This window comes from Salmo salar, chromosome 10 (assembly GCF_965601325.2).
Source record: "Salmo salar chromosome 10, fSalSal1, whole genome shotgun sequence".
In the NCBI taxonomy this organism is placed as follows: domain Eukaryota; kingdom Metazoa; phylum Chordata; class Actinopteri; order Salmoniformes; family Salmonidae; genus Salmo; species Salmo salar.
The window spans coordinates 93,538,129-93,826,486 of record NC_138300.1 but is presented as its reverse complement, the minus strand read 5'-3'; the positions used below and the strand labels follow the sequence as shown (position 1 = coordinate 93,826,486).

Below are 288,358 nucleotides of genomic sequence, written 5' to 3'. Positions count from 1 at the left end.
TCTGCACCGTCACTGATCTCTGTTTGTCTGTCACTGGGAGATTGGCCAATGGGGTAAAAGGGGCTTGGCCAGGTCCCAGGAATGGCTTGAGATGATTCCCACAGGTGTGGCTCAGCTGTGCATTCCAATACACACTACCTGTCAACTCTCCCTCCGCTCTGCTTCACTAGACAGCAAACTGATTGTGTAAGGGCTTACCTGTTTGAACATGGATGTTGCAAAATTATTTAATATGTAGGAAAATGTGCATTGACAGTTGGCTAAATAGGATATCATGACTATTCTATCAATGCACAACGGCGCACTTATTTTACATTTATTTTGCTTTCACAAAGCAGGGGCCCAAGCAGTGCTTAAACGCCTGTTGTCAATGGGGTGATGTTATATTACCATGGAATGGTGTGCTCCTCATACAAAATTTGTCTTTCCTATAGCATAATTTGTATGAACTCTGTGTTGATAGTGGTGAATGATTGAGTTGCTATTAATGTAATGAATGACGTAGAGTAGATAACAAAATGCATCCATGCATTTACATTGTTTGAGAGACAAAAGGTAAAAGCAGTAAATACAGGGCTAATATCAAAACATTAGGGGGGAGGGGGGTATTCTTTACTCTCAAAATGTATTTGCATCATTAATGCCCCGCAAGCTATCCCATGAGTCACATTATTACCAGGGTTCAATGTGGAATACATCAGACAAGATATGACTTCCTCAGGTTGGTGGACACAAACAAACATAATTGTGAATGTACGTACAATGAGTGTACAAAACATTGGGAACACGTGCTCTTTCCATGAAATAGACTGGCCAGGTGAATCCAGGTGAAAGCAATGATCCCTTATTGATGTCACTTGTTAAATCTACTTCAATCAGTGTAGGGTGCTGTTAAATAATCATTTTTAAGCCTTGAGACAATTGAGACATGGATTGTGTATGTGTGCCATTCAGAGCGTGAATGCCAGGTGCACCGGTTTGAGTGTGTCAAGAATTGCAACGCTGCTGGAATTTTAACGCTCAACAATTTCCTGTGTGTATCAAAAATGGTCCACCACCCAAAGAACATCCAGCCAACTTGACATACCTGTGGGAAGCATTGGAGTCAACATGGATCAGCATCCCTGTGGATGCTTTCGGGCACCTTGTGGAGTCCATGCCCTGACGAATTGAGGCTGTTCTGAGGGCTAAAGGGGGTGCAACTCAATATTAAGTGTTCTGTGAGCTCCGAAAGTATTGGCAGAGTGACACATGTGTTGTTGTTGAGGCTCTGTACTACAGCACTTTGGATTTGAAGTGATACAATGACTATGAGGTTAATGTTAGGGTATTTTCATCCAAAGAAATTACAACACTTTTTGTACATAGTCCCCCCATTTTAGGGGACCAAATTAGCCTCAACATTAATGTAGAAGTGTTTAGAAACATATTCTATTCTTATTTACAATAAAAGTGACTCCTAAATGACACAATACATTATTTACCATTGTCGCACCCTTATCTATTTCACCTGTCTTGTGCTTGTCTCCACCCCCCAACAGGTATCTCCCATTTTTCTCCATTATCCCCTGTGTATTTATACCTGCGTTTTCTGTTTGTCTGTTGCCAGTTCATCTTGTTTTGTCAGGTCTTACCAGCATGTTTCCCGATTATCCTGCTCTCAAGTTTTAGTTTTCTAGTCTTCCCGGTTCTGACCTTTCTGCCTGTCCTGACCCTGAGCCTGCCTGTCCTGAACCCGAGTCGCTGTTCAACACGTTCCTTCATGGATTATCGGACATGGTTAAAGACAAGCTCGCAGCCCGGTAGCTTCCCATGGACCTCAACTCTCTCATAGCTTTGACCATATGGATCGATGGGCGGCTGCGAGAACATAGGTCTATTCCCGGTCACACTCGCTCGTCTACGGCTCCTACCTCGCCTCAGAGGAATTCCGGACTGCGATGTCACCTGAGTTCCCTCGAATCACAGAGGGCTGTCGACTCACCTTCTCCGGAGCCCATGCAACTGGGCAGGGCTAGATTGTCTCCTGCTGAACGCTTACGCAGACTGAGCACCAAGAGCTGTCTGTATTGTTGAACTACAGGACATGACATATCTACCTGTCCGTTAAAAGACCAGACTCATCAGTAGGTACGAGTACGCTGGAGAAAGTACGCGAGTTTCCAATCCTCCGTTACTCGTATCCCTCTCCATGCCATCCTGTTGTGGGGTGATCAGTCCAAATCTCTCCGGGTGCTCATTGACTCTGGGGCTGACGAGAGCATTATGGATGCTACCCTTGTGTCAGAGCTGGTAAACTCCACACAACCTCTCTCCATTCCCATGGACGTCAGAGCTCTGGACGGGCACTCTATTGGCAGAGTCACTCACAATACGGTTCCTATTAACCTGCGAGTGTCATGTAATCACAGTGAGTTGATGCAGTTCCTGCTCATTAAATCTCTGTGGTTTTGGGGTTTTCGTGGCTTCAGAGGCACAACCACCCCCTGATCGACTGGGCTACTGGTTCTATCCTGGGTTGGAGCCCATTCTGCTTCGTGCATTGTCTGAAGTCGGTGCAACCTGCCCCGGGATGTCTTCTTGTGGGCTTGGGAGAAGCTTTGGATCTCTCCGCCATTCCCACCGAGTGCCAGGACCTCTGGGAGGTTTTCAACAAGGCCCGTGCTACTTCTCTCCCTCCGCATCGACCCTACGACTGTGCTATCAACTTTCTCCCAGGAACTACACCACCTCGGGGGCGGCTTTATTCCCCGTCGGGTCCGGAGATCAAGACTATGGAAAGGTACATTGAGAACTTTCTTGCTGCAGGGAGTTTTCGCTTATCTGCCTCCCCCGCCGGAGCTGGGTTCTTCTTTGTGGAGAAGAAGGACAAAACCCTGCATCCGTGTATTGACTATCGGGGCCTGAATGACATCACGGTTAAAAAACGTTACCCTCTAACACTTTCGAGCCTCTCCAGGGGGAAAAGATCTTCTCGAAGTTGGACCTTCGGAACGCCTACCATCTTGTTCGGATACGGGAAGGAGACGAATGGAAGGGAGCCTTTAACATGGCTAGCGGGCAATATGAGTACAATGTTATGCCATTCGGACTGACCAATGCACCTGCAATGTTCAACGATGTGCTCAGTGACATGTTGAACTGGTTCGTGTTTGTCTACCTTGACGACATCTTTGTTTTTTCCCCGTTCAGCTCAAGAGAACGTCCTCTACATCCGACAGGTCCTTTAGCTTCTCCTGGAGAACTATCTTTTTGATAAAGTGGAGAAATGTGAGTTCCATCGCTACACCATCTCCTTCCTAGGATACGTCATCGTTGCAGGAAATATTCAGATGGATTCTGACAAGGTAAGAGCGGTGGTGGATTGGCCTCAATCCACATCCAGAGTGCAGCTGCAACGATTCCTGGGGTCTGCTAATTTCTACCGCTGTTTCATCCGGGGTTACAGCACCCGGGCTTCCCCCCTCTCAGCATTCACCTCTCCCAAGGTTCTATTCACATGGTCTCCAGCAGCTGACCGGGCGTTCTCGAACCTCAAGCATCGATTCACTCCAGCTCCCATCTTTTTTATTTTTCTACCCCTTTTCCATGGTATCCAATTGGAAGTTACAGTCTTGTCTCATCGCTGCAACTCCTGTATTGACTCGGGAGAGGCGAAGGTCAAGAGCCATGCATCCTCCGAAACATGACCCAACCAAGCCGCACTGCTTCTTGACACAATGCCCGCTTAACCCAGAAGCCAGTCACACCAATGTTCCGGAGGAAACACCGTACACCTGGCGACCGTGTCAGCGTGCATTGCGCCCGGGTCTGCTACAGGAGTCGTTAAAGCGTGATGGGACAAGGACATCCCTGCCTGTCAAACCCTCTCCTAACCTGGACGATGCTGGGCCAATTGTGCGCCGCCCCATAGGTTTCCCGGTTGCGGCCGGCTGTGACAGAGCCTGGACTCAAACCAGGATTTCTAGTGACACAGCTAGAAACTGCAATGCAGTGCCTTAGACCACTGCGCCACTCAGGAGGCCTACAGCTCCCGTCTTAATCCATCCGGACCCGTCCCGTCAGATCGGGGTGGAGGTTGACACCTCGGACGTCGGAGTGAGGGCCGTTCTGTCCCAGCGTTCTGCTCAGGACCAAAAGTTTCATCCCTGAGCTTTCCTTTCCAATCGTGTTAACCCCGCTGAGAGGAACTATGTGGGAAATTGAGAACTACTCGTGGTCAAGATGGCGTTGGAGGAGTGGAGGCACTGGTTGTCCCAGACCTGCTGGAACCCTGACCTATTCACCGGACGTGCTACCTGTCCCAGACCTGCTGTTTTCAACTCTCTAGAGACAGCAGGAGCGGTAGAGATACTCTCAAAGATCGGCTATGAAAAAGCCAACTGACACTTACTCTTGTGTTACTGACTTGTTGCACCCTCGACAACTACTATGATTATTATTATTTGACAATGCTGGTCATTTATGAACATTTGAACATCTAGGCTATGTGCTGTTATAATCTCCACCTGGCACAGCCAGAAGAGTACTGGCCACCCCTCATAGCCTGGTTCCTCTCTAGGTTTCTTCCTATGTTTTGGCCTTTCTAGGGAGTTTTTCCTAGCCACCGTGCTTCTACACCTGCATTGCTTGCTGTTTGGGGTTTTGGGCTGGGTTTCTGTACAGCACTTTGAGATATCAGCTGATGTAAGAAGGGCTATATAAATACATTTGATTTGATTTAGAAGGGCGGAACATCCATTCTTAGTATGGGCTGACCATAAGATCCTGGAATATCTCCATACCGCTAAGCGCCTCAACTCAAGGCAGGCTCAATGGGCCCTGTTATTCACTAGGTTCAATTTTACTATCTCCTACCACCCTGGGTTCAAGAATGCCTGACGCACACTCACGCCTGTTTAGCCCCATTTCTACACGTCTGACCCCGACACCATCCTCCCTATCTCCTGTCTAGCGGCTACAGTCATCTGGGGTATAGAGAGCCTGGTGCACAGAATAAGACTCCGCAAAAAGCTCAGGCTGTCCTCCTTCAACCACTCCCTGTTCCTCACCGCCCTGGTCTCATATATCCCTGGACTCCATCACTGGTCTCCCTCCGTCAGATGGCAACACTGCTATCCTTACTGTGGTGGATAGGTTTTCCAAGGCCGCCTATTTCATTCCCCTTCTCAAGTCACCCTCTGCCAAGGAGACGACTCAGCTCATGGTGCAGCACGTCATCCGGATCCATGGACTTCCGGTCTACATGGTCTCCAATCGCGGTCCTCAGTTCTCGTCCCAGTTCTGGAAGGCGTTCTGCACCCTCATTGGGTTGTCGGCCAGCCTGTCCTATGGATTTCATCCCCAGTCTAACGGCCAGTCGGAGTGAGCCAATCAGGACCTGGAGACGGCTCTTCATTGCCTCGTCTCCGCCAACCCCACCACCTGGAACCAGCAACTCGTGTAGGTGGAATACGCCCGCAACACACTTCCCTGCTCGGCCACTGGTCTCTCGCCCTTCAAGTGTTCCTTGGGATATCAGCCCCCACTCTTCCCTGAACAAGAGGAAGAAGTCAGCATTCCCTCTGCCCAGTTGTTCGTCCGGCGCTTTCACCGTAGCCCGGTCTGCTCTTCTCAAGACCGCCACCGGACCCCTGCTCCCCGCTATCATCTCGGAAAGAGGGTATGGCTTTCCACTCAGGATCTGCCCCTCCGGGTGGAATCTCTTAAACTTCCCCCCGCTTCGTTTGCACTTTCCCCATCTCTAAAATCCTTTGCCCCACTGCTGTTCGTCTTTACCCTCCATATACATTCCACTTTTCACGTGTCTAGGATTAAACCTCTGTCTCACAGCCGTTTGTCTCTTGTTCCCATTATCCCCTGTGTATTTAAACCTGCATTTCTGTTTGTCTTTTGCCAGTTCAACTTGTTTTGTCAGGTCTTACCAGCATGTTTCCCATTTCCACTGTTCTCAGGTTTTAGTTTTCTAGTCTTCCCGGTTCTGACCTTTCTGCCTGCCTGCCTGCCTGCCATCCTGTGCCTGCCTGCCATCCTGTACCTGCCTGACTGGTTTACAAACCTCTGCCTGCCCTCAACCTGCCTTTTGCCTGCCCCTTTGTTATATTAAATATTCTGGGAATCAAAATATCCTCCTCCTGTGTCTGCATCTGGGTCATATCCTGAGTCGTGATAACCATTCATTTCTATTGGAGACAAAATAATCTGAAACACAACCAAAACAAACAGCAAATGCATCCAACACATTTGTAGAGTTGCAAGCTTGATTTAGTCATTGCGTGCTACGAATATGGGACAAATACTTTTACTACTTTAATAAACATGTGAATTTGTCCTTATTCTTTTGGTCCCCTAAAATGGGGGGATATTCAAAAAGTGCTGTAATTTCTAAATGGTTCACCCGATATGGATGAAAATGCCCTCAAATGAAAGCTGACAGTCTGCACTTTAACCTCAACAGTATCATTTAAAACTTAAAGTGCTGTAGTACAGAGGCAAAACAATAAATGTGTTACTCTCCCAATACTTTCGGAGCTCACTGTAACTACATTGTTTGGAATAGTTGTATAAAACATGATGGAAACTCTTTAATAACATATTGAAACTAGCTAAAGGTGTGCCAGAGCCACTCTGAACCCTTCTGCCTTGTCTGGCAATTTGTCCCCTGATATCTAGTGACGCCTTAGCCTGCCATTGTCAGAGGAAGGACATCAGCCGTCTCTGTATGCTTTGTTGCTGGTTATCTTAGCTGAGTTCCTCCCCTCTGTGTGAAAATCCTCAGCTAAATCAACATGGCTGGCTCACTCTTTATCCAGTACCGGATTTCTTCTCCACACCAGCCGCCAGCGGCACTCACACGGATGAGGGGAGATCTGCTAAAGCATCTCCTCTGCAGTGCAGCGCTCTCCGCTGGGATTAGCCAGGCTGCATTCCCACCGTCAGCACCACTGAGTTCTCAGTCCACACACTGAACACAGGGGTTAGGGGGTCTACACACACACATGCACACACATACACACACGCACACACAGACACACACACAGTTAGGGGATTTGCTACCCTATCCACTCCTATCTATTGATTATAGTCTCCTTTTTCCTTTTATCAAGAAACAGAGCATTATTGTTTTAATTTGTATGTCTGATAAGGGTAGTGCAATGTAAGGAGTCAGGGCGTTATATGACTCCCTGATCACTGTAACTCATTATCAAACGCATCTAGCTACAGTCATGAGCACATCAGACAGAGAGAACCCTTCATGTAGCCTTAAAGGGGAAATCTGTCACTTTCAACCTCATATTCATTACCTCAAGCACCATACCAGTGTCTACATATGTGGAAATTGCGCATGTCTGTGGTCTGTGGTTAAAAAGATACGAAGAAAGGTCCAAATAAAATGTTTCTCTGTTACATCACACTGTAGGATTAAATGTAAGAAAAACTGGGATTTTCAAAACCTGCAACGAGTTTCTAGCCCAAGGAGGGTATTTTCTTGCTCCCCATGTCAGCTCGAATCTCATAGTGTTTGGAAATCACTGTTTTTAAAATGTCTTAACTTTTGATGATGTCATTGTGTAGAACTTTTGAACTTAATATATTTTTCTACAAAACATAGAAATGCTCCGTTTTCACACATCATGACACTGTTATTGTGCTGGAGATAATGAAAATGAGGTTGAAAAGTGGTGGAATTGCCCATTAACTAGTGGCTGAGGAACAACTTTGTCTTGGATTATCATCCCTTCATTTCAGACAATTTAGAAAGGTAGTGGTAAATTTAAGCAATAAGTCCCAAGGGGGTGTGGTTTATTGCCAATATACGGCCAATATATGGCCAAAATACAACGGCTAAGGACTGTTCTTACGCACGACGTAACACGGAGTGCTAGGACACAGCCCTTAGCTGTGGTGTATTAGCCATATATCACAAACCCCTGAGGTGCCTTATTGCTATTATAAACTGGTTACCAACGTAATTAGTCAAAATAAATGTTATGTCATACACATGGTATATGGTCTGATATACCACGGTTTTCAGCCAATCAGCATTCAGAGCTCGAACCACCCAGTTTATAAAAAGTAATACTACACAGAGGAAAACTTTGGATTGGATTCCTTTTTATGTTCATGTTTATGTGTTACATACAGCTACTTAAAGTCCACTTAGACATGGGAATGTGCAGTATGTCCTCATTTTAGTTATAAACTAGAATAAATATATGGTTTGATTAGATCATGAAAATATCACTGCTGTTTCGCTCACCCCTTTTTGAAGAGGATGGAAATCCCTTCCTCCTCACGCATGCCAAAGCACTAAGGGTTCAATTGTATGGGCAGGGGTCAGTGCACACCTTATCAGAGTAGGGTCAGTGCACACCTTTCCAGAGTATAGAAAAAGCCTGTGAGCAATGATTCTTTACATTCCACTGAGTGCAGCATTTCAGGGTAACAACTAGAATTACTCCCCCAACACAAGACAACTGCCTTTGGAGAGATGCAGTGATGCAGTATATGCTGCAGAGGTCCGACAGAAAGTAAAACCACTGTCATGTTGTGAATTACTACCAACCAATGATAGTAAATATTTGTTGACATGCCTATTTAAAAGTGTGTAGTCTTCAATGAATAATGCATCACACATATTATATGTAATTCATCTTCTAAATGCCTTTTAAGTTACCTGTGGACATTACCTGTGGACATGTTAAGTTACCTGGGAGAGTCCCCAGAGGTAACTATCTTCTCCACTGCCTTATCGAGAGGACTATTCTGACCTCTCCACAACCAATAGCCTTTTCCCCTGAGCTGTGCTCTGCTGTCTGGTAACAGCCAGCCAGCCAGCCTGGCCTCCAGAGAAGCCCCAGGGAAAGGGCCTGAAACAACCAACACACAGAACTCACTACAGACCCCTCTGGCTCCCAGGTCACTTTCTCTAATTGTTGAATAAATTGAGAGATGATTGTCTTTAGATAGGGGGGATTTTCAGTCCACTCTTTTGTCTGCAAACGAAGAGGCGCTCATTCAAGTGGAGGCTTGATTAGGCTTTCCTGGGGAGCCCAGGTAATTCTCTCTAATGATGCCCTAAGAGAGAGAGAGAAAGATTTGAAGAAGAATGCAACTGAGAGAGAGAGCATTTTTTAGGTTAAAGTAATCTAAATTATCTGCCAATGATCTAAGATAACTTGTCTTGGTAAGACGTCTTATTAACCCTCATACTACCAACATATTTTACATGCATGGACTACCAGCTGGAGTCATTTTGACCCTAAGAAGAAACTATTGGAAAAAGCAACAATCACACCAAAATATAAACTTAATTCTTATCAAAATATTGTTAGACATGTAAATAATGTTATCTAATATAAAATAAAATACCAAAAGAGACTGTTATTTTAGCAAAATTACAGTTCATTTGCATATTCTGTGAAGTGAAAATATAAATGTTTTCCTTAGATAATGTTCAACTTTTTTCCAAAGGACAATCCACATTAGCACTAAAAACCTGATTTACCATCATTTGATTGTAGTATCATTTAGTTTTTAGAATTTTGAACTAAATATACATTTTGGCATTTATGTGGGAAAACCAGCATTTAAAGGGGTGGTACACCAAAATTTGAAATATACTTAATTTTATTGACAAAAGGTTATTCATCCATTGATCCTGAGAGACAATGACCAAAAATATGGTCTAGTTTTCTTTATTTACTTAACCCACAGCCAGCATTAGCATCACTGCTACTGAAACAAGGGGAGTGGTAGGGCCTATGGCGGGATGCTTCAAAAAGCATGCCCAAATCCTCAATGTCACTTCAAACCAAATGTTATATCAACCTAAATACCATAACAAGTTGCACATATAGAATATTGGAGGATATTATAGGAATTCTGGTATTAATATAACATTTCCTGTAGAATGACTATTTTAGGGAGAATATACACCAATAGAGCAGTGCGTAGCAGTGCGTAGCAGAGGGTTGCTGGTATCTGCATTACAGTTCTACCAAGTATTCATATGACTGACAGACTTGTATGAGCATTTTTGACTGCAACTAAGCGTATACAGTATGCACTGTAATTAAGATTTTGTACAGTTATAACCATAGGTGAGTACATAAGGTGCTCCATATCTGCAGGTAATCTGTCTATCTGGTCAAAATCACAGATACAGGTCCCCATCCACCCTCTGAGGATATGTATAAATTACTATTATGTCTCCAGATTAACCTGGATTCAAAGAATGTTTTTTTTTAATTTGCTGTAGAATAACTACTTTTTGGAGAATACACACCAATACAGCTATGTGTAGATTCAGAGTGTATCTGAGGTAAAGGTTCTATCTATCAAATTACTATAGTCGGAATGAGGTGTTTTTGGCTGGGGTCAAATATTACTTTATTGATACAGAAATACAAAACAATTATTTAGATTTATTAAGAACAAGTTGAATGACAAAGTCATGGAAAATTGAAAGAATTGAATAAACATTTTTTTTTTAAATGACAAAATGAGCCCAGTTGGTAGTATGAGGGCTAAAATCAAATATCTTGAAATAAGGTAATTTATCTTACCCCCACTTGTATCAAGCATTTTTTTCTTAAAATAAGTAAGAATTTACCTTAGTAAGACGTCAAGTCAATGTATTCTAATGGTAAGAGATACACTATCTAGGTAAGATCAAAACATTTTGCAGTGTGGCTGACTGGCTGGGGTATGGTTCTGGAGGCTGTGGGGATTGTCCAAGTGGTTAAACAATTGAAACATCTACAGTACGTCTATAGCAGTAAATAATCAAAAGTCAAACAATACTGGCCTAAAGTTGCTGCTGGCGCTTTGATGGTGTCTTGGAGACAGCAATATACGTTCACATTTCACAATTTGCCGATTACCAAATTTACAGCATAATGAAGGAAACATATCAAAGATGCTGACCAAGCAAAAGTAAGGGTATAGCTGTGTTATGTCAACAATTTTTTAGGAAAGAACACAATTGCTTTAAAGGACTAGGTCAATTATAACACTAGATAAAATATAGTAAATATTCTGTCTTTATGATTTTCCCAGTATATCCCCCTCAATTGTTTAACCTACATAGCCTCATACTCCGCTGTGCAGAATGCACTTCAGTGATTTCAAGTATCTTCCAGTAGAGGGCATCATGGATAGTTTCTATTTATAGCAATTGACTATTATTTCAAAAGGGAATTAGAGGCTTCTTAAGGATGTCTTCGCCTGTTTTCATGAGAAAGGGCCCATTTTCCCCTTCCCTCCTCTAACAAGAGTCTGAGGCAATCATTCATCAATTTGGAATGTTTGCCAATCAACATACAAGCAATCAACAACATGCAAATAAGTGTATTGTACTATATATACAGTATGTAGCTACAATATATAACGTAAGTGTTTGGTTTGCTAGTTAGCTTAAAGCCAATGTGAAAACGTTACCGTGTAAAAGCTTGTATGAGTCTGTGAGGACCTTTGGTGTGGTATTGTTCAATCTAAACTATATTGCATGACTCTGACATTGTGTCTCACAGGCTTTTTACTTATTTCTTTATGTGGCTCATAAGGCACTTATGGGCCTTTGAATCATTTATGGGCTTTTGAATCAGGCATCTAAGTTTCATTGATTGACAAAATAATGACACATATGCACATATGCATATAACATATCACACTGCTCTTTAAGACTTTTTCCCAAACCATTTTTGGCAGCACTGATATGCACTCAGTTGCTATGGACACAGATCATGTGTTTTCTTTCTCTTTTTTTCAATTTTTTTTAAAACAGTGGCCATGACAACAAAGTGCCTGTTAAAGAAAACCTACAATGATATGCATTTTAAGAGGCCACGAGAAGATGAGGAAAAAAACATTATCAATAATGACAGTTTGATTCAATAGTGCTTTTATCCATTTTCCATCATGTGGCCTATATACTGTTCTAAGAAGTAGAATGTATGGCATTGATGAAAACAATCAATATGTGTAGTTACTGATAAAAGATCTGAATTTGAGCCAGTTTGCTACAGCAGGAAAATAATCCTGCAGCAACAGGAAATGTTAATTATTATGTTTATTATAATTAATGGACATTTTTGCAGGGGTTGCTTTTTTTAAGGGAAAATGTAGTCTGAGATTTCAAAGTGTAAATTACACTATAAGTTTTACATTTCCTGCATTGCAGCAAAGTTCTCCTGCAAAAGGGTGATCAAATTAATATCCTACATCTGTATAATGACGCAATCAAAGAAAAGGGACATGGAAATAATGGCGCTCATTACCACTCTTTACTATAACTGTACTGTGTCTGTCAATCCCATGCAAATACTTTCTATTAGGATTACATTCATTAATTATCGATTCCATTTTGCCAGTGAATTATACTGTATTACCCACAATGCAACATTAGTGCCCCTGCATGTATGGTGTGTAACACGTGCACTGTGTTTTTTAAGAGAGTGAGTAGAATGTGGTTTGGGTGTGAAGGTAAAATAAAGAGGCTTTAATGATGTATGGAGTACATTTCAGTAGCTATTATCCTCCATTCAGTGACAGAGTAAACACTATTTGGTACACTGGATGTATTCAGTGAAGAATGCTCTGTTTATTACTATCCATTAGTTCTTCTCTCATTGCATATGTGTCATTATTTTGTCAATCAATGAAAGTTAGATGTCTGATTCAAAGGCCCATAAATGTATCACCAACACTGTATTCAAGACCCCAAATTACCCAAATATCAAGAAAAGGGGAGTATGTGCCCCATGGCCCCACGTGTATTAGATGAAAAGGAGAATGTCACAGGCACACAGACAGAGCGGACAGAGAATGCCAGCATCCAGTAGTTCCTTATATTCTTGGTCACAAACCATCAACCTCAAATGACTCATGATGACACAAGCCTCAGGGGGGTGTCCACTGATAACTGTGTTTGGATGGAGGGGAGAGGAGGGGGGCCACTGATCCTTAGGGCTCTCCCAGGTTAATATCATAGTTACCACATATACACAGTGTGGCTCTTTGACCCCTTCTGGACAAGGTAGTACAGTGGCGCTGATATACTAGAGGTTATAATGAGTCACAATTGCTGCCAGCAGTTATAAGTGGTGTCCATTGAATTCACAGTGAAGTAGTCTGTAGAGCATCACGGGGAGTTGTCTCTCCATAATGTGTAGGACATGTACTTCCCCCTCCTACACCATTCATGTTACTGAATGGACACATTAGCATGATGATGACGTGCACAGTTGAGTAGTGACATTGACACCAGAGGAGGCTGTTGGGAGGAGCTATAGGAGGATGGGATCATTGTAATGGCTGGAATGGAAGAAATGGAACGTATCAAACACATGATACATATGGAAACCACGTTTGACTCCGTTCCATTTATTCCATTCCAGCCATTACAATGAGCCCGCCCTCCTATAGCTCTGCCAACCAGCCTCCTCTGATTGACACGTGTGATTCTAAACATTACATGATTTCACAACTGGAAAAATTAGGATTTTTTTTCATTTAAGTGTTTTTCCTGTGACTGAATATGAATTTCAACCATCTTTACTTTTGGAAAGCTTTGCTCCTCTTCTGTATCCACTAGATGGCAACCTGATGTAAACCATGGCTGAGACTTCTGGCTATGTGGTCATCAGGCTCATTATTAACGCATATGATGAGGCTGCACTTCCTATAAAATGCAGCTGACTTGGCCAGCAACATGACAGACTGCCACAAATGGAGGTTTCCTGGAGGGGTTTTCATACCGTGTGATCTGAGACCCATTGCTGGAGCTAAGACCACATCAGGCTCTGATTGCATGGATTTTAAAACATCCTACTGTATGTGGACTTCATAAACATTATTTGCAGGACATGTTTGCATGTCTTACTATAGCTTTCATTTAGTATTCTTTTGTTGGCTGCTTTGCTGTTCTTTATACTCAGTTCAAGAAAAAAGGTTTGCTCAATCACCTTGGATTGCAGGTTCTTAGAGAAGATTCACAGCAACCTATAGCCCAAGAAATCATTCTACAAAGGCTTACTCGGATTTGTTCAGTTATGAACAGCTTGCCTTCTCAAAGCCTTACATTATCTACTTTCCTAGTGGTATTGTTACTCTCACACAAGGACAGGAAAGCTGGAAAAAAGGCATTGCATTTCCAAGTAACTCTGCAGTAAAAAGGAGAGAAAGAGGGTGTTAAAGATCACAACCTCAAATATCATCTCTGCACAATGTTGCCAAGTCTTGTTGCTATGGAGATTGCATCCTACTGCAGGTGTGAGTAATGACAGGGGAAGTCAACTGTGCTTCCCCACTCTGTTTGTCTCTCTTATCATTCTCTTAACTCTCTCTCTCTGTTATCCAAAAAACAAGTCTTAAATTAGGGCTTATCAAAAGCTGCAAAAGACAGGATATTCAAATGAGCACCACAAGCCCTAACTTCACCTATGCACTGAAAAGATTTTCCAGCACACAGGTTTGTATTTCTCTTACCCAAGCAGCCCAAGAAAAAGACTGTCCTAGTGAAGAGCCATGCAGCTGAGCTAGGCTGACGGCACCACTGTTGTGGGATGAAGATGACGGAGGTTTGAGCATTATCATTGTGTGACATGATGATGGTAATGTCCATTTCTAACTATTCACTACACATGTTATTTTACATACAAGTATGGCAATCATGTCTGAGATGAAGATGAAGATGAAGAGGAGGCTGCTTCCAGATGTCTACCATCCTCAACCTCTAAGCTCAACAAGCTGATTCCGCTCAACCATTGGACAGAGACAGCTTCTCCAAAGGCTACAATAACAGACTCCTGGACAGTGCAAATGTAACACAGACTGAAATAAATAGATGCAAGCTCCCAAATACCGCCCAGATAAGTCCAGTGAACCGGGATGGCTTTTCTTTGCATCACTGCTGTTTGAAGATACCCTAGCTGAAAAGCCAAAGATCTGACCCGGCAATGACTGCAGCTATGAACTGCATTCATCAAATGAACTAACACTGAGCCCTCTATTTACTGTAAGTGTTTTTGAAATGTGAAAACCAGGTTGAAACCTGCAGTAAGGGATGTAAACACTATGTTTATTTACACGATGAAAAGAATTGTAGCCAGGGATCGTATTGGAAATGGGATTGATGGGCCTTTCTCTCTCTCTCTCTCTCTCTCTCTCTCTCTCTCTCTCTCTCTCTCTCTCTCTCGCTCTCTCTCTCTCTCTCTCTCTCAATTAGATGTATGCAAAACAATTGCATAGCTAACATCCCAACCACTGTCTGCAATCTTCTCTGGTACATGGCGGCATGTCTGTCTAATTTTGGCCTGCAGTGAGTCACTTTGCATTAAGGAATATTGGCTTCAGCCACTTGTGTCACTCATTCTGGAAGCATGCAGAGTCCCAGGGGTTGCTATTCCTTTTCCATCCTCTATTTTCTTCAGATGCTTTTGCAGTAAAAGCATCCCCTTTAGAAAGCGTTGTTTCTGACTGTACCCTAACACCAGTGGAGGCTGCTGAGGGGAGGACGGCTCATAATAATGGCTGGAACGGCACAAATGGAATGGCATTGATACTATTCCACTCCAGCCATAGCTCCTGAGTGGCGCAGTGGTCTAAGACACTGCATCTCATTGCAAGAGGCATCACTGCAGTACCTGATTCGAATCCAGGCTGCATCTCATCTGACTGTGATTGGGAGTCCCATAGGGTGGCGCACAATTGGCCCAGTGTTGGCGGGGTTTGGCTGGGGTAGGCCGTCATTGTCAATAAGAATTTGTTCTTAACTGACTTGCCTAGTTAAGTAAAGGTAAAACAAAAATGTAACATCTTTCAGAGTTGTATGCTCATATTTACAAATGTACGAGATGTTATGAATTCAGCATTTATATAGGAAGAGGGTGTGTCAGGAAGGGGGAGCCATTTTTGAATGCATGCAGAGAAATGTTTGGGACTAGGAAAATGTTGATAGTTTTATGCTGTGTTAATAACCAAGTGGGAAGGTGGTAATTACCAGTTGTGAAGTCGTACATTACATTTTTTATTGAACCTTCATTTAACTAAGCAAGTGAGTTAAGAACAAATTCTTATTTACAATGACAGCCTACACCGACCCAACTCAGATGACGCTGGGCCAATCGTGCCTCGCCCTATGGGACTCCCAATCACGGGCGGTTGAGATACAGTCTGGATTCGAACCAGGTTATGTGTAGGGACGCCTCTAGCACTGAGATGCAATGTCTTAGACCACCGCGCCACTTGGTTGCCCCAAATACCAGTTGGATGCATTCACGTGCTTTGAACTTGTTGAGAAACACGGATTGGGTAATGCCAACATATAAGGGCACAAGGCGAGACACAAATGCAGTCACAGGAGGCAGATGGTTGAGCTTCGATATTTATCATACCGAAAGGAGTAGGCAAAAGGCAGGTCGGGGACAGGCGAGAGTTCATAAACCAGGTCAGAGTCCAAACAGTACCAGGCGATTGGCAGGCGAGAGGTCAGGACAGGCAGGGGTTCAGTGAACAGGTCCGACTCCAAACAGTACAAGGGGATAGGCAGGCTCGAGGTCAGAACAGGCAGAGTGGTCAGACGGGCAAGGGTCAAAACCAGGAGGGCTAGGAAAAAACAGAGACTGAGAAAAATAGGCTGGTTGACTTGGGAAAACAAGAGAAACTGGCGCAGAAAGACAGGACACAGGGATAAATACACCGGGGACTAATGTGGAAAACAGGAGACACCTGGAGGTGGGTGGTGTCAATCACAAAGACAGGTGAAAAAGATCAGGGTGTGACACAACAAGCTGTGCCAACCATAAACTAAAAGTACAGCTATCATGCTTGTAAACAAACTATAGGTTTGAAAAACAATTGTCGTGGAAATTCTTACACAGGGACACTCGAAGTCAATCTTAAATTAATCATCGTTTATTTGTCAGCGCGCTGGAGAGGTTCCAACCAACTCAATGCACCATAGTACATCTGTCAATCAGGAGCTCTACCTGGGCAGTCCCAGCAGTTGTCTTATATACGGCTATACACAGACAAGTTATATTTGCATGATTTAGCATAATTCATTAATCATTACCATTTTGTTTCATTCATGTGACCGACCAATACTGTTTCATAACATGTGACAGACCAACACCTCATGAGGCTTCTTCTCTCTAAGCTGAGACCTTGAAACGGAGATATCTTTTGTTCGTTCTCAAAACAAGGACTGGGTGTACTGCCAAATTACAGCTACTGATAGTGAGGATTTGTACAGTCAGCCATTTACATGAACACATAAATTGATTTATTGGTTTATAGAACAGCACATGAATACGACACAGAAATTAGTTATAAGAAAAGCACACACATTAAAATTCCATTACAGCATATTAATATATTGCTTTTTATAAATAATGTTTTGTTGTTGCATTTAACGGTCGAAAATTGTGTTATTGAGGTAATTTCCTTAGTAGGTGACATCAGAGGTCAGCATTTGGGAGAAGTTGGAGCTCAGGGATGATAGATGAGTGTCCCTCTAGTAATCACCAGTTGGAGGGGCATTCAAATGGATTTTTCCCAGTTTGGAAGGCTATTTCTAAGACCTACTAATATATTTTAAGGGTTTTGCTCTGTGGACTAATTTCCTTTGGAATATTATACTGAACTGTGCAACTGATCCTTTAAGATCAATCCTACTTTGGAACTGAACTGAATTGAACATTTACTTTCATTGAAGAACAAATATATAGTTGCTTAACTAAAACAGAGACTTGATTTTGCATTACTTATTTGTGTTTCAGATACTGAGCCCATACATTTGAGCAGATTTTGGTGAATGTTGGTTTATTTCTGTATACCATCTGATTTATTTGTGAATGAACATTATTCTTTACATGCCATTTGTGCCCTCAGTTGTATTTCTATTAGCGGCGTTGGTTTAGTGCTAACTGATCGTTATACTCTGCAAATTGTTTGGAATTGTTCTTTGCACTTAGTTTCACATCTACAGGTGTGTCTGCCTCTACTAATCTTTGCATGGTCAGAATCACTGCCCACTGGGTACAAACTGGTAGAATTAGCATTGTTTCAACCTAATTGGTCAAAGTATCGTGACGTGAAATCTATGTGAAAAATACATTAGATATGAAAAAAAAGTCATCAATGTAAACTGTTTTTCAGAGGGGTGAAATTTCAACTACAGTATTATGTCATCATGGTAACCAAATTTCAACAGACAAATCTTGTATAAAATATGTTGAATTTGTACCTTTAAAACAACATCAGGTCTTCAACATTATATATAATATCAGAAAACAGGCTGGGCAGCACCTCATAATGGAGAATAAATCTATCCACTACAGTGACCCTTTGGTCTCCCATCCAGGGTTTTAACCAAGCCCAGCCCTGCTGAGCTATGATATTGGTTACTCCCATGTCCTCTATGGACATGGGAAAAACTTCCAGAAGGGCAACCATCTCTGCAGCACTCCACCAATCAGGCCTTTATGGTAGAGTGGCCAGATGGAAGCCACTCCTCAATAAAAGGCACATGAAAGCATGCTTTTTCAGCGGCAGGGACTGGGAGACTAGTCAGGATCGAGGGAAAGATGAACTGAGCAAAGTATAGAGAGATCCTTGATGAAAACTTGCTCCAGAGCTCTCAGGACCTCAGACTGGGGTGAAGGTTCACCTTCCAACAGGACAACAACCCTAAGCACACAGCAAAGACAACACAGGAGTAGCTTCGGGACAAGTCTCTGAATGTCCTTGAGTGGCTCAACCAGAGCCCAGACTGGAACCCTGGAGAGACCTGAAAATAGCTGTACAGCGATGCTCCCCATCCAACCTGACAGAGCTTGAGAGGATCTGCAGAGAAGAATGGGAGAAACTCCCCAAATAAAGGTGTGCCAAGCTTGTAGTGTCATACCGAAGAAGACTCAATGCTGCAATCGCTGCCAAATGTGCTTCAACAACGTACTAAGTAAAAGGTCTGAATACTTATGTAAATGTTTTTTTTTTAGATATGTATATATACAGCTGAAGTCGGAAGTTTACATACACCTTAGCCAAATACATTTAAACTCAGTTTTTCACAATTTCTGACATTTAATCCAAGGAAAAATTCCCTGTCTTAGGTCAGTTAGGATCACCACTTTATTTTAAGAATGTGAAATGTCAGTATAATAGTAGAGAGAATGATTTATGTCAGTTTTTATTTCTTTCATCACATTCCCAGTGGGTCAGAAGTTTACATACACTCAATTAGTATTTGGTAGCATTGCCTTTAAATTCTTTAACTTGGGTCAAACGTTTCGGATAATCTTCCACAAGCTTCCCACAATAAGTTGGGTGAATTATGGCCCATTCCTCCTGACAGAGCTGGTGTAACTGAGTCAGGTTTGTAGGCCTCCTTGCTCGCACACACTTTTTCAGTTCTGCCCACACATTTTTTATAGGATTGAGGTCAGGGCTTTGTGATGGCCACTCCAATACCTTGACTTTGTTGTCCTTAAGCCATTTTGCCACAACTTTGGAAGTATGCTTGGGGTCATTGTCCATTTGGAAGACCCATTTGCGACCAAGCTTTAACTTCCTGACTGATGTCTTGAGATGTTGCTTCAATATATCCACATAATTTTTATTTCTCATGATGCCATCTATTTTGTGAAGTGCACCAGTCCCTCCTGCAGCAAAGCACCCCCACAACATGATGCTGCCACCCCGTGCCTCACGGTTGGGATGGTGTTTTTTGGCTTGCAAGCCTCCCCCTTTTTCCTCCAAACATAACGATGGTCATTATGGCCAAACAGTTCTATTTTTGTTTCATCACACCAGAGGACATTTCTCCAAAAAGTACAATCTTTGTCCCCATGTGCAGTTGCAAAGCATAGTCTGGCTTTTTATGGCGGTTTTGGAGCAGTGGTTTCTTCTTTACTGAGCGGCCTTTCAGGTTATGTCGATATAGGACTCGTTTTACTGTGGATATAGATACTTTTGTACCTGTTTCCTCCAGCATATTCACAAGGTCCTTTGCTGTTGTTCTGGGATTGATTTGCACTGTTCGCACCAAAGTACGTTCATCTCTAGGAGACAGAACATGTCTCCTTCCTGAGCGGTATGACGGCTGCGTGGTCCCATGGTGTTTATACTTGCGTACTATTGTTTGTACAGATGAACGTGGTACTTTCAGGCGTTTGGAAATTGCTCCAAAGGATGAACCAGACTTGTGGAGGTCTACAATTTATTTTCTGAGGTCTTGGCTGATTTCTTTTGATTTTCCCATGATGTCAAGCAAAGAGGCACTGAGGCAAAGAGGCAAAGAGGCACCTCCAATTGACTCAAATTATGTCAATTAGCCTATCAGAAGCTTCTAAAACCATGACATCATTTTCTGGAATTGTCCAAGCTGTTTAAAGGCACAGTCAACTTAGTGTATGTAAACCTCTCACCCACTAGAATTGTGATACAGTGAATTGTAAGTGAAATAATCTGTCTGTAAACAATTGTTGGAAAAATGTCTTGTGTTATGCACAAAGTAGATGTCCTAACAGACTTCCAAAAACTATAGTTTATTAACAAGAAATTTGTGGAGTGGTTGAAAAATGAGTTTTAATGACTCCAACCTAAGTGTATGTAAACTTCCGACTTCAACTGTATTAGCAATCATTTCTAAAAACCTGTTTTTGCTTTGTCATTATAGGGTATTGTGTGTAGATTCACGAGGGAAAAAAACTAGTTAACACATATTAGAATAAAGTTCTAACATAGCTAAATGTGATAAAAGTCATGGGGTCTGAATATTTTCCGAAGTCACTGTATGTTAGATTCACGTCTCCAACTCAACCAAAAATAAAAGTTGAAGAATGGGATTAAACCAATGGCTCAGATGTAACTATCCAAGTAGCAGATACATCTCCTTTACAATTTCATATTTGGTTGTGTTGTCATCCAAACAATTCAATATTACTTTGTAATACAGTAAATAGCCTAAAGTTAAGGCTATCTTACAAACTAATGTAACATTCAACCTTAAAATGTATAACACATCCATAGCCACATTTTTTGCAGTATTCCTTTAGTGCCTTGTTGCGAACATGATTAATGTTTTGGAATATTTTTATTCCCTACCTGCATTCTTTTTTTCACTCCGTCCTTTAGGTTAGTATTGTGGAGTAACTATCATATTGTTGATCCATCCTCAGTTTTCTCCTATCACAGCCATTGAACTCTGTAACTATTTTAAAGTTACCACGGGCCTCATCACTCTGGCACTCAACGAACTGGCCTCATGGTGAGATGAGTGGTTTCCTTCTTCTCCGGGAACTGAACAGGACACCTGTATTTTTGTAGGTACACCATCCAAAGTGTAATTAATAACATCAGCATGCTCAAAGGGATATTCAATGTCTGCTTTAAAAAAAAAAAGTACCTATAGGTGCCCTTCTTTGTGAGGTATTGGAAAACCTACCTGGTCTTTGTGGTTGAATCTGTGTTTGAATTTCACTGCTCGACTGAGGGACCTTACAGATAATTGTATGTGTTGGGTACAAAGATGAGGTAGTCATTCAAAAATCATGTTAAACACTATTATTGCACACAGAGTACGTCCATGCAATTTATGTGACTTGTTAAACACATTTTTACTCCTGAACTTATTTAGGCTTACCATAACAAACTGGTTGAATACCTATTGACTTAAGACATTTCAGTTTAAAAAAAAACAGTAATTAGAAAAATGTCTAAAAACATCATTTCACTTTGACATTATGGGATAAATGTATTCCATTTTAAATTCAGGCTGTAACACAACATGTGGAAAAAGTCATGGGGTGTGAATACTTTCTGAAGGTACTGTATGTACTCATGGTTATGCAATATCAAGTGGCCTCCAATTTACTGGATATAACATAAGTTAATTCCTCCATAATCATAATGCCTTGAATCGCACAAGGGGAAAGCATGGAAAAGTCAAGGACAATCTGGGATTCGAAAAGCAACAAAGCGGTTATCCTGCCACTTTTTGGTGAACAGGGGTGGGATGTGGCTAGAGCAATGTAACCACTCACAAATTCATAGACAGAGAATCAATGGATATATATAATTCATTTAAAAGTTTTTAAAAAATGAATAGATATACCAATCCCAGACTGCCCCTTTAAATGAAAAACAATTCATTTTTTCCGATGACTTGTCCAATTCCATCAGTTTTGGAGCAGTTGTTATGCACTGCAGGCGGCTGCTGTTTGGGTTTCCTGTGGCTTTGAGACTAACCAAGGCAGACTGAGAAAGGCTTATTAAAAATGCCTGCACGGCACCGCAGATCCATTCTCAAGGCCACGACCAGGGAAAATGCATCGAGCCACAAATAGAATCCTACATGTAGATGATCTAAATCAGGTATTCCCAAACTGGGGTGCAATGCCGTTGGCGGTACGCCAAATAAAAATGTGATTCACATTTTTTAACAAATCTTCACATTTTCAAACAGTCCATTTACATTTTCCAAAGGGGCGATACATTTGGGTGAGGTTTTTTTCTCGCCTGAGTAGCCTCGTTTCACTGCCAAAGATACAATGAAACCAGCAGAAGTGTGGACTCGAGTCACATGACTTGGACTCGAGTCAGACTCGAGTCACAAATATGATGACTTGCAACTCGACTTTGACTTCAACACCAATGTAACACGCATCGTTGTAGATAGACCAAAATGCAGCGGGTATATTTATCATCTTCTTTTATTGAAGGAAAAACAAAACACTTACACAAAACAAACGACGAAAACAGTCCCGTAAGGTGCACAGACTAAACAGGAAACAACCACCCACAAACACAAGTGAAAACACGCACAACTAAATAAAAACGGATTGCAACATGCGGGAAGAAAATTACAGACGGAGGCGCAACAATTTCCAACTTTGTTCCACATTTGAAGCTGCACAAAGAATGGTAAGTCATGGCTAATATAGCCGACAGCTATATATTTTATTACTTTACTAGTGTATCATGTAGGCTAATGTAATGTTAAATCAATGAGCCTCCACACAGTCAGTCAGTGCGGGAACGTGATCATTGCACCCAAGATTGAGCTACAACTGGCTAGGCAGTTGGAAGCCTAAATCCTGCCTGATATTACTGCTGTTCCTAAAACCATTGACATATGTTAGCCTACTGCAACCACACAGAGAGAGAGAGAGAGAGAGAGAGAGAGAGAGAGAGAGAGAGAGAGAGAGAGAGAGAGAGAGAGAGAGAGAGAGAGAGAGAGAGAGAGAGTGTGTGTGCAAGCCTACATCGCCCAATTGCACCCCATAGCGATCCTCGGTAGTCGATTACTATTGGGGGGGGGGGGTCTTTCACATGGCTACCCATGTATTTCCATGGAAATATAATGTTTATTTTGAAAGTAATAAATATATAGATATTTTTAAAAGCATTCATGATTTGCGTAAATGTAATATACTAACTATTACTCTTGTAAAAATATGAAATGGTATTAGATTTGGTGAAGAGCACATTATGACTTGTTTAGGACTCGAAAATCAAAGTTTAGGACTGGAGACTTAAGTTGATACTTGACGGTCTTGACTTGAGACTTGACTCGGACTTGCCTATCTTGACTTGGGACTTGACTTGGGACTTGAGGTTAAAGACTTGAGACTTACTTGTGACATGTAAAACAATGACTTGGTCCCACCTCTACCATCTAGTGTTCAGCGAAATAACAACACAATGTCAAATACAGGTAGCCTAGTCAAATAATTAACATCCAATCACGTTAACTGTTACTCTCTCGCGGGAATTCCACTAACGGTCCGTTTGTAGCCAAACGTAGCTGCTGCTCATTCCGTTTGCTCGAAAATGTATAAATGGTTGAAAAAAGTAAGGCCGCGTCCATAGAGACACATATCAGCTCTACTGGTAGTACTGCTCCTACTAGCAATACTACACCTGTACCTGTCAACGACACAAGTTGTTCTGATTCCACGAGCACATCCAATGATAGCATCAGTAATTCTACAGGGCCCAGCTGCGGACACGCGTTGTGAATCTGATGCAGCCGAAGAGCTACTGCCCCCTTACCCGGGAAAGCACCGAACAACAGACAGGGACGTTGGACCATCGAAGAGGCGCAAATATGATGAGATCTACATTGATTTGGGGTTCACTTATATTGGGAGTAGTGCCTTTCCTCAGCCACAGTGTGTTATATGTACAAAAGTACTATCTCACAACTTCACTCGTGCACAGACATTTAGAAACAAAACATGCCAATTTGAAAAATAAGTCACAGGAGTTTTTTGAACGAGAATTAAGACGACTTTCGAGTAGTAAGACATGTATAAAAGCTATACTGCCAATGCCTTCGTCAAACAACACTGTTTCACAATGCATCAGTGACATGGCAGGAGATGTTTTGAAACAATTACTGCTTCGCATACAAGCCAGTCAATTCTATGCACACAGCTCCTGGTATACTGTATGTCCGTTATGTTTATGGGGGGTCAATTAAGGAAGACATCCTCTTCTGCAAACCGTTGGAAACCAGAACAACAGGAGAGGATATTTTTAAAGTACTGGACAGCTTTGTGACATTAAATGGACTTTGGTGGTCAAGATGTGTTGGTATCTGTACTGATGGCGCAAAGCCATGACAGGGAGACATAGTGGAGTGGTAACGCGTGTGCAAGCAGTTGGTCCCGACGCCACTTGGGTACACTGCAGCATCCACCAAGAGGCTCTTGCTGCCAAAGGAATGCCTGACAGCTTGAAAGACATTTTGGACAATACAGTGAAAATGGTTAACTTTGTTTTCTGCACTATGCAATGATATGGGCAGCGACCATGTAACGCTTTTGGAAGTGCGCTGGTTATCAAGGGGCAAAGTATTGACACGTTTTTTTTAATTGAGAGACGAGCTTAAAGTTTTCTTTTCTGACCATAATTTTCACTTGTCTGACCGCTTGCATGACGATGAGTTTCTCACACAACTGGCCTATCTGGGTGATATTTTTTCTTGCTTGAATGATCTGAATCTAGGATTACAAGGATTCTCCGCTACTAGGTTCAATGTGCAAGACAAAATTGAGGCTATGATCAAGAAGTTGGAGCTCTTCTCTGTCTGCATTAACAAGGACAACACACAGGTCTTTCCATCATTGTATGATTTTTTTGTGTGCAAATGAACTCAAGCTTACGGACAATGTCAAATGTCAAATAGCGAAGCACCTGAGTGATATTATATATATTGTAAGATGGCTAAATAAAGAGCAAAATTATTGATTATTATGATATTATTATTTGTGCCCTGGTCCTATAAGAGCTCTTTGTCACGTCCTACGAGCCGGGTTGTGACAAAAACTCACACAAATGTTTATGTTTAATAAATATATCGTAAAGTGTGTGTGTGGCAGGCTTACAATGATGGCAAAAAACAACATTTGAGAGTGCGCTGACCATGGTGCTAGAGGGGATACGCAGCTAGAGGTTGAATGTTTGAAGGGGTACGGGACTATAAAAAGTTTGGGAACCACTGATCTAAATGTACAAAGTGCAGACATAAATATCCACTGCACTATGTTGTTTCCTGAAGGGAAAAGGAATTCAACATTAATGAGAGCTGACATTTTCATAGTTCATTGCTCCATTTCGATATAAGCATGAGAGCGGGCCTGATGTGTTTTTCTTGTGTAATGGACCCAAATTGTGAAGTGTCATACTTTACACATCTTTGTGTACATCCTGATATAGGAATAATAAAACACAGGGGAAGGATAAGCAAAAACTAAATGTTATACAATGGTATGACAATCAGCTTCCTAGCTACCTCAGAAACAACCTGAATGTAAACGTGTTGAATTGAACATCCAATGGTCTGGAGCCCATTCCCAGTAGCAGGCTAAAATTGCATGAACTTGATGAACAAATATGAATCAGTAGGGGAAAGGGAATGACTGAGGGAGAAGCAATTTCAACTTAGTGAATTTTAGTGGCACAAGGTCCTCAGTGTTGCAACTGGCCGCTAAATCACTAAGGCTGGCCGTAACCATGACTCGTCATTTAGGAACAATAGATCCAACATGAAAAGTATCCCCAGGATTTATGGTGTAGCACACAAAAGCTGTAAAATGAACAGCATTTGCTCTACAGCCGATCTAAATGTCACACAGACAAGTAAGAAGAGCAATGACTTGGGGAGGCTCATGTTGGGGGGGATTGTTGATGTTCTGCATCAGCTGAGATAATAGCATTTTTATTGAGAGTGGTCGTCAACAGCGGCGTAACCTTGCCTGGGCCTGGCAGGCACTGAGCTGTAGTGTAAGTGATGGGTCTCTGCCAGGATCTGACCATTAAGACTCATTAGTCCCCATTGATAGCCCTGATGCACTGATAGGTACTCTGAAAAGAAGCGGCGCAGGAAAAGGTCAGCGTATGGATCTTGATTTGACCTCACTAACCCATCCCTGATTGGCAGCATCTGTCATCCATAGATTTAATTTAGCGGTGATTGAGTGCTGGAGAGGACAGATGGGTAAAAACCCCTGGAGGCTGTCTCATTGCCCTGCTGGCTCTTCCAGATGGAATCTGTGTCTGCCAACCTTAATGGCACATTGTCCTCTGTTTTCACTTCATCTATGCTGCAAATACAGGGGGTGTGCAGTGTGGTGCCCAGACAACAACCTCTCCTTCAATGTGGGCAAGACAAAGGAGCTTATCATGCATTACAGGAAACGGAGGGCCGAACACACCCCCATTCATATCGACGGGGCTGTAGTGGACCGGGTCGAGAGCTTAACGTTTCTCAGTGTCCACATTGCTAAGGACCTATCATGGTCCAAACACACCAACACAGAAGGCTGAAAAGATTTGTCATGGGCCCTCAAATCCTCAAAAAGTTAAACAGCTGCCCCATTGAGAGCATTTTGAGCTGCATTATCGCTTGGTTTGGCAACTGCTCGGCATCCGACCACAAGGCGCTACAGAGGGTAGTGTGTACTGCCCAGTACATCACTCCCTGCCATTCAGGACCTCTATACCAGGCGGTGTCGGAGGAAGAAGCTAAAAATTGTCAAAGACTCCAGCCACCCAAGTCATAGACTGTTCTCTCTGCTACTGCATGGAAAGTGGTAGCAGAGAGTCTAAGACCAAAAGACTCCTAAAGAGCTTCTACCCCCAAGCCACAAGACTGCTAAATAGATAACCAAATAGCTATCTGCATTCACCATTTTTGCACTAACTCTTTTTGACTTTATGCACACACACACTGGACACTGCCCACACACTCACCCATACTTACAACCCACACAATCACACAAACGTACACTGACACTCAAACCAGTGGTGTTTTGGGATATCTGTACTTTACTTCACTAATTCTATGTTTTACAACTTTTACTGCTAAAGAAAATAATTTACTTTTTACTCCGTACATTTTTCCTGACACCCAAATGTACTCATGACATTTAGAATGCTTAGCAGGACAGAAAAAGTTCAAATTCACACACTTATCAATAGAACACCCCTGGTCATCCCTACTGCCTCTGATCTGGCAGATTCGCTAAACACTAATGGTTTGTTTGTAAGTTATGTGTTAGAGTCCCCCTGGCTATCCGTATCCGTAAATAAAAATTTTAAAATAAAATGTTTTCTATGAAGGTATCTTTACTTTTACTAAAGTATGACAATTGCGTACTTTTCCCACCACTGACTCAACACATACACACACGCTCACTCACACACACATACCATGTACACACAGGCACACATTTGCCACACACACACTTTCACACTTCTGAGCTCATCATATACACTGCTGCTACTGTCTTTTTCTATCCTGATGCCTAGTCACTTTACTCCTACCTAAAGTATATGTAAATATCTACAGTACCAGTCAAAAGTTTGGACACATCTACTCATTCAAGAGTTTTACATCATTTTTCCTATTTTCTACAATGTAGAATAATAGTGAAGACATCAAAACTATGAAATAACACATATGGAATCATGTAGTAACACAAAAATTGTTAAACAAATGAAAATATATTTTAGATTTTAGATTCTTCAAAGTAGCCACCCTTTGCCTTGATGACAGCTTTGCACACTCTTGGCATTCTCTCAACCATCTTCACCTGGATTGCTTTTCCAACAGTCTTGAAGGAGTTCCCACATATGCTGAGCACTTATTGGCTTCTTTTCCTTCACTCTGCAGTCCAACTCATCCCAAACCATCTCAATTGGGTTGAGGTCGGGTGATTGCAGAGACCAGGTCATCTGATGCAGCACTCCATCACTCTCCTTCTTGGTCAAATAACCCTTACACAGCCTGGAGGTTTGTTGGGTCATTGTCCTGTTGAAAAACAAATGATAGTCCCACTAAGCGCAAACCAGATGGGTTGGCGTATCGCTTCAGTATGTTGTGGTAGCCATGCTGGTTAAGTGTGCCATGAATTCTAGAAAAAATCACTGACAATGTTACCTGAAAGCACCCCCACACCCTCACACCTCCTCCTCCATGCTTCACAGTGGGAACTACACATGCGAGATCATCCATTCACCTACTCTGCGTCTCACAAATACATGGCGGTTGGAACCAAAAATCTCTAATTTGGACTCATCAGACCAAAGGACAGATTTCCACCAGTCTAATGTCCATTGCTCGTGTTTCTTGCCCCAAGCAAGTCTCTTCTTCTTACTGATGTCCCAGTATTGGTTTCTTTGCAGCAATTCGACCATGAAGGCCTGATATTCATGCAGTCTCCTCTGAACAGTTTATGTTGAGATGTGTCTGTCCCTTGAACTCTGTGAAGCATTTATTTGGCCTGCAATTTCTGAGGTTGGTAACGCTAATGAACTTATCCTCTGCAGCAGAAGTAACTCTGGGTCTTCCTTTCCTGTGGCGGTCCTCATGAGAACCAGTTTCATCATAGGCTTGATGGTTTTTGCGACAGCACTTGAAGAAACTTTCAAAGTTCTTTACATTTTCCAGATTGACTGACTTTATGTCTTAAAGTAATTATGGTCTGTCATTTCTCTTTGCTTATTTGAGCTGTTCTTGCCATAATATGGACTTGGTCTTTTACCAAATAGGGCTATCTTCTGTATACCACCCCTACCTTGTCACAACACAACTGATTGGCTCAAATACAATAAGAAGGAAAGAAATTTCACAAATTAACTTTTAACAAGGCACGCCTGTTATTTGAAATGCATTCCAGGTGACTACAGTACCTCATGAAGCTGGTTGAGAGAATGCCAAGAATGTGCAAAGCTGTCATCAAGGCAAAGGGTGGCTACTTTGAAGAATCTCAAATATAAAATATTGCTTACTACATGATTCTATATGTGTTATTTCATAGCGTTGATGTCTTCTCTATTATTCTACAATGTAGAAAATTGTAAAAATAAAGAGAAACTCTCGAATGAGTAGGTGAGGCCAAACATGTACAGTTGAAGTCGGAAGTTTAGGTTGGAGTCATTAAAACTCGTTTTTCAACCACTCCACAAATTTCTTGTTAACAATTATAGTTTTTGGAAGTCGGTTAGGACATCTACTTTGTGCATGACACAAGACATTTTTCCAACAATTGTTTACAGACAGATTATTTCACTTATAATTTACTGTATCCCAATTCCAGTGGCTGAGAAGTTTACATACACTAAGTTGACTGTGCCTTTAAACAGCTTGGAAAATTCCAGAAAATGATGTCATGGCTTTAGAAGCTTCTGATTGACATAATTTTAGTCAATTGGAGGTGTACCTGTGGATGTATTTCAAGGCCTATCTTCAAACTCAGTGCCTCTTTGCTTGACATCATGGGAAAATCAAAAGAAATCAGCCAAGACCTAAAAAAAAAAATATGTAGACCTCCACAAGTCTGGTTCATCCTTCAGAGCAATTTCCAAACGCCTGAAAGGACCATGTTCATCTGTACAAACAATAGTACACAAGTATAAACACCATGGGACCACGCAGCCGTCAAACCGCTCAGGAAGGAGACGCGTTCTGCCTCCTAGAGATGAACGTACTTTGGTGAGAAAAGTGCAAATCATTCCCAGAACAACAGCAAAGGACCTTGAGACGATGCTGGAGGAAACTGGTACAAAAGTATCTATATCCACAGTAAAACAATTCCTATATCAACATAACCTGAAAGGCCGCTCAACAAGGAAGAAGCCACTGCTCCAAAACCACCCTAAAAAAGCCAGACTATGGTTTGCAACTGCACATGGGGACAAAGATTGTACTTTTTGGAGAAATGTTCTCTGGTCTGATGAAACAAAAATAGAACTGTTTGGCCATAATGACCATTGTTATGTTTGGAGGAAAAGGGGGATGCTTGCAAGCCGAAGAACACCATCCCAACCGTGAAGCACGGGGGTGGCAGCATCATGTTGTGGGGGTGCTTTGCTGCAGGAGGGACTGGTGCACTTCACAAAATAGATGGCATCATGAGAAATACAAATTATGTGTATATATTGAAGCAAGACATCAGTCAGGAAGTTAAAGCTTGGTCGCAAATGGGTCTTCCAAATGGACAATGACCCCAAGCATACTTCCAAAGTTGTGGCAAAATGGCTTAAGGACAACAAAGTCAAGGTATTGGAGTGGCCATCACAAAGGCCTGACCTCAATCCTATAGATAATTTGTGGGCAGAACTGAAAAAGTGTGTGCGAGCAAGGAGGCCTACAAACCTGACTCAGTTGCACCAGCTCTGTCAGGAGGAATGGGCCAAAATTCACCCAACTTATTGTGGGAAGCTTGTGGAAGGCTACCGGAAACGTTTGACCCAAGTTAAACAATTTAAAGACAATGCTACCAAATACTAATTGAGTGTATGTAAACTTCTGACCCACTGGGAATGTGATGAAAGAAATAAAAGCTGAAATAAACCATTCTCTCTACTATTATTCTGACATTTCACTTTAAAAAAATAAATAAAGTGGTGATCCTATCTGACCTAAGACAGGGGATTTTTACTAGTATTAAATGTCAGGAACTGTGAAAAACTGAGTTTAAATGTATTTGGCTAAGCTGTATGTAAACCTCCGACTTCAACTGTATATAGCAATCTATCATTGCTCATTGTGTATTTATTCCTTGGGTTACTATTTTTTTCTATTATTTTTATTTATTTATTGTATTCTGCATTCTTGAGAAAAACCTGTAAGCATTTCACTGTTAGTCTACACCTGTTGTTTATGAAACATGTGACTAATTGATTTATGTTGCCAATACCCTATTCAAGACTGGTATTTACAGTAGATTTTGCTCTCTTTTCCTATATCAATTTTCCACTTATCATGATGACGATACACTTCCTTTCAGACACCAGATGTAAATAATACTGGAATGTCAAGGTGTGATATATTCCTAGCTATCGCACTTAAAACCAGCCAGCTGTTGTAGTTAAAATGAAGGAAAATGAATACCTAGCACACTTCAAATATTCAGTTACAGTATAAGCACAGTGACAACCAACACCTGCCTTTAAAGAGCCCAACTCTCAAATGTGGAACCCCATCAGCACATCACAACATTGTTTGTGTTCTTGATACTCTAGAATAGATAAAGGAAGACCAGGGACCATTTGTTCTTGAGGGATTGCATAGTTGTTCTTAAGTCGCTGATCAATATCTCATTTTACATTTATGAGATGTCTTGACACTTCAGTGAACAAATGTGCACGGTGGTAGACGGCTATTTTAATGTCCCTGGCCATTATACGTTACATTATTCAGCTATGGGGTGCACTGGACATATTTTTTGTTGAGCAAAGCAAGATCTGCTGGTGAATCCAATGCCAATTTTGTAGGGAATATGGGAGGAGAAGACTTCCATGTACAATGGAACATGTCCAACTATCACACATTCCCAGGAGGGAGGAGAGCAAATGTGAGCCAACCGACATCAAGCATTCCATCTCCTCCCACTCCACTCCTCTCCAGCCATCCTCCAGAGCAGATAGAAGACATAAACAGGGATGTAGAGGATGCAGGGAGGAGGATGGACCTGGTTACATAATGGAGGGACGTGTTTGCATGTTCCCTCTGAGTTCACATTAGCTGATGGAGGAGGGAAGCTTGAAAACACCCTGCCTGTCCTTACTCGGGCTCTGCCACACTGCATTAATGTATCCATTCACAGTCACTGATAATTGGCTTACTTTGAGGTGTTTGTATCTATCTACTGTAGAATTGTGCATCATAAAACTACAGTGTGCAACATGTAGACTGCTTTCTCCAATCCTCAGCCTAGTAAAGGTACAGAAGCAGAGAGAGTTAGAATGCAGTGTAATCAAATTGAAAATGAACAAAATACAGTACATAGCTAAACTGCTACTGGAGGATAGATTATTTCATGCATCAGAAATAGTTTTACATTTGGTCCCCAAATCATGGTGCATATTCTCATTGATAAACCATTGCCGACAATGTTAAATATCTAGAATAAGAATAAAACATTTATACAGTATTCAGATTAAAATAGTTTGCATGGTTGCAATGTGTATTTTATCACTGGATAAGATACGTTTATGCTAAATTACTGTACAAAATAACTGTGGTGTTTCCTTGTGCACCATTGACAATTTAATGTGTTCGTTCTTAACTTTAGTGAACATGGAAGAGGATAAGTGTTCAGGATATCAGATCCTTAAAATTGAACTGTTTAGGCAAAATAAGACATCAGCCAAAAGAGGCGATGACAATCCTTCCAAATAGCAAACATGTTTCCCTAGAAGCTTGCAGCACACACTGTACTGCATGTCTGGGACGTTGCTTTGAAGGTTTTCTTTCCCACTGTGTGTCGTGCCATCCCAAATAACACACTGTTTCAGCTGCGGGATGACAGAAATTAGACAAATAGTAGAGAATCAAAGGACCTTGACAGCTTGGAAGGAAGGAGCTTTTAATGTTGCATTTCTAGTTAAACTACTTTTGTCTACTTGAGGCCATACATGTAAAATAAAGGTTGAAAGAAATTTGTAAGCACGTTAATGGATATACAGATATATGTGCTTATGATTCTATGATACAAAATGCCAGCACGATTATTAAACAAACTACATTTCCGTAACACATCAAAAAGTTACAGTACATTTAGCATTTACCCATTGTAATAACTCATATCACTGAGGATTTTTGCAGTAGAAACCTTGCAAACTGAACAGTTAAGTGGACTGTGTGGCATGTGTGAAATTCAATTACAGACCCGCTGTGGAGGCACTCTGTGCAACACTCTGTGCAGCTGATTGGAGGAATCACCAGCCAGGTGGCGACCCTGCAGGCAGTATCTAGCACACAGCACAATGCCCTGTGCCACGGCCAAGAGCTGGGGCTCTGCCACCTCCCAGCCCACCAAGAAACTCACCACTCCACACTGAAACACTAGGACATGGACATGGTCACTAGTCACAGACATGCAGTCTCCACAGATGGCTCTAGCTGCCTTTCTGCACTCAGGTCACTGGGAAGGGAAAGTACATTGTTGGGCACTTTCCTCTATAATTCATGCCCTGCTCCTGAAATAGCACGTTCTGATAGCGCTCACGATTTCATCGCCACACACTTAAAAAGTATAACCACTTCATATACAGGATTTTAGAGGAAAAACAAGTGTAGGATTGTGTTCGTGGTTCGAAAAACACACAAGTACCGAACATTATGGTGACAAATAGTGTATCCTAAATATCCAGATGTAGGATCTTAATTTGATCACCCTGTTGCAGGATAACTGTTTTATTCCAAAGGGTAGGTTTAACAGAGCAAGTGAAATGTGACCATACTTTATCACCCATATATCATCAATGATGCTATTTAGGCCTATACAGATGTAAGATCTTAATTTGATCATTCTTTTTTTGTTGAGAATTTTCCTGTACAGCAGGTAACACAAACTTGTAGTATATTTGAGGTTTTAAAAGGCCTCTGAAGTCCCTTACAAAAATGCATCAACCGCTACAAAAATGTCCATCAATTAGAATCCACATAATAATTCACATTTCCTGTGGCTGCAGGGTTTTCATACTGCAGCAAACTGACTCAAATTAAGATCCTACATCTGTAATGTAATCCTTTGGAGTTTGAGCTGGTAAAGTGTTTGTTTATGATATTGAATTCGTGGTCACCTCCAAATTAATAAAAAATGTAGATGAGCAAAAAAGACTGTATAAAATAAATAATAGAAATACTGAGATATATTGTATGCTCAAATTTTGTAAAATAATATTTCATACCATTACAATTGCTCAGAGAAATATATTTGGTTTAACAAGTAATACTTTTTTTCTCTAAAATTAGGCACCCTTAAAGCTTCTCATAAATAAAATCAAAATGTAATTCCCATTAACATTCCACTTTTTCAAATGAATCCTAATTTAAGGAACTGCATTGTGGCCTTCCATGGCTTCCTGTTTCACTGTGGTATAACAATGAGGTAACATGCATGTAAAATCCCTTTGTCATCCGTCACAATGTGAAAAGGCAAAGAACTCACAAATTAAATACACAAATTGTTGTTAACCTTCATAAATCATACAATGGGTACAAAACAATAGCTGTGGTGGATTTGGCATTGAAAGAAGGATGCATATGCAGAAAATAACCTCATACCTACTGTAAAATATGGTGGTGGACCTTTGATGTTATGGGGCTGCTTTGCTTCCACTGGTCCTGGGGCCCTTGTTAAGGTCAACGGCATTATGAACATTTCCAAGTACCAGGACATTTTAGCCAAAAGCCTGGTTGCCTCCACTAGGAGGTGGATCTTCCAGTGGATCATCCAGCAAGAAAAGAAACCCAAGCACACATCAAAATCTTTTTACAAATGAAAAAAAAATGTAAAACTGAAATGTCTTGAGTCAATAAGTATTCAACCCCTTTGTTATGGCAAACCTAAATAAGTTGAGGAGTACAAAATGTTTCTAAACAAGTCATATAGTAAATTGATGGACTTACTCTGCGTGCAATAATTGTGTTTATCATGATTTTTGAATGACTACCTCATCTCTGTACCCCACACATATTGTACAAGTATCTGTAAGGTCCATCAGTCGAGCAGTGAATTTCAAATCAAATCAAATTTGATTTATCACATGCGTCGAATACAACTGGTGTAGACTTTACAGTGAACTGCTTGCTTACCAACCTTTCCCAATGATGCACTACTACTAATACAAAATGTAATGGTAACTAGCACAAGGAATAAAATAAAATACACAAGAATGGAGCTACAGTATATACAGGGAGTACCAGTACTAGATCAATGTGCAGAGGTACAAGGTACTTGAGGCAGATATGTACTGTACATGAAGGCAGGGTATTATCAGATTATCAGTGTAAAAGTGTGTGTGTGAGTGTGCGCGTGTGTGTGTGTGTGTGTTTGTTTGTGTTGTGTCGGTATGCATGTGTGTGTGTATGTATTGTTTGAATGTGTGAGGGATTTGTGTGTGAGTGAGCGTGTATATGGTGTGTATATAAAGTCTAGTGAGTGTGCATAGGGTCAGTGCAAGATAGAGTCATTAATTGACTATTTAGCAGTCTGGCTATGTTGGTCCGAGAGCTGATGCTCTGGTACCATTTGCTGGATGGTAGCAGGGTGAACAGTCTATGGCTTAGGTGGCTGGAATCTTTGGCAATTTTTCAGGCCTTCCTCTCACACTGCCTGATATAGAGGTCCTAGATAGCAGCAAGCTTGGCCCCAGTGATGTACTGGGCTGTCCGCACCACCTTTTATAGCGCTTTACAGTCAAGGGCGGTGCAATTGCCATACCAAGCTGTGATACAGCCAGTCAAGATGCTCTCGATGGTGCAGCTATAGAACTTTTTGAGGATCTGAGGGCCCATGCCAAATCTTTTCAGAACTTAAAGCTCTTGACCCGCTCCACAACAGCCCTGACGATGTGGATGGGGGCGTGCTCTCCCCTCTTTCTCCTATAGTCCACGATCAGCTCCTTGGTCTTACTGACTTTGAAGGAGAGGTTGTTGTCCTTGCACCACACTGCTAAGTTTCTGACCTCCTCCCTGTAGGCTGACTCATCGCCATCGGTGATCAGGCCTACCACTGTCGTGTCTTCAGCAAACTTGATGATGGTGTTGGAGTCGTGCGCGGCCACGCAGTCGTGGGTGAAAAGGGAATACTTGTGGGGACTAAGCACAGACCCCTGAGGGGCCACCGTGTTGAGGGTCAGGGGAGGTGTTGTTGCCTACCCTCACCACCGGGGGCTGACCTGTCAGGAAGTCCAGGATCCAGTTGCTGAGGGATGGGTTCAGTCCCAGGGTCCCTAGCTTGGTGATGAGCTTGGAGGGGACTATGGTGTTGAATGCTGAGATGTACTCTATGAATAGCATTCTCACGTAGTTATTTCCCCTCTTGTCCAGGTGGGAGAGGGCAGTCTGAAGTGCAACTTAAAATGCTTAATCTGTGGATCTGTTGGGGCGGTATGCAAATTGAATTGGGTCTAGGGTATCTGGGATGATGGTGTTGATGTGTGTCATGCCCAGCCTTACAAAGCACTTCATTATTACAGATGTGAGTGCTACAGGGCGATAGTCATTTGGGCAGGTTACCTTGGAGCACTTGGGAATAGGGACAATGGTGGTCAGCTTGAAACATGTTGGGATTACAGACTGGGTCAAGGAGAGATTGAAAATGTCTGTGAAGACATCTGCCAGCTGGTCTGCGCATACTTTTAGAACGCGCCGTGGTATTCCGTCTGACCTTGTGATTGTAGACATGTTTAAACGTTTTGCTCAAATCAGTCATAGAGAATGAGATCACACAGTCATTCGGAAAAGCAGGGGCTTTTACGAAAGGCACAGTGTTATATTCCTTGAAGTGACCATTAAAGGCATTTAGCTTGTTTGTGAGTTCTGCGTCGCTGGGCATCTCATGGCTACATTTCCCTTTGTAATTCGTTATCGTCTGCAAGCCCTGCCACATATGACGAGTGTCGTAGCCGGTGCAATATGATTCCACCTTCCTCCTATTGCATGTTTGATATCTTGTCGGAGGTAGTAGAGGGATTCAACCCAGCACGTATGCTGCCTGTAATGCAGGGTTTTTGATTTGGAAACGTTCTTATAGTCACTGTGGGGACAACATTGTCTATGCACTTATTGATGAAGCCTGTGACTGTTGTGGTAAACTCCTCAATGTTATCTGATGAATCCCAGAAAATATCTCAGGCTGTACTAGCAAAACAGTCTTGTAGCCTCGTGTCTGCTTCATCCACTCACTTCCGTACTGAGCTCATCACTGGTACTTCCTGTTTGAGCTTTTGTTTGTAAACAGGAAGCAGGAGAATGCAGTCATGGTCAGATTTGTCGAAGGGAGGAAGAGAGAGGGCGTTTTTGTGGGTAGAATAAAAGTGGTCTAGAGTTTTAGCGCCCCTAGTGGCACAGGAAATGTGTTGGTAGAAGTGAGGTAGGAAGGTTTTAAGTCGCCCTGCGTTAAAGTCTCCGCCCACCAGAAACGGTGCTTCTGGGTGAGCGGTTTCTTGTTTGTTTATGGCCCCATACAGTTCGTTGAGTGCCAGAGGGATGAGGCCCATGGTAACTTTAAAACAGTTACAGAGTTTAATGGCTGTGATAGGAGAAAACTGAGGATGGATCAACAACATTGTAGTTACTCCACAATACTAACAATTTTTTTTAAACCTTTATTTAACTAGGCAATTGCCAGAGTAATTGACAGAGTGAAAAGAAGGAACCCTGTACAGAATACAAATATGACAAAATATGCATCCTGTTTGCAACAAAATATGCATCCTGTTTGTAATACTGAAAAAATGTGGCATAGCAATTAACCTTTTTACCTGAACACAAAGTGTTATGTTTGGGGCAAGTTCAATACAACACATTACTGAGTACCACTCTCCATATTTTCAAGCATAGTGTTGGCTGCATCATGTTATGGGTATGTTTGTAATCGTTAAGGACTGGGGAGTTTTTCAGGACAAAAACGGAATGGCGCTAAGCACAGGCAAAATGCTAGAGGAAAACCGGTTTCAGTCTGGTTTCCACCAGACACTGCGATATGAATTCACCTTTAAGCAGGACAATAACCTAAAAAATAAGGACAAATCTACGATGGAGTTTCTTACCAAGAGGACAGTGATTATTCTTGAGTAGCCAAGTTACAGTCTTGGCCTAAATCTACTTGAAAATCTATGACAAGACCTGAAAATAGTTGTCTAGCAATTATCAACAACCAATTTGACAGAGCTTGGAAATTGTTTAAACAATACTGGACAAATGTTGCACAATCCAGGTGTGGAAAGCTCTTAGAGACTTACCCAGAAAGACACACAGCTGTAATCGCTGCCAAAGGTGCTTCTACAAAGTATTGACTCAATGGTGTGAATACTTACATGTATATTTAATCAATTTTGAATTCAGGCTGCAGCCTAGTGGGGCGGCAGGTAGCCTAGTGGTTAGAGCGTTGGGCCAGTAACCGAAAGGTTGCTAGAGCTGACAAGGTAAAAATATGTGGTTACGCCCCTGAACAAGGCAGTTAACCCACTGTTCCTAGGCCATCATTGTAAATAAGAATTTGTTCTTAACTGACTTGCTTAGTTAAATAAAGGTAAAAACAACAAAATGTGGAATAAATCAAGGGGTATGAGTACTTTCTGAAGGCACTGTAGCTCAGTAGCTTATTTGTTTAATAAAGTATTTTTTGCTTATCTTTATAAAGGGTGCCAATAATTTTGAAGGTGACTGTATATATACTGCTCAAAAAAATAAAGGGAACACTTAAACAACACATCCTAGATCTGAATGAAAGAAATAATCTTATTAAATACTTTTTTCTTTACATAGTTGAATGTGCTGACAACAAAATCACACAAAAATAATCAATGGAAATCCAATTTATCAACCCATGGAGGTCTGGATTTGGAGTCACACTCAAAATTAAAGTGGAAAACCACACTACAGGCTGATCCAACTTTGATGTAATGTCCTTAAAACAAGTCAAAATGAGGCTCAGTAGTGTGTGTGGCCTCCACGTGCCTGTATGACCTCCCTACAACGCCTGGGCATGCTCCTGATGAGGTGGCGGATGGTCTCCTGAGGGATCTCCTCCCAGACCTGGACTAAAGCATCCGCCAACTCCTGGACAGTCTGTGGTGCAATGTGGTGTTGGTGGATGGAGCGAGACATGATGTCCCAGATGTGCTCAATTGGATTCATGTCTGGGGAACGGGGGGGCCAGTCCATAGCATCAATGCCTTCCTCTTGCAGGAACTGCTGACACACTCCAGCCACATGAGGTCTAGCATTGTCTTGCATTAGGAGGAACCCAGGGCCAACCGCACCAGCATATGGTCTCACAAGGGGTCTGAGGATCTCATCTCGGTACCTAATGGCAGTCAGGCTACCTCTGGCGAGCACATGGAGGGCTGTGCGGCCCCCCAAAGAAATGCCACCCCACACCATGACTGACCCACCGCCAAACCGGTCATGCTGGAGGATGTTGCAGGCAGCAGAACGTTCTCCACGGCGTCTCCAGACTCTGTCACGTCTGTCACATGTGCTCAGTGTGAACCTGCTTCATCTGTGAAGAGCACAGGGCGCCAGTGGCGAATTTGACAATCTTGGTGTTCTCTGGCAAATGCCAAACGTCCTGCACGGTGTTGGGCTGTAAGCACAACCCCCACCTGTGGACGTCGGGCCCTCATACCACCCTCATGGAGCCTGTTTCTGACCATTTGAGCAGACACATGCACATTTGTGGCCTGCTGGAGGTCATTTTGCAGGGCTCTGGCAGTGCTCCTCCTGCTCCTCCTTGCACAAAGGCGGAGGTACGGGTCCTGCTGCTGGGTTGTTGCCCTCCTACGGCCTCCTCCACGTCTCCTGAGGTACTGGCCTGTCTCCTGGTAGCGCCTCCATGCTCTGGACACTACGCTGACAGACACAGCAAACCTTCTTGCCACAGCTCGCATTGATGTGCCATCCTGGGTGAGCTGCATTACCTGAGCCACTTGTGTGGGTTGTAGACTCCGTCTCATGCTACCACTAGAGTGAAAGCACCGCCAGCATTCAAAAGTAACCAAAACATCAGCCAGGAAGCATAGGAACTGAGAAGTGGTCTGTGGTCCCCACCTGCAGAACCACTCCTTTATTGAGGGTGTCTTGCTAATTGCCTATAATTTCCACCTGTTGTCTATTCCATTTGCACAACAGATTGTGAAATTTATTGTCAATCAGTGTTGCTTCCTAAGTGGACAGTTTGATTTCACAGAAGTGTGATTGACTTGGAGTTACATTGTGTTGTTTAAGTGTTCCCTTTATTTTTTTGAGCAGTATTATGTATTGGGTGAATTGAGCAACCTGGTGACTCTGCCTGTCTCTCCCATTGTCAGAGATGGCTAAGGGACAGTACAGTAAGTGCCAGTGGCTGGGCTGATGTGAGATTGAAGTGGAACTAAATCAGAGGTATTTTTGTTTGCAGAGGGCTCACCCAGGCAGACATGACTTCTGCATTTTGTTCCCAGAGCAAGACTCAGTCCCTTCAGGAAATATTGTACTACAGTGGATGTACAATAACTAGTGGTAACAGTAAAATAACATACAATTATTATGAAATCAAGACAGTTTTTTCTTACTGTGTCATGGTCATTGGTACAGTAACAGGCAAGAGTAACAACAAAATCAGGCCAGCATTTTCTGTCTCCACACTCCCCCACCCATCAACATCACCTCTGACTGGCAGGCCAACTAATGTGTCCTGACAGAAGAGAATCAGCCTCAGTTGAGAGGGAGCAGCCGTGGGAGCAATGCCTGCCTGCCACATTGTGTTTGGTCACCAGCAAGAACGACCAGACTTCAATCATACAAGATTTCAAATACCATCTCTTACTTTACTATACCATCACCCAACCGTTCCGCTTTTCTTAAGCTGATGATACACTAGCAATGTTTTGAGGCAATAGTGACGAGCAATGTTGCCAGCAATGGTTGCTGCCAGGGCCATAGCCAGGGTCTGAGTTTTAGTGAGGTCTGGGGGGGTGTTAAGAAAATGGAAGCTAATTTACTGCATTTCTATTCCATTTAAAACTCTAAAATGCTATTTGGAGAACAGTAACAAAAAAAGCAGCCATTATCACATTTGTTGCTGTAGCTTCCTATACCTCAGTCGATCTACAAAAACATAGACTATTAGCTATATAATTAGCCGCCACAGCACATATAAACTCACATTAACTCAGCACCAGGATGAATAACTATAATTGAATACGTATGGAGGGAGAGATCTGTTAGCAGAAAAAATATTTTATTAACAAAAGGTAAACAAATACGTTTGCTTTACACAACTTTTTTGTTGTTGCAGTTTTACAGCTTATTTCCTGCAATTCTACACATTTTGCCATGACTTATACCATGTTAATATGATATCTGAGTGAGCTTGTCCTAACAAAATTAATGGGGGCCACTGGGGGCCCCTGGGCATGTGCCCTGTGTGCCCCATCATTAATTCGGCCATTATTACCACAAGTTTAGATATCTGGCTAGACTAACTGGACTAATTAACCAATCCCACAAACAATTATCACTGGCAGGCTAATTGAGTGACATATAACAAGAGGAAAACTACTGACGCACAACAAAGTTTCAAAATTTAACCTTGTGTATTCTACTATTCTTCCTAATTTTTGTATTTAAAAACAAATCCTCAATCCGAGCACAGATATTGGTTATGTGAACAATTTGCCATTCAAATATTTTAGGGAAAAATTACGGACGTTTTTCGAGCTGAAGTAAGAGAAAATCAACTCCCGATTTGGAGTGAAATGTTGGCCATTCACTTCTCAAATGTTTCTTCACTGCAATATTCGATCATGTAAATACACTGAACCAAAATATAAAAGCAACATGTAAAGTGATGGTCCCATGCTGAAATAAAAGATCCCAGAATTTATCCATATGCTTAACAATGTCTCTAAAATGTTGTGCACAAATTTGTTTACATCCTTGTTAGTGACCATTTCTCTTTTGCCAAGATAATCAATACACCTGACAGGTGTGTTATATCAAGAAGCTGATTAAACAGCATGATCATTACACAGGTGCACCTTGTGCTGGGCACAAAAGTCCCCTCTAAAATGTGCAGTTTTGTGACAACACAATGCCACAGATGTCTCAAGTTTTGAGGGAGTGTGCAATTGTCATGCTGACTGTCGGAATGTCCACCAGAGCTGTTGCAAAATAATTGATTGTTCATTTGTCTGCCATAAGCCACCCCAAAGGGTGTTTTCGAGAATTTGGCTGTATGTCCAGCCGGCCTCACAATCGCAGACCACATGTAACCACGCAAGCCCAGGACCTCCACATTCAGCTTCTTCACCTGTGGGATCGTCTGAGACCAGCCACTCAGAGAGCTGATGAAACTGTGAGTTTGCAAAACCAAAGAATTTCTGCATAAACTGTCAGAAACCATCTCAGGGAAGCTCATCTGCATGCACGTCGTCCTCACCAGGGTTTTGACCTTTGACCTGACTGCAGTTTGGCGTCGTAACCGACTTCAGCGGGCAAATTCCCACCTTCGATGATCACTGGCATGCTGGAGAAATGTGCTCTTCACAGATTAATCCCGGTTTTAACTGTTCCGGGCAGATGGCAGACAGCGTGTATGGCGTCATGTGGGGGCAAGCGGTTTGCTGATGTCAACGTTGTGAAAAAAGTGCCCCATGGTGACGGTGGGGTTATGGTATGGGCAGGCATAATCTACAGACAATGAACACAATTGCATTTTATTGACGGCAATTTGAATGCAGAGATACCTTGACGAGATCTTGAGGCCCATTGTTGTGCAATTCACCCACCGCCTTCATCTCATGTTATCAACATGATGATGCACGGGCCCATGTCGAATGGATTTGTACACCATTTCTGGAAGATGAAAATGTCCCAGTTGGCATACATACTCACCAGACATGTCACCCATTGAGCATGTTTGGGATGCTCTGGATCAACATTTACGACAGTGTGTCCCAGTTCCCGCCTATATCCACTAACTTTGCACAGGGGCGAGGCTGGTTTGACGAGGTCATGGACTGACCCAACGTTCTGCGTCGAGGCTGATGTCGAGTGGGTCTGTTCGGGGAGCGGGACGATCATGGTGAAATGCCTGAATCATCTCTGGGGCGAGGATATCTTGATCGGGGACCCAGGACCGGTCTTCAGGCCCATAACCTTCCCAGTCCACTAGATAGCGGATGCGACCTCGCAGGCATTTGGAATCAAGGATGGCCCCTATGGCGTAGGCAGGTCCCCCCCCCCCCCCCCCCCGACATCCAATGGTGGGGGGAACACTGTGGGTAGAGACTGGAGGATGAAGAGGACTTTAGGCACATGGAAGGACGAGGAGATTTTATACGGATGGGGTAACTGGTGGCGGTACGTGACAGGGTTGATGAGATGGGTTATCTTGAAGTGCCCAATGAAGCGAGGACAGAACTTTTTGCAGGGGAAGTGGATGTCTCTGGTAGAGAGCCACACACGCTGTCCGGGGTGAAAGAGTGGCGTAGGTCGGCAAAGCGTTTCTGGGTATTAGAAGCTTCCTGCAGATGCCGGTGAGCGGTCTCCCATACCCGCTCACTACGCCGAAACCAGTCATCGACAGCTGGGACAGTACCAGACCTCCACCTCCCAGGGAAACATTGGGGGGTTGGTAACCAAGGACACACTGAAGCGGAGTAAGGCGGAGGGATGAATACATGAATGAGTTCTGAACGTATTCGGCCCAGGCCATATAACAACTCCAGTCGTGTGGAGAGGCAGAACATTGTTGGGGGAGGTACTTCCCATATTTCTTGGCTCAGGCATTCCGTCTGCCCATTGGTGGTACCCAGAGGAGAGGCTTAGGGCGACCCCCAGTCGGTCACAAAATGCTCGCCACACCCGGGAGACAAACTGGGCCCCGCAGTCAGAGACAATGTCCGCTGGAATCCCATACAGACGGACCACCTGCTGGAAGATACACTCAGCCAAGTCCATGGCGTTAGGTAAATGGGGAAGAGGAAACAGATGACACATTTTTTTTAAACAGTCTACTATGACAAGGATGGTGGTGTTGCCAGAGGATTCAGGAAGGTCTGGGATGAAGTCAACAGCTATGTGGGACCAGGGTCTGTGAGGGATTGGCAAAGGTTGAAGCTTACCGGTAGGGAGATGACGAGGGCTTTTGGTTTGGGTGCAGACTGGACAGGAGAGTACGTAGTCCCTTACGTCAGATGTCATTGAGGACCACCAGACCTTACGGGCTAGAATTTCAGTGGTTTGTGTAATGCCCTGACCCCAAAGACGTGTGACAGCATTACATCAGTTGAGGTCTAACAGCTGGTGGTACATAACTCTTCCCAGCTGGTGTCTCAGGAGGAGCCAGGTCTGAGGTTAGGGCTTCCTGTATGGCATAGTGAGCCTCCCACCGTACCAGTCCATTAATGCAAAAGGAATAATGGGTGTAGGGTCAGAGTTACTGGTCGGAAGGTCAAACTGGCGGGAGAGAGCATCAGCTTTTAAGTTTCTTTCCAGGGATGTAAGTGACATGAAAATGGAAGCGTGTGAACGAGAGCCCAGCGGGCTTGTCTGGAGTTTAACCTCTTGGCCCCTCTGATATATTCCAGATTACAATGATCTGTTAGGGCGAGAAAGGCATGCTGTGCACCCTCCAACCAGTGGCGCCACTCCGAGGGCCAGCTTATATGGCGAGGAGTTCTGTTCTCCACATCGTAATTCCTCTCAGCGGGGATAACTTCCTGGAAAAGAAGCCACAAGGATGTGATTTGGGAGATGTTCCCACCCGCTGAGAGAGTATGGCTCCTACTTCAGAGGCATCCACCTCCAGGGTGAAAGGAAGGGTCGGGTCAGGTTGGCGAAGGACAGGAGCTGAGGTGAAGAGGCGTTTCAAGTTGTTGAAAGCAATCAGGGAGGTATCAGTCCATTGAAGGGTCCGGGTCTTTTGGCTGGTAAGGGCAGCGGCAGTAGAACTGAAGTTCCAAATGAACCAGCGATAGTAGTTGGAGAACCCAATGAAACGTTGGAGTTCCTTAACGGTGCTGGGTTTGGGCCATTTACTGACGGCAGTGACTTTGTTCTCATCCATGCTGACTCCTCCAGGTGTCCGTACGAAACCGAGTCTTCACAAAAAGGTTATGGTCAAGGAGCCGTTGAAGAACCTTTTGCACATGCTGTATGTGTTCCTTCAGGGAGTAGGAGTAAATCAGGATGTCATCAATGTAGACGATGAGAAAGCGGTTGATCATGTCCTGGAAAACCTCATTCATAAAGGATTGGAAGATGGCGGGGGCGTTCGTAAGGCATGACCAGGTATTTATAGTGCCCTCGTGTGGTGATAAAGGCCGTCTTCCGTTCGTCGTCTTCACGTATACGGACTAGGTTCTATGCACTTCACAGGACAAGTTTAGTATTGATGTTGGCACGGCCCACTTGTTCAAGGGTCGCTGGGATCAGAGGAAGAGGGAAACAGTTCTTGACCGTGACGTCATTCATGGAACGATAATCAATACATGGATGGAGACCACCATCCTTTTTCCCCAATGAAGAAGAAGCTGGACGCAGCTGGGGAAGGATGAATATAACTGTTTGAGTGATTAATCAATGTTGTTATCCATTGCCTCATTTTCTGGGATAGATAGGGGGTAAACACGGCCCGTCGGTGGGGACACTCCAGGGAGTAAGTCAATAGCACAGTCTCCTGGGCGATGTGGTGGCAGAGTGGAGGCCTTGGTTTTGCTGAAAACATTGCTGTAGTGGGTGTATTCAGATGGTATGCTGGGTGGCACTGCCGAGGCAGAGTCCTCAATGGTGGTGGCTCTGCAGGGTAGGCTGAGACAACTGGAGAAGCAGGTAGAAGACCAGGACAGAATTTCACCTTGTCGTCACGAGATGGCAGGGTCGTGATGACAAAGCCAGGGGTGTCCGAAGATGAGGGGCTGTTTGGGGGATGAGCGTTAAAAGCATTATTTACCACTTTTGCGTATTCTGGCATCCGTCGCTGTGAGGGTTGTTTGGTTACAGCTGATTGGTCAGTCAACACCAGTTAAAACCAATCCAAATGACAACTGTGTGGATCGTTACTTTACATTGGTCTTACTGTACTGTCTAGCCTCCAGAAATCATGGGCTAATGTGCTGGCATCGTTGGACTCCCAGTGTGAGCTCTGACATAGACAGAAGACAAAATTCAGACAGATTATGATGCCACATTATCACTGCAATGCAGCTTCCTAAATACCATTTCGTCCTCTGCACCTTAACCAAGCTCTATACCTTCCATTCTCTCTTCCAGATTCTTCATAGGAAAATCATGTTTCAGTGATTTTAATGTTAATTTGAATGTTTTGCTTACTCAGTTTCAATAAGAGCCTGGGAGTGCTGTCACCCCAGCCACCCTAAGTATGAATATGATGAAGCAGACAATGAGCATGAGGAGGGGCATGATAAAACCGAGCAGGCTGTTTCTAAAAAAAGAACGAGTAATTAGTGAATATCGTTGTAGAGGAGTATGGTGAATTAGAAGCCTGCTGGATCATGTAATTAAGAGTAGCTCTGTCTCATCCACAGCACTGAGAGGAGGGCTCTGTAGGGATACTGCAAGAGCAGCATCCCTTGGATCGCAGTGTGGGAAATATAGGAACCACAATGGCCATGCCTTCATCTTGACTACTTTAACGCTTGTGGAAAACATGATAAATATATTTCACAAAAATATTAAGATTGTGTATGATCATGACAATAATATGTTTGCCTTTAAATCAATGTGTGCATTTACAGTTCTAAATTTTAATTGAGGGTTAAATCAGACTTCAAAGAGGCATGGCTAGCAAGCTGATCATCCGTTTATTAAATCGACAGACGAGCCATGGCCTCCCCCTCTGTAGGAAGTGTGTATGTGGGAGTAGGTTATAGACAGTGGGTTGGTGTATGGGGGGGGGGGGGGGGGGGGTCTCCAGCAGAGTTGCTGAGCCATTCTTCTGCCTGAGAGCAGCAGTTTAGTCGGCCCTGATTGGAGCTCCAGACATATAGTGGCTTTTCTCTGCTCTATGAATCTGTTGAAGGGAGCAGTAGAGAGGCATCTCTAAACGGACAAGTGGTACACGTGCTGAGGGCTCAAAGCTCAATGATTCACTGTGTTGTGTATGTTTCATGGAGCCAGAATCCACCCACTGAGCTTGGTTTCACCTGGCCCTGAGCTTGGTTTTACCTGGCCCTGAGCTTGGTTTCACCTGGCCCTGAGCTTGGTCTCACCTGGCCCTGAGCTTGGTTTCACCTGGCCCTGAGCTTGGTTTCACCTGGCCCTGAGCTTGGTTTCACCTGGCCCTGAGCTTGGTTTCACCTGGCCCTGAGCTTGGCTCCAGGAGAGCATACTAACATTACACCCAAAGTTATCAGCTTCTCACATGTGTGTCTATGCAAATGTTTAAAAAATGGTCCGTAAAGATTGGTTGATGATCGGTGCCTTAAGCTTACGTTGGCTCAATGTATGGCAAAGGGAGTCATCTGCTCTTATTTCTTCAAATCTACTTTTTTATTTTTTTTTATTTTACATTGTACGTTTTATATAACCATTCGATGAATTTGACTTTGGATAAATACCAATCCCCATAAATAGCTAATTGAAAGAATAGAGGAAAAAGGTCTGCTTAAATAGCTACCTTAGAGAAGAGAGGGATTTATAATAGAATGGATCTGAGAGAAAGCAAATAACAACAGATATGAAGTCCTAAATAAAGTATTTAGATGACTTACAGCACCACATTAAAGGCTGGCCTTTTAAACAAATTGGGTGCTCAGAGAGGCATATTGCCTGTGTGCTACAACATGTTTTGTAGCTCAGCTATATAACCACTGTGACAAAGAACTAGCACAAGCCACAGGACATTATACCAATGACTCCAACAAGCTCAGATAATGGGTTCCCTGATAATAATGAAAACTGTGAGCTATGGAATGCCATTATGTATTGTTGTAAACAGAGTAGGGTACATAAATGAATGAGCAATGCTCAGAATTTATCGTCATGCCAATCTATCTGATGCTGGACTGCAGTTTTTTTGTGCCTCCCTTTTTATGGAGCAATGAATACAGGCTAAATTAGATCCAGTGTGCAATAATGACCTTTAAAGTACTCATCCAACACCTACCATGGTCTGCAAAAGGGAGCAGAGGGAAAAATATCTCCTGTTCACTGGTTTGAAACATACCCAAATATTTCTCATTCTATAACAGTATATCACTGGTGTTGATTTCCAACACCTTAATGAACTGTAAAAGTCCTATACTTGAGTAATGCCAATGGAATGAAGGTTAGGTCCCACAGTAAAGGATTTACATAGCTAAGGTAATCTAATAATTAAATAGAGTCATTGTGATGTTGCTCTTTTTATCATCTGGTGCTGGCTTCGAATAATATCATTATTCAGCAACATATTACATTTTATTACATTTACATTAAGAGGCACTATCATATTTATTGTGTCTGAAAATGTTGTCATCAATCCTCTTATGGAATGGCTGTGAAGAATCTGCTGCCCTGGGACTAATCAAAGCAATGAATTGTAATACAAGAGAAGACAGCTACCAAAGGGCAATGAAGGCTGTTTAAACTACAGTATAGGTTAAAGAGATGCAAGGACCTCCTCATGGGTGTGCCATGGTTGTGAACAGCCTATTATGTTTGCAATAAGTCAGTGGTGGTTCTTGAGCAGCAGAGAGCGAGAGAGAGGGGGGGGGAAGGAGAATGCAGCAGGAATGTGTATGACGCAGACAGAACAGGGCAAAGCAAACAGCCCTCAGTGGTAGTCTCTGCCACCCTGGTACGTGTGGACCTGGCTGGCTGAGGAGAGCCTTGTTAGGGAAAGATGGACGAGAGTCTATTAGCATAATCTTAATACAGATTCTGAGGGAGGCCCCGGTTTTAGTGTATAAGACAGGAACTCTGCTACCTCCAGCTCTTTGCATTATGTGTGTGAAGTGAAGAGAATGGATTTCCTTTCATTCTGCTAGAATAATCACTTTGATCTGCAACAAATGAAGTGCCAGATTTGTGCCTAAGCTAGCATTCTATACAGTAGGCTAAAGCCAGTTCCATTTACATGTAATATTCTAAATATAAAAGTTGTTGATTACCAATTGCCACTGTTATTGTGCTATGGTAAATTTGTTGAAACAATCAGTTGGGTGTTATTTAAAAAATAGTGCTGATTACTGTGGTGTTACGATAGCCACTCTGAAAACATCTAACTCTAATCCCAGAGGGGCAATATGGGACAGTGCTCTCCAACCATATGCCTTCTGTCACTGAACCCTAATTTACTGCAACCAAACCTTTGTTAGGTAGGCTGAGAGTGCAATAGCACTGACAGCAACAAAACAGCACGTTTTTTGCAAGGAAATAAAAGGCACTGAGAATTGCTCAGGTGGGTCCACATGCTGGTTGCCAAGCATGGGCTAAAGAAATTCAAGATTTATGTCCAATCGACATTGTCATTAACCAAACTGATTACATTAATGTAATGGCAAGGCAAACCATGTATTGATGTGTCAGTGAATAAGACTGACCTTTACAAGTGTGTATTCAAGACGACCAACTGCTCTATGATTTTTTTATCAAAACAATTAAAATGGTCTATGGTAGGCATTTCTGTGAATCACATAGACTTAGAACCTACCCTTATATAGCCAACCACCTGCTACTCTAGTCTATCCCATTGGTAATGAGCTTTCACTATCTGACTGCCTTGTGAAATGTATGCTTTTCATTCTCTGAGTAACAAGGAGTTACAATTCCATCTCATTAGATTCAAAAAGTAGTGTTAATTCACGAATAATACAACTTCCATGTTTGGTTAATGAGAGTAGTCAGGAGGACTAAGGTATCTCTTGAATGAAAACAACAGCTCACGCGACGGCTTCACTTTGACTTGTTTTGAATTCGCTGTCTAAGGTTCTGAAATGTGTTTTCCCGAAGATACGTCACGTGACTTCGCTGTCTCGCTCAGCTCACTGTTTTCGGGAGATTTCACGTGAGAATACGACAAACCACCTCGCGCACGCTATAATTATCTTCCTTTGCCAGTCTCCGTTTAAATTCATAGTCGGTCTGTTTTTTCTTTATTTTTGTGTAGAAATGTGGGAATTGAAGCCCTAAAATCTCCTCAACGAATTTAGGATGATACATCCGTCTTCTTTGTTTTGTTTCTCTCTTTTTGTACTTCATGCCAACATGGTAAATGCAGGGGCAGAGCGGGCTACTGCTTGTCCGCAATCAGAAAGTCCACGTCTGTCTGTGTACCGGGTTTAAGAGGATGTAAGGAACAAGTAGCTTTTTTCAACCAAAGTCTCCTTATAAAAATGCAGAAGGGAATACGACTGAATGATGGTCATGTCACCTACCTGGGTCTTTTGGCAAAGAAGGATGGTACTAGGCGAGGTTGCTTGAGCAAAAGGAGCTCAGACAACACAAAATGGCACACAAAGTGGTTCGCTTTATTACAAAATATGCTGTTTTATTTTGAGAGCGAGTCCAGCTCTCGACCTGCGGGATTATACCTGTTGGAGGGATGTGTGTGTGACAGAGCGCCGTCACCTAAACCCTCACAATCATCCAAAGAGTGTTTAGAAAAGCAGGTAGGAATAACACATACAAGTTCACAACGTTGTTTCATTTGTCTTTTTTACGACTGTAAAGTTATAGGTTGTCATTGAATAAACATGAACGATGCACGAGTTACCGGCGTGCAGATATCCTCATGAGGTTGAAAGCAGGTTATCATGTGAATCAGACGGTTCCGTGTTATGAGTACATGTAGCATATATATTTTGGGGAAAAGTACCCCCCCCCCCCCCCCATTATTTATGCTATTTATCCTAACCCTCTTTATCCACAGTAAGTATTACATTACAGTCCAGTTAAATTATAACCTACAGTTGGCCTCTATCAGATTCAATAAAGAACTGTTTGCTCAGCGTGCGTGTGTTATGTAATCTGTGCATCGGATTAATGATTCCATTATAAACACCTAATTGAATACCGAGCTGCCTCGCGGTTTTCTTCATTGTTTTTATTGTATTATATTAACAAGTATTTATTCGGTTTTGCTGCATTGTGCCTATATAGGGTTGATTATTTTAGACAAAAAAAACAGGAAATGTATTGTCAATTATGTATTTCTACACGGTCTACAGGCCTACATGTTTAAACAAAACATGTGGTTGATATGGAACTATTATTGTCAAACCAACATAATGTTATCTCACAGTGAAGTTTGTTAACACTGTTTTCTTTTTTCAAGAAAATTGCGCTAAAGCTATTGCGTACCACAGTCGCCATCTTGCGGATATTTGACGTAATATCACTGTTTGACGTATTGATATAACTCTCGCACTGTTTTTATTAATAGCATCCTACCTCGGCAACTGAGTCTGCAGCAAATATTGTTTAGTAACAAGACCGTACGCCAAAACAACGGGCATGGGGTCTTCGTCACTATTGTTTTTATGTTTTGGTACACTGTATTTTACTCTTTGAGAAATGTGATGAGTTATTCCTTCACATTGGGATCAGAGGATGAGGCTGTTCAAATCTGGAAGAAAAAATAAAACAATCGTTTGTCTTGATTGGCTTCTACTGTGGGCCTATGATGCTGCAACCTGGTCTCAGATCATTTCATATTATTTATGTGAATCCGAGACACTCCATTTAGTATGATATGTTACATTTAATATAGTATGTATTAATTTGTGGATGTTCATCACCCATTTCCTATAGGCTGCAACCTGGTCTCAGAGCATTTTGTATTATTCTGTTAGTAAATCCGAGGCACTTTAAGGTTAGGGTTAAGTTTAGGAGTTAGGTTAAAGGGTTAAGGTTAAGGTTAAGTTTAGGCGTTAGGTTAAAGGGTTAAGGTTAAGATTAGGAGTTAGGTTAAAGAGTTATGGTTAGCTAACATGCTAAGTAGTTGCAAAGTAGCTAAAAAATATATTTCCTCTCCAGTACTTTTAACTAATGAAACATATGATTTACAATGCAGGAGAAGCCTAAACCTGTAGAAGTAGACACCATAAGATCCTTCTTCCTTACTTCAATAAGATGGTTAACTGATACTTTTCATCTTCTTATATGGCTCATCTTGTTTAACGTTCCTTACAAAAAACAGTCATGAAAAACAGAATAATTAATGGTGCTGCAATCTTTGTGTTCTCTATTACTGAAAAGGAAAGTTCATATTGTGCACATGAAGGATGATGTAATGATTGTGGAATGTTTTGTGTGTAGGATCATTGGATTGAGGCTCTATCTGCTAGTAGTTCTATTTAATCTGTCTGCAGTCCCTATCCATGACTGCATAGGCTGCAGTCCAAAGTGAGTCCAGGCCTTTCCTGTGAACAGCTGTCCCTGTGCTGACAAAGCAATATGTGGCATATTGGCTAATATTTTGCTCTCCCAGTTCCCCTCATTAGAGAATGAAAACTCCTCATATCATGAACGTGCAAATTGTTTCAGAGGAATTTGTCAGGAATTTCCTTCTTTTGATCCATCCTTTTCAACATGATTATTGGATGGCTTACTACAACAAAACACAAGGTTATAATGTTGTTTTGATAGTCTGTGAGTCTGTATTTGTGAAGGAATGATCCATTCTCATCTGTCTTACTCCATAGCTGCCAGAGTCAACAGGCTCTGTTCACAACTCAATACAATGTTACATAGCTCAGAATATATTTGTCACACCCCATTGCATCCTACTAACATCTCCAAGCCAACATACATTACTTCTCATAGCAATTGTTTATTCAAAAACAAGAACACCACCGTATTCTGACATTAGTGAGTGTTCATTGGCCAGTCAATGTGAGCGATGAGCAATAAATAATAAACGATACGTAATTTCTTTAATATAGAAGAATGAGCAGTATATGTATGCCTTATGAGTATGCATAACCATAGACCATGCACCTTGTGTGCACACCAATAGCAAGTTCATCCTGAATGATAAGATATAGGATGGCACAGAGAGAGTCAACCGCCTAAATCTGTGACAACCCTAGGATTTGAGATGTAGACTTTTAAAGTTCAACCGAGTTTAAGGCTTAACTGAATGAACAACGGAGACAAAATACAATATGAAAGTTGATTAAAATAGGTTGGGGGAGTGGACTCGTCTCAGAGGGAAGATCCTTTGATGCCAAGTAGTCCTAAACTAAATATTATCTTCAATAGTCATGGTATGCTGGTTTGTAGTCAATATACTGTACTATTCATATAACCATATTTATCTCACCCTCATTTCTGCCCTCACACATTGGCAGCTTTAATTGAAATTTGACTGTGAAGTAAAATTCAATGATGCAGGTCATTGTGAAGTTTGACAGCTTAAGGGGCCACCATATTGATGAAAGCTCAGAAAGATGGGTGCCTGTGCTTTCTAAAGAGAGTGTTAATGCACCAGGTAGAATTACAGGTCAGTAGACGTTTTTGCCTTTCTTCTATTTGCATCAAAATCAGGAGTTTGAATGACCTTTGATCTGTTAACTCATTACAGTTCTGGATTTGAGCATTTATTCCCACATTCAATTTATCCCCAAATGTCGTTATCTAAAGATGATAATGTATTTTAGCCCATGGTTCATATGGCAACCCAATAGGTTGTATAAAATAGGGAACTGCAGAGAGTATCTGTGTGTTGTCGCGCCTCCACTCCCTTCCACTATTAACACAATCAACCTCTATCTGTTGTAAATGTGTTCCTTGTACTACCTCAGAGGGGTCAGGGCCCATTGGGGAACAGCAGCATTTTACAGCATTCGGCAACCAGTGATGGCTGACGTATTTCTGTTCTGTTTTTTTTCTTATCAATCTAAAAAGTGTTAGCTGACATAGGCTAATTGAGTGATTGTCAGTGTCTACCATAAAAAGAGGAAAACTGCTGATGCATAACCAAATTCTGAAATTACACCTTGGGTATTCTACTATTCTAACACTCAACAATAAGTTGAGACCCTGATTGACTTCCTAAAAAAAACATTGAAAGTGTGTGTGTTATGATTCAGCTGTAAACATAAAGCATGAAGCAGGCTGTGTGTTAAATAAGCCTCTCTCTCTGCTTTTAGAGAGAGGATGAAGGAAAACTACAACAACAAGCATGCATCCCTGAAAAAAATAGATCCGATTATCTTTGAAGTAAGGATGAATACCATTCAGCCATGAATAGTGATGAGGTGCAGGTTGATGGGTTCCTGTTGGCCAAAGATTAGGCTGGGCATTCGCTCAACATGGCTGCTGCCAAAGTACACACTAGGAGTCACATTTTTAACCTTGAGTGTGATTCCAATGTGTGAGATGTGATAATGCAGGCTGTTCTTTTGCCAAGCAGCACTGATCTTTTCCTATCTTGCCATGCCAATCATTGTGTGTTTTGGTATATTTGATGTATATTTTCAAAAGAAAAGTGCACTGTGATTCTTATTTGAGGATAGAAAAGTTAGCGTATGTTAATGATGTAAATGTACAACAGTTAAGAAATTTACTATATGTACAAAACAGGGTCTGGCAAGGTCTGAAATTAACTTTTAATCCACCAGATAATGTGGATGGTCTATGATCGTTAAGGGACTGTGATGGTTCGTACACAGACCTAGTGGTGCTGGGGAATTCAGCGTAGAGAAGGCCAGCTTAGTTAAAATGGAGTGAGACAAGTAGCGCTAAGAGCCTATCCATTCGCACAGAGTGGAGTTGCTAGGTAACAGGTAGTGCACAGTTATGTAATTGGCAATGCCTCCAGCTTACATGTCTTATGGCTTTTCCTCCTGGGATCCGGAGCCATCCAGGCAGCCAGGCAGCCAGGCGATCAGACAGCCGGTCAGGCGGTAACGCGGTCAGGCGGCCAGGCGGTTAGGCGGCCAGGCAGCCAGACAGTCAGGAGAGGCTTTCTACTAAAATCCCCATTGATCGAGCTGGTGGGTGAGGATGTGGGTTTCCTTTCCCCATGCTCATCTGTGCAATGTACTCCCCTAATGTCAACAATGAGAAAGGGTACACACAAGCTTAGATTGTGAGAGGGTTCAAGGTTTCAATGATGTGTGTCTGCAGCACACAGATTTTTTCGGCCAGAAATACTCTTCATAATCTTCTGTTAAAATATAATTTTTGTGTAACTATGTTTGTGTTGTAGCTGCTATACTGTGCATTGTCTGACCTTTTCGTTGCATTTTGTGGTTATAATATGATAGCTCATTTAGATTTCTATGGATTGAGAAAATACTTTTTCTCATACATTAAAAAACAAAGAATCCAAATGCCGCTTTACCCATGCAATGTAGTAATGTGTTTTAGAGCTAATTAAGCCTTTGTTTTTTCTGTGTGTTTCAGTACTACTTCACTGTAAATTTCACCCATGAAAACCAGAAAGCCCTGGAGTTGCGTACAGAGGATATAAAGGACGGTGATGAATGGGTGGCTGCAATAACACATGCCAGGTACCAGGCCTCTATTGCAACCTGTCGACCCAGTCAACACCTACATTAACACACACGTGCTATTATTGATGTCTACTGTATGGATGGGTGTAATCTCTTAGATAAGGCATGATGTATGATTTGAAATGTACAGCTTGACTCTGTTGAGATGTGATAGAACTGTCATGCAGCATTAAGGCAATGTTTTTGACGTACATTTCTGGGGACAAATGCTGTAGAAAACCTGATAGGGACCTTGAGAAGGATTTTTAAACATTCGTGTCACCTGAGGTAATAGTTTGTATGCAGCTCATGTTAAACCGTATTCCTGATATACTCTGGTTGCAGGTGTTGTTATTGAACTGTTAGTAGTAAATTGGTATTGTGTAATTTCAGTTGAATGAAAAAGGGTGACTGGTGACGTAGCTTACTGTATAATAATCATTGTGAAATAAGAAGGGCCGTTGTGATGATTGGTGGTCTATTGTGACTGTGGATTTGGGCACAGCTCTGAGGATATTCTTAACAATATGGCCCTGCTGTATTTTGGTTGGTTATCTGCTGAGACATGTGCAGCAATGTACTGTAGCTACACTTCACTGAGCACAAAGGATATTAATATTTACGCCACTGCATTATGAGGCTGTTCATAGACCTGAGGTCTGTATGGGTACACATGTGTCTGTAGGGCAGGGGTAGAGTGGTGGATGTATACAGTCTGCATTGGGGAGCATACAGTCTTGGGTGTGTCTATCTGGACCTCTGAAAGTATGGAAACACGTCTGTGGAGAGTTGCTGCAGTGTGTGTGAGTGTGTGTTTCCTGTCCACAGTTACAGGAACCTGGCCACGGAGCACGAGACGCTCATGCAGAAGTATCTCCATCTAATTCAGATCGTGGAGACAGAGAAAACGGTTGCTAAGCAACTTCGACAACAGATAGAGGATGGGGAAATAGAGATTGAACGGCTAAAATCAGAGGTAATATTCATTATGATTCCTTCTGCCTCAGTGGGGGATTGTTATGTTTATTTTTTACTTAACAGGAAAGCGTTTGGAGCTTGTGTGGGATCTAGCGCAACTACAGTACAGTGAAATATCTCTCAGGAGCACCGCTCAAGATTTCTAGGATTTTGTCATCTGAGTAAACAAAAATGGATAATGACTGTACTAGTTGTTTCTTTATGTCTATGTTATTGAATAATACGAGAGAGGGAGAGAGAGAGATTGGGATAGATTGGGTGTGCCGCTCTGTCACAAAGAGATGTGTGCAGACCCACCACTTTACATCTCCACTCATAAGCAATCCCTCCAATAGAGCTATGCTCCCTGCTGTATTCTTCAGATCAAATAGTCATGTTACTTTAATGTGCAAATGTGGGGCTTGAAATGAAATGGTGTGCTGAATATGCATGAACAAGGCTTTATTATACAGAGTGCTACCCCCCCCCCCCCCCCAAAAAAAAGATAACAATAAACTCTTTCAGCCTATACAAAGTAAATGGGGACACTTACCTTCAGACAGTTCTGAGTAGCTTCCAGCTCTTTTGTGCAGCACATTTATGGCTTTTCTATGTACAGCAGCACAGTATCACACAGTGTGAGTCTGCATTTCTAACCAATGGAAATGAGTGCTGATGTAGAGATATCAGCCAAGTGAACAGAGTTGGTATTGCCACCACCACTACCACATGTCAGAGTTGGCAGCTTTGACAGCCTCTAATTTCATTTGACATAGTCACTTTGTTAATACGCTGTCAAGTGAAGAGGAAACACGGAGAGCAGGTTGTGAGTGATGATGACTGGTGGATCCTGTCTGTGGCTGTCCTCTCTGGCAGATTTCCGGGCTGCACAAAGACAACGGGAAGATCCAGTCGAGTCCAACAGCCGAACCCAGTGAAGATGATGACTCTGAACTCAAGAAAATAAAAAAAGTACATATTTACACAAAATATGTTCTACTCTATTTTCAGTGTATTTGCCAATGATGCAGGAAAAAAACTCACCTTCCATTCCCCATGATTCCCATGGTCTGCTAGGTGCAGAGTTTCCTACGAGGCTGGATGTGCAGGAGGAAGTGGAAGACCATCATCCAGGACTACATCCGGTCTCCCCACGCCGAGAGCATGAGAAAGAGGAACCAGGTGGTGTTCAGCATGCTGGACTCTGAGGCTGAGTATGTCCAGCAGCTCCACATCCTGGTCAACAATTTCCTCCGACCGCTCCGTATGGCCGCCAGCTCCAAGAAACCACCCATCACCCACGACGACGTCAGCAGCATCTTCCTCAACAGGTGTGCAGCTGTAGATGATCACGCCAAGCTAACCACTCACACTGCTGTCTCTCACCTCTCAGAGAGACAGTGATATGACTGTCTCAATGCTGTAGGATTTTATGTTCATGCATTACAACTATGGTCGATAATGAAAACATAATAACCCTGAGATGTGATGGCATTATGCTTCGTCAAAGCCTCATTCTAAGATGTTTCTTTTGTATTTTATTTAACCTTTATTTATATAGGTAAGTCAATTAAGAACAGATTCTTATTTGCAATGACGACCTGTCAAGAGGCAAGTGCAGCGGTATAAAATCTTAACACACTTGCACATACAGGCATATTCACTGTTGCATGTTTGAATCCTTTTCACCTAACTATGGCTAGTGTCTATTTTTCTCAGAATGGACACTTAACGTCTTGTTAATTTCCCCTTTACTTTAGTGAGACCATCATGTTTCTGCATCAAATATTCTACCAAGGGTTGAAAGCAAGAATAGCAAGCTGGCCAACATTAGTTTTGGGTAAGCTGACTAAAATGCTTTTTTCAGGGTCATTCAATGGATGGATGAATATGATAATACTATGTCCCAATTGACCTCATACATCATTTATCAATCTCTCATTCACTTGTTGGTCCTCTCTCTTCACAGCTGACCTGTTTGACATCCTGCTGCCAATGTTGAACATCTACCAGGAGTTTGTGAGGAACCACCAGTACAGTCTGCAGATCCTGGCACACTGTAAACAGAACCGAGACTTTGACAAGCTGCTGAAGCAGTATGAGGCCAAGCCAGACTGTGAGGAGAGGACTCTGGAGACCTTCCTCACCTACCCCATGTTCCAGGTAGGCATACAGTACTGTACACTCCACTGTCTTCTCATTGACTGTCCAGTCCCTGTCTCTCAGCTCAAACAGCTCTCTCTCTTCAGACAAAGGCTCCTCCATTGATCACCAACAACAGAGCAGACATTTGTCTCACATGAATATCCCTGTTCTTTTTTTCATAAACACATAAACTGGTTGTTTGTGAAGCTCAGGGTTTCATAATGGCTCTTTTCTGGCAAGGCATGCAGTTTCAGTGCAGTCTGCTCCACTGGGGCCTACTTTGGACTCTGCTGTGTTGGTAATACATTTCTGCTGATGACTGTGGATGTGCATAGAGGTCCCTACTGATCTGCTGCAATGAGTTTGATTGTGTCTGTGTCTGTGTCTATGTGTGTGTGTGTGTGTGTGTGTGTGTGTGTGTGTGTGTGTGTGTGTGTGTGTGTGTGTGTGTGTGTGTGTGTGTGTGTGTGTGTGTGTGTGTGTGTGTGTGTGTGTGTGTGTGTTTGCACGCCATCTTGTATGTAAGTGTGTGTGACTCACCTGCCCCTGTTCATTCTCTGTCACTCCAGATTCCCCGCTACATTCTTACTCTCCATGAGCTCCTGGCCCACACACCACATGAGCATGTGGAGAGGACAAGTCTGGACTACGCCAAGTCAAAGCTGGAGGAGCTGTCCAGGTATACCTGCCCTACCACCTTATAGTGCCAAAGCAGCACACAGGACACCTCAGTTTATCATGCTTACTGTACAGAATGCATACACACTGACAAAGTGAATACAATGACATTCCAAATGTGAAAAGACCAACCTCTCTGCCCCTAGAATCATGCATGACGAGGTGAGTGAGACAGAGAACATCAGGAAGAACCTGGCCATTGAGCGCATGATCGTAGAGGGCTGCGAGATCCTCCTTGACACCAGCCAGACGTTCGTCAGACAAGGTAAGCTCTGAGAGAAGATACACAAAGGAACCCAAGATCCCACATAAAGACAGAATCATAGAGGTGGATTTTCTACCTCGCAACTGTTTGACTACCAGTGCCTTTGTGTTCTCACAACTTCAAACCTCCATAGGCCTACCTGAGCCTCCATAAGGAAAGACTTAACCAGCGGCTTGGGCAATATAATCCTGTCTGCCTTTATAGCATGTACTGAAAGTGGGCCGACTCTTTCATTTCCAAGGGTAATCAGGCTGTTGGGAGGCAATCCGACAGTGAGTCAGGGACTATAAATGTCATACATCCCCAACGGACTTCGATGGACATATAAAGAAGAGGAAAATCATATAGAGATATGGTTTAACCTCTCTGGGCTATGTGGGACACAGCCAGTGAAATAGCAGGGTAGCAAAAATCTCATAATTCAAATTTCTCAAACATACTACTATTTTACACCATTTTAAAGATACACTTCTCCTTAATCCAGCCACGTTGTCCAATTTCAAAAAGGCTTTACAGCTAAAGCAAAACATTAGATTATGTTAGGACAGTGCCTAAAAAATAAAAGCCACAGCCATTTTCAAAGCAAGGACAGGCGTCACAAAAACCAGAAATACAGCTAAAATTAAGCACTAACCTTTGATGATCTTCATCAGATGGCACTCATAGGACATCATGTTACACAATACATGTATGTTTTGCTCGATAAAGTTCATATTTATATCCAAAAACCCCATTTTACATTGGCCCGTAATGTTCAGAAATGTTTTTCCTTCAAAAACTTCCGGTGAATGAGCACATCAATTTATAGAAATACTCATCATAAACGTTGATAAAATATTAAACTGTTATTCAAAGAATTATAGATAAACATCTCCTTAATGCAACCGCTGTGACAGATTTCAAAAAAGCTTCACGGGGAAAGCACACTATGCAATAATCTGAGTACGGCGCTCAGAAAACAACATCAGGCAATACAGATACCCGCCATTTTGGAGTCATCTAAAATCATAAATAGCATTATAAAGATTCACTTACCTTTGATGATCTTCATCAGAATGCACTCTCAGGAATCCCAGGTCCACAATAAATGTTGTTTTGTTCGATAAAGTCCATAATTTATGTCCAAACACCTCCTTGTTGTTAGCGCGTTCAGTAAGCTACTCTAAATGTAGGAAGCGCACCGAAAATTTCACGACGAAAAGTAAAAAAAAGTTATATTTACGTTTGTAAAAACATGTCAAACGATGTATAGCATCCATCTTTAGGGCCTTTTTAACATAAAACTTCAATAATATTCCAACCGGATGATTCCAATGTCTTGAAAAATGTAATGGAACACAGCTACCTCTCACGTGAACACGTGCCAATGAACTCATGTCCTTTCCTGAGTCAACAATTTCCAACTTCCTTTGTTCGCTCTCTGTTCACCATAGAAGCCTAAAACTTTCTAAAGACTGTTGACATCTAGTGGAAGCCTTAGGAAGTGTAAAATGAACTCTTAATCACTGTATACTGAATAGGCCCAGTCTTGAAAAACTACAAACCACTTCCTGGTTGGATTCTTTCTCAGGTTTTTGCCTGCCATATGAGTTCTGTTATACTTACAGACATCATTCGAACAGTTTTAGAAACTTCAGAGTGTTTTCTATCCAAATCTACTAATAATATGCATATCCTACGTTCTGAGCCCGAGTAGTAGGCAGTTTAATTTGGGCACGTCATTCATCCGAATTTCCGAATACTGCCCTGTCACTAAAATGTTAACCCTACAGTATGTATATATCCCCCCAATCATTGAACAGGGGAATGAGGCCTCTCCCAGTCTTGCAGTACAGTTGATCTGTGGGCCCTCATCACTAACTGGACTCCCTGCTGTATGTCTCTCCCCCTTCTGCCATACAGGCTCTCTCATCCAGGTGCCAATGAGTGAGAAGGGTAAGATCACCCGTGGGCGACTGGGCTCTCTGACTCTGAAGAAGGAAGGGGAGAGGCAGTGCTTCCTCTTCTCCAAGCATGTCATCATCTGCACCAGGGGCTCTGGAGGGAAGCTGCACCTCACCAAGGTGGGCCTACCCTGGGCTGCTGAGCCTGCTATACAATCTCTTAAGATGCATCCTGGACCAAAACAAATTACAATACATAGATGAGGCTTTCGTTAATACCAATACATATAATCATGGTCCTATGATATTGAAGTCAACCCATCCTCTTAAGGAGTCCCTTATTACTTGGGTGCTGATTTACTCTGTTTATTGACCTGTAGGTCTATATGTGTTGCTACATAATAATGTAAGTCATATTGTTATTGATTATTCAGTAGTGGAGGGGATTCTTGGAATGGGGTTGTGAATGTGCTAATGCATATTGTATATTGTATGTTGTTCTCAGAATGGCGTGGTCTCTCTTATTGACTGCACTCTTCTGGAAGACCCCGAGGGGACAGATGATGAGTGTAAGCATCACACTGTTTCATTCCTATCTCACTGAAATATGGAGCACATATGCTTACTGTATGTAGAGTGTAACATATGATAAGTTTAGTATTACACTTTTATGAAGTATACTAGCTATAGCCTCCCTACAAGTTTCATCTGTTCATCATCATTTAGAAGTACAATAAACCTCTCATTTATGCCATGGTAATGACCCATTTCTCCTATTCACCTCTGTTTGTTTTGCCCAAAGCCAAACCAGACAAGGGTGTACAGGACATGGAGCACCTGGACTTTAAAATCGTGGTGGAGCCTAAAGAAGGCCAGTCGTTCACAGTGATCCTGGTGGCCTCCTCGCGGCAGGAGAAATCTGCCTGGACCAGTGACATCAGCCAGGCACGTCTGCTCTGCTCGCCTCTGCTTTACTCTGAATGCATCACGTCTGTCTGTCTCCAGCAGGGAGACATGGGGCCTGGATGTCTGTCTGCAGAGTGGCTGTACTCACACCTTTCCTCTCCCTTAACCTTCCCTTCTTCTCCCTTACAGTGCATAGACAACATCCGCTGCAATGGGCTTATGATGAATGCATTTGAGGAGAACTCTAAAGTCACCGTGCCACAGATGATCAAGTAAGCCCCATTCACAACTACAGCCAAACAGTCAATGGGATTATCATGGTGTCTTTATTTGTGTGTTCTAGTGTTTTCATATGTGTTTGTGGGTTTTTTCTGTGAGCAGGTCTGACGCCAGCCTGTACTGCGATGACGTGGACATCCGTTTCAGTAAGATGATGAACTCATGTAAGGTGCTGCAGATCCGCTATGCCAGCGTGGAAAGACTTCTAGAGAGACTGACCGACCTGCGCTTCCTCTCGATCGACTTCCTCAACACCTTCCTGCATTCCTACCGCGTGTTCACCAGCGCCGATGTGGTGCTGGACAAACTCATCACTATCTACAAAAAGCCCATCAGTGCCATCCCAGCCCGGTAAGGCATAAAAGAGCTGCTAATGCTTTACCATTTAGCCTTGACTTTGACCAACACAGTCAGAAAAATCTCTAAATCTATCTCATGCCTAGTGCTGTTTAAAGATGATACATTGTCAGTGTTTTTGCATGGCCATGGCCCCTACACAGTAAAGAGGGCTGTTGTTAGGGCTGGTGATGATAACATCCCGTGACAGGCCCAGCAGCCTCTGGCCTCCTCTGGCTGCCTCTCTCTCCTCTAGCCCACCACTGATCTCCTCACAGCTCTTTTTCCACAGCCCACAGTATTACTTCTTTACCGTGTGTGTTTGTGCGTGTGTGTGTGTGGGTGGGTGCATGTGCGTGGGCGCGTGTTTGTGTGTCTGCGTGCCTGCACGTGTGTGTGATGGAAGGTGAGGTGAGGAGAGCTGGGTAGAGGTCATGTCTGTGTGTGTGATGGAAGGTGAGGTGAGGAGAGCTGGGTAGAGGTCATGTCTGTGTGTGTGATGGAAGGTGAGGTGAGGAGAGCTGGGTAGAGGTCATGTCTGTGTGTGTGATGGAAGGTGAGGTGAGGAGAGCTGGGTAGAGGTCATGTCTGTGTGTGTGATGGAAGGTGAGGTGAGGAGAGCTGGGTAGAGGTCATGTCTGTGTGTGATGGAAGGTGAGGTGAGGAGAGCTGGGTAGAGGTCATGTCTGTGTGTGACAGTGTGGTTGGTGTGTGTTCTGTGTGAGAAGGCAGTAATTGGGCCCAGCCTCTTCTTCTGCCTGCCTAAGAGCGTCTCAGCAGGGCTTTGTCGCTGTCACCTTAGCAACTGGCCTCTCTGCTGCAGGACCCCACCCTCTCTGTTCTGCAGAGGATCTATAGTATGAAATATTTATGGTGCATGTTGTCGACCAGAGCAGACCCTCTCTCCGGCCCAGGAGAGTGAGCCTAGCTCCCAGGTTCAGATCAGGGGGAGCTCCCTCCCCATGCCCACACCATGCAGCATGTTTTCATGTGGAGCCTGTCATGTCTCTGTGAGCCACCGCCACTCTGATGCTTGTGTCAGCAGCATGGCTATTTGCTCTGTCACTCGCTGTGCTATTTATGGGAACCCGTGAGGTCGCAAGGAGGGTGGCAGTGAGTGGGAGAGGTTTTCAGCAACATTGTATCAGATTCAAAAAAGACAAACAGGACTGCAGAAGCACCATCTTGCCTTGTTGACAATGTATTGATTTATTTACATTTTAGTCATTTAGCAGACACTCTTATCCAGAGCGACTTAGTAGTGAGTGCATACATTTTTATTTGTACTGGTCCCCCGTGGGAATTGAACCCACAAGCCTGGCGCTGCAAGTGCCACACTCTATCAACTGAGCTACACAGGACTATCAACACAACACAAAAATACATGGATAATTCTGATCTCCTTGTTATTTGCAACACACTGAAGTGCTAAAGTACATAGCTACAGTACATCCTTCTGACTACAATAAAATGTGTTTTTTTTTTACTGATGCAGATCCCTGGAGTTGTTCTTCGCCAGCAGTCAGAACAATAAACTCCTATATGGGGAGCCTCCCAAATCCCCCAGGGCCAGCCGTAAGTTCTCCTCCCCCCCTCCCCTGGCCATCACCAAGACATCGTCCCCCAACCGCCGCCGTAAACTCTCCCTCAACATCCCCATCATCACTGGGGGCAAGGCTCTGGACCTGGCCGCCCTCAGCTGCTCCTCCAACGGCTATGCAAGCATGTACTCCTCCATGTCCCCCTTCAGCAAGACCACCCTGGACATCAATAAGCTTTATGTCACCAGCCCCATCACCAGTAAGATCCCTGACGAGGGAGAGGGCAAGACAGACAAGGCAGAGGAGACCATTGTGTCTAAACAAGGTAATCCAGCTAAGGGGCGGGGGGGGGTTGTTATGTCCTTATTGGTGCTTCTTAAAAGGAATATTGGGCTATTTATTTGAATATAGCGCACAATTTGAATCATGACATGTGTCTAGAATGTGTTATGTACTGACCTGTTTTGCGCTTGGTGTACTGTAGATATTTCAGTTCCGGAGGAAAGTGACATTGACCAAAACCAGAGCGATGACGCAGACCCAGAAACGTCTCCTATCAAGTCGCCAACCACCCCCAAAAACATGAAATGCAAAAACTCTTCAGGTACATTGTGTCCCAGACTGCACAGTGGTGTCATTATCACTCAGTGCCATGATACCAGAGCACCTGGATCACATGCTGGCATGCCACCTGCGTCCTCCCCTCAGCCAAAATGCCATATTTATCAAGAACTCAAATATGCTCTCCTGTTTGACAAGGGAAACAGAGTCAGAATTAAGAAATCAAAGCACCCATTTTCATTGTTACTTTTATATGCATTTTCCCTATTTATGTTATATCCTCTATCTCTGTCTTTATTAGAAATAGTCAAACATGATAGAGAAAAAGTATTTTCTACGCCTGTTCAATTGTCAATGTGCATACACTCAAAGAATGCTAAAACTTTGTGTTCAATGAACTCCGCCACACAAGATAAAATTCATGCAGACTGTAATTTCGTGGAGAGAATAAGAACATGCTGGGAAAGCCAGCGCTAGGAATGAGTAGGTGTTGGGGATACTTGTGTCATAGCAACTACAGTATGAGTGTGTTTCCCAGCCTGCCGCCCCCGGTAACGAGGTTGTTTTAGTACAAAACAGTCAGTGAAGAAAGCTTTTGTTGTCTGTCCCAGCTCCAGGCACGTACACAGATCAAATCAAATAAAATGTTTTATTTGTCACATGCGCCGAATACAACAAGTGTAGACCTTATGGTGAAATGCTTACTTACAAGCCCATAACTAACAATGCAGACCAGGAAAATATTTGCTAAATAAACTAAAGTAAAAAAATAACACAATAAAATAACAACAACGAGGCTATATATGGGGGGTACCGGTACCGAGTCAATGTGCCGGGGTATGGGTTAGTCAAAGTAATTGAGGTCATATGTACGTGTAGGTAGGGGTAAAGGGACTATGCATAGATAATAAACAGCGAATAGCAGCAGCGTAAAAAAGGGGGTCAATGCAAATATTCCGGGTAGCCATTTGATGAACTGTTCAGCAGTCTTATGGCTTGGAAGTAGAAGCTTTTAAGGAGCCTTTTGGTCCAAGACTTGGCGCTCCGGTACCGTTTGCCATGCGGTAGCAGAGAGAATAGTCTATGACTTGGGTGGCTGGAGTCTTGGACAATTTTTAGGGCCTTCCTCTGACAACACCTGGTATAGAGGTCTTGGATGGCAGAAAGCTTAGCCCCAGTGATGTACTGGGCCATACGCACTACCCTCTGTAACGCCTTGCGGTCGGATGCCGAGCAGTTGCCATACCAGGCAGTGATGCAACCAATCAGGATGTTCTCGATGGTGCAGCTTTAGAACGTTTTGAGGATCTGAGGACCCATGGCAAATATTTTAATTCTCCTGAGGGGGATATAGGTGTTGTCGTGCCCTCTTCACGACTGTCTTGATATGTTTGGACCATGATAGTTTGTTGGTGATGTGGACACCAAGGAACTTGAAGCCCTCAACCTGCTCGATACCCTCAATTTGAGGGAGAGGTTGTTGTCCTGGCACCACACTGACAGGTCTCTGACCTCCTCCTTATAGGCTGTCTCATCGTTGTTGGTGATCAGGCCTACCATTGTTGTGTCGTCGGCAAACTTAATGATGGTGTTGGAGTCATGCTTGGCCACGCAGTCGTGGGTAAACAGGGAGTTCAGGAGGGGACTAAGCATGCACCCCTGAGGGGCCCCCGTGTTGAGGATCAGCGTGGCAGATGTATTGTTGCCTACCCTTACCACCTGGGGGCAGCCTGTCAGGAAGTCCAGGATCCAGTTGCAGAGGGAGGTGTTTAGTCCCAGGGTCCTTAGCTTAGTGATGAGCTTTGAGGGCACTATGTTGATGAACGTATTATAGTCAATGAACAGCATTCTCACGTAGGTGTTCCTTTTGTTCAGGTGGGAAAGGGCAGTGTGGAGTGCAATACAGATTGCGTCATCTGTGGATCTGTTGGGGCAGTATGCGAATTGGAGTGGGTTAGGCTTTTGGGATGATGGTGTTGATGTGAGACATGACCAGCCTTTCAAAGCACTTCATGGCTACATATGTGAGTGCTATGGTTTGGTAGTCATTTAGGCAGGTTACCTTGGCGTTCTTGGGCACAGGGACTATGGTGGTCTGCTTGGAAAATATAGGTATTATAGACTCGGTCAGGGAGAGGTTGAAAATGTCAGTGAAGACACTTTCCAGTTGGTCAGCACATGCTCTGAGTACACATCCTGGTAATCCGTCAGGTCCTGCGGCCTGTGAATGTTGACCTGTTTTAAAAGGTCTTACTCACATTGGAGACAGAGAGCTTGATCACGCAGTCGTCCGGAACAACTTGTGCTTTCATGCACGCTTCAGTGTTGCTTGCCTCGAACCACGCATAGAAGTAATTTAGCTTGTCTGGTAGGCTTGTGTCACTGGGCAGCTCGCAGCTGGGCTTCCCTTTGTAATCCGTAAGAGTTTGCAAGCCCTGCCATATCCGACAAGCGTCAGAGCCGGTGTAGTAAGATTCAATCTTCATCCTGTATTAACGCTTTGCCTGTTAAATGGTTCGTCAGAGGGCATAGTGAGATTTCTTATAAGCGTCCAGATTAGTGTCCAGCTCCTTGAAAGCGGCAGCTCTAGCCTTTAGCTCAGTGCAGATGTTGCCTGTAATCTATGACTTCTGGTACGTATGAACACTGTTGGGACGATGTCATCGATGTATTTATTGATGAAGCCGATTACTCATGTGGAATACTCCTCAATGCCATCGGATGAATCCCGGAACATATTCCAGTCTGTGCTAGCAAAATGGTCCTGTAGCTTAGTATCTGTGTCATCTGACCAATTCCATATTGAGCGAGTCACTGGTACTTCCTGCTCTAGTTTTTGCTTGTAAGCAGGAATCAGGAGGATAGAGTTATGGTCAGATTTGCCAAATGGAGGGCGAGGGAGAGCTTTGTACAGGTCTCTGTGTGTAGAGTAATGGTGGTCTAGATTTTTTTTTCCTCTCGTTGCGCATGTGAAATGCTGATAGATATTAGGTCAAACGGATTTAAGTTTTCCTGCATTAAAGTCCCCCGGCCACTAGGAGCGCTACCTCAGGATGAGCATTTTCTTGTTTGCTTATGGCCTTATACAGCTCGTTGAGTGCGGTCTTAGTGCCAGCATTGGTTTGTAGTGGGAAATAGACAGCTGCAAAAAAATATAGATGAAAACTCTCTTGTTAAAAAGTGAGGTCTACAGCTTATCATGAGGTACTCTACCTCAGGCGAGGAAAAACTTGAGGCTTCCTTAATATTAGAGATCGCGCACCAGCTGTTATTGACAAATAGACACAGACCACCACCCCTCGTCTTACCGGAGGTAGCTTTTCTGTCTTGCCGATGCATGGAAAACCCAGCCAACTGTATATTATCCATGTCGTCGTTCAGCCACGACTCGGTGAAACATTAGATATTCGTTTTTAATGTCCCGTTGGTAGGATAGTCTTGAACGGAGCTCATCTAGTTTATTTTCCAATGATTGCACGTTGGCCAATAGGATGGATGGTAGAGGCAGGTTACCCACTTGCTGACGAATTCTCAAGGCAGCCCGATCTGCGGCCCCTGTATCAGGGTCTCCTCTTCATATGAATGACGGGGATTTGGGCCTGTTCTGGGAGCCGCAGTAAATCCTTTGCATCTGACTCAAAAAAATGTGTCCTCTTCAAGGTGAATAATCACTGTTCTGATATCCAGAAGCTCTTTTCAGTCATAAGACAATGGCAGAAACATTATGTACAAAATAAGTTACAAACATGAAAAAACTAAAATAGCACAATTGGTATGGAGCCCATAAAACTTCAGCCATCCCCTCCGGTCTAAGGCTCTACCTGTGCAGAGCACATGCCCCTTCCATTCGCCAAAGTGCTTTTTTTGGGTTGTGGTATAATTCCCCCACAAAGGATTTTTTGTATACCTTTGTTGTTCAGAACCTACTGCCCTCAAGTTCACCGCCACCCACCCCGTCCGTTGGTTGAGTCTTGAACCAGAATCTGTCTTTACAGGAGATGTTGAATTTGACAATTCTCTTTCAAGCCCAGGAAGCCATTCACCAACTTTTCCAGCTTAATGTCAAAATACAGTTGGTACTTACCAAATTATGTAGTTTCTGTAACTAGCTTGCTTACAATTTGTGATGAATGAGTGTGTTGTTGCAGAAATAAATAGGCCTATACCCTATGCTCAATATTTTTTTAATGTTCGCTATAGAGCACCTGCCTCTTGCAGGTCTGTGCACGGCCCTGCGCAACTCTTAGGACAGAATCTGTACCAAGTCAAAGGTGAACAGAAACCTGACATCATTTACATTAACAGTACTCAGATCAGGTTTATGTTACTCACCATAAAGCTCAACTGATTTGATTTGTTTGTTAATCACACAGTAATGTCTGTATATTGTCAGTCAGTGTGCAGACAGTGTGATGAGAAACCAGTCAATTTCTCCATTATGCTGATATTGGGGGCTATATTTAGCTACACCCATCTTGAATATCAAAGCCTCATGTAAGGTCTCTACGCTCTACTGGGATAGAATGTGGTGTTCTTCGGTTGCTGCCCTCTACTGGAGACAAAAGAAATGAACAAATCTGTCCTGTTACACAATATGAATTACACAGCCAAAATAGATCATGCGTTTTGGGGTAAGATCCATTAAGTTGCTAAGCATTGTCAACAACCTCTTAAATCTCAGTGAGCAGGTTAAAGTTTCATCTATTTCCCTCCGGTTTCTATTGAAGTAGTAGTGAGAGACCAATTAAGAGCATTTGATGCAGCTGACACTTTCATGGATCATTTTTGTGGCTGTCCTAGTGCAGTCATAATGTCAGCAATTCTGTTTTATGGTCTCCATTTTTATACCTACATTACTTTATTGTAAAGGTATCACACTGCATCAATCAAGTTCACTAAAATGAATCTCATGGAATTTTGCAGCCAGTATAACTGTCTCCATATTGTATCTCCCTGTAGAATTCTCCCTGTTTTCCTACAATAATGGCACGGTGATGTCATCGTGCCGCCCTGAGATGGACAACAACAATCGCAGTGCCCTCTCTGCAGCCTCCGCCTTCGCCATTGCCACGGCAGGAGCCAATGAGGGCACACCCACCAAGGAGAAGTACCGCCGCATGTCCCTGGCTAGCACAGGTACACAGCGTATTAAACATCAGTTTTGTCCACAATGGAACAAATTGCGTACACCATATTTTCAAACGCATGAGATCTTCAATGTCGTTTTTGTTCTCCTCAAGAGAAAAAAAATCTATATGTCATTAAAAATGTAGGTGTGATATTTACATGGCATATTTGATCCATTTTCCCCAGGGTTCCCAACAGACCAGAGGAATGGGGACAAAGAGTTTGTAATCCGAAGGGCTGCAACCAACAGAGTCCTGAATGTTCTGAGGCACTGGGTGTCAAAACACTCTCAGGTAAGTCTTCCAGATACATAGTCATTACTTCTAAGGTCAAATAGTGTCCAGGTTTCCAGTCAGTTAACTCTTGTGTGTGTGTGTGTGTGTGTGTGTGTGTGTGTGTGTGTGTGTGTGTGTGTGTGTGTGTGTGTGTGTGTGTGTGTGTGTGTGTGTGTGTGTGTGTGTGTGTGTGTGTGTGTGTGTGTGTGTGTGTGTGTGTGTGTGTGTGTGTGTGTGTGTGTGTGTGTTGACCTCCAGGACTTTGAGAGTAACACTGAGCTGAAGCTGAAGGTGATAGCCTTCCTGGAGGAAGTGATGCATGACCCAGAGCTGCTGACCCAGGAGAGGAAAGCAGCCGCCAACATCATCAGGTACCTACCGGCACTACAGCCACCTCAGTTTATGAGGCGAAATCTGGACCCTTACAAATCAGCCGGGCTAGACAGTCTGGACCCTCTCTTTCTAAAATTATCTGCCGAAATTGTTGCAACCCCTATTAGTAGCCTGTTCAACCTCTTTCGTATCGTCTGAGATTCCCATAGATTGGAAAGCTGCTGTGTTCATCCCCCTCTTCAAAGGGGGAGACACTCTAGACCCAAACTGCTACAGACCTATATCTATTCTACCCTGCCTTTCTAAGGTCTTTGAAAGCCAAGTTAACAAACAGATTACCGACCATTTCGAATCTCACCGTACCTTCTCCGCTATGCAATCTGGTTTGAGAGCTGGTCATGGGTGCACCTCAGCCACGCTCAAGGTCCTAAACGATATCATAACCGCCATCGATAAGAGACATTACTGTGCAGCCGTATTCATCGACCTGGCAAAGGCTTTCGACTCTGTCAATCACAACATTCTTATTGGCAGACTCAACAGCCTGGGTGTCTCAATTGATTGCTTCGCTTGGTTCACCAACTACTTCAACAATAGAGTTCAGTATGTCAAATCGGAGGGCCTGTTGTCCGGACCTCTGGCAGTCTCTATGGGGGTACCACAGGGTTCAATTCTCGGGCCGACTCTCTTCTCTGTATACATCAATGACGTCGCTCTTGCTGCTGGTGATTCTTTGATCCACCTCTACGCAGACGACACCATTCTGTATACCTCTGGCCCTTCGTTGGACACTGTGTTAACTAACCTCCAGATGAGCTTCAATGCCATAAAACTCTTTCTGTGGCCTCCAACTGCTCTGAAATGCAAGTAAAACTAAATGCATGCTCTTCAACCAATCGCTGCCCGCACCTGCCTGCCCGTCCAGCATCACTACTCTGGACAGTTCTGACTTAGAATATGTGGACAACTACAAATACCTAGGTGTCTGGTTAGACTGTAAACTCTCCTTCCAGTCTCACATTAAGCATCTCCAATCCAAAGTTAAATCTAGAATCGGCTTCCTGTTTCGCAACAAAGCATCCTTCACTCATGCTGCCAAACATACCCTCGTAAAACTGACCATCCTACCGATCCTCGACTTCGGCAATGTCATTTACAAAATAGCCTCCAACACAAATTGGATGCAGTCTATCACAGTGCCATCCGTTTTGTCACCAAAGCCCCATATACTACCCACCACTGCGACCTGTATGCTCTCGTTGGCTGGCCCTCGCTTCATACTCGTCGCCAAACCCACTGGCTCCAGGTCATCTACAAGTCTCTGCTAGGTAAAGCCCCGCCTTATCTCAGCTCACTGGTCACCATAGCAGCACCCACCCGTAGCATGCGCTCCAGCAGGTTTATCTCACTGGTCACCCCCAAAGCCAATTCTTCCTTTGGCCGCCTCTCCTTCCAGTTCTCTGCTGCCAATGACTGGAACGAACTGCAAAAATCTCTTAAACTGGAGACTCTTACCTCCCACACTAGCTTTAAGCACCAACTGTCAGAGCAGCTCATAGATCACTGCACCTGTACATAGCTCATCTTTAAATAGCCCATCCAATCTACCTCATCCCCATACTGTATTTATTTATTTATCTTGCTCCTTTGCACTCCAGTATCTCTACTTGCACATTCATCTTCTGCATATCCTACCATTCCAGTGTTTAATTGCTATATTGTAATTACTTTGCCACCATGGCCTATTTATTGCCTTACCTCTCTTATCCTACCTCATTTGCACATGCTGTATATAGATTTTTCTACTGCATTATTGATTGTATGTTTGTTTATTCCATGTGTAACTCTGTGTTGTTGTATGTGTCGAACTGCTTTGCTTTATCTTGGCCAGGTCGCAGTTGCAAATGAGAACTTGTTCTCAACTAGCCTACCTGGTTAAATAAAGGTGAAATAAAAAATAAAATAAATGATGGACACACTCTGTTATTATTGAATACATGGGCAATCGCTTCTATAGGGCTTCTATGTACAGAGTAAAGAGAAACACACACATTATAAATACATACTTGACTCTGTTGTATGGTCTATTAGGACCCTGACACAGGAGGACCCAGGTGACAATCAGATCAGCCTGGAGGAGGTGATACAGCTGGTGAGTGGGATGACTGCACGTGTAAATGGCAATTGAGTCAAAGGAGAACAATCTCTCCTTGACATACATTATGTATGTTAAGTATGTGTCTCAGGAATGTTTGAATATAGTGAAGTAGTTGTCATACCTGGCGTCTTGGGAATGGTTACCGGTGATGCTCTGTGTGTGTGCTAGGCGTCAGTAGGGAAGGCGGAAGCGTTTGAGAGCCATTCTGCCCTGGAGATAGCAGAGCAGCTCACCCTACTGGACCACCTGGTCTTTAAGGTCATCCCATATGAGTGAGTGACACTGAGTGACACAGCTGATGATACATACACACACACAGTGCATTCGGAAAGTATTCAGACCCCTTGACTTTTTCCACATTTTGTTATGTTACAGCCTTATTCTAAAATTGATTAAATAGTTTTTTTGTCTTCAGTCTACAGATAATACCCCATAATTACAAAGCAAAAAACAGGTTTTTAGAAAATTTAGCAAATTATTGAAATATTACATTTACATAAATATTCAGAGCCTTTACTCAGTACTTTGTTGAAGCACCTTTAGTATTGATTACTGCCTCAAGTCTTCTTGGGTATGACGCTACAAGCTTGGCACACCTGTATTTGGGGAGTTTCTCCCATTCTTCTCTGCAGATCCTCTCAAGCTCTGTCAGGTTGGATGGGGAGCATCGCTGCACAGCTATTTTCAGGTCTCTCCAGAGATGTTCGATCAGGTTCAAGTCTGGGCTCTGGCTGTGCCAATTAAGGACATTCAGAGACTTGTCCTGAAACCACTCCAGCGTTGTCTTGGCTGTGTGTGCTTAGGGTCGTTGTCCTGTTCTAAGGTGACCCTTGCCCCAGTCTGAGGTCCTGAGCGCTCTGGAGCAGGTTTTCATCAAGGATCTCTCTGTACTTTGCTCTGTTCATCTTTCCCTTGATCCTGACCAGTCTCCCAGTCCCTGCCGCTGAAAAACATCCCCACAGCATGATGCTGCCACCACCATGCTTTACCATAGGGATGGTGCCAGGTTTCCTCTAGATGTGACGCTTGACATTCAGGCCAAAGAGTTAAATCTTGGTGGCTTCCCGAGTGGCGCAGTGGTCTAAGGCACTGCATCACAGTGCTAGCTGTGCCACTAGAGATTCTGGGTTCGAGTCCAGGCTCTGTCGCAGCCGGGAGACCCATGGGGCAGCGCACAATTGGCCCAGCATCGTCCGGGTTAGGGGAGGGTTTGGCCGGCAGGGATGTCCTTGTCCAATCGTGCACTAGTGACTCCTGTGGCGGGCCGGGCGCAGTGCACGCTGACACGGTCGCTAGGTGTACGGTGTTTCCTCTGACACATTGGTGCGGCTGGCTTCCGGGTTAAGTGAGTGTTGTGTCAAGAAGCAGTGCGGCTTGGTTGGGTTGTGTTTTAGAGGACGCACGGCTCTCGACCTTCGCCTCTCCCGAGTCCGTACGGGAGTTGCAGCGATGAGACAAGACTGTAACTACCAATTGGATACCACAAAATTGGGGAGGAAAAAGGGGTAAAAAAATAAAAAAATAAAAAATCGTATTTCTCATGGTCTGAGAGTCTTAAGGTGCTTTTTGGCAACACTCGTGCCTTTTACTGGCTTCCATCTGGCCATTCTACCATAAAGGCCTGATTTGTGGAGTGCTGCAGAGATTTGATGTCCTTCTGGAAGGTTCTCCCATCTCCATAGAGGAACTCTGGAGCTATATCAGTGTGACCATCGGGTTCTTGATCACCTCCCTGACCAAGGCCCTTCTCCCACGGTTGCTCCTTTTTGGCCTGGCGGACAGCTCTAGGAAGAGTCTTGGTGGTACCAAACTTCTTCCATTTAAGAATGATAGAGGCCACTGTGTTCTTGGGGACCTTCAATGCTGCAGAATTTTTTTGGTACCATTCCCCAGATCTGTGCCTCAGCACAATCCTGTCTTGGAGCTCTACGGGCAGTTCCTTTGAACTCATGGCTTAGTTGTGCTCTGACATGCACTGTCAACTGTGGGACCTTATATAGACAGATGCATGCCTTTCCAAATAATGTCCAATCAATTGAATTTACAAGAGGTGGACTCCAATCAAGTTGTAGAAACATCTCAAAAAATGGAACAGGATGCACCGGATCTCAATTTTGAGTCTCATAGCAAAGGGTCTGAATACTTTTGTAAATAAGGTATTTGTTTTTGTTATTTGTAATACGTTTGCAAAACATTCTTAACCTGGTTTGCTTTGTCATTATGAGGTATTGTGTGTCGATTGATGAGGAACATGTTTTATTTAATTAAATGTAGAATAAGGCTGTAACGTAACAAAAAGTCAAGGGGTCTGCATACTTTCCGAATGCACTGTACAATATGGGAGACATAGTGATTTTTAAACAACAACTATGTTGTATTAATGAGAATAAATTATGTTTTTCTACTTGATCTTCCAATATTGTTTTACAGAGAGTTCTTTGGTCAAGGCTGGATGAAGAATGACAAGAATGAAAGGACACCATATATCATGAAAACAACAAAGCATTTCAATGATGTATGCAGCCAACAACACCCATCTCCCAACATATTACCACTACATTTTCACTTATTACAGTGTGTGGCTTTGGTTGTTATGCATTAGGAACATGGCTATTCCTTGTCTGTCTTGCCTCTTTTAGATCAGTAACCTGATTGCCACTGAGATCCTGCGTTGTGACGACGTGACCACACGGGTGGCGGTGATGGAGAAGTGGGTGGCTGTGGCGGACATCTGCCGCTGTCTCCATAACTACAACGCTGTGCTGGAGATCACCTCCTCCCTCAACCGCAGCTCTGTGTTCCGGCTCAAGAAGACCTGGCTCAAAGTGTCCAAGCAGGTGGCCACATTTCCCACTACACACACCCAGCTCACTGAGGGCTCGTAGCGTGGTCCTAGTAATATTACTACACGTTTTATCATTGCACTAGGACCTCAATACACTATTATAAACAGCTTGTTATGACACCTCAGACCTCTATGAATCGTTATTGCTTATTACAGATTACACATCACTTTAACTATGTTGATTATACTGTACCTGGGTGTTTTCCAAAATAATATTCTTTTAAACAATATTTTATTTTATCCCTCAGACTAAAACCGTAATTGACAAGCTGCAGAAGTTGGTTTCGTCAGAGGGGAGGTTCAAAAACCTAAGAGAGGCTTTAAAGAAGTGAGTGTTTCTTCTAATAACTACAAAAGCCAATGTGTATCAGACAATGATGCTGGCCATTCAGGCAGTGGATCGATCAAAGTATTGTCAAATTGGTGACATCCTACTCTTCTGTTTTTCCTTCTAGCTGTGACCCTCCCTGTGTACCATACCTCGGGATGTACCTCACTGATCTGGCTTTCATTGAGGAGGGGACACCCAATTACACTGAGGACAAATTAGTCAACTTCTCAAAGATGAGGATGGTCAGCGGTCTCTGCTATGTGTAATGTTACAGGGATATTAAAATGTATTCTATGGCTTTGTATTGTATACATGGCTTCTGTTCTCTCTCTACAGATTTCTCATATCATCAGAGAAATTAGACAATTCCAGCAAACAGCATACAAGATTGATCATCAGCCAATGGTAAACTTTTAAAGCTCTTTCATGCTAACTTGTTTTATATTGTACATATAGAGAAACAAAAGAAAATGGCAATGGCCATGAGGGAAATCCTGAGTGTCAGTATTTGTCACATCGTATAGATTATCGTAGTAGTAGCTAACCTGCTGAAACTGTATATTTGTCCTGGTCTAGGCAGCACAGTATTTGCTGGACAACAGCTCTGTTCTGGATGAAGAAAGCCTGTATGAAGCCTCTCTCAGAATTGAGCCAAAAGTCAACAACTGAAGAGGATGACAGTTTCCCAAAGTGTACTCTCTGTTAAAGAACTATGTCATACACAGTAGACATAAATAATAACTGGTGTTAAGTCATGTTTAACATGTTTGTTCTGATACGTGTATTGTTTTTAGAAGTCTTATGTACAAATGTTAATTTAATCGTCACGTTGTTGAAATATTTCATTTTCCTCTGCAACAAGGACCATTTCACTGGGCTTATTAGGGTGATAAATAAAGTCACAATGATCTTGTATAATGGTATGTCCTTTGTAACCAATTAAATTGATTGACATCTTTTCATACTGTGGACTTTGCACTTCCTGTAAGCACACATGCTGCCAGGATCATATTGTACATAGGAAAGATTGTTCTCTTTACTCAAATAGAAATGTGTTTATCTGCAACTGATGTAGCATTGTAAAAATCAAACCAGGTAAAACATTGACATTTTCTTACCCCAAATTGATGTGGCTAAACCAATGAGTGTTCCTTGAATTGTTCTATCAATACCGCCTCAGCTCTGCTTTGTTTATTTGCTTCCGCTTGTTGTATCTATCAACATTTGAGTCATCCTGTCACAGTTGTGACCAAGATGTGAAAGCCACTAGCACCACAGAGCTTTGTCTTGTCATCATGAATGATTCTTACATAACAAGATAATACACTTGCCTGATACAAGAAACACATGCTCTTAGAAGTTACTGATTTGCAGCACAGTACTGGATCTGCTCTGAAAATAAATAACTCATAAGGGCATGTTCACACCACAAGCTTTAATCTAAGAACCAGCAAAGTCTGGTTTGTTTTGAAAACAATTTTAAGTCCTGTGTGAATACAACCTACTGTAACCTAGAAGATGATTAACAATATTTGTAGCTTTATTTCATTACTGTTGCATGTTTCATTGTAACAGGCAGTTAAAATCAAACTTCATGCTATATGTTTTCAAAAGTAATTCAAGTCAAGGAGCCATGAATTCAATTTTGTTTTGCAGAATAAGCTCTATTAATCCATGTAATTTGAAGGGACAGTAATAAGCCAGTGTGCGTTATATCTCCAATACAAGTGTACTTCCATTTTGACAATGATTAGTTGGTGGTGACATCTTGTTTCACTATGACTCACTGGGCACAGTCGTCAATTCAATGTCTATTCCACACTGGTTCAACAGAATTTCATTGAAATTAAATGGAAACAACGTGGATTCAAGCAGTATGTGCCCAGTGGGGAGTTTGGGGAGGAATATGTTAACCATTTTGCTGCTATTCTTGGAGCATGCCATTGTATAATGATATGTAGCCGTTTCCCTTTTTTAAACCACATGTTCGTTTGCTTTCAATTTAATCTAAACGGAGCACACATTTTAAAGAAAAATAAAGCAAAACCCTTGAAATTGTGGTATTTTTAGGCTTTGTGATATTTGTGTACAGTGCAAGGTTGTTCCGCTATTATACTGTATAATTCAAAGACAATCTATGTCCTTTTGCTGTTCCAGTGATTGTGGAACGTGACCGTATATCACTCTGTTAAATGCATTGTTAAGAGTATGATAAAAGTAAGTGAATGAGTTACTCCGCCTGCAGCATTCAAAAGGTATTTTTGTAGTATTAGTATAAGGGAAGGGGATACATAAACACAGGGAAGTATTTTGTACTTTGTTGTTAATTCACCTTGCTGAAATGTATTCTGTACAGTTTGTATATGCAGCCCTGCATATTTCTTAATGTGGAACAGTGTCAAGTACACCTCTGAAAAGCATTGTATCCCAAGCTTTAACACAAAATGCTACAACAATTGTGATTTTGAAACCATGACTTAGAGGTAGAAGACAACTTCAAAGTGTTTTGCATATACTGTAATCCTGTCTATAATCATTATCTTAGCAGGAATATAGTAATGTAGTGCTTATTCTGTGAATATTTGTATGTATTTTTACCATGTACAGTCTAGAAACATTTAAAGCTCATGTGGCAGGCATGCAACACTGTATCAGACAACATTAAAACAATATATATACTTATATATACTGTATACACTTATACGTGCACATACTCTTATAAATGAAATATTAACAAACGTTTTGCTGTTAGCAATACCCAGTGGTATGAGAATTATCTTTCAACCCTTATGTTTATTTCCACGGCTTGAGAAATATTTCCAGTTTTATAAAAATATAAAAAATATGTATGTTTCCTGATTACCTCTTGCTAATAAATCTATTCTATCTCAGGGGCATTGTTGTCTCAAGTGTGTTTGTGGAGAAAACAATGATATTTCTCTCTCTGCTACCTCTATCACACACAAACACACACACACACACACACTGCAGCAACTTTACTTGAATTTATATATAATAAAAGTTCAGCGTATACTTCGTCACCTTTTGCACTGTCACGGGGATGTCCGGAAGTGATCAAACCTCGTGACTTTCGGTTAGTTCATTCACTGCGCTCACTGTTTGTTGCAGGAAGACAACAGCTTTACAAAACTTTGAAGTATGAAGATCTTAGTTTTGTTGATATTTGCCGTATACTCTGTTAGTTCTTTATATCCGTTTTCCGAGGAGGGTAAGTTGCAATTGAATCTGTTTTAGACTATGTTGAATCGAAATTATACCTAATTAGCGCTTTCAAATGAATAATGTCGATTGATTTATCAACATCACATTTGTGATCAGAACGACTGACAGAAGAATGGCTTTTAGCCTATTGATCTTTACAATCTCAAATCAAATGTCCCTTGTCTGTTTTCTTTACAGGCGAATATCACTTTAAGTTATGGATGTCACAGGTAAGTTCGATTTGGCACGAAACCAGGTACTTTCCTACAATACAAGGAAGTTGTTTTCTCTTCATATCTGTGTGCAAAAAGTATTATTTGAAAATAATAAATATTGTAGAATATTCTCATCATACTAAGCCCTATAGATAGAATACATTTTATTTTAAACTGCAATAGTGTGTATGGAATTACTGATAAACTAGGCAACTAGACAGATAGGATAGTGTCTTATCATTGTAAATAAGAATTTGTTCTTAACTGAGTTGCCTAGTTAAATAAAGGTTAAATACAAAATATCTAATGCATATTGAAATGCACTGTATCTACATAAAAAAAAAGTAAAATCACAATGACCTGAATTTTGAGATGTTACTGTGTCATCCATGCAGTACAACAAGGTGTATGACATGGAGGAGTACTACCACAGACTTCAGATCTTCATTGAGAACAAGAGGAGGATTGACTATCACAATGAAGGAAACCACAAGTTCACAAGTATGAATAACTGCATGATGCTTGGTTTTTTTCAGATGTTAGAAGTGTCCACATCCTTTGAGTATGATCAGTGGAGGCTGCTGAGGGTAGGACAGCTCATAATAATAGCTAGAACGGAATGGTCTAGAACACATGGAATGCCGTTACCACGAGCCCATTCTCCCCAATTAAGGTGCCACCAACCTCCTGTGTGGCATATTAATTCTGTCTTCTGACATTTTACCTTTTTACCTAGTGGGACTGAATCAGTTCTCTGACCTGACATTTGCTGAATTCAGAAAATCCTTCCTCTTGACTGAGCCCCAGGTATTTATGTTCCTGTTATGTATACTTCTCTTGATGTTTTTACTTGAAAAACACATTTTAATCTTTCTTTCTGTCATTCTTAGAACTGTTCTGCCACTAAAGGGAGTCATGTGAGCAGCAATGGACCATATCCAGAGTCGGTCGACTGGAGAAAGAAGGGGAACTATGTCACAGCTGTGAAGAATCAGGTATCCTAACACATACAGTATAGGATGCACTTTCTAATGATATAAATCATGCATTATCTGGCAAGGTAAAGATGCTTATGTGGAAGACTGTATGTGCTGAAGGTAGATGTTGATTTGTGGTGTTGAGGGGTCCTGTGGTAGCTGCTGGACCTTTTCCACTACAGGCTGTTTGGAGTCAGTCACAGCAATCGCAACAGGGAAACTCCTACAACTGGTGAGATACTTATCTACTTCTCTATTCTAAAAAATGACGTGGGAAGGAAAGTTGGCCTCCTTTTGCTGAGGCAATTCAATACCATTTTTACAATTGTGTTTAAGGCTAGTAGTCACAATACATTTTGGAATTAATTGAAATTCTTGTACTATTTCTGATCTTGAATAATGAAAAGTATATTTTATCCAACTGCTCCTGCCTTTATATTGTTCAGTCAGAGCAGCAACTAGTGGACTGTGCTCAGGCCTTCAACAACCACGGCTGTAATGGGTGAGTGTCACCACTGGAAAACACATTTCTTTGTAATATATATATATTCACACAATTTCTTGGTCTTACTGGACACTTAGATTCTTACTGAGGCTCTGAAAAAAATCTTTTAGCGGGCTCCCCAGTCAAGCATTTGAGTACATCAAGTTTAACAAGGGAATCATGACAGAGGATGACTATCCATACACTGCACATGTATGTAAACAACAATTCCATCTTTATAACTACAGTACTAGCACTTCAAATGGTGACAATATATTAACATCATTCATGTTGGAATCATTTTGAAGGATGACACTTGCAAGTTCAAGACTGATTTGGCTGCTGCATTTGTTAAGGATGTGGTCAACATAACAAAGGTAAGTAAATGCAAATTACTCTGGATTATTTGGTGCATTGACTACCCAGGCAGTCAGCTAATTGTGTATTTATTACATTGCAGTATGATGAAATGGGTATGGTGGATGCAGTGGCCAGATTCAACCCTGTCAGTCTTGCCTATGAGGTGACCTCTGACTTCATGCATTATGATGGTGGTGTGTACACCAGGTGAGAATGAGTCTCTGCTATTTTGTTAAACCTAGAATAAGGATCATATCTGTGCCTTAAGAGCTATGTTGCATATTTTCCAATAAGCACAGTCAAAAACAGGACTCACAGCTGTAGCCTACCTACCATACTGCCAGCATCAGAAAGCAATACAAATAGATATGTAGATTTTGCATGACTTCTTCTTTCTATAAAATAGGAATCATGGCCTTGCATTCTGCATATTCACTTCTCTTATTGTAGCAAGGAGTGTCACAACACCACAGACACAGTGAATCATGCAGTGCTGGCTGTGGGGTATGGTGAGGAGAAGGGCACACCCTACTGGATAGTGAAGAACTCCTGGGGAAGCAGCTGGGGAATGAAAGGGTAAGACTTCAATGACAAAAGTAGAATAACATTGTGAACAGTATGGGCCCAATGTTATGTAACAGAACAGTGTTATGATACAGTATGTTGTGCTGTTTTCACAGCTATTTCTTCATTGAGCGTGGGAAAAACATGTGTGGACTGGCTGCCTGCTCATCTTATCCCCTTCCTGTGCTGTGAACGTTGAATTCTGTACTGAAAAAAGGGACACGGAGACAAAGATTTCATTATCAGTTCAAATTTTAAATCAATGATATGGTTTGATTTTTATGTTTGCTCACCACCTCAGGGAGTCTGATTATATACTGGGAGAAACACTCCCCACTGCACATCTGTTTTTAATCAGGATTTGATTGATTCGATTATTGTGCTGACATGAAGATTATGATTTTAATAATGTGAAATTGTTTTTTAAAACTGATTTTATGTTTGTGAATAAAGTTTCTTGATTTCTCTGTCACAATTTGATGAGCGACACATTTTGAATTCAGATAAGACTGTGATGATGCCGTTTATATAGTCCAGAGTTTTTTTTTATGAACCGGGTAGTTTGGCTACTGGATGCTGATTGGCTAATAGCCATGGTATATCAGACCATATACTACGGGTATGCCAAAACATTTATTTGTACATTGCTAACCAGTTTGTAATAGCAATAAGGCACCTCTGGGGTTTGTGGTATATGGCCAATATACCACAGCTGAGGGCTGTATGCAGGCACTCCGCATTGTGTCGTGCAAGGGAACAGCCCTTAGCTGTGGTATATTGTCAATATACCACACCCCCTCAGGCCTTATTGCCAGTGCTTGAACTGAAATAAGTGCTGATGCTGATTTTGGGTAATGGTACTGTTTACATTTAGGTGCAGGAGCCCCACAATACATGAGCTAACATTCTATAAGAGGAACAGGAGTTGAAGCATTAGAAAATGCAAGGTGCCGGTACTCAGCTTCGGTGACCTGCCCAAGTCAAGCACTGCTTAAATATATGCGTATGATGCAAAACTACTTGTTTACTGTTCTAATTACGTCGTTAATTAGGTTATAATAGCAGTAAGGCACTTTGGGGGTTTGTGGTATATGGCCAAAATACTATGGCTAAGGGGCTGTAACCAGGGACTCCGCATTGCGTCATGCTTAAGAACAATAAATCAAATGTATTTATAAAGCCCTTTTTACATCAGCCGATGTCACAATGTGCTATACAGAGACCCAGCCTAAAACCACAAACTACAAGCAATGCAGATTAGAAGCACGGTGGCTAGTAAAAACTCCCTAGAAAGGCCAGAACCTAGGAAGAAACCTAGAGAGGAACCAGGGTCTGAGTGGTGGCCAGGCCTCTTCTGTCTGTATTGGCCATATACCACACACCCTCGGGCCTTATTGCTTAAATACTGTATATTCCTTTCTGCATGTAGATTTTCTATCTTTGACTACATTTCCCATGATGACCAGACCCGTAATAGGAAATTAGTTTCTGAGCCAATGGAAAGCATTTCGTCAAAACGGCGCTAAAACACGTTAACAGACAGCCTCTTTGCCTTTGGTTGCTGAATTTATTTATTTTAGTAAATTAGCTATAGTTAGGTAAACAACTTGTTATTTTATAGACCACGACAATAATACAGCCACAGACTGCACAAGTGGTGTCTCGCGAAATAACAAGACTAGCCAGTTATTATGAATGCTAATGTTGAGATGCTAGCCTAGCTGATGATGTCCAGTCTTCCTCAAAATAATTTGAAGGAACAACTCGAGAGACATAGCAATGCTGCTCAGAGAAAACTGTCGTTGTCTAAGCCTAAACCAGGGTAAGTATCTTGATTGTCCAGCTGGAGTTGTATGACGTTAGCTAGCTGTTAGTTCTGGTCCTGGGAGAACCGGGCGGCCTTCTTCAACGCTCTGTTGGACCGATTTGGTTCTGTAACCGGCTTCATACGTTACTCACAAAAAATATGTATGTATGTTATAATACTAATGGACTATCCTATTTATGCGCAAGCTGTCGTTATATGCTGAGTTCACGTGCTCGTCGCAACCAGGAAACTCGTACATTTTCGAGAAGCTACAGTAAAGTTAACTAGCTGTATATGAGGACATTAACGAGTTTCCTAGTTCCGACCAGTACGTGAAAGCGGAAATAGTTCCAAAATACTATAACTATTTTGTACGGTCAAATTAACTCTTGTCCATGCGCATGCGTCGGTTCTAACGTTAGACTGCCTAAATATTTCTAACTAAGAGCATTTTATTTGGGACAAGTCATTTACCTAAACCTCAACTAAATCTTGTAATGAATAATGTGGAAATGGAGCAAGTTGAGGAGACTAAACTGCTTGGTGTAACCCTGGATGGTAAACTGTCGTGGTCAAACCCTATTGATGCAACGGTAGCTAAGACAGGGAGAGCTCTATCTATAATCAGGCGCTGCTTTCTTGAAATTTCTATCAACAAAACAAGTACTACAAGCCCTAGTTTTGTCTCACCTGGACTACTGTCCAGTCATATGTCAAGTGCCACAAAGAGGGACATGGGCAAATTACACTAAGTGATGTTCTATCGATTCCCTTGGTCATTTCATGTTCATGTGTATCTGAGTTATTGGCGTTAAAGCAGGCAGAAATCCAGCCAGTGTGACATAGCGCTGTGATAGTCGCTCTCACTACACTGGAAGTTAATAGGAATACAACTTTTAGATTGCGAAAACATCTATCATACATGTCAGATTTCAATACTGGCCGATGTCATAACTCGGAAGGATGTCTTCTCTCAAGTGAGCCATTGATCATATTTTTGTGATATTTCTACCTCAATAAATTTAATTTAACATAGGGTCTAGCACATTTTTCCTATTTGTCTGCCTCTTTAGTCCAGGGTGCATTACATGGTGCCGTTTCCAGAGATATTATAGAACGGAGAATCCAATGAATGAAGGAACAACTCTCCACCCAGCAGACTGTCAACCAATCGCATTCAGGTTGTCATGCTGCGTCACGTGGTTGCTTAGCTAATCGTCAGGCAATGCAAATAGTCTGGGTAGCCATTTGATTAGCTATTCAGGAGTCTTATGGCTTGGGGGTAGAAGCTTTTAGGAAGCCTTTTGGACCTAGACTTGGCGCTCCGGTATCGCTTGCCGTGCAGTAGCAGAGAGAACAGTGTCTGACTAGGGTGGCTGGAGTTTTTGACAATCTTTAGGGCCTTCATCTAACACCACCTGGTATAGAGGTCCTGGGTGGCAGGAAGCTTGGCTCCAGTGATGTACTGGGCCCTATGCACTACCCTCTGGAGTGCCTTGCGATCGGAGGCCGAGCATTTGCCATACCAGGCAGTGATGCAATCAGTCAGAATGCTCTCGACGGTGCAGCTGTAGATCTTTTTGAGGATCTGAGGACACATGCCAAAAATATTTTCATTATCCTGAGAGGGAATAGGCTTTGTCATGGCCTCTTCACGACTGTCGGGTGTGTTTGGACAATGATAATTTGTTGATGATGTAGACTCCAAGGAACTTGAAGCCCTCAACCTGCTCTACTACAGCCCCGTTGATGAGAATGGGGGTGTGCTCGGTCCTCCTTTTCCTGTAGTCCACAGTCATATCCTTTGTCTTGATCACGTTGAGGGAGAGGTTGTTGTCCTGTTGTCCTGGCACCACACGGCCAGGTCTCTGACCTCCTCCCTATAGGCTGTCTCATCGTTGTCGGTGATGTTGTGTCATCGGCAAACTTAATGATGGTGTTGGAGTCATGCCTGGAGTCGTGCCTGGCCTTGCAGTCATGAGTGAACAGGGAGTACAGAAGGGGACTGAGCACGCACCCCTGAGGGGCCCCTGTGTTGAGGATCAGCGTGGCGGATGTGTTACCTACCCTCACCACCTGGGGGTGGCTTGTCAGGAAGTCCAGGATCCAGTTGCAGAGGGAGGTGTTTAGTCCCAGGGTCCTTAGCTTAGTGATGAGCTTTGAGGGCACTATGGTGTTGAACGCTGAGCTGTAGTCAATGAATAGCATTGTCACACAGGTGTTCCTTTTGTCCAGGTGGGAAAGAGCAGTGTGGAGTGCAATAGAGATTGCATTATCTGTGGATCTGTTGGTCAGCGCATGTAGGAATACACGTCCTGGTAATCCGTCTGGCCCTGCGACCTTGTGACTGTTGACCTGTTTAAAGGTCTTACTCACATCGGCTACGGAGAGCGTGATCACACAGTCGTCTGGAACAGCTGATGCTCTCATGCACGTTTCAGTGTTACTTGCCTCCAAAAAAAAAATCTGTGTATATGTCAAGAAAAGTGCCTATTTTTCTCGAAAGTACATAATCTCACGATTCCAAAGCTATACTATATTACAGATAGCAAGTTATCTCACATCTCTGAAAAGATTTGTAATTTTGTACTTGTTGACAAAATTGGTGCTACTGTTGGATTTTTGAGGTGGCGCCCAATAGACCCCCGTTTACTCCTTGAAGGAGAGCTCTCCTTGTCCCAGAATTGCCCAGAATGCACCGCGTGGCCTTTGACGTGGCATCTCCTCAAAGTATATCTGCCGTTGAGAATGTCAGACTCCACTCTGTGAGGCACATTGATCTGCAGGTTGAACATGGTGAGATTGTAGACTCCTAAATTGATAGTGCAGTTTGTTTATGCGATTTTTACAGCTAACTTTACATGCTGATATTGTCTTTGGTATTATTTTGTGTAGCTACTTTTGCTTGCTAGCTTGCCAGCCAGCGCATTGCATTGTGGATTTTGTAGTCGACTTGCGCTGCAACATATTTCCACAACGATTTTCAATGTTGCTACCCACCTACCAAAATTGAACATTTGTTCACAATAAATATTGTTCTCACATATTAATGTTATTTAACACTGTAAATTAAAGGAATGAGAGGTTTGGTGTGGATTTTTCCTTTATTGTTGTATTGATTTTGTATTGTTGATATGTTATGGTAGATTAGTGTGTAATAATGTGTTATGTACTGTTTTATTTTATGTATCTGCATAATTGTGATTGGACCCCAGGAAGAGTAGCTGCTGCCTAAAATATACACCAAAATCATTCTAATACGTATCCAACGCATGCACATGGACCAGAGCTAGCTAGAAGTCAGTAGCCAGCAGAGATCTATGCACAATATACTGACTAAAGTAGGTAGCTTTCCAGATAAGGATTTTTCTGGATAAAAGCGTCTGTTAAATTACTAAAATGTAAGAATTTTGAGGACATTGGAGCTACAAGTTTTCCGTGTAAAAGGTTAGCTATAATGACTTTTCTTTGCAGGACATTTTGTTTCAAAAAGAAGTCCACATCAGGTATCACCAAGGTGGAAGTTCCCACTAAGGTAAACAGCTCAAATGGTTTAACAAACAGGAGTGTCAATGTTCCTCATGATAATGCAGTAATTAAACCTCCTTTGACGTTTTCAACCAAGCCTGAAAGACCTCTCGCCAAAATCAACTTCTCCTCAGTCAATCCCAAAAGCAAGTATGAAGCCATCAGTCCTTTATTAAACCCCTTTTCAGTGAGGAAACCCATCCCAGCTGTGTCTGCTGCAAAGATCTCCCCTGCTTTGACCAAATCTGATAGCTTGATCACAGGTAGCAATGGCAGCAAACCTACAGGACTTGATAGCTCTTTTGGTATTTCCCTGGATGGATGGGATGATTTTGATGACTTTGAAACCCCTGTCAAGGGCAAAAGTACTTTACCAAGCCCAGGGATCTCAGGTAGGAGTGCCAAGGTGACACCTGTTTCCAGTGTTGAACAATTGGATACTAACACACACAGATCAGACAAAGATGTCCCTCTACAAGCGCTGAACACAAAGACCAACAGCCGTCATAGAAATAAGTGTAGTCTTGATGGGACAGAACAATGTACTCTCACAATGGAGGACTCACAAGATGCTTCGGAGTCTGCCAGTTCTGCTCCAAGAAACAATCCCATCCAGGATCCAGCAGATTGGAAGCACTGGGAGGTGGAGGATTCTCCCATTAAAATGGTTAGAAGACGACCTTCTGCTTCTCAAGCCAAGTCTGTGCTGAGTGACAGTGAAGATGAGAGCATCACTGCACCCGGTCCAATTGAAAAGACAGGTGAGTAATACTCTTAAAATATAGCCTTGCTCAGGTCCAATTATCAGTGTCTCAGGTCCAAGTATTTTCCCTTTTCACATTTATTGTAAGCTGGAGGTCACCTACTTAAAGGAAAACTCCAGCCCAAAACTGTTTCATGAGTGAATTGTTGATTTAGTCCCACAATGTTTTGCATATCAGCAATCACGTTTTCAAGCTGTATAGCTTTCAACATACAGAAATACAGCTGGTATGATGCATTTTGCATCATATGGTGCTGCGTTCTGCGTCATATCGGCTGTATCTTGAAAACTTGATTGCTGACATGCGAAATATTTTGGGACCATATTAACAATGGACGAATGAAACAGATACCAAAAGATAGTTTTGGGGTGGAGTTTTCCTTTAAGGATGAACATCTTGGCAGGGTGTTGATAAATAATTATATCAGCATTGAAAAGACATCAACTCATCTCCTAAAATGTTTCCACAGATCATCAAAGTAAATGGAATGAGACAGATGTCATAGACCTTGATGACAAGTCCGAGCTAGATGGAGACCTAGATTTAATCTCCCCTTCCCCAAGTCCAGAGGATTTCAGTCATTCTACTTCTACAAAGGAAGCAAGGTAAGTTTCTGCTGTACATGTGTACATTCATCTGTTGCATTTTAGTCTATGATTATGTTTTACATTTCTTTCTAATGGATGTATGACTTGAGGACTGATGGTGTGAATGCAATTGTCTTTATGTTGTTCAGCAAGCTATATAGTGCCTTCAGAAAGTATTCATACCCCTTGACTTATTCCACATTTTATTGTTACAGCCTGAATTCAAAATGGATGAAATAGATTTTTCTTCTCATCGATCTACACACAATACCCCATAATGGTAATCAGGGAGGCAAACTAGTCACCTTTCAGGGGAAATTCGCAGTTTTGAATCCAAAATAGGTGACCGACATGATTCGTGTAGATCCGATTAGAAAAGTTTGGGGGAGGGGCTTTGGATGACTACTGGTTGTATGCGAATGAGTGATGCGCATTTGGAGCAATACTGGCTGTATCCAAGGCTCTGCCAATCGTTCACATAACAACAGAATGCAGCACATGGCTAAAGAGAGAAGAGACAACCAATGTGCTACTTACAGCATCAGCGCCCGTGCGTGCTGGAAAGACAGTTTGTATCCATAAGTTTGCCAGTTAACTTACAGCAGCGCGTCCCCTAAACGATAGTGAAGAGGTAGGTGAGAAGCCTGACCATGGAGACGGGAGTGAGAAGGTGATGAAGCATACTTCATGAGCTGTAACCGAAAAACAACTGGCATTTGGAAAGTTTGAGGTGAGGGAGAAAGTGTGGTTGAACAAGTATTGTTAGCATTGTTAATTCGATCTAGCTAGCAAGATACCTATCTGTTAGCTAGCCAGAGAAATGTTGACCAACATTAGCCAACTTAACTGAACAAATAATTGAGGCTATGATGTGAAAATTAGCTGGCTAATAAAGTCAGACAGCTAACATTAGCAAGCTAACGATTCAACATCAGATGAGCTAACGTTGGTAACCGAACCAATTTGCTATAGTATTAACTGGTAACGTTATACGACTCCTTGCCGTTCCTCAAGATATATTATGTGTTAGTTGCTTACTGGACCCTGGCAATCTGTGAAATGTTAACTAGCTAACGAACTAACTACTATCTGTGAACTCATGTTTTCCCTCTATAGTATGTGGTTAATCAGAATGAGAGAATTAGGTGAAAATGAGTCGCTGCTTGTTAAACAAGTGTACAGTCGTGGCCAAAAGTTTTGAGAATGACACAAATATTAATTTCCACAAAGTTTTCTGCATCAGTGTCTTTAGATATTTTTGTCAGATGTTACTATGGAATACTGAAGTGTAATTACAAGCATTTCATAACGCTTCGAACACACCGACTGAGTTATTGCGTTTCGATACACCAGAAGTACATTCATTTCCAATGGAACGCTGCGTTTGCCTTGCAGCATTGCGTTGCAGAGGCAGTTGCAGTGCGTTCTGTGTGGTGCATATGTTCGATTTATTGAACCTATGCATCAAATTTTATGCGTGGACTTGACAGAAAGTAGCAAAATGTGAATGTTGAATTTGTGTTGCACACATATCCAGTAAAAAAAAAGTGGGATTACATAATAAAAACCGTTTGACTGGAGAATTTCTTTACATTTTTTATTCATTTATTTGCCAAGTATATTATTTATTCGATGACATCCACAAATTAATTGTGAGAGCCTATAATATAATTTCCCTCAAATGCAGTTTTGGAGTGAAATGCAATAATAAATAGTCAAGATAGCAGCGTAGGCTCTTTCAACAATGAGACCAACATTGGTCTTGATCGCGCTATTGGGCCGGAATCAGCCCCGCCGAAAGCGCAGGTCTGTGTGGGTGCAGAGATAGTTAAAGTCCAGAAAGCAGACGGGAGTTCCACCGTCTCATTCAAGAGCTTTGAATGTTTTGAGAGGAATTCCGAAGTTACTTTCGTCTGGACCGAAGCCAGTTCGATCACCTGCTCCAGATGGTTGGAGCCAGGATCGCCCGGATGGATCCCAACTACCGGGAGTCCATCAGCCCAGTTGAACGCCTGGCGATTTGTCTCCGGTAAGCTACATTCTAGTACATTTTTAAAGCCTTTAATACCATAATTGATTGATACATTGTTTTTATGTGCAACCTAGCTAGCTAAAGGGCTCTCTAGTTAATAGTCCTTATTTGATATCAGATGTACTTTTACAGAATGTTCATTAGGACTATAACTTTTCCCAAAGTTGGTTTATAATCCTTTTTTAATTATGCAATGTTACCAAATGAAAAGAAAGCTGATGAAGGTAGGCTAGTCTTCTCCAGGACCCATTGTTCAAGACAGTTAGTCATTCATTACATACTTATTGGACTCGCATACACTCTTAGAGAAAAAGGTTCCAAAAGTGTCCTGCTTTCCCCATAGGATAACCATTTTTGGTTCCAGGTATAACCCTTTGGGGAAAATGTTATACATGGAACCCAATAGGGTTCTACTTGGAACCAAAAGGGGTACTACCTGGAACCAAAAAGGGATCTCCTATGGGGACAGCCGGAGAACCCTTTTAAGTAGATAGAAAGAATGGTACTAAGAGTAGAGTTAGCCTGGGTTTCAGTTTAATGATAAAGTCATAGATATAGTCATAGTCAAGGCATTGTTAATGATGGTTGATGAATATTACAATATAATTAGTAGAGCATAATAAACAGTATTGAGGTAGAGTAGATAGAATATCTGGGTGGAATTCAAGTTACACACAATATTGATAATTAATTGGAATTATATTCTAGATTCTTGGCGACAGGGGACTCCTACAGGACCATTGGATTCAGCTTCCGAGTTGGACGGTCCACAGTGGCATTGTCCCCTCAGTGGCACAAGCCATTTGGGACTGTCTGGTTGGTGAATACATGCCTGTCCCCAAGGAGGATGACTGGAGGGCCATTGCTGCTGAGTTCCTGGAGAGGTGGAATTTCCCCAACTGTCTTGGCTCCATTGACGGGAAACATGTTGTAATCCAGGCTCCACCGTGCTCAGGTTCGCAATTCAACAACAAGGTTACATATTAAGTTGTACTCTTGGCTGTTGTAGATGCCATCTACTATTTCTGTGTTGTCAATGTTGGTGCTTATGGCAAGAGAAGTGATGGCGGGACCCTCCGGGACTCTGCCTTCGGCCAGGCACTTCAGGATGGCACCCTGTAGATTCCACCACCAGCATCACTCCCTTGGTCTCAGCCCCTCAAATGTTGATGCCTGCGTGAAGGCCATGTGTTCTCTATAACTACCTGCGGCGGTCATTCCAGGAGCCGCTCCGGATGGAGATGGGCACGCCAAATGGTCACCTACCTGATGTCACCAGGGCAGGTGCCAACAACGCCCCTAGACAGGCACTCCAGGTGAGGGAGAAGTTGACCACCTACTTCTCATCGCCAGCAGGTGAAGTTCCGTGGCAATATGCCGTGGAGTGAAACTGCTCTTTTAAGAGCCCCCAACACAAAGTTTATTTTAAGAACCATCCACCGTTGTCCATAAAGTTGCATTTTTTCCCCAGATTACTTTATGTATCGTCTCTCTTCATTTGGAAGTTATATTTAAGTAAAATTTGGGAGTAAAGACCACACCTTAACCCCTTCCCTCTCCCATTAACGTCAGTATTATACACACCTGGCATGGTACATCAGGTGAGCAGGAGCACTAATTAAGGTTATACGACATACAGTTAGTATGATAACAAAGGGAAAGGGTAACCTATGGTCCATACAAATAGTACAGTTTACCACCATGTTCACTGGCCTGACAAAATACAGGTGGGAAAAAAACGAATTAGGAAGAGAATGTGTTTTTACTTTCATCTTGTCTTAGATCTGCAAAGGTGTAGGGAAGAAACAAGCAGATTAAGTCTAAATTAGATATTAATAAACAACTGAAACAACTGACTATGAAAACATAATTTAATAAGTATTCAAGTACAGGAAAGAACATGACAGGTATGTGTGTTGTAAAAAACAAAAAAAAACTATTGAAAGAGGTGTGTGCGTATAAAAAAATTGTTTTTAAAAATGAATGTGTAATCTGTAAGAGAACAACAAGAGCATGTTATTTTGGCACAACTGCAGACCGATACAGGGACTACTCATAAAGCCTAGACGTAGTAGGGGAACTTCAGACATGGCCATAAAGAGAGAGAGGGCAGGGCACTGGAGATCTGAGGGACAGAGAGGAGTGGAGAAGAGGTGTGTCTGTCTCTGAAAAAAATAAAATAATGTGTAGCCATAACACAGCTAAACAAACAAATGGCCCCTGGACGTCATGGACCAGTCGATGGAACATATCTTCACAAACAGTTTCAACACCCTGGTTTTCAAGTGGTTTTAAATGAAAGAAATATATTGACCTTTATTCTTGTAAGAGACCAACAAGAGCATCTGAATTCTCTGGTGTATGAGTTTCAATTCTGTCAATTCAGAAATCTATGTAACACTAATAATGAATGCTATCCTAAGACTTTATAAACAAATTACTTTATGAATTGACTGAATTTAAACGGAACTGACGTGTGTGAAAAGAAAGGTACAATGAGGGAGGTCAAAACAACAACCAGACATCTCCTCTTCCTGTCCTTCCTGTGAGCTGATCGGCTAAATTGATTCCATTTCTGAAAGGGAAGAGAAAAACAACATATACAAGCTTAACATGATATGACACCATAAAAGGTGAGATTTATGTTAACTAAATACTGCTTGTGTAGTTAGAGGCATAAATATAGGAACAGTGTGGTAAAGTTGGTAATACTTGCTGTTTACTCATGGAATTTGTATTTCAGATCAAAAGATGAATGTGACAGGCAAATATTTAGACAGCAAACTTGTTTTAGGATATTTTCTAACCCAGAAACAACAGCTATACATTTGCCTCATATTAATACTTTGATCTGAAATACCAATTAACCTACATGACTATACTGTAAAAATTACCTACTTTACTTCACTGTTGCAACACTTATGACACTACCTGTGATGTGGAGAAGAAAAAAACGTACCCTTGAACTCGGCTTCGAAAAGCAGCTGATACATTTTAACCTTGACTGCTGCTTTTCTTTGCTGAGGCAGCCTCTTCATTTTTGGCACCAGGTTCAAGGCAAAGAGGGTCTCTTCATCCTCCTTCCTGTGAGCATCAGGTTGGGCTGCATCCCTCTCGACGGCTTGGAGGAGCCTCTGCTGAAATGAGTTGAGTGGATCTGGGGGCTGGTACCTCCGATGACGCCTGGTGTGACGTGGTTCCTCTTCGTTTCTCTCTCTGTTTGTCTCCTCGGCCACATCCTGTTCAACGAGGTCCTCAGTGGTCACTTCTGTGAGGTTCATAATAATCTCAGGTGGCCCTAGATCCAGAGGTGCTTCCTCCATTTCATCGTCTTCCATGGCTGCACCGGTGGTGGTCATACTCGTGGATAATGTAGACATTGTAGAGGGTCTCGCTGCACCGGTGGAGGCGATGGTCGCACTTGTAGGTGACATTGAGGGTATTGATGCACCGGTGGCGACAACACTTGTGGATGACGTAGTAGAGGGTCTGGCTGTAAAATTGCCACTTTTTGCCCTAGGCACAATAAATGGATCCAGAAAAGAAAGAAGGTGGCAGAAGTGCCAAGGCTGCTGGCCTGAAGCTGCTAACCCAGACCTCTTCTCTTTCTCTGCCCTTCTCTCTCTCTGAAACCTGTCCCCGAGTCCTCTCCACTTCCTCCTACAGTCTTCTTCTACATAGACATGAACATGATAAGCCAAACCATCACCTAGCATACCTATAGTTATTAGATAGCTATCATGGACATGTCACCTACTGTACACAGACACACACACGGTTATCTGACCAAATTATCAGGGGTACAGTAGTATACCATTTCTACTACTATTTATGACATTCACACTCTTTCAAACATGATTATTTGGTAAAGTTATCAGGGGTAGTAACTAGCATAATTTATTTGACTATTTCTTTCACACACACACACCTCATTGGCTAGGTTAGCAAGCTAGGTTAGCTAGCTAGCTAACTAGCCACATCTAGCACATGCTCACTACTAAACTGACCTGGCAATCCTACTATTGTGGACACTTGTCTCCAAGCAGCATTTTTTGTGTTTATGTCCCTGTAGCTGTCAGCAGTTGTGTCAAAAAGACACGGTTTTGAGGATACTGCGAAAATGATTCTCTCCATGTGTCCAACCGCATGCGACCATCTGCAAAAGGTACCTGCATCAGTATAGTTGCTTTGCTGCACAAAATGTTATGTAGCAGTGATGCAATGACACAGTCGGTGTGTTCAAAGCGTAAGTGTCAAAGGCTTTTATTGACAATTACATGAAGTTGATGCAAAGAGTCATTATTTGCAGTGTTGACCATTCTTTTTCAAGAACTCTGCAATCTGCCCTGGAATGCTGTCAATTAACTTCTGGGCCACATCCTGACTGATGGCAGCCCATTCTTGCATAATCAATGCTTGGAGTTTGTCAGAATTTGTGGGTTTTTGTTTGTCCACCTGCCTCTTGAGGATTGACCACAAGTTCCCAATGGGATTAAGGTCTGGGGAGTTTCCTGGCCATGGACCCAAAATATTGATGTTTTGTTCCCCGAGCCACTTAGTTATCACTTTTGCCTTATGGCATGGTGCTCCATCATGCTGGAAAAGGCATTGTTTGTCACCAAACTGTTCCAGGATGGTTGGGAGAAGTGTTGGTACCATTCTTTATTCATGGCTGTGTTCTTAGGCAAAATTGTGAGTGAGCCCACTCCCTTGGCTGAGAAGTAACCCCACACATGAATGGTCTCAGGATGCTTTACTGTTGGCATGACACAGGACTGATGGTAGCGCTCACCTTGTCTTCTCCGGACAAGCTTTTTTCCGGATGCCCCAAACAATCGGAAAGGGGATTCATCAGAGAAAATGACTTTACCCCAGTCCTCAGCAGTCCAATCCCTGTACCTTTTGCAGAATATCAGTCTGTCCCTGATGTTTTTCCTGGAGAGAAGTGGCTTCTTTGCTGCCCTTCTTGACACCAGGCCATCCTCAAAGTCTTCGCCTCACTGTGCGTGCAGATGAACTCGCCTGCTGCCAATCCTGGGCAAGCTCTGTACTGGTGGTGCCCCGATTCCGCAGCTCAATCAACTTTAGGAGACTGTTCTGGTGCTTACTGGACTTTCTTGGGCGCCCTGAAGCCTTCTTCACAACAATTGAACCGCTCTCCTTGACGTTCTTGATGATCCGATAAATGGTTGATTTAGGTGCAATCTTACTGGCAATATCCTTGCCTGTGAAGCCCTTTTTGTGCAAAGCAATGATGACGGCACGTGTTTCCTTGCAGGAAACCATGGTTGACAGGGGAAGAACAATGATTCCAAGCACCACCCTCCTTTTGAAGCTTCCAGTCTGTTATTCGAACTCAATCAGCATGACAGAGTGATCTCCAGCCTTGTCTTCGTCAACACTCACATGTGTTAACGAGAGAATCACTGACATGATGTCAGCTGGTCCTTAGGTGGCAGGGCTGAAATGCAGTGGAAATGTTTTTGGGGATTCAGTTCATTTGCATGGCAAAGAGGGACTTTGAAATTCATCTGATCACTCTTCATAACATTCTGGAGCAAATGGCAATCATATAAACTGAGGCAGCAGACTTTGTGAAAATGTATATTTGTGTCATTCTCAAAACTTTTGGCCACGACTGTAGCTGGAGCTGGCTTAAGCCTGATGCCACTAGAGGTGAAAGGAACACCACACACTTTCTCTCTTTATCACTTTTTCAGTACAGTGGATAAAAAGGGGTATGCGAGGTGTACTCTCTGCCTGAATGAGATCAATTATGCCAACAAAAGGTATCATGCTCTGCTGGCACATTGTAGAACAGATGTCCACAGGCAGAAAGTGTACAATGTTATAATGTGGAGTGTAGCCCAAAGATGTTGCTTTTCTTGTGTTGAACTTGACAGTAACACTTGTGTGTGTGTGAGTGAGGGGGGGTTATAGAATGTTTTTACTTGGTGAATGTTATTTTTGCACACATGTAGCCTTGTGCACTTGATCGATGTCTTATAGTGGCCTCTATAATAGAGCAAACAGAATGCCAGTTTGTTTCATTTGATTTCTACTTTAGACAATTTTTTTACCCCAAGGGCAATATTTAGATTTGTGTGGGGGGGCTCACAAGCATTCTATTATAAAGGCTGTCATGGCTAACTGCAATATTAGTGTGTTGTTTTTTCTGAAGACTTGTGTGTCATTTGCAGTAAAGTCTAGGCAACAAATAACATTGGATTGCTTTCTTTACATTTTTTTAGCTGTGAGTTAGGTTCACTTTTTTTTATTTTACACAGACTGATCATGTTCTTTGTTGTTTAATTAGTTAACCCTTGTGTAGTCTTAACATTCTGTATACTCCCCTTGTCCAAAGGGTAAAAAATGACCCGCCTTCGCTAAACCCTTAAAATAAAGCAGCTTAATTGAATTTTAAATATGAAATCTATTTTGCATGAAGAAGCAACCTGTCATTCCTCACAAACTTTGAATATCAGGGTTTTCCCTCTTCACAATGCAGAAAGACTGCATTTAATCAGTGGACACCACTAATTTTTATTACAACACAGCTGTCATAATTGTTTTCTTTACTAAAGTAGAGGTTTATTATTGTTTAAGGTACTGCATAGGTCTAAACATACTTTTTTTTTTTTTTTTAGGAAGAGATAGCACTTGTGTAGCAGAAATGTGCAGAAAGTAGTTTTGAATGCATTTTATTGAAGGGAAACAATAAGTCTTGAACGTTTTTGGCAACATAGTGATATTTTCTTATACTGTATAATGAGGAATTCTACAAAATACTAGGCTTCTCACATTTTTTTAACCATTGCTCTCACCGACAAGGTGTATAAACAATAAATAAGAATAAAATAAGATAATAGATACAAAACAAGAACAACATAACTCAATCAAATCTAATTAGCACATGTAGGACAGTATGCAAGTGTGTGTGCATGGACCTTACAGATGTATTTCTCACATGCAGGAAATAGTATTTATTTTACAGTCCTTCTTTGGGGGGCAGAATTTGCATCTCCTCCTCTTGCCTGCCCCAGCTGCAGCAGCCTCAGGTGGATCAGGACAAGATTCAGCCCCCTGAACAGCTTTCACAAGCGCTGCAGAGGCTGCTGTGCGGGGGAGGTGCTCCCTTCTTTGAATGTGTGGGGTTACAAGTGCCTTTCCTAGCTGCTCCAGGAACACCCTCCTCTTGTTCCGCTTATCAGACATCCAGGTAAGGTTGATCTTGTTCCATATCACGAAGGCATTGTATGATGTCACGTCAATGGTGTTATGGAAGATGACCAGGGGCCATCGGGCAGTCATCCTCCTGCAGCTGTAAGTTCCAATCATCTTGTCCAGGTTGTCCACGCCTCCTTTGTTGTTGTTGTTGCAGTCCAGGATGATGGCTGGCTTCCTCTCCTCACAATCACTGATCTCAGCCGTTTTGTGCAGTGTGCTCAGGAGAACCACATACTTGTTCCTCTTTGGGAGGTAAGAAACTAGAGTGGTGGTGGGGAGTGAAGGCAAACTTTGATGAGAAGGCCTCTCTCCCCCTTGTTGCGAGGAGTGCAGGGGGGAGCTCAGGTTTGTTCTTTCTAACTGTGCCAACCATGGTGATCTTCTACTTCAGCACCTGCTGGCTGAGTTAACTCAGTAGCATAATCTCAATTTCTTATTGTGTGTGTCTTTGTGGTTTTTGTGGTGTGTAAATGATTTTAGAACTACTGGGTCAAAAATGACCCTAAGACAATCTTTGTACCCTGGTGGTGTACAGCTTTCATGGAAATATGAACAAAGGCGATGTTTTACTTTTTCTAATATTGGGGTCACTCTAAGAAACGTCATAAAATTTCAAGTTGAAAAAAAAAGATCACTTAGGGGGTTTTCTCTGCTGTTAAACATTTTTCCATTTTACATTTTAGTCATTTAGCAGACGCTCTTATCCAGAGCGACTTACAAATTGGTGCATTCACCTATAATATCCAGTGGAACAACCACTTTACAATAGTGCATCTAAATCTTTTATGGGGGGGGTTAGAAGGATTACTTTATCCTATCCCAGGTATTCCTTGAAGAGGTGGGGTTTCAGGTGTCTCCGGAAGGTGGTGATTGACTCCGCTGTCCTGGCGTCGTGAGGGAGCTTGTTCCACCATTGGGGTGCCAGAGCAGCGAACAGTTTTGACTGGGCTGAGCGGGAACTGTGCTTCCTCAGAGGTAGGGAGGCGAGCAGGCCAGAGGTGGATGAACGGAGTGCCCTTGTTTGGGTGTAGGGCCTGATCAGAGCCTGAAGGTACGGAGGTGCCGTTCCCCTCACAGCTCCGTAGGCAAGCACCATGGTCTTGTAGCGGATGCGAGCTTCGACTGGAAGCCAGTGGAGAGAGCGGAGGAGCGGGGTGACATGAGAGAACTTGGGAAGGTTGAACACCAGACGGGCTGCGGCGTTCTGGATGAGTTGTAGGGGTTTAATGGCACAGGCAGGGAGCCCAGCCAACAGCGAGTTGCAATAATCCAGACGGGAGATGACAAGTGCTTGGATTAGGACCTGCGCCGCTTCCTGTGTGAGGCAGGGTCGTACTCTGTGAATGTTGTAGAGCATGAACCTACAGGATCGGGTCACTGCCTTGATGTTGGTGGAGAACGACAGGGTGTTGTCCAGGGTCACGCCAAGGCTCTTAGCACTCTGGGAGGAGGACACAAGGGAGTTGTCAACCGTGATGGCGAGATCATGGAACGGGCAGTCCTTCCCCGGGAGGAAGAGCAGCTCCGTCTTGCCGAGGTTCAGCTTGAGGTGGTAAACATAGTGGCGGATCATTTTTGACACTTAAAACTAGAGGTCGACCGTTTCTGATTTTTCAACGCCGATACCGATTATTGGAGGACCCCAAAAAAAAAGCCGATACCGATTAATCGGCCAATATTTTTAATGTATTTATTTGTAATAATGACAATTACAACAATAGTGAATGAACACTTATTTTAACTTAATATAATATATCAATAAAATCAATTTAGCCTCAAATAAATAATGAAACATGTTCAATTTGGTTTAAATAATGCAAAAACAAAGTGTTGGAGAAGAAAGTAAAAGTGCAATATGTGCCATGTAAGAAAGCTAACGTTTAAGTTCCTTGCTCACAACATGAGAACATATGAAAGCTGGTGGTTCCTTTTAACATAGGTCTTCAATATTCCCAGGTAAGAAGTTTTAGGTTGTAGTTATTATTGGACTGTTTCTCTCTATACGATTTGTATTTCATATACCTTTGACTATTGGATGTTCTTATAGGCACTTTAGTATTGCCAGTGTAACAGTATAGCTTCCGTCCCTCTCCTCGCTCCTACCTGGGCTCGAACCAGGAACACATCGACAACAGCCACCCTCGAAGCAGCGTTACCCATGTAGAGCAAGGGGGAACAACCACTCCCAAGTCTCAGAGCGAGTGACGTTTGAAACGCTATTAGCGCTCACCCGGCTAACTAGCTAGCCATTTCACATCACTTACACCAGCCTAATCTTGGGAGTTGACAGGCTTGAAGTCATAAACAGCGCAATGCATTGCGAAGGGCTGCTGGCAAACGCACGAAAGTGCTGTTTGTTTGAACGCTTACGAGCCTGCTGTTGCCTACCATCGCTCAGTCAAGACTGCTCTATCAAATCATAGACTTAATTATAACATAATAACACAGAGAAATACGAGCCTTAGGTCATTAATATGGTCGAATCCGGAAACTATCAACTCGAAAACAAAAAGTTTTTCCTGTCAGTGAAATACGGAACCGTTCCGTAGTTTATCTAACGGATGTTATCCCTAAGTCTAAATAATCCTGTTACATTGCACAACCTTCAATGTTATGTCATAATTACGTAAAATTCTGGCAAATTAGTTCGCAACGAGCCAGGCGGCCCAAACTGTTGCATATACCCTGACTCTGCGTGCAATGAACGCAAAATGACACAATTTCACCTGGTTAATCAAATCAAATCAAATGTATTTATATAGCCCTTCGTACATCAGCTGATATCTCAAAGTGCTGTACAGAAACCCAGCCTAAAACCCCAAACAGCAAGCAATGCATGTGAAAGAAGCACGGTGGCTAGGAAAACCTCCCTAGGAAAAACTCCCTAGAAAGGCCAAAAACCTAAGAAGAAACCTAGAGAGGAACCAGGCTATGAGGGGTGGCCAGTCCTCTTCTGGCTGTGCAGGGTGGATATTATAACAGAACATGGTCAAGATGTTAAAATGTTCATAAATGACCAGCATGGTCAAATAATAATAATCATAGTAGTTGTCGAGGTTGCAACAAGCACGTCCGGTGAACAGGTCAGGGTTCCATAGCCGCAGGCAGAACAGTTGAAACTGGAGCAGCAGCACGGCCAGGTGGACTGGGGACAGCAAGGAGTCATCATGTCAGGTAGTCCTGAGGCATGGTCCTAGGGCTCAGGTCCTCCGAGAGAAAGACAGAAAGAGAGAATTAGAGAGAGCATATTTAAATTCACACAGGACACCGGATAAGACGAGAAATACTCCAGATGTAACAGACTGACCCTAGCCCCCCGACTCATAAACTACTGCAGCATAAATACTGGAGGCTGAGACAGGAGGGATCAGAAGACACTGTGGCCCCATCCGATGATACCCCCGGACAGGGCCAAACAGGCAGAATATAACCCCACCCACTTTGCCAAAGCACAGCCCCCACACCACTAGAGGGATGTCTCCAACCACCAACTTACCGTCCTAAGACAAGGCCGAGTATAGCCCGCAACGATCTCCGCCATGGCACAACCCAAGGGGGGGCGCCAACCCAGACAGGAAGACCACGTCAGTGACTCAACCCACTCAAGTGACGCACCCCTCCCATGGACGGCATGGAAGAACACCAGTAAGCCAGTGACTCAGCCCCTGTAATAGGGTTAGAGGCAGAGAATCCCAGTGGAAAGAGGGGAACCGGCAAGGCAGAGACAGCAAGGGTGGTTCGTTGCTCCAGCCTTTCCGTTCACCTTCACACTCCTGGGCCAGACTATACTTAATCATAGGACCTACTGAAGAGATATTTCTTAAGTAAAGACTTAAAGGTTGAGACTGAGTCTGCGTCTCTCACATTGGTAGGCAGACCATTCCATAAAAATGGAGCTCTATAGGAGAAAGCCCTACCTCCAGCCGTTTGCTTAGAAATTCTAGGGACAATTAGGAGGCCTGCGTCTTGTGACCGTAGCGTACGTGTAGGTATGTACGGCAGGACCAAATCGGAAAGATAGGTAGGAGCAAGCCCAAGTAATGCTTTGTAGGTTAGCAGTAAAACCTTGAAATCAGCCCTTGCCTTAACAGGAAGCAAGTGTAGGGAGGCTAGCACTGGAGTAATATGATCAAATTCTTTGGTTCTAGTCAGGATTCTAGCAGCCGTATTTAGCACTAACTGAAGTTTGTTTAGAGCTTTATCTGGGTAGCCGGAAAGTAGAGCATTGCAGTAGTCCAGCCTAGAAGTAACAAAAGCATGGATTAATTTTTCTGCGTCATTTTTGGACAGAAAGTTTCTGATTTTTGCAATGTTACGTAGATGGAAAAAAGCTGTCCTTGAAACAGTCTTGATATGTTCTTCAAAAGAGAGATCAGGGTCCAGAGTAACGCCGAGGTCCTTCACAGTTTTATTTGAGACGACTGTACAACCATCCAGATTAATTGTCAGATTCAACAGAAGATCTCTTTGTTTCTTGGGACCTAGAACAAGCATCTCTGTTTTGTCCGAGTTTAAAAGTAGAAAGTTTGCAGCCATCCACTTCTTTATGTCTGAAACACAGGCTTCTAGCGAGGGCAATTTTGGGGCTTCACCATGTTTCATTGAAATGTACAGCTGTGTGTCGTCCGCATAGCAGTGAAAATTAACATTATGTTTTCGAATGACATCCCCAAGAGGTAAAATATATAGTGAAAACAATAGTGGTCCTAAAACGGAACCTTGAGGAACACCGAAATTTACAATTGATTTGTCAGAGGACAAACCATTCACAGAGACAAACTGATATCTTTCCGACAGATAAGATCTAAACCAGGCCAGAACTTGTCCATGTAGACCAATTTGGGTTTCCAATCTCTCCAAAAGAATGTGGTGATCGATGGTATCAAAAGCGGCACTAAGATCTAGGAGCACGAGGACAGATGCAGAGCCTCGGTCTGACGTCATTAAAAGGTCATTTATCACCTTCACAAGTGCAGTCTCAGTGCTATGATGGGGTCTAAAACCAGACTGAAGCGTTTCGTATACATTGTTTGTCTTCAGGAAGGCAGTGAGTTGCTGTGCAACAGCTTTTTCAAAAAAAATTGAGAGGAATGGAAGATTCGATATAGGCCGATAGTTTTTTATAATTTCTGGGTCAAGATTCGGCTTTTTCAAGAGAGGCTTTATTACTGCCACTTTTAGTGAGCTTGGTACACATCCGGTGGATAGAGAGCCGTTTATTATGTTCAACATAGGAGGGCCAAGCACAGGAAGCAGCTCTTTCAGTAGTTTAGTTGGAATAGGGTCCAGTATGCAGCTTGAGGGTTTGGAGGCCATGATTATTTTCATCATTGTGTCAAGAGATATAGTACTAAAACACTTTAGTATCTCCCTTGATCCTAGGTCCTGGCAGAGTTGTGTAGACTCAGGACAATGGAGCTTTGGAGGAATACCCAGATTTAAAGAGGAGTCCGTAATTTGCTTTCTAATGATCATGATCTTTTCCTCAAAGAAGTTCATAAATGTATTACTGCTGAAGTGAAAGCCATCCTCCATTTGCGAAGGCTGCTTTTTAGTTAGCTTTGCGACAGTATCAAAAATAAATTTCGGATTGTTCTTATTTTCCTCAATTAAGTTGGAAAAATAGGATGATCGAGCAGCAGTGAGGGCTCTTCGATACTGCACGGTACTGTCTTTCCAAGCTAGTCGGAAGACTTCCAGTTTGGTGTGGCGCCATTTCCGTTCCAATTTTCTGGAAGCTTGCTTCAGAGCTCGTGTATTTTCTGTATACCAGGGAGCTAGTTTCTTATGACAGATGTTTTTAATTTTTAGGGGTGCGACTGCATCTAGGGTATTGCGCAAGGTTAAATTGAGTTCCTCGGTTAGGTGGTTAACTGATTTTTGTCCTCTGATGTCCTTGGGTAGGCAGAGGGAGTCTGGAAGGGCATCAAGGAATCTTTGGGTTGTCTGAGAATTTATAGCACGACTTTTAATGCTCCTTGGTTGGGGTCTGAGCAGATTATTTGTTGCGATTGCAAACGCAATAAAATGGTGGTCCGATAATCCAGGATTATGAGGAAAAACATTAAGATCCACAACATTTATTCCATGGGACAAAACTAGGTCCAGAGTATGACTGTGGCAGTGAGTAGGTCCAGAGACATGTTGGACAAAACCCACTGAGTCGATGATGGCTCCGAAAGCCTTTTGGAGTGGGTCTGTGGACTTTTCTATGTGAATGTTAAAGTCACCAAAAATTAGAATATTATCTGCTATGACTACAAGATCCGATGGGAACTCGGTGAGGAACACTGCATATGGCCCAGGAGGCCTGTAAACAGTAGCTATAAAAAGTGAGTGAGTAGGCTGCATAGATTTCATGACTAGAAGCTCAAAAGACGAAAACTTTTTTTTGTAAATTCAAATTTGCTATCGTAAATGTTAGCAACACCTCCGCCTTTGCCGGATGCACGGGGGGTATGGTCACTAGTGTAACCAGGGGGTGAGGCCTCATTTAACACAGTAAATTCATCAGGCTTAAGCCATGTTTCAGTCAGGCCAATCACATCAAGATTATGATCAGTGATTAGTTCATTGACTATAACTGCCTTGGAAGTGAGGGATCTAACATTAAGTAACCCAATTTTGAGATGTGAGGTATCACAATCTCTTTCAATAATGGCAGGAATGGAGGAGGTCTTTATACTAGTGAGATTGCTAAAGCGAACACCGCCATTTTTAATTTTGCCCAACCTAGATCGAGGCACAGACACGGTCTCAATGGGGAAAGCTGAGCTGACTACGCTGACTGTGCTAGTGGCAGACTCCACTAAGCTGGCAGGCTGGCTAACAGGCCTGGCCTGCACCCTATTTCATTGTGGAGCTAGAGGAGTTAGAGCCCAGTCTATGTTCGTAGATGAGAGCACCCCTCCAGCTAGGATGGAGTCCGTCACTCCTCAACAGGCCAGGCTTGGTCCTGTTTGTGGGTGAGTCCCAGAAAGAGGGCCAATTATCTACAAATTCTATCTTTTGGGAGGGGCAGAAAACAGTTTTCAACCAGCGATTGAGTTGTGAGACTGCTGTAGAGCTCATCACTCCCCCTAACTGGGATAATATTGCCTGCTAACCTGGATTTCTTTTAGCTAAATATGCAGGTTTAAAAATATATACTTCTGTGTATTGATTTTAAGAAAGGCATTGATGTTTATGGTTGGGTACAGTCGTGCAACGGTTGTGCTTTTTTCGCAAATGCGCTTTTGTTAAATCATCCCCCGTTTGGCGAAGTCGGCTGTCTTTGTTAGGAAGAAATAGTCTTCACAGTTCGCAACGAGCCAGGCGGCCCAAACTGCTGCATATACCCTGACTCTGTTGCAAGAGAAGTGACACATTTTCCCTAGTTAAAAGAAATTCATGTTAGCAGGCAATATTAACTAAATATGCAGGTTTAAAAATATATACTTGTGTATTGATTTTAAGAAAGGCATTGATATTTATGGTTGGAGCAACGTGTACCTAAGCGATTATATGCAACGCAGGACAGGCTAGATAAACTAGTAATATCATCAACCATGTGTAGTTAACTAGTGATTATGATTGATTGTTTTTTATAAGATAAGTTTTATGCTAGCTAGCAACTTACCTTGGCTTCTTACTGCATTCGTGTAACAGGCAGGCTCCTCGTGGAGTGCAATGTAAAGCAGGTGGTTAGAGCGTTGGACTAGTTAACCATAGGTTTGCAAGATTGAATCCCTGAGCTGACAAGGTAAAAATCTGTCGTTCTGCCCCTGAACAAGGCAGTTAACCCACCGTTCCTAGGCCGTCATTGAGAATAAGAATGTGTTCTTAACTGACTTGCCTAGTTAAATAAAGGTCTAAAAAAAAAAATTGGCCAAGTCGGCGTCCAAGAATACAGATTTCCGATTGTTATGAAAACTTGAAATCGGCCCTAATTAATCGGCCATTCCGATTAATCGGTTGACCTCTACTTAAAACAACACAAGGGTTAACCTGCAATTCCCCCTAGCAGGGATTTTTTTTTTGGCGTGTTTTAGTGCTCAAAAAAAGTGTCACCTTTTTGGGCCCTGACCAATGTGCATCCCTGGGCAATGTGAAAACATGTTTTATACATTTTTGTAAATGTATTGAACATGAAATACAGATATCTCATTTATATAAGTATTCACACCCCTGAGTCAATACTTTGTAGAAGGACCTTTGGTGGCGATTTCAGCTTTGAGTCATCTTGGATATGTCTATCAGCTTTGCACATCTGGATTTGGAGATCTTCTCCCATTCTTCCTTGCATATTTTCTCAAGCGCTGTTAAGTTAGATGGGGAGTGGCGGTGAACAGCAATCTTCAAGTCTTTCCACAGATTTTCAGTGGGATTCAAGTCTTGGCTTTGGCTGTGCCACTCAAGAACTTTCATATCCTTGTTCTGAAGCCATTCCAGCATTGGTTTGGCTGTATGCTTGGGGTCATTGTCCTGTTTGAATGTAAATCTTCACCCCAGTCTGAGGTGGCTTGTACTCTGAAGCAGGTTCTCATCAAGGATTTGCCTGTATTTGGCTCCATTCATTGCTCTATCCTTACAAGTCTCCCAGTCCCTGCCGCTGAAAAGCATCTACAACTCCAGGTGTGCTGTCATTTGCTTTTTTCTCAGGAGTGGCTTCCGTCTGGTCACTCTCCCATAAAGCCCAGATTAGTTCCTTGGACTTCATGGTATAGTTTCTGCTCTGAGATATTGTGGGACCTTATATAGACAGGTGTGTTTCTTTCTAAATAATGTCCAAACAATTGAATTGGCCACAGGTGGACCCAATCAAGTTGTAGTGACATCAAGGATGATCAAAGGTAATTGGATGCAACTGAGCTCAATTTGTAGTCATAGTAAAGGGGTGTGAATACTTATGTAAATTATTTTCTGTATTTAATTTTTATATAAATTAGCAAACATTTCTAAAAACATGTTTTCACTTTGTCATGGGGTATTGTGTGTAGATGATGGGTGAGAAAATAAAATCTATTTAATCCATTTTGAATTCAGGCTGTAACACAGCAAAATGTGGAGTAAGTCGAGGGGTATGAATACTTTCTGAAGGCACTGTATCTACTTGGCAAGCGTTGTTTATGATCACAACAGATTGAAGTCAGCTGGCTCTGCACTCCGTAAAGACATCAGCCCTGTATCAACAAGAGGGTCAGTGTCAAGCCTGCAAAGAGTGTCTGATGGTCCTCTTAAAGAAAGAAAAGGTGAATAACATGGGTTATGTTTAAGCCAGATGTTTTGGTCTGTTTTTATAATTCCAGTGAACATTGCATATAATTCTCTTGTATTGACTCCTCATTTTATTTGTCCCTTTAGTCACCAATCCAACGTCTGAAGATCAGCTCTTGAGTATCATGGAGTCCATCTGTGCTCTGGTGGATTCCATCCCTGATCATGAACTATTAGGCCTGTCCTGTGGGACAGAGCTCTTACTGCAGCGGGCTCATAGGTAATTCATTTAATCTGAACTATTTTATATGGGACAACTGCTGTAGATTAAGTTTCAGCTGTAGTTTTACTGTGACATCTATTAATCTGTTAGTCATATCACCCTTTTTACCACCAGGAAAAGGATAATTGCTACTGGCAGCAGTGACACATATTTCAGGACACAACAGCCAGACAGCACTGTCTTGGAATCCAGATTCAGTGAAAAGACTACTTTTTCCTTTGCTACTCCAAGTGTCATGTCTTCCACCACTTGCCTGCCCAAGGGTAAAGGAGATTCTTCCATGAAAGCCCTTCCCTTCAGGAGGTCCTCAGTCATATCTGTGGACTACGACAGTAGTGTTTTTGAGGACTCTGACTGTATGATCAATGTTCAGACTCCAGGCATCTCTTGGAGACCCAGCACTCAGGAAAATCCTATTTTCACTGGAGACAAGAAGAAAGCATCCACAACAGGCCGAAGTAATTGTGACTCTCCATCGAATTACGGTATCTTCAAAAAACAAATTGGTGATGTAGCTCAGTCAAATCGCTTCTTCTCACCGAAGAGCCCGGCAGCTGCTGTACAAATGACTGGGGAGAGCAGTACCCAAGCCTCTGTGGCACAAGCCCCGGCAGTCACGGAGCCAGACGATTTCTTCATTGATGACTTTGACATAGATGACTTCAATGATTCAGATATCCCTGATTACTTTGAACCCCCAAGCTCCTCAGTGTCAAGGCAGGACTCCAGTTCTGTCTCTAAAGCGGTGCGTGAGGGAGGACCAAGTACATCAACATGGCAGAAGAAACCAGCTACACCAGCTCCTGTGGCCAAGCCTCCTAAAATCACCTCTCCTGGCAAGTACATTCATTACAGGGCAGCCTTGAGATTGGATTATTCCTTCTACTAAACAAATGTTTTTTAGTTTTTCTTACATGGATTACTTGGTCTGTAGCTCAGACAGACTCATGTTTATCTCATAATTTGCAGAGCCCACATACAGAAACCCTGCCCACGATCGCTTCAGAGGCTTCAACTTCCCCCACTGTCCAGAGATGATGAAGATTTTCTACAAGCGTTTTGGTCTCCATCAGTTCCGATTCAATCAGTTGGAAGCCATTAATGCTACGTTGTTAGGTGAAGACACATTTGTCCTGATGCCAACAGGTGAGTGTGGAATCAATGCCGATTGTAGTATACAACAAATGCCTTTTAATGCATTGATTCAAATAACTCAAACTGACTTTGCAGATGTGTAATATTTAGTAGGTATGAACAGAAAATGTTGATTAAATAATGTAATGTGCTGGATGTGTTTTGTTGTTATTTCCTGTTTTTCAGGAGGGGGTAAAAGTCTTTGCTACCAGCTGCCGGCCTGTGTGTGTACAGGAGTCACTGTGGTCATCTCACCACTGAAATCACTCATTGTAGACCAGGTCCAGAAACTCACTACTCTGGATGTAAGTTTTCTACATACTGCTCACAGTGCAAAGTATGAAATGTACACATTCTTGCCACCCTATGCTTGGAATGTGTTTTAAATGTCCTTGCATGTTTTTAGATTCCCGCCACAAGTTTGTCTGGTGAGAAGACTGACAGTGAAGCAGCCAGGATCTACTTGCAGCTGTCCAAGAAGGACCCCATAATTAAATTGCTCTATGCAACTCCTGAAAAGGTGAGAACTAAATAATTTAACCAGTAATGCTTTTATCAACTTCTTCTAATGGGAAATGCTATATTCAGACCTGTGTTTTTCAATCTGTTTTCCTCCAGGTGTGTGCGAGTGGCAGGATGATCAGTGCCCTTCAGAACCTGTATGAGAGAGGTCTTCTAGCACGCTTTGTCATTGATGAGGCTCACTGTGTCAGTCAGGTAGGTTCCTATATGTGATGCCTTATCTGGTCTATGTTAGGTGTTAGAGGGAGACTATGAACCTCATGCCCTGTTGTTTCTCTCAGTGGGGCCATGACTTCCGGCCAGACTACAAGCGGATGTACGAGCTGCGGCAGAAGTTCCCCAAAGTGCCGATCATGGCCCTGACCGCCACTGCCACCCCCCGCGTCCAGAAGGACATCCTCAACCAGCTGCAGATGACCCAGCCTCAGGTGTATGTGCTCTAAGACGTGCCTTACCTGGTGAAAAAACACCAGGTAAGGCACGTAGTATTGTCGTATGCAAACATACAGCAGCTGTTTGTATGAATATTCATCATGGTGTCATTTCTCTCTCAGGTTTACCATGAGCTTCAACAGAAACAACCTCAAATATGCTGTGTTACCCAAGAAACCCAAGAAGGTAGATGAGGACTGCATTGACTGGATCAAGAAGAATTATCCACGTTAGTAGTGTTCTCCCTCACTTGGTCAGAGGTTTTTAATGCTAGTGGAATGAAGTGTTTTGAGGACTGGGATCATGACTGGTTTTTACTCCTTGTGTGTAGGTGATTCTGGCATTGTGTACTGCCTGTCCCGTAATGACTGTGACAACATGGCTGACAGTCTTCAGAGAGCTGGTATACTAGCGCTAGCCTACCATGCAGGCATCAATGACAAAGACAGAGAATATGTGCAGACCAAATGGATCAATCAGGATGGCTGCCAGGTGAGGTGATCTTAACAGATGTTTACACGTTAACGTCACTAACCACCTTCATACTATTTGAGCTATCATTAACCCAGGGTTAATGTTGTATCCCTGTTCTCCAGGTCATATGTGCCACCATAGCCTTCGGCATGGGCATCGACAAGCCTGATGTGCGCTATGTGATCCACGCCAGTCTCCCCAAGTCAGTAGAGGGCTACTACCAGGAGTCAGGCAGAGCAGGCAGGGACGGAGAGATCTCTCACTGCATCCTCTTCTACTCCTACTCTGACGTCATCCGCATCAAGAGGATCCTCACCAGTACAGATCTGAATTTTGACTATATAGACTTACAAATAATAGTCTTCAATTTTGTATGTGTTATATATCACGTATTGGAACATTTCCATGGAGGTATGGAAAGCTCCGTGGACGATGTCTAAAATCCTGTATGTCAAAGTGTGAAAGTGATATTGAGAAAATGTCCACTCTGTTTTGATCACAGTGGACAAAGATGGAAACCACCATACCAAAGCCACTCACTTGAACAATCTGCACAGTATGGTACATTTCTGTGAGAACGTGATGGACTGCCGAAGGATACAGCTGCTGGCTTACTTTGGAGAGCACAAGTTCAACCCAGGTTTCTGCAAGGAACACCCTGATGTCATCTGTGACAACTGTGCCAGACCCAATGTAAGAGTTAACCATTGATAATAAACCCATTATTACTATAAACCTTTTCCTGACTCAGTTAGCACTTGTTCTATTTCACTGAGTATTTTTACAGCTATGTGGTTATAATGTTTCATGTTTGAATTTGAAATGTTTCTATTTAATCAAACTGGTTATGTTGTTTTTCGCTTTCAGCAATACAAAGCAAGAAACGTGACTGAAGATGTGAAGAACATTGTGAGATTTGTCCAGGAGAATTGTGAAAAAGTTGGCTCCAGATACAACAAATCTGCGAACCAAAACCGACTGACTCTGAACATGCTGGTGGACATTTTCTTGGGTAACCAGTAAATTAGAGAACCACTTAATTGAATGATTAAAAATGACTGTATGTTTAGTGTTTCTGAGAGAAACTCAACAATGCTTTCTGACAGGTGCTAAAACCGCCCGTGTCCAGTCAGGGATGTTTGCGATAGGAAAGGCTTACTCCAAACACAATGCTGACCGTCTGTTCAAGAAGCTGGTGCTGGATCACCTCCTGGTAGAGGACCTGTACATCACAGCCAACAGCCAGGCAGTGGCCTACATCTCTGCTGGACCCAAAGCCATCAATGTCCTCGGGGGACACATGCAGGTGAGCTTACACACATCATACTAGTCCATAAACTTAGTTCTCATTCGATACGTCAACAACTGTTGTGAACATGTTCTGTCATTCGTTATTAATATCACATATTTAGTTATGTTTGTGAGATCCCTGCAGTAGAAATGGGAACATAGTTATTTTTCCTTGTCCTAGGTGGAGTTCTATGAGACCGAGAGTGCCTCCAGCATCAGAAAGCACAAAACTGCTGTTGCCAAGGATGTCTCCAAGAGCGAGGAGATGGTCCAGAAGTGTCTGCAGGAGCTCACTGATCTGTGCAAGAGGCTGGGCAAGGTCTTTGGCATTCACTATTACAACATCTTCTCCACTGCCACCCTGAAGATGATAGCCGGTGAGTGCTGAGCACATACACTACTATTTAGACTTATTGTATTTCATTCCTGTTCATATTCCTTTTCTAGACCAAGCAAGTGTTTACCTAGCATTTTATTGGTAGACTTCCAATAACCAGGCGTTGTTGTAAAACTGTTTCCTTCTCCCAGAGACTCTGTCGGCCGACCCAGATGTGCTGCTGACGATTGATGGTGTGACGGAGGACAAACTGGAGAAGTATGGAGCAGATGTCATCGCGCTTCTGCAGAAATACTCTGAGTGGAAGCTACCTGGTGAGTGACCATACTGGGGAAAGCATGTCCTACACAACTCGATAAAACTGGATTTCATATGTTCATGTTCCTACTCAGTGATATCTGTGCCCTGCTGTGTTGGACCTGTAGTGTGGTTGGTTTGTATTAACATGTGTGTCTGTCTGACTTAACCCCTCTGCAGTGGAGGAGCAGTCTGACACCACTGAAGGAAGCTCCACTATGGCATGGATAGACCCAAGGCGAGGCCGCGGAGACGACGAGGAGGACTGTTATGACGACGCTGGATCATCTAGTTATTTCAACAATAACAATGGCAGAGGAGCGAAGAGGAAAAAGGCCCCCGCCTTCAAGAAATCCAAAAAGAGAAAAGGATATACAAACTCCAACTCTAAAGGGTTAGTGTTATGTCTCAAATGTCAAATCTTATATGCAGTCATATACAGTGTCGAGTGAAACTCTACACACCTGCTATGAGCACAGTCTTCACATTTTGCTGCCTTAAAATTACATCTAAAAAGGATTACATTTTATATATACAGTATCAGTCAAAAGTTTGGACACACCTACTCAATTCAAGGGTTTTTCTTTATTTTACTATTTTCTTTATTTTACTATTTTCTGTAGAATAATATAGATGACGTCAAAACTATGAAATAACACACATGAAATCATCTAGTAACCAAAAAAGTTTTAAACAAATCAAAATAGATTTTAGATTCTTCAAAGTAGACACCCTTTGCCTTGATGATAGCTTTGTGCACTCTCAGCAGAATGCTGTGGTAGCCATGCTGGTTAAGTGTGCCTTGAATTCTAAATAAATCAGACAGCGTCACCAGCAAAGCACAATCACACCTCCTCCTCCATGCTTCATGGTGGGAACCACACATGCGTAGATCATCCATTCACCTACTGGTGTTAACTTAAAATGACACAACAACTAGGTTCCAGTTTAACAACGTTTACTAAACCGTATTTCCACAATACATGGCATACTAATAAGAGTGATGGCGCCGTGATAGGGATACTTAATACATGTACTTAACAGTTGTAACCAAAAATCTCACATTTGGACTCATCAGACCAAAGGACAGTATTCCACCGGTCTAATGTCCATTGCTCGTGTTTCTTGGCCCAAGCAAGTCTCTTCTTTTATTGGTGTCCTTTTGTAGTGGCTTCTTTGCAGCAAAGACCATGAAGGCCTGATTTAACGCAGTCTCCTCCGAACAGTTGATGTTGAGATGTGTCTTTTACTTCAACTCTGTGAAGCATTTATTTGGCCTGCAATTTCTGAGGCTGGTAACTCTAATGAACTTATCCTCTGCAGCAGAAGTAACTCTTGGTCTTCCTTTCCCGTGGCGGTCCTCATGAGAATGCCAAGAGTGTGCAAAGCTGTCATCAAGGCAAAGGGTGGCTACTAAAATATATGTTGATTTGTTTAACACGTTTTGGTTACTACATGATTCCATGTGTTATTTCATAGTTTTGATGTCTTCACTATTATTCTACAATGTAGAAAATAGTAAAAATAAAGAAAACCCTTGAATGAGTAGGTGTGTCCAAACGAAGTTTACATACACTTAGGTTGGAGTCATTAAAACTGGTTTTTGAACCACTCCACAAATTTCTTGTTAACAAACTATAGTTTTGGCAAGTCGGTTAGGACATCTACTTTGTGCAAGTCATTTTTCCAACAATTGTTTTCAGACAGATTATTTCACTTATAATTCACTGTATCACAATTCCAGTGGGTCAGAAGTTTACATACACTAAGTTGACTGTCCCTTTAAACAGCTTGGAAAATTCCAGAAAATGATGTCATGGCTTTAGAAGCTTCTGACAGGCTAATTGACATAATTGGAGTCAATTGGAGTTGTACCTGTGGATGTATTTCAAGGCCTACCTTCAAACTCCGTGCCTCTTTGCTTGACATCATGGGAAAATCAAAAGAAATCAGCCATGATCTCAAAAGAAATTGTAGACCTCCACAAGTCTGGTTCATCCTTGGGAGCAATTTCCAAACGCCTGAAGGTACCACGTTCATCTGTACAAACAATAGTACGCAAGTATAAACACCATGGGACCACGCAGCCGTCATACCGCTCAGGAAGGAGACGCGTTCTGTCTCCTAGAGATGAACATACTTTGGTGCGAAAAGTGCAAATCAATCCCAGAACAACAGCAAAGGACCTAGTGACAATGCTGGAGGAAACAGAAACAAAAGTATCTATATCCACAGTAAAACGATTCCTATATCGACATAACCTGAAAGGCCAGTCAGCAAGGAAGAAGCCATTGCTCCAAAACCACCATAAAAAAGCCAGACTACAGTTTGCAACTGCACATGGGGAACAAAGATAGTACTTTTTGGAGAAATGTCCTCTGGTCTGGTGAAACAAAAATAGAACTGTTTGGCCATAATGACCAGTGTTATGTTTGGAGGAAAAGGGGGGGAGGCTTGCAAGCCGAAGAACACCATCCCAAACGTGATGCACGGGGGTGGCAGCATCATGTTGTGGGGTGTGCTTTCCTGCAGGAGGGACTGGTGCACTTCACAAAATAGATGGCATCATGAGGAAGAAAATGTATGTGGATATATTGAAGCAACATCTTAAGACATCAGTCAGGAAGTTAAAGCTTGGTCGCAAATGGGTCTTCCAAATGTACAATGACCCCACGCATACTTCCAAAGTTGTGGCAAAATGGCTTAAGGACAACAAAGTCAAGGTATTGGAGTGGCCATCACAAAACCTTGACCTCAATCCTATAGAACATTTTTGGGCAGAACTGAAAAGGCGTGTGTGAGCAAAGAGGCCTACAAACCTGACTCAGTTACACCAGCTCTGTCAGGAGGAATGGGCCAAAATTCACCCAACTTGTTGTGGGAAGCTTGTGGAAGACTACTTGAAACATTTGACTACTTAAACAATTTAAAGGCAATGCTAACAAATACTAATTGAGTGTATGTAAACTTCTGACCCACTGGGAATGTGATGAAAGAAATAAAAGCTTAAATAAATCACTCTCTATTATTCTGACATTTCACATTCTTAAAATAAAGTGGTGATCCTAACTGACCTAAAACAGAGAATTTTTACTTGGATTAAATGTCAGGAATTGTTAAACTGAATTTAAATGTATTTGGCTAAGGTGTATGTAAACTGCCGACTTCAACTAATATAGATATAGATGTGTATATATATATATTTATTTATTTATTTATTTATTTATTTATTTGTGTGTGTATACATATGTGTTTTTTGTATTTTTTCCCAAATGAATACTAGCGATATACTATATACTTGCAATTGTATATTTGAGTTATTTCATGTCAGACTTTAATTCAGAATACTCTCTGGCATCTACATTTACCCGTTTTATTCTCTTCACTCCTGTCTCTTGGTGTAGGGGGTACAGCAACAATGGGTCATGGACAGGGTCCAACTCCAGAGGTGGATCTAAAGGGCGGGGGTCAGCAGCAGGACGTGGGTCAGCAGCAGGGCGGGGCTCAAGGCCTTCAGCAGCAGGCACAGTGGGGAGGAGGCCCGGCTTTATGGCCCTCCCCACACCACAAACAAACAGCCGGCCATTCCTCAAACCAGCTTTCTCTGTACTGTAGGAGTATAACTCCTGGCCATACCTGGAGTCTAACAGAGGGACTTTGGAGTAGCAAGGAAACTCCTAGTTAGTACAGGATTTAAGAGAACTTTGGTTCAATTTGATTACAATTTACTTTTCATTTTAACTGTTGCACCAATGTGTGTTTCTGTACAGTGTCTTCAATAGTCTTAGTTTTTTTCACTGGATTGTCACTGTTTGTTTGCTTCTTTAGCAGTATTTCTTATCCATTCTGACGTGAAGTTTTCCACTTTTAATAAAGGCTCATAAATGATTCTTAAGTGATACTGTTTTAAACTGTTTTCATCTGGAATAGGTAAATATGGGAGATTGTGTCGATTTTGTTTTGAACCACGTACTTAATACTGTACTTCCATTTCCCCCAAAAGCATGGAATGTGTAGATGTTCCCTGTAGATGGCACTATATAATGAGCTTTCAAAAAAATGGTGTGAATTTGCATTGAAGAGCCATAAACCACAAGAAGCCCATTTTTAAATGTTTATTCAATGTTTATTTCAAATTTGAATAGTTGAATGGCACCAGTTACAAGGGACTATCAGAGAGAAACAATAATGTATACTGTTTTGTACAGAAGGTTTTCTACAGTATAAACATGGGATTCGGAATGGATCTGAACAAGAACTGGATTTGGCACATATTTGTATATTCATATTACGTAAATAAACAGCAACCTTTATTCGAGAGAGAAAGATACATAAGACACATCTACAGACACTTATGCATATACACTTATTTACATGTATATGCACAGCTGTGTGAGTGTTTGCTTGAGAGCTGGCGACGGGGCGGAAGCATATTACAACAAGGTGACATTATAATGACTGGTTCTATTAACTCCCTCAGCTCTATAGCTGTAGCTCTGTCTGCCCTATACTTGTTAAGTAGTATTACTGTGGGAGTAAAGGGGACCTTCAGGAAAAGACAGCTCAATGCCATTTACCTTTTGCATTCAAACTAGCTCATCTGCTGGCATGTTATTTTTCAAGCTGTACTTTTCACTTTACTATTTAATCTTCATGTCATTGGCAAACTGTCGTATGTAGAATATCTAGTACCTCCTTTAATCAGAGTAATGGCCAATAAATGTTATTTATTAGTCTGTGGTTTCCATAATGATTGCCAACATACTATATGTAAACCAGGGCAGTTGTCCAAAGATAACAGAAATCCCCTACTGTTTTACACACTACCAGCAAGAGTCTGAAACATCTACCAGACAAACAAGTACACAAGCCAGTTCCCAGGAGAGATCAATGAAATGAATGTAAACATGACATCACCAGACCAAAGGTACTGTACAGATTCAAGGTTTTTCAGAGGCAACGTACCTGTACAGATAGATTCAGACGGATACAGAACTACAGAACTTTCCCTCAGATACACAAAGTGCCGACCATACAGCATCACATGGGATCAGTAACCACCACCCTACATTAACAGCTACATAGCAAACAGTGTTTTCCCTTTAAGCCTGTGAGATTAAAGGGTAGTCCATACATTATGAGGGTACTCTGCATCTGTCTTTGTCCATTCACTCATTTGCCCCTTTGTTAAAAATGCAGAGCTGTTAGGGACTAAAGATTCCAGGCACGGGGAAAGACCCTTCAGTCACAATGAAGTACTGTTGAACAAGATGCTGAAGACCAACATCCAAATAAGAGCTTTAACAATGGAAGGAAAAAAACATTGATAAAATATGGTACATACTAAGAATAATGATAACTTCATTTTACATTATTACTGTTTTTTATCAAAAAAGGAAAAGGTGCGTACCATGAGCTCTAATTTGTTGGTAATGTAAATACACTACATGGCAAAAGTATGTGAACATCTCATTCCAAAATCATGAGGATTAATATGGAGTTGGTCCCCTCTTTGCTGCTATAATAGCCTACAGTCTTCTGGGAATGCGTTCCACTAGATGTTGGAACATTGCTGCAGGGACTTGCTTCCATTCAGCCACAAGAGCATTAGTGAAGTCAGGCACTGATGTTGGGCAATTAGGCCTGGCTCGCAGTCGCCGTTCCAATTCATCCCAAAGGTGTTCGATGGGGTTGAGGTTAGGACTCTGTACAGGCCAGTCAAGTTGTTCCACACAGATCTCGACTAACCGTTTCTGTATGGACCTCGCTTTGTGCACGGGGGCATTGTCATGCTGAAACAGGAAAGGACCTTCCCCAATCTGTTGCCACAAAGTTGAAAGCACAGAATCGTCTAGAACATCATTGTATGCCATAGCGTTAAGATTTCCCTTCACTGGAACTAAGGGGCCTACCCCGAACCATGAAAAACAGCCCCAGACCATTATTTCTCCTCCACCAAACTTTACAGTTGGCATTATGCATTGGGGCAGGTAGCGTTCTCCTGGCATCTGCTAAACCCAGATTAGTCCACCGGACTGCCAGATGGTGAAGTGTGATTCATCACTCCAGAGAATGCATTTCCACTGCTCCAGAGTCCAATGGCGCCGAACTCAGTAGTGAGTGTTGCAACCAAGGACAAACGATTTTTAGGTGCTACACGCTTCAGCACTCGGCTGTCCTGTTCTGTGAGCTTGCCTTCCACTTCGCGGCTGAGCCGTTATTGCTCCTAGACGTTTCCACTTCACAGTAAATTGCATGGCTGTGTGCTCAATGTTATACACCTGTCAGCAACTGGTGTGGATGAAATAGCCAAATCCACTAATTTGAAGAGATGTCCACATACTTTTGACCATGTAGTATACAATGACAGTCAACTGATTTTTGACACTGCAAAAAACAGCACAATGTCCAGTGTAAGACTTCTGTTTACATTTCTATGTCCATTTGCTCTTACAATTTGACTGATTATTGCTTATTGAATGATGCTGCCTTAATTGTTGCATGCTTGGAAAGAACATTAAAGCTGCATAATGCTGATAATGTGTACGAACATAAACCATCAATTGACCTTTTTGCTCTTCCAGTTCCCTGACCGTTAAGAAGTAACACTAACAGACTGTCTGGAACTGTCTTGTTGACCTTTACAGTATTTAGCATTAGGCAAGTTATAAATAGGAAATATGAATGTATAAAATAACAAAAAAGTACAGTTATCTTGCATACTGGATCAACACTCCCCATCTAGGTACAGACAAATTCAACCTTTCAAGTCATCCTCTATCTTTGTGTGCTGTTCATTGGAAGTGCATGCATAATACACTAGCATAAGGAGCATGCATATTTGACTCGGGAATTTCTGCCTTTCTATGGTATGTAACTGTTACTGCACCAGATTTGCTACTAAGGGCTGCTTTTAGCACACCTCTGCCATAAACATGGGTATTTCACACCGCAGATGTCTGGGATCCACACTGTTGATGGAGGGTTAAGAACTGAAATGTCTAGGACCACAGTAAACACCCAGCCGTAGCACTGACTGGTATAATTTCAATAAGCCTTTCTCTACGGCTGGCCATGCTTTCCACCTGGCTACCCCTACCCCGGGCAACTGCCCGGCACCCTCCACAGCAACCCGCCAAAGCCCCCACCATTTCTCCTTCACCCAAATCCAGTCAGCTGATGTTCTGAAAGAGCTGCAAAATCTGGACCCATACAAATCAGCCGGGCTAGACAATCTGGACCCTCTCTTTCTAAAATGATCTGCCGAAATTGTTGCAAGCCCTATTACTAGCCTGTTCAACCTCTCTTTTGTATCGTCTGAGATTCCCAAAGATTGGAAAGTGGCCGCGGTCATCCCCCTCTTCAAAGGGGGTGACACTCTAGACCCAAACTGCTACAGACCTATATCTATCCTACCCTGTCTTTCTAAGGTCTTCGAAAGCCAAGTTAACAAACAGATTACTGACCATTTCGAATCCCACCGTACCTTCTCCGCTATGCAATCTGGTTTCAGAGCTGGTCATGGGTGCACCTCAGCCACGCTCAAGGTCCTAAACGACATCATAACCGCCATCGATAAGAGACATTACTGTGCAGCCGTATTCATCGACCTGGCCAAGGCTTTCGACTCTGTCAATCACCACATTCTTATTGGCAGACTCGACAGCCTTGGTTTCTCAAATGATTGCCTTGCCTGGTTTACCAACTATTTCTCTGATAGAGTTCAGTGTGTCAAATCGGAGGGCCTGTTGTCCGGACCTCTGGCAGTCTCTATGGGTGTGCCACAGGGTTCAATTCTCGGACCGACTCTCTTCTCTGTATACATCAATGATGTTGCTCTTGCTGCTGGTGATTCTCTGATCCACCTCTACGCAGACGACACCATTCTGTATACTTCTGGCCCCTCTTTGGACACTGTGTTAACTAACCTCTAGACAAGCTTCAATGCCATACAACTCTCCTTCCGTAGCCTCCAACTGCTCTGAAACGCAGGTAAAACTAAATGCATGCTATTCAATCTATCACTGCCCGCACCTGCACGCCGTCCAGCATCACTACTCTGGACAGCTCTGACTTAGAATACGTGGACAACCACAAATACCTGGGTGTCTGGTTAGACTGTAAACTCTCCTTCCAGACTCACATTAAGCATCTCCAATCCAAAATTAAATCTAGAACCGGCTTCCTATATCGCAACAAAGCATCCTTCACTCATGCTGCCAAACACACCCTCGTAAAACTGACCATCCTACCGGTCCTCGACTTCGGTGATGTCATCTATAAAATAGCCTCCAACACTCTACTCAACAAACTGGATGCAGTCTATCCCAGTGCCATCCGTTTTGTCACCAAAGCCCCATACACTACCCACCATTGCGACCTGTACGCTCTCGTTGGTTGGCCCTCGCTTCAAACTCGTCGCCAAACCCACTGGCTACAGGTTATCTTCAAGTCTCTGCTAGGTAAAGCCCCGCCTTATCTCAGCTCACTGGTCACCATAGCAGCACCCACTCGTAGCATGGACTCCAGCAGGTATATCTCACTGGTCACCCCCAAAGCCAACTCCTCATTTGGCCGCCTTTCCTTCCAGTTCTCTGCTGCTAATGACTGGAACGAACTGCAAAAATCTCTTAAGCTTGGAGACTCATATCTCCCTCACTAGCTTTAAGCACCAGCTGTCAGAGAAGCTCACAGATCACTGCACCTGTACATAGCCCATCTGTAAACAGCCCATCTATCTACCTACCTCATCCCCATACTGTATTTATTTATTTATCTTGCTCCTTTGCACCCCAGTATCTCTACTTGCACATTCATCTTCTGCACATCTACCATTCCAGCTGTATTGTAATTACTTCGCCACCATGGCCTATTTATTGCCTTAACTTACCTCATTTGCACTCACTGTATATAGACTTTTTGTTTTCTTTTGTATTATTGACTGTTTTGTTTATTCCATGTGTAACTCTGTGTTGTTGTATGTGTCGAATTGCTACGCTTTATCTTGGCCAGGTCGCAGTTGCAAATGAGAACTTGTTCTCAACTAGCCTACCTGGTTAAATAAAGGTGAAATAAAATAAAAAAATATGCTGCAGTGTCTTCCTTGCTGGGGACAGACTACACTCAGGGCCAGGTGATGCAGTGCTCTGGTTACATGGGCCCAGGCTGGGCTCAACAGGGCAGAGCAGGCAACAGCACCGCTGGGGGATCAGAGCATGGAGCAGCTGTGTGGAGGACATGGTGTTTAATAACAGGCCAAAACAAGAATGGCTGCAGCCAATAGTCACGAGCACCAAGTGGTCACATATGCATTCCCCTTTGATTATACTCGTACCGGCCTCTTGCATGTGAGGCTGGTCGACTCATCAGTGCTCATTTATTTTGACGTCCATTGAACCTCTACCTCTTTCTCATTCAATCTCTTTCTTTCAATCTCTCTTATCTTATCGTTATCTCTCTCTTTTTCTCTCACTTTTAAAAAATAAGACCATATTTTTTATCTGTCAACACTTCACATTATCAGCTTGAAGTGTGTTACATTCCTACATACAGACACACAACACACACTCATACCTGGACCAGGTACAGTAGAGGAGGTAGAGATGAAACCCCACAAAAACAGATTTGACCCAATATCGGCCATGACAGCAGAATTACTGCTCCCTTGAGCTATGAGACAGAATAGTCTGCACAGTCACCTCTCAAACTGTGGAAAACAACTAACCAATCTGCATTTATTGTGATGTTTACAGGCATGAAAACATGTCTTTGGAGTACTATGTTTTCTGTTGGTATTGTAGTCCAGTCTACCTTTGACAATATGTATTGTTCCTCCACCATCTGTTGTGCCTTCCTGGCCCACAGTGGGCATTTGAAATAGTTGTCTTGACAACTAAAAAGTGTGCATGCTGGTGGAGTGAGAGAGGTGTGAGCTATACGGAGTGGATCTGGATAAAAGCCCTGTTTTTGAGTCAACCCCCTCTCATATATGTCCATAAATGCCAGACCTCACTTGAAACACAGCTAAAAAAAATTATAATTTCATCTTCAATAACAAAATATCATTTCAGTTCTGTTAAAAATATACATGGAAAAACTGTCAATATAATAGGAAACAAACTACTTTGTACAAAAAGTACATCATTGTTATTCTTATACTAACAATTAATTATAGTATAATATACGCAAACTTAAGAGCAAGGTTGATATGGAACTGAAAGAAATCATACATTTCAACAGATCTTCAATTTCATCAGATCTTAACATAATCAAGAAATGTACATAAAACAAAATTAAGAAATATGACAAAACAGATGCACACATTCAAAAGTATTGAAGTATTTAACCTAAAGAGTATTGCAAATCTACCTAGACTGGTCCTATTGTTGCTAGTGAGTGTTTCCAAGAAGTTGATCATCAGCACTTCTAACAGTTACTGACACTATGGGGTCACATAACACCACGGTCACTGGTTTATTTAACTGTATCCTTTAGAAAAACTTAAAACGGATTTCAACTTCACAGCTTCTACTTTATACACCTATTGTATTTCCACTAAAGTATAACTTTAAAACAATCCGACAAATTCAAAACGTTCTTCATATCATCTACTTTTTTCTTCATGAAAGGCATTTGGTAATCATCCCGACTTACTCAATTTCAATTACTTGCACTTTGACAGACTCAATGCACATCGCTCTAGCTTCCCTCATTTAAGGTGTTCTGATCAATGAAAACCATTATAGATGTATGGCTTGGGATGGATGTTACTTCATCTTAAAAGGCATGACTGTCTACTTCACTGAACACTTTTCAAAGCTGTATTTATCTCACTTCATTATGAACCATTTCGATGACTTGGTGGCTTCCCTGATATCCTTGCATCACATTCTTCCCCTATGCAAATGCAATTTATTTTCCAAACAATACATAGTAAATGTAGGCAACTTTCATTCGTTGCAACAAAATGTCTCGTTCCTGTTAAAAAATACTTCAGTTCTTTAATTTCAGTTTCTTATTTTTTCGTTTATATTTTTTGAAAAAATAAAATACCTGAAATGACCTGAAATTCAACAAAAAAAAAATCTTCTGGGTTTGTAAAAACAAACGAACGGTAAAGGGGAAAAAAGGGGGAGTAACTCAAAATGGAGGGAGAGAGAGAAACTCCTGGCACAGTGATTCCAGGAGTGGTCCGACATGTATGTCAGCGGGAGTATCATGAGAGAAGCTGGGTTCATGGTTGGAACGGGGCTGCCCTCCATCTCTCCGGAGCTTTAATCGTCTTCTCTAACCCCGAATGGGCTTACGCACTCTACGGCCTCATGCTCTCTCTCATTTGTTAATGAGCAAACTGCCCGCCCAGCGGAGCTTGCAGGCAAACCACCGCCTGAGGGGACAAAAGTATTCGTAATGGAACTGCTCAAATTCGGGGGTCTGGCGGATATCACGTAAAAATGCAACGTCAAGGTCAGATTCAGTGAGGACGATGAGGAGGAAGAGCAAGACAAAGAGGAGTCCAATGGTCACAAGAAGCAAACGGAGGACACTTAAAACAAACGTATTCACCTGTTCCACTTCACTGAGCGGCGAGGCTCCCTCTGCACCCTCTACCGTCGCTCTACTGTCTGACAAGTCGCCTGCATCCCCCACCGAGGGGGTGCCTGCCTCCGACTCCTTCTCCTCCTTGATGCTGCAGGGGGCTCCGTTGACCTGGCGTGCCACGGCCAACTCCAGGCTGTGCTCTGCCACGGGGGTGGGCAGCACGCTGTCAGAGGGGCTGTAGGCCTCATCAGAGATCACCGCCGAGCCCTCGCTGGCGTCCGTGGCCAGGCTGCGGGAACGCGGCATGAAGGAGTCCCCATGGGACACAGAGCGCACAGGTGTAGAGTGGGCACTGTCACGCAACGACTCCAGACCTGTCCAGGGCAGTGGAGAGAGAGAAACAGACTCAGAGGGGATTTCCAGTACACAACACTACAGTGCTAACACCTAATAAGAGATTAAGTTTCAACCATGTGAGTGGATATCAATGTGTTTATACAGTAACATAATGCCATCCATTTGCTTAATGATGGATCATATGAACATCACTCTGGACTGGACCATTGATCTATTATAGATGAAGGTCTGATGAGTGGGGAATGTCCAGTGACAGAGAGCTCAAGAAACACATTCTCCATACTGATTAGCAGCTTGTTCATTAGTCCCACAGCACGCTGAGCCCTCCCAGATATAAACCTTGAAGATCACCGTGGGTAGGTTTATCTTTCAGACAATAATAACACTCACTAAGTATTGCTAATTTCAACCTACATGCAGGGAGTTATAATTCCCACAAAATGTGAGGTCCATACAATAGCAGGGGGAGAATATCATAATCCACAACATAGAAATAAATATAAATAAGATATGTGTAATTATAAATAAACACCCCACATAAAGCATTTGGTCTTTCTCAAGAGTTTTTAAAAATGTTTTCCTAATAATTATTGACACAGTCTGGTCTCTGGGGTAGCCTAGAGTTAGTTTTAGGATGCATTAAAGGTTGCTAGCTGTCAGGTGTGCTCCCTCTTCGGCCTCTAGGTCACCAGGCTGCTCGTTATGGCGCACACCTGTCATCATCGTTACGCGCACCTGTGTGTCATCAGACTCACCTGGACTCCATCACTTCCCTGATTACCTTCCCAATATATGTCACTCCCTTTTTGTTCCTTCCCCAGGTGTTATTGTTTCTGTTTCATGTTTCATGTCTGTGTGCTGTTAGTGTTTCTTGTTTTGTATTATGTTCTGTTTATTTATTAAAACACTCCCTGAACGTGCTTCCCGACTCTCAGCGCACATCGTTACACTAGCTCATCAGTGATCGCATGCTTACTCTACAAAAAGCAAATGCAGCATTTTTCATTATACCTAAAGGATATGCAAATGTATCTATACTGAACAAATTATATAAATGCAACATGCAACAATTTAAAAGATTCTACTGAGTTCCAGTTCTTAGAAGGAAATCAGTCAATTGAAATAAATTCACAAGGCCCTAATCTATGGATTTCACATGACTGGGCAGCGGTGCAGCCATGGATTGGTCTTGGATGGCATAGGCCCACCCACTTGGCAGCCAGACCCACCCACTGGGGATGCAGGCCTAGACAATCAGAATGAGTTTTCCCCCACAAACTGGCTTTATTACAGACAAAAATACTCCTCATTTGAGAGAAATAAGGTTTTTGTGCATATGGAACATTTCTGGGATTTTTTTGTTTCAGCTCATGAAACATGGGACCAACACTTTACATGTTGAGTTTATATTTTTGTTCAGTGTATATATTCTCTTTTTACGAGCTACAGGACAGACGTCACTGCGGATGAGAAAGAGTTGAGCTTGCGCTGACTGTTCCATTCCTCAGACAGCCACCGCAGAAATATTACACCTTCATAGAGGCAGAGGGATATCATCTCCTGATGATGAGGCATATTTTAAATGAAAGAATCTCCCATTCTGAGTGATGTTCTATCGATTGGCATAGGAGTTTCAAACATTCCAGCTGTATTTCTGCCTTCTTGAATGGCAAATAGCTCAGATAGACATGAAAACATGAAATGACCCCGGGAATCAATAGAACATCACTCAGAGATGCGCAAAAACCATATAACATTCAAAATTAGGCCAGCTCTGTTAAGCCATGCTGACTGCGGAGATCCTGTCAAAAGCAAAAGCAGGATGCCTCTGTAGTGGGTGGCAGTGAGAGGCCATCTTTACTCATTGGTAATCTCCTTCAGTACATCCTAGGATATGCTTGGTTGCAGGGCAGATTGCAAAATGCAACCTATAGACATTTCATTACACAATATATCTTCCAGAGGACATTGCATAAAGCTAGTCAAAATCCTCCAAAGGCCAAAATATCATAAAAAATATAAACCTGAATATTTACCTGAAATAAAAATCAAATCATATTCACAAATCATCAACAAAGCAGTATCACCTCACTAGTCTGTGCCTCAACCATTACAACCAGAATAAGAAGACCCATAAACTCAGACTTCTTCTAAACCAGCAGAAGGATAAATGAACCGATGAAACTCAAAGAGGTCAAGAAATAGATCCAAAGACTCCATTCACAAAGGGCCTCCAAGGACCATATGATTTAGAGGATCAGACATCAACGGCATCAAAGGCATGGCATCATTTCCATTCTGTTAACATTGATGAGGTGGGAGTGAATTAACACACAGGGAGCTGGTCACTGTGTAACACACTACAGGAGGACGATGATGATGAGGTTACCTGTCGGGGTGCTGGACTGGGGCCAGCCGTCGGGCAGAGGGGTGCCAGGCAAGATGGGGGGAGGCAGGGGGGAGAGGCTGCCAGGCTCCTGCCCAGTCAGGGCAGGGTAGAGGGGCAGGACGCCCAGGGCCTTGCCAAGCATCCGGGGTCCCAGGCTCAGCACGCGTACCTTCACATCTCGGTAGCAGTGGTTGATCATCCGCAGGTGGACGTTCACCCGTGTGGTGATGCGGATCAGACACTTCATCACGGTGGTGTCTACAAAAGCTCAAAGCGTGCACGTCTGTGTACTGTCCTGGTGGACCCTGTCCCAGAGCCCCAGCGGTACGCTGGTCTCACTTTATGTGTTAGGCCAATGGCTGCAGTCTTGGCTGGCAGTATGAGGGCTATCGAGAGCGACTGTCCTGCTGTAGCAGTGTTCAGACGACCAGCACTGGCCATGTCCAGGCCCCACCCAGGGCAGTGACATACATGGAGAGGAAGGCCTTGGCTATTTTCAGCAGGGGTATTAATACTACTGTAAGACAGCCAGTCAGCACAGGCAGGGGGTAACGGTTGACAGGTGAGAGCTTGTCATAACTCTCTGATACATACAGCACCAGACCCTTTCACTCACACTCTCCACTATACTGCAGCAGTCTAGAGTGTATAGCCAGGTGTACATACTGTACTGTGTATTTGGGAGACAGGCAGGGACTCAGCTGTGACAAGGACAGGTCTTCAGTCCTGCTGCTCCTGTTCACCTGAGCCCATGCTGCAGTGTCAGCCTGCAAGGTTAGCCTCAGAGATAGAGGACAGAGGCAGGTCAGAACAAGTATGAGAGAGGAGGAGCAGAGCAGGCCCACCTGCAGGCCCCAGGCCCCTGGATTCAGGGCAGGTGGACTGACTGATGGCTGCACCAGCTGCCCTTGTACTGGCACTGTACCCCTTGCTCACACACACCCCTAGTGCTGATAGCTCACACTGAAATAGACCAGCCTGAGTGACACACACACCTGTGACTTAGCCCTCCACTCCCACAAGCAGGGGCATGGCTAAGCTCAGGTTACAGTGTGTATATATGTGTGTGCTGTGGGGGGAGGGGCATTAAATACTTCCAAATAGGAGCAAGGACTGATCCGTTTAAAAACGGTTGGATTTAACACCCTCCATTGAAATATCCACAGATTACCTTTAAAACCTCAGACCCAAACTAAAGCATGGCGACCCATTTCCACAACTATCCAGATTACCGTACATGTGTTCATTTGGATACAGACAACAATATAGAGCTGTGTCACTCCTGTCCACATTCCTGAAGGCTCTTATGGGACAATAATTCACCTTTGCCCATAACATGACCGGGGGGGTTGCTATGGAGTGCCAGTGTTGACTGAGGAGAGTAGTGGGTCAGGGGTCAGGTCAAACACTTACCCTCCATGATGGAAATGTGGACGGCTCTCCGGCGTGTGCGTGGAACACTGGTTAGGCGCGGCCCGTGAGTGATGGACGGACAGCTTCTACTGGGAACCAGGCCAGCCCTGTGGAGACACACACATGAAAAACACACACACACGCACACACACACACACAAACATCCCATATTTGTCATCTGAGATGGATGATACACTGCCCACATTGACATCTAGTGAATAGCATTGATCTTACCTGTGTATTTCTGGAGGCTCTCGTTTGATTTTGGCACTCTGCTCCATCACTTCTTTCGCCACTCGTCCACTACAATAAAGCAAAATAATAGAGCTCATGCTCACACCAGACCCCAGACTCCCTGGTGCCACACACTACACAGAGCAGTTCAGTGAGAAGCACTGCACAGTACAGTACACGAGAACTGAGATTAGATTAACCTGGTGAACCCAACTCTCTCTAACCCAATCACCGTCTCCAGACAACACTGCAATATCATTTATTTTACAAAAGATTGAAACACAAACTCAACCTTTCATCATAACATACTGGACTCAACTGTAGCTATTTTAAACCATTAGAAAGTTCAGATTTCCAGTAACTAAAACCAGTAATTTTAAAGGTTTCACAGACCAAGTTATTTCCCTGCTCCTAGCACTTCAGCATTCACAGATGTGAAAGGAATGAAATGAAATGAATGCTGGAACATTGTTCTGAATGCAACACTGTCCCCCTCCCTGTCCCCTCTGTGTCCTCTAGTCTAGTGTGTGAGGTGTATGGCTCAGGTAAAGTAGACTGACGTTACAGCAGGGTCCTGAGGTCCCCTACTTCTGGAGAAGCTCTCCAGCATAGCTGTGGGCTATTTGCAGTACCCTCTACTGACTGTCATCATTTACAGTACCTGTAGCGGAAACGACTCCCCTTGAAGAACAGGTTGCTGCTCGACACTGTCCGCACCTGACTCGACTTCTCCAGCCTGATGGAAGGAAGAGAGGTGGAGAAGAAGAAAGGAAAGAAAAGAGAAGAGGGGTGAACTCTGGGAGCTGTTTTGGGGTGACATCATACTTTTTACGTTATAGCCTGTTGCTGCAGTCAGATGACTAGTGGCCTCACGGGTGGAATGTTTTTCATATTAATCAGAATTTCATAATGAAACATCTTTGGTGTTTCTATGTCAAACGGTTTTGTTATATTTCAGTCTTCTGTGTATATATGTATATAAAGTGTAATATTGGGATGCAAATGCAAAATTGAATACATTTAAACTCTCTATATATTTGTTGAAGCCCATAAGAATGTGTGTGAGCTGTAGTTTGGTTTCACAGTAGATGTGTTTAAGACTACCAAGAAACACTCTGTGTGACCCTGATTTAGCCCTCTGTAGTAAAAGGTTAAGGGAGTCTGCTGACTGGACCTCTTCTCCCTTCTACAGCATCACAACCAGTTCTCTGCTGTTCTCACTTTCAGTACATACAGGCTACTTTATTCAAGCCTCTTATATGGTATCCACAGTGTGTGGTTCTCTAAGCCCAGCTCGGACTGAAAACCAACCACCTACCTCTCAATTATGTATTACTTAGTGCCTAGATCCTTGGAGAGGTGTGCATGCATTATGTAAGTAAGTAGCCTTGCACGAGCAGTAGCTATCTCTTGTTTCTGTCGCGGGCGAGGCAGCTTGATGTACAAGTTCACCGTATGCAGTATGTACTGTCTGTAAAGACATAATAGCTTACTTCTTATTATGGGATAATGCAAAAGATGGTGCTAAATTATATATTATATAACATTAAAATCAAATGTGTGTGGTGTTTGCTTGGTGTTTATTTATCCATCAGTCTGTTTCTGTGGGATTTAGCACACACAGACAGATGTCTTTCATTAAAGCAGTATGAAGTTCGGTGCCAACCAGCCAGGCCTCCCTGAAGATCTACCAGTCCCCACTAAGATCTACAGCCCTATAGCCGGATATCTCATCATACTAATTCCATCTTCCCTATGTTTGCCCCCCTCTCTATCTCCTATCACCTGAGCACTCGCTCAACCCACATGCTCCTCAGCAACCTTCCCTGTCACCCTCATCCATTACTAGACTTTCTCTGGTCATTGTGTTGATGTGTTGCAGGGGGAGGTGACCTCCCAGAGGTGGGGGGAGAGGACACACAATCAGTCATGGCTGAGACGGAAGGAGCACTCATTTCTCTGGAGGAGCCGTGGAGGGTTCACTGGCATGTCCCAGTGCACACTAACTCACAAAAGCTCACTGTTGCCTCACGTCTCGTTCCCTATCTCATAAACAGCCTGACAATGCTGCTCTCAGGACACTTCAAGGTCAGAGGAGAGGAGAGCCCTCTTTAGATAGCTCTCACAGATGCCCTGGAGCAAAGTGTATAGCTATGACTTAGAGGAAGAACAACACTTACTTGTAGAAGGCTTGGTTCTCCACTCCACATTTCCACAGGTGCTTGCAGGCCTCAGGTGTTGGTGCAAAGTACGTCAAGATGATCTTTTTGTCCTGCACATTAGAAATAAATGTGCAGGAAAATAAAACAACCTGACAGTTTCTCAGTTTCAAGAGTCATTACTATTACTACTGCTGTTTGTTGAACACATGGTATGTGGTATGTGGTATGACTAGAACGTGCTATCTCCAGGACGTGTTTTCAGAGAGTATTGGCCATAGAACAGTCACAGTCGCTGCACTGCACTGCTCTCTATACTTGACTCCCCCAACACATCAATAATTCATGCTCTCACCTCCTTCTGATTTGCATATATATGGAATATCTTTCCCTCGAACTTCAGTTTGGTCACCTCATTCCTGCCCACAAGGAAGGGGATAGTTACACACACAACCAACTGCACTGAGAGCCACAAGCTCTTAAAAAATGTATCACAACCACTAGCAGACCACACAAACAGCAATGGAGCTCCATGTTTGGCTAACAGAACATATCTGATAATACCCCAGGTAAACTGGAGACATGGGATGGGAGAATGTGCAGAAGGTAAAGAAATCTAACAAAGCAGCTGTAAATGCTGTAACATATTGTAACATTAACATTGTCTACTTGGCCAGAATTTGTAAGTATTACAGACATATTGTACTGAATTAGGTGGTGGGATTTCTATATCAGGGGTGAATATCTAACTCATATTTAACTATTACAGACCCAATATAGTGGGCTACTGGCTTAATGAGAGGGGCTGTATGGAATAGTATGTTACAGCAGCACTGATCCATGTATGTCTTTAAGGATTATTACAGTCACTGCTGCATGCATGATCAATTCTTTGTTGTGGTTGAGAACATGTATTTTTCTTGTGCATTTATAAACAAGTTCATTTCTACCAGACAGGCCTGTGAAATCATATGCCCAGATTAGTAGCGACTAACTAAGATAATGGGACACCTGTATGCATGCTGGCCCTCTGGTCAGGAGAGAAGCAGCTGGACACACTCCACTGATTGTGAATGTAGAACCAGCAGTGGTATGTGGTTTAGGATTATTTATTTTATTTAAGTAGACAAGTCAGTTAAGAACAAATTCTTATTTACAATAGAACAGTGGATTAACTGCCTTGTTCAGGGGCAGAACAACAGATTTGTACCTTGTCAGCTCGGGGATTCGATCTAGCAACCTTTCGGTTACTGGCCCAACGCTCGAACCACTAAGCTACCTGCCACACCAGAACTCAGCATTAGAGCAGAAATCATTCTACTCACCACTTGAGAAAATGAACCCTCTTGTTTCCCTGAAGCACAACAAATCCAAATGGGGTGAAGGCAAGAAAGGCTGGATTTCCAGACACATCCTGTCATACACAAAAAACAGTGTCTCACATTGTTATGGCACAACACAATACCTGTATCAAATACACACATACATACTGTATGACTGTATAGATGCATGTGTGCTGCCATTTGCTTTAGTAATGCATTATCCATTCTACCAAGAGAGACCTCAAAGCTCAAGTAGAGGAAACAGGGTGTTTTAATACAAATGTCTTAAACTGAAGCAGCAGTGTGAGAGAATTGGCCACCCAACCTTGCATGGATGAGGATCCACACCATATGTCTCCAGCATCTGGGCTTTCTGGAGGAAATTCAGCTCTGATGTTTCAGGTGTCTGGCCACTGAGAGAGAGCATCAATGTCTGATTAAGAAACTTAACATCAATACAGGTCTACGAAAAGAAAGAAGCAAAGGTAAAATGCATAAATAATATTAACTATGACAGAACTACAGTGCCTTGCAAAAGTATTCATCCCCTTGGCGTGTTTCCTATTTTGTTGCATTACAACCTGATTTTTAATTTGATTTTTATTTGGATTTCATGTAATGGACATACACAAAATAGTCCAAATCGGTGAAGTGAAATGAGAAAAATTACTTGTTGTTTTGAAACATCTTGGAATGGCCTAGTCAAAGCCCAGACCTCAATCCAATTGAGAATCTGTGGTATGACTTAAAGATTGTTGTACACCAGCGGAACCCATCCAACTTAAGCAGTTTTGGAGCAGGAGCAGTTGTGCCTTGCAGAATGGGAAAAATCCCAGTGGCTAGATGTGCCAAGCTTATAGAGACATACCCCAAGAGACTTGCAGCTGTAATTGCTGCAAAAGGTGGCTCTACAAAGTATTGACTTTGGGGGGGTGACTCATGTTTTCAGTTTCTTTTGTAATATTTCTTGTTTGTTTCACAATAAAACATATTTTTAATCTTCAAAGTGGTAGGCATGTTGTGTAAATCAAATGATACAAACCCCCCCCAAAAAATCAATTTTAATTCCAGGTTGTAAAGCAACAAAATAGGAAAAATGCCAAGGGGGTGAATACTTCCGCAAGCCACTGTATTTCCCTTACACAAAGGCGTGATCACCAGAGTGAGCTGGCAGGATGCTGAATAGACCCGAGAGCTCTGAATAGATGGCCAGACAGACAGATAGTGTATCAACCATCCTAGATACAGTACCTCTACCAATTAACATTTAATCAAGCACCAACCATTCAACAGCAATGGAGTAACGTGAGCATCAGCCTGACCTTCATCACAATCAATGGAAAAAAACATGAAGAGATGCCAGTGACCCTATAGGCTTGAATTACTGGTGCATTCAAAAGATCCAAATAGGCACCTGTCCCAGCATTCCAAGGATATTTTCTATGATCACAGAGTCAGGCATGTTGACAGGTGTTTTGTTGGTGGTGAGACATGAATAACCCACTAGAGAGCAGCAGAGGATCTTATCCATAATTATCATTTTAAAGATCCTTTATCTATGAACCTCTGACTACACTCCTTTGGTCAGTCACATCCTCCATGCTGTCCACAGTATGTCCCATGGCCATGAACAGTTCACTGAGCTGGGTCACTAGACAAAGCACTCAGTAATGGGAACCAACATTAAAGAACCTTCAAATCGACTGTGAGCTAGTGTGAAAATGGCTGATCCATGTTTCAATGTCTTTAATTTCTGTAGAGCACATTATCTCACACTAATTATGGTTTAAACAAAGGAGAAGTGCCTTGTGGGAGGATAAATAGCTCAGACATTATGGCTAAACCATTATCCATGTGGCCTCAATCACATGAACTTTAGAAGCCTGAGGGTGAGTGTAAAGGATCAATGTTGGGAAATGTCTGTCGCAGCCTGTCCCACTGGGAACACCATGTCATTACAATGTGGAGAATTGGGTAATATTTGGTAGATACGTTGATCAATGAGATTCCAACCTATTTGTTCCCACGAAAAAATAGTCAAAGGTCTGTTGAATTCTGTTATCACTGCAATTTCAACCATTTAAAAGCACACCAATGTTCAAATGGGAATGCAATGTCAGATATTTTATTTATACAACAACTTAATGTGCTATCACTGTACGAACCTAAGCACACAGCCAAGACAATGCAGGACTGGCTTCGGGACAAGACTCTGAATGTCTTTGAGTGGCCCAGCCAGAGACCAGACTTGAACCCGATCGAAGAGATCGGGTTCTGGAGAGATCTGAAAATAGCTGTGCTGCAACGCTCCCCATCCAACCTGACAGAGCTTGAGAGGATCTGCAGAGAAAAATGGGAGAAACTTCCCAAATACAGGTGTGCCAAGCTTGTAGCGTCATAACCAAGAAGACTCAAGTCTATAATCGCTGCCAAAGGTGCTTCAACAAAGTACTGAGTAAAGGCTCTGAATATTTATGTAAAATGTGAAATTTCAGTTTACTAAATTAGCAGAAATGTTTAAAAACCTGTTTTTGCTTTGTTGTGTAAATTGATCAAGAAACATTTGTTTAATCAATTTTAGAATAAAGCTGTAACCTAACTAAATGTGGAAAAAGTCAAGGGGTCTGAATACTTTCCGAAGGCACCCTTTGTATTATCTATTTTTAGTTGAATCCTGGGCTGAACTTAAACAATAGCTGTTGATGACTTCCCAAATGCTATATACTGTAGGCTTAAATAGCATCATTGATGATATACTGTATGATTGATAAAGTATGGTTACATTTCATTTGCTCTATTGAACATACCCTTTGGAATGACTTTGATAGCAATAGTTCATCTATTAAGTCGAGATTTCTCAACAATCATTCTCATGATAGCACATTGGCAGTAGTCAGTGACAAATATCAAAGCTAAGCAAGGGCTGGGCTAAAACCCTGGATGAGCCCAAAGGGATAGCTGTAGATAGATCAACTCTCCAGTAGGAGGTGCTGCCCAGCCTTTTATTTTTTTCTGTTAATGGATCTTATATTGATCTGACGTTTCAAAGGCAAAAATTCTAATTCAATATATTTTCCACATAGATTCCATGTCACAATATGTTGACAAATTATGTTGAAACAACATTGATTTAACCAGTTTGTGTCCAGTGGAGTGTATCATCATTAAGAAACCCTCAGTGATGCTTCATCAGCTAACCTGCTGGTAGAGAAAGTAGTGTGTGTGTGTGCGTGCGTGTATGCCTTTGTGTGTTTGTATGTGCACACACTACCCTATCTCACTTCATTAGGTGTATTGCACTGCACTCCCTGACAGGTCTTGGGCCACGACCCTCATAATAATGACTGTATTAATGAAAGGTAGTTTTTGTGCTCAAGAAAATCCCACCATCTTGTCTCTGCAACACCCTGAAATGACAGCGGGCCATTAGCCAGCCTACCTGGCTGTTTCTGCTAGTTGCAGGTATTGGAAGGTTTTCCAATTGATTAAACAAATGTTTGAGAAGAGGGTGAAGGAACTAGTTTCCAAGACAATAAGCATTCCCACAATGGTAGTTAGTGATTTCTCCGTCAAATGGATTCATCTTATAGGTGCAGTGTGTGTGTGAACGTGCATGCACGTGTGAGAGGTTAAAGAGAAACAGTAGATTGGTCCTTACATCAGTTCTGTCTTGTGTATGTCTGAGATTCGTCGCTCCAGCTTCTCTGAATGTTTTGGGAAGAACTGGAATTTAGAACTGTATCCTTCAGGATGCTTGCCAGGGTCATAGTCCCCAATCTCAGCTGGAACACAGTTAATAAAAATGATCTACCATTTCACAGTACCACAGTCTAACCATACATGGTTACATACAGTACATACAGTAGTATATCTAACATCCACAACATCATTCCATTCAATAAATCATTTTTAAAAAGTGGATACAGAATATGTCTGCAGTAATAACTTCAGATGAAGTGTGAACTCTTAAACAAGAATTATTAGGGCTAAGGTGAGTATTTACACAGTTCTACACACACATTACTGGCACCCTTGCCGAGGTGTTGTTAGTTCACAGGCAGCCTGAGCTGGATGTCAGCAGAGCTCTTAATGACGACAAGTTAAACTGGCCCAGGGTTGCTGTTGTTTATTTGTGACACTGAGCTCCCTCAGGCGGCTCTGACAATTCTTTCCTCCAGCGAGCGAGGACGAGGAGGTGACCAGGCAGCACCTCCTCATGAACAGAGCCAGTGTGCCTGCCAAAGGACCTGCCTTCTCTTTCTCCTAACACTGCACTTTCTGCGGCCTTCGGCTTGCTCGCTGTACCCGTCAAACATACAGCCTGCCTGCCTCTCGAGGGTCTACTGCGTGTGAGCTCCATGCTTATACAGCTAACGATACTGCTGAGAGCAAGATGCCTGATAATCATGCAGAAGGCTTACAATCTAGCATGAAATTCACATGTTTAGCATTCAAAGCATTGATCTTACTTATCAGCTGTCCCATCTTTCTTTGTCAGCTATGGTTTTACAGTGTAAATTAGTATGGAGGTGCACGTGTTGTCTGCATTAACATTTTAATTTAATGCTTTTTAGTATACAGTAGAAATCAGTCAATACGGAGGTAAGAATCCCTCAGGGCATATAATTTACAAAGCGATAACTACATCCATGTGAAAAATCCAGGTGTTTTTTCCCCGGCTGGTATTCATCTCTATGGTGGAGTGACTGGCAGAGAAGTCATGTGAAAGTGCAGTGCAGAGAGTGGGGCAGACAAATCCAGCCTGTCAGGTCCTGTCACTGTACCTTGCAGGATGAAGGCAGCCAGCATGGCAGCATCCGTCGTCTTACACAGGAGGCGGCCATGATACAGATCTCTCTTGATCTGCAGGAAGACTAAATATCTGGGACCAGAACAGAGTGGGCGAAGAGGGTCAGAGGTCATGGATCTCAGTCACCCGTCTACTTTAATGAGATTCATCAACATTATAGACCACAGTTATTTTTAGATCTATTGCAACAACAAGACATCACCACAGATAAATCTCAAAAGGATGTAAAAAAAATGGTGTGTTGGGGACAGGGTTTGGTAGGGGATGCCCTGAGGCAAACTGCTGCTATTGTCGACTGACTGTGTTTCTGTTCAAGCCTCCAGATTAGAATCCAGACAAGACCAGAGCATCTCAGAACACAGCAGCACTGTGCTGACAGATACAGCAGCTACACTGGCTGCAGACTGAGACTAACACCTGGAACAATGCAGGTGTTACCAATGGTTACAGTACAGGATTGCCCATTTATTGATTCTGAAGTGAATGTAACACGTGATAGAAACCGTGGGAGAAACGACCCAACGGACCCCAGATTCCCCTGATACCAACTTCCCACGACCAACACCAAAATGAGCCCAGGAGAACCCATGCATGTGAATGCGAAGAATATACACTACCGTTCAAATGTTTGGGGTCAAATGTCCTTGTTTTTGAAAGAAAAGTCCTTTAAAATAACATCAAATTGATCAGAAATACAGTGTAGACATTGTTAATGTTGTAAATGACTATTGTAGCTGGAAATGGCAGATTGTTTATGGAATATAGAAAGAGGAGTGGGAGGACCCGGTGCACAATTGAGCAAGAGGACAAGTACATTAGAGTGTCTAGTTTGAGAAACAGATGCCTCACAAGTCCTCAACTGTCAGCTTCATTAAATAGTACCCGCAAAACACCAGTCTCAACGTCAACAGTGATGCTGGCCTTCTAGGCAGAGTTTCAAAGAAAAAGCCATATCTCAGACTGGCCAATAAAAAGAAAAGATTAGGATGGGCAAAAGAACACAGACACAGGACAGAGGAACTCTGCCTAGAAGGCCAGTATTCCGGAGTCGCCGACGTTGAGATTGAGACTGGTGTTTTGTGGGTACTATTTAATGTAGCCTCCCACTCCTCTTTCTATTAAGGTTAGTGCCAGTTTGCGCTGTTCTGTGAAGGGAGTAGTACACAGCGTTGTATGAGATCTTCAGTTTCTTGGCAATTTCTCGCATGGAATAGCCTTCATTTCTCAGAACAAGAATAGACTGACAAGTTTCAGAAGAAAGTTCTTTGTTTCTGGACATTTTCAGCCTGTAATTGAACCCACAAATGCTGATGCTCCAGATACTCAACTAGTCTAAAGAAGGCCAGTTTTATTGCTTCTTTAATCAGAACAACATTTTTCAGCTATGCTAACATAATTGCAAAATAGTTTTCTAATGATCCATTTGCCTTTCACATCTCTGCTGTCGGTAGATTTGGTGAAGGACAGCTGTGAATTTAAATGAATATTTGACCCATCTCTATCCTCTTCCCTCATTGTGTGGTCTAACCTTTGTGCCATATATTGTCCAGTATCCCTTCAGTATTTGATTAATGAGGAAACTATATTGAAGAAAACTTCCGTGTCATTGATTATTTCCTCTCCTTTCACCCTTCCTCTCTCTAGTATGAGGTGGGCTATCCCGCCCTACCACTCTCATCATATCTCTTCCTCTCTCTAGTATGAGGTGGTCTATCCCGCCCTACCACTCTCATCATATCTCTTCCTCTCTCTAGTATGAGGTGGTCTATCCTGCCATACCACTCTCATATCTCTTCCTCTCTCTAGTATGAGATGGTCTATCCTGCCCTACCACTCTCATATCTCTTCCTCTCTGGTATGAGGTGGTCTATCCTGCCCTACCACTCTCATATCTCTTCCTCTCTCTGGTATGAGGTGGTCTATCCTGCCCTACCACTCTCATCATATCTCTTCCTCTCTCTGCTATGAGGTTGTCTATCCTGCCCTACCACTCTCATCATATCTCTTCCTCTCTCTGGTATGAGGTGGTCTATCCTGCCCTACCACTCTCATCATATCTCTTCCTCTCTCTGGTATGAGGTGGTCTATCCTGCCCTACCACTCTCATCATATCTCTTCCTCTCTCTGCTATGAGGTGGTCTATCCTGCCCTACCACTCTCATCATATCTCTTCCTCTCTCTGCTATGAGGTGGTCTATCCTGCCCTACCACTCTCATCATATCTCTTCCTCTCTCTGCTATGAGGTGGTCTATCCTGCCCTACCACTCTCATCATATCTCTTCTTCTCTCTGCTATGAGGTTGTCTATCCTGCCCTACCACTCTCATCATATCTCTTCCTCTCTCTGGTATGAGGTGGTCTATCCTGCCCTACCACTCTCATCATATCTCTCGCTAACTATATTTCTCTTTTCCTCAGCCTTCACTCTCCTTCTCCCCTCCTCCCCTCTCTCCATCCATTCATAATTCACATAATTCATTATCTGCACTCTGCATTCTGTGTTCATTTCATCACACCTAAGTGTAGACTCCCTGGACGGTAATGAATATGAGATCGGCAACCACCCGATACAAACAGGCTAGGTTGGTGTGCCTCCTTTCAACACATACACACATTGTAATAGACATTAGCAAACACACATGTACTAATGCACAGACACAAGAAACACACTCATACTCAATTGCACACGTACTTGCTTCTTTAATGTCATCATCAAGTGGTTGAAATCAGAAAGTATCAGAGGGCGTTTAAAGGCCCTATTGAGGGCACAGAGAGGCTTTTCTGGGTGACCTCATTGCAGACTGCACAGGGGAGGAGAGTCAGGAAAAGAAATGCATAAGTGATTCTAATCTGAGCTAGCTGGGAGCTAATCATGTATCATTTAGAGGAGTCTGCTAGCCGTAATTGACCCTCAGTCTTCCTCCTTCCCTCAGCAGTCAGCCAGCCAGAGAGACCAACGCAGAGCACAGCTACACAACCTCGCAATTTAGCAGCCATTCTACTTCAGAGAGCAGGCTCACTCACAAGCTTACTTAGGAAGGCTTTTTACATACATCTCAACTTCAAACAGCACTGTCTTTTTTTAATATTTATCGAACTGTTTTTAGACGAAGTGCTCTTTTATTATAGAGGCCCTTCAATAATGTCTGGGAAAAAATACTGTCTGTGCATTCAGAACACAAACATTGCTGGGGAAAATGAAAAGTGTGAGAGAAGGTGATAAACAACAGACGCTGCTTTGAGACTGCTTTAGAAAAGGCAAAAGTTATTGAAGATTTTTATACACAAAGCTTTCATGTCTGCTTTCCCTGACTTTCTCTTCATACTAGAGGCTGGGGGAGTGGTTGTTGGCATTTCTCTACTTTGCTGAGATTCACACAAAGTCCTACCTGGTGATTTCCTCTTTGAGAGCAGCGGGGTCAGGGGGGTAAAACTTGACTCTGAGACACATGGTGAACGGAGGCTGGGCTGGGGAACAAGGAAATGGAGACACAAATAGTCAGGAACATTTCATGATCACAGTTCAAATGATTAACTGAAAAAATGCTCTAAACGCACCACCTTGCAAAAGTGTCTAGCATAGTTCTAACCTGACCTGTGTTTGATTCAGAATCTATGAAGTTAGAATTTAAAATGACTAGTCAATTTAAACACTCATGAATTAAACAATCTGTGAAGGGGGCACTGATAAATGATTACCGTAAATGAAAATTAGCTTGGATCTTTACTTCATATCATCACAAGGTAAACAGTAGAATAGGCTAACGGAATCTCACTTAAAGGGAAAATAATTTTGCATCATCAAAAGGATGTGGCCGGTGACAATTTGCTTCTTGAAAGTCCAATATCTTGAAAACTTGACTGCTGACATGAAAAACATTTTGGGACTGTATCAACAGTGGACTAATGAAAACAAATACCAAAAGATAGATGTTGACTGGATTTTCCCTTTAAAGCTCTGTATCCACAATTAGGGAGACACAGTTCATGATGATTTGCAAGAGAGTGGGTGAGAGACCTTTTGTGTGGATTATCTTCTGCTAGGATTTATGTGAGTTCTCATAAGGGACAATTCATACAGTTCTGTCATTCCAGTCAAATGGAGAATCTTGAAATCCTAATACAGTAACTTCCTACCATTTGAATTCAAATGCACATTCATTAGTCAAATTAGATGATGCGTCATTAAAGATGCCATGGTGATGATACCTATAATTGCTCAATTAGCAGAATGATCATAGCGTGAAGAGGAAGACTAAAGACTTACATTTCATCTGCTTGGCAATACACTTTGTGACCTCCAACCAATGCTGCATCAACAACAAAAAGACATATGATCAAAGTGTGACAAAAGTGAAACATGTCTAAAAATCCTGCAATGACACTGACACCACGCTCATATCACTCTGCATCGCTCTACGAAGCAGGTTAAATGCAATAGACAGGAATGACAGTTCGTCGAAAGACGTTTGAAAACCTGTGTTATGTCATGTCAGCTTCATGCCTAAAACACACTGACGCATGTCTCTGTTCATATCCAACATCCATCTCTAATCTGACAAGAATCATATAATTAATGCTATCAGTTCCTGATTTGTATAATTAAATCATCATCATACTGAAGCAAATTGAACAGTGAGGGCATACAGAGATAACAGCTCTCTCTATAAATGACAGTAATGGATGGTCTTTCAAATGATAATACTATACCATCAGCATGCCTGGGCCTGCCTAGACAGACAGACAGGCAGACACTGTGCAGTGGCAGTGCTCTCTAGGGTCAGTTCAGAAGGTAACTCTGGTTTTGCCAGTATATCAGGCACTGATTCATCCCCCATCCTTCTGGCAACATTCACTCCATCAATTCCCTCTCTCCGCCAACCCCTCACCCCAACAACAACCACTGAAATAGCCCTGAGTGGCAGCATAGGAAATGCAGGATGGGCAGGACCGGTCTTGTCTCTGATGCTAAAACACATAATGTGAGCACATGTTAATTCTTCATGAATCAAGCAGTGCAGCTACAAGCCATCTCAGAGTAATAACCCTCTGTGCTCTGTTGCTGCTGCTGATGATGATGATGATTGTATGAGTGTCTCTCTAAAAGCGTGTATTATGAAAGTGTTTCACCTGATCTGTTTCACCTGTTCCTGTGATCGTCTCCACTCCCTCCAGGTGTCGCTTATTTTCCCCAGTGTATTTATCCCTGTGTTTCCTGTCTCTTTGTGCCAGTTCGTCTTGTATGTTTAGTCAAGTCAAACAGCATGTTTTTCCCCGTACTCCTTTTCTATTCTCTTTTCATAGTCTTCCCGGTTCTGAGCCCTGCCTGACTCTGGGCTACTTTCCTGCCTACCTGATCATCCTGCCTGCCCTGACCTTGATTCTGCCTGCCCTTCGGTACCTATTGGACTCTGATATGGTTTTGACCTTTTTGCCTGTCCACGACCATTCTCTTGCCTACCCCTTTGGATTAATAAACATTGTAAGACTCCAACCAACTGCCTCCTGTGTCTGCATCTGGGTCTCGCCTTGTGCCTTGATAGAAATAAATAAAATAACATATTTTCAATCTGGCCCTGTATCTCTTTGAACGGTCACCTCTACTGCAGTATGCTTCATCCAACACACACAGACACACACACACACACACACACACACACACACACACACACACCACACACACACACACACACACACACACACACACACACACACACACACACACACACACACACACACACACACACACACACACACACACACACCCGCTGCTTGTCTGGGTCTACATATCTGATGCCGAAGTAGTCCTTCTCCAGCAGATTCAGGTGGTGGCAGATGAGGTCGAACAGATACTGTCCTTTAGCATCCCGCTGCAAGAGAAGGGAAAAACAATAGCATGAGAAACTCACAGCGAACACAAGAAAAGACCACAACTAACAACTTAAAAGGACATTTTGAAGAAATATCCCCACTTATAGGGAACAAGTGGTCCGGCCCAGCCCAGGAACTCAACAACTTCATGAGGACATGAGGGAGAATGTGAGATTGAGGGAAAGAGGGAGGTAATTACTGATAGCAGAATGTGCTTCATATTTTCCAGACCCTGTGGAGATATCCAGGATTCATCCAATATTAATGACAGCCACTACAGCCATCTGCAGAGTCTAGGCCTGAAACCCTCCATAGCTAAAGCACAATGAGAGAACGGATTAAGTGCGCTGACAACTGGCTGGGTTAGACTGACATTTGTTCAGGGACAGGAAAGGGAGATGACGGGGAGGGTGATATGATGGGGGATGATACTGGGTCTTGAAGACTTTATGATAACCAAACAACGCACATGAAGTATCACACAGTATGAAGATTTAAAGGCATTAATGATGTATGAATGGATTTAAAGGCATTAATAGGAGATCAAAGAGAAGTCAACTCACTTGGCACAAATTGGTGAATCAACATTGTTTCCACATCATTGCAATCCCCCAAATTCTATGTGATGACGTTGAATCAATGTGAAAAACTGAGTTGATTTGAAAAAAGTCCATGACATGGTGACATTTTTGGCTGATTTCACTTTGAATTCACGTTAGTTGACAACTCAACCATATGTAAATCAAAACTAGACATTGAACTGACGTCTGTGCCCAGTGGGAAGACATTGAAGGAGAGGATAGAAGAGGACAGGAGACTGCCCACCTTCACAAGCCTTTCCCCTCCCTCTCTGATACATCGCTGAAAGACTTATCCAGCTCCCAGCACTGATTACCATTTAAAATGTCACTCAGACCAACATGTAATAGCCACACTCTCTGAATTATTCCAGAAAGATAAGTTATTTGAGTTTCCAACAAACATTGTACACCACCATTACAAGTTGTTTTCCCTCAGGCATTTGTGAGGGCTGCTGGTATTAGCAAAAGCACACACCTGGGATGATTACAGCTCATTGGAATAGGGTGGTGATCAATTCAGCAGGCAGGCAACTAATACATCTCTCTCCTAGCCTACAACCTAGGAGTTTTATACTGCAGGCTCAGCCAGGCTGTCAGCTTAACACTGTGTCAGTCATCTAACTATAGTCTAGAGGAATGGCACTGGTCCTGTGATGAGCATGTGTACTGGGACTGGGTGGACTAGAATTCTGACACACTGGCACTGTGTTTCAATACCCTGTTCTTATACAGTAACAAATCAAATTTTATTTGTCACTTGCGCTGAATACAATAGGTGTAGACCATACAGTGAAATGCTTACTTACAAACACTTTACCAACAATGCAGTTTTAAGAAAATACATGAACAAAGTAGCGATAAGAATAACAAATAATTAAAGAGCAGCAGTAAATAACAATAGCGGGGCTATATACAGGGAGTACCGGTACAGAGTCAATGTGCGGGGGCACCACTGTTGAGGTAATTGAGGTAATATGTATATGTAGGTAGAGTTATTAAAGTGACTATAAATAGATAATAACAGAGAGTAGTAGCAGCGTAGAAGTGTGTGGGGGGGGTGCAAATAGTCTGGGTAGCCATTTGATTAGATGTTCAGGAGTCTTATGGCTTGAGAGGAGAAGCTGTTTAGAAGCAGAGAGAACAGTCTATGACTAGGGTGGCTGGAGTCTTTGACAATTTTTAAGGCCTTCCTCTGACAACGCCTGGTATAGAGGTCCTGGATGGCAGGAAGCTTGGCCCCGGTGATGTACTGGGCCATACGCACTACCCTCTGTAGTGCCTTGCAGTCGGAGGCCCGAGCAGTTGCCATACCAGGCAGTGATGCAACCCGTCAGGATGCTCTCGATGGTGCAGCTGTAAAACCTTTTGAGGATCTGAGGACCCATACCAAATATTTTCAGTCTCCTGAGGGGGAAAGGTTTTGTCGTACCCTATTCACGACTGTCTTAGTGAGGTTGGACCATGTTAGTTTGTTGGTGATGTGGACGCCAAGGAACTTGAAGCTCTCAACCTGTTCCACTACAGCCCCGTCGATGAGAATGGGGGTGTGCTCGGTCCTCCTTTTCCTATAGTCCACAATAATCTCCTTTGTCTTGATCACGTTGAGGGAGAGGTTGTTGTCCTTGCACCACGAGGTCAGGTCTCTGACCTCCTCCCTATAGGTTGTTTCATCATTGTCGGTGATCAGGCCTACCACTGTTGTGTCATCGGCAAACTTAATGATGGTGTTGGAGTCATGCCTGGCCATGCAGTCATGAGTGAACAGGGAGCACAGGAGGGGACTGAGCACGCACCTCTGAGGGCCCCCGTGTTGAGGATCAGTGTGGCGGATCTGTTGTTACATACCCTTACTACCTGGGGCGGCCCGTCAGGAAGTCCAGGATCCAGTTCCAGAGGGAGGTGTTTAGACCCAGGGTCCTTAGCTTAGTGATGAGCTTTGAGGGCACTATGGTGTTGAACGCTGAGCTCTAGTCAGTGAATAGCATTCTCACATAGTTGTTCCTTTTGTCCAGGTGTGAAAGGGCCGTGTGAAGTGCAATAGAGATTACATCATCTGTGGATCTGTTGGGGTGGTATGCAAATTGGAGTGGGTCTAGGGTTTCTGGGATAATGGTGTTGATGTGAGCCATGACCAGTCTTTCAAAGCATTTTATGGCTACAGACGTGAGTGCTACGGTTCGGTATTCATTTAGGCAGGTTATCTTAGTGTTCTTGGGCACAGGGACTATGGTGGTCTGCTTGAAACATGTAGGTATTACAGACTCAGACATGGAGAGGTTGAAAATGTCAGTGAAGACACTTTCCAGTTGGTCAGCGCATGCTCGGAGTACACGTCCTGGTAATCCGTCTGGCCCTGTGGCCTTGTGAATGTTGATCTGCTTAAAGGTCTTACTCACATCGGCTGCGGAGAGCGTGATCACACAGTCGTCTGGAAAAGCAGATGCTCTCATGCATGTTTCAGTGTTACTTGCCTCAAAGCGAGCATAGAAGTTATTTAGCTCGTCTGGTAGGCTCTTGTCACTGAGCAGCTCTCGGTTGTGCTTCCCTTTGTAGTCTGTAATAGTTTGCATGCCCTGCCACATCCGACAAGCATCGGAGCCGGTGTAGTACGATTAGATCTTAGTCCTGTATTGACGCTTTGCTTGTTTGATGATTCGTCAGAGGGTATAGCGGGATTTCTTATAAGCTCCGGGGTTAGAGTCCCGCTCCTACAAAACGGCATCTCTACCCTTTAGCTCAGTGCGAATGTTGCCTGTAATCTATGGCTTCTGGTTGGGGTATGTACGTATAGTCAATGTGGTGTCACGTCCTGACCAGTAAAAGGGGTTGTTTGTTATTGTAGTTTGGTCAGGGCATGGCAGGGGGTGTTTGTTTTATGTGTTTCGGGGTTTGTTGGTTAATGTTCTATGTTGGTAATTTTCTATGTTCGTTCTAGTCTTTCTATTTCTATGTTTAGGTTATTGGGTTGACCTTCAATTGGAGGCAGCTGTTCCTCGTTGCCTCTAATTGAAGGTCCTATTTAGTAGGGGTGTTTTTTCATGGGTTTTTGTGGTTAGTTGTTCCTTGTGCAGCTGTGTGCCTCACAGGACTGTTTTTTCGTCGTTGTTTTGAGTTTAGTGTTTTGTTTCGTTTTCTTCTCTTCTCATTAAATAAAGAAGATGAGTTTACACATTCCCGCTGCGCCTTGGTCCCATCTTTGGACCAAGCAGCGGAGGAAGGAGCAGCAGAGGTATCTGGAATCATGGACATGGGAGGAAATTTTGGATGGTGCAGGACCATGGCACCAGGCTGGGGAATACCGACGTCCTAAGGAGGAGCTGGAGGCAGCCAAGGCGGAGCGGCGCCGTTATGAGGCATTATACATGCCAATTGGCAAGTGTGAAAGGCACCCCCAAGAATATTTTGGGGGTGGGGCACACGGGGAGTGTGGCTAGGTCAGGCAATAGACCTGAGCCAACTCCCCGTGCTTATTATGGGGAGAGTTTGACGGGGAGAAGAGCGCCGGTCTATGCGGAAGTGCGCACGATCTCGCCCATGCGCAGGCACAGTCCGGTGCGAGCGATACCAGCCCCCCATAAGTGCCGTGCTAGAGTGGGCATCCAGCCTGGGAGAAGTGCGCCGGCACAATACATCTGGCCACCAGTGCGTCTCCTAGGCCCAGGCTACCCTACGTCTGCTCTACGCACGGCAGCCATCAGGCCTCTGCACAGCCCAGTTCGCCCTGTGCCAGCACTCCGCTCGTGCAGGGCTACTGTTACCACCCAGCCAGGACGGGTTGTGCAGGCTGTGCGCTCCAGACCTCCAGTGCTTGTTCATGGCCCGGTGTATCCAGTTCCTGCTCCTCGCACTAGCCTTGAGGTGCGTGTCTCCAGTCTGGTGCCTCCAAAGCCAGCACCATGCACTAGGCTTCCAGTGCGTCAGCCCAGTCCAGTACGTCCTGTTCCCACTCCTCGCACTAGCCTTGGGGTGCGTGTCTCCAGTCTGGTGCCTCCAAAGCCAGCACCATGCACTAGGATTCCAGTGCGTCAGCCCAGTCCAGTACGTCCTGTTCCCACTCCTCGCACTAGCCTTGGGGTGCGTGTCTCCAGTCGGATACCTCCAGTACCAGCCACACGCACCAGGCCTCCAGTGCGTCAGCCCAGTCCAGTACGTCCTGCTCCTGCTCCTCGCACTGGCCTTGAGGTGCATGTTACTAGTCTGGCGCCTCCAAAGCCAGCCCCACGCACCAGGCCTGTAGTGCGCCTGTCCAGTCCAGAGCTTCCGGAGACAGTTCCCCGTCCAGAGCTTCCGGCAACAGTTCCCCGTCCAGAGCTTCCGGAGACAGTTCGCCATCCAGAGCTTCCGGCGATAGTTCCCCATCTAGAGCTTCCGGCTACAGTTCCCCATCTAGAGCTTCCGGCGACAGTTCCCCGTCTAGAGCTTCCGGCGACAGTTCCCCATCCAGTGCTTCCGGCGACCTCCGACAGTCCGGAGCCTGCAAAGACGGCCCACAGTCCGGAACCGGCAGAGACGGCCCACAGTCCGGAGCCTGCAGAGACGGCCCACAGTCCGGAGCCTGCAGAGACGGCCCACAGTCCGGAGCCTGCAGAGACGGCCCACACTTAGTGCCAGTGTTGGTCTGTGGTGATATGTAGACAGCTATGAAAAATACAGATGAAAACTCTCTAGCTAGATAGTGTGGTGTACAGCTTATCATGATATACTCAACCTCAGGTGAGCAAAAACCTTGAGACTTCCTTAGATATCGTGCACCAGCTTTTGTTTACAAATATACATAGGCTCCCGCCCCGTGTCTTACCAGAGGCTGCTGTTCAATCCTGCCGACAGAGTGTATAACCCGCCAGCTGTATGTTATTAATGTCGTCGTTCAGCCACGACTTGGTGAAAGATAAGATATTACAGTTTTTATTGTCCCGTTGGTAGGATATACAGTTGAAGTCGGAAGTTAACATACACTTAGGTTGGAGTCATTTAAACTCATTTTTAAACTACTCCACAAATTTCTTGTTAACAACTATAGTTTCGGCAAGTCGGTTAGGATATCTACTTTGTGCATGACACAAGTAATTTCCGCAAAAATCGTTTAGACAGATTATTTCACACATAATTCACTGTATCTTAATTCCAGTAAGTTGACTGTGCCTTTAAACAGCTTGGAAAATTCCAGAAAATGTCATGGCTTTAGAAGCTTCTGATAGGCTAATTGACATCATTTAAGTCAATTGGAGGTGTACCCGTGGATGTATTTCAAGGCCTATCTTCAAACTCAGTGCCTCTTTGCTTGACATCATGGGAAAATCTAAAGAAATAAGCCAAGACCTCAGAAAAAACAATATAGACCTCCACAAGTCTCGTTCATCCCTGGGAGCAATTTCCAAATGCCTGAAGGTACCACGTTCATCTGTACAAACAATAGTATGCAAGTTAACACCATTGGACCATGCAGCCGTCATACCGCTCAGGAAGGAGACGCGTTCTGTCTCCTAGAGATGAACGTACTTTGGTGCGAACAATGCAAATAAATGCCAGAACAACAGCAAAGGACCTTGTGAAGATGCTGGAGGAAACAGGCACAAAAATATCTATATCCACAGTAAAACGAGTCCTATATCGACATAACCTGAAAGGCCACTCAGCAAGGAAGAAGCCACTGCTCCAAAACCGCCATAAAAAAGCCAGACTACGGTTTGCAACTGCACATGGGGAACAAAGATCGTACTTTTTGTAGAAATGTCCTCTGGTCTGATGAAACAAAAATAGAACAGTTTGGCCATAATGACCATCGTTATATTTGGAGGAAAAAGGGGGAGGCTTGCAGGCCGAAGAACACCATCCCAATCGTGAAGCACGGGGGTGGCAGCATCATGTTGTGGGGGTGCTTTGCTGCAGGAGGGACTGGTGCACTTCACAAAATAGATGGCATCATGATGAAGGGAAATTATGTGGATATATTGAAGCAACATCTCAAGACATCAGTCAGGAACTTTAAGCCTTCCCTGTAGCTCAGTTGGTAGAGCATGGTGTTTGCAACACCAGGGTTGTGGGTTCAATTCCCACGGGGGGGCCAGCACAGAAAAAAAATGTATGAAATGTATGCATTCACTACTGTAAGTCGCTCTGGATAAGAGCGTCTGCTAAATGATGAAAATGAAATGAAATTTCATAGTTTTGATGTCTTCACTATTATTCTACAATGTACAAAATAGTAAAAATAAAGAAAAACCCTTGAATGAGTAGGTGTGTCCAAACCTTTGACTGGTACTACCGGTATATATATATATATATATATATATATATATATATATATATACACTGCTCAAAAAAATAAAGGGAACACTTAAACAACACAATGTAACTCCAAGTCAATCACACTTTTGTGAAATCAAACTGTCCACTTAAGAAGCAACACTGATTGACAATACATTTCACATGCTGTTGTGCAAATGGAATAGACAACAGGTGGAAATGATAGGCAATTAGCAAGACACCCCCAATAAAGGAGTGGTTCTGCAGGTGGAGACCACAGACCACTTCTCAGTTCTTATGCTTCCTGGCTGATGTTTTGGTCACGTTTGAATGCTGGCGGTGCTTTCACTCTAGTGGTAGCATGAGACGGAGTCTACAACCCACACAAGTGGCTCAGGTAGTGCAGCTCATCCAGGATGGCACATCAATGCGAGCTGTGGCAAGAAGGTTTGCTGTGTCTGTCAGCGTAGTGTCCAGAGCATGGAGGCGCTACCAGGAGACAGGCCAGTACCTCAGGAGACGTGGAGGAGGCCGTAGGAGGGCAACAACCCAGCAGCAGGACCGCTACCTCCGCCTTTGTGCAAGGAGGAGCAGGAGAAGCACTGCCAGAGCCCTGCAAAATGACCTCCAGCAGGCCACAAATGTGCATGTGTCTGCTCAAACGGTCAGAAACAGACTCCATGAGGGTGGTATGAGGGCCCGATGTCCACAGGTGGGGGTTGTGCTTACAGCCCAACACCGTGCAGGACGTTTGACATTTGCCAGAGAACACCAAGATTGGCAAATTCGCCACTGGCACCCTGTGCTCTTCACAGATGAAAGCAGGTTCACACTGAGCACGTGACAGACGTGACAGAGTCTGAAGACGCTGTGGAGAACGTTCTGCTGCCTGCCACATTCTCCAGCATGACCGGTTTGGCGGTGGGTCAGTCATGGTGTGGGGTGGCATTTCTTTGGAGGGCCGCACAGCAATCCATGTGCTCGCCAGAGGTAGCCTGACTGCCATTAGGTACCGAGATGAGATCTTCAGACCCCTTGTGAGACCATATGCTGGTGCGGTTGGCCCTGGGTTCCTCCTAATGCAAGACAATGCTAGACCTCATGTGGCTGGAGTGTTTCAGCAGTTCCTGCAAGAGGAAGGCATTGATGCTATGGACTGGCCCGCCTGTTCTCCAGACCTGAATCCAATTGAGCACATCTGGGACATCATGTCTCGCTCCATCCACCAACGCCACGTTGCACCACAGACTGTCCAGGAGTTGGCGGATGCTTTAGTCCAGGTCTGGGAGGAGATCCCTCAGGAGACCATCCGCCACCTCATCAGGAGCATACCCAGGCGTTGTAGGGAGGTCATACATGCACGTGGAGGCCACACACACTACTGAGCCTCATTTTGACTTGTTTTAAGGACATTACATCAAAGTTGGATCAGCCTGTAGTGTGGTTTTCCACTTTAATTTTGAGTGTGACTCCAAATCCAGACCTCCATGGGTTGATAAATTGGATTTCCATTGATTATTTTTGTGTGATTTTGTTGTCAGCACATTCAACTATGTAAATAAAAAAGTATTTAATAAGATTATTTCTTTCATTCAGATCTAGGATGTGTTGTTTAAGTGTTCCCTTTATTTTTTTGAGCAGTATATATATATATATATATATATATATATATGTGTGTGTATTATTGTGTACATTACATTTTAATAGCTGAAGTGGATGTACACATACAGGTGCTAATGTAGTGTCTTCTACGCATGACGTGTGTGACATATTAAGAGGATTGCAACTCCCAGTCTAACTAATAACTGTGATGTGGATGAGGAGGTGATAAATCAGTGGCCAGGGAGTGAACAGAGACTAATGTTGGCGCTGATCACTCCACCAGAGATGGTAGAGAAAGCAAGACATTCCACTTGCAATTTTTTTCTGTTGGGGGAGGGGATGGGACAATAAGTAGACTGGAGCCAGCTGTTATTGGGCAGTTTCCCATAGAATAAAATCCTGTCTGTGTAAGTGGGTGTTCCCTCTCTTGCGTAAGCATGCCAGAGATTACGGAGGAACCGTGAGCTCACGCAGGAAAGCAGGCGCACGCGAAAGAGAAAGCCCACTTACATAGACAGGAACCTTGACCATTGTTTCCCAATGATAAACATGCCTGAGTAAGACATCTTCATTTATCTACCATCTTTGGCTCCACTGCTCTCCCTCCACACCTTCCTCCCCATGCCAGGGAAAAACAGGCCTCACGTGCCACCTCACTCCCTCCCCACTGGCTCACTGGGGGCCATTTAATGGAGCTCAGTAATGGGGTCAGTAAACACACATGCTCCTCACAATCAAACTCATAAGCTCATAACATAAATCTTCACTCTCAAAGGAACATGCTTCAAGATCAAGTATATCAGGTGTCAGATAAACCAGTCACACTGCTATTGATAACATGTCAGCCTCCTAATGCTGTGTGGGGGCTAAGTTTAACAGAACATCATCACAGTGAAGGATGTGAAAATCTCTGCTTGAGTTCATGTAGAATCTGTATCCCCCTATAGCAGTATGGGAATGGAATGAAGTCTATTTAGTGGACTTGGTCGGGAAAATAATGTGGGTAATCCAAATGTATATCTACAGCATCCATATACTGTATCTACCATCTCTCACTGTCCCTATTTGCATAACAACCAGAGATGTTCATGATGCCCTCAGTGTGGTCAGAGCTCTGCATGTCTATTTTTGGTAGTCTGACAGATGGGGTGCAGTGAACCTTAAATGCACCCGATTAAAGCATGCCAAGCACAATGTGATGTGTGGGTGAACAGCAGAGGATTCCCTAAATGGGCTCCTGACACAGAGGGGACTGAGGCCTGCTGGGAATGTCTGGCTGTCTGGCCATGCTGCTGTGGGTAACATGCTACTGTTGGCCTGGACACAACTTGATGGCTGCTGCTGCTATTGGATCTTGATGGATCTCTCCAGTCCAGAGAACAAGACGACATCATGTCCCTCTCCATCACAATTAAGAACAGCATGACCCTAGCGCTTCAGGCCACGCCAGGCAGTTTGGACTGCTAGAGTCAGCTTCAGTAACTCGCGCTCTCCTCATTGGGCCTGTGATGGCAGAGGAAGTGTCCCTGGGAGCAGTAGTCTCCTCCATGTCATTACTCAGGCTCCAGATAACACACTTCATTAAGAGAGAGCTCTGTCAGAGAGGGGTTACTGGTGCCAGCCATGACTCTCCGGACAAATATCGGCGCAAGAGAGCGGTGCTCGAGGTGTCACAGTCTGACCTTTCCACAGTAAGACTAAGGGCTCCAGGACCGCCATGGGCGATCGCCACTGTCACTTCTAGACCGCTCTCTCACAGCGAGCTCACAAATCAACCTGACAAGCCTGCTTACTGGGCTCGGGCAGCAAAATTAGAAGCGCAGGGCTGTTGCATTGTGCAAGGACACACTCGCTTATCAATTATGCATATTAGATAATACAGTAAATGACACAGATCCCTCAATAAGATAAATCAGTCTCTCACTCGTGAATTGACACAAATATCCTGTCATGCATCATTATGTACTACATACAGTGCATTCGGAAAATATTCAGACCCTTTGACTCTTTCCACATTTTGTTACATTACAGCCTTATTCTAAAATAGATCAAATAGTTTTTTCCCTCATCAATCTACACACAATACCCCATAATGACAAAGCAAAAACAGGTTTTTAGAAATGTTTGCAAATGTATTAAAAATAAAAAACTGAAATATCACATTCACATAAGTACTGTATTCAGACCCTTGACTCAGTACTTTGTTGAAGCACCTTTGGCAGCGATTACAGCCTTGAGTCTTCTTGGATAAGAAACAACAAGCTTGGCACACCTGTATTTGGGAAGTTTCTCACATTCTTCTCTGCAGAACCTCTCAAGCTCTGTCAAGTTGGATGGGGAGCGTCACTGCACAGCTAATTTCAGGTCTCTCCAGAGATGTTCTATCGGGTTCAAGTCCGGGCTCTGGCTGGGCCATTCAAGAACATTCAGAGACTTGTCCTGAAGCCACTCCTCCATTGTCTTGGCTGTGTGCTTAGGGTCATTGTTCTGTTGGAAGGTGAACCTTCACCCCAGTCTGAGGTCCTGAGCACTCTGGAGCAGGTTTTCATCAAGGATCTCTCTGTACTTTGCTGCTTTCATCTTTCCCTCGATCCTGACTAGTCTCCCAGTCCCTGCCGCTGAAAAACACCCCCACAGCATGATGCTGTCATGACCATGCTTCACCATAGGGATGGTGCCAGGTTTCCTCCAGACGTGACGCTTGGCATTCAGGCCAAAGAGTTCAATCTTGGTTTCATCAGACCAGTGATTCTTGTTTCTCATGGTCTGAGATTCCTTTAGGTGCCTTTTGGCAAACTTCAAAGGGGCTGTCATGTGCCTTTTACTGAGGAGTGGCTTCTGTCTGGCCACTTTACCATAAAGGTCTGATTGGTGGAGTGCTGCAGAGGTGGTTGTCCTTCTGGAAGGTTCTCCCATCTCCACAGAGGAACTCTGGAGCTTTTTCAGAGTGACCATTGGGTTCTTGATCACCTCTTTGACCAAGTCCTTTCTTTCCCGATAACTCAGTTTGGCCGGGCGGCCAGCTCTAGAAAGAGTCTTGGTAGTTCTAAACTTCTTCAATTTAAGAATGATGGAGGCCACTGTGTTTTTGGGGACCTACAATGCTGCAGAAAGTTTTTGATACCCTTCCCCAGATCTGTGCCTCGACACAATCCTGTCTCGGAGCTTTACAGATAATTCCTTCGACCTCATGGCTTGGTTTTTGCTCTGACATGCAATGTCAACTGAGGGACCTTTATATAGACAGATGTGTGCCTTTCCAAATCATGTCCAATCAATTGAATTTACCACAGGTGGACTCCAATCAAGTTGTAGAAACATCTCAAGGATGATCAATGGAAACAGGATGCACCTGAGCTCAATTTTGAGTCTCATAGCAAAAGGTCTGACTACTTATGTAAATAAGGTATTTCTGTTTTTTATTTTTATACATTTGCAAACATTTCTAAAAACCTGTTTTCACTTTGTCATTATGGGGTATTGTGTGTAGATTGATGAGGAAAACAATTAATTTAATTCATTGCTGTAACGTCACAAAATGTGGAAAAAGGGAAGAGGTCTGAATACTTTCAGAATGCAACCCATGCCAAGGAGAGCCAATGACAAAGCAAAAAAGGCTGAGAGACAGTGATGTATATGGACGAACGATGATGCATTGAGTCAGACAGGAAGCCGTTCTTTGGTTACAGACAGCAAGTGTGTTAGTATTCCATAGCACTCCTCTTTCCCTCTCCTTCTCTTCTCTCTCTCCCTTCCTGAGTTGTCTCTTTCCTCCACACAGAGCCCAGCTGCATTATTCCCCTCCAACAGGCTCTGTAATTACAGGATGTGTGTGATTGTGTGGCGGGAATAAAGGATCTAATGAATGATGTTGGTGAATTCCTAATTTAAACTAATGCAGCGTCTCTTCAGTTGGGTTGGCCATGGATTGTTTAAGGGTGTCTGACCAAACTGCCAATAGAATCTACTGGTCTGACCATTGACTAACCAAATAGCATTTCTGATAAAGACACTGATTTGTTTGTGTGAACAGGGATATGCAGTGGTTGTTGTGGCAGTAGCCCTGTGGTGTGAAAACCTATGCATTCTGTTACCCCTTTTACAGTTGGGTAATAAGGGAGCCCTTCCACACATCATGTAAACAGACTGCATGCTCATCCAACAAATGATAATTACAGAGACATCAAGTAGATGATTCATTTATCATACAAATATTTGGCTAAACCTGTGGCAAAATGCCTGTCCTTTACTAATATGACTGTACACAGCAGTGGTAGCACAGCAGGGAAAAGTTGGAACAATTCTATTCAATCTCAAAGTGCTTTATAAGCGTTTTCTTGTCATGGGTTTTCTCTGTCTTAATTTTGTCATTAAACTATAATTTACTGAACAATAGATCATTCTGGAGGGAATGCTACAGAAACAATAAAATATCTTCCATGCGATACCCTTAACGTGTTTCCCTGTAAATGGTTGGTCTGTTTAACTGACAAAAGATGAAGAACTCCATTCTGTGTCATGCTTGTGTGTCCAAAAAGAAACCCAGAGGTCCTGCAGGGCATAAGGCTTCACACCAACACGACAGACACAAAGTTGATGGAAATGCAGCCAGATATCTGAATGGAGCAGATAGCCATAGGCCTACAGCTCATAGGTACAGTATGCTGAATGATAGAATGACAAAAAATCTGATCAGCAAAAGACTCCCCAGGCCTAAAACAGCATCATTGCTCCCATACTGCTCCCCTATTTCCTTAGGGTCCCACTTTCCTTTCAGTTGAATCACTTAAATGGACTTGTTTTATAGCGAGGGGAAGGGAAACACAATGCTGTTGGCTTGAGTGTGACTGGTGTGCGTGTGTGTGTGGTGGGGGGGGGGGGGGGGGTAAAGCACTGAGAGGAACAGGAGCGGTAGAGCCCTGGGATAATTCCTCTGGTTTCATTAGCAGATTACTTTCCTTATCTCCGGGGCCTGGGGTGTGTGAGTAATTGTAGCAGGCCCACTCCACCACTAGCCAGCCCTGTGTGAATGTTCAAGCTCAGGCCCTGCTACCTCAACCAGTCCGCAGCAACAGCAGCATCACAGCCTGGGGTCTGAGGCCCAGAGCGCACGCCCGGCAACTCATCCAGAACCCATTACATACAGTACACAAACAGTTCTGCTTGGAACAGAAAATCTACAATCAAGTTCTCAAGCCAAGTAACAGCCATGTAATGTAGAGAACATTTAACGATCACCCAGGAAATCTATAGGTTCTTTTAAACAGAGAACATAACATCGGACAGTCGTAAAGAGCAGATCATTATAAGTTAGATTTATGTAATGAATTCTTTAGCACTCAACACATTTATCAAGCAGTTTAGCTTTATTGATCCCAGAGAGTGCCCTCCAGAGATCCGCTGTGTTCTGCTGTTATGGGAATGTAAGGCATCAGGGATACAGAGCAAATTCTCCACTCAGCAACTTCACACTTTCCCCATAGCCTCGCCTGTCAGGTTTATACTGTAATGTATGGAAGACACACGTCTGGGAACAAGACCATAGATTCCCTCTAAAACTTCCACCTGCACTGGGCCAGTGCTGCTCCTCTCGACGTTGAGTGAGAGGTTATTTTCCTGGCACCACACTCCCAGGGCCCTCACTTCCTCTCTGTAGGCTGTCTCGTCATTGTTGGTTATCAGGCCTACTAGTGTTGTTTCGTCTGCAAACTTGATGAGTTCAGGAGGGAGTTGAGCATGCACCCTTGTGGGGCCCCTGTGTTGAGGATCAGCGAAGTGAAGGTGTTGTTTCCTACCTTCACCACCTGGGAACGGCCCGTCAGGAAGTCCAGGACCCAGTTGCACAGGGAGGGGTTCAGACCCAGGGCCCAAGCTTAATGATGAGCTTGGAAGGTACTATGGTGTTGAATGCTGAGCTATAGTCAATGAACAGCATTCTTATATAGGTATTCCTCATCCAGATGGTGTAGGGCAGTGTGCAGTGCGATGGCGATTGCATCATCTGTCGATCTGTTGGGGCAGTACTTGCTTCAAGATGTTCCTGTACCCAAGAAAGTAAAGGTACTTTAACTAAATGACTATCACCCCGCAGCACTCACTTCTGTCATCACGAAGTGCTTTGAGAGGCTAGTTAAGGATCATATCACCTCTACCTTACCTGACACCCTCGACCCACTTCAATTTGCTTACCTCCCCAATAGATCCACAGACGATGCAATCCCCATGATATCAAAGCTCTCTGCAGATCTGATCTCTCCTTGGGGTGGCTGGAATGTTTAAGTACTGTACTACATGATGCCAAAGCAGCACTGTTAGCAGAGCAGTGAAAGGATCCACAGTTAGTGAGCGGTATAATGACTTAATGTGTGTGATATGCCTCACTCAATACTATCCACACTGATCAGTCATGGTAAAATGCTAAACAGACAGGCAGACATCAGCATAGGTCCGATGCCTGATGCCTGTACTCATTAACAGAAAACTACAAGTTACATCTAAGAAATGCAGATATTAATCTGCATTTAGATGTCAAATCGACAAATAATTTATATTTGTCGATTTGACATCTAATGCTCACATAAAAGAGAAAGGAGAAATCTGTTCTAACAATAACAAAGTGGGCTACCTCTGTTTTGGTAAATGGCTAAAAGATGGGGCTGGAGGAATCTCAAATTCATAGACAGAGCTATGGATGCAAGGACTGACCATCCATGAGATCAAAATGATAGTTTTAACCATGTTTTGAGGCCAGACAGTGTTTGTTTTTACAATTACATTATTTACAAACTGACAAAAACATGCTTATATTTAGGTTCTGACCAGTAACCAGGGAAATGTCATGTGGACATGTGGGCTATTCTTTAGGTGCTGAAATGTGTAGTTTTGGATAAATATTAGATTTTACGTGATGTCGGCGCTCCAGTCCGCCAACACTGGTCACCACTCAACTCCATCGTAAATCATGGAGTTGAGTTTAGTCCGCTAGGTTCTGATGAGGTAAGAGAGTTGAACTAAGCTCATGAGGCATTTATAAGTTACATTCTTCAATAATTATTGGCTATATATAATTAATTTAAAAGTAAAAAAATGGATGTACCAGTCGCAGATTTCCCCTTTAAAACCAAAAGAGCCGGGTTAACAGGAGATTATGTTTGTTACTGTGACTACATGATTCAAAAAAGCTATCACACATCTGATATACAAAACATGGCCAAAAGGATGCGGACACCCCTTCAAATTAGTGGATTTGGTTATTTCAGCCACACCCATTGCTGACAAGTGTATAAAATCGAGCACACAACCATGTAATCTCCATAGAGAAATATTGGCAGTAGAATGGATTTACTGAAGAGCTCAGTGACTTTCAACGTGGCATCGTCATAGGATGCCACCTTTCCAACAAGTCAGTTTGTCAAATTTCTGACCTGCTATACCTGCCTCAGTCAACTGTAAGACCTGTTATTGTGAAGTGGAAACGTCCACCGAGTGCTGAAGTGCGTAGCGAGTAAAAATAATCTGTCCTCGGTTGCAACACTCACTGCCAAGTTCCAAACTGCCTCTGGAAGCAACGTCTGCACCATAACTGTTTGTCGGGAGGCCGAGCAGCCGCACACAAGCCTAAGATCACCATGTGCAATGCTAAGCATCGGTTGGAGTGGTGTAAAGCTTGCCACCATTGGACTCTGGAGCAGTGGAAACGCCCTTTCTGGAGTGATGAATCACGCTTCACCATCTGGCAGTCCGACGGACAAATCTGGGGTTGGCAGATGCCAGGAGAACTCTACCTGCTCCAATGTATAGTGGCAACTGTAAAGTTGGTGGAAGAGAAATAATGGTCTGGGGCTGTTTTTCATGGTTCGGGCTAGGCCCCATAGTTCCAGTGAAGAGAAATCTTAAAGCTACAGCATACCAGCATACAACGACATTCTAGACGATTCTCTGCTTCCAACTTTGTGGCAACAGTTTGGGGAAAGCCCTTTCCTGTTTCAGCATGACAATGCCACTGTGCACAAAGCGAGGTCCATACAGAAATGGTTTGTCGAGATCGGTGTTGAACAACTTGACTGGCCTGCACAGAGTCCTGACCTCAACCCCATCAAACACCTTTGGGATGAATTGGAATGGCGACTGCGAGCCAGGCCTAATAGCCCAACATCAGTGCCCAACCTCACTAATACTCTTGTGGCTGAATGGAAGCAAGTCCCCGCAGCAACATCTAGTGGAAAGCCTTCCCAGAAGAGTGGAGGCTGTTATAGTAGCAAAGGGGAACCAACTCCATATTAATAACCATGATTTCGGAATGAGATGTTCGACGAGCAGATGTCCACATACTTTTGGCTATATAGTGTATCGTGTTGCAGTTGCATGGGAACAATGCATTAACTTACTGTTAAAGAAAAGACAAACCCGCACACTGCTTTTGCTAGTATTACTTTTTTATTGAAGCTTACATGTCGGCCTCTTGGCCTTCATCAGAGCTTACTGTGTCTACATGTACTGGAACCTCCAGAAAGGTGTTGCATGTTGAGATAATCAGGTTGTATTGTCCAGGAACGAATTCCTGCAGCCTCCTATCAGCACCCAGGGTTCCCACCAGCTCTGCCTGGAGAAATAGCAAGCCGTTCACCCTCACCAGGCAGAAAGTGGGCCATCAAAACACAATAGGAATGAGGCAAAGTATGGATTTGCCCCAGAAACAGGAAGAAGCAGAAAAACAAGCAAAGCAACAGAAGTTGGGGAGTGGGGACAGACTGAAAACAACAAAGAGACTACATGTACATGTAATATAAACCACACATAATACTTAGCATGAGCGTCCATAGAAGCTTTTGCATGCTCAATTAAGCAAAATATTAAATATAGCTTTATATGAAGCGTGAGTTGGCATGTGCAGAACACAGACGATAAATCAACTCTTCAGGGAGAGAGGATCCACACTACCTAAATGACATAGGTAAACTTCCAGTGCTCAAGTGCTTCAAGTTCAATAATGATGCATAATTAACAAGTGTGTCAAAGCTCTATGATAACCGCTTTTTATAAACAAATCATTAATTACATACACAATTTAATGTATGTACAGGGGCCTCACCTAGTGTGGGCCAGATTTGCCCTGGTAGACGGGATTCTGTGAGGGAGAGCCTGGTCTGTCTGAATCATTTATTGAGATTGCGGCTCCTCGGGCCTCCATCAAAGCATTGACACGCAAAGCTGCGGTGCGCCTCTCACGCCTGCATGCACAGAGAGCCAGTCTCCAGGGCCAAACCACTTTCTGCATTTTCATGGCTGGATTAATCAGTGGTAAATGATCTCTCCTGGGGCTTGGAAAACAATGGTGGGGCTAAAGTGGCACCAAGGAACCCCCTGCCTCTCAACATGTCGCTCCGGTGCCCATGGAGCTGGGAGGGGCTGCGCGTAGGGAGGCTGGAGGAGGGACCTTCACGTGCACCATCTGTGGCCGCAGAGGGCACACTGTCGGTCGGTGCCGGGTTGGTCCTTCTGGGAGTCGAGGCAGCAGGCAGGGCACTCTGGCGTCACCCCAGGTGAGTCTGCACCACTCTCATCCAGAGTTGAGAGTGGTGCAGACTGTTGTCCACCTGTTTGTACCTGTTTGTTTTCCTGAGTTTTCCCCGCATTCCCAGCATAAGGCGCTCGTCGATTCAGGCGCAGCTGGGAACTTTATCGACAGAGCGTTCGCCCTTAGTTTAGGGATCCCCATTATTCCTGTGGTTAGACCTTTCCCAGTACATGCTATGGATAGTCGACCATTAGGGTCCGGGCTAATCAGGGAAGCCACCATCTCCCTGGCCATGGAGACGCAGGGGGGTCATGAGGAGAGAATCAGTGTCTTCCTCATTGACTCTCCTGTGTTTCCCGTGGTACTAGGCCTTCCCTGGTTGGCTCATCATAACATTTCCTGGCAACAGAGGGCTCACACGGGGTGGTCGCGAGAGTGCTCGGGGGAGGTGTGTAGGGGTTTCCGTTGGTGCTACCATGGTGGAAAGTCCAGTCCAGGTCTCCACCATGCGCATTCCCCCAGAATATGCCGATTTGGCTCTCGCCTTCTGTAAAAAGAAGGCGACTCAATTACCACCCCATCGATGGGGGGATTGTGCGATAAATCTCCTGGTGGACGCTGCACTTCCCAGGAGTCACGTGTATCCCCTGTCGCAAGCGGAGATGGTGGCTATGGAGACATATGTCTCCGAATCCCTGCGTCATGGGTACATTCGGTCCTCCACTTCACCCGCCTCCTCAAGTTTCTTTTTAGTGAAGAAGAAGGATGGAGGTCTGCGCCCGTGCATTGACTATCGAGGTCTCAATCAAATCACGGTGAGGTACAGTTACCCGCTACCTCTTATCGCCACGCGATTGAGTCAATGCACCGGGTGCGCTTCTTCACTAAACTGGATCTCAGGAGTTCGTACAACCTGGTGCGTATCCGGGGGGGAGACGAGTGGAAGACGCCGTTTAGTACCACCTCAGGGCATTATGAGTACCTCGTCATGCCGTACGGGTTGATGAATGCTCCATCAGTCTTCCAATCCTTTGTAGACGAGATTTTCAGGGACCTGCACAGGCAGGGTGTAGTGGTGTATATTGATGACATTCTGATATACTCCGCTACATGCACCGAGCATGTGTCCTTGGTGCGCAAGGTACTTGGATGACTGTTGGAGCATGACCTGTACGTCAAGGCTGAGAAATGCCTGTTCTTTCAGCAGGCCGTCTCCTTCCTAGGGTATCGCATTTCCACATCAGGGGTGGAGATGGAGAGTGACCGCATTGCAGCCGTGCGTAATTGGCCAACTCCCACCACGGTAAAGGAGGTGCAGCGATTTTTAAGGTTTGCCAATTACTACCGGAGATTTATCCGGGGTTTTGGCCAGGTGGCTGCTCCCATTACCTCACTGCTGAAGGGGGGTCCTGTACGTCTGCAGTGGTCGGTTGAGGCGGACAGTGCTTTTGGGCACCTAAGAGCTCTGTTTACCTCGGCTCCCGTGCTGGCCCATCTGGATCCCTCTTTGGCGTTCAATAGTGGAGGTGGTCGCGTCCGAGGCTGGGATATGAGCCGTGCTCTCTCAGCGCTCGGGCACGCCACCGAAGCTCCGCCCCTGTGCTTTCTTCTCGAAGAAGCTCAGCCCGGCGGAGCAGAACTATGATGTGGGGGACCGGGAGCTGTTGACTGTGGTTAAGGCTTTGAAGGCGTGGAGACATTGGCTTGAGGGGGCTAAACACCCTTTCCTCATCTGGACTGACCACCACAACATGGAGTACATCCGGGCAGCTAGGAGACTGAATCCTCATCAGGCAAGGTGGGCCATGTTCTTTACCCATTTTGTGTTTACCCTGTCCTTACAGACCAGGTTCCCAGAATGTGAAGGCAGACGCACTGTCCCGGCTGTATGACACAGAGGAGCGGCCCATGGATCAGACTCCCATTCTCCCGGCCTCCTGCCTGGTAGCAGGGAGCTGGACGCGTGTGGGAGCTGGACGCGGACATTGAGCAGGCGTTGGGTACAGAGCCCGCTCCACTCCAGTGTCCCGTCGGGCGTCAGTACGTTCCGTCTGCTGTCCGTGACCAGTTAATATATTGGGCCCACATATCACCCTCCTCTGGTCATCCGGGGATCGGTCGGACGGTGCGCTGTCTGACTGGGAAGTACTGTTGGCCCACCTTGGCTAGGGACGTGAGGGTTTATGTTTCCTCCTGCTTGGTGTGCGCCCAGTGTAAGGCTCCTAGACACCTGCCCAGAGGTAAGCTACATCCCTTACCCATTCCACAACGGCCTTGGTCACACCTGTCGGTGGATTTTCTAACGGATCTTCCTCCCTCACAGGGAAACACCACGATCCTGGTCGTTGTGGATCGTTTCTCTAAGTCCTGTCGTCTCCTCCCTCTGCCCGGTCTCCCTACGGCCCTACAAACTGCGGAGGCCCTGTTTACACACGTCTTCCGGCACTACGGAGTGCCTGAGGATATAGTGTCTGATCGAGGTCCCCAGTTCACTTCGAGAGTCTGGCGAGCGTTCATGGAACGTCTGGGGGTCTCGATCAGCTTCACCTCAGGTTTTCACCCCGAGAGTAATGGGCAGGTGGAAAGAGTGAACCAGGATGTGGGCAGGTTTCTGCGGTCCTATTGCCAGGACCAACCGGGGAGTGGGCGGCATTCGTGCCCTGGGCAGAGATGGCGCAGAACTCACTCCGCCACTCCTCCACTAACCTCTCCCCCTTTCAGTGTGTATTGGGGTACCAGCTGGCACCGTGGCATCAGAGTCAGACCGAGGCTCCTGCGGTGGACGATTGGTTCAGGTACGCGGAGGAGACATGGGAAGCCACCCATGGTCACCTCCAGCAGCAAAAGACCAGCACGGACCGTCACTGCAGTGAGGCCCCGGTGTTCGCACCAGGGGACAGGATCTGGCTCTCGACCCGAAACCTGCCCCTCCGCCTGCCCTGCCGGAAGCTGGGCCCGTGGTTTGTGGGGCCATTTAAAGTCCAGAGGAGAGTGAACGAGGTATGTTACAGGTTACAGCTTCCCCCCGATTACCATATTAACACCTCGTTCCATGTGTCTCTCCTCAGGCCGGTGGTGGCTGGTCCCGTCCAGGAGTCTGAGGTGCGGGAGGTTCCTCCGCCTCCTCTGGACATCAAGGGGGCCCCGGTGTACTCCGTCCGTTCCATCCTGGATTCGAGGCGTCGGGCAAGGGGCCTTCAGTACCTCGTGGAGTGGGGGGGGGTACGGTCCGGAGGAGAGGTGCTGGGTTCCGTTGACGGATGTGTTGGACCCTGAACTGCTGCGGGAGTTCCACCATCGCTGGCTGGATCGCCCTGCGCCTCGCCCTCCGGGTTGTCCCAGAGGCCGGTGTCGGCGCACCGCTGGAGCCATGCGTCAGGGGGGGGGGGGGTACTGTCACGACTTCCGCTGAAGTCGGCTCCTCTCCTTGTTCGGGCGGCGTTTGGCTGTTGACGTCACCGGCTTTCTAGCCATCGCTGCTCCATTTTTCATTTTTCCATTTGTTTTGTCTTGTTCCCTGCACACCTGGTTTTCATTCCCCTATCACACTACATGTATTTATTCCTCTGTTTGTCCTCATGTCTTTGTGTGAGATTGTTACGTGTCATGTTTGACGCGCTATTCTGGTGTACGTTTATTCCGTGTTTAATTTCACAAGGTATGTTTATTTGTTTGTACATAATTATTGTGACTGTTTGCACATTTTGCACTTAGGCATATTGGCTGGAGGTTTCGACGCAGTGGCGTCCGTCTGTTGGTTTCTCCTGCCTAAATAAAGTGTGTGCCTGTTCACAACTCTCTGCTCTCCTTCACCTGACTCCGCTCCCAGTACGCACACCATTTACAGCAAGAGGTGTCAGTATATAACCTTAACAGCTATTTTTGTCCGTTAGGGCCAATGCACAGAATTTCAAAGGGAGAATAGTGGATCTGTCGAGCTGACCTCATGTAAGACAGAGGTGACTTAATCAGCATAGATAGAGAAATCAAGCATTCCGCCCCTTCGCTACCAGGACTGGACATTTCCCTCCGTTGATTGTTTTTTTCCCTTCTGTTGGTTACAGCAATAATAGTATTTCATCCCTGAGAAACAGCACTGACAGCAACGATCAGTGTACTTATATTATGTTGAGCTGGATGCTCTATAGAAGAAATCTAAAAGTCCATTGGATCACAGTGTGAGATTGGGCCAGTTGATGCAGCTGCACTCAGTAGATGAGGATTTGAGGGTTGTTGTTGACTAGAGGGGTCTCTGTGTTGTGTGTGCTGTGTGTGTACAGTTGCTGTGTGCTGTGAAGAGAAAGTTAGAGAAATGACTGCAGCAGCTGCAAGGTTCGAGAGACATGTACATGTGCATTTGGCAAACAACACCTTATATGGATGAGGTGGAGGAAGATTTAAATTTCACTCCGTGAGGCATGCATTAGTATGGCACCCACAGAGGTATTAAAATAGTCAGAGCTGCTCAAAAGCTCTTCATTAAGCAAAAAGGAAGAGAGCCTCCTGCTTTGACCACAGTGAGCAGCACAGACTGGTGACATCCCAGAGGATACAGACACCACATCAGGGAGGCAGCCAACACCAGGCCTGGATCTGATGAATACAACAAGCTCTAGGATTTGCTCAGTGGCATCGCCTACAGGGAACTGTCAAAAGAAGTAGTGTACACACTATGCTTTATATACTGATTTATATACTGTAACAGACAGCGCACGGACAGGAGGTGTCTTTAGTATTGGGACTGTCGCATCTCCATTAAAAAAACGATTTATCAAACAGCACAGAGTAGGTGATGCCTCTGTCATCACTCCTCTGTTCACCACCCTGGCCAGGCTCTGGGCAGCACTATTTTGGACAAGTTGGCCACATGTTGAGGCTGTGTTGGTTAACTTTATGTGACAGGGGAGAGGCCAGTCCCCTGGAGAAAACTCTCTAGGAGGAACCAAGAGAACCATGACTATCAGAGGGAGCCAAACTGCCTCTCAAGTCTTTCTCATACAGCCCCAATAGGCTACTGTACACAGTCACAGAACACATAAAAAAAAACTGCTTCTGCTCTTCACATGTTCTGTCTGCACTTCACATCAAGACTGTATGAAGCCCAGGGTATATATACCATCTGAAACACCATGGGAAAACCAAGATGCACAGCTCTGCTTGTGAAGTAACTTGGTGAAATGCAGCCATGGAAACGTCACAGTTTTTTAAAGAAAGGCCAGAGGTGGAGGTGGATGAAAAAAAAGTTTATATCGGATTTGGTTTGGTTTGTCTTTTTTAATATAAACCAGAGCTACAGTATATATGGCTCCATATTCACACATCAATTGGCCCTGAACCTTCCACCCACCTCTGTATGTAAGAAGAGAGTAACTGTTGAAATGCACATCCACACTATTCTATTCTCCTGTAGCCTCTGAGTCAATCAATTAAATATACAATAATGGGACTCACTTGACAAAAAATACCTTACATTCAAGATGGAAATTACCTTTTTACAGTCAAAAGATCACAATTTCCCAGTGAATGCCCTCATTCTTCAGAAAGCCCCTCTTGCTGCCCTACTTCCTGTGTGCTCTTTTTTCTTTGTGTGATGCACCGAGATGACGTTTTTGGCTGATACCGATATCCAATATTTTCCTTGCCAAAAAACCCGATACCTTTACCGATTACCGATATTTAACATTTGTGCGGCCTTTTAAGCATTCTAGTATAGTTAAATAGTTGACACACACACATGGACGCAGCGGTCTAAAGGACTGCATCTCAGTGCAAGAGGCATCACTACAGTCCCTGGTTCGAATCCAGGCTGTATCACATCCGGCCATGATAGGGAGTCCCACAGAGCGGCGCACAATTGGCCCAGCGTCTTCCGGGTTTGGCCACCATTGTAAATAAGAATTTGTTCTTAACTGACTTGCCTAGTTAAATAAAGGTTACACACACACACACACACACACACACACACACACACACACACCACACTGACCAAAAAAGTTATTTTGTTTACGTATGTCCCTATTACCAGCAAAACATAATCAAAACCTATTTCTTTCACTTACTTGCGGTGCTGTTTCATTGTTCATTTGTTCAGTTGTTTCATTCTCAACCAGGATTTCTATGGAACACAGTTTGGGTCTTTGTGTGTCAAAAAAGATACACGTCAAACTATTTGACATGTCAAATAACACTATTTGACGTGTCAAATAAGCTTGTTGACCAATCAGGACCTGAATATGACTGCACATCACATAATAATTTAACGAGCTCATAGATGTTTTACGTAGTTACTAGACATATGTTACACTATCACTCGTATTTCATATGTCACAACGATTCATCGATACGTATGCTATGATGCTGATAAAGTTGTATCGCGCACCTACAGTGCTGGTCATAAAAAAAAGCTAGCTAGCTCATGGATGCAAAAATGTTCTTCCCCAAAAACATAGCAAAACGACATAATCTGTTTCAGTTGCTATAGTTAGCTAGCTAATTATATAGCTAGGTGTCATCATCTAAAATAACCCTAATTTATAAGACAGTTCTTATTTGATTAATGGTGGTCAGACACATCTATGTGAAGCTAGCCACAATAGGAATTAGCCACAGTAGTGGACTTTGCAAATTAGCCTTCAAAATAAAAGTATGTCATTGACAGTGATGCAAATGAATACAAATAGTAGAATTATGCCATAATTGAATAGATCATACTAAACAAGGTTGGAATGTTGTTATATAAAATCAACAAAAGACAATAATTTGTTAATTACAAAAATCAGTTGAAATCACACTGGATGTATTATACTTTACAATAGCATTGGTGGCATACTTATATATTTTTTTAAATAAAAAAAACTATACGGTGTGGATGTTTTGGAGCCTAATAACTCTGAGAAGGTCGTTGGGAAAAAATATATTGGGTATTAAGTAGACTGTTACCCCATTTCATTGATCCCAAATCCTTAGGTAAAGCTGTACAGTGCAATATGAATGTCAATACACATAATTGGCTGATTGGGGAGGTGATTTCACAGTCACAGTCCCGCGATAAGAGCTACAATGCTAATATTTGCGTAAACTCTTTACAGTTGTGTTCTGTGGGTGTCACCGAGTAGACTGATACCCCATTTAATTGCTTCACATTCCAACCTTGTTTAACATTATCTAGTCTAAATATGGCATGATTCCACCAATTGTAACGTTCTGCATCACTTTCAAAGAGGTACTTTTACTTTGAAGGCAAACCGCAAATTCCACTATTGTCTCTAAGCCTTATTGTGGCTATCTTCACAACACATAACCCAGTTCGGTCGAGCCTCACTAGCCAGATGAAGCTAGCTGGCTGCTTATAACGTTAGCTTTGGGTAACAGCGTTAAGTAGCTGGCTAGCTATTTATTTTCATGAACTGAAGTTCAATTTCAATAGGTGAACAACAAGTGGCTACCTAGCTAATACTTACTCACAAGGATTCCTACATCATTGCTAAGAAAAATGGAAATAACTGCAGTTCTACTGATCATTGTTTTCAGGCTGGTTGTATTGGTGCTAGCTAGGTACCAAGCTAAAGCTAGCTAGCTACCCCAGAAGTTGCGGTCGAACAAATAATGCTTTATTACCAACGCGGTATTGTAAACACATTGTTCGTGGCCGGTGTTTGCTTGTTTGCAGACTTTTTGTACAGCTTTGACAGTGCTACTGATAGTAGTGGTGGCGCTTGGTTTGCACGTGCAAATTGAGAACACACAACATTCTATAATAGAACTGTGTTATTTGAAGTGTCCAATTAAAAGCTTATTTAATGCACTTTGACGTGTATCTTTTTTGACACACAAAGACCCAAACGGCGTTCCATAGTATGTCATGAAGCTAATAGCAGTGACACTATTACTGTGTAAATCTGGTAGGGCAACACCTGAAAAATAGCTCACTTGGTAGTGTGTACCGGTGCTCGACCAGTCGCGAAAGCCAACATCACCCACGACAGCGAACGGTTGATTGTCAAGGGCAATGAATTCCATTATCTTGGCGTTAATGGATTTCACCTTTGAGTTGTCTCGCTGAAATTTTCTTACTCTTTCAAATGACTGTTCAACTTGTTGACTGCTCGATCCACACAGCAGACATTGTGGGCTAGGTTAGGAAGTCTGTGTTGCACGTGTAGCGCAACATTTTACGTGGCTTCATTACGTCATGTACCTACGTTATATAGGTATGCACGTCAGCGGTTTTGTACATCGGCGTTAAACTAGACATCGGGCCGATACTGATCTTGGCATTTTTAGCTAATATCGTCCGATTCCGATATGTTCACAGATATATTGTGCATCCCTACACACAATACCTTCACCAGCTGTTTTATTTGTGGCAGCAAATTAAAGTGGCAGCCAAAAGTACCGTTTTACAAGCAAGCCGGTGTTAAAAATAATAAATAGAAAATGTTTCATGTCAAGAAAAGCACCAATGAAAAATTCAGATAACCGGTTCCTGAACAGGGCTCATGAACAAAGCTGGGCTGAGAGAAGGTGGAGAGAAGAAGCAGCTGGAGGGGTTGAAATGCAGGCACCTCTCACAGGGGGTTATCATGTTATCTGCTCAGTTAGAGTGGAAATTATGCAAAACAGAGTGTGCAATAGAACTGGAACAATTAGCCACCGTGGGTGTCGACGCATATTTTACAAACAACAGGCCAAATTCTATGGGCCAGTGAAGGGCAAAGCTGTTCTGGGATGGAGGAAGGCTTGGAGCCGAGAGACAGAGAGGCAGGGCTCAGCTAATAACCAACCCCAGCACAGCCCGGTCCATTGTTTCCAGAGAGCCACGTATCCAGACAGACTGTGTGCTTAATCTGGACCCTCTATAAATCTGGATCCTCTATGACCACTAATACAGTACAGGGAGCCTTCCACATGAAACCTGTCTGACATGACCTTCTGTTAAGGTGTACCTACTAAGGATATCTTAAAAGGCCATATAAAATGAAGCAAGCTGAAAGAAAACTCTTAACAGGTTCAGGGGCACATGACAGCCTCTCCAGGAAGAAATCTTATGGTTATTGCACTAATAATGCCAAGGAAGCATTGTTCACTGTGTGAAAGAGATATTGCCAGCAATGCTAATGTGTTCAACTGGTGATGTGAGGTATTTAGGACAAACATAGACATGCTATGATAATATGGGCTGTGGGAGTCTCCAACAGAGTGATCCGTGGCAAGATAAAAGGCAGTAGTAAAACAAAATAAATGTTAGCTCTTGAGGGCTGATGATGCAGTCTAAAGACATTGAGTCATTTCCCCACAGACAGCCTGACTCCACGTTGTGTTGCGTGAGCTGAGAGTGACTAGTGCGTCACTATCAGGGCTGTGCAGATGCCAAAGAATGAGTTATTGTTTCTATGCTAATCCTCCATATGACACCAATTGTGTGGCATTTATTCTGTTGTGAGGGTATGTGCTACACTTTCTTACTGAGCAAAATTACCTATTGTAAAGTAGAAGCGTAACTCCAACCCCAACTAATGCATTTAGTCTGAGTGAGTTTAGCAGCGAGAGAAATGGTCCACCAAAATATGCATTCAGTGACAGGTCACACTCTAGGCATTGGTACATTTCCAAAAACACAAAAAGCTGGGTTGGCAACATTCCTCATCATAAATCAGGGCCTGAACTAATGGGTTCCCACACTACAAGTTGCATTAAAATAAATAACTTTTCAATTTTCCACTACATCCAAGTGCTGTATGTTTCATCACGTCCACACCAGACCTTCACTGAGCCTTCAAGGCAATCCAGGAGATAACACTAAACAGAGTCATGTAAAGATGTTTGTTGGGGGCCTATATCTTTTTTAATTCATAGTAAACCAGTGATGAGCCCTCAAGCAAACCAAAGAAACACACCTCCCCCTGACACTAGGAGTGGGCAATCACAATCAGATGCCTTTGTAACATGATTTGTTTGCAATCATCCTTGTCATTTGTTACATCCAGAAAGAATACAGTATTTCTCCTCTCATTCATAAAGGTGTATTTCTGATTTCAAGAGCAACCTACAGCATGAGAGAACCAGGGATTTGATGCACCACCCTTCAGGTGAAAGGTACAGAAACCAGCTCCATGCGACCCTCCTCACATCGGGGCCTTATCTACCGTAGGTAGAAGTGACCCAGAATGCTTTACTGAACCCATCTGAGAGAGATAAAGGTAGAACAGCTATTAGGGCGGCGCTGGCAGAGATCCATCACGGATGTCTTCTATAGTGCTGATTGATTAATCGGAATTTCTGTTATTTTTTGTTTTTCAAACAACTAATTGACCAACATCAGTTCAATTATTTGAATTCCATTTAGTTAATTTTTTTCCTATCAAATCAATGCGCACATAGCACAGTTCTCTTTTGTTTTTAAGCAGATGCTAGTGACTATTGTAGTGGAAATTGTAGTTTCCAACAGGACAATATTATACATCGTTTAGCGGATAGAACATGGTAATTAACTACAATGACCATAATCCATTGCATACCTACTTGTCCGGTCTATGTTTCTTTTATGCCTGCAATGGTCTTCCATAGCAGGCATAAAAGAAACATAGAATGGGCGATCGTGAGGTGATATAGAGAGCAGCTGTTGCTTCATGAGGTATCTCTAGCTGAAAATACATGATCTAAATGATTGATAGTTGGTATTCAGCAGTCATAAAAGTATGCCTTATTTACTTTGAAGTGCTACAAAATAGTGATTTTCTCAGACAGCACAGGCAGCGGCTCTATAGAGATGAGATGATGACTTGGAATGTCATCAAATAAAACAAATGTAATATACACAACAACTGAAATATGTTATTAAAGTCATGTGAATAAATTATGGTGAATAAGTGATAAGCAGTAATGGGCTGTCACTACCATCAAGGGACTTTTATTCATTGTTTTATTCTGTGTTGTTACAGCATTCAACCCATATAATGCAGTGCATTTAATTTTTAGATTTTATTATTGAAGGCCCATAACTTCACCTATAAAACAACATAGGCTTAGGACTATACATTCTTTAAGCAGGGTTCACACAGCCTGATTGTATCAACCCTGCAAGTCAAATTCAAGGAATTTGAGGGACTCAAGCACTTAAATGTAACCCCGCCACAGAGAGTTACCGCAAGTCGTAAAGAAAACAGGAGCTGTCTCCACTATTCCAGCACCATTTCAACTTCAACATTTCAACATCATCAAATCATCTCTGCTTAGTCTAATACAGTGACAACAAAAAGATATGGGATTACCAAATTATGATAAATGTACTATATTACATATTGGATCACAAAAAAATGCTAATTTTAATATTACCGTGTAGTTAACCAATTAAATGGTCTGACGGAGATGTGGACATACTCAGTATACAAATCCCAAAAGAAAGAAATTATCTCACTCCCCCCAAAAATCATAGAAAGTTAGCAAAAATAGATAAGATCTTGCTACCATGGAAAGGAAAACACCTGTCTATTTGTGGAAAAATCACCCTGATTAACTCTTTAGTCATATCACAGTTTACCTATTTGCTTATGGTTTTGCCTACACCTAGTGACCTGCTTTTTAAATGATATGAATAAAAAATATTCTATTTTATTTGGAATGGCAAGCCAGACAAAATGAAAAGGGCCTATTTATATAACGAATATGAATTCGGAGGGCAGAAATGATTAAATATTAAAGCATTAGACCTCTCACTAAAGGCATCAGTCATACAAAAGTTATACTTAAATCCAAACTGGTTCTCTAGTAAATTGGTAGGAATGTCTCATCCCATGTTCAAGAATGGCCTTTTTCCCTTTATTCAGACTACACCTGCTCACTTTCGGTTGTTTGAAAAGGAAATAATCTCTAAAATATCGTTATTTTTTAAACAAGGCTTAGAAAGTTGGTTGCAATTTCAGTTTAATCCACCTGAAAAGACAGAACAAATAATACAACAAATATTGTTGTTAAACTGAAATATACTAATTGATAAAAAAAACATATTTTTCGAAGAATTTTTTTAAAAAGGTATAATTTTAGTGAATGATATCATGGAGTTCTGTCACACATGCAGCTAACACAGACACATGGAAATGTCTGCTCTACCCAAAATTACAACCAATTAATTGCAGCATTACCACAAAAATGGAAGAGGCAAGTAGAAGGGGAAAAAAGTAGGGAGCTTGAATGTCGGCCCTGTATTAAAGAACATAAATGGTTAAAGAAAAGTGTGATAAATAAAAACATATACCAATTTCATTTAAGGACCAAAAAACTGACAGCTGTGCCATATAAATTGCAAAATAGTTGGGAAGAGATTTTCGATGTACCCATTCCATGGCACATGGTTTATGAATTGATACGCAAAACAACGCCGGATTCTTGCAACCAATAGAATGTTATATATATATGGGGGATACAATCTTCCCAGCTCTGCAGATTATGCTGTGAGGAGGCAGAGTCATTAGGTCATTTATTTTGGTACTGTCCATATGTAGCTCGTTTTTGGTCACAGGTCCAGGAATGGCTGAAGAATTGCAACATTTGCCTAGAACTAACACTGCAGATAGCAATACTGGGTGATTTGAAAAGCCATAGTCAATCAATCAATTATATAATCATTATTTTAGCAAAAAAAAAATATTTTTAATTTACAATCTGTAGAAGCTATGAGAATAGAAAGGTTCTGAACTTTTGTGAAGCATCGCAGCACAGTTGAAAAATATATTGCAAATAGAAATCCAAAATGGATGATGTTGAGAGATCGATGGGAGGGGTTGAATGGAGCTGAAGGGTGGGACTAATAAGATAACCAATGTAAAGCATACGGGGTCTGTAAAATGTATATAGGTTCAGAAATTTTGTGAAATAGCACAGTTACAAATATAAATCAAACTGGATCAGAAATAGAGGAACAAACAAAGAAAATATAACTATTGTAAAATAGATTGTCTGTAAAATGTGTATAAGATGTATAAACTGAAGGTAGAAGCCTAAGTGTTTATTAGTTTACTCCAACTGGTGGAAGGGTGTAGGGTTTGCGGGAAATAATGAAGTTTAAAAAAAGAAATTAAAAAAAGGATATGGGATTCACTGGCTTCACTTGACACTTTTTTTTGGTGCGCCAGGACCATTCATAGTTGAAACCCCTCAGTTAAACTCAACACTGATTTCCTAATTTCTTATACTTTTTTATCAAGGGAGACCAGATGCTTGCTGGCTTCCCTTGCGTTCAGTGCTACCGACAGCAAACAATGTCATACTAATTTGGACCAGACAGCATCAGATAGATGGTCTACACGTAGAGAGACAGAGGGGCGCTGTTTCAATCGCTCGGATGATTTCTCCTGTGAGATAAATTCAGCCTCTTAGCGAATTGAAGGAAAATTATGAAACAGAGAGAAGAAAGGTAACATTTGTATTTGAATGTAGTTTTTGGGGAAGCCTAGCTTCCCTTGGCATCCATGAATACACGCCACTGAATTTTCAAGGACCTCAATATTATACAATTTTACAATTTATATAATTGTACATATAGGGCCTTTCTGTACTGTAGCCTATGTGGCCGACACAGGCACAACTACTGTAATAAAGCCTTGAATAGCGATAGCATTAATCTCACCATTTGAATCTCACCATCGCTGTTTTTATAATGAGAAAGCGACCAAAAATCAGGTTCCTTTTGTTATGGAAGGATTTGTATGGAAAGTCAAGTTGAAGCCACCATTAGATGTAACGGAGTAGCGCAACACCCTTCAATTGAAGCGCGGGAAACAAACAAAGGAGGCCACATCTATCACAAAAACGGATATAAAATGAAATCGCAGATAATTATAAGGGATCAAGAGAACTTATACATTGTCAAAAATAATTACAATGACTTTTCAAGCACAAAATATCGGATTTTAAGAAGCATTCGATTTTGCAATCGCATACATTTTGGGGGGGTTTGTGTGCGCATGAAAACAGCTTTCACCCTGTAACATAAGGAGACAGGAAATGTTACTAGTTACACTGCATTTCGCAGATCTCTACAGAAAAATTGTCAGACTGCTAGATCCAGGATTCTTACAGGGTTCAAGTTCAATGTAACTGATTAATGCTTAATATATGATATAATGACAACTTGCACTGCCACAAATGCATGTACAGAAAATACAAGTTTTATGTCCCACGATTTTGGACAAATCCTTCAAGACACCAACCGTGAGAAAGGGTTTTAATCAACTCATCAATTTAATTGAATATAACTATGATCTCCCCTTATATCTTAATGTAATGACATGAAAAAAATCTGCAGATTTTTATCAATGACTTATCAAAAGCTGTAACAAGTTGTCCAGCTGTAGGAAATCCTCATTCGTACCCTAGTTTATAGAAAGACCCATATGTGCAGCAGTGGAGGCTGTTGAGGGGAGGACGGCTCATAATAATGGCTGGAACGGAGCACATAGAATGGCATCAAACACATGGAAACCAATTAAGGTGCCACCAACCTTCTGTGATGTGCAGAGCCTTTGCATAAAGAGCAAACACGAGGGACATGACAGAGCAAAGCTTTTTAGTGGGTGCATATCCAACCATGATGCTGTATTAGCGAGTTGCCTAATGTTCTATCATTACCACAGAGAATGACTGCTAAATGAGACAGAACAGCAACCAGCAGGCTGGACTAGAGTCTGTACATCCCCCAGTGTGATGAGGTGACAGCCCTGCTTCTGACCTTCAGCATGAAGGGTACACTACTGACTGGAGGGAACATACACGCACACTGAAATGCTTTTGCTCAAGGAAACAACATCAACACAAGCCACTAGGTGGGTGCTACATTTAATGAGGTGTCAACATTTTACAGAAGACATGTCACAATAGAAGCCTTGTTACTGGTAAACAAAACAAAGAGACAAATGGAACTTCCAGACTGTCATATTCTCAGGATTGTGCAGTAAACTCAAATGCTATTTACTATATGAAATACTGTATGGCGGGTTGAAACAGGTTGACATTCCTCTCATGTTTTCATGGATGTTCTGTTGCAACAACAAAGGTTAATTCTCTCTGTGTTTTTTGGGTCTTGACTTGAAATACAGTGACCTTTAGCAATCAGCTACTCTCCCTAAAGACAAGCTTTACATTCAGTTGGCTGCCTGCTTCCTCTACGCTGGGAAATTAAGAAATTATCCTATTGGTCACACGCCAAGGGATTCACTGCTGTGAAACAAAGGGCCACTTCAATGCCTTCCTGGTTTTCCAGTGCCCTGTACAACTATGCCCCCTTTGATAACCACCAAAGGACATGTGTGTCAAGTCATTAAATTATAAGTGACAGGGTGGCCCAGTGCAAACGCAACACGATTTGTCATCTGCTTCATAACATTAGGCCTCTCCCAAATCACAAGGTCACTGCAGTTTAGCATGCAGTGTCACTGTTGCAGAAAATACAAAAGCAAAAATGATTTTATTTAACCATGCCCTCAAAAATGAATAAACCAATAAATATTACCAAACAATTATAGAAGTGAAATGTATATTTGCCCAAATTATGTTGCATTACATCTGTGTCCATGTAAAAACAAAGAGCTACAAAGAGCTGAAGTCACTAAAAACGAAGATTCCCATCCCAGAAACTAGGTCCATAAACCAGGGTAAAACCTTTCAAAAGTAATCCATTCACATAATCCATTCACATAATAACATCAAATCTGTAAAACCTCATAGTTAAATTTAATCTGAAATTACATAATCCTTGGTTAATCTCCACAGGAGCAACTACATGCCACTTTGACAGCTCGGGACAGTTAGGGACTTGGATTGGGCGCAAAATTGCTTTCTGTCATTCTTCCAGCACTTAATTCTCTGCAAGCTTTGAGGACAACATTGTGAGTAAAATAATTTCTTTTTAGACCATGCTATTCATGTTGTTGATGCGGTGTGACAGCCATGAATGGTGTGAGCAAACAGGCGAGGGGACTAACTGCTCTCTTGTAAGGATGCCTCCCATTCCTCTCTACGTCATAATCAAATGCCCAGGCAGGACAAGCCTAACAGTGCTTTTGAGTTGGTTTGTGGGCACAGCCCATTTGAGAGATTTACTTTGGTGTCACTTATGATGCTTTAGGACACGTCTCTGTGTATTGCTTGATCTCTGGCTGACACAAAGATAAACCTATACTTGGGGAACAGATTAAAATAAAATAAAAACAGTTTGCTGTAAAAAGCTTAGTTTAAATAAAATAACTATATAACTAAACTCAGGATGTTCCTACTTGATTGACCCCAAACAAAACTAAGTACATCTTTTTATTTACATTTTATTTCACCTTAATTTAACCAGGTAGGCTAGCTGAGAACAAGTTCTCATTTACAACTGCAACCTGGCCAAGATAAAGCAAAGCAGTGTGACACAAACAACAACACAGAGTTACACATGGAATAAACAAAACATACAGTCAATAACACAATAGAAAAAAAGTCTATATACAGTGTGTGCAAATGAGGTAAGATAAGGGAGGTAAGGCAATAAATAGGCCATAGTGGCGAAATAATAACAATTTAGCAATTAAACACTGGAGTGATAGAGACTGGAGTGATAGATATGGAGAAGATGAATGTGCAAGTAGAGATACTGGGGTGCAAAGGAGCAACAACAACAAAAAATAACAGTATGGGGATGAGGTAGTTGGATGGGCTATTTACAGATGGGCTATGTACAGGTGCAGTGATCTGTGAGCTGCTCTGACAGCTGGTGCTTAAAGTTAGTGAGGGAGATATGAGTCTCCAGCTTCAGTGATTTTTGCAATTCGTTCCAGTCATTGGCAGCAGAGAACTGGAAGGAAAGATGGCCAAAGCAGGAATTGGCTTTGAGGGTGACCATTGAAATATACTTGCTGGAGCGTGTGCTACGGGTGGGTGCTGCTATGGTGACCAGTGAGCTGAGATAAGGCGGGGCTTTACCTAGCAAAGACTTATAGATGACCTGGAGCCAGTGGGTTTGGCAACGAATATGATGCAAGACGAGAGCATACAGGTCGCAGTGGTGGATAGTATATGGGGCTTCGGTGACAAAACGGATCGCACTGTGATAGACTGCATCCAATTTGCTGAGTAGAGTGTTGGAGGCTATTTTGTAAATGACATCGCCGAAGTCAAGGAGCGGTAGGATAGTCAGTTTTACGAGGGTATGTTTGGCAGCATGAGTGAAGGATGCTTTGGTGTGAAATAGGAAGCCGATTCTATATTTAATTTTGGATTGGAGATGCTTAATGTGAGTCTGGAAGGAGAGTTTACAGTCTAACCAGACACCTAGGTATTTGTACATGTCCACATATTCTAAATCAGAACCGTCCAGAGTAGTGATGCTGGAGGGGCGGGCAGGTGCTGGTAGCGATCGGTCATTATACCCTGATGAAGACAGCTTGGCTGTCGAAACGTTGGATATTACATTTTTGCATCTGAGCTCCTAGAGTGTGCGGCTCTCCCTTATTTTCAAGTGATCGGTTGAAGAGCATGCATTTAGTTTTACTTGCATTTAAGAGCAGTTGGAGGCCACGGAAGGAGAGTTGTATGGCATTGAAGCTCGTCTGGAGGGTTGTCAACACAGTGTTCAAAGAAGGGCCAGAAGTATACAGAAGAGGTGGATCAGAGAATCACCAGCAGCAAGAGCGCCATCATTGATGTATACAGAGAAAAGAGTCGGTCCGAGAATTGAACCCTGTTGCACCCCCATAGAGACTGTCAGAAGTCCAGACAATAGGCCCTCCGATTTGACACACTGAACTCTGTCTGAGAAGTAGTTGGTGAACCAGGCGAGGCAGTCATTTGAGAAAGCAAGGCTGTTGAGTCTACCGATAAGAATTTGGTGATTGACAGAGTCGAAAGCCTTGGCCAGGACTATGAATACAGCTGCACAGTGTTGTCTACAGTGAGGGATTCTTGTATTATTTTGTTGTTATTCTGTCTCTCACTGTTCAAATAAACCTACCATTAAAATTATAGACTGATAATTTCTTTGTCAGTGGGCAAACGTACAAATTCAACAGGGGATCAAATACTTTTTTCCCTCACTGTATTATCGATGGTGGTTATCATATCATTTAGGACCTTGAGCGTGGCTGAGGTGCACCCATGACCAGCTCGGAAACCAGATTGCATAGCGGAGAAGGTACGGTGGGATTTGAAATGGTCGGTGATCTGTTTGTTAACTTGGCTTTCGAAGACCTTAGAGAGGCAGGGTAGGATAGATATATGTCTGTAGCAGTTTGGGTCTAGAGTGTCTACCCCTTTGAAGAGGGGGATGACCGCGGCAGCTTTCCAATCTTTGGGGATCTCAGATGCTACGAAAGAGAGGTTGAACAGGCTAGTAAGAGGGGTTACAACTATTTCAGCGGATCATTTTAGAAAGAGAGGGTCCAGATTGTCTAGTCCTGCTGATTTGTAGGGGTCCAGATTTTGCAGCGTTTTCAGAACATCAGCTATCTGGATTTGGGTGAAGGAGAAATGGGGGAGGCTTGGGCAAGTTGTTGTGGGGGGTGCAGGGCCAGGGTAGGGGTGGCCAGGTGGAAAGCATGATCAATTATCGTGGATTCATCAGTGGTGACAGTGTTTCCTAGCCCCAGTGCAGTGGGCAGCTGGGAGGAGGTGCTCTTATTCTCCATTGACTTTACAGTATCCCAGAACGTTTGGGAGTTTATGCTGCAAGATGCACATTTCTGTTTGAAAAAGCTAGCCTTTGCTTTCCTAACTGCCTGTGTATATTGGTTCCTAACTTCCCTGAAAAGTTGCATATCGCGGGGGCTATTCGATTCTAATGCAGTACGCCACAGGATGTTTTTGTGCTGGTCAAGGGCAGTCAGGTCTGGAGTGAACCACGGGCTATATCTGTTCCTGGTTATACAATTTTTGAATGGGGCATGCTTATTTAAGATTGTGAGGAAAGCACTTTTAAAGAACTACTTGCACAATAAAAAGTATCCATTGCCAGACTCAATGCATCTACATATCGAATAGCAATTGCTTAGCTGAAAGACATATCCTCTTTCAAAGCAGAGCACATCATTCTAATGGTAGGAGAGGTAAAGCTTTCTGAATTAAAGACGTTCATTTGCATTGAAGATGAGACTCAGTCTTTTGAAAACCTACAGTGGCTTGCGAAAGAATTCACCCCCTTGGCATTTTTCCTATTTTGTTGCCTTACAACCTGGAATTAAAATTGATGTTTTGGGGGTTTGTATCATTTGATTTACACAACATGCCTACCACTTTGAAAATGAAAAATATTTTTTATCGTGAAACAAACAAGAAATATTACAAAAGAAAAACAGAGATCTTGAGCATGCATAACTATTCACCCCCCCAAACTCAATACTTTGTAGAGCCACCTTTTGCAGCAATTACAGCTGCAAGTGTCTTGGGGTATGTCTCTATAAGCTTGGCACATCTAGCCACTGGGATTTTTGCACATTCTACTAGGCAAAACTTCTCCAGCTCCTTCAAGTTGGATGGATTCCGCTGGTGTACAGCAATCTTTAAGTCATACCACAGATTCTCAATTGGATTGAGGTCTGGGCTTTGACTAGGCCATTCCGAGACATTTAAATGTTTCCCCTTAAACCAATCAAGTGTTGCCCCACAGCATGATGCTGCCACCACCATGCTTCACTGTGGGGATGTTGTTCTTGGGGTGATGAGGTGTTGGGTTTGCACCAGACATAGCGTTTTCCTTGATGGCCAAAAAGCTAAATTTTTGTCTCATCTGACCAGAGTACCTTCTTCCATATGTTTGGGGAGTCTCCCACATGCCTTTTGGAGAACACCAAACGTGTTTGCTTATTTCTTTCTTAAGCAATGTCTTTTTTCTGGCCACTCTTCCGTAAAGCCCAGCTCTGTGGAGTATACGGCTTAAACTGGTCCTATAGAGCAACAGCTTGGAAAATTCCAGAAAATGATGTCATGGCTTTAGAAGCTTTTGATAGGCTAATTTACATAATTTGAGTCAATTGGAGGTGTACCTGTGGATGTATTTCAAGGCCTACCTTCAAACTCAGTGCCTCTTTGCTTGACATCATGGGAAAATCTAAAGAAACCAGCCAAGACACCAGAAAAACAATTGTAGACCTCCACAAGTCTGGTTCATCCTTGGGAGCAATTTCCAAACGCCTGAAGGTACCACGTTCATCTGTACAAACAATAGTACACAAGTATAAACACCATGGGACCACGCAGCCGTCAAACCGCTCAGGAAGGAGACGCGTTCTGTCTCCTAGAGATGAACGTACTTTGGTGCGAAAAGTGCAAATCAATCCCAGAACAACAGCAAAGGACCTTGTGAAGATGCTGGAGGAAACAGGTACAAAAGTATCTATAGCCACAGTAAAACGAGTCCTATATCGACATAACCTGAAAGGCCGCTCAGCAAGGAAGAAGCCACTGCTCCAAAACCGCCATAAAAACGCCAGACTACGGTTTGCAACTGCACATGGGGACAAAGATTGTACTTTTTGGAGAAATGTCCTCTGGTCTGATGAAACTAAAATAGAACTGTTTGGCCATAATGATCATCGTTATGTTTGGAGGAAAAAGGGGGAGGCTTGCAGGCCGAAGAACACCATCCCAACCGTGAAGCACGGGGGTGGCAGCATCATGTTGTGGGGGTGCTTTGCTGTGGGAGGGACTGGTGCACTTCACAAAATGGATGGCATCATGAGGAAGAAAAATTATGTGGATATATTGAAGCAACATCTCAAGACATTAGTCAGGAAGTTAAAGCTTGGTCACAAATGGGTCTTCCAAATGGACAATGACCCCAAGCATACTTCCAAAGTTGTGGCAAAATGGCTTAAGAACAACAAAGTCAAGGTATTGGAGTGGCCATCACAAAGCCCTGACCTCAATCCCATAGAAAATTTGTGGGCAGAACTGAAAAAGTGTGTGCGAGCAAGGAGGCCTACAAACCTGATTCAGTTACACCAGCTCTGTCAGACGGAATGGGTCAAAATTCACCCAACTTATTGTGGGAAGCTTGTGGAAGGCTACCCGAAACGTTTGACCCAAGTTAAACAATTTAAAGGCAATGCTACCAAATACAAATTGAGTGTATGTAAACTTCTGACCCACTGGGAATGTGATGAAAGAAATAAAAGCTGAAATGAATCATTCTCTCTACTATTATTCTGACATTTCACATTCTTAAAATAAAGTGGTGATCCTAGCTGACGTAAGACAGGGAATTTTTACTAGGATTAAATGCCAAGAATTGTGAAAAACAGAGTTTAAATGTATTTGGCTAAGGTGTATGTAAACTTCCGACTTCAACTGTACATGTGAAGATGCAGATTAACTGTGACATTCAAGGCACAGTGGCAAGGACTGCATCCCCATATGAACAAAAATTTGTCATGATGATCATAATCATCATATCAGAGGGACAACTGCTAAAACCTGTGTTTATTTCCAACCAACACAACCACCGACAGCTGCATTTGCACATATAAAGTAACTCATTATTCCTTTCCAAATGAGATTTGAATCTCTAAATTTGTCTCGGAGTGGGCCTAATCTTACATTCTTAATTACGTCTGTGCATCGGCAGCTGTGTCAGCCCCTCCATCTGCCTCAGGAGGGATGGAGAGCCGCAACATCCACTCCAATGGATGTAATGAGATTCTGTGGCTGCAGCTCCACAGTCCAAACACACTGGAGTGGAGGCGAGGGATTAGAGATGTGACACTCAGCTAATAAACCTAAGCTCTTCCAGATAGAGAGCTGCTCTGTGTCCCCTGTCCCTGTCTGGTTCCACTTCCACCTTTCTTCTTTATGTGGAGAGGTTCAATCTTAGTGGGTTCAGTCTCCACAAGTACCAGAGAAGTCCCAGGAACATACTTACTCTGCAGTACAGTATGTAACCAACACACTGATTCCCATTGTGGCAAGGTTCCTCATGAACTTACAGCCCTAACATAAATAGAAAATTGGAAGCTCTTTACCAATTTGTCTTAATTCAGATGAGAAGCTGGGATAAGCAGCTTTAAATACATGAAATATAAATATGATGGAGGCACTGCATTACTGGACTATGTGCACTTTATTTGAGAACCCATAACTAATTTATTACAGCATCCATCCTGATTTATGATATTCATCATCATCAACACTCAGCAAAAGGCTCTGGCTAAAATTTGCATTGGGCCAAGTCAGGGCTTTCTCTATATTTGCAGTTGAAAGCTATGATTCCTTGCTGATGAAGATATACAGAGAAAAGGATACTTGGGAAGTCAATAGCCTATCAGATACATCATACACAGCTATTGCCTTACTCTTACTAAAGAGGAGGATTCACAATCTTACTGGAACAAGAGAGACATCTCTTTACATTACAATACCTACCCAACAGAACAATTATATGGACTTCTAAAGCTAGAGGATAAATTCAACTGAGCGACTCTTCAAAAGCAATGCTTATCCCTCTTGTTTTTTTTTTATCTGCCTGTGAACCAGTTGGTTAAACCTGTGAAATAGCCTAATGAGAATTATTGCAGTATGTCTCTTTTAATAAAGCGTTCAACAAATCCCATCTGCTTCAGTTTACTAACGTTGTACGAGTCAACTGTAAAAAGTCTATAACTAATATAACCTTTCACATAGAATTAGGTACACACATGTTCACTGGCAAAGATAAAGGAACTCCTCATTAGAGGCCCAGGGTCCCCATGGCTGTTTATGCCCCCATAATGTTCTCAGTTCAGTTCAGAATGTAAAGTTTTATGCCCCCATAATGTTCTCAGTTCAGTTCAGAATGTAAAGTTTTATGCCCCAATAATGTTCTCAGTTCAGTTCAGAATGTAAAGTTTTATGCCCCCATAATGTTCTCAGTTCAGTTCAGAATGTAAAGTTTTATGCCCCCATAATGTTCTCAGTTCAGTTCAGAATGTAAAGTTTTGTTAATTCCGAAACAAGACTCCATTTGTGGACATAGAGTTAACCGTCTTGAGGTATTCAGAGGCTGTGAATGTGTTTGCAGGTAAAAGTGACATCTGATCACCCGAGATTGTGACAATACAAGAGTGACTGAATCAGGCCAATGGAGTTGAGCGACAGGAGGGCAGGGAAGCGGTTATCTGACAGGTAGTGGATGTGACATCAGTTGAGGGGACTGAGGTGAGTACAGGTGATTGCAGGTCCAGGTAGCCCTTGTTGGCCTTCATTTGTCACCAACACAGCAGCCTTCCAGCACGGGCCCCTGGAGCTTCTCGGGCAATCAGAGTAGGGTTAGAGTGTACACCACAGAAAGCTGGTGAGGGGAGGTTGGCTCATAATAAATGATGGGATGGAGTGAATGGAATAATTTCTTCTGTTCCAGCCATTACAATGAGCCCGTCCTCTCCATTTAAGGTGCCACCATACGCCTGGGATGTACACGCAACACTGCCAGTGAGCTTTCTTAACCCTTCCTGTAATCACGTCTCCTCTTTCTGAACATCAACATCACCAGGTCCTCGATTCCACTGGAGCGCCAAGGGGCCCTTCTCTGGTAAGGTCCATAACTAGACTTCTGAAGTAATTTTGTTATCTGATGGGGTAGTTAACTAACAATGTACCTCCCTTTGTGATCTTTGCTTCCCTCTTGTTCTCAAGACTACAGAGAGGAATGTGCCTCTCTCAAATCAATGATCACACTGAGCATGCTTGATGCATTGCTGCAGTCACTTGGATGGATTGTTCAGCTATGCCTCCGTGCCCTTTTCTGAGATGGGCCAAGCAGGGAGGGAAATGAAACAGTGAAATCAGCCTGGCTGGTCGAGCGTTATACAAAGCAGCAACAGGGCAACGTGGAAATGCCGGCTCACTTCACAGGAAGCAGCCAAGAGGAACAGATTGCTTCATGGTTATAGAGGAAACGGGCCTGAAAGGGGGCTTTGTTTCCCCCGGGACGAGCGGGAGTCGCCTGTTTTGGCTGCACTGGCCTGGGCTGCATATGGTCAGTCAGACTGGGACTCTCTGACTGGGTGGTGTGGGTGGGAGAATCTGCTTTTCACTTCAGGCCCTTGACCCCATCTTTCCAACCTCCTCTCAGCCGAGGGCCTGGAGGCTGTGGAAGCTATGATGTCATGTAGTTCTGCAGAGTGGGGAGCCTCACTGGTCTGTCTCTGCACAGTGAGCTGCACAGTGAGTCCTGGAATTTAGGAAAAGTAAAACTGATAATTTCACGGCTTTAAAAAAATCTTATTAAAGGCCTAGTGCAGTAAAAAATTTGATTTTCTATGTGTTGAATATATATTTCCACAATATGAGGTTGGAATAATACTGTGAAATTGTGAAAATGTGCATAATGCCGTTTTAGTGTAAGAGCTGTTAGAAAAGACTGCCTGAAATTTGGTGCTGTTCTGGTGGAATGGAGTTTTGGCCTGCCTGGTGACATCCACATGCAGTAAATTAGTTAACAGACCAATAAGAAAGATTTCCAAACCTCTGCCAATAACAGCTAAATTGACCTTTGCTTGAGAAATTGAAAGAAGCTATTTTTGTTTATTTTTTACCATTTTAATTGAAAACAATCCCAGTAAGGTACTTAATTGCTAACCAGAAATGATTTGATATTGAGATAAAAGTGGCTGCATTGGCCTTTTAAAGCATTTTTGGAAACATGTTGCTATTTTAAGATATAAATGTTATCCTATTTGTTTTCTACTTATTATAAATGTATTTATTTTTATAAGATTTTATTAAACTTTTCAAACAATATAAACATACACAGACAAAAAACAGACAGACCCACACAATCATCAACAACATCACACCTTAAACAGATCCACATGCTCCCGCCGCCTCCATCTCCAGCACCTGCAAGACTCTATTCGACATGACCTCAAACTGCACCACTCTGCCCTTCTCACCCTTTCAATATTCAAATAATAATGCATTTGATTCTTCCACCATCCCAACGATGGAGGATCACTTGGGTTCCAGTTTTTAAGCAAATGTTTTATCTAAATGATTGATGTGAAAAGTACGGTCCTACCCAGTGGAAATCTCACCGCACACTCATATTGAAATATGCAGATAGACGGATTAAAAGTCAATGTATATTGTTATTACTATCAGTTAATAATTAGATAATATTTTGCTTCATGTCATTCTGTGGGTCTGCTACTACTGTACCCGTGGTGCCCCAGAAAACATGCACTTGTCCCATCGCCAACCACTCTGGAGAATCCTCGGGAATCAATTAGCCTTGCAGTTCTATAAACAGAAAGTCATTACCTGGAAGTCTAAGGGGGGGATTCTTAATTCTATCAATCCAGTCAAAAATGTCCAACATTTAGACGGTTTCATATCTGAGGTTGTGGTACAAGACCACTTTAAAAACATTGTTTTCCAACATATAATATATACTGAACAAAAATAAACACATATCAGGTGTTGGTCCATTGTTTCATGAGCTGAAATAAAAGATCCCAGAAATGTTCCATAGGCACAAAAAGCTTATTTCTCTCAAATTTTGTGAACAAATTTGTTTATGAGCATTTCTCATTTGTCAAGATAATCCATTCACCTGACAGGTGTGGCATATCAAGATGCTTATTAAACAGCCTGATCATTACACAGGGGCATCATGTGCTGGGGACAATAAAAGGCCACTCGTAAATGTGCAGTTTTGTCACATAACACAGTGTTAAGGATGTCTCAAGTTTTGAGGGAACTTGCAATTGGCATGCTGACTGCAGGAATGTCCACCAGAGCTATTGCCAGAGAATTGAATGTTAATTTATCTACCATAAGCCGCCTCCAACGTCGTTTTAGAGAATTTGGCAGACCACGTGTAACCACGCCAGCCCAGGACCTCCATATCCAGCTTCTTCACCTGCGGGATCGTCTGAGACCAGCCAGCTGATGAGACAGCTGATGAAACTGTGGGTTTGCAGAACTGAAGAATTTCTGCACAAACTGTCAGAAACTGTCTCAGGGATCTAATCTGTGTGCTTGTCGTCCTCACCTTGACCTTACTGCAGTTCGTAACTGACTTCAGTGGGCAAATGCTCACTTTTGATGGCCACTGGCACGCTGGAGAAGTGTGCTCTTCACAGCTTAATTCCACTTTCAACTGTACCGGGCAGATGGCAGACAGTGTGTATGACGTCGTGTGGGTGAGTGGTTTGCTGATGTCAACGTTCTGAACAGAGTGCACCATGGTGGCGGTGGGGTTATGGTATGGGCAGGCATAAGCTACGGACAACAAACACATTTTATCGATGGCAATTTGAAAGCACAGAGATATCGTGATGAGTTCCTGAGGCCCATTGTCGTGCCATACATCCGCCACCATCACCTCACATTTCAACATGATAATGCACGACCTCATGTCGCAAGGATCTGTACACAATTCCTGGAAGCTGAAAATGTCCCAGTTCTTCCGTGGCCTGCATACTCACCAGACATGTCACCCATTGAGCACGTTTGGGATGCTCTGGATCGACGTGTACGGCAGCGTGTTCCAGTTCCACCAATATCCAGCAACATCGAACAGCCATTGAAGAGGAGTGGGACAACATTCCACAGGTCCTGATCAACTCTATGTGAAGGAGATGTGTCGTGCTGCATGAGGCAAATGGTGCTCACACCAGATACTGACTGGTTTTCTGATCCATGCCCCTAAATCAAAATCAACACACTAGAGCAAATAAAATATACATTTACATAAAAACTATTTCGGGGTGAAGCTGTTAGAAATCATTGATGTGATTCCAGCCCTGTTGGACAATGGAATCAACATTTAGCTCATCATTTAGCTCGCCCACTGGCTCCAGGTCATCTATAAGTCTATGCTAGGTAAAGCTCCGCCTTATCTCAGCTCACTGGTCACGATAACAACACCCAAACCGTAGCACGCGCTCCAGCAGGTATATCTCACTGGTCATCCCCTCACTGGTCATCCGCCTTTCCTTCCAGTTCTCTGCTGCCAGTGACTAGAACGAATTGCAAAAATCGCTGAAGCTGGAGACTTACATTTCCCTCACTAACTTTAAACATCAGCTATCTGAGCAGCTAACTGATCGCTGCAGCTGTACATAGTCCATCTGTAAATAGCCCACCCAATCTACCTACCTCATCCCCATATTGTTTTTATTTACTTTTCTGCTCTTTTGCACACCAGTTTCACTACTTGCACATCATCATCTGCTCATCATCATCTGCTCATTTATCACTCCAGTGTTAATCTGCTAAATTGTAATTACTTTGCTACTATGGCCTATTTATTGCCTTACCTCCTCACGACATTTGCACACACTGTATATAGACTTTCTTTTTTTTCTATTGTGTTATTGACTGTACGCTTGTTTATTCCATGTGTAACTCTGTGTTGTTGTTTGTATCGCACTGCTTTGCTTTATCTTGGCCAGGTCGCAGTTGTAAATGAGAACTTGTTCTCAACTAGTTTACCTGGTTAAATAAAGGTGAAATAAAAATTCAAATAAAAAGATATGAGAGATTATAGTAAGGCTTTTTGTGGTTCATGAAATAAGGTGTTTTATCAACATTCCATAAGGTAACCATGAACAAAAGATTCACAGGATGACTACATCATTAGAGGGTAATAAATGTCCAGCGCCTTTTTTTAGATGGAAGTCAGAAGGTAATGCTGACAGAAAAAGCAATTCAAGGTTTAACTCTGTGCTCTGCCATTCAGGTCTACCCACCGAGAAAATGTTCCACTCCACCCTGAGAAATTGAGAGGCAGAGTTAGATACAGGGAGAGTTCGATATGGGGAGAGTTAGAGACGGAAGAGTAAAAGACAAGGAGAGTGAGCTTAGGTGCATGAGTTCAAGCCCTCTCTTCCCTTCACCACCTTAACTCAGTAAATTTCAAAATGTTGCATTTTCATACCTTTTACCGCTGCATGCTGACATGATAGACAGATGTATCTAGGGTAGGGACAGGACAGGGGGCAGACTCCTGGATCTGTCTGGACTCTCACTATCTCTCATAGCAAGATTAGGGTTCACATTTACATCTGTGCTTAGCTCAGGGCTGCTCAGAAATAGCTTCAAATGGTCTCCATCGTCCTTCAATCTGTCCACTCAGCACTAAGTGCTCTTCTATACAGTCCCATAGGTTCTCTCTCAGGTTGTCATGGATGGCCACTTAAATGACATATGGATAGTGAGGGGTTCAGTCAAGCAGTAAGGTCGTCCTGTCCACAAGGTTAAACTTAGGCTGCGTTTACACAGGCAGCCCAATTCTGATCTTTTTCCCACTAATTGGTATTTTGACCAATCACATCAGATATTTTTCAGAGCTGATCTGATTGGTCAAAAGATCAATTAGTGAAAAAAATATCAGAATTTAGCTGCCTGTGTAAATGCAGCCTGAGCTGCTCATTGCTGCACATATAATACCCCCTCTACCTGAATGTCTTCAGAGGAAAGTCTGTTTAGCTTTACCATAAGGAATACCAAATTGAATGAAGGAGGGCCTTTGAGCGCAGTCTTTCCCAACACACAGAAAGAAGCCTGCTAGTAAATCTGGTTTAATCCTGCCAAATGAGGCTTTTGCTTCCATTGAACTTCCCTGTTACATCCCTTCTTGACAAATACTTCTAATCAAATCTTAATCCCTGCTCTGGGCTGGAAGGAGAAGCTCAAATATGATATGAGTCATTGGAGGCCTGTTTCTGTTTCTGAATGATCTACAGTAGAGTATATCACCACTCATTCATGTTTAATGATTTTAATTCTATTGTCGGAAACCAAGGAACAACAATTCCACCCCATGAGCACAAACCTTGCCAGACGACTCTGTACTCTGCAATATTCCTCATGCCATTCATAAGCCTACAGTAGATGTATTAGTTGTTACATCATGATACACATCCTGTATCTGTGCTGTGAAGAGTCAGACACGGCCAGAGAAAACGGGCCATATGGATGTGTTTGGTTCACGGAAACAGCAGTAAGAGTAGATTAGAACACACCCTTGCATGCACCTACACATGCACACACTCAAACACAGAAACATTCTCACACACAGCGCCCACACACACACAGCGCCCTACACACACAGTGCCCCCCCACACACACACACAAACACACACACACACACACACACACACACACACACACACACACACACACACACACACACACACACACACACACACACACACACACACACACACACACACACACACACACAGTCTGTCTGCAGGGACAATTGTCCCCTGCAGGTTATAATTTGCAGGGGACAATTAATCAACAGGCAATATCACACACAATTAGGAGAACAACAATATGTTTTACTGTTAACATCCCCAGAGAACAAACACCCATGTCAGGACTGAGGTCTTTAAGATTGAAGAATCCAATAACCAATCTGCCAGCATATCAGGAACAGGAACAGGAACAGCATATAACAGAAAAAGATCCACAGAAACCAAACCAGAGAGTAGTAAGGACACTGGTCTTTCACCGTTTTCCAGAACTTCTTGGGGTTAGACCCACATAGAGAGAACTGCCCCTTAAAGTAACTAACTTTAGCCTTCCGGATAGCCTGAGTGCACTTATTTCTCAACAAGATAACTTGAGAGAGTAGTTCTCTATGAGTCCAGTAGGCTATTGAAGTCTGAGATAAAATAAAATAAATAGTAGGCCTATACTAGTTAAAGTGTTTCTGAATAAGCTCACATAATAAGCTTCACAAGTTAATTAGCCTACATAAAATTCAGATCAGTCCAAAGTCTGCGGTGTGTGTGTATGTGTGTGTGTATGTGTGTGTGTGCTGGAGGCGAGGGAAGGCTCGGGAGAGAGGGGGGGTTGTGGCGGGGGTACCTGTACCAGACGAGGAGACAGGCCAGGTCAGACGGGTAACAGATCACCAGGTGAGATAAGCAGTGCAGCAGGCAATGGGAATAGATGTCACACCCGCTTGGGAGAAGCTTTTTTCGGGAGGCTGAGTAGGAGCAGAGGCATTCAACCTTACCCGCCAGGTGCATGGTATAGCAGATAAAAACGTCCGAAGCGAAAAGCTTGTTGAAAAAACGTGGTAAAATTATCTTGAGTTTCAATTATCGGCAGACATTCAGGCCATCAAACATCAATAGCTCATGAACGATTTCCTGAGATGTGGATATTCTACACACAACAGACCAGAATGTGCATCAGACCCAGTAGAGGGTCTCAGTAGAGGGTCTCCGTAGAGGGTCTCAGTAGAGGGTCTCAGTAGAGGGTCTCAGTAGAGGGTCCCAGTAGAGGGTCTCAGTAGAGGGTCTCAGTAGAGGGTCCCAGTAGAGGGTCTCAGTAGAGGGTCTCAGTAGAGGGTCTCAGTAGAGGGTCCCAGTAGAGGGTCTCAGTAGAGGGTCCCAGTAGAGGGTCTCAGTAGAGGGTCTCAGTAGAGGGTCCCAGTAGAGGGTCCCAGTAGAGGGTCTCAGTAGAGGGTCCCAGTAGAGGGTCCCAGTAGAGGGTCTCAGTAGAGGGTCTCAGTAGAGGGTCCCAGTAGAGGGTCTCAGTAGAGGGTCCCAGTAGAGGGTCTCAGTAGAGGGTCTCAGTAGAGGGTCCCAGTAGAGGGTCTCAGTAGAGGGTCCCAGTAGAGGGTCCCAGTAGAGGGTCCCAGTAGAGGGTCTCAGTAGAGGGTCCCAGTAGAGGGTCCCAGTAGAGGGTCCCAGTAGAGGGTCTCAGTAGAGGGTCCCAGTAGAGGGTCTCAGTAGAGGGTCTCAGTAGAGGGTCCCAGTAGAGGGTCTCAGTAGAGGGTCCCAGTAGAGGGTCTCAGTAGAGGGTCTCAGTAGAGGGTCTCAGTAGAGGGTCCCAGTAGAGGGTCTCAGTAGAGGGTCTCAGTAGAGGGTCTCAGTAGAGGGTCTCAGTAGAGGGTCTCAGGGCATCTCAGGGCATTGAGTCAATAAGTATTCAACCCCTTTGTTATGGCAAGCCTAAATAAGTTCAGGAGTAAAAATTTGCTTAACAAGTCACATAATAAGTTGCATGAACTCACTCTGTGTACAATAATAGTATTTAACATGATTTTTGAATGACTACCTCATCTCTGTACCCCACACATACAATTATCTGTATGGTCCTTCAGTCGAGCAATGAATTTCAAACACAGATTCAACCACAAAGACCAAGGAGGTTTTCCATTGCCTTGCAAAGAAGGGCACCTATTGGTAGGTGGTTAAAAATAAAAAAGCAGACATTGAATATCCCTTTGACCATGGTGAAGTTATTAATTACACTTTGGATGGTGTACACTATCAATACACCCTGTCACTAGAAAGAAACAGGTGTCCTTCCTAACACAGTTGCCGGAGAGTAAGGAAATCTCTCAGGGATTTCACAATGAAAATCTATGGCAAGACTTGAAAATAGCTGTCTAGCAATGACCAACAACCAACTTAACAGAGCTTGAAGAATTTTTTAAATAATAATGTGCAAACATTGTACAATCCAGATGTGCAATGCGCTTAGAGACTTACCCAGAAAGACTCACAGTTGTAATCGCTAACAAAGGTTATTCTAACATATATTTACTCAGGGGTGTGAATACTTATGTAAATTAGATATTTCTGTTTTTCATTCTCAATAAATGTGCAAAAACTTCAAAAAAAAGTGTTTTCACTTTGTCATTATGGGGTATTGTGTGTAGTTGTGTGAGAGAGAAAAAAAAACATTTCATCCATTTGGAATTCAGGCTGTATCATAACAAAATGTGGAATAAGTCAAGGGTATGAATACTTTCTGAATGCACTGAATAGTGAAATGAATAGTGCATGTGTCAGAATGAAAAACAACACCACCACTACAGTAGCAGTCACAACCATACATATGAAGGGAAGTAGAGCAGAGCAATCTGCAATCTGTCCTGGGGAAGAATACAATGTTCAGCACGGATATCATAATAAAAATAAAGAAACATAATCTACCCACTATGAATGGGACAGAAGAAACATGCTGATGTCAAACAAGTCTGGAGGGAGAGCACATTTTTTGAGGTTGTACTGCATGTGATGCTGACAGTCAGTGCTTTGGGAGGAAAGGGTCCCTGCTCTGTAAGTACCGCACTATAATATTAAAAGCAGCACAGATTGTAAGTAAAGCAAATGTTATCCTGTTTATTTGCAGGGTGTATATTGATAACTTTGAGCAAATGTCCATAATTAACCACCCCAAAAAGACAGGGAGCATCCTTTTTCTACACATATTGTCTCCTTAGATGTAGACATAAACAACTTATGTATGGGAGGGCTATTAGCATTCTGCTAATGCTCTGAAACGTCTCTATACCAAGGCTGACGGCCTGATTGAAGTATCAACAAAGGCATGCAGCACCTCTGTTGATGCACTGAGACAGACTGACGTAAGAGAGATTTGTCTATTATTGGGTTATTAGATGAGGCCAAAAACACCAAGACAGACAACACAGAGGGATATGAACTCATGGAAAGAGGGTGACAATCATTTTTGTTTGACCAGAGCTGTATTAGTAATAGAAAGACAGTGACCCACACCAGCTTAAGCAGTTCGACTTCTGAACATTGAACAATGATCAATAAGTTATTAAGTCAATGCTGCCCAATTCCCTCCGACAGCTCTGGAGGCTATGTCTTATTTGGCCCCTACCCTGACACTAGACCGATATCAGCCAAACGGTCAGGTTCTAATGGAACTTCTATGAAAGTTCATCAGCTGCGCCTTTTATCTGACGATTACCTTATCTGCAGGCTAGACCCATGGCTAGACCATTCTCTTTAATGGTGGCTTTTAAAATGCAGTACATCTGAGTGTAAGCTACCTCACTACAGAAAGCAAATGGACTAAATTGATTGAATGTGTGACGTTATAGAGAAAGGACACCATATAAACAAACCTGTCTGTACCAGATACCACCACGAAACTACCCAGGATGAAGCAATGAGTGGAACAGCTGGCAGTTGTCATAACAAAGCCTCTACCATTAAATGATTGCAAGCACAAAATGACTTTCCACAGACCTCCTCCTCTGACTTGTGTAGTTTGATCTCTGGACCTGTGGCTGTCATGGCCCGGGAGCCATGTGATTGTGGATGGTCTGAAAGAACTGGCCACTGAAGTATAATCTGGCCTAGTGGCTTCTGGAGTCAGGAGGATCCAGAGAGGTCCTGACAGTTGAGACATAATTACTGCACTGTAGACTGACTATGAAGGGCCACAACTCAAACACTCATATTCTGCCTACACTCCATTTCAAACAGCGTTTGATACAAGTAAAGGATTAGAAGTCGATCAAAGGTCCCAGACACATAGGCAATATGCTGATTTTGACAACCTATGCTATCCCCAACCCTAACTCTGCGTAAGGACAAAGATGTTATGCAAGTCTAGCATTAAAAGTCAGATTGTCAACTTCATATTTAGCATATTCAAATTGTGCACCCTAAAGTCATTGTTGCCTTGTCGAAGCACATAAATAATTCATTATATTTTCATTGATCTATTATTCAAGAAACGAGTCTGCAACTTTGAGAAACAGAGGAAAATTGCAATCATGTAATAATTAGTCTGGTACAGTATATTAGTGTGGCACCCCATAATATTGATATACTGTTCCTTGATCACTTCCACCCTTGGGGCTCTATGGCAACTTTCCATCCGGGAGTGTTTTTGTTTCCTTTGATGTTTTTATTTAACTAGGCAGTCAGTTAAGAACAAGTTCTTATTTACAATGACGGCCTACCCCGGGCCAAACCCGGATGATTCTGTGCCAATTGTGCACCGCCCTATGGGACTCCCAATCACAGCCGGATGTGATTCAGCCCGGATTCGAACCAGGCACTGTAGTGACGCCTCTTGCACTGAGATGCAGTGACTTAGACCGCTGTGTAGCCTGCTGGACTAAGTTTCAATACACAAACCCTCAATTTGCAGATTTAGATGAATAAGTATTCCACTCCCTACAAAGATGTAAATATCCTACCAGAAGCATTAGATAACACCAGCTAATTGAGAGGTCAAAAACCACATGACTTACAGTATGTTGTCATCTATAAGGCTATACCTTAAGGACTCAATAACTAATTGCTTGTGATTATCAATGTACTTAGTCTTGCATTTCCTCTTTTCAGGGAAATGTCCAGCGCATAGACTTAAAAAAAACACTGCTCCTCTGTAACTGACAGCCAGAGGCTGGTCCCACCTGAGATGGAGGGAGGGGGTAGGTAATAGGACAGATCCTGAAGGACACTCCAGGGAGCTTTCATCAAATCTCTGCCGCCATACCTCTGTTAGCCACTCTCATTAATAATGGAGCTTGCCGTATGAGAGGCCTCTCAGGAAAGCCACTGGAAGAAGGGAGGCAGGGAGGAGGACAGTGGTCAAGCAGAGAAGTGCAACCTTACAGCAGAATATGACACAGTTCACTTGGAACCATTGAGGTTGTCACTGAAATACAATCTGCATTGAATGAAAGCCACTTCTGTTGACTAGAAAGGTTTAGAATGTGAGGTACTTTCTCAAGGTAGGGCTGTGTATTCTGATGGAATAAGCACAAGGAGTTGTTCATGTAAACCAAGTCATGCCTGAAACACCCCTGCACTGTAATGATAACAGGAGAGGAAACATATTTCACAATGTTAGGAACAATACTTCAGATTGATATCCATCAACCTACCGATGAGGTAAACAAGCAGTATAACAAATACAGCTCAGTCTCAGCACATCAATAAAGTCAAAGTTACAATGTAGAGAGTGCAAAAACCTGAAAACGAGTGGAATGCCAGATTCCTGGAGCCCATGAGTCACAGAGCAGGCCTGGTGTCTGAGTCATCATACCCCTGCCCTTCCACCACACTACCACTCCAGGCTGAGCTCCCTCCCTGAGGCTAGCGGTTTGAACGAGGCAGCTCTCCTTTCATCCCTCCATCGCCTCAGCACAACTGACAGAAGACGTCGGCGCAGGGAGCCCTGCCTCAATAAAATGACTAACGTTGTTTAGAATAACACAGCAGGTCAGCCTTCAGAAATATACTGAACAAAAATATACATGCAACATGCAACAATTTCTAAGATTTGTCTAAGTTGCAGTTCATATAAGGACATCAGACAATTGAAATAAATTAATCAGGCCGTAATCTATGGATTTCACATGACTGAGAATACAGATATGCATCTGTTGGTCACAGATACCTTAAAGAGGTTGGGGCGTGGATCAAAAAAACAGTCAGTATCTAGTATGACCACCATTTGCCTCACACAGCGTGACACATCTCCTCCACATAGAGTTGATCAACCTGTGGATGGTGGACTGTGGAATGTTGTCCCACTCCTCTTCAATGGCTGTGCGAAGTTGCTGGATATTGTCAGGAACTGGAAAACGCTGTCGTACACGTCGATCCAGAGCAGCCCAAACATGCTCAATGGGTGACATGTCTGGTGAGTATGAAGGCAATGGAAGAACTGGGACATTTTCAGCTTCCAGGAATTGTGTTCAGATCCTTGCGACATGGGGCCTTGCATCATCATGCTGAAACATGAGGTGATGGTAGCGGATGGATGGCACGACAATGGGCCTCAGGATCTCGTTACGGTATCTCTGATTATCTTGGAAAAGGAGAAATGCTCACTAACATTTTAGAGAAATAAGCTTTTTGTGCATATGGAACATTTCTGGGATCTTTTATTTCAGCTCATGAAACATGGGACCAACACTTTACATGTTGTGTTTATATTTTTGTTCAGTGTAGAATTGTTTCTCTGCAAACCTCTCTTGTGGTGGATGGAAACAGCAGATACAAAAGAGACTAAAACGGAGGAAAGAGGGGACAAGCAGTGGATAAGGCAGTATGTGAGAGTAGGAGAATACAGGCAGATGCAGAGGCAGCTTCTGTGGAAAGTCAAAGCATACGAGGGATGGAGATATACAGCCCGGTGTCATAGACGTAACCTAGTAAATGTAAATCTAGGACACTCAAATGAGTATGATATTACGTTTGGTTTGGTTACATGAGGCAGATAGTTACTTAAGGCAAAACAAAAGTAGGGTGTTTGGTCAAGGTGGATGGGTGGGAGTATAACGTGAACATCTAGCAACCCAAAAGTTATGAGTTTGAATGTTATCACGGACAACTTTAGCATTTTTGCTAATAAGCAACAAATGTACTACTTTACTACTTAGCATGTTAGCTAACCCTTCCCCTAACCCTGACCTTAAAACACTTTAACTAAACCCTTCCCCTAACCCTAACTTCAACCCTTTTAGCTAACCCTTCCCCTAATCCTAACCCTAACCTTAACCCGAACCTAAACCATAATCGCTAACCCTAACTCTTAGCCTAGCTAATGTAAGTCAGCTAGCTAACATTAGCCAACTTGCAAATTTGTATCATACACTAGGTTTTACAAAATCGCAACATATTGTACTTTTAGCAAATTTGTAACATGTAATATGAATTGTAACTCATAACATATCATACGAAATGGGTAATGGTGTCCCGGATTTACGTACAGACTAATACGAAATGCTCTGAGACCAGGTTGAGAGATATGATACTTCAGAAAAGTGTGGGAAAGGAACACAGAGCTACACAGATCGGACCATAATATGAGTATAAATGTATAAACTTTGATTCACAAGGGCTCCCGAGTGGCCTAAGGCACTGCATCTCAGTGCTAGAGGCTTCACTACAGACCTTGATTCGATTCATTTTACATTTTAGTCATTTAGCAGACGCTCTTATCCAGAGCAAATTACAGTAGTGAATGCATACATTTCATTTTGTGCATTTTTTTTTTGTACTGGCCCCCCCGTGGGAATCAAACCCACAACCCTGACATTGCACACACCATGCTGGCGTTGCAAACACCATGCTCTACCAACTGAGCCACAGGGAAGACTAGGCTGAATCACACCCGGCTGTGATTGGGAGTCCCATTGGGCTGTGCACAAAGGGTTTTCCCAGGGTAGGCTGTCATTGTAAATAAGAATTTGTTTTTAACTGACTTAAATAAAGGTTAAATAAAAATAAATAAATAATCTTGATGTTGAGCTTGAGACAGCATGCCGATGATGGATGAGGCGTGGCTGGGTCGTCCAGTGAGAATTGAATCTCTATACCTGCACTTTGGAGATCTACTCAGGCTAAATATAGCTTCGCACCACCACAAGCTAGACCGCAGCATCCACACTGCCTTCCCAGGGACTATTGATCTCTGTATTGATAGGACTGATCTACTTGAATTGAATTCTAATTAGGAAAGGATTAGCGGCTCTCTGGATCATTGTCTAAAATGCTATCGGAAAACAAGCTACATTCTGATGTGTGTTACTGTATGCAGTCTAACTACATGGGGAAAAAATATAATCATATTTTAGAAAGAATAAAAAGTATGGCAAAGACAGTGTATTCCTACTATCCTCCCTATAATTCCTTAAACACTTTTTATATTGAATAGCCTTTCCCAACCTTTTCCCAACTGCTACTCCAACTTCCGGGATGCCTACCAGGCCCTCCCACGCCCTCTCTTCGGCAAATCTGATCACGACTCCATTTTGCTCCTCCCTTCCTATAGGCAGAAACTCAAACAGGAAGTGCCCGTGCTAAGGTCTATTCAACGCTGGTCTGACCAATCGGTATTCTATGGTTGTGACATCATCTTTCATAAGACCTGAAACAACAAGTGTCTTCACGAGACTTTGGGAGCTGAGCTTTTCTGGTCCAGTGGTATGATGTATGCTGGAGAGATGGATGTCAAATCCAGGCAGGGTTGATACTTGCTGCTACATAATAATATGAGCATATCTGAGTGGGGTGTGTGAAAACAGACACATCCTATGGCCAAGGCCTTGCAGCCCCTCCTACGCAGAGCTTGGACTAGAAATCTGCTCTGAGAGAACAAGTCCCCATCCAGGGGCTCCTTCATACTCACTCACACACACACACACCCTCAGAGAGGGGGCCAGGCCCTGGTCCTTGGAGCTCACTCTCTTTCATCAGGTGGCACAGTTCAGATCACTGGATCAGAGCCAGCCATGTAGCCCTGCTTTCATCTGGCCACTCCACTCTGACATCTGTCCATCTGGTTCCTACTAGCTACTTCTCCTCATCTGTAAATGAAGTGGCACTCAGAGAATGACATTCTCAGTCTCTCAGACCCATGTACTTATCACACATCACATACGCATTTCCCAAAAGTCCAATTGATTTATCCAATAACAACGCATTTAATTTCAGCACTAAGCAAAGTGTTAGTATGATAATTAATCAATGTATTGCTCTTAAATTAAACAGCCTGTTTTGTTTTGGCAGTGGGTTGAGGGGCAGCACAGCTGGCTTCTTTTGTATTTGTCAGATGCTCTGTGCCGTCACAGAACAGTCACCCCCAAGAGACCCCCGACACACACACAAATACACACACACATCCCTGTTACCCATAAAACCCTTTAAACTACACATCTGCTCAAGTCTGGGTTCAGGTCTGGGACATGCTGACCCAAAATACAGAATTCTATTTAAGGATATCGACCAAATAAGCAATGAGTGCCCATCAGTGAACCATCACTAAATGAGCCATTCTTCGCCATTTAGACCATTTCACTAGTTCGGGTCTAAGCCTGCATTCACTTTTACTGTGATAGTCTGGTGTGTACATTCGTTAAATACATAATGCTAAATCATCATTAGAGAAACTAGTGTTGCCGATTAAATTAACTGAAAAAGATGCAAGAGTGCATTTTGCTTTGTGATTGAGTCCTCTCTGCTCCCTATCTGCTATTATAGCCAGTGAGGTGTGCAGTGTGCAGTGCAGGCAGAAGGAACTCTCTCTCTCCCAGTCCCCCTCCCCTACTGCTGCTGCTAACTCTGAGGACAAAGACTGACTGCAGGCAGAGACAGAGGGTGGAGGGGGAGGCAGGTGGAAAGGGGAAAGGAGGGGAGGGGTGTGTATCAGACACTCTTACAAGGCAGACAACAGGCCTTCATTGGCTGGTCTGGTTGTGTCTCAGACGTTGCCAGACAAACATCATCAACAACAACAGGGAGAGAGAGGGGAACATCATGTATCACCTGTGCTGGTCTGTGGCAGCTTGTAGTGGTGGCCAGACGAGCTGGTGGGGGTGTGTGTGAGTGTGTGTGTGTGTGTGTTATGTCAGTAAAGTGGACAGAAGCAGAATACTCCTCTCTCTATGCTAGCTAATTACTATTACTTAGATATTTGAGCACTGGGTGATGAAGAGAGAAGGTCTGATGTTGAATATGTGAAATAAGTCATATTATTAACTGGGTGGTTCGAGCCCTGAATGATGATTGGCTGAAAGCCATGGTATATCAGACTGTATATCACGTGTATGACAAAACATTTATTTGTACTGCTCTAATTACGTTGGTAACCAGTTTATAATAGCAATAAGGCACCTCTGGGGTTTCTGGTATATGGCCAACATACCACAGCTAAGGGCTGTATCCACGTTGCGTCTTGCATAAGAACAGCCCTTAGCTGTGATATATTGGCCATATACCACACCCCCTCAGGCCTTATTGCTTAAATAATCAGCAGTTCACACATGCATTTTTGTCATTGTGCATTTAGAACTTGTATCACTACTGTACTAAGGTAGTTGTTATTTTGGCTGTCATATAACATACAGTATACTTAATTGGTCCTATAGCCTGTCTCATCTCCTCTGACCACTGCACTGACACACACACAAAGGAAAGAGACTGATTGCGTGAATGAATTGCTGTCAGTGTAATCTGCAGGTTCAGCCACACGTGTGACAAGAGGTATCCAATCACCAATCACCATGGGAGGCTTCATTTGTGACTAAGATGGAATAAATAAATATTATGAGCCAATCCACAAAAACATACACACAAGAATGCGTGCACACACACAAAAACACAGACAGACACATTCTGGATTCCATTCATCAATCCACCCAGCGGAAAACAAAAATTACACTCTGATGGAAAACTGCCAGATGGGAGCAGCAAATTAGACTTATAAATTAGTAATTAAATGGGAGACTTTTAACTCTGAAAACAAACCCGCCTTTGTGCCGTGCAAAAACAAGACACTCATCTCTTCGAGCTCTCACTCTGCTTCTCTCAGTTTTCATAAGAGAATTTGTTCAACTGTGATCCATGGCACACCTGAGAGAAAGGCTTTGTCACTCCTTTTAACTCCAAGATGAAAGACAGTGAGAGTGAGGGAAAGATCCACAGAGAGCGAACAGACAATACTCTCACCGCAGTTCAAGTAGCCCTCTTTACACACTGGCTCTATCTGCACAATTATGACAGAGTCTTATTTCTCTCTGAGAGCTAGACCCTCATTTGGAGAAGTGCAGATGGCTTTCCTCAGTGCCAACTGTCAGTAGACAGCAAGCGATCCACCACATTAGCAGTAAACACAAGCCTGAAAAGCACATTCTGCTACAGTAGCTCTGAGTGTTCCAGTGGAGAAAAACTTCACCTCTTCACCATCTCAAATAGACAAAGTACAGAACCCCAACAACATAACTTCAAGAAGCAATTTAATAAAATCCTTCTCCCTTGCTACCTCCATAAGCCATGATTTTCAAGAGTGAGATGTAGGCTATTTCAAACTTCAGAATTGGCTAACCTTTTGTATTGTTTCAGTTATGAAAATGAAGTAATTTCTCCATTGTGTGTGACAGAGGACAAATTAGAGGATCATTTCCATTCATGTCACATCTACGTGTGAACATGCTGAATCCTATAAGGTTCCATTTGTCAACTCTTACCTGCTCCTCACAGAGATCTATTCACTGGTCACAGCATAGACTATAATCAAATCAAATTGTATTTGTCACAAGCACTAAATATCAACAAAATATTTACAAAATAATCGAAAGTAAAAGATAAAATAAAAAGTAACACAATAAAATAACTATAACGAAGGTATATACAGGGGATACCTTTACCGAGTCAGGTAATTTGTACATGTAGTTAGGGCTAAAGTGACTATGCATAGATAATAAACAGCGAGTAGCAGCAGTATAAAACAAAGGGGGGAGGCTCAATGTAAATAGTCCGGGTGGCCATTTGATTAATTGTTCAGCAGTCTTATGGCTTGGGGGTAGAAGCTGTTGAGGAGCCTTTTGGACCTAGACTTGGCACTCCGGTACCGCTTGCCGTGCGGTAGCAGAGAGAACAGTCTATGACTTGGGTGACTGGCGTCTTCGACAATTCTTTGGGCCTTCCTCTGACACCGCCTAGTGTAGAGGTCCTGGATGGCAGGAATCTTGGCCCCAGTGATGTACTGGGCCGTACGCACTACCCTCTGTAGAGCCTTACGGTCAGATGCTGAGCAGTTGCCATACCAGGTGGTGATGCAACCCGTCAGGATGCTCTCGATGGTGCAGCTGTAGAACTTTTTAAGGATCTGGGGACCCATGCCAAATCAGTCTCCTGAGGGGGAAAAGGTGTTGTCGTGCCCTCTTCATGACTGTCTTGGTGTGTTTGGACCATGATAGGAACTTGAAATATTATTGTAATGACCTTGATAGATCATAAATGAGAGAATGTCCACAACAGTTCTCGAATTGAACCAAGAACTCACAAGGGCTACTGTCTGGCCGTAGCCTATGCCAAATAAATCTGATATAACAATAACAGGTATTCATTCAACTCACTGTCGGGGCATGAACAATGCAAGCATGGCAATATAACAGACATGTAGTGCCCAGCCCACCACTGTTCCACCAATCACAAGGACGGCTGGCACTGACACATTCCAGGAATTCCCTTGATTGGCAGACAGAAGGGGAACTGGCATGCTGAACCCCGCCTAACCCAGAGCTAACTGATAAACGTGCACTAATAACCACACAACAATGGCCTCTGCTCCTGGGGAGTGGGGGGAGGGTAGGATGGAGTTGCAAATAGATAGAGAAAAATAGCATAGGGAGGAGGCCATGTCTGCTAAAGAGCACATCAATTGTTTCATTCCAATAAATGTGTTCATGTGTGTGTGCAGGCGGGTGTGTGCTTGCAGGGGGAGAGGGAGGTGACAGCATGGAGGGGATTAAGTGTGAGAGGCTCTGTGACAGACAGAAAGGGACTGTCTTCTGTCATGTTCTGTCATTAACCATCAGCAGCAGCGAGACACGTGGAGGGAAACTCTGAAATGAGTAGAACAGCATGTTAAGTGTCAGAGCTTTCTCCTCCAGAACACTAGTGACCATATGAAAGCCCAGAGAGGAGGGAGGCACATCAAATCTACATCAGAGAAGCAACTAAGGACCTAGGGAAAGGAAGGATAAGAGAGATAGCAAAAGTGTCGAGTGAGAGGGGGCTCATTAGAGGAGTGGGACCATGGCGGAAGGAGAGACATACTGTAGAGATGTAACCCGCAGAGCAAAGGAGAAGCGGGAGAAAGAGTGAGAGGAGCAGAGGAGATGAGAGGGAGAACGGGGAACTGGTTAGTGAGACCTCAGCCATGGCCGTGTCTGGACTCGCAGACAGCTGGGCTCACGTGGCAACGTGATGCATGTTAGCAGTCATTCAGCGCTAGGCAAAAAATAGAATCAAAGTTTATTGGTCGCATACACAGATTTGCAGGTGTTTTCGCAGGTGCAGCGAAATGCTTGTGTTTCTAGCTCCAACAGTGCAGCAACACCTAGCAATAAATAAAAATAACAATACACACACAATCCAGAAAAATGTAAATGTATTAGGATGAGCCATGACTAGAATACAGTATATACATATAAAGTGGGTGAAACAGTATGTAAACATTATTAAAGTGACCAGTGTTCAATGACTATATACAGAGGGCAGCAGTCTCTACGATGCAGGGTAGAGTACTGGGTGGTAGCTGGCTAGAACAGTGACTTAAATTCAGGGCAGGGTACTGAGCAGAGGCCGGCTAGTGGTAACTGTTTAACTGGAGGGCAGGCAGTGTGCCCCTGGTGATGCGTTGGGCTGACCGCACCACTCTCTGGTGTGCGGTTGCAGACGGTGCAATTGCAGTACCAGGCGGTGATACAGCCCGACAGGATGCTCTCAAGCCGAACTTCTTCAGCCTCCTGAAGTTGAAGACGCAGTGTTGTGCCTTCTTCACCACGCTGTCTGTGTGAAGGCAACCATTTCAGGTTGTCAGTGATGTGCATGCCGAGGAACTTTGGACCTTCTCCACTGCGGCCCCGTCAAAGTGGATGGGGCGTGCTCTCTTTGCTGTCTCCTATAGTCCACGATCAGGTCCTTTGTTTTGTTGACGCCGAGGGAAAGGTTATTTTCCTGGCACCATGCTGCCAGGGCTCTCACCTTCTCCCTGTAGGCTGTCTCATCGTTGTTGGTAATAAGGCCTACCACTGTTGTGTTGTCAGCAAACTTTATGATTGAGTTGGAGACGTGCATGGCCATGCAGTCATGGGTGAACAGGGAATACAGGAGGGGGTTAAGCACGCACCCCTGTGGGGCCCCCGTGTTGAGGATCAGCATGGCGGGGGTGTTGTTGCCTACCTTCACCACTTGGGGTCGGCCCGTCAGGAAGTCCAGGACCCAGTTGCACAGGGAGGGGTTCAGACCCAGGGCCCTGAGCTTAGTGATGAGCTTGGAAGGCACTATAGTGTTGAAAGCTGAGCTGTAGTCGATGAACAGCATTCTTACATAGGTATTTCATTCCTTTTGTCCCGGTGGGATAGGGCAGTGTTCAGTGCAATGGCGATTGCATCATGCGTGGATTTGTTGGGGCAATATGCGAATTGTAGAAGGTCATGTAAGGTAGAGGTGATATGGATATCATAAGGTGAATGCACCAATTTGTAAGTCGCTCTGGATAAGAGTGTCTGCTAAATGACGTAAATGTAAATGTAATGATCCTTAAATAGCCTCTCAAAGCACTTCATGATGACAGAAGTGAGTGCTACGGGGAATAGTAATTGAGTTACCTTCGCTTTTTTTTTACAGGAACATTGACATCTTGAAGCAAGTGGGGACAGCAGACTGGGATATGGAGAGATTGAATATGTCCTTAAACACTCCAAACAGCTGGTCTGTACATGCTCTGACGATCCTAGCTCTCAGCTCCTGCTCTGTTGCTGGCTTTGCTGTCATGTCTGTCAAGCGCTGTCTGATTTCCTGCTACCCTGCACCCAGCCTGCGTAGTGTGTACTGACATGATGGATTCAGATTAGTCGTTAATCTCCAGCAGTACCTCTGACCTGGCCAGAGCCATGACATGCACACAGTACTCCAATGTCTGCACTAAACAGTAGGACAGTGAAGAATATATCCCTCAGACTCTCAAAGAGGAGAGCAGCTGCTACATTCTAGGAATGGGCGGTTGAAATTATTTTACGATTCTAATAATATCATGACATTTCTTTGGTTATCCGGAATGTAGAAAAAAAGATATAATCGTTTTTGCTATTGACTCTCAACCAATCAGATTGAGGCAAATGCACATGGCAGAGATAAACCGCGGACATGCTGCTTTTCTCTGGTAGTTTGGCTAATAGAAACAGTAGTGCTGAGCGATTAGTGCTTTTTGAGGTCGGTTTGGTTTCACTTCAATTGTTAAATAATAATTATGGTTTTCGATTTCAATATTTTTTTTTACAAATTAAACTTACTATGCATTATGCGTGTTGAATTCTGCGTCACAGAATAAAACAATGAATAAAAGTCCCATGATGTTAGTGACAGCCCATTGCTACTATCACTTATTAAATCATCATCTCTGTAGAGCTGCTGCGTACGCTGTCTGACAAAATCACTCATTTAGTAGTTCTTCAAAGTTAATATGGTATATTTTTATAACTGCTGAATACCAACTATCAATCAACTATCAACTATCATCAATCATTTATTTTCAGGTAGAGATACCATGTGAAGCAGCTGCTCTCTATCCCTCTTGATCGCTAATTCTTCTGTCTCTTTTATGTAGCAGGCGTAAAACAAACACAGATCGGACAAGTAGGCGGGCAATAGATTATGGTCATTGTAGTTGATTACCATGCTTTCTGTGCTAAACTATGTAGAATATTGGCCTGTTAGAGACTACAACTCCCTACTACTTTGCACAGTTCGGGCTTGATCTGATTTATCTCTTGAGAAACTGGAGCGCAATGTGCCATTGAACTCACAGAAAAAAAAAGAACAAAATGGAATTAAAATAATTGAACCAACATTGGTCAATTAGTTTTTTAAAAACCTAAAAATAACCAACATTTCTGTTATTTGTTCAGCACTAAGCAACAGAGAAATAAGAAGTCTAATGATAGAACTGATTCTGTTACAAAAAAGGTTTTCTGGTGAGTGTTTTGCGTTGATCCATGTCAGGTATAGTGGAAACTCTGTTAGGTGAGCGCCTGTAATTGCCATTTGAAGTGGAGAAAATAGCATACCAATGTCAGGGCAACTTGGAGGGTTAAATGAGCAGCAGTAGCACAACGCACCATTATAAAAACTACATTCAAAAGTTTGTTGTTTTATTAAATTAAGAATGTCAAATGTCATGGTATATCCTTGTAGGTAAAAATGTCACTAGGATCATTTAATTTAATTTAGACAAAACTTTTTCCTTGTTAAAATAGGCCTACAATGTTCCTCCAAAGATGAACACTCACTCTAGTAATCGAATACTAACGTCTGTTTAAAATATCCAGATATTCTATAAACCGTGCCCGTCCCTACTACAGGGTTCTCAGAATGCCACCAATCATCTTCATCGCAGCAACATGCTATAGTTAAATAATTAAAATAAAATAATCAAGTCCAGCTAGCTGTTTGTCTCTCTGAGTGTAGTGGTATCAGCACATCCTTTGGTTCCCGCATTAGTCTTCAGAGGCACAGGGCTCAAGAGAAGAGAGACAGACAAAGGATGGATTCTCTCATGCAGTGGAGAGCCCTGAGGCTCAAAGACCAGCAGGAGCAGAGAGGAGAGGAGGAAGAGAGGAGAGGATGAGAGGTAGGGCTGGGAGTGGTATGGCACTGGCACTATGATATCCCTCTCTGGTACAGTAGTGTTGTGACTTCGCTACCAATGCCAGGTTTAGTATCACAATACTCGATACCATCACGATACTTGACAACAAAACGTTACCAAAACGATGCCACGGCGAAAAAAGAAGGCATATTAGCCAAAGTCACAGAATGACACTTGATCCAGACAGACAAACTCAGCTACTGCTCTGTTCAATCGTTGCGCATCTATCGAGTTCAATATCATTGCATGTATGCATTAATGAATCAATTACACAATCATCAAATCAATTTGACTTTCTTTTTACCAATCTAACTACATAATAGTAATAATTTATTTGAATGGTAAATCTCTATTGGGTAAATCATGATGTAGCCTATCCCTATCCATAATGCAGGTAAATGCATATTCAATAGGTGTATGCATGTATTGCGTCTCAGAGCATTTACTATTATTCTGTACGTAAATCCGAGACACTCCATGTTTCGTATGGTATCTATTAATTTGTGGATGTTGCGAATTGAAATTCGTACAATATGTTACAAATTGTAATTCCTATAATATGTTAGGAATTTGCAAAACATATGATATGTTAAGTATTCCAATTTGTTGTGGCTAACATTAGCTAGGTGGCTAATACTAACGTTTGCTAGCTCTAGGGGTTAGGATTAGGGGTTAAGGGTTAGGGGTTAAGGTTGGGGTAAGGTTAGGAGTTTGGTTAACGGGTTAAGGTTAGGGTTAGGGGAACCTAAAAGGGTTAGGGTTTGGATTAGGGGACGGGTTAGCTAACAGGCTAAGTAGTTGCAAAGTAGCTAAAAAGTTGTAAGTATACTGAACAAAAATATAAATGCAACATGCAACAATTTCAAAGATTTAACTGAGTTACAGTTGAAAAGGAAATCAGTCAATTGAAATAAATTCAATAGGCTCTAATCTATAGATTTCACATGACTGGGAATACAGATATGCATCTGTTGGTCACAGATAACTTTTTTTTAAAGTAGGGGTATGGATCAGAAAACCAGTCAGCATCTGGTGTGCCCACCATTTCCCTCACGCAGCGTGACATCTCCTTCGCAAAGAGTTGATCAGGCTGTTAATCGTGGCATGTGTAAGGTTGTCCCAATCTTCTTCAATGGCTGTGCGAAGTTGATGGATATTGGCAGGAACTGGAACATGCTGTCGTACACATAGATCCAGAGAATCCCAAACATGCTCAATGGGTGACATGTCTGGTGAGTATGCAGGCCATAGAAGAAATGGGACTTTTTCAGCTTCCAGGAATTGTGTACAGATCCTTGCAACATGGTGCCGTGCATTATCATGCTAAAACATGAGGAGATAACGGTGGATGAATGGCAAGACAATGGGCCTCAGGATCTCATCATGGTATCTCTGTGCATTCCAATTGACATTGATAAAATGCAATTGTGTTCATTGTCCGTAGCTTATGCCTGCCCATAACATAACCCCATCGCCACCATGGGGCACTCTGTTCACTGGGTTAACATTAGCAAACCGCTCGCCCACACAACGCCATACACGTGGTCTGCAGTTGAGAGAAAGGTTAGATGTACTGTCAAATTCTCTAAAACGACGTTGGAAGTGACCTATGTTAGAGACATAACATTAAATTATCTGGCAACAGCTCTGATGGACATTCCTGCAGTCAACATGCCAATTGCAGGCTCCCTCAAAACTTCAGACATCTGTGGCATTGTGTTGTGTGACAAAACTGCACATTTTGTCCCCAGCACAAGGTGCACCTGTGTGATGATCATGATTTTTGATCAGCTTCTTGATATGACACACCTGTCAGGTGGCTCGATTATCTTGGCACAGGAGAAATGCTCTCTAACAGGGATGCAAACAAATTTGTGCAAAACATTTGAGCAAAATAACCTTTTTGTGCATATAGAACATTTCTGGGATCTTTTATTTCAGCTCATGAAACATGGGACCAACAACTTACATGTTGCGTTTATATTTTTGTCCAGAGTAGTTGAAAAGTTGCTAATTAGCTAAAATGCTAAAGTTGTCTGTGATGAGATTCAAACATGCAACCTTTGGGTTTTTGCCTTAAGTATTTACATTTACTATGTCTAGACTATGAGACCAGTCTGGATTTCATGAAGTTACAGATGACAAACAATCTGTTTCCCTTCCATTTGGGAATTATTTTACTGTACTGATCAACAACATGCATAGAAGTAGCTTATTAGTAAGATGGTGCCGACAGACATGGCAGAACTGCTTCTAGCTCCTAAGCAACTTCGCAGTATTTCGTTTTTTTTGTGTGTTATCTCTTACATTATTAGCCCAGAACGTTTTTTTGTGTTATTACATACAGCCAGAAATAACTTTTGGATATCAGAGCGGTGGTAACTCACCAGCATTACGACTAGGAATATGGATACTTTGTTCGTACACCCCCAGGGCAATTGGACTTATCCCAGAGGCTGCTCCAAGTCACCGCTGGCGGAGAAGAGGTATTCGGAGTGGACTTCTAGTCTGACTCAGGAGGCGCGCACACCACCCACCGGTTCCGAGTATATTACTCGCTAATGTTCAGTCTCTGGACAATAAAGTAGACGAGCTCAGGGCGAGGATCTCCTTCCAGAGAGACATCAGGGACTGTAACATACTCTGTTTCACGGAATCATGGCTCTCTCAGGATATACTGTCTGAGTCCATACAGCCAGCTGGGATCTCAGTTCATCGCACAGACAGGAATAAAGAACTCTCCGGGAAGAAGAAAGGCGGGGGTATATGCTTCATGATTAACTACTCCTGGTGTGATTGTGATAACATACAGAAATTCAAGTCCTTTTGTTCACCCGACCTAGAATACCTCACAATCAAATACCGACCGTATTACCTCCCAAGAGAATTCTCTTCGGTTATAGTCACAGCCGTGTATATTCCCCCTTAAGCCGATACCACATTCGACCCTCAAGGAATTACACTGGAAACCACATATCCTGAGGCCGCATTTATTGTAGCTGGGGATTTTAACAAAGCAAATTTGAGGAAAACACTACCGAAGTTCTATCAACACATTGACTGTAGTACTCGCTTAGGGAAAACATGAGATCACTGCTACACGCCTTTTTGAGATGCCTACAAGGCCCTCCCCCGCCCTCCCTTCGGCAAATCACATCATGACTCCATTTTGCTCCTCTCTTCCTATAAGCTGAAACTCAAACAGGAAGTTCCAGTGCTAAGGTCTTTTCAACACTTATCTGACCAATCGGTGTCTATGCTTCAAGATTGTTTGGATCACGTGGACTGGGATATGTTCCGGGTATCCTCAGAGAATAACATTGATGCTTACACGGACACAGTGACTGAGTTCATCAGGAAGTGTATAGGGGATGGTGTTCCCACAGCGACTATTAAAACCTACCCAAATCAGAAACCGTGGAGAGATTGCAGCATTCGCGCAAAACTGAAAGCGTGAACCACCGCATTTAACCATGGCAAGGTGACTGGGAATATGGTTGAATACAAAGAGTGTAGTTATTCCCTCCGTAAGGCAATCAAACAGGCAAAACGTCAGTACAGAGACAAAGTTGAGTCGCAATTCAATGGCTTTGACATAAGACGTATCTGGCAGGGTCTACATACAATCACGAATTACAAAGGGAAAACCAGCCACATTGTGGACACCGATGTCTTGCTCCCAGACAAGCTAAACACCTTCTTCGCCCACTTTGAGGATAACACAGTGCCACCGACGCAGCCCGCTCCCAAGGACTATGGGCTCTCGTTCTCCGTGGCCAAGGTAAACCATTTAAGCATGTCAACCCTCGCAAGGCTGCCGCGGCATTGCTAGCCACATCCTCAGAGTATGTGCAGACCAGCTGGCTGGAGTGTTTACGGACATATTCAATCTCTCCCTATCCCAGTCTCCTGTCCCCACTTGTTTCAAGATGTCCACCATTGTTCCTGTACCCAAGGAAGCAAAGGTAACTGAACTAAATGACTATCACCCGTAGCACTCACTTCTGTCATCATGAAGTGCTTTGAGAGGCTAGTTAAGTATCATATCACCTCTACCTTACCTGACACCCTAGACCGACTTCAATTTGCTTACTGCCCCAATATATCCACAGACAATGCAATCGCCATCGCACTGCACACTGTCTTATACCTTCTGGAAAAGAGGAATACCTACGTCAACATTACCTCCTCCACGCTGATCCTCAACACTGGGGCCCCACAAGGGTGCACCCTCAGTCCCTTCCTGTACTCCCTGTATACCCACGACTGCGTTGCCTCACACAGTTCCAACTCCATCATCAAGTTCGCTGACAACACGACAGTAGTAGGCCTGATTACCAAACATGACGAGACGGCCTACAGAGAGGAGGTAGGCACTCTGAAGGCATGGTGCCAGGTACCTCTCCCTCAAAGGAGCTGATTGTGGACTTCTGGAGGAGGCAGGCTAGGCATGCCCCCATCCTCATCAGCGAGGCCGCCGTGGAGATGGTCAAAAACTTCATGTTCCTCGGCGTACACATCTCAGAGGAGCTGAAATGGTCAAACCACACAGACACCCTGGTGAAGAAGGCATGACAGTGACTCTTCAACCTCAGGAGTCTGTCCCCAAGGGCCCTCACAGTGTTCTACAGGCGCACCATCGAGAGCATACTGTCGGGCTGCATCCCAACCTGGTACGGCAACTCCACCACCGCTGACCACAAGGCTCTACAGACGGTGGTATGCTCAGCCGAACACACCATTGGGTGCACACTGCCTGCCCTCCAGGACACCTACAACACCTTGGTGTTGCAGGAAGGCCAAGAAGATCATCAAGGACCTCAGCCACCTGGCAAAAACTGTCAGACTGACCAATAGCTTCAACTCCCAGACCATCAGGCTGCTGAATAGCCCCCCCCCAAATGGACATTCTATACCCAGACATTTACCCTGCTCCCACTCTCCAATGGACATTTATCATTGTTACAGATGTAAATATGTATATATTATTATTATTTGTATTATTGTTTCATTCAGTTCTCTTTTTGACCTGCACTGTTGGAGCTCGACCCTGTGCATATGACTAATAAACAAATCAAATCATCTAATCTACCGCCCTCACCTACCGTCAACCAATCATGTCAATGTGGAGCTATACGGAGCCCTCCGCATTGTTACAAAATTTGGGAGGCGCACGGCGATGCGGTATGGATCTTAATTTGGCCTCCACAAGCCTCCGTAACGAGCTTCCAGACGCATAAATCGGCTTTAAGTGAATGAATAACATTTTTGTTGGCTATCAGCTTTGAAATGAGAATATTTTTGGTTAGCATATTATCACAAACAAAGTACTAGGGCAGTGAACTGAAGTTAGCTTTAGCTGCCAGCTAGCAAGAAAAGTTAGCCTAGAAAGCTGGAAGCTACCAGTATCTTCTTCCATAGTAAAGTGTTTTAGCCTGTATGGACATTGCTTTTGAACAGTAATTAACAGTTTCAACATTTCTATATGCTGTGTTGCATTATTTAAGACTGTGTTCACTTCTGTGCAGCATGAATGGGGAGCTAACATGATGTACCCTAGACTCCAGTGCAGGCTAGCAATGAAGAAGTACCGAAAGTATTTAAGTATCAAACAAGGTCCGAAGTTTCAGTATAATGTGCAACACTATGGTACAGTGTGCACACATTCACCAGCACTAATTCACCACAACACACATTCACCAGCACTAATTCACCACAACACACATTCACCAGCACTAATTCACCACAACACACATTCACCAGCACTAATTCACCACAACACACATTCACCAGCACTAATTCACCACAACACACATTCACCAGCACTAATTCCTCTCCCAGGACATACTCAGGGACACTAACAGGCATACAGTATAGCACTAATGTTCACACATGCAGGATAATACAGTGTGTGAATAGACTAAAAAGCCATGAGAAAAATACCATGTGTCAAATTCTAACAAGAAACCTAATCCCATTGTAGCAGAAATATTGAGTCTAATATAACATTTCAGCTATAATTGTGTTTGAGACTAGAGGCGATTCACAGCCTGTTTCAGGTCAGCTTTTGAAGCTCAGATCTGATAGGTTACCTAGCTAGAGGCAGTGCATTTAACAGTAGATAAAGATAATCTAGGTTTGTATATTTTCATTGCAGATAATCATTAGCCCCAATTTTTTACACACGGTTTCTCCCCAGGAGTGGAGGCTGATCTGGCTCTCCCATTTTGGGCTCCTGAGTGGCCCAGCGGTCTAAGCTACTGCATCTTAGTGCTAGAGGCATCACTACAAACCCTGGTTCAATTTCAGCCTGTATCACAACCGGATGTGATTGTGAGTCCCATAGGGCAGCAGGCACAATTGGCCCAGTGTCATCCGGGGTAGGCAGGGCATTGTAAATAAGAATTTGTTCTTAACTGACTTGCTTAGTTATATAAAGGTTAAATTAAATTGAAAAAATCCCCTCAGAGGCTTCCAGTGCAGCGTGTTAAGTCATTTATGATGCCACTGGAGCATATAAACATCTCCAACAAGCTGTGCAATCTGTTAGCCCTGCCACAGGCTCTCTCCTTTTACTCTATATGCCCTGCTATGGTCCTCTCCCATTCTCTCTCTATCTCCATAGGTCATCATAGTGGTCATAGTGGTATGTTCATTTGGCCTGTGTAGAGCCGGGGAGGTTTAGGTTCAGTATTCATATCCCAAGCTGGAACATCACCCCTGGCCCCTCTCAGATTTCTCTCTCACTCAATACAGCCCAGACAGTACAATAGGAGGACATGGCAGACAGTTATCGATACACTGACAGACTGCTCGTCTGCGGTCTGTCCAGCCCACACAAAGAGACACCGGGGACTAGGGAGAAGACGCTCAGCCACCCGCCCAAAAGCACATAAACACTCACCCACACAGTGGTATCAAACCTGGCTGTGAAAATAGAGGCAGTTGTCATTTTTGTGAGGGTGTGAATTTGGGACAGACTAGTTGAGCAGCTTGTCCGCCACACTAAACCCTTTTTATTGAATTCCAGAAACCCAATATCGGTCAGTGGAATATCAGGGCTATAGAACTGTGATAAATCCTAAGGAGGTTAGGGATCCCATGCAAAGACAGCCATAAAAAAGGATGCCTCCAAACCCTTGAAGGCTGCATCAAAGAGGATTTCATTATGAACCAGACAGTGACGCTGACAAGTTGCTTCTTTCCTAGGTAAAACACATGAAAGGGATCCAGAGAGCTGGGATGATTTGCCTTCAGTGTGCTGCTCTACTGGAACTCCAAGTGATGTAATCATTGAATGCGGTAGCCACGCAGCGTGCAGCTAGCCAATCAGAGCACAGCTGCGCCGTGATGCTGGTAAACAGTAGCGATGTACTCCGGTGTTAATTCCTCATAAAACATTCAGGCCTAGCAAACATTTCAATCTTTAATAGGCAGCATATCCTAATAGGCAGCATAGGTGGCTGCTCCTTCATCACTAGCTGACACATGACCAGTGGCGACTCGTCAACATTGTAATTTCTATTGTTCCTGTTTTGCATGTTATTTTGGCATTAATACGTGTCACATATCATTTTTCAAACAATGTAAAAATATATATATTTGAGTTCATAAAGCCACATACAAAATGTGTATTTGTTTTGCTTTCTTGAGTAAGGCCGCTCCAAAATGCAGGTGTTTCAGTCTAGCTCAGTTCTTTCTGTGGTGGTAGGGCAACCAGCAGAAAAGACGGAGCGTAGGGGTTGGTAATGTACTCTAGTTGCGCTGTGATTGGCTCGGTGTTCTGTCACTCATGGGGACACTACGTCACCGCAAAATATACGGGGAGAGTTACATTAGAAAAGGCCATCCAAGAAGGCTCAAGGTCATTGGCCACTGATAAAATTACATCATGTCAACATCTTACATTCAAAATCTTAGCTAGCAAGCTAGCAGTCATCATCATGAATCAAGTCGACAATCCACTGGCAAATCCTTGTCATAAGAAGAGAAATGATGAAGAGAAATTATACAGTTGAAGTCGGAAGTTGACATACATTCCAAATACATTTAAACTCAGTTTTTCACAATTCCTGACATTTAATCCTAGTAAAAATTCCCTGTCTTAAGTCAGCTAGGATCACCACTTTATTTTAAGAATGTGAAATGTCAGAATAACAGTAGGGAAATGTATTTATTTCAGCTTTTATTTCTTTCATCACATTCCCAGTGGGTCAGAAGTTTACATACACTCAATTAGTATTTGGTAGCATTGCCTTTAAATTGTTTAACTTGGGTCAAACGTTTCGGGTAGCCTTCCACAAGCTGCCCACAATAAGTTGGGTGAATTTTGGCCCATTCCTCCTGACAGAGCTGGTGTAACTGAGTCAGGTTTGTAGGCCTCCTTGCTCGCACACGCTTTATCAGTTCTGCCCACAAATTTTCTATAGGATTGAGGTCAGGACTTTGTGATGGCCACTCCAATACCTTGACTTTGTTGTCCTTAAGCCATTTTGACACAACTTTGGAAGTATGCTTGGGGTCATTGTCCATTTGGAAGACCCATTTGCAACCAAGCTTCAACTTCCTGACTTGAGATGTTGCTTCAATATATCCACATAATTTTCCTACCTCATGATGCCATCTATTTTGTGAAGTGCACTAGGCCCTCCTGCAGCAAAGCACCCCCACAACATGATGCTGCTACTAATTACTTGTCATGCACAAAGTAGATGTCCTAACTGACTTGCCAAACTATAGATTGTTAACAAGAAATTTGTGGAGTGGTTGAAAACGAGTTTTAATGACTCCAACCTAAGTGTATGTAAACTTCTGACTTCAACTGTAGATAAAACGTATCGTGCTCATCGGCCATTGGGCATAAACACTACACAACAAGTTGGAAATCACAAATTCAACAATGAGTGGTTTGGAAGGAATCAGTGGCTAACTGCAAGCATTGCAAAGCAATCACTAGCCTGCTATTCAGTGGAGTGGGTGTGTGGTCCAAGTCTGGGTTTAAGGGTCTGTTTTCTAAGCTTAACCCTTGTGTTGTCTTAAGGGTAAAAAATGACCCGCCACTATGTTTAGCGGTTCTAAAATAATTGACACACCACAAAAACCACAAAGACACACACACACACACACGCAATGAGATATTGAGATTGTGTGCTACTGATTGAACTCAGACAAAATAACTTTCTTGTGCATGTGCAGCATCTCCCTTCCATGACCCCACACATGGCTCAAGTTCACAGACAAAATAAAAACATTTTCAGACAAAATAAACAAAATTTCAGACAAAATAAACATTTCTTGAAAGCATTGTTTACTAATGGGGAATGCAGTCAGAGGCTATAAAGGTGCTGCAGATTACAGTCCCCCCAGTTCTCTCTTTGCTGAAGCCATGAGTGCACGTTTCAGTGCCCAACAGGTTGTAGATCAAATTTTTTTCAGATGTCCAGGAGGAACCAGAGAACAATGATTTAGAAGAGGGGGTATCTGAAGAAGAAGATGGGGAAGAATACAACCCAAAGCATGATGCATCAGAAGAAATCCCCCAAGCTGAAAGAAAGACATTTTTGTCAAAGAACAGCTAAATTACATGGTCCTTGTGACCATATGACAACCAGGGCAGGATGGCAGCACAAAATGTCATAAAGATGACCCCACAAGACATGCAGTTGCCCATGCATCACCTCAACATTTTTTACTTTACCTTTATTTAACTTGGCAAGCCAGTTGACAGCCTCAGAACAGTGGGTTAACTGCCTTGTTCAGGGGCAGAATGACAGATTTTTACCTTGTCAGCACAGGGATTCGATATTGCAACCTTTTGGTTACTAGTCCAACGCTTTAACCACTAGGCTACCCACATTCCACAAGTTCATCACACCAGCCATCGAAAAACCATCCTGGAGATGACAAATGTTGAGGGTTTCCGTAAAGATGGAGACAACTGGAAAAGGATGGATGAGATTGACCTTTGTGCATACATAGGGCTGCTAATCTTAGCGGGTGTGTATAGGTCCCGAGGTGAAGCCACATGTAGTCTCTGGGATGCAGAGCGGAAGGGCGATTTTCCGTGCCACGATGCCACTGAAAGTCTTTCACACTTTCTCAAGAATGCTACGATTTGATAACCTTGAGTCAAGACCTGCAAGACGTGTGAGAGACAAACTGGAGGCCATAAGAGAGGTCTGGGAGAAGTGGGTGGAGCGTCTGCCATACATCTACAACCCTGGGCCTGAAGTAACAGTGGATGAGCAACAGGTTCCATTCAGAGGTAAATGTGTATTTTCATATCTGTAATGTAAGTGATATCACTGTTAATTGTATTATGTATTGCTGTAATATAATTGATTTATGCGATTGTTTTCTGTGACACAGATACTAATTATTGATCTCTTTTGTCAAAAGGTCGCTGTACTTTCCAGCAGTATAGGCCCAGCAAGCCAGCAAAGTATGGCATCAAGATATGGGTGGCCTGTGACGCACAATCCAGCTACGCTTGGAAGATGCAAGTCTACACAGGGAAGCCGACCAGTGGAGGCCCAGAGAAGAACCAGGGGATGCGGGTTGTGCTTGATTTGACCGATGGACTGAGGGGGCACAATGTCACGTGTGACAATTTCTTCACCTCTTATGAACTCAGCCAGCAGCTCCTGAAGAGGAAGATCACCATGGTTGGCACAGTTAGAAAGAACAAACCTGAGCTCCCCCCTGCACTCCTCGCAACAAGGGGGAGAGAGGCCTTCTCATCAAAGTTTGCCTTCACTCCCCACCACCACTCTAGTTTCTTACCTCCCAAAGAGGAACAAGTATGTGGTTCTCCTGAGCACACTGCACAAAACGGCTGAGATCAGTCAACCCTACCTGGATGCCTGATAAGCGGAACAAAAGGAGGGTGTTCCTGGAGCAGCTGGGAAAGGCACTTGTAACCCCACACATTCAAAGAAGGGAGCGCCTCCCCCGCACAGCAGCCTCTGCAGCGCTTGTGTAAGCTGTTCAGGGGGCTGAATGTTGTCCGGATCCACCTGAGGATGCAGCTGGGGCAGGCAAGAGGAGGAGATGCAAATTCTGCTCCCCAAAGAAGGACTGAAAGAATAAATACTATGTGCTGCACATGTGAGAAATACATCTGTAAAGTCCATGCACACACGTGGATACTGTCCTACATGTGCTAATTAGAGTTGATTGATTTATGTTCTTCACGCTCTTGTTTTGTATCTATTATCTTATTTTATTCTTATTTATTGTTGTTGTTTATACTTCTTGTGGGTGGGGGCAATGGTTAAAAAAATGGGAGAAGACTAGTATTTTGTAGTTGAATTCCTCATTGTACAGTATATTAGAATATATCACTATGTTGCCAAACAAGTTCAAGACTGTTATAGTTTCCCTTCAATAAAATGCATTCAAAACTACTTTCTGCACATTTCTGCTACTTTCTTAGGCTATACAAGTGCTATCTCTTGCTAAAAAAAATTGTTTACACCTATGCAGTACCGTTAGCAATAACAATAATAATAAACCTCTACTTTAGTAAAAACAATTATGACAGGTGTGTTGTAATAGAAATGAGTGGTGTCCACTGATTAAATGCAGTCTTTCTGCATTGTGAAGAGGGAAAATCCTGTTATTCACAAAGTTTGTGATGAATGACAGGTTGTTTCTTTGTGCAAAATAGATTTGGGGTTTAAAATTCAATTAAGCTTCTTTATTTTAGGGGTTTAGTGAAGGCGGGTCATTTTTGACCCTGAGGACAAGGGGAGTATACAGAATGTTAAGGCTACACAAGGGTTAAAAAGATAAACATTCAACATTGGCCAAGCTGTCAATCCACCATGACTTCTGCCGCATTTGAAACAACTGGAAACTCAGAACTGGGAAATCTCAGACTTCAGTAAGTTCAAGAGAACTGGGAACTCAGAAAAAATGAGCTCCGACTGGGAAATACGTTTTGAACGGTCATCCAACTCTGAATTGCAAGTCGGGAACTCGGGCCTCTTTCTAGAGCTCCGACCTAAAGATCCCTGACATCATGATTCTACCTTGATTCTACCAGTTCCCAGTTGTCTTAAAAGCACCATAAATACAGAGAATGCAAGACTTTGATGACAAAGTTTGATGACAAAATTTGCCGCGAAGGACCGCCGCCCCACCTTCCTGTTCAAGTGGGCAAAGCACAACAAGGTGAGTCCAAAACTGTCTTGTATGCTCCTGCATAAATGATGTAATATGTCAGGGAGATATGTATACTGTAGCTAAGAAAGTAATACTAAGTGTATGTTGTGTAGTAAGCTGTTAGTAGCCCATGTGTCTCACCCTAATAATTTTTTCACATTTCCCCTCATAAGTTAGCCTACTGTTCTGATTTGGTGGTGCACATTTAGCCTATAGCCTGTTTTAGAGAAATGTCATCATCGAATATTGTAAGAGCTTTCATTGTCTGATTATATGCCCCCTTTATTTATCCTATGGTTCTGACTTGGTGTACAGGGAAAATACTGTAAAAACGGCCCATGTTCTGAATTCTGATACTGTAGATTTCAAAGGTGCTGAACAAATAGTTATATTGTCTACGTCCTCCTCATTAATGTCTTAATTGAAATTACGGATTGCCTCTTATCCGCTCGTCGTCTCCTTATGCCATAGTTTGTACATCTCAATTATAAGTAGAAACCACATTTGTTTAAGCAAGTCAGCCAAATCAGCTATGTTTTTTTTAAAGGCAGTAATTCGCTGCCAGACAAGACCCCGCTGATAGCCAGGTGTAGCAGTGGTAAGGTGTTGGGACAGCTTTATGTAGGCCCTAACAGTTTGTGGGCACCGTTTGTCACCATTATAGTGCAATTAATGTAATGTTTAGTGTTGTGTAGTGGCTTTGCTGGCATGCATCCCATTATTTAGTTTTTTGACCCACCAAAATGTACATGCTTATTAAATTGCCACTCCACATGACTATCTGGCAGAGAACTGTATCAGGCTCCTGAGGACCTGACAGGAGCATGTGAACAGACGGTGAGAGAGAGAGAGGGAGAGAGAGAGAGAGAGAGAGAGAGAGAGAGAGAGAGAGAGAGAGAGAGAGAGAGAGAGAGAGAGAGAGGCATGGGAGGAGGGGCATGGGACAGGCATGGGAGGAGTGGCCTGGGAGAGGCCTGGGAGAGACCTTTAGAGAAGCTTGGGAGAAGAGAGAGGCCTGGGAGGAGAAGTCTGGGAGAGGCCTGGGAGAGGGTTGGGAGGAGAGAAATGTTATGAAAGGCATCCTGGATTATGATTAGCACATTAGCAAATGTCAGATCAGGTAGCAGTCCATTATTCAAGATTTATAAGCTCATATGGAAATATGAAACATATCACTCACAACAATAAACAAAAAGGTGCACATTAACAAGACACATCATAGATTGTATGGGCTATTTTATTGACCAGCCAATCGAGAAATTTTGTCTTGGCCATAAAATATCTTTGGCCAATCGAAACAGCGACAGTGACAGCTTGAGTTTTTGAAGAGCCAGGAATTCCATTCAATGGCCTCCAACCCCATTCACACGTGCAGACTGTATGGTCACTGTAGCATCAAAGCACAAACAATGCACAACAGAGAAAAATTATGAAACCATTACATTTTCAATCATAATTAGATATTCTTCATCTACGTCCATAAAAGCTGTGTCACAGTAAGATACAGAAAAGCTTCTAAGGATTGGAGTACAGAGGAGTCTTTGACGTTGAGAACAGCATTGCGGGGGAGAGGGGAACTGGGAAACTGGGTCAGGGGAACAGTTGGACAGGACTGTGGTGTAGTAAGTAGTAAGTGGGATTAGTGACCTCATCACCAGTATGCTCCAATAACATTCAGGGACTAAATAACCTAATTTTATCTGTTACACTGTGAGTAACTACAGTTTGTCCATTGTTGGGGCTTCTGCATTGCCTTGGGATATCCTGACTAAAGTGATCTCACATTTTGGCAGTGTTAGGAGTCACCGTAGCAACAGCTGAATGTTTAAATGTACCCCCGTCCCCCCCCCCCCCCGTCCCCCCCCGTCCCCCTGCCTGCCGTATCACCAAGGAGACAGACCCCAGGACAGTCTGTGCAGCACCCTCTTGTGAAAATGTTCCCAAACCTTTCAGTCCTGCTTTTCTTTAGGGCGAGGAGGGTGTGCTCCAATGCTTCTCTTTACAGGGCAGTTTTTGCATGGAATCATCCAATCATCCAATATTGTCTCACCACATGCTTATTGGATTATTCAGTGCTAGCGACAGTAAAGATCCCACATTTGTAAGGTCAAAAATGATCTGTCACTAATGTTGATAAGATCTCAGCATGACATTGCTTGGGACACTTAACACAAAGAGCTGAAGAGAGAAAAGATCTCAGAATAAAATACTAAGGAGTAACCTAAATTAGTTTCCCTGAATCTAATTATCTGTATGGCAGTTCTGAAAGGATCCAATTTAAACATCCACTGACCTGAAAATGAGAGTATCTATCTCAATTATCCTCCATGGAATTCTATTCAATTTTTCCAGCAGTTCACATTCTTTAAAAACTATTCCCAACACATGATCAGATTCAGACTCCAAACCCAACTACATTGGTTTAAATTAGCTAATATAGTTGCTCTTAAACACATTCTGGTCTGAAAGCTCACGTAAGTGCAATACAAAAATACAAAACATATACTATAACACCATGACTAACGCACACTGTATAATTAGCTGTTGATGTGGGAAGGTGTGCTGCACCATTGACAACCATCTGGGTCTTCATCAAATCACCATTTAAATGTATGAACAAAACACAGATTAACAATAAACAACACATTGGGTTCCCTGGAAATTACATGTTTCTTCCTCCAATTAGAGAAAGACTGTACAAAAGACTCAAGCACTGAATCTATCACACGTGCGCTCTTTACTCAAAACTGTGTCTAAATGAAGAGCAATATTTCTGTAAACACTTCTCTATGTAGGCTAAAAAATGTAGTACTCTGATATGACTTTAAAGTTCTATTTTATGCCGCTTACCACAAAATGGCATCTTCTTTCTTAAATGCAGCTCATGAGTAGTGATGAGGCTGATAAGCACGGGTAACTGTGGAAAGCACGTCCTATTGTTATTCAACGAAAAGCCTGAGCTTTGAGAAATAAAGTTTCTGAGAAAGCCAAATAATGCTAGATGGCTCGAACCCCCACACGCATGCACACACACATTTAACACACACAGCCTTAAGCGTGCACACTCTCCCTGGATTTGGTTGAATGTATACAGTATGCTGCATATCCAACACAATCTATTGCACATCTTGGCATTTACACCATTGTCAGCTAAGAAGCTGCACCTTACTAAGGAAAAAGCACATCAGCACTGTGTTTTATAAAAAATAATTGCTGCTTCCAGCCTTCATTTCTTGGTTCTTTACGTGCTCAGCTGGTACAGCAGTCCCATCCAGTTTCAAGCAGGGACAGAGTCTGTAGATGCAGCGATGCAACATGCACTCAAGGCTTTCGTGTTGCCATGCAGATTTACCTAGGGGCTTGACAAAACGTTTAAAAGGACAGCAAACAGAATACACAACCTGAGCAAAGGAATCCCATTCATGATCTTAAATAATATATTGGACAGGACTAAATTAGAATAATGTTCAAGTCTTGCTTTAGAGCTGAAGACACTGCTTTGATTTTATTGCAGCTCAATAAAGTGCCTTAGTTCTGTGCTGTTGTGAGTCCTACCTCAACGCTGAGACTAGCTCCATCAGGACAACTATTCTCCTGGGATGTGTTGATTTTTACCAGCAAACAGCACACTATGATACAACACCTCTTCAATACTGCAATACAAGGTGTTCTTGGATAAAAACAACCACATATGGACAGAGATAGCTATTGGTTTGCAATTCGAAATCCACCTTCAATGCACCTCGTTGCACTCAAATGTAACAAAATGGAGAGTGTAGCTGAACACAATGAGAAGATTGAGCCACTAATGTAGCAGCAACAAATGGGGCTTTACAAACATGCAATGAGAGGTCAGAGAGCTTGTGATGATGGTAGAGGGAACACATGGCCTAGACATGGCCTACTTTCACTCTCACCTCTATCATACAGGACAAAAAAAGGACTCCCATTTAGACAGGGTGTAAAATGAAACACAACACCCGTTCAACTGTGTGTTCATCAAGAGAGGTTGCTTGAACAGAGAACAACTCTAGAAGAACACTCTTGAAGAGTGTGTGTATTTATGTAATTATTACTGTGCCTGTCTGTGTGTTATACATACACAGTACACATACAGCTGTCTACCTTCCATTTCTAATTCTCTCTAATGCAAAATCACTACAGCCTGGCTGCCTTGCCTTGTCTGCTATTCAACTGTGACCTAGAGATGTGAGGAGCCTTTAAATTCCCAGCCATCACCAGTGCTGGGATACTGCATCAGAGGAAGAGGCCTGGGGCAAGCCGTTTCGAAAACCCGACCCTAGGCAACAGTGACTACCCACTGGGCACACACTGTTGAATCAACATTGTTTCGACGTAATTTGTCAACATTTTGTGACGTGGAATCAACAAGGAAAATACATTGGATTTGAAAAAAAGTCACCAACCAGTACTGTTTTCATCTAATTTCATCCAGTGTTGTAAACATTGAAATTAGGGTAAAAGGTCAACATAAATACATTGATATAACAACCTTAGTCAGGTTAAGTCAATCTAATTTCAACATAATCATCAGAACTATGTATATGTTGACATTGCATTGAAAATTCCACGTATAAAAGTACAAATTCTTGTTCATCCTATATTCAATGTACACTGAGTGTACAAAACATTAGGAACACCTTCCTAATATTGAGTTGCACTCCCTTTCGCCCTCAGAACAGCCTCAATTAGTCGAGGCATGGACTCCAGAAGGTGTCGAAAGCGTTCCACAGGGATGCTGTCCCATGTTGACTCCAATGCTTCCCACAGTTATGTCAAGTTGGCTTGATGTTGTTTTGGTGGTGGACCATTTTTGATACACAACGGAAACTGTTGATCGTGAAAAACCCAGCAGCATTGCAGTTCTTGACACACTGAAACCGGAACGTGAAGTGGTAGGCCAAACAAGCGCACAGAATGGGATCACCGAGTGCTGAAGCACGAGTCGCGTAAAAATCGTCTGTCCTCGTATGCAACACTCACTACCGAGTTCCAAACTGCCTCTGGAAGCAACGTCAGCACAATAACTGTTCGTTGGGAGCTTCATGAAAGGGATCTCCATGGCTTGACAGCCACAATTGGACTCTTGAGCAGTGGAAACATTGTCTGGAATGATGAATCACGCTTCACCATCTGGCTGTCCGACGAACAAATCTGGGTTTGGCGGATGCCAGGAGAACGCTACCTGTGTGAATGCATTGTGCCAATTGTAAAGTTTGGTGGAGGAGGAATAATGGTCTGGGGATGTTTTTCATGGTTAGGGCTAGGCTCCTTAGTTCCAGGGAAGGGAAATCTTAATGCTACAGCATACAATGACATTGTAGACAATTCTGTGCTTCCAACTTTGTGGCAACAGCACTTTCCTGTTTCAGCATGGTAATGCACCCGTATTACCATGGATACATACAGAAATGGTTTGTCGAGACTTCCAAAGAACCAATCAACCATGGATGAATGATAGTATACCTAGCTACATGTTGAAATGATGGTGCCCTTTGTTAAGCAAATCAGATGTCAATGTAGCCTACATAAACCCAACCTCACTCTGAACTTACTTTCACATACAGCTTGGGTATTTTTTATTCACCCAGTCGGATAAACACTCCAAACAGCCTACCCGACGTTCGGAGGTGTCTGCATGGTCCTAAAGCACAACGTTGCCTCATTTTGTATAACATTCCAATGATAACACTGGGGGGGACAAAAATGCAATTTCAGAATGTGGGGGGGATATGCCCCCCCTGTCCCCAGTGAAAGTTGCGCCCCTGGGCAGTGACGTAGTTCCTTTATGCCTAAAGAGTCTGTCATTGAAACCAGACCCTAGGGTCGGGATTTTGAGACTATGGTGATAGGGGGATGGCAGCGGCTTCAATCAAACTACAGGGATGTATAATGTTGAGCACTCACTTTCTCATCCCACAAATATAGAGGAAAGATCCATAATTCATTGGAGTAAAACTTAAGGTCATGCATTAAGACAGATTCAGTACTTTTCCCATCTATGTTTTAAGGACTTTCTCTTCCCTGGTTTTGGCACAGTATTTTCTGAAGATGATGATAGTGAAGGCTGTAATGGCCCACCTGTGCATTGTAGATGTCAAAGGAAGGAGGACATCCTGCTCCAGAGGCAACTCTTAATTTGTTAAACAGTTTAGGGAAGAGATCAGAGTGTAATGAAAATAGGTCCCCAGGGGAATCTCAACACACAGTGGGAATAGGATATGCGCAAAAGTGAGCGGGTGAAAGAAGCGAGAGAGAGAGAGAGAGAGAGAGAGAGAGAGAGAGAGAGAGAGAGAGAGAGAGAGAGAGAGAGAGAGAGAGGGTGACCTAGTTACGCCTTTCACTGCTTCCTGATTCCAGTCTAGGTGTCCTGGAATCCTGGGTGTCTTTGGCAGGCTAGCAGCCTGGGAGAAAGGGCAGAGAAAGAATTAAATGAGGAACATGCTCTCTGGACCTCCACTGGCATGGCAAGTCAGGTGTATTATTCCCTAGCCCAGTGGTTCCCAAACTGGGGGTCGCGACCCCTTGTGGATATGAAAATGTGGTCTCGGGAGAATTTCCAAAATCCTGAAAAAATACAAATATATATACGAAATATACATATTATAACATCGTCATTGTATCTCAAAATCATTGGAATGTGGTTAACCTTAAAAAGCTAAATGAAAATTATTCAAATCTAAAATTCAAACCAGAGAGCGTCCTTAGATCATGTGAAAAGGTCACACTTGACCGTTGCATTTGAATCCGTTATGAATGTGTCTCCGTCTGCCATATGGACGCATTGTATGATACACGGAGAGCAACTGACGGCAAAAAGAGCTGAACACAGAACTATATACTGCAGCAGGTAACTTAGGCTGTAAACAACATCCACTGCGCGCGCACATGTTCGGAAAACTATGTGGAGATATGGGATCAGAGCATTTTTATTTAACCTTTATTTAAGTAGGCAAGACAGTTAAGAACAAATTCTTACTTACAATGACGGCCTACCCCGGACGACACTGGGCCAATTGTGCACCGCCCTATGGGACTCCCAATCACGGCCGGATGTGATGCAGCCTGGATATGAACCAGATACTGCAGTGATGCCTCTTGCACTGGAGTGCATTGTCTTAGACCACTGCGCCACTCGGGAGCCCATGACAGCATGACAATGTTCTATTTCACACTGAGGCTTGGTGGTTATCGATGGGGAGCGTTGGAAAGAGAGAGGAACTGTTGTCATTCACAATGGATGTAAAAAACAAAAGACTTGGTTGACTTTCTGTGTAAGAAAATGTGTCTCCTTGCCTATATAACAGACATATGGTAAACTGAATGAACTGAACCCAAGCAGGCAGGGCTATAAAAACATTCTACAGATGAGTAACCGAATTAGTGGATTCAGATCAGAGGAAATAATTCTTATCGGAGTGTTCCAAAAGCAAACCATGCCCCCCCCTTCCATCGGCTGTGCATGTTTCTAACAGAAACAGCATCAGTAAGGGTCCCACAACAGTGATGACTGCTCACCTCCAACGCTTGGAATAGCACTTTGGGACCTACTTTCCAATCCATTTGACTGTGATTCTGGCTTAGAAGACATGCCGGTAAGTGAAATCGAACAGCTGATCTAGCTGTCATGTGACCGAATGATGCAGACAACGCATTCACGGGTCACAATGGAGGTGTTTTGGTTTCTGACTCAAAGGGAATAAATAATACCCTGCCGTCTCCATCTGAGCATTAATGCGGCGTTCAAAATAACTGGGAACTCGGAAATCTCGGACTTCAGTGCGTTCAAGACAATAGGGAACTCTGACTGGGAAAAATTGTTTAGAATGGTCATCCAACTCAGAATTCCAACTCGTGAACTCGGGCCTCTTTCTAGAGCTCCGACATTCTGACCTGAAGATCCCAAATTGACCTTATGATTTGACCTCGCATTTTTCAGAGTTCCCAGTTGTCTTGAAAGCACCATAAAACTCATGCTACCCTTTGCCAGCTCATATCTGTGTGAAGCTGGATTCAGTGCTCCCATCTGCATTAAAACCAAATATCGATCCAGGTGAGATGTGACAGCAGAGATGAATTGGCACTGTCGATCACGCCCCCTAACTTTCAGAGGTTCCGACACGACATGCATCAAGCACACCCATCTCATTAATGGTGGTGAGATAAGAGACATTATGTCAGAGTAATTTGTGATTGACTGTCATAGCCCCACATTAAAAGTATGTGATGGTAGATGGTGAGTTGAGAAGACAATCAGAAATACTGTTAGAATGTTTTTCAATTGATTGCAATAGCCCCAAATAAAAAAGTAAACATTGGCTGTTAATTACATAATTTTTTTCACATGGTTGGGGTTGCGATAATTTTCAGATATCAAAATAGGGTCGTGGGCCAAAAAAGTTTGGGAACCCCTACCCTAGCCACATCATTACTAGTTATTTTTGAACTGCTATTTTTGATGAATGTCAAGAAACAAATCGCATCTGTGAAAGAGCTGTTCATTTGTCTAACTGACTGTCAAACGATTACTACTGCTTTAGACAACGACTATTTGCAGATAAGTTAGAAAAACATTCTCTGAAGATTGTAATTCCTCACTGCAGGACTTTTTGGTCCACACACAATCTGCAGTGCATTAAAAAAATCTTACATTTTTGGCAGGCCATCCAATAATTTGGGGAGTTAACATGTACACTGAACAAAAATATAAACGCAACATGCAACAAAGATTTTACTGAGTTACAGTTAATTTAAGGAAACCAGTCAATTGAAATACATTTATTAGGCCCTAATGTATGGATTACACATGATATGCATCTATCTGTGGTCACAGATACCTTTAAAAAAAAGGTATGGCTTGGATCAGAAAATGCATCAGTATCTGGTGTGACCACCATTTTCCTCATGCAGCGCGACACATCTCCTTCGCATAGAGTTGATCAGGCTGTTGATTGTGGCCCGTGGAATGTTGTCCCACTCCTCTTCAATGGCTGTTTGAAGTTTCTGGATATTGGCCGGGACTGGAACACGCTGTCGATCCAGAGCATCCCAAACATGATCAATGGGTGACATGTTTGATGAGTATGCAGGCCATGGAAGAACTGGGACATTTTCATCTTCCAGGAATTGTGTACAGGTCCTTGCAACATGAGGCTGTGCATTATCATGCTGAAACATGAGGTGATGGCGGCAGATGAATGGCACGACAATGGGCCATGATCTCGACATGATCTCGACAATGATCACGACAATGATAACATCACGGTATCTCTGTGCATTTAAATTGGCATTAATAAAATGCAACTGTGTTCGTTGCCCATAGCTTATGCCTGCCCATAACATAACTCCACCTCCACCATGGGGCCCTCTTCACAACATTGACATCAGCAAACCGCTCACCCACACGACACCATACACACTGTCTGCAATCTGCCCGGTACAGTTGAAACCAAGATTAATCCGTGAAGAACACACTTCTCCAGCGTGAGTGGCCATCAAAGATGAGCATTTGCCCACTGAAGTCGGTAACGACCACCGAACTGCAGTCAGGTCGAGAGAGAACAAAAGAAGTAGCCAGCCACTACTCCAGTCCAGACTGCCAGAGCAGAGAATAGGCAGACACTTTCTGCTTCATCACTCCTCACCCCCATGACTTCAGCTCAGCCTCAAGGCACTAGCAGGAATACAAGGGCTGTTAATATGGCCTGTTTACAAGATGGGCCTTCTGAAATCACTCTCACTCTCCTGGAGCTCTGAGATTCTATCTCATATCATCAACTCTAGAGCGAAAAGGTTCTACAGCTGCACCATCGATAGCATCGTGACTGGTTGCATCACTGCCTGGTATGTTAACTGCTAGGCCTCCGACTGCAAGGCACTACAGAGGGTAGTGCGTGTGGCCCAGTACATCACTAGGGCCAAGCTTCCTGCCATCCAGGAACTCTATACCAGGTGGTGTCAGAGGAAGGCCCTAAAAATTGTCAAAGACTCCGGCCATCCTAGTCATAGACTGTTCTCTCTGACTGATGCTCTATCCAGATTCCTGATGCTGCCTCTCTGACATTATCTATGCATAAGTCACTTTAATAACTCTACCCACATTGATATATTACCTCAATTACCTTGACTAACCGGTGCCCCCACACATTGACTCTGTGCCGGTACCCCCTGTATATAGCCTCGCTATTGTTATTTTATTGCTGCTCTTTAATTTGTAATTTGTTTGTATATTTCTTACTTTTATTTCTAAGTTATTTAGGTATTTTTCTTAAAACTGCATTGTTGTTAAGGGCTTGTAAGAAAGCATTTCACTGTAAGGTCTACACCTGTTGTATTTGGCGCATGTGACAAATACAATTTTATTTTATTTTAAATATATCTCCAACAGAGATGCATGCAACCAAAAGGGAAATCTTTCAGCAAAATAACAGAAACAATGACTGCAGCTTTAACATTTCATTGCATCATACAGGTGTCCCTAAACCTTAATCATTTTTCCTTCTACAAGATTTGTTGAATGTCTCAATGTGTTAAAAATAGTAGGAGCCCTCTAGGGATTTCCTCAGTCCAGGAGACAGCTCTCCCCACTAACTTCTGAGGAACGATGATCCACAGATAAACACACACACAAACTTACTGTAATTGATTCTGATCGGTCCTCTCCCCTACCTTTATTTCAAGCTGAAGATAAAATGAAGGATACATCAAAGCAAGACAGGCAGCAAACAAAATAAAAAGAAACAACCACCTTACTCCTTCTTATCTTCCCTTACAGGAAATCAATTTCACTTTGATTTCTACAGGAAATCTATCTCACTTTACTTTCTACAAAACTTTTTAAATTATATTTCTATGTCTACATATAGTAGTGAACTATATACGGGCTCATAACAGTTTCAGTAAATAAATTGCTCTTCAGCTTCCCTGTGGCTCAGTTGGTAGAGCATGGTGTTTGCAATGCCCAGCATAGTGTGTGCAACACCAAGGTTGTGGGTTCTATTCCCATGGGGGGCCACTACTCCAGTCCACGGGGGGCCAGTGCAAAAAAAATGTATGAAATGTATGCATTCACTACTGTAAGTTGCTCTGGATAAGAGCATAAATGTAAAATCCTATTTCAAGTAATAATAACAGGGAACTCTTAAAACTGTTGACAGATTCAAATATAAAACCTGAAGACTGTTGATCACTTTTCAAACCCCTACTTCCAGCGCTGTCATGATAGTGAAAAATAACAATTCCACTAGTACGCTAGATTATGTGTCTGTTATAAACCATTTCCTTTTGCCATGTTTAGTCTATGTCAGCAACAAAAACGCCGATAAGGTAATGTGGCTGGTGGATTATCATACAGATAATCCACGTTGGACGTACAGTTACCTATAGGACATCCTCTATGTCAGGATTTCCCAAACTCCACCCTGAGGCCCCCCTGGGAGCACATTTTTGCCCTAGCACTACACAGTTGATTCAAATAATGAACTCATCATCAAGCTTTGATTATTTGAATCAGCTGTGTAGTGCTAGGGGGGAAAACTAAAGTACACCCATGGAGGCCCCAGGACTGAGTTTGGAAACCCTGCTCTAGGTGCATCAGGTCAGATGGCATAGACCAGAGTTCCCAACTGCCTGCGAGTGGTCTGCGGGTGGTTTTATTTGGCCCCCAAAATTTTCTGAGCAAAAAAGAAATACAAATATTATTTGTATTATTGTTGGGCATAATAGACTGGAAAAACACAAGGAGCTCAGCGCCGAGTAATTTTTATTTAAGAAATCTGTTCCCAACTATTCTCACGCATAATAGATACACGTGATCGTATACAAACGTAAGCAAGGTTTGAAATTATTATGTTTTAGTCTAACATTATTTATGTTTGGGCTTCTTGCGGTCAATTTGCGGTCTACACAATTATTTTTAATTATGTTCCTGCGGCCCGACCATACGCTCAAGAGAACATCGGCCCACGTTGATGATCCCTGCATAGGCTACGGCAAAAATGTGTTAGAAAACAAGTTATTCACACAGCAATAGATTCAGATCATGCCTATGTGGACCTGCGGGATGCGGGCACTTTCTGAAGGGTCAGTGCTATCCAGAATCCTTGGGACGTCCATACTCTAAAGCCTAACCTTAGCCCTTACCTTAACCATTTTAAATGTTAACTTCAATGGAGGTATGGACGTCCCAAGGATGCCGGATAGCACGGACCCTTGCGGTAGTAACATCCTTTAAACACTGTGCGTGCTTTTCTATATGGAGACAATTGCAGCACTTGCCTTACCATATGCTCTGCGGAGGGAAAACAGTTATTGTAAAAATATAGAGCACGTGACTGACCTGAATTGTGCATGTGTATTCCGTATCATCCAGGAGTCTGACGGTGCAGTCATATTCTCTATCCAGATTCCTGATGCTGCCACTCATTATTCGGCTCAACATCTTCTCACAGAATTGCTGGTCTGCGTCTAGGACCAGAACAATAAACTAAACACAGCATGTAAGCAATGTCACTGAATGACTACATTTTCCGATCAACCAGACTAGCAGCAGCTGAAGATTCTACTGCCAAGACGCAGCATTGTCTATCCCATGAAGTTAACACAACACAGACACTGGCCACAGTGCGGAATCATTGAAATGACGCTCGCATCCAGATCCAGGAGCAAAACCGTGGCCGAACGATGGGTGACCATTCACCACTTGCAACTTGAGCTAGAGGGCGGTCCCTTAGAATAGACAGACGTCAATGAGAACCAACGGGAGCGATGTCCACAAAATGGGCAGAAGCCCTAAATAAGCAATACCAAAAATGAATATTTCATCCTTTAATTTTCTTAAGCCACCAATTGGCACTAGGAGGTCCACATGTGGTGTTTTCAGTCTCATATGCATTCCATGTTTATCAATGTTTAGCGCCTAAAGTCAAACGAATGAGGGGTAGCCCAACCAGACGCAAGATGGCGGTATTATTCATTTTAGGCTGCGTCGTTTATGACAAATGACTTAAAAGGAATAATACCACCATCTTGCGTCCGGGATAGCTATCCCTCTTCCGAATTTATTTCCCAATTGTATGACTCTGGCCATAGCCAGAGCAATCATGAAAATACATTTATCCACTTATTTATACCAAATATTTTTGAGTTTACAGATAGTAGCCTAAGACACAAGACAAAATAATAGACAGGGTGTCTTCTCGTAATTCAAATCAAATCGTATTTTTCACATCCGCCGAATACAGCAGTTGTAGACCTTACCGTGAAAGTATTACTTACAAGCCCTTAACCAACAATACAGTTTTAATAAAGTTAATAGTTAAGAAAATATTTACTAAATAAAGTTAAAAAAAGACAACATAATAAAATATAAATAACGAGGCTATATACAGTACCGGTACAGAGGGGGGTAAATTACAGGTTAGTCTATGTAATTGAGATAATATGTACATGTAGGTAGGGGTAAAATGACTTGATAATAAACAGTGAGCAGCAGTAGCGTAAAAAAAGGGAGTGGGGGTCAATGCAAATAGTCTGAGTAGCTATTTAATTAACTGTTCGGCAGTCTTAAGGCTTGGGGGTAGAAGCTGTTTTAAGGAGTCTTTTGGACCTAGACTTGGCGCTGCGGTACCGCTTGCCGTGCGGTAGCAGAGAGAACAGTCTATGACTTGGGTGTCTGACAATTTTTAGGGCCTTCTGCTGACACCGTCTGGTATGGAAGTCCTGGATGGCAGGAAGCTTAGCCTTTTTTAGGATCTGAGGACCAATGCCAAATCTTTTTGTATAAGCACTTTGTGACGAATGCTGATGTAAAAAGGGCTTTATAAATACATCTGATTGATTGATTTGATTGATGGCTTTTCGCGCAATAGTCTCAGCACAACAATTATCGAATAGCGACTCTTCCACCCCCTAGCGGACATATAACACATTTCATCTGAATGACTACAGCCGACTTCATAGGTTTGCTCTGTTCGGAAAATTGCTTCGACAAGCAATGACTGAACGAGGATAACTTATAAAACATTTTGAAGCTTAAAAAAAAGAACAACACAATCCAGAAAAAAGTCTACCCTTTTGCCGTGACATTGTGTTTGCAATGCCGTGACCCGGATTCGAACCGGGGTTGCTGCGGCCACAACGCAGAGTACTAACCACTATACGATCACGGCGAGCTACCAGGGCTTGTACAACGATTGGAGATATTAGGTTTATAACCCAGTATGCATGCAGCGGCATATTCGCAATGATAGTTATTAAAATCGATGAAACTATAGCTAGTGAGCTAGCTAGATTACTTTTTCTTTATGAGGTAATGATAGTGTTTTCTGTATTTTATTGACCTTTCGAATGTCGAATGCTATGTTTAGTAAACTGAATCTGAAAATGTGACACCATGTTTAAAAACTATTTGAATCTGTATATTTAGCTATGTATTTTTGTTTGGTACATTTCAGTCATAAATGTTTAGGATTCTTCTTATTTTTTTTGCAAATGGAATTAGTTAGCTAATATCCTATTGTTCTTCATCTGCTCATCATGTCTGCTTATATGACGTTTATTTTAGCTAACCTTTCTTGACTTTGTCTTTTGTCTGAATTATTGTATTTTTTCTTTCAGTTTATGGAAATTGTAATGAATTGTAGGATTTTTGTTAATATGGTTAACATAGGCTATATATTAATAAATATATTAAAGTAGTTAAAATATAAAACCACAAATTGTGTTAATCATAAATGAATCTTGAATAATACAGTACTAAAAATGGTATTTCATTCATTTTAATAGTTATATACAGGTACATAAGAGCTGAAATCTGTATTATTATTGTTATTATTCACAAGCATGTAGAAAAGTCAGCTTTTTTCATACTGTGATCGTTTAAGAATAAATATTGCTTGAGTATCATGCTGAGAACTACGAACCGAATAGTGCTTTAAGAGAGGAACATAATCCAGGAGATCATCTCCTCAAACTCACATGCCACATGTATACATACACTGACACACACACACACCTCATAACCATCATTAAACTGATGAAATGTAGCCTAACCAGAGAAATAGAATGTATCATGCTGATTTAATTATGTGCATTGCTTTAAGCCTAAACAGCAAATATCCAATTGACTACACTAGTCACTACTACTACTAAACTATCCTTTTTCCAAAGACGTGGAGAGCGGAAATCAGAAGGTAAAGTCTTGAGGCTCAGTCTCATCATTCTCCTCTGGTTCGTTGCTCCTTGCAGTAGGGACTTTGGCAGCACACTCTGCCTTCCTGGTGAAGGGGCGACCTGGCTGGCCCAATGTTTGACGTGGGGGCTGCTTGCTGTGTGAAACGTGGCCCATACTCTGGGAAGGGGCACCTTCTTGTCTCTGGGTCACCAATGCTTGCTGTCCCCTGTACTGATCACAGGATGCTACCAAAGGCTTTCCTATGTCTAGTTGTTTGCTCTCTTGCAGCCGCAGCTTGCTGCCCGTGTGGGTATAGTGTAGGTCCACCTTTATCACTAAGGATCCCTTTGGAACAGAGAGAAAAAAAACAGAATATAGATTTTTATTCACACTTTTAGTTAACCATTGAATAAATGATAGATTGCAATTTGTAAACATTTCTACCATATTATTGCTTACTTTCAATTTTAAATATGAGGAAGCAGAAAGTAAGCATACCTGGAGCTTTTGAAGGCCACAAAGTCTGAGGCTACAGTCAGGGTTTTCAGCAACCAAGTTGTTTAGCAAAAGAGAGTCCATTTCACCTGACCTGCCAGGACTAGAGAAGATATCCTCCATTGCCTAGACAGAGGTTGGGAATAAAATACATCAGGCAACTACAACAAAACCTGTCACACCAACTTATTATTATTATACACATTATACATGGGGTGGCAGGTGGTTAGAGCGTTGGGCCAGTAACTTGAAAGGTTGCTGGATTGAATCCCCAAGCTGACAAGGTAAAAATCTGTCGTTCTGCCCCTGAACAAGGCAGTTAACCCACTGTTCCCCAGTAGGCTGTCATTGTAAGTAAGAACTTGTTCTTAACTGACTTGCCTAGTTATATAAAGGTTACGCGTACATGGTATATTGATTTTGTTTACGGGGAAAATAATGCATTGAACCACTAGGTGTCAGTATGCTCCAAGGAGTTATCACGCCACAGAAGCAAACACTTGATAAGCTGTTGTGCACCAATTTCCTGCTCTTGTTTCTCACTTCTGCCATTTATTACAGCTAGGAACTCTATATATGGGCACAACATTCTTGTAAATGGGAAACATCATTCAATGACTGTGTTACGCTGTCGTGAAAGCCAAGAGGGTATACGCCGCGTAAGGCAGAACTATGCCAATAAGTGTGCTGTGCATAAGATATACCCTAGAGTCTAGAGAGGGGATGACTCTGCGCTCTTGACAACCTTTGTACCTGCATGTTCTCTACATATAAAACGTTGTTTTATGAGAAATAAACGTGTCAGGTTCAGATCAATATCTATACGACAATTTTAGCCTTGAGAGCTGTGACCACAAACTAAAATAGTTCAGACACCATTTGCAGAACCAACTCTTAGAACCTTCTCCCAAACATATTTTCTTAACCTTCTGTTTTCAGTTTGGTTGTGAGTGTAGCCTACAGATGGATACAATGATGCATACATTTCTAGGGTCTCACAAGGAGTTATAAAGTCCTTTCAATCAAATATTTATCTGCAGTGTCATATGAAGTTATGCAACTAAATCAAAATTCTTATTAGGGGGTGTTTGTTCACCACACCCTGCCCTCTACATAATGTGGCAGGTTTCAACAAGTAAACGTGAAGAGGTGACTCACAGGTGTGCTCCTCAGAGTAACAGTGCAGTCCTGGGTCCTGGGGCCAGTGGTTTTCACTGTGCCGAATGCAACCATGACATTAGAGAACAAGGCTGAGAAGCTGACCTCCACCTCAACTCCACAGGGGAAAATAAGCAGCTTCTGACGTGGTAGCTCTGTGTGGGATGATATCACATGGAAAGACAGTTTTAAGATACAAATCCTATGTCAGAAAGCATCTGACATAGGATGCTATCTCTTATTCTTATCCGTATTTTTTGAAACTGCACTGTCGGTTAGGGGCTCGTAAGTAAGCATTTCACTGTATTATACTGTTGAATTGATGTATACTGTTGTATTCGGCGCATGTGACTAATACATTTTTATTTGATTTGATTTTATCTCTAGGAGACAGACTAGATAAGAGAATTGGCCAGGCAAGTTATCAGAAAAGTTTATTCTATCAGATGTCAACTTGTCCTTGAGAAAGGTTACAGTAGGAGTTTGTTCTTTAAAATATGAGGCAAAAATATACATGGGGATTTTCAAGAACTTCAGTGATGACAACATTCTATTTGAATAAATAATACACGATAAGCAAGTTCCTAGGTGACAGGGGGACAACAAAAGTATATTCCCTTCTGTTATGCATACCACTGATATACTGTGAGTGAAATAAGCTTATAGTTGACTTTAAATATACAAATAAGTTCCCTGTCTGTTATCACCAGAAATAAACTGTCAATTATTGAATGGTGGTGTGATGGTCATGACTCATGCTAAACCACACTGTTTTTAACAGCCACATCCATATCACATGCCGAACTGGAGGGGGTGTAGGGAGGAGGGAACATATTGCTATTCCTCTTTCTTGATAAGACTAGCTTAGGGCAACAAAATTACATTACAGTATTTCATAGCAAATCACACACCATACCATTGCTAATGCATCTAAAATAAGAACAGCACTTGACATACACACAATAATTTATCAATAGTGTCTTTAGATTACCATTTATTGTGAAAATGGGTCTGGATTGCGGATATTGTGGTGTAAAAACTTACCGTTGGCATGTCTCCAGCAGGCATCTCTCAGACGTAGCTCCCCAGTGTGGCCGGTGGTCCTGACCGGATCTGTTAGGGAGCGAGGCTCCTTCAGCGTGTGTTTGATCTCCACCGCCTGCTTCCCTGTGACCAGAGGGTCTCTACCTAGATCTGAGGAACAGGGTAAATGTTAAAGGTTAGCCTATGCTGCCAAGGTAACAGCTGTTCTTAAGGAAGGTTCAATAGTAGGACTGAAATGAAAATAACAATACTATTTGACTGATGTAAAGGCTCTGAAATTATAAACATGTGGATAATAAGAGTGAATGTTTAGATGACAGGCATGTATAAGGCATTGTGGGCCAGATGTGCATTTTTTTACATTTTAAATGTAACCTTTATTTAACTCGGCAAGTCAGCTAAGAAAAAAATATTATTTACAATGAGGGCCTACGGGGACAACTGAAAAGGGACAACTGATACACTGAAACCCTATTCAGGGCCCTGGATACAGGCTTACTCTAAGCCTTGCAGAGGATATGGCTTTAGTACATATTTTAAGCAAGCTGTCTTCGCCATGTTTCCATTAGAGTTGAGTGAACAGCAGTTCATCATCAACTATTTTTCCATTAATAAATAACTTGAAGACAAGCAGGACATAGATCATAATTCTTCAAATGAGGTTCTGGGAACATGGTCTCATGATCTGTCACTTCAGTGAATATTATTTCCTAGACATGAATTAGCAACGGTTGTTATAAGGTCTAAAATACGATTCTGATAAATGCAGCTGTTCGACAAAGTATTCCCACGCATAATAGAGAAACGAGATCATACACAAATGTAAGCAATGTTTGAAATTATTATGTTTTACTCAAATTTGATATCTGTTTGGGCTTCTTGAGGTCAATTTGCAGTCTACAAATTATTAGTAATTATGTTCTGGTCCCCCGACCATGAGCTCAAGAGACAAATCGGCCCCACGGCTGAACCTAGTTGATGATCCCTGCAGTACAAAATGTCACCTTTTATTCAAGGGTATTTTCATACATATCTGTTTTACCGTGTAGAAATGAATGCACTTTATGTATCTAGTCCCCCCATAAGTATTTGAACAAATTCACTTAGAATATTAAATTAAGTCAAACGTTTAGTATTTGGTTCCATATTCCTAGCATGCATTGACTACCTCAAGCTTGTGACTCTACAAACTTGTTGGCTGCATTTACAGATTGTTTTGGTTGTGTTTTGGATTATGTTGTGCCCAATATAAATTAATGGTAAATAATGTATTGGAGTCACTTTTATTGTAAATATGAATAGAATATGCTTCTCAACACTTCTATATTAATGTGGATGCTACCATGATTACGGATATCCATGAATGAATGAAAGTTACAGATGCACAAAGATCATGCCCCCAAAACACGCTAACTCACCATTACCAATAACAGGGGAGGTTAGCAATTTTTGGGGGTATGATATTTATTTCTCTGTAACGTTCTAACTCATCATTATTCACGATTCATTCATGATTACACTTTCAGAAATGTAGCTGTAAACCTGAAATAAAATGTATTGTGTCACGTTTGTTTTCACAATGTCCCAGTGAGTAACGGTGCAGTAAATATATCTCTTATGTAAGCCGTGAGCTTCTGTGCCAAGGTCCGACCGTTACAGCCACTGACAATTCATCAGTCAACCAAAGCAGTACTGTACCAGCACCTCCTTGGATGGGCTGTGTTAAGTTATGCAGGATCACTGGAGCTGGAGCTGATTGACCACAGGAGAGCAGTGTAGGGGGGTACACACACACGCCAGAGCAGCTGTCTTTAACTCTACTGCTCTCAGGTTTCCTGCTGTGCTCCGACCAACAGTGTGAATTTCCAGAGAATGAGGTCACATGCTAATGCAGCTCTGTCCCACAAAGTTATGTTACCAGAGAGACCATCAAACATGTTACAGGTTTTCAAGCATTTCGCTACATCCGCAATAACATCTGCTAAACACGTGTATGTGACCAATAAAATGTGATTTTATTTGAGGTTTTGGTTTTTCCAATTATGTTTTGAGGTTGGACTTTAGCACGTATAGATCGTTAGCACGTAGGGGGCGCTGAGTGGTGTCACCTCGTTACTCAGTACGTGTTACACCTGTTCTGGTTTACGTCTCGTTAGTGGGAAGGTGTTTCACCTGTGCTGGCCGGCCCAGGTGCTATTCAAGAGTGGCTGGCCCAGTGCTCCAATTGTCTTGAGAGATGTGGAGGGTCAACACCTTCAGTTGGTGCGTCCTATTTGATTTATAGAAAAGTGTTCCCTTGTTTGATTTTGTTTGCTCCACCTTTTTGGTTTGATTCCTGTCTTTAAGTTTGGTGTGGGTCTTTCTTTTGTTTGCCTCTTGGGCAAATTTATTGTGCGCTCATGGTGTGTGTCTTTTAGGTTCCAGTTGATGTTGCTAGTCAACTTTCAGTGAGTGTCTTTCAGAACCCCTCCTGAAACCCATCTGTTTGGGTTGTTTATTCCCCCTTTGAGTGACACTTTGATTTCGTGCTGGGGAATGTAACAAACAATAAAACAAGCAGCCCTCCAAGCGCCGCCCACTGCTATCTGCTGCACCAGTGGGAGTAGTTAGTGATGGAGAAACGTTAAAGGCCCAGTGCGGTCAAAAATGTGATTTACATGTGTTTTATATTTCCACACTGAGGATGGAATAATACTGTGAAAATTATGATAATGCCCTTTTAGTGTAAGAGCTGTTTGAAAAGACCGCCTGAAATGTCATCCTGTGTTGGTGGGATGGAGTTTTGGCCTGCCTGGTTATGTCACCAGGTGGTAAATTAGTTAATAGACCAATAAAGAGTTCCAAACCTCTCTGCCAATAACAGCTAGTTTTCAGTTTTCCCCTCCCCACTCAGACCACTCCCAGAAAGTTCAAGCTAAATTCTTGCTTGAGAAATTGAACTTTGCTAAGAAGTTTTTGTTCTTTTTTTAACCATTTAATTGAAAACAATCACAGTAAGGAAATTAATTGTTAACCAGAAATGATTTGAGATTGAGATAAAAACAGCTGCATTGAACCTTTAGGATGTGAAAATGTCTGTGCTCCATCCAACAACAACTTCCACACTGACCCTGTTTACAGACACTACTGTGCATCTCATATAGAGGAGCTACAGAACCCAGAGTCACCTAAGAAGACAAAGTTATTCTGCTCTCATTAGCAGGGAATTTAGTCTTTCTTGGGTATTTTTTGGTCAAAAGAAATACAGGGGTTTCCCATATGAGTCATGGATTGGTGTTAACAGTATGTCAAAACATCCATCCTGAAATTCCAAAGTCACACAGACTGAGGGAAGTACTATAAGCAAAGCCACCGTCATACTGTAAGAGCAAAGCCTATCATACAATAACACTGACCCTCAGAGACCTGCTCCAGGACGTGAGTGACCTTCTCCGGCTGCAGAATGTGCTTGTTCAGGTACTTGGTGAAGATCCCAGTGCTCTTCCCTCCGTCCTGCACCTCATACGCCTCTGCATCTTCACATCTTTTAAGGCAGCAGGAGGTCATTTAGATTTCAGGTCATGAATGAACACTCATAAAATAAGTTGTTGTTACATACACAAAAAATACATACGTGGCATATCCATACACTGTGTTTCCCATGGGTACCAAGGGCCTGATTTCAGAAGCTATGCAATCTTGGTTGTACCTAAAAATACAAATATACAACTTAACACGAATATACAACTTAACACCTGTTTTAGTCCTTCCACAATCATAATACTGTTTGTACAAAAGTTGGACAAGATCTAGAGCAACAAACAGTAACATGAGGTGTCCATCAGGAGGCCTACCATGTTCTGCAGGTGTCTAGTAAGACCACACTCAATGCAGTCCGTCTCTCCTGCATCTTGCGCATGACCCTCTGTACACAGACACAGTTCTCTGGACGGTAGGGCTGTGGAGCATCTATGGCCACCAGGTAGTTCCTCCCTGAACGTTCGTACCCATGACCAGCATAGTAGAACAGGGCTGTAGGGGATAGCATAACGTTACAGGTATTTTTTTATGTATTTCAGTGATACACCAAAATTACTATTTAGAGTTAGTTACCATCCATCGATCACTGTTACTTCATCAGATGAACACAGGAAAGAAAAGTCTCTCATAGGTGTAAAATAGTAAATTCAGAGCACAAGAAGAGTACACTGAGTGTACAAAACATTATGAACACCACAGTCCATACCCCGACAAATTGAGGCTGTTCTGAGTGCAAAAGGATGTGTAGCCCAATATTAGGAAGGTGTTCCTAATGTTTTGTACACTCAGTGTATACTCCAGTTCAGAGTGAGGTAGAGATAAAGAAGAAGAAAGGGTGAAACTGCACATGAAAAAGGTCAGGAGTTTTCAGAGCAGTAAAAGTAAGACGTAGTAGAGCCGCAGTAGCTACATGTTTCATACTCTTTATGCATCTGTCAAACAAGGCTCCATGTTTTAGCCGGTTTCATTTTATCAAAGATATACTGTGTAGAATATCACACAACACTACCCTGTCCTTTATCAACAAGCCATTATGTTGCTTGCTTTCTAGGTATTATGTCCAGCGGAAACAGATAAACTGTGCAGGACCTAAAAAATAATAGAAAGCCAGGTTGCTACTTTTTAGATTGTTTTTTAGTTTCACATTAAGCTGACCTCGTTTTCTATAACAGCCAACAACACACACACATGGACTATTAGATGAGGCAGAAAGTTATACATTCTTAAAAATGCTTACATACCAAATAAAATGTAATGTGTATGGCTCAGTGCCTGTAATAACAGTGTGAACGTTTACTTATTTGACTAAAATATAAAAGGGAGATAAGCTGACAGTTTGCTGGGTTGCTAAAAGCCCTTTACAGGCGCTAAATAATTCTGTAAAGTACAAGTATCACAGGCCTTTAGAAAAGGCTATACATAGAAAGGCTTTTCACACCAAACACTACAGACCCATGCTTCTCCTTTCCACCTCTTATCTGCCTGCTAAACCACACTCACACCAAGCTACTAATAAGATCTCAAAACAGCAGCATAGCATTATGAACTGTGACCTCAACAAGTTCAACAGAAAAGAGCAGAATAAGTTCAAAGGGAACTTAACCAGACTACGAAGTTTCCACTTAACATATACTTTTTTTTATACATTTACACCTATTAATCTGAGGCGGGGAATAGTATTACTCTAATCGTTAGCTTTTTAGAGTCTCTGAAAAAACCTCAATTCAAAATACATTTTCCATTGTAATGTAACCACCAGAATACTGTACAGTATTGAACTCACCATACACGCCCCTGTCAAGCAGAAGAATGAACTTTTCAATGGCTGCCAGCATCTCCTCCCTGGTGAGGTCCAGTAGAGACACCACTCTGAAGCCCAGCTGCTGCAGCAGGTTGGCCAGCTCATGGACATCCATAGTGGGGGCCATCAGGTCCGGGTGGTGGGAGTAGTTGAGGTTACCAATAAGCAGGGCCACTTTGTCAGTCGCTGAACGGAAAGACCATAGTGGAATTAGTAATCGGGGTTAATTTACTGTATAACAAGAACAGCTAATTAAACTGTAGAAACATGAAACTGCATACAGTACCAGTCAAAAGTTTGGACACACCTACTCATTCAAGAGTTTTTCTTTATTTTGACTATTTTCTACATTGTAGAATAATAGTGAACACATCAAAACTATGAAATAACACATATGGAATCATGTAGTAACCAAAAAAGTGTTAAACAAATTTGAGATTTTTCAAAGTAGCAACCCTCGCCTTGATGACAGCTTTGCATACTCTTGGCATTCTCTCAACCAGCTTCCCCTGGAATGCTTTTCCAACACTCTTGAAGGAGTTCCCACATATGCTGAGCACTTGTTGGCTGCCATTCCTTCACTCTACAGTTCAACTCATCCCAAACCTTCTCAATTGGGTTGAGGTCAGGTGATTGTGGAGGCCAGGTCATCTGACGCAGCACTCCATCACTCTCCTTCTTAGTCAAATAGCCCTTACACAGCCTGGAGGTGTGTTGAGTCATTGTCCTGTTGAAAAATAAATGATAGTCCCACTAAGCGCAAAGCAGATAGGATGGTGTATTGCTGCAGAATGCTGTGGTAGCCATGCTAGTTAAGTGTGCCTTGAATTCTAAATAAGTCACTGACAGTGTCACCAGCAAAGCACCCCCACACCATCACACCTCCTCCTCCATGCTTCACAGTAGGAACCACACATGCAGAGATCATCCGTTCACCTACTCTGCGTCTCACAAAGACATGGCGGTTGGAACCAAAAATCTGAAATTGGGACTCATTAGACCAAACGACAGATTTCCACCGGTCTAATGTCCATTGCGCATGTTTCTTGGCCCAAGCAAGTCTCTTCTTATTATTGGTGTCCTTTAGTAGTGGTTCCTTTGCAGCAATTCGACCATGAAGGCCTGATTCACGCAGTCTCCTCTGAAGAGTTGATGTTGAGAAGACCCTGTTACTTAAAGTCTGTGAAGCATTTATTTGGGCTGCAATTTCTGAGGCTGGTAATTGTAATGAACTTATCCTCTGCAGCAGAGGTAACTCTGGGTCTTCCTTTCCTGTGGCGGTCCTCATGAGAGCCAGTTTCATCATAGCGCTTGATGGAAGAAACTTTCAAAGTTCTTGACATTTTCCGGATTGACTGACTGATGTCTTGTAATGATGCACGGTCATTTCTCTTTGCTTATTTGAGCTGTTCTTGCCATAATATGGACTTGGTATTTTACCAAATATGGCTATCTTCTGTATACCAGCCCTACATTGTCACAACACAACTGATTGGCTCAAATGCATTAAGAAGGAAAGAAATTCACCTGTTAAATTAAATGCATTCCAGGTGACTACCTCATGAAGCTGGTTGAGCGAATGCCAAGAGTGTGCAAAGCTGTCATCAAGGCAAAGGGTGGCAACTTTAACACTTTTTTGTTAATGCATGATTCCATATATGTTATTTCATAGTTTTGATGTCTTCACTATTATTCTACAATGTAGAAAATAGTTAAAAAATTAAGAAAAACCCTGGAATGAGTAGTATGTGTGTCAACTTTTGACTGGTACTGTATATCCGAAAATACTGCTACATCAGTTCCCCTCTTCAATGAAGAAATGCTCAAACTGCATTCTAAAAATTACAAATACTTTATTTACACTAATACTTTATTTACACCGAGCCATACCTGTGAGTTTTGGAGCTGTGACTTTGAGTTGATTAGATGGCTCTGAATGAAATGGAAAAAAGAAAGAAAAACAAAGGTTGAAATCAGTGCATAACTTCACACATCACACTTCAATCTGTCAATCAAACACAACAAACAAGATCAAAAGCAATATGAGCGTGCTAAAGGCCTCTGTTTTACTTCAGACTGGTTGAGTCAAAACATAGAAAACACATTCAAATGCAAAAGGGGAACCTACATCCAAAGGCCAGTTTCATTTCAAGTAATTTAGATGTTGTCTATTTAACCCTGCCCACTGTTGAGAGCCTGACAACTTCCTACCATTTCTGTCTTTAACAAAGGGAAAGTACCTTAAATCCTCAGCAGAATGGAAAGACCCACTTGATAGTTTTGTACAAAGGTACTGGGAGGCATGTGCAGAAATCGAAATATTCACAGCTATTCCACTAGCTCATTGAAAAGTGCGGAATTACTTTACAGTGTATTATGTGGTAGACTTCGTCAGGGAAAATAGAAAATGCTAATAGTAAAGCTCATGCCACTGAACAAATAACTGTTGCTATTGTTTTGTCATGTGCTACTATGAAGGACTTTTGGGTTTTATATTCACTATTCACTATATCTATATATAATTAAAGAGCCACATTCACAAAAGGTAGACTCCATAATTTTACAACATCATTCACAGTGGGGTGACTTCCTATAAACAACCACATTCCTTCCTAATTATTTGCAAAGATGCCCTTCGAGCTCTATCATATTTCTATTTACCTATATCAACATCAGCTGGCTCTGTCCATCTTTCTTCTTCAACATTGGACACAGAGCAGAGATATGTTCCTCTATCGTCTGCCTCTGCATTATGTATCTACAAGGGACACAAACAGATTCCCATTAATGTTTGGCTCTACTCATGCACATAAGAGTATTCTAGAAAAAAAACCTTATGTTAAATATTAACCAAGTTCTTCTAAATTGCAATGTTTACATAGGACTGCTGAAGCACTATTGGCTCTCGGCCAGATCAAATGTCAAGACAGAGTAAATACGATGACCTCAGTACAGGAGTAAATAAACACTGGAGTTACCTGCAGGGTGTCAGTGGTTTTGCCCAGCAGAGGATGTCCATTTCTGTACCACTGGTAGTGTGGGATGGGAATGCCAAAGGCAGAGCAGCTGAGGGTGAGTCTCTGCCCCTGTCTGACAGTCTGGGGTGCAGGGTGTACAGCGATATGGAGCTCCCCTCGCCAGGCTACTGGGAGACCTAAAGAAAAAAAAAATGCAATAGCGATACATTATATGCAAAATAGTGCTCTGCATTGATCAAAGAAGTTTTAAACATCTGCATTGCAAACATATTATCTTATAACTAGTAACTAATATAGACGATTCCTATACCTGGTTTAGCAATGTCCGGGACCTTTACTTTGACCCATTCACTGAACACACAGTTGCAGAACTGGTCATTCACTCGGCAAATGTAGAGCTGAGACCTCTGGGCTGTGACAGTCAGATCTGCTCTGATTGCACCAAATACCTAAAAAAAAACATTAGCCATTTCATTGGTTATACACTGTGTTACTCTACGAATTGACAACATAATACAGTGTCAGACAAGAATTACAAAAATCCTCCACAACCACATACCTCCTCTTCATCAGATTTGAACCACTGGTAGTTCAGGATACCTGTCCCCTCTGCTCTCACACTCAGTTTCACCTGATAGTTCAGTGGTACACTCACAGAAACAGGATGCTGCACAATGACAAGGTCTGAAAATGGAAAGTGATAACATTATATTACAGAATTGTTATTAAAAAATAATCTTATGTCAGTGTACTGATCAAAGATCACGGAACATAGTTTATTTGCTAAATAAATTGGGGAAATGCACACCTCTGATCATGTTTTTCATCACTTCAGTGTGGAATAGGAGCTTCTAAACCTCAAGTATAGACGGTTCTGGTCATTCCTGCACTGTGCTGCCTGTAAGATGTGAAAAAAAGACAAAATATGGGCATCAGACTGGGTATCAACCAACACAAATCAAAATGCAGCCAAAAATCACAGGAACACGTGGAGATGATGTCTTATAAGGGCTATGACTATGTTTGTGGACACAATGGAACAAATGTGCATTGGCAAGTGTGACTAGCAGATTTCTCCCCACTTCCCATTTTACAACTGTGCATGTGACAATCACCATAAGACAATTCATCTATTTCCAGAGAAATAGAGACTGATAGGCTAGCATCTTTGCAACACAATCTGTGCTGGCCGGCAAAATCTGGACAGTTGTCCATCATAATCTTCCTGAAAATGGCTTATTACAGAGTAGTAACAATTATATGCTACTATCAATATGCTGTACAGTTCTACAGTTTAATGGCTGTAAAATTAGACCTGAGCAATGTCCTCTACTAGTCTACAGCTCAAAATTGTGACTGTTAGTTATAGGGTATACTACTTGACCAATAAGAATGTCCTGACGCACACATTAGTAGCCTATAAACTCAAGTGAATCACCACCACACATTCCTGTCTGCACACTCATCCCATAATGTGCTGTGTTGTTTCAGCTCTTGAAAAGCAAGAAGACACATTAATATGTTATACAATTATTAGTGTTTGATAATATCTTATTGTCATAGAAAAAAAAATCACTAGGCCTATGTTAATTGTTGTAATTGTGAGAGGTATTTTTACATTAAATTAAATATAGAAGTCTTTGGTAAACACGCAAATAGTATGATTATAGAAAAAGTGATCCAACACATTTCTATGGCTAGAGAGGGTTATTGTGTATGCTACCTGTATCAATGTTTTGTACATACCTGAACTGCGACCAAACACCATGTAAATGCCACACTGTAAGAGCATTCATTCGACTGCCTCAAACAAACTACAGTCGAAAATGTAACTAATCGAGAATCCTCAAAACTTTATCTCAATAAAAAAAAATAAAAGGACATCCTTTTTTCCCGGAACAAGGATACCCGCCCTTTACCGTAGTAGATGTAGTATATGAGCCCTATTTTATCAAATATGTTAAGAAATGCAATACTAACGCTATTAAATTAGGGAAATAGTTATCGAACACAACAAGATCAACAGTCACACGTGGACAACAATAACATAGCACAGACATCTAAAATGTCGATTAATTTTGATTTCACTGATGAAGTCTCTCAAAAATGCTCAACAATGCTCCCACCTTCTCACTTTTGAAATAAATAGGCTTATTACGTTATATGAAACGTATTTTGGTTTTATGAAATTACTCTTGTGCTTATTAGTTTAAATTGGGATTGAATTAAATAGCAATACAGTTCATGTATTTTATGTAATACCCCACTTTGCTGGTAGCCCTCTGTGCTTAGTGTGTGAAGGTAACCTAAGCAGGCAATGGAAAATTGAGCAATGTGATCAGATGGATGAATTTACAACCCACATTCTCAAGGGTGTTTTGGAAGAACTCTTTAGTGGTAGGCAGTATCAAATGGGGGCTGCCCCTGGGTAAGAACCAAGCACACTGACAAAAAGTATCTCTGGATGCACAACATATTAGTGTTTTGCAACAAGTCTGCCACCAACACAGTGTCCCACCGAGATATGAGTCTATACTCACTGCTGTCAACATGTTAAGAGGTTGTATGTTTAACATGGCCTTGCTTGGTCAACTATGATAGTGTATAATGATCTGATATCTCCTGTGATATGTATTTGACATACTCTCTTCCAATTTGGGAATTTATAGATTTTTCCTCAGATCAAACCTCAGATCAAACCTTTAGCCTTCTCTTGTTGAATATATGTCTGAAGGCTAGCTTGGGAAAATGTGATGTGCACTTGCGGCTATTTGTAGGCCTGCTATAAATAGGGTCCTGATGGCACCACAAGCACGCCTATGATTGACAATTGCATTCAGAGTTTTGCTGCTGGGAATCAGGCTCCAAAGGACACTGAAAAGCCTATAAATGGTAAGTTCACAATATTACACACTTTTCTTTCAACCAAGAAGTGTTTGAGTTCAATGTTAACCTCTGAATTGTAAAATTATGTCTAAGGATTATGTTTGACTCCTAAAAACCCTTGTAGAGCCTGATAGCAGTTCCTATTTATAACATTCTCCATTGCAACTGCTTAGCTTGGTCAAAGGAAAGCAGTTACCACTGTCTGAATTATAGTTTAGTTTAATAATTGTTACATTGCTTGAGAAAGGTGCATAGATGTTATTTTTTATTCAAGGATCTATTTGAGTTGTTGAAAGGTTTCCCAAAGACTAATCTAGATCAAATTGTTACAGTATTCACAGCTGTTTTCTCCTTTCTTTTCCAGCAACTCTTACATTGGTAAGACACTGCAACTTGAAACTGGGGCTTTGATCCATGCCAAGCTGAGCTTTTTTTACTCAAGGACCAGTCTTCTGTAGTAGACACTTTTCCTTTATATTTGTGGGAATATCTGTTGAGTGGACAATGACTTCCAGAAGACCAATGACCCGTTCTTACTCTGGCAATGGGAGGTCCGGCGGCAGCTACAATGAGGAGGAGGTCAGCTCTTCGAATGGCCGCTTGGAGAGCTGCAACTACCTCTCCAATGTCCGGCCTGAAAACAGGTAGATGACCTCTTCTTCCTTGTTTCATTACGACTCTAGGCATTTCAGTGTGACTCTGTCCACCACACACATTCATTAGATATTTTGGCCGTCTCAACATATCTGTGGAGCCTTTTCTAGTCCAAAATGCAAATGTTACATGGCAAGTAATAACCATGCAACAGTATTTCAGTATTCTAAAGAAAAGCACAGCTCTTAGAATACCGGTAAGTATTCTCCATTTGTAGCCTACTTTATAAATACAAATGAGTCCCATGTAAAATAATCTAAGACACAAAACCACCAATATGACTGATGGGATGCCTTTATTTGCCTCCTCTATGAATAGCTACTCAAGGTGTTCTCAAATCAGGTCAACGAGGTAATGCATTCTTTCTAACATTTTAACCACCCTTCCCGGTTACACCCAAGAGTGAAAGAGCAAATCTACACCTGTTTTTAACAATGCTGTAAGTGAATATGTTATATTGACTTCTTTGATGTTATTGGACATCAACGTTGATATACAATTTCATTCATACAAAGTTATATATATATATTTTCAACAACATTATAGGCACTGTTTCCATGTCACTTTCTCAACTGCTAAGAAATGTAAAATATTTGAGAGAGCAATCTCAATCTTCCTTCACAATCAGTAATGATCATGAACGGCATTCTTCCCCTCCCTGGAATAAACAACACACTGTGCAAAGATGTCTATTCTATGTCTATTCCACATTGTTTCAGCGTAATTTAGTAAAAATGATGTGAAAACAACGTTGATTCAACCACTATGTGCCCAGTGGGAAGTGTAAAATGAATAATGGTTGGCTAAAAGATCCTTGAAATATTGGCTTTCTCATTGGAAAGTACTTCAGCACATGCCCTGAAGAACAGACACTAAAGCTAAAGCTCCCTTTCTGTCTCCAGGAGTACATTGTTTGGTGTGATGGCTCAGCTGACTGAGGACACCCAGCCTGTATTTGAGACCACCTTAAAATCCAAGGCCGTGTCAGAGAACTGTAATGTGAAGTTGACATGTGTGGTTACAGGTAGGCCTACACTAAACAACCTCCCTCAGAGTTGACCTACTTACTTGCATTTGTGTATGTGTGTTGGAATGCTTTAGATAGTTATGAGTAGGCGATGGTATTAGTCATTCTGTTGTTAGTTTGAAATCAAAGCAGAGAAACAAACCTACTTCTGAACAGCAATGCAAACATGAATTGAGAAGGGCAATGCATATATAAACGTCAATTGAAGACAATGAAAAGAGAAAAGTTACTTTAAAATGCTTATGACTGCTTATTCTTATGTTTTATTCTATAGCTTATTCATTAGCGCGAAAATAAAATAAAACTGTTCAAAAGTAAAGGCAGCTGATACTAAATTAGCAATGGTATAATGTTGGCGCAGAGAGGCAAGACATAAATAGGATTAAAAATCTAAGCATGTTTTGCTATTTCCTTCCCCCCGGCATCTGAGTTGGCCCCTTCTCAACCACAGCAGTAGAACTTGTGGCTTTGCACACTGCCATGACGTAGCAGTCTGAAACAGGTCTTGGTTCTTGATACAATTTCCTTTCAAAGCTTTCTGTTCCTTTTGTTTTATTGCTGATTAATTAATTCATAAGATGCATGAAAAAACAACTAATGGCTACTGTGTTCATACCTCGATGGTAACCTGGAAATTAAAATAATGATCATACGGGGCATAATCTTAATGAGAGACAAAACATGAAACTATATCTAATAAAAAAAATGTTTTTTGGAGTATTTAACCAGGTTATTATTTTACACTGTATGTCTGTGATGTACAGTTGAAGTCGGAAGTTTACATACACTTAGTTTGGAGTCATTAAAACTTGTTTTTCAACCACTCCACAAATTTCTTGATAACAAACTATAGTTTTGGCAAGTCGGTTAGGACATCTACTTTGTGCATGACACAAGTCATTTTTCAAACAATTGTTTACAGACAGATTATTTCACTTATAACTCACTGTATTATAATTCCAGTGGGTCAGAATTTTACATACACTAAGTTGACTGTGCCATTAAACAGCTTGGAAAAATCCAGAAAATGATGTCATGGCTTTAGAAGCTTCTGAGACTAATTTACTTCATTTGAGTCAATTGGAAGGTGTATCTGTGGTTGTATTTCAAGGCATACCTTCAAACTCAGTGCCTCTTTGCTTGACATCAAGGGAAAATCAAAAGAAGTCAGCCAAGACCTCAGAAAAAGAATTGTAGACCTCCACAAGTCTGGTTCATCCTTTGGAGCAATTTCCAAACGCCTAAAGGTACCATGTTCATCTGTACAAACAATAGTACGCAAGTATGGGACCACGCAGCCGTCATACCGCTCAGGAAAGAGACGTGTTCTGTCTCCTAGAGGTTAACGTACTTTGGTGTGAAAAGTGCAAATCAATCCCAGAACAACAGCAAAGGACCTTGTGAAGATGCTGGAGGAAACAGGTACAAAAGTATCTCTATCCACAGTAAAACGAGTCCTATATCGACATAACCTGAAAGGCCTCTTAGCAAGGAAGAAGCCACTGCTCCAAAACCGCCATCAAAAAGCCAGACTACGTTTTGCAACTGCACATGGGGACAAAGATCATACTTTTTGGAGAAGTGTCCTCTGGTCTGATGAAACAAAAATAGAACTGTTTGGCCATAATGACCATTGTTATGTTTTAGGAAAAAGGGGGACGCTTGCAAGCCGAAGAACACCATCCCAACCATGAATCACGGGGGTGGCAGCATCATGTTGTGAGGGTGCTTTGCTGAAGGAGGGACTGGTGCACTTCACAAAATAGATGGAATCACGAGGGAGGAAAATTATGTGGATATATTGAAGCAGCATCTCAAGACATCAGTCAGGAAGTTAAAGCTTGGTCTCAAATGGGTCTTTCAAATGGACAATGACCCCAAGCAAACTTCCAAAATTGTGGCAAAATGGCTTAAGGACAACAAAGTCAAGGTATTGGAGTGGCCATCACAAAACCCTGACCTCAATTCTATAGAAAATGTGTGGGCAGAACTGAAAAAGCGTGTGCGAGCAAGGATGCCTACAAACCTGACTCAGTTGCACCAGCTCTAAGAAGGAATGAGCCATAATTCACCCAACTTATTGTGGGATGCTTGTGTAAGTCTACCCGAAACATTTGACCCAAGTTAAACAATTTAAAGGCAATGCTATCAAATACTAATTGAGTGTATGTAAACTTCTGACCAACTGGGAATGTGATGAAAGAAATAAAAGCTGAAATATATCATTCTCTCTACTTTATTCTGACATTGTCACGCCCTGACCATAGAGAGCCCTTGGTTCTCTATGGTGTAGTAGGTCAGGGCGTGACTAGGGGGGGGATCTAGTATGTCTATTTCTATGTTGGTGCTAATATGGTTCCCAATTAGAGGCAGCTGTTTATCGTTGCCTCTGATTGGGGATCATATTTAGGTAGCTATTTCCCCACCTGTGTTTTGTGGGATATTGATTGATTGTTAGTGTGTTTGGGCACTACGTCCTCACGGTCTTTGTAGGTTTTGTTATTTTGTTTTGTTAGTTTCATTTAAATAAATATGTGGAACTATACTCATGCTGCGCCTTGGTCCGATCATTTTCAAGAACGTGACAGAATATCCCACCAAACCAGGACCAAGCAGCGTGTTCACCAGGTAAAGGAGTTTTGGACATGGGAAGAAGTGATGGGTGGATGCGAAACCCTTCCTTGGCGGCAGACGGAAGTTAATAATGGAGGACAGCGACGACAGCGTCCTGTGCCTGCTCCTCGCACTCGCCCTGAAGAGCATGTCACCAGTCCGGTACAAACTGTGCCGGCCCCACGCATCAGGCCTCCAGTGCGTCTCCCCAGTCCGGTACGTCCTGTGCCTGCTCCTCGCACTCGCCCTGAAGTGCGTGTCCCCAGTCCGGTACGTCCTATGCCTGCTCCTCGCACTCGCCCTGAAGTGCATGTCCCCAGTCCGGTACGTCCTGTGCCTGCTCCTCGCACTCGCCATGAAGTGCGTGTCCCCAGTCCGGTACGTCCTGTGCCTGCTCCTCGCACTCGTCCTGAAGTGCGTGTCACCAGTCCAGTGCCACCTGTACCAGCTCCACGCATCAGGCCTCCAGTGCACTTCCCTAGTTCGGTACGTCTTGTGCCTATTCCCCGCACTCGCCCTGAAGTGCGTGTCACCAATCCGGTGCCACCTGTACCAGCTCCACGCACTAGGCCTCCAGTGCACATTCACAGTCCAGAGCTTCCGGCGACGTTTCCCAGTCCAGAGCTTCCTGCGACGTTTCACAGTCCAGAGCTTCCGGCGATCCGGAACCTCCAGCGACGGTCAACGGTCCGGAACCTCCAGCGACGGTCAACGGTCCGGAACCTCCAGCGACGGTCAACGGTTCGGAACCTCCAGCGACGGTCAACGGTCCGGAGCTTCCAGGCACGGTGTCCAGTCCAGCTCCAAGGCCGGAGCCTTCCTCTGCGCCGATGCCCAGTCCAGGCACGGTGTCCAGTCCTGCTCCATGGCCGGAGCCTTCTTCTGCGCCGGTGCTTAGTCCAGGCACGGCGTCCAGTCCAGCTCCAGGGCGGGAGCCTTCCTCTGCGCCGATGTCCAGGTACGGCATCCAGTCCAGCTCCAGGGCGGGAGCCTTCCTCTGCGCCGGTGCCCAGTCCAGGCACGGCGTCCAGTCCAGCTCCAAGGCCGGAGCCTTCCTCTGCGCCGGTGCCCAGTCCAGGCACGGCACGGCGTCCAACCCAGCTCCAGGGCCGGAGTCCTCCTTTGCGCTGGTGCCCAGTCCAGGCACGGCGGCCAACCCAGCTCCATGGCCGGAGTCTTCCTTTGTGCCGATGCCCAGTCCAGGCATGGCGTTCAGCCCGGCGCGATGGCCGGATCCGGGGTCTGGGCGGGGGCTACGACCTGCACCGGAGCCGCCACCGACACTAATCACCCCCCCCACCCTCCCCATTTGGTTTCAGGTTTTGCGGCCGGAGTCCGCACCTTTGGGGGGGAGTACTGTCACGTCCTGACGTCTTGGTCCGATCATTTTCAAGAACGTGACAGACATTTCACATTCTTAAAATAAAGTGGTGATCCCAACTGACCCAAGACAGGGAATTTTTACTAGGATTAAATGTCAGGAATTGTGAAAAACTGAGTTTAAATATATTTGGCTAAGGTGTATGTGTCACGCCCTGACCTTAGAGCCTTTTTTATTCTCTGTTTTGTTAGGTCAGGGTGTGACTTGGGTGGGCTTATCTAGGTTTCTATTTCTTTGTTGGCCTAGTATGGTTCCCAATCAGAGGCAGCTGTTTATCGTTGTCTTTGATTGGGGATCATACATAGGCAGCTATTTTTCCCACCTGTGATTGTGGGATCTTGTTTGTGTGTAGTTGCTTTCTGCACTGCATATAGCTTTACGTTTGTTGTTGTATTTTGTTGTTTCTTCCGGTGTCATTTTTATTAAAAGAAAAATGTACGCCTACCACTTGGCACCTTGGTCCAGTTCTTCAGACAATCTTAACAGAAGATCCCACCACCAAAGGACCAAACAGCGTGGCCAGGAGGAGCCGACATCCTGGACATGGGAGGATATCCTGGAATGGTAAGGGATCCTGGACGTGGGAAGAGATCCAGGCCGGAAAGGATCGCCTTCCATGGGAGCAGACAGAGGCAGCGAGAGAGGAACGGCGAGGAAAACAGGGATCAAGGAGACAACGGAAGCCCGAGAGGCAGCCTCCCCAAAAAATTTGGGGGGGCACACAGGGTGGCGAGCGGAGCAAAGGTGGGAACAAGAACCAACTCCCTGTAATTACGATGAGGAGTTGGTCACGGTTCAGATACCATGTTTTCCGGTTCTGCGCACCGTGCTTCCAATGCGCACCCTTAGCCCGGTGCGTTCTGTGCCTGCTTTCAGGAGTTGCCGTGCTAAGGTGAGCATCTGTCCAGGACGGATTGTTCCGGCTCAGCGGTCCTGGTCTCCAGTGCGTCTCCTCGGCCCAGGATATCCTGCGCCAGCTTTACGCACGGTATCCCTAGTTCGCCAGCACAACCCAGTGTGACCTGTGCCATCTCCCCACACTTTCCGTGCTACAGGGGGTATTCAGCCAGGATGCGTTGTGCCAGCTCTATGCTCCAGACCTCCAGTCCGCCTCCACGGCCCAGTGTATTCTGCGCCGGCTCTACGCACTATGCCTCCAGTGCGCCTTCACAGCCCAGTGCGTCCTGTGCCAGCTCTCCACACTTACCGAGCTAAAGTGGGTATCCAGCCAGGACGTGTTGTGCCAGCTCCACGCACCCGGCCTCCAGTGCGTCTCTCCAGCCCGGTGCGTCCTGTGCCAGTTCCACGCACTCGGCCTCCAGCGACGGTCCCTTGCCCGTAGCCTCCAGTGATGATCCATGGCCCGAAGCCTCCAGTGATGATCCATGGCACGAAGCCTCCAGTGGTGATCCATGGCCCGAAGCCTCCAGTGATGATCCATGGCACGAAGCCTCCAGTGGTGATCCATGGCCCGAAGCCTCCACTGATGATCTATGGCACGAAGCCTCCAGTGATGATCCATGGCACGAAGCCTGCAGTGATGATCCATGGCCCGAAGCCTCCAGTGGTGATCCATGGCCCGAAGCCTCCAGTGATGATCCATGGCCCGAAGCCTCCAGTGATGATCCATGGCACGAAGCCTCCAGTGACGATCCATGGCCCGAAGCTTCCAGCGACGGTCTGCAATCCAGAGCCTTCAGCAACGGTCTGCAGTCTAGAGCCTCCAGCGACGGTCTGCAGTTACATTTACATTACATTTACGTCATTTAGCAGACGCTCTTATCTAGAGCGACTTACAAATTGGTGTATTCACCTTATGATATCCAGTGGAACAACCACTTTACAATACTACATCTTTATCTTTTTTGGGGGGGAGGGTGGGGGGAGGGATAGAAGGATTACTTAATCCTATCCCAGGTATTCCTTAAAGAGGTGGAGTTTCAGGTGTCTCCGGAAGGTGGAGATTGACTCCGCTGTCCTAGCGTCGTGAGGGAGCTTGTTCCACCATTGGGGTGCCAGAGCAGCGAACAGTTTTGACTGGGCTGAGCGGGAACTGTGCTTCCGCAGAGGTAGGGAGGCGAGCAGGCCAGAGGTGGATGAACGCAGTGCCCTTCTTTGGGTGTAGGGACTGATCAGAGCCTGAAGGTACGGAGGTGCCGTTCCCATTACAGCACCATAGGCAAGCACTATGGTCTTGTAGCAGATGCGAGCTTCAACTGGAAGCCAGTGGAGTGTGCGGAGGAGCGGGGTGACGTGAGAGAACTTGGGAAGGTTGAACACCAGACGGGCTGCGGCGTTCTGGATGAGTTGTAGGGGTTTAATGGCACAGGCAGGGAGCCCCGCCAACATCGAGTTGCAGTAATCCAGACGGGAGATGACAAGTGCCTGGATTAGGACCTGCGCCACTTCCTGTGTGAGGCAGGGTCGTACTCTGCAAATGTTTTAGAGCATGAACCTACAGGATCTGGTCACTGCCTTGATGTTAGCGGAGAACGACAGGGTGTTGTCCAGGGTCACGCCAAGGCTCTTAGCACTCTGGGAGGAGGACACAATGGAGTTGTCAACCGTGATGGCGAGATCATGGAACGGGCAGTCCTTCCCCGGGAGGAAGAGCAGCTCTGTCTTGCCGAGGTTCAGCTTGAGGTGGTGATCCGCCATCCACACTGACATGTCTGCCAGACATGCAGAGATGCGATTCGCCACCTGGTTATCAGAAGGGGGAAAGGAGAAGATTAATTGTGTGTCGTCTGCGTAGCAATGATAGGAGAGACCATGTGAGGTTATGACAGAGCCAAGTGACTTGGTGTATAGCGAGAATAGGAGAGGGCCTAGAACTGAGCCCTGGGGGACACCAGTGGTGAGAGCACGTGGTGCGGAGACGGATTCTCGCCACGCCACCTGGTAGGAGCGACCTGTCAGGTAGGACGCAATCCAAGAGTGAGCCGCGCCGGAGATGCCCAACTCGGAGAGGGTGGAGAGGAGGATCTGATGGTTCACAGTATCAAAGGCAGCAGATAGATCTTCAGCGACGGTCTGCAGTCCAGAGCCTCCAGCGACGGTCGGCAGTCCAGAGCCTCCAGCGACGATCGGCAGTCCAGAGCCTCCAGCGATGGTCGGCAGTTCAGAGCCTCCAGCAGGGGTTCCCAGTCCAGAGCCTCCGGCGACGATCCACGGTCCGGAGTCCCCAGCGACGATCTATGGTCCGGTTCCACGGAAGTGGGGGGAGCCTCAAGCGGAGCGGGGTCTGTGTCCCACACCGGAGCCTCCACCAAGAGGAGATGCCCACCCGGACCCTCCCCTATAGGTTCAGGTTTGCTACCGGATTCCGCACCTTTGGGGGGGGTACTGTCATGCCCTGACCTTAGAGCCTTTTTTATTCTCTATTTTGTTAGGTCAGGGTGTGACTTGGGTGGGCATATCTAGGTTTCTATTTCTTTATTGGCCTAGTATGGTTCCCAATCAGAGGCAGCTGTTTATCGTTGTCTCTGATTGGGGATCAAACTTAGGTAGCCCTTTTTCCCACCTGTGATTGTGGGATCTTGTTTGTGTGTAGTTGCTTTCTGCACTGCATATAGCTTTACGTTCGTTGTTGTATTTTGTTGTTTTTTCCGGTGTCATTTTTATTAAAAGAAAAATGTACGCCTACCACGCTGCACCTTGGTCCAGTTCTTCAGACGATCGTAACAGTATGTAAACTTCCGACTTCAACTGTACCATCTCCATGTGATGTCCACAGGCAACCCAGCCCCAGAACTGACGTGGTACAGAGATGACATGGAGTTGGACCGATACTGCGGTCTTCCAAAATATGAAATTGGCCGCAATGGAAAAATCCACACACTCCAAATTTACAAGTATGTAAGGCAATGAGAATACCATACACAATTTACACCAGATAATAAATGTCACGAAATTCAACAAATACAATTTGGGTTTAGAAGATGTGTATTCTTGTGCTCAATGGTGCCTGCACTGTTCCCAAAATGATTTGAGTCTCTCTTTCCAGCTGCACAGTGGATGATGCAGCCATCTATCAGGCTTCAGCCAGGAACAGCAAAGGCATTGTCTCCTGCTCTGGGGTTCTGGAGGTGGGCACCATGAGCGAGTTCAAGATCCACCAGAGGTTCTTTGGCAAGCTGAAAGAGAAGGCAGAGAACAAGAAGAGGGAGTTGGAAGAGAGCAGGAGAAGGGGCAATGAGAATCTCCAGAAGGAGCCTCAGGAACAGAAGCCTCTCCAGAACAGCCCGATCGCCCCTCAGAGGAAGCGCCGGACCCCAAGTGCCCAGTCTTCACCACCGGATGGGGAGGAGAACACAGTCAGCCAGGGAGCAGCGGCTGTAGAACCTAATGGGGCTAGTGCTGAAGTCAGTGAACCGGCCCCAGTGACGACTACAGAGAATGGGAGCAAGACTCCCAACAATGACTTTGACATTGTGGAGATTGTCACCACCAAGCCCCCAACCACAGAAATCTTTGCCAAAAAGAAGATGAAGATCTCAAATGGTATAGATTCTGGGGTTGTCAGCAGTAACAGTAGTCATACAGGACCGGGCATCAGTGAAAATGCATATGATGGAGGAATAAGTTTGGCTCAATTTCTGTCAGAAACCCTTAATTCACAGACTGCTGAAGAAAAGAAGACCCCTGCACGAGTGGAGGAAACTGTGGCAGTGGATGCAATGGATAGTACTACTACAGATCCTAAAACAAATGCAGAAAAACAGAAAGAAAGAGAGGAGAAGGGGAGAGAGAGAGCAGAAAGAGGAAGGGCGGAGAGAGAGAGGATGCTTGGAGAAGAACAGGAAAGAGAGAAAATGTCAATTGAGAGAGAAAAACAAAGAGAGGCAGAGCAGTTGCAAAGGACAACAGGACATAACAACACTGCCTCAGAGGTCAGAATGGAGGCTAAGACGCATGTCCATAAGGAGGGAGATCCTCAAGATTACCACCACATTCAGGAAACTCTTTCCAATGTGCTCCACTCAGTCAAATACTTTTTCTTTGGTAAGAGTAAGAAGGATTATGCTTCTTCTGATCATAATGTGAAAGGTCAGGAGAGGGACAGAGGTCATCCAGTTGCCCCAACACAGCCGTACTCTAGCCCTCCCCATCCACAGGAGCCAGATGGTCACCCAGAGGTGTATAAAACTGCCACAGAGGAGACAGTGCCCATGGCTGTAGTAGCACCAAAAACGAATGTACCACACAAGCAGCTAGCGTCATTTGAGAGGTTGAACCCAGCTGAACACAAGCATGGATTTACTGTTTCACACTCAGAAGAACTCCCGCCAGCTCCCAGAAGAGCACCAGAGAGTGTGCCTGATTCACTGGAGCATGTTGAGCAGAAGGAGGTACGTCCGGAGGTGATGATCAGCAACAGTACAGAGACAGTGCCCACATCTGGCCTTCCAGCCCTCAGTGAGGTAAGTACCTTGTTGCTTCTGAGATCAACTTGACCGCTCAGTCTCAGTCTCACACTGCAGTAGGCCGGGTTATTTATAGATTGTACATTTGTGCAACAAGACTTGAATCTAACCACACCAGGCCAACAGCCAAAACTGTACAAATGATTAAGCCACAGCAAATAGACAGATATTTCCCAGAGTCCAGACTACGGAGAACATGGTGGATGCAGATGAATGGTATCAGACTATGGGTTTGTTAGTTGTTCTGTGTTTGTAGGCACCACCTATGCTCTGGAGCAGACAGAACACACTAGCCCATTTAGGAAACTATCAGCACCAGTCATCCAGGCTCTGTTACACCATCTACACTGTTGAGAGTGTAAGTTTCAGTGTATTAGTATCACTCGAGAGCTACACCTCGCACAATGTAGGGAGGGAAACAAGGAACTTGCCTACATGAACATGTCAACTTGTATAAAAGAATGAGACTGTTGGGGCAGTCTGCTCTTGACTAATACAAATAATTCTCAGGGAGATTGGATGAGGTGATGAAAAAATGTGTCTTTACAAAAACTATAAATTGCACTGATGAAACAAATGTTGTAATTCTCTGTGCACTCTTTCCACTGGGCTTTAATGGTAATCCACTTGTCAAAATTGGACCGACATGCCAAAGATGGCTGAGCGTGTAGACACAGGGCATCAGGGTCTTGTGGTCTCTGAGGCAGGCCCTGGCATGAGAGTAGGACCTCTTCACATTGGACACATTGGACACATAAAACTCTGTATCTTCTGTAATGGAGGAAGCCTCTCCATACGTAGAGTGACTGGGCACTGGTGCTTCTATCTCCCTGTCAAACTCTCAGGGTTGTATTAGCTTTCGTTTGCATGTACTGAAGACAATACGATAAGCCTTCCATTTTGTTGTCACCATGAAATAGGATTACATTTCAACAATGAGCTCTGCTGGATGATGTAATGGTTGTTTGATTGTAATCCTGCCCAGATGACTTACTGACACTATTCAGTTCCATGTTATACTGTAGACTATGTAACAGTATGGCTCATCATGGATTAACTTCACTGGCAAACAAATATGGTTTTATTTCATGGATTTACTTCCCTTCTAGTTGAAATGCTGAAAGATTGTGTCAGTAATGCAACTAGAATCCACATCTCGCTCAATGCCAGTGACACATGATGACACAGATTCTATTAGTCCCCTATGGTGCTAATTTCATTAACCTCCAAGTCTTCTGTCCAGTGTGTTTGTATTGGATTATAGAACATGTGCAGTAAGGGGAGCTGCTCTCCACTCTTAACACACACTTACACCTGGCAAGCAGTGGTTTTGTGAACAGGTTTCTCCATAATGTGGAACTGCAACTCCCCTTTTCTGTTGTGGCGAGTTAATGTTAGATGTTGGAGCAAATCAGTTGGAGGAACTCATAACATTCGCAGAACTTGTGCTTGCGCACAAGAGTGAAACTTCAGTGAAATAAAGAGGCCTAGTTCTTGCCAGAGCTCCATTTTTAGATTGAACGTGACACCAGTTCCTCTCCATAAGCCACAACTTCTATTTTATGGGCTCTCCTGTTCTAACATGTTGTCATGGAACTTCAGGTGGCTTGTTTCTGTCAGGAACACATGAAAGTGATTTATCATTAATGACTTAAGAAAACAAATGACCTAAGAACAAAGTCAGGGGAAGTTGTAGATAGGACTGACATAGATTCCTCAAAATGATAAATGTTATTATTCAGTGTAAACTACATAGTGCCCTTCAAACAAACCTGTAATCCAGGAAAAAGATTGCATCAAAATATAATTTTTGAATTGTCTGAAACATTTGTTTGAATTAAGATGGAAATTGCTTTTGCCTCAGGCATTGATACTTTTATTAGGTTCAGTTTTTCAAAACAGGAAATATGTTGACACAAATATAATTTATGACTTTTAAGTTAAAGTCACGTAGGTGTTGTCCCTATTTCCCCAAAGACAACTGAATTTTCTGAGCATGTGCTGGGCAACAGTAAATTACTTTGCGCATGAGCCACTTGAGCTGGGATCAGTTTATGGTCCCTTGCCAACAGACAGCACTCATTCATTCAGCTCACTAGCTCATTGTGTAAATAACACACCTGTTAAAGGACTGGGGAAATCCCCAATTTCAACACAACCGGTCCCTTCTCAGGATACTTTAACCTGCCTGACAGGTAAACACCTCAATTATCATAACACAATGGTCTCCCTTCAAATACATTACTGCAAAATAGAAAAGCATGAAACAGAACAAAATATAAGAATGCTTGAATTTATTGCATCTTTGTATCATCAAATCATATGATTATTTTGTTGATTATACTGCCATATTTAATACAGTAGCAGTAGTTTGATTACAGGTTGTTTCCTTGTATGGAAAAAAAGGAGCTGTTTAGCTTGTCTTGTGTAGACAAAGCTGTCAGTTTTGAAAAACTCTTTGTATTTGCCAAATCTTTGTTTCAGCTAACCTCTAGCCTACTCAATATGGTAAGGGCGAGTTCATTGAAAACTGAAAGGTTGTTAAAAAAATGATATATTGTCTGTGGTCAAACAAACACCACGTAAACGTCTGCTGATACAACATGTTCACAAAGGTAATACAGTTCCCATATGATGAAAACTCTGATACTGTATAGGGATCTTTAGATGTTCTGGCTTTATATTATATCAGTGGTCATCCTTAAAAGCTAATCTATGATAATGGCACCGGATGGGATGGCTGCCGTTTTACGGGCTCCTAACCAACTGTGCTATTTTGTTAGTTTTTTCGCATTGTTTGTAACTTATTATGTACATAAAGTTGCTGCTACCGTCTCTTATGACCAAAAAGAGCTTCTGGATATCAGAACAGTGATTTCTCACCTCGAACTGGACGAAGATATTTTCTTTAACGAGTCCGATGCAAAGGATATACTGCTTTCCGGAGAACAGGTCCACATCCCGTCATTCGTGTGAAGAAAAGGCGGAGATACTGAGGGAGAAGGTCTGGATGCCTTGTTAGGATTCGTAGGCGAGTGAGTAAATCGGCATACCATTGGTTCTATTGGCCAATGTGCAATCAATGGAAAACAAACTCGATGATCTACTGTCGAGAATATCCTACCAACGGGACGTTAAGAACTGTAATATCTTATGATTCACCGAGTTGTGGCTGAACGACGACACGGATAATATAGAGCTGGCTGGTTTAACATGTCTAATGTTAAAGAAGTCTTGAAATATTGCTCACCTGAGGTAGAGTACCTCATGATAAGCTGTAGACCACACTATCTATCAAGAGAGTTCTCATCTATGTTATTTGTAGCTGTCTATATACCACCACAAACCGATGCTGGCACTAAGACCGCACTCATTGAACTGTATAAGGCGATAAGCAAACAAGAAAATGCTTATCCAGAAGCGGCGCTCCTAGTGGCCGGGGACTTTAATGCAGGCAAACTTAAATCCGTTTTACTTAATTTCTACCAGCATGTCACATGTGCAACCAGAGAAAAGACAATTCTAGACCACCTTTACTCCACACACAAAGACACATACAAAGCTCGCCCTCCATTTGGCAAATCTGACCATAACTCTATCCTCCTGATTCCTGCTTACAAGCAAAAACTAAAGCAGGAAGTACCAGTGACTCGCTCAATGCGGAAGTGGTCCGATGATGCGGATGCTACACTACCGTACTGTTTTGCTAGCACAGACTGGAATATGTTCCATAATTCATCCATTGGCATTGAGGAGTATACCACCTCAGTCACCGGCTTCATCAATAAGTACATTGAGGACATCGTCCTTACAGTGACCGTGTGTACATATCCCAAACCAGAAACCATGGATTACAGGCAACATCCGCACCGAGCTAAAGGCTAGAGCTGCTGCTTTAAAGGAGCGGGACACTAATCCGGACGCTTATAAGAAATCCCGCTATGCCCTCAGAAGAACCATAAAGCAGGCACAGCGTCAATACAGGACTAAGATTGAATCCTACTACACTGGCTCTGATGTTCATCAGATGTGGCAAGGCTTGCAAACTAAAACGGATTACAAAGGGAAACCCATCCAAATCAAATCAAATCAAATGGTATTGGTCACATACACATGGTTAGCAGATGTTATTGCGAGTGTAGCGAAATGTTTGTGCTTCCAGTTCCGACAGTGCAGCAATATCTAACAAGTCATCTAACAATTCCACAACAACTATCTAAAACACACAAATCTAAATAAAGGAATGGAATAAGAATATATACATATAAATATATGGATGAGCAATGACCAAGTGGCATAGGAAATATGCAATAGATGGTATAAAACAATGGCCGCAAGCTGCCTAATGACGCAAGCCTACCAGATGAGCTAAATGCCTTTTATGCTCGCTTCGAGGCAAGCAACGCTGAAGAATGCATGGAAGCTCCAGCTGTTCCAGACGACTGTGTGATCACGCTCTCCATAGCCGATGTGAGCAAGACCTTTAAACATGTCACTGTTCACAAGACCGCTGGGCCAGACGTATTACCAGGGTGTGTACTCAAAGCATACGTGGACCAACAGGCAAGTGTCTTCACTGACATTTTAAACCTCTCCCTGACCGAGTCTGTAATACCCACATGTTTCAAGTCGACCACCACAGTCCCTGTGCCCAAGAATGTGAAGGTAACCTGCCTAAATGACTACCCCCTGTAGCACTCACATCGGTAGCCAGGAAGTGCTTTGAAAGGCTGGTCATGGCTCACATCAACACCATTATCCCGGAAACCCTAGACCCACTCTTATTCGCATACCACCCCAACAGATCCACAGATGACGCAATCTCAATCGCGCTCCATACTGCCCTTTCTCACCTGGACAAAAGGAACACCTATGTGAGAACGCTGTTTGTTGACTACAGCTCAGCGTTCAACACCGTAGACTAAACACTTCCCTCTGCAACTGGATCCTGGACGTTCTGACGGCCGCCCCCAGGTGGTAAGGGTAGGCAACAACACATCTGCCACGCTGATCATCAACACTGGTTCCCCTCAGGGGAGCGTGCTAAACAGTCCCTTCCTGTACTCCCTGTTCACTCACAACTGCGTGGCCAAGCATGACTCCAGCACCATCATTAAGTTTGCTGATGACGCAACAGTGGTAGACCTGATCACTGACAACAATGAGACAGCCTATAGGGAGGAGGTCAGAGACCTGGCAGTGTGGTGCCAGGACAGCAACCTCTCCCTCAATATGAGCAAGACAAAGGAGATGATCGTGGACTACAGGAAAAGGAGGGCCTAACATTGACGAGGCTGTAGTGGAGCGGCTCTAGAGTTTCAAATTCATTGGTGTCCACATCTCCAGCAAACTGTCATGGTCCAAACACATCAAGACAGTCGTGAAAAGGACACGACAACACATTTTCCCCCTCAGAAGACTGAAAATATTTGTCATGGGTCCGCAGATGCTCAGAAAGTTCTACAGCTGCACCGTCGAGAGCATCCTGACAGGTTGCATCACCACCTGGTATGGCAACTGCTCAGCATCTGACCGTAAGGCTCTACAGAAGGTAGTGCGTACGGCCCAGTACATCACTGGGGCCAAGCTTCCTGTCATCCAGGACCTATATACTAGGTGCTGTCAGAGGAAAGCCCAAAAAACGATCAAAGACTCCAGTCACCCAAGTCATAGACTGTTCTCTCTGTTACCGCATGGCAAGCGGTCCCGGAGCATCAAGTATAGGTCCAAAAGGCTCCTTAACAGCTTCTACCCCAAAGCCATGAGACTGCTGAACAATTAATCAAATGGCCAGCTGGACTATTTACATTGACCCCCCGGTACTGGTACCCCCTGTATATCGCCTCGTTGTTGTCATGTAATCTTATTGTGTTACATATAGCAAATATTTTCTTAACTCTATTTCTTGAACTGCATTGTTGGTTAAGGGCTGGTAAGTAAGCATTTCACGGTAAGGTCTTCGGCACATGTGACAAATACAATTTGATTTGATTTGAAATAAAGGGGACCCATAAGCAGACATTGAAAGCTCTTATAATATTCGATGATGACATTTCTCTAAAACAGGCTATAGGCTAAATGTGCACCACCAAGTCAGAACAGAAGGCTAAATTATGAGGGGAAAAGGGACCAAATTATTAGGTTGAGGCACATGGGCTACTAACAGTTTACTACACAACATACACTTAGTATTACTTTCTTAGCTACAATATACATATCTCCCTGACATATTACATAATTTATGCAGCAGCATACAAGACATTTTTCGACTCACCTTGTTGTGCTGTGCTCACTTGAACAGGAAGGTGGCGTGACGGTCCTTCGTAGGAAAATTTTGTCATCAAACTTTGTCATCAAAGTCTGGTATTCTCTATATTTATGGTGCTTTCAAGACAACTGTGAACTCAGAAAAAAACAAGGTTGAATCATGATGTCAGTGATCTTCCGGTCGGAGCTCTAGAAAGAGGCCTGAGTTCCCGACTTGTAATTCCGAGTTGGATGACTGTTCAAAATGTATTTTCCCAGTCAGAGCTCATTTTTTATAAGTTCCCAGTTGTCTTGAACTCACTGAAGTCTGAGATTTCTCAGTTCCGATTTTCCAGTTGTTTTGAACACGGCAGAAGTCATGCTGGATTGACAGCATGGCCAATGTTGAATGTTTATTTTTTTAATCTTGGAAAAGAGACCCTTAAACCCAGACTTGGACCACACACCGACTCCACTGAATAGCAGGCTAGTGATTGCTTTGCAACACTTGCAGTTAACCACTGATTCCTTCCAAACCACTCATTGTTTAATTAGCAATTTCTAACTTGTTGTGTAATGTTCATGTCCAATGGCCGATGAGCACGGATACGTTTTATCTATTATTTCTCTTCATTATTTCTCTTCATATGATAAGGATTGAAAAGGATTTGCCAGTAGATTGTCGACTTGATTCATGATGATGACTGCTAGCTTGCTAGCTAAGATTTTGAAAGTATGATATTGACATGATCAGTCCAATCAAAGCTACGGTAGATATAACGTGATTTGACTTCATTTTATCTGTGGCCAATGACCTTGAGCATTCTTGGATGGGCTCTTCTAATATAACTCAATGGCAGCACCCAAGGGGTTTGAATTGTTGAGCTCTCCCCATACATTTTGCGGTGATGTAGTGTCTCCATGAGTGACAGAACACTGAGCCAATCACGCTACAACTAGAGAACATTACCAACCCCTACATTCCGTATTTTCCGCTGGCTGCCCCACCACCACAGAACGAACTGAGCTACTGTAGGCTGAAACACCAGCATTTTGGAGCTGCCTTTCTCAAGAAAGCAAAAAAGAGACCATGTTTGTATGTGGCTTTATTAACTCAATTATACATTTTTTACATTGTTGCAAACTGATATGTGACACGTATTATTGCCAAAATAACATGTTTAACAGGCAACAAACCAAATACAACAACAAAATGTTTTTTTCTTTTTTTTAGCTAAACAGGTTGGGCTCAAAACAGATGGGGCTCTGCCCCACCTGCCCTGAATGACGGGTCACCACTGTGTTGTTCAGGGATTTCCAAATACCATTTGAGTGTGTTGATGTTTTGTGGTACTAAACAGCTGTGTTTGTTTTTGCCTCAAGGCAACCGTGGACCACACCCAGGCAGACCCTGTCCCCCATGTGGTTGTCTCAGCCCCACATGAGCCAAACATCCAAGTGTTTTCTTCCAGGACTGATCAGGTGACAAGACGTGATGCCAAAACTGAAGATTTACACAAACAGGGTCCATCTGACACTCCATGGAGCCCAGACCCCAGCAGTGGAGCAGGTTCCCATATGTCAAACCGCACTAGTGTGGGTGAAAGCGGGAATGCTCCTAACAATAATGTCTCACCCACAGTCAACCTCGGCCTGATGACAGTAACCACAGAAAGTGAGAAAGAGAAGGTAATGCATGTGGATGAGAAGGGCATTGGAAGTGTCTATGAGACACAAGAGAAATGTTCTTGTGCTTTTGAGGAGAAAGGAGAGAAAGGTGATGTCAAAGTAGAGAATCAACCATGTCCCACTTTAAATGTGAGTGTTTTAGAGGAGAGTAGAGAGAAGATACATAACAAGGAGATCCATTTCAAAAGTTTTCTCCCAGAGAGTTCAGAGAATGATGGTCAAAATACACCAGAGGAATGCCCTCCTGTGGCAGGGGGGGACCAATATCTCAACATAAAAGAGAATTCTACCTTAGCTTTGGAGGAAAGTCTTGAAAGTGCCTTAAAAGTGGAATATACTCCTGCTTTGGAGAAAAGTTTTGTGGACAGTTCATTTGGCAACCTGAAGATACAAGAACAGGTGGCACCTATTGTGCAGAAAACGTCTGAGCAAAAGGATGTGAACTTAGCGAGAAACGAAGTGCCGACCCGCACTATTGAGAGACATGTTGAAACAGAAGAAAATGTGACTGAAGTAAAGGTGGAAGTGCTGGGTGAATCTAAGATCCACTCAGAGACCCAGCCAGTGAAAGGCTCTGTCATTGTGTCCCCTGAGCCACCAGTGTCAGCATCAGTTACCAGTCCAGAGGCTAATTCCACTCATCTGGGTGGATACTTTGGAAATGTCCCAGAGATTAGAATGGTAGATTCTGCTCTTAGAATCCCAGAAATCAAAATAGTTGTGCCAGAACAACAGATAAAAGAAGAGCAAATTATTATACCAAATATAGATATTATGGAAGCAGAAGTCAAAGAGCCTACACAGCCATTGATACATATTACACCCAATGAACATACATCAGAGACAGACATTTTCCAAAAGGAAGATGCAAATGATGTGTCAGGCATAATGATAGCAGAAAATAGCTCAGCTTTTACCCCAGTGGTTATAGATGTGACACCCACTCAAGAAAGTATGTGGAATGATGAAATCATCCGACCAACAGAGAAATTGCAGGAAGTTCCACAACCAGTTGAAGAGGCAAAAACACCTACGGCAGAGCAGTCAACTACCATAACGAATCAGTGGCTCACAAAGACGTTAATTCCTACAATAAATGTTTCCTATACTGATGACAGTAAACTCAGGAAAATAGATCATGAACATGCACATGTCAAGCCCCCCGTCTTAGATAGAGGAAAGCCAAAGGAAGCACCCAGTGTGCCTCTGTGTGTGGTCCCTCCTATTTCTGAAAGCAATGAGCTTCCTAAAAATGAGAATAAAGAATCAGAATCATTGGCGGATATGCTCAGGGGGGTCAAGAGTGATTTTGAAAATGTTACTTCCTATGAGTCTGACAAACCCCATAGTGATCCACAGAAACAGACTACAGAAACAAAGGAACAGAGTATGATAGACAACATCCCCTCTGTGTCATATAAAGCCTTAATGCCAACAGCAGTAACAACAATGCAAAAAGCTGTGGACATCAGTTTTACTGAAACTGAAAAAGTAAAACCACTCAAAGAGTCAAGGATAGAGTCTTACATCATTGGCGATGAACCAAGAGAAAGAAACCCTATTGAAAGGCTTGCTGTCAAACCCCCAACACCCCCCAGAAGTCCCAGCAGTCTCCGCAGGCTCACGTCAAGGACTCCCCCTGCCATTACTGTGGATGACCCTCCTAACAGTGAGAAGGCAGTATCGGAGCAGAGTGGTGGAGACACCCCAACGTCCTCCCTGTCCTGTGAGAGCAGCCCCAGGCTGAAAAGAAGGGACAGTCTGACCCTCATCCGCTCTGCCACGCCCGAAGAGCTGGCCTCTGGAGCTCGCCGCAAGATCTTCATCCCCAGGGAGGGAGAAGGGGTTGGGGTAGTGGTGGCGCTGGGTGTGGGTGGTAGTCCGCTGGACACCCAGGTCAAGAAGGAGGCTCCATATATGTCACCCAGTCAGGCTCGCAGGGCAGCGTTCCTGCAGGCCCCAGCAGGCTCACAGACCCCACCGCTGGAGAGACGTTCCCCTCTTCTGAGCCGTAGGAAGGCCACCCTGGAGGTGCCCAAAGTTGTGGAAGAGATCAGCACTGAGGAGCCAGAGAGCCCCAAGACTGAGGTCAAACCTCCTGAGAAGGAGAAGCAGAACCCCTTCAAAGGTAAAACAATAAAATAGGAAAAGTAGGAGATTCTGTTTGTTTTTAAATTAGTTAGTTGTTTTACATTAACCCAATATTGTTGTTTTGCTCATCTCTTGGTGTTGGTAACTCAGGGACTGTACAGTAGACATGTGTCTCCTATCAGGGTGGGCTGATCAGGAAGCTACCACTGGAGGAAGTGAAAACATTAGAGAGTGTCATGTACAGTATATCTTTACCTTGTTGTCCCCCTCCCTCTCCCACCAGCTCCTCAGGTTATCCGTAAGATCAGGGGAGAGCCTTTCCCAGATGCCTCAGGACACTTGAAGCTCTGGTGCCAGTTCTTCAACGTGCTCAGTGACTCCACCATCAAGTGGTACAGGGACGAGGAAGAGATAGTAGAGGTGAAAAGAAGGTAAATCTCTAGGCAATCTCCCATCCCAGAGTTAGCAGTATCTGCTTGCAATACAATCTAGTGGTGAAATCTCATTTATACTTAAACCTGATCAAAGCCATTATGTAGTTACAGTGTTAGACACCAGCCCTCTGAAAACAGTTGCTTGTACAGTGATACAGTAAACATTCATTAATAGCTCAATAGACTGGTTAATCTGGGCCGTATGCTATATATGAAGAACTAATGTTGTGAAGATGAACAGCCTTTAATTATACCAGCGTGGCCATCACACAGTCATGCCATTCTCTCATTCTCACTCGGAGAGGTATCCAGCTCATGTGACCAGGGAGTCCACCCAGCTCTGAGCCTTACTGTGACGCAAGGTGAATATTTGGCCAGACACAGCCACTGTAAACTGAGACACTATATTTCGCAATCACCAGGGAACATTAAAGTCTAGATCTGTGCTATTGGCTGCTGGGTCAGCAAAATCTCACCTCGCCAAGCACAGCACACAGCACTACTGTCTGTCTCAGTCTCACAGTGACCTCTTGTGGAGGTGAATACGATATTGAATATGCCGTGAGCGTATGCCTTGTGTCACATCAACCTGTTTATCTTCCTTTATTTCCCAGTGGAGGAGATGAAAGCCAAGTGGCGCTGGCCATCATCCAGACATCCAGTCGAGATTGTGGGGTGTATGGCTGCTCAATCAAGAACGAATTTGGGACAGATTCCACCGACTTTCTTCTCAGCGTAGACCGTAAGTGATGTCAACTGAACATAATTTTGAAATCACACAATATTATTTCAACAATTGTTTCCATGAGTTACCATTTGTTATTGTTTTCTCTTCTTCTGCAGTACTTTCAGAGTACTTCCTGCGGGAGGATTTAGAAGGTAAGCCTCACAGGCACTGAGAGGTTTATACAGTAATAACTTCTATTTGCCTGCTGTATTGTTGAATACCTTATGGCAATTATTCTAACAGTGTTACTACTCCTGTGGAGAGCTTCTGACATTCATATTGTGTTCTTTACAGTTGGAGAAGAGATGGAAATGACTCCAATGCTATTCACCAAAGGCCTAGCAGACCCGGGCTACTGGGGGGAGAAGTTCTTTGGGCGCATCATGACACAGGAGGCCCACCTGGGAGAGGGCTGTGCACACAAGGCCTGCAGGGCGAAGGTTATCTATGGCCTAGACCCTGTGTTTGAGTCCGGAACCACCTGTATCATTAAATTACAAAGCCCCATCGCCTATGGGACCAAACAGGAGAGCAACCTTGCAGAGAGAAACATGGAAATTACTAAGCAAGTGAGTCTTATTGTACATGTATGTACGGTACATTTCATTACAAGAACAGCTCTCCTATAGAGTTATGTATTGCTCCGACTCTGCATTTCTGTGTCAAGCTTGAAAAAATGTACAGAAATGGTCAGCTGTTGTTTGGTATTGCAACAGGAAGTAATCTGTACTGGGTCGTATTTATTAGGCACAAAACAGAAGACAATGGACTGAAACAGGGAGGGAAGGGACTACCTGAACTTTAGTTTTCCATTGCAAAACATTTTGCTACGGTGTGCCTTAATGAATATGACCCTGGTCTTGTGGTGTTATCGAATAATAGCATTCAGGTACTAAGTCAGAGACTGAGTCCAGGGTTCATACCAATGCATAACCGGCGTTGATTAGTGTAACAATTGAATTGAAGAGCCTCAGTGTAGAGAAAACGCATATGGCATATCTTTACATTTTGTCTCACCAGGAGTGCAAAATCCAAAACACAGTTCGAGAGTATTGCAAAATCTTTGCAGCTGAGGCGAGGGTGATTGAAAACTTTGGCTTTTCACTGGAGTAAGTAATATAATGACTGCAATGTATATTTTGATCATTTTGATCACATGTTTTTTATGAATACACTTATCAATGATCATTATCAATACACAATAGTATGAGTAAATTGAGGACAAAAAACAGCTGAGTATGATTATGTAATTCTTTCCCTGCACGTGCCAACACCTTTGTTTTGCTGCATCTTTACACAGAGTGAGCCCTCTCTATCTGGTGTACCGCCCTGCCAACTCTGTCCCTTACGCCACTGTGGAGGCTGACCTGAAGGGCATCTTCCTTAAGTACTGTATGATGGATGCCAAAGGCAGGCTGATCACCAGAGCCACCTCAGAGGTGGAAATGAAATGCTGCTCCTTCCAGCATTGGATACACCAATGGACAAATGGCAACTTACTGGTTACTGGGCTGGAGGGTAAGAAAGATTAGCAGACAGGGTCATTTTCAAAGGAAAAAGATGAGCAAAGTCAGTTCAAATATCAATATGATCCATGTACTTTGTATCTTTCAGGTGTTGGACCGAAGATCACTAAAATTAGAATCGTCACGAAATCAAAGGGGTTTGTATATCGAAATATCAGAATAATATACCATATTTAGTTTGTCATATGGAAATACCTATTGATGCTATTATTTGAAGTAGGCCTATACTGTGTTAATGTTTTACCAGTTGGTCCAAATCATCTTATCCAACTCTTAGTTATGAAATGACTTCTGCATTGCAGGTATCAAGGCCTTACAGATGATGGTTATCCTAAGGTGTTTGAGCAGTTCCTGACCCAGCATCAGTGTAACTACTACTGTGGGCTCCTCAGCCTGAGAACTCTGAAGCCCATGGACACCCTGCAGCAGCCCCCCAAGATCAAAGGCTCCCGGAGCCCCTTGCTCGGCAGGAAGTTGGGCTCGTCCAGCCCTCAGCACAACAGGAAGTTGGGCTCATCCAGCCCCCAGCTGCAGAGAAAAGGACTGAACAGCCCCTTGACAACCAGAAAGGCCACCTCCAGCCCAAAGGTGCCTAGAAAGACTAGGGAGACAGAAGACAACCAGTCCACAGCCAAACCCAAGGCGGAGGAGAGTCTCAAAGTTGTGGTATGAGGTAGCAACGTCCAAAGGGAATACATATCAAAGCAGCTTCCCTTTTCTTTCACACCAACGTTCAGCTTTTTTATGTTTTCCTGTCACCCATTGCTGTATTTAGTTGGGTTGAAGCTAGGACGACCAGCATGGCCTTGAACAAAATGTTACAGAGCTTGTGCCTGAAAAGTCTTCATCCAAGAAGGAAAGACAAACAGGGAGATGAGTTAAAATCTAGGGAATAGGTCACCCTAGTGGATGTTTATATAACATTACTGTGAATTTCTCAATAACCATCAGTAGTAGTAAGATACTCCCCATTCTCCAGCTTACTGCTGAAACGGTTTAAGTGAGTGGAGGAGGTACAGTACCTTTAAGAAAACTTCCAGCACTAAGGAAATGGGGCACCGTTTTCTCTCACATCCAGTACTGTCCTCTTCAAAAGAAGAGACTTATGAAGTGGTTGAAACAATGGTGCAGGATACAAAGCCGTGGCCATAAGCAGAACTCTAATAGCTTGATGCAGATGCAAGGGTAGTGAAGTGCACCAACTGCATTGTACATCTGGGATGTATATATCTTGGTCATTGAAATTGTTTTTGTTGAACAGTAATTGGATCTTGTTACTGTTGGTCGTATAGCATGCTCTACTTGTTTCTATTATGGCAGTATTATGTCCTTAAACTACGCATTACAGTCTTCCGAAGACTGAACAAAGACAACACTACTATTGCCTCTTCACTGGGAATATGTTTTTGTGCACTTTTTTTGCCAATGTTTTCTTGCCTTTTGAAAACTGCCAGGTTTTTGTAGTTCAGTTCATTTTTGTTGAACTTTGTTCAAATCCTGTAATCTGTTCATTGGAAATGAACATGTTCACATGCTTAAGTCTGAACAGTACAGTACACCGATCCCCTTAACCTGGTTCTTCAAAGGAACAGTACAGTACACCGATCCCCTTAACCTGGTTCTTCAAAGGAACAGTACAGTACACCGATCCCCTTAACCTGGTTCTTCAAAGGAACAGTACAGTACACCGATCCCCTTAACCTGGTTCTTCAAAAGAACAGTACAGTACACCGATCCCCTTAACCTGGTTCTTCAAAGGAACAGTACAGTACACCGCCCCCGGCCAGCGTCGCCCGCCCTTAACCTGGTTCTTCAAAGACGACAGCACGTCCCCACCGGCCAGCGTACAGCCCGATCCCCTTACCTGGTTCTTCAAAGGAACAGTACAGTACACCGATCCCCTTAACCTGGTTCTTCAAAGGATTGGCTCTGACAAAGCCTTGAGTGTTGAAGAGCAATAAGGGGATTACTGAAATAAACGCTTTAACTTTGGAATGCACATGTTTGGTGCCCTTTAAGTGGGTCAACTCACAAGGTGAAAGAATAAGAGCTATAATATCAGAACCATGTAGAAACTGCTTTGGACCTGGCCCATGATCACAGTAAAGCAGTAACTCACCTCCAGCTGACTTTTGTGATTGAAAATGATATGCATTCTCACCATTCACACTTCTGGGGGAGGGGTGGGATGGGGATATTGTCACTAGTTTGCAGCGTACAGTATGTACGTGAGTGAGTGAGTGAGTGAGTGAGTGAGTGAGTGAGTGAGTGAGTGAGTGAGTGAGTGAGTGAGTGAGTGAGTGAGTGAGTGAGTGAGTGAGTGAGTGAGTGAGTGAGTGAGTGAGTGAGTGAGTGAGTGAGTGAGTGAGTGAGTGAGTGAGTGAGTGAGTGAGTGAGTGCAAGAGGGATTAAGAGTGTTTGATATGTTGGCAGAATGCTACTGAAATTAATGTCCCTGACACTGTAATATCTGGTACGTTATGTTGTGATTTTGTAAAATAAAAGTGTACATACAATTCATGTCAAACGTTCATATTCATATTTTTACATACTGTTTATTTAGATACAGTGCAGAATTTGACTTACTGATTTACTCAATGCAAATAATCCACTCTTACAATTTACAATCCTTATTTAGCACATTTCAGCATTTCTTTGCATTGATTTCCAATATATCTGTTCTCTGACTCTTTGAATGAAAGAGTGAATCTTTAGAACTAAAGAACTATATTTATCATAAATAAAATTAAAATAAACTGTTAAAGGACTTGTTTTATCTGTACAAGCTTTATCTTCATTTTGTAATCTCTGGATGGAGTTTAATCTACATTAATTATAGTATAAATATATACAATCAAATGTGAAAAAAGTTATGAAACATAATATATACTGTACATACAAAGAGCTGAATGAGTTGATCTACTCACTGGTAATTAACACATAAAAGGACTTACAGGAAGACCTAGTTACAATCTGTATAATCAAAGAGATCACAGCAGTTCGTAAAGTACAAAGTGGCGTTGGTCACCGTGCTCCAGGAGCCCTCAAATGAGATGGTCCCATTGTTCACAGTGCTGCAACAAAGTATTTGGTTAGATTTGGAGAATGATCTGTAGAGAAACATGTTATATCCAGCTCCTAACCCCTCTTTCACTGAGGTACTTGTGCAAACCTACCTTCCAAAGAGATCAGTACAGCAGTTTTGTAGGTCTATATTTGTGGTGTTGAAAAAGGACGTCCTGAAAACATCCAAACAGTCAAGAGGAGGAACAAAGAGAATACCTGGAGAGGTCACAAAGAAACAAAGTAAGCATGATGCTCCTGCACTCCTGCACATACTAATCTAAAAATAAATGTGTGAGATGACACATCCAGGAGAGGGCAGATGATGAGGAAACTGATATTAAGAATAGTTTTGAAGTGAAAATAAGCACAGACCTGCAATACAGGCATTAATCAGAGACACACAGGTCCCAGTGAACAGGGCTCTCAATACTAAAGAGGAGATGTCGGCTCTTCTGGATGGGCATATGGAGGCTATAAAGTAACATCACAAAATATGGAAATTGTTAAAAATACATTCTGATGGATGGCAACACATGGAGAAAGATAAGGTGGTACAAAGTGTGGAATCTTATACTCACAAAGGCCTCCAATTACCATCCCTAGTGAGCTGAAATTGGCAAATCCACACAGAGCATAAGTGCAGATGATCTCTGATCTGACCTGTAAATGTAGAAACTCAGTATGTTAGAAGATTGTGCTACAACTGTAATGTGGTTATCTCACCTAGCTATCTTTATTTTATTTTAATTCAACTTTATTTAACTAGGCAAGTCAATTAAGAAAAAAAAAGAGTATTTACAATGACGGCCTAGCCCAGCCAAACCCTAACCCGGACGACGCTGGGCAAATTGTTCGCCACCCCCACCCTTGTTATACAGCCTGGAATCAAACCAGGGTCTGTAGTGACACCTCTAGCACTGAGATGCAGTGCCTAAGACCGGTGCGACACTCGGGAGCCCTTAAGATGAATGCTCTAACTGTAAGTCGCTCTGGATAAAAGTGTCTGTTAAATGACAAAAATGTAAGATACACTTACAGAGTATCAAAGATACTTCCATAGTACACAGGTCAATACAAAGGTCTTACACATATGGAGGAATGTACATGTGTTGTCAGGGGTTCACCTAGGGGTCATGATAGGGGCTGTACCAAATGTTTGATGTATTATAATAATTGATTGTGCTTATGTTCTATTAAGAGAAGGAGAGGGGTTGTAAGACCCCTCCCTCCTTACATTGACAGGGTCCTAGAATACAGATTAACAATATATACAGTGAGGGAAAAAAGTATTTGATCCCCTGCTGATTTTGTACATTTGCCCACTGACAAAGAAATTATCAGTCTATAATTTTAATGGTAGGTTTATTTGAACAGTGAGAGACAGAATAACAACAAAGAAATCCAGAAAAACGCATGCCAAAAATGTTAGAAATTGATTTGCATTTTAATGAGGGAAATAAGTATTTGACCCCCTCTCAATCAGAAAGATTTCTGGCTCCCAGGTGTCTTTTATACAGGCAACGAGCTGAGATTTAGGAGCCACACTTAAAGGGAGTGCTCCTAATCTCAGTTTGTTACCTGTATAAAAGACACCTTTCCACAGAAGCAATCAATCAATCAGATTCCAAACTCTCCACCATGGCCAAGACCAAAGAGCTCTCCAAGGATGTCAGGGACAAGATTGTAGACCTACACAAGGCTGGAATGGGCTACAAGACCATCGCCAAGCAGCTTGGTGAGAAGGTGACAACAGTTGGTGCGATTATTTGCAAATGGAAGAAGCACAAAGAACTGTCAATCTCCCTCGGCCTGGGGCTCCATACAAGATCTCACCTCGTGGAGTTGCAATGATCATTAGAACGGTGAGGAATCAGCCCAGAACTACACGGGAGGATCTTGTCAATGATCTCAAGGTAGCTGGGACCATAGTCACCAAGAAAACAATTGGTAACACACTACGCCGTGAAGGACTGAAATCCTGCAGCGCCCGCAAGGTCCCCCTGCTCAAGAATACATGCCCGTCTGAAGTTTGCCATTGAACATCTGAATGATTCAGAGGACAACTGGTGAAAGTGTTGTGGTCAGATGAGACCAAAATGGAGCTCTTTGGCATCAACTCAACTCGCCGTGTTTGGAGGAGGAGGAATGCTGCCTATGACCCCAAGAACACCATCCCCACCGTCAAACATGGAGGTGGAAATATTATGCTTTGGGGTTTTTTTCTGCTAAGTGGACAGGACAACTTCACCGCATCATAGGGACGATGGACGGGGCCATGTATCGTCAAATCTTGGGTGAGAACCTCATTTTTTTTTTTTACATTTTACATTTTAGACATTTAGCAGACGCTCTTATCCAGAGCGACTTACAGTAGTGAATGCATACATTTCATACATTTGTATTTTTTTTGTACTCCTTCCCCCAGCCAGGGCATTGAAAATGGGTCGTGGATGGGTATTCCAGCATGACAATGACCCAAAACACACGGCCAAGGCAACAAAGGAGTGGCTCAAGAAGAAGCACATTAAGGTCCTGGTGTGGCCTAGCCAGTCTCCAGACCTTAATCCCATGGAAAATCTGTGGAGGGAGCTGAAGGTTCGAGTTGCCAAACTTCAGTCTCGAAACCTTAATGACTTGGAGAAGATCTGCAAAGATGTGTGGGACAAAATCCCTCCTGAGATGTGTGCAAACCTGGTGGCCAACTACAAGAAACGTCTGACCTCTGTGATTGCCAACAAGGATTTTGCCACCAAGTACTAAGTCATGTTTTGCAGAGGGGTCAAATACTTATTTCCCTCATTAAAATGCAAATCAATTTCTAACATTTTTGACATGCGTTTTTCTGGATTTTGTTGTTGTTATTCTGTCTCTTGCTGTTCAAATAAACCTACCATTAAAATTATAGACTGATAATTTCTTTGTCAGTGGGCAAACGTACAAAATCAGCAGGGGATCAAATACTTTTTTCCCTCACTGTATATATATTCATTATAGAGGTTTAATATTGTTCCACAGTTGTTTTCTAGTCTCTCTGCCTCTTATAAAGAAACGTTCTGAGAAATGTGTGACTGAGACAGAACTCTGCAGGGGAGTGTAAGAGATAAGAGACTAGTCAGACATTCCACAATTAATCAACTTGTGGAGTGGACATTTACTGCCTAGGCCTTAGAAAACACTGGAACTATTGTATCTCTCTTGCAAGTTTATATAGCTGTGTATGCATGGGCTTGGTCTGATGAGTAGAAGGTAACGACGTATGCAGTGACATCACTAGGGATGGACTTCGGGTTTAATAAAATAACTTGGGACCTTTTCTATTTTGCAGAACTTACTCGGAAACATGTGTGCTATGTTCCTGTTGTCAACTTCTGTCTGCAATTGCATTAATAAAGGATTTTGAATTATTTAATTAAAGCTATTGTCATAATGCTAATTTCACCAATGAGCCAATGAATGACAAGGAACAAGGAACGAACCCCAACAGTGTCCACATCCACGTTTTGGGAATAATCAGTAATACTACAGTATGCATGTACAGTAGTATTTATGATTTTATGCACATAATAATTTCCAATAAGCACATACAGTATTTGTACACTAATTATAAGAGTGGAGAAAGCATACGCACTGAGATCCATTGCCTCTCATCGCCAATAATTTCATCCAGGCCGTTGACTCTGTTACTCTTCAACTCTGACAGCTTCTGATATGCCAGAAACTCATTGAGGAAGAGCTTGGTGCCGATGAGTTCTGCTACTATGAAACTCTCTTCAAATGGTATCCCCATCATGAAGGCCACAGGCATGAACACATAGGAACAGATTATCTATGGGTGCAAAGTGCAGCAAGAGCAAGGGTTAATAACGGGGTTAATAATTTCCAGTCCATAAAGTATCAACTTTAGATATTCTAATCTGAATTATTTTACACATTTCGGTGATTTGGACATCTTACCAAGGCACATTGAAATAATTATCTTATCTTATTTTCTGATGTGCACAATTATTCAGCCATGCATCACATGCTGTTAAATAAAAAAATGCCAAAGCATGTCCATCACTCATCACGAAGTACTGGGTTAGTCATCGGTGTCAATTCAAGACAGAAGGATCTTTGAATGTGAAATGGGATTAAGGTATGTGGAGCTGCCTGGAGCATACCTCAAATGTGATAGAGGGAAATCCCACCAGGCCTCCCAGCCAGCCAAGAGATGCATTGATGAATGCCAGTATCGCAAGAAATGCTATCAAGTTGACAACTATATTAGCAACAAGGCATATTGATGTAGATGCTCCACTGCTAGCTGCTTCCAAAATGTTCTGTTCATCACTGGGGAGTTAAGACAGCCCAATATGAACCACAGAAAGTCTACTATATATACAACAAAATGCAGGGGAATACATTCGGTAAATGGCAAACACATACACATACACACAAAACACAAAAACACATACCCACAAGCCACTTTGATATTTTGCTCTGATGTAAATTTGCTCTCTTCTGTCTCCGGATAGGACAGCTTGGAGATTGCCAAGGCACATGGGGCAGCCATTACAGAGGCAGATATCAGAGAGGATGCATCAATCTGTGGGGCATTGAGCAATCTCAATCTCACATAACGATGAAGATCAGTCATATTAGAATTAACTGAGACAAAAGATGAAAAACTGGGTGCATTGGAGGGATGACTCTTTGGTCTTACGCCAAATGAGATGAATGCACCCATCACACTTCCTGCAATGGTGGCAAAGCCTCCAACCATGACAGCATGCACTTCAGATTTGGTCATGTCCATCAAATAGGGGCGAATCAGCAATGGGGCTTCAGTCTGATGAAGAAAACATTATAAAGCGGAATGCTTTAATAAAGAATTCTACACAGCAAGTGGATAGAATCAGCTAAGCCTAACAAAGTTGATTTAATGTTTAACGGATGCCCCGCTTCACTTTTTTTTTAAATAATGATTGGAACGATTCATTTGAATCAATGAATTTACAAAAGAATTTGACGAAATGAACAATTACCATACAAATATTTTTAAACAGCTGAAGCAAGCACACATTTTCTACAGGAAATGTACCTTTTTTAGTTTAGCCGTATTTATCTTACCTTAGAAGTGTTTAATTGAATTGCAATGTCCCATAAATTGAATGCCCAAATCAACTTGAAGCATCTACAAAACAAGTTTTGCAGCCACATAATCCAAAACGAAGGCTAGCTAAATATTTTATTCCTAAAATGACTGTTCGCGATAAACAAATGAATAATTTGATTCACATGATTTGAGCAATCATGGTGGACCGAATTATGTGAATCAAATTAATCATTTGTTAATTTGTTAAGATTTTACTGAGTTACAGTTCATATAAGGAAATCAGTCAATTGAAAAACATTTGTTAGGCCCTAATCTATGGATTTCACATGACTGGGAATACAGATATGCATCTCTTGGTCACAGATATATATTTTGTAAAAGGTAGGTGTGTGGATCAGAAAATCAGTCAGTATCTGGTGTGAACACCATTTGCCTCACGTAGCACGTCACATCTCCTCCACATAGAGTTGATCAGGCTGTTGATTGTGGCCTGTGGAATGTTGTCCCACTCCTCTTCAATGACTGTCGCTGGATATTTTTTTATTTAACCTTTATTTAACTAGGCAAGTCAGTTAAGTGTCACGTTCTGACCAGTAAAGGGGTTATCTGTTATTGTAGTTTGGTCAGGACGTGGCAGGGGGGTATTTGTTTTATATGGTTCGGGGTGTGTGTTTATGTAGAGGGGTGTTTGATTTATGTATTCCGGGGTTTTGGTCTATGTTCTATGTTAGTGTATTTCTATGTTCCGTCTAGTCATTCTATTTCTATGTTTAGGTCATTGGGATTGGGGCCTTCAATTGGAGGCAGCTGTTTTCGTTGCCTCTGATTGAAGGTTCTATAATTAGGAGTGTGTTTGTTATGGGAATTGTGGGAGGGTGTTTTGTGCATAGCTGTGTATAGCCTGCATTACTGTTTGTCGTCCAGTCGTTTTCTTTTTTTGTATTTTCAGTGTTCTTTATTAAAAAGTTAAAAGGAGCACTCAACCCGCTGCGCCTTGGTCCACTTCCTACGACGACCGTTACAGAACCTCCCACCAACAATGGACCAAGCAGCGGAGGAAGGAGCAGCAGAGGAGTTATCTAGAGTCGTGGACTTGGGAGGAGATTCTGGCCGGAGAGGGCCCATGGAGGAAGGCTAAAGAAGACTGGGAACGCTACTGGGGAACACGGCTGGCAAGGAAGCCGGAGAGGCAGCCCCCCCAAAAATTTTTGGGGGGGCACACGGGTAGTTTGGCTAGGGCAGGCAGTAGACCTGAGCCAACTATCTGTGCTTATTATGGGGAACAGAGGATCAAAGGAGCACCGTACTATGCGGAAGTGCGCACGATCTTGCCTATGCGCACGAACAGTCCGGTGAGAATGATTCCAGCCCCTCGCAAGTGCCATGCTCGAGTGAGAACTCAGCCCGTAGGGGTTGTGTGCTCCAGACCTCCAGTAATGCTTCACGGCCCAGTGTATCCTGTTCCCGCTCCTCGCACTAGCCCTGAGGTGCGTGTTTCCAGTCTGGCGTATCCTAAGCCAGCACCATGCACCAGGCTTCCAGTGCGTCAGCCCAGTCCAGTACATCCTGTTCCTGCTCCTCGCACTAGCCTTGGGGTGCGTGTCTCCAGTCTGATACCTCCAGTACCAGCCCCACGCACCAGGCTTCCAGTGCGTCAGCCCAGTCCAACTCGTCCTGTTCCTGCTCCTCGCACTAGCCCTGAGGTGCGTGTCTCCAGTCTGGTACCTCCAGTACCAGCCCCACGCACCAGGCTTCCAGTGCGTCAGCCCAGTCCAACTCGTCCTGTTCCTGATCCTCGCACTAGCCTTGGGGTGCGTGTCTCCAGTCTGGTACCTCCACTACCACCCCACGCACCAGGCCTCCAGTGCGTCAGCCCAGTCCAGCTCGTCCTGTCCCTGCTCCTCGTAGTATCACTGTGGTGCGTTTCCTTAGTTTGGCGCGTCCTAAGCCAACCCCACGCACCAGGCCTTCCGGCAACAGTGCATCGTCCAGAGTGTCCGGCAACAGTGCCTCGTCCAGAACTTCCGGCAACAGTGCCTCGTCCAGAACTTCCGGCAACAGTGCCTCGTCCAGAACTTCCGGCAACAGTCCCTCGTCCAGAGTGTCCGGCAACAGTGCCTCGTCCAGAGCTTCCGGCGACAATGCCCCGTAGAGAGACGGCCCACTGTCCGGAACCAAGAGAGACGGCCCACTGTCCGGAACCAAGAGAGACGGCCCACTGTCCGGAACCGAGTGAGACGGCCCACTGTCCGGAACCGAGTGAGACGGCCCACAGTCCGGAACCGAGTGAGACGGCCCATAGTCCGGAACCGAGTGAGTCGGCCCACAGTCCGGAATCGAGTGAGTCGGCCTACAGTCCGGAATCGAGTGAGTCGGCCTACAGTCCGGAATCGAGTGAGTCGGCCTACAGTCCGGAACCGAGTGAGACGGCTTACAGTCCGGAGCTCCCAGAGTCGCCCTACAGTCCGGAGCTCCCAGAGTCGCCCTACAGTCCGGAGCTCCCAGAGTCGCCCTATAGTCCGGAGCTCCCAGAGTCGCCCTATAGTCCGGAGCTCCCAGAGTCGCCCAACAGTCCGGAGCTCCCAGAGTCGCCCTACAGTCCAAGGTCTACAGTGACGCGCTTCAGGCCGAGGTATTCAGCAGGGGTGGACTGGTTAGGTGGGGGACTAAGGCCTGAGCCTGAGCCACCTCCACAGTAGGAGGTTTGGGGGGGGGGTGTAGCACGGGAACCGTCGGTGACGGCAGCCACCCTCCCTTCCCTCCCTTTAGTTTGGGGGGGTTTGTTTTTGTGTTTATTTAAAAAAATATATTTGTGTGAGGTGCTTCCGGGGTCTGCACCTTTGGGGGGGGGTACTGTCACGTTCTGACCAGTAAAGGGGTTATCTGTTATTGTAGTTTGGTCAGGACGTGGCAGGGGGGTATTTGTTTTATATGGTTCAGGGTGTGTGTTTATGTAGAGGGGTGTTTGATTTATGTATTCCGGGGTTTTGGTCTATGTTAGTGTATTTCTATGTTCTGTCTAGTCATTCTATTTCTATGTTTAGGTCATTGGGATTGGGGCCTTCAATTGGAGGCAGCTGTTTTTTGTTGCCTCTGATTGAAGGTCCTGTGTTTGTTATGGGAATTGTGGGAGGGTGTTTTGTGCATAGCTGTGTATAGCCTGCATTACTGTTTGTCGTCCAGTCGTTTTCTTGTTTTGTATTTTCAGTGTTCTTTATTAAAAGTTAAAAGGAGCACTCAACCCGCTGTGCCTTTGTCCACTTCCTACGACGACCGTTACATTAAGAACAAATTCTTATTTAAAATGATGGCCTGGGAACAGTGGGTTAACTGCCTTGCTCAGGGGCAGAATGACAGATTTTTACCTTGTCAGCTCGGGGATTCGATCTAGCAACCTTTCAGTTACTGGCCCAATACTCCAACCACTAGGCTACCTGCTGCCCCGATATTGGTGGGAACTGGAACACACTGTTGTACATGTCAATCCAGAGCATCCCTAACATGCTAAATGGGTGATGTCTGGTGAGTATGCAGGCTATGGAATAACTGGGACATTTTCAGCTTCCAGGAATTGTGTTCAGATCCTTGCGACATGGGGCTGTGCATTATCATGCTGAAACATGAGGTGAAGGAGGCGGATGAATGTACGACAATGGGCCACAGGATCTCGTCACAGTATCTCTGTGCATTCAAATTGCCATTAATAAAATCCAATTGTGTTCGTTGTCCGTAGCTTATGCCAGCCCATATCATAACCCCACCGCCATCATGAGGCACTCTGTTCACAACGTTGACATCAGCAAACCGCTTGCCCACACAATGCCGTCTGCCATTTTCCTGGTACAGTTGAAACCGAGATTCATCTGGGAAGAGAACACATCTCCAGCGTGCCAGTGGCTATCGATTTGCCCAATAAAGTTAGTTGCGATGCCGAGCTGCAGTCAGGTCAAGACCCTGGTGAGGATGACAAGCTCGCAGATGAGCTTTCCTGAGATGGTTTCTGACCGTTGGTGCAGAAATTCTTCAGTTGTGCAAACCCACAATTGGTGTCAGACAATCCCGCAGGGAAAGAAGCCGGGTGTGGAGGTCCTGGGCTGGCATGGTTACACGTGGTCTGCGGTTGTGAGGCCGGTTGGACATACTTTCAAATTCTCTAAAACGACTTTGGTCGAGAAAATAACATTACATTCTCTGGCAACAGCTCTGGTGGACATTTCTGCAGTCAGTATGCCAATTGCACGCTCCCTCAAACCTTGAGACATCCATGGCATTGTGTTGTGTGAAAAAAAATCACATTTTAGAGTGGCCTTTTATTGTCCACATCACAATGTGCTAAATCCCCTTGAGTTCTCGAGGGATAATTAGGGGGTTACCCTGACCAGGACTCAAACTGTGGTCCCTGTGACTGTCATTCCAAAACCCTTATTCAAAAGGCTAAATGTAACGGTCGTCGTATGGAGTAGACCAAGGCGCAGCGGGTTGAGTGCTCATATTTACTTTTATTGAGACACTAAATAACAAAACAAGAAAACAAACGAACAACAAACAGTCTTGCAGGCTAAACACAGCAGTGCAAAAACAACTTCCCACAAAAGACAGGTGAAAAAAGGGCTACCTAAGTATGACTCCCAATCAGCAACAACGATGTACAGCTGTTCCTGATTGAGAGCCATACCAGGCCAACAAAGAAATACACAACATAGAAAAACCATAGAAATACAAAACATAGAACAATATCCCAAAACCCCGGAACACATAAAACAAACACCCCTCTTACAGAAGAACATATCCCAACAAACCCCAAACCACATAAAACAAACACCCTCTGCCACGTCCTGACCATACTACAATAACAAATAACCCCTTTACTGGTCAGGACGTGACACTAAAATCTCTTGGTAAGGTCACTAGGTGTTTTACTAAGGTTATTTAGTATTTTTACAAATTGTATTGTATTTTGTCATATTTTGTTTTTATTCGCTCGCCTCACTTTTCAAAAAATGTAATCTGTTAAACGATAAATCAACTTTGTATGTCCTAATCCTCATCAATATTACTTTGTAAGACATTGTGAAGTGTAAACATCACTTAGTGTAATTACTACAATGGTGTTATCTTAAGAATATGTATCCTCCAATAATTCTTATATTGAAGTAGGAACTGAAATACCCTCGACTACAAACAGGCAAATGTACCTGTCCAACAAATATGTTGCCTGCAACACTCAAGGTCTCAGTGGGTGAGGTTCCTATCGTTATCTGCATTACCCATGCGATCTGAAAGGGGAAAAACACATGGTTTCTTGTAAACATAAATTATACAGTACACACACAAACCTAGAGCCATATGTATATGACTGTGACCAAACCTAACACAGAAGCTTCATATAGGGCTTAATGTTTGAAGGTCTCTTACCTTAATGATGAGCCATTGCATTATTCCAAGGAAATAAAGGACTGACATCACACTGCTGAAGAATATCACAATGGGCAAAGCCTGGAGAAGGAACAGGGACATATATTGATCAATCCTGGATTCATTATCAAATAAATAAATGTTTCTAGTACGTCTACTGAACTATTGCTCACTGACCTGAAATGCGAAGATGTTGGATACTAGTGGTCCAAAAACAAATGATGACCCGTTTTTTGTGTAGTTCAAGAATATCTGAAATTTAAAAAACAAGAGAGAAAAGATGATTGTCTGCTCATTTGTATTCATGTCAACAATGATGCTCAATAGTTTGTCATTCCATGCAACTAGCTACAATTGTTACTTACATAATACTGTCTCAAATCAATGGTTAAGACAAAATAGCAGTTTTAGATTAGAGAGTCTGTAGATTAGAGGTCAGGTCGCAGTTGTAAATGACAACTTGTTCTCAACTGACCTACCTGGTTAAATAAAGGTGAAATAAAAATAAATGTAAAAAGTGGTTGTAAATAGCTTCATGGGCCAACCATAAGATTTCACAATGCCTCATAAAAGAGGGACCTCCCAGATACAACGACAACTTCCAGGTAGTCAAGGTATACTCCTTTAAGATAAGGAGCACTTCAGCAACAAGGATACCTGCACTTGTTCTCCAAGCCATTGGAAGGCTGTGAGTCCTGGCTCTGTCCTTATGACAAACAGTCCGATACAGAATTGTAAACCAAGACCCCAAAAAACTGACTTCCATGCCACCTGAAACAGAGACAAACAAACACACTTGACATACTCTTCAAACAATGTTTGGATATGCATTATTGTTTAACAAGGGATTCTCCATAAATTGGTGAGTCAATGGAAGGAAGTGCTAGGCGTAACTGGTAAAAGACATACAAGGCCAAATCTAGTCCACAGGAAATTCAAAGTCTAAAGAAAACAGTCATAGATAAGCAGTTAGAACCAATTATGTGTTATTACAGGTAGACATGCATTATGGGAAAGCCTGTCCACTCTCATTCTGTGATGGGATCGGAGCGATTTGCTGTGACGTTAAGCTTACCTCTGTCCTGTGGGCTGAGAAGATGAAAATGACTAGAATGAACATGCAGACCCCTCCAAATGAGATGAGCTGCTCTGGTCGCTTGCTTGTGTCCACAACGAGCCAAGTCACTAGCAGGAACAGCACCGCAACAACGAAAACTCTAAAGAACCCACAACAGACTCTCAGTCAACAGAGAAAAATACACTCACCAATTAATTCATTTTCTCAGACCATTTAAAGTGTCCATATGAAATAGCTGCTTACCCTATTATCCATCTCCGGAAGTTGTTGAAGCATCTTTGAGCTGGTATGAAACATTTGGTTATGTTATCTCCATGGTATGTCTTCACAAGGTCATAGGCTTTGGCGACAACTGCCAAACTGGTGAGGACCACAAGGGCAGTGGCTCTCTCAAAGTCCAATACGCAGGCTGTGATGAAGTATGCCACGTAGCCTGTGATATAGAAACAAAGGTAACATCAAAAGAGCATCACATTGTTGTGATCAGCAATTGTCAGGGGACTGATTCTTAGAACATTTCACTTTCATAGGATAATTCATAGGATAGAGTACAATTTTCTCATTCAATCTGGTTTTATTTTCTGGTATTTGCACAAAAGTCAACACCTATAATTAGCAATGAGTTTGTAAATTAGAAGCCCAATATGTACATTTGTTAGGGTTAAATTCAAATAAAATACCTGCTCCGAGCAAGCCCAGTACAATGTATTTGATGGTTTTGGCGTGAGTATTAAAGTAATCCTCTGTGGCATTAAGAGGCTTGGAAACCTTACTAAAGAACCAATCAAAGAACAGGTTAGTTACCACGGCATATTACAAACAACCATTCTTATATTGATCTAATAATCAACAAAGACATTACAACTTGTCTTTCTTTTCTGCACAATAGCATGACGTGGCGTCAGGTAATGGACTACGCTTCCTTGTATTTATATTGGGAGGTTTCTCTTATGACTTCATAAACATGAAGAGGACTTTATGAAATAGGATAGCTCAAGATAAAAGCAGGGACAAGAAGATTATCTGAGGTTGGAATTCAATCAAATAAAAACATTGCAGAAAAATTGTTTTGTCTCTCTCGCTCTGCACAATGTACAGAACATTTACTGATACTAATAACACCATGTTATTGAGTGGGTGAGACAAAACTAAACTAATTTTTATTTGAGTCAAACTTTTGCTGTGAAGTACTGTAGTGTAATTGTGTTCTACATCCCTGCAATGAGGTGTTGATTAAATCTGTTTCTCAGAATCAACATTCAAAACGTTATGCTGATGTGTGTGCACCACAATAAACACTACAAACTTTAGCCCTTTAGTTTGACTGGCATACCTTAAATATAATCTGAATCCTTTTCTTGAGCGCTCCTCTTTGATACTGCTTCTGTTACTAACTGAAATGTCATCCTCCTGAGAGGAATGAAGTGTCTGTTTATTCATCAAGTCACATACTGTACATGTTGAAAAATGTAAGCATGCAATTTTTTCTTTACCTACCTGTGTTTCAAATCCCTCATTGACCACCCCAAGTCCATTAACATGAGACACAACTTTAAGCGCTGTACCAGTGGCTTCCGCTGAAAAAGGGAGGCAATGTTTAGTCATTTGTATTAGCTGTTTGAAAAACAATGTGTTCTCCACACTCAAAGGAGCCAAAAACGTCACAGCTTAAGTCTGTATTTCCTCTGTGAAACACGTTGAGATTCTAGCACCCAGTGAGGGCGAAAGCATTCAAACACTATCCTCATGGTCATCTTGTGGAAAACAGTCCTAAAAAACACACGTTCTATTCAAAACTTCCTTAAACGTTCAATTCAGGAAAACAGGAATGCCATTAACTTACTCATTGTGCGTGCTCTTAGTCTGTGTGACGAATGCTATGTTGCAAAATACTGTGCCGGAAAATATACTCTGCCCTCCTTGAGAAATCTTATCATTAATTAACAGACAAGTTCAAGAGAAGCTTTAATCAGTTTCTCAGGCAGTCCTTGACGTAGGCATGCATGTGGCAAGTTTTGGGATTCATTTATTGATAGACCATTTAAAAGAAATATTAGATTAGAGGCAATCTGTTTACTTTGGAAACCAAATACTCCACTTTGCCCATTCAGCAAAAATAAATAACAGATACGATTTTAGACTTAGGCCTAACCATGTAATAACATCCAATATGCAATGGTTGATTAGACATAACTGACTTTGTTAGGGTTAAATTCCTACTAAAGAGTCCATACAGTATAGTGGATTATTTTAGAATGTCTATCTGGTAAACCCTCCACCCTATCCTCTATATTATTATGTCATAAGTAGAAAAACAGCAGACCTAGCCCTTTTTTTCCTCAAGTACAACCATAACATACATTTTACAGTGGGGGAAAAAAGTATTTAGTCAGCCACCAATTGTGCAACTTCTCCCACTTAAAAAGATGAGAGAGGCCTGTAATTTTCATCATAGGTACACTTCAACGATGACAGACAAAATTAGAAAAAAAAATCCAGAAAATCACATTGTAGGATTTTTTATGAATTTATTTGCAAATTATGGTGGAAAATAAGTATTTGGTCAATAACAAAAGTCTATCTCAATACTTTGTTATATACCCTTTGTTGGCAATGACACAGGTCAAACGTTTTCTGTAAGTCTTCACAAGGTTTTCACACACTGTTGCTGGTATTTTGGCCCATTCCGCCATGCAGATCTCCTCTAGAGCAGTGATGTTTTGGGGCTGTCGCTGGGCAACACTGACTTTCAACTCCCTCCAAAGATTTTCTATTGGGTTGAGATCTGGAGACTGGCTAGGCCACTCCAGGACCTTGAAATGCTTCTTACGAAGCCACTCCTTTGTTGCCCGGGAGGTGTGTTTGGGATCATTGTCATGCTGAAAGACCCAGCC

At 43.1% G+C, this 288,358-nt stretch overlaps 7 protein-coding genes and 1 non-coding gene across 12 annotated transcripts; 4 read left to right on the top strand and 4 right to left on the bottom strand.

Annotated features, from left to right (window-relative positions):
* The first annotated feature begins 49,883 nt into the window (after positions 1–49,883).
* On the top strand, positions 49,884–78,969 carry rasgrf1 (Ras protein specific guanine nucleotide releasing factor 1). The gene is made up of 27 exons (XM_014124845.3): positions 49,884–50,628; positions 55,370–55,476; positions 56,287–56,434; positions 57,292–57,387; positions 57,493–57,746; positions 58,176–58,255; positions 58,385–58,578; positions 59,130–59,239; positions 59,385–59,503; positions 61,406–61,566; positions 61,892–61,955; positions 62,189–62,331; positions 62,482–62,564; positions 62,674–62,922; positions 64,403–64,773; positions 64,933–65,052; positions 69,969–70,145; positions 70,323–70,429; positions 70,670–70,782; positions 72,836–72,896; positions 73,071–73,174; positions 75,333–75,417; positions 75,542–75,739; positions 75,996–76,075; positions 76,203–76,320; positions 76,415–76,483; positions 76,655–78,969. The coding sequence occupies exons 1-27, from the start codon at positions 50,353–50,355 to the stop codon at positions 76,745–76,747; spliced, it is 3,780 nt and encodes a 1,259-aa protein (XP_013980320.1). The 5' UTR covers positions 49,884–50,352; the 3' UTR covers positions 76,748–78,969.
* Positions 78,970–79,044: 75 nt separating this feature from the next.
* On the top strand, positions 79,045–82,375 carry ctsh (cathepsin H). The gene is made up of 12 exons (XM_014124844.3): positions 79,045–79,307; positions 79,499–79,530; positions 79,911–80,016; positions 80,252–80,322; positions 80,406–80,510; positions 80,638–80,724; positions 80,939–80,994; positions 81,108–81,189; positions 81,285–81,353; positions 81,437–81,543; positions 81,787–81,912; positions 82,017–82,375. Exons 1-12 carry the CDS (start codon positions 79,238–79,240, stop codon positions 82,090–82,092), a joined length of 987 nt encoding a protein of 328 aa, XP_013980319.1. The 5' UTR covers positions 79,045–79,237; the 3' UTR covers positions 82,093–82,375.
* A 1,018-nt stretch (positions 82,376–83,393) lies between these two features.
* On the top strand, positions 83,394–115,699 carry blm (BLM RecQ like helicase). Of its 2 annotated transcripts, XM_014124836.3 has the most exons (22): positions 83,394–83,722; positions 87,182–87,242; positions 87,333–87,996; positions 88,469–88,604; positions 106,966–107,075; positions 107,188–107,320; positions 107,438–108,159; positions 108,293–108,469; positions 108,644–108,762; positions 108,864–108,977; positions 109,076–109,174; positions 109,261–109,409; positions 109,534–109,640; positions 109,743–109,903; positions 110,008–110,203; positions 110,388–110,578; positions 110,753–110,897; positions 110,992–111,191; positions 111,357–111,552; positions 111,704–111,826; positions 111,990–112,203; positions 115,214–115,699. In XM_014124836.3, the coding sequence occupies exons 1-22, from the start codon at positions 83,625–83,627 to the stop codon at positions 115,422–115,424; spliced, it is 4,326 nt and encodes a 1,441-aa protein (XP_013980311.2). In that variant the 5' UTR covers positions 83,394–83,624; the 3' UTR covers positions 115,425–115,699. The 2 variants fall into 2 exon arrangements, with proteins under 2 accessions (XP_013980311.2, XP_013980310.2); XM_014124835.3 differs by having other exon boundaries at positions 87,182–87,996.
* On the bottom strand, positions 100,787–230,629 carry frmd5a (FERM domain containing 5a). Of its 4 annotated transcripts, none has more exons than XM_082957233.1 (15): positions 230,281–230,629; positions 141,800–141,904; positions 140,302–140,344; positions 139,424–139,502; positions 136,009–136,106; positions 134,883–135,006; positions 131,550–131,637; positions 131,228–131,316; positions 130,258–130,321; positions 129,924–130,015; positions 128,405–128,479; positions 127,744–127,812; positions 127,510–127,616; positions 123,375–123,724; positions 100,787–101,052 (listed from the first exon to the last, which is right to left on the bottom strand). In XM_082957233.1, the coding sequence occupies exons 1-15, from the start codon at positions 230,380–230,382 to the stop codon at positions 101,011–101,013; spliced, it is 1,527 nt and encodes a 508-aa protein (XP_082813359.1). In that variant the 5' UTR covers positions 230,383–230,629; the 3' UTR covers positions 100,787–101,010. The 4 variants fall into 4 exon arrangements, with proteins under 4 accessions (XP_082813359.1, XP_013980315.1, XP_013980312.1 ...); XM_014124840.3 differs by lacking the exon at positions 100,787–101,052 and adding an exon at positions 115,914–123,195; XM_014124837.3 differs by lacking the exon at positions 100,787–101,052 and having other exon boundaries at positions 115,914–123,724.
* Positions 230,630–232,039: 1,410 nt separating this feature from the next.
* trnah-gug (transfer RNA histidin (anticodon GUG)) lies at positions 232,040–232,111 on the bottom strand. Its single transcript has one exon. It is a non-coding gene; the product is annotated as a tRNA-His (tRNA).
* Positions 232,112–232,704: 593 nt separating this feature from the next.
* malt3 (MALT paracaspase 3) lies at positions 232,705–246,135 on the bottom strand. Its single transcript, XM_014124834.3, has 15 exons — positions 245,857–246,135; positions 244,919–245,008; positions 244,670–244,794; positions 244,421–244,559; positions 244,111–244,286; positions 243,794–243,890; positions 243,023–243,064; positions 241,115–241,318; positions 239,646–239,823; positions 239,426–239,500; positions 239,208–239,335; positions 235,813–235,962; positions 234,769–234,923; positions 233,614–233,736; positions 232,705–233,460 (listed from the first exon to the last, which is right to left on the bottom strand). The coding sequence occupies exons 2-15, from the start codon at positions 244,935–244,937 to the stop codon at positions 233,128–233,130; spliced, it is 1,944 nt and encodes a 647-aa protein (XP_013980309.2). The 5' UTR covers positions 244,938–245,008; positions 245,857–246,135; the 3' UTR covers positions 232,705–233,127.
* Positions 246,136–246,903: 768 nt separating this feature from the next.
* On the top strand, positions 246,904–272,585 carry alpk3a (alpha kinase 3a). Its single transcript, XM_014124830.3, has 14 exons — positions 246,904–247,002; positions 247,361–247,640; positions 248,553–248,674; positions 256,408–256,525; positions 256,678–258,094; positions 265,727–268,160; positions 268,407–268,554; positions 269,172–269,299; positions 269,401–269,436; positions 269,579–269,853; positions 270,305–270,393; positions 270,585–270,802; positions 270,899–270,947; positions 271,113–272,585. Exons 2-14 carry the CDS (start codon positions 247,501–247,503, stop codon positions 271,480–271,482), a joined length of 5,544 nt encoding a protein of 1,847 aa, XP_013980305.3. The 5' UTR covers positions 246,904–247,002; positions 247,361–247,500; the 3' UTR covers positions 271,483–272,585.
* Positions 272,586–273,345: 760 nt separating this feature from the next.
* Positions 273,346–287,477, bottom strand: slc28a1 (solute carrier family 28 member 1). Its single transcript, XM_014124831.3, has 18 exons — positions 287,308–287,477; positions 286,962–287,041; positions 286,798–286,874; positions 286,145–286,236; positions 285,708–285,897; positions 285,462–285,603; positions 285,044–285,157; positions 284,564–284,638; positions 284,387–284,467; positions 284,167–284,247; positions 278,579–278,704; positions 278,331–278,461; positions 278,037–278,205; positions 277,505–277,702; positions 274,455–274,536; positions 274,249–274,347; positions 273,987–274,092; positions 273,346–273,884 (listed from the first exon to the last, which is right to left on the bottom strand). The coding sequence occupies exons 1-18, from the start codon at positions 287,309–287,311 to the stop codon at positions 273,773–273,775; spliced, it is 1,959 nt and encodes a 652-aa protein (XP_013980306.2). The 5' UTR covers positions 287,312–287,477; the 3' UTR covers positions 273,346–273,772.
* Positions 287,478–288,358: the final 881 nt, after the last annotated feature.

Coding starts and splice junctions, on each gene's coding strand:
- rasgrf1 (XM_014124845.3), top strand. CDS start 50,353: ATGCAGAAGGGAATACGACTGAATGATGGTCATGTCACCTACCTGGGT. Junction 75,740..75,995: donor GGCTCAAAGTGTCCAAGCAG/GTGGCCACATTT, acceptor TTTATCCCTCAG/ACTAAAACCGTAATTGACAA. Junction 76,076..76,202: donor CTAAGAGAGGCTTTAAAGAA/GTGAGTGTTTCT, acceptor TTTTCCTTCTAG/CTGTGACCCTCCCTGTGTAC.
- ctsh (XM_014124844.3), top strand. CDS start 79,238: ATGAAGATCTTAGTTTTGTTGATATTTGCCGTATACTCTGTTAGTTCT. Junction 80,995..81,107: donor AACAACCACGGCTGTAATGG/GTGAGTGTCACC, acceptor AAAATCTTTTAG/CGGGCTCCCCAGTCAAGCAT. Junction 81,190..81,284: donor ACTATCCATACACTGCACAT/GTATGTAAACAA, acceptor ATCATTTTGAAG/GATGACACTTGCAAGTTCAA.
- blm (XM_014124835.3), top strand. CDS start 83,625: ATGATGTCCAGTCTTCCTCAAAATAATTTGAAGGAACAACTCGAGAGA. Junction 83,723..87,181: donor TTGTCTAAGCCTAAACCAGG/GTAAGTATCTTG, acceptor TTTTCTTTGCAG/GACATTTTGTTTCAAAAAGA. Junction 107,076..107,187: donor TCCTCTTAAAGAAAGAAAAG/GTGAATAACATG, acceptor TTGTCCCTTTAG/TCACCAATCCAACGTCTGAA.
- frmd5a (XM_014124837.3), bottom strand. CDS start 230,382: ATGTTGAGCCGAATAATGAGTGGCAGCATCAGGAATCTGGATAGAGAA. Junction 135,007..136,008: donor GGCTGCCTTCATCCTGCAAG/GTACAGTGACAG, acceptor ACTGTGTTCCAG/CTGAGATTGGGGACTATGAC. Junction 130,322..131,227: donor AGGGTTCATTTTCTCAAGTG/GTGAGTAGAATG, acceptor CCTTGTGGGCAG/GAATGAGGTGACCAAACTGA.
- malt3 (XM_014124834.3), bottom strand. Junction 244,560..244,669: donor TCAAATCTGATGAAGAGGAG/GTATGTGGTTGT, acceptor GTTTTTTTTTAG/GTATTTGGTGCAATCAGAGC. Junction 244,287..244,420: donor CCCGGACATTGCTAAACCAG/GTATAGGAATCG, acceptor TTTTTTCTTTAG/GTCTCCCAGTAGCCTGGCGA.
- alpk3a (XM_014124830.3), top strand. CDS start 247,501: ATGACTTCCAGAAGACCAATGACCCGTTCTTACTCTGGCAATGGGAGG. Junction 270,394..270,584: donor AACTTTGGCTTTTCACTGGA/GTAAGTAATATA, acceptor ATCTTTACACAG/AGTGAGCCCTCTCTATCTGG. Junction 270,803..270,898: donor ACTGGTTACTGGGCTGGAGG/GTAAGAAAGATT, acceptor TGTATCTTTCAG/GTGTTGGACCGAAGATCACT.
- slc28a1 (XM_014124831.3), bottom strand. Junction 286,875..286,961: donor ATGAGGGATTTGAAACACAG/GTAGGTAAAGAA, acceptor CATTCCTCTCAG/GAGGATGACATTTCAGTTAG. Junction 274,093..274,248: donor GATTAATGCCTGTATTGCAG/GTCTGTGCTTAT, acceptor TGACCTCTCCAG/GTATTCTCTTTGTTCCTCCT.